Source organism: Thermobia domestica, chromosome 8 (assembly GCF_964235325.1).
Source record: "Thermobia domestica chromosome 8, izTheDome1.hap1.1, whole genome shotgun sequence".
Lineage (NCBI taxonomy): Eukaryota > Metazoa > Arthropoda > Insecta > Zygentoma > Lepismatidae > Thermobia > Thermobia domestica.
In genome coordinates this window covers 60,659,645-60,898,891 of record NC_137461.1, presented here as the reverse complement: position 1 = coordinate 60,898,891, position 239,247 = coordinate 60,659,645, and the positions used below count along the sequence as shown (strand labels likewise).

General features: G+C 36.2%; 3 protein-coding genes across 4 annotated transcripts; 1 reads left to right on the top strand and 2 right to left on the bottom strand.

The window, feature by feature from the left end:
- Positions 1–108,989: 108,989 nt before the first annotated feature.
- LOC145692941 (activating signal cointegrator 1 complex subunit 1) lies at positions 108,990–191,860 on the bottom strand. Its single transcript, XM_081768525.1, has 8 exons — positions 191,694–191,860; positions 184,957–185,050; positions 163,420–163,529; positions 160,524–160,675; positions 158,130–158,293; positions 136,028–136,194; positions 126,421–126,572; positions 108,990–109,417 (listed from the first exon to the last, which is right to left on the bottom strand). Exons 1-8 carry the CDS (start codon positions 191,806–191,808, stop codon positions 109,301–109,303), a joined length of 1,071 nt encoding a protein of 356 aa, XP_081624651.1. The 5' UTR covers positions 191,809–191,860; the 3' UTR covers positions 108,990–109,300.
- LOC145692939 (uncharacterized) lies at positions 145,655–154,078 on the bottom strand. Of its 2 annotated transcripts, XM_081768518.1 has the most exons (3): positions 153,606–154,078; positions 151,019–151,121; positions 145,655–148,857 (listed from the first exon to the last, which is right to left on the bottom strand). In XM_081768518.1, the coding sequence occupies exon 3, from the start codon at positions 148,855–148,857 to the stop codon at positions 146,125–146,127; it is 2,733 nt and encodes a 910-aa protein (XP_081624644.1). In that variant the 5' UTR covers positions 151,019–151,121; positions 153,606–154,078; the 3' UTR covers positions 145,655–146,124. The 2 variants fall into 2 exon arrangements, with proteins under 2 accessions (XP_081624644.1, XP_081624645.1); XM_081768519.1 differs by lacking the exons at positions 151,019–151,121; positions 153,606–154,078 and adding an exon at positions 150,619–150,998.
- A 3,091-nt stretch (positions 191,861–194,951) lies between the features above and the next one.
- On the top strand, positions 194,952–236,239 carry Uvrag (UV-resistance associated gene). The gene is made up of 9 exons (XM_081768517.1): positions 194,952–195,070; positions 199,425–199,575; positions 208,027–208,336; positions 212,037–212,331; positions 217,608–217,915; positions 222,334–222,506; positions 224,516–224,742; positions 227,891–228,061; positions 231,514–236,239. Exons 2-9 carry the CDS (start codon positions 199,492–199,494, stop codon positions 232,571–232,573), a joined length of 2,628 nt encoding a protein of 875 aa, XP_081624643.1. The 5' UTR covers positions 194,952–195,070; positions 199,425–199,491; the 3' UTR covers positions 232,574–236,239.
- Positions 236,240–239,247: the final 3,008 nt, after the last annotated feature.

The window sequence follows — 239,247 nt, the reverse complement described above, 5'->3', positions numbered from 1 at the left end:
ATCACTGACCGATTTGATAAACAATATCATGTTAGATAAGAAATCATCCTCCAAATAAACAATTGAATTGATAAGGAACCAGTTTATATATACATAAACGACAATCATGCATTGAAGTGTGCATGAACAACGTTAATGCAATAGCAAATGATAAGAAGCGAAGAAAATAAAAAAGAAAATGAAAATCGTTGAAGATCGATATTTGGATTAAAAATGGACAGCTATTATAGTGCGCTTTACTTGTATACGGGTACTTAATTAACGAGAGATTACACAATATCTATTATTATTTTTGTGAAACTGTGAATTGAACTTCCCCTGTTCTTATCTATTCTAGGGTTTCTAATTAACAGATAATATAATTTTTGTATATTTTGTGCATCAATTAACTGCTGGTCTGCAATATGTCAATAATATTAAAATAATGTTGAAAATAAGTTCATGGCCTACAACAACGATTTTTTTTTCTGTAAAATTGTTGTATACTAGGGATGGCCAATTCCGGAATTTTTACTTTCCGGAATCCGGAAAGTAAAATCGGAAAATTCCGGATTTCGGAAAAATTCCGGAATTCGGAAAAATTCCGGATTTCGGAAAAATTCGGAATTCAGAAAAAATCCGGAATTCAGAAAAATTCCGGAATTCGGAAAAATTCCGGATTTCGGAAAAATTCGGGATTTCGGAAAAATCCGGAATTCAGAAAAATTCCGGAATTTGGAAAAATTCCGGAATTCGGAAAAATTCCTGATTTCGGAAAAATTCCGGAATTCGGAAAAAATCCTGAATTCAGAAAAAATCCGGAATTCGGAAAAATTCCGGAATTCGGGAAAATTGCGGATTTCGGAAAAATTCCGGAATTCGGAAAAAATCCGAAATTCGGAAAAATTCCGGATTTCGGAAAAATTCCGGAATTCGGAAAAATTATTTTTTCTTTTTGTAATCCTAAGAATTTTGTTCAAATGCAAACGAACAAATTTCCTTTTTGTAATCCTAAGAATGTATGTTGCAAGTCAAGCTGAAACTTACATCCTAAAGTATACACTACTCAATCTTCCCATGGTTAATGAGATGTAGTCCAAAGTACGATGTACTCCTAATATTTAAATTTTGTTTTACTGTGATATTGTCCAGAGGTAAGACATATATCACACTGAGATAAACAACTTGACATAATGAAGATGTTATCATACGTAGTTTTCCAGAAAATCGTGAGAAACGATTTTTTATGAAGTTAAAATATGCGTCGCTTGTTGCCAGTGTGATGCAATTGATAACTTTTATGCTGGAATAGTCTTCTTCTTCTTCTTCTTCTTCTTCTTCTTCTTCTTATTATTATTATTATTATTATTATTATTATTATTATTATTATTATTATTATTATTCGTTTATGTACTGTAAAAGAAAAATATAAACCGTGAAGTAGTAGATTTTGTCTGTTGTTTTTTGATATCTTCTAACAGTAATAACAAATTGCTTGTAAATACGCAATGATTATCAAGGACAATGGCATATTAATGTAAGGACTACTCTGCAGACTAGCAATAAACAATAACAGATAAACAATAGTCCCCCCCCCAAAAAAAAGTAACTAACTTGGGCACGTCAGAATGTTCGCGAGAATATAGGGACGCATTGAGACTAGCAAAAAACGTGGTGTTATTATTACTCAAAGGGCCGTACGATGGAGGCTTTAACGTTAATGTTAATGGCACCAATGAGCACTTACTTGCTCTAACGGTTAACCTCATTTTTGAGATGATTCTTAGAAGTGGGCGTGTTGGCATGCAGTTGGAGAACTAACGATTTGCGTCACTATCGAACATTAACGTAGCACTAGCGACGTTTAGAGTCGAAATTGGAGTCTGACATAAGTGGCTTGTCAACTTCACGGATATTATATTTTCCTTGAATGCGAGAATTTTGCGCCCGGGAAATTTGCGCCCTACCACAAAAATAGGAAAAAATGCGCTCGCAATATATTTGCACTGGGATGTTTGTGCCCTACCCCAATAAGAGGGGAAAATGCGCCGGCTATATATTTGCACTGGGATGTTAGCGCCCTACAATTCAACTTATTATTGTATTGTGTAAAGTAACTTCCACTCGCACTTAAACTAGGCTTGCCTTTCATCGTCTCAGTGAGTTACTCCATCCGTTATAATATTCCGAACAAATGAAAAAAATACAATTTTAGTTCACTAAAGGACAATCCATACAAATACAATTTTTCATTATACTACAAAATTTACAATAAACGTATAAATGACTGATATATAATTATTTATTAATATAATCAAAGAGTATAATTTGATCTACAAAAGGCTGTTTGGCTCTACCCAGATATCTCTGTTCACAATCCTTGCGAGTTGTTTGGCTTTTCAGGACACAAAATATAGAAAAGAAAATGTAAAGTGAATGTAAAATCAGTTCAGTAATATTATCAAGAAAACTATGTACAGTGTGTTTACTTGCTGGAATTACACTTCAAACACACAATTGCGTTCAGTCGTTCTTTCTGGAAAAATGTTCCGGGGGGCACATTTAGTATTCCGGAGGGGGGTCACTGCTGGTACTATTCTATTTATTATTATATTATAGACGTATTATTTTGGTCTCCTCCGAGGGGGCACTCTGAGAGCTCTGGGGAGGCCAGTGTTCCCCCAAAATCATCTCTGGAAGAAGCAGTGATTGCGTTGTTCCGTTGTGTTCTTTTGGCTTATATTGAAGTTTATTCTCCCCTTATATAGCCACAATGAAAATAAATCACAAATGGCATGGTTGTGGGGGGAGGATTGTTTATGCTGTAATGTCAGCCCCTCCGAGGAAATGCGTAAGCTCCAATAGGTTCTTTTATTTCGCAGGGCTCAAACTTCCCGGTGGAAGTACATCGCAGGCGCAATTTTCCCTGTTCTTGAGGTAGGGTGCAAATTTCCCAGACGCAAAATTCTCGACACCGTTCGAATGACCTCGGAAGACGATATCTTTTTCAATACTTTTTTAATATTCTTTTACTCGAGATTTCTCATAGCTTCTTATTAAAATACTTACTAATATATCCTCATTTTATTGTCCTAACCAATCAATATGGGTATGTTGTCAGTAAAATATTTAGATTGATCGAGCCTCTGGTGTGTAACCACAGTATTTCATATCATGCCCCCATTAGAAATCTTGGCTAAACGAACCAATATATGTTGCCATAGCTTAGAATGATTGAGCCCCTGGTAAATAACCACAGTATTTCGTGACAGACCCCCCCCCTTCCTATTACCATATTCTAGCTACGTGCCTGACTCAGCTAATTCTCTACATTCTTTACCAAGCACACATTTTCTAAAGCGGAAAATGCTCTCTAAATACCTAAGCTCATTATTTTCAGCAGATGCACAAACTGGGTAACATTCTATCTACATGAATGTTATATATGTCGATTACTGGAAACCGCTTCTCGCTATCTATTACCATATTTACTATATAATGATTAACGTTAAAACCGGAAATGGTTGATTTGTACCGCTTCCGGTTTGAATATTACATTCATCAGGGAACTCGATTCTTAACTATTGACTCTGTACATCATGGCCAAAATTGATTGGTAATCCATCAGATAGTTCTTGAGACTGTTTGTTTCACTGACGGACAGAATGAATATATGGCTATAGAGTTTTGATAAACTAAATTCGTTAATGAGTGATGATGGAACAAATATAAGAAAGGGAACCAAGAATACCACCGGGAAAATTTTCGAACACAAAATTAGCCATCGAAAACCCACATGTCCTGGGTTAGAATACCATAGATGAAAACTCTACCACTGAGTCATCAATCACCAGCTTATTAGTTTTGTTAACTATTATATTAATATAAATTAATGAATGCCTGCTTATGTTAATTATTGAACAATTACATTGTATACTTCGTAAAGTCAAAAAATTATAAATCTGTATTTACTGTACATACAGTGAGCGCAGAAAGTGTTCGTACACCTGCGTGCAGTTAGCCCCCCCCTCATGATAATTTAAAATTATTTTTATGTCAATCGTTTGATCATCGTTTGATCAGATATGATCAACAATTTTTAACGTTTGATCAGCTTTACTAACATAAATATAAGCGATATTTAGTAGGGGGGGCTAACTACACGCTAGCCCCTCCTTCACGTCAGATTCGAAATTTTTTGATGCCAATCGTTTGATCATCGTTTGATCAGATTTGATCAACAATTTTCAACGTTTGATCAACTTTAGTAACAGGGATATAAAGGTTCCAAAATGGGGGGCCAGCCCCCCCTTCACCTCCGATTCGACTTTTTCTTATGTCAATCGTTTGATCATCCTTTGATCAGGTATGATCAACAATTTTTAACGTTTGATCAGCTTTACTAACATAAATATAAGCGATATTTAGTAGGGGGGGCTAACTACACGCTAGCCCCCCCCCCCTTCACGTCAGATTCGAAATTTTTTGTTGTCAGTCGTTTGATCATCGTTTGATCAGGTTTGATCAACAATTTTCCACGTTTGATCAACTTTAGTAACAGAGATATAAGGGTTCCAAAATGGGGGGCCAGACTCCCCTTCACCTCTATTCGATCTTTTCTTATGTCAAACGTTTGATCATCGTTTGATCAGGTATGATCAACAATTTTTAACTTTTGATCAGCTTTACTAACATAAATATAAGTTATTTTTACTAGGGGGCTAACTACACGCTAGCCCCCCCCCCTTCACCTCCGATTAGAAATATTTCGACGCCAATTGTTTGATCATCGTTTGATCAGGTTTGATCAACAATTTTCAACGTTTGATCAACTTTAGTAACAGAGATATAAGGGTTCCAAAATTGGCGGCCAACTCCCCCTTCACCTCCGATTCGATCTTTTCTTATTTCAAACATTTAATCTTCGTTTAATCAGGTATGATCAACAATTTTTAACGTTTGATCAACTTTACTAACAGAGCTATAAAAGTGAGATAATTTTGAGAAAGAAACAATGATAAATTGCCACCTACCAGGGGAAACATTCGGTTATCTACCCAGCGACGCAAATCTGTATTCAACATTGGGGGAGGGGGATGACGGATAAGACAGTTAGCAATTTTTAAAGATGTTTAAAATGTTTATGAAGTTGAAAAACAATGCTGTGGAGTATCAGAAAACTAGAATTGTCTTTAGGGGTGACCACGAGGCAAGATTTGTGGCTGTCTCGTCTCGAAAATGTTCTGTCAAAGTGATGTCTCGACTCGAAAAACTTATATTTTTCTATTGGAAGAGCCGTGTCTTTACTCGAATTTTGTCAGGAAATTCCTGTCTTGACTCGTCTCGTGCGCATCTCTAATTGTCTTCAACATTGGGAGACCTGCAGGGGCAGATTTTAGACGTCCATTTAGACAGCCCCCCCACCTTGTCAAAATTGGACGAAAATGGTGTCAATCGTTTGTGCATCGTTTGTGCAGAAATGTGCAACACAAATTTTCGTTTGTGCAACAATGAACAATGAGCTAGAGTGAAAACAAAGTGGGGGGCTGTCTAAACGGTAGCCCCCCACCTTGTCAAAATTGTTCAAAAATGGTGTCAATCGTTTGTGCAGAAATGTGCAACACAAATTTTCGTTTGTGCAACAATGAACAATGAGCTAGAGCCTAAACAAAGTGGGGGGCTGTCTAAACGATAGCCCCCCCACCTTGTCAGCTTTAGTCGAAAATGGTGTCAATCGTTTGTGCATCGTTTGTGCAGAAATGTGCAACACACATTTTCGTTTGTGCAGCAATGAACAATGAGCTAGAGCGAAAACAAATTGGGGAGCTGTCTAAACGGTAGTCCCCCCACCTTGTCAAAATTAGTCGAAAATGGTGTCAATCGTTTGTGCATCGTTTGTACAGAAATGTGCAACAAAAATTTTCGTTTGTGCAACAATGAACAATGAGCTAGAGCGCAAAAAAAGTGGGGGGCTGTCTAAACGGTAGCCACCCCACCTTGTCAAAACTGGCCGAAAATTGTGTCAAACGTTTGTGCATCGTTTGTGCAGAAATGTGCAACACAAATTTTCGTTTGTGCAACAATCAACAATTAGCTAAAGCGAAAACAAAGTGGGGGCTGTCTAAACGGTAGCCCCCCCACCTTCTCAAAATTGGTCGAAACTGGTGTCAATCGTTTGTGAAGAAACGTGCAACACAAATTTTCGTTTGTGCAACACTAAACAATGAGCTAGAACGAAAAAATAAGTAGGGGCGGTCTAAAAGGTAGCCCTAACCTTGTCAAAATATGTCGAAAGTGGTGTCAATCGTTTGTGCATTATTCGTTCAGAAATGTGCAACACAAATTTTCGTTTGTGCAACAATGAACAATGAGCTAGAGTGAAAACAAAGTAAGGGGATGTCAAAACGGTAGCCCCCCACCTTGGCAAAAATGGTCGAAAATGGTGTCAATCGTTTGTGCATCATTTGTGCAGGAATTTGCAACACAAATTTTCTTTTGTGCAACAATGAACAATGAGCTAGAGCGAAATCAAAGTGGGGGTTGTCTAAACGGTAGCCCCCGACCTAGTCAAAATTGGTCGAAAATGGTGTCAATCGTTTGTGCAGAAATGTGCAGCACAAATTTTAGTTTGTGCAACAATGAATAATAAGCAAGAGCGAAAACAAAGCGGGGGCTGTCTAAACGGTAGCCCCCACCTTGTCAAAATTAGTCGAAAATAGTGTTAATCGTTTGTGCATCGTTTGTGCACAAATGTGCAACACAAAATTTCGTTCGTGCAACAACGAACAATGAGCTAGAGCGAAAACAAAGTGGGGGCTGTCTAAACGGTAGCCTTCCACCTTGTTAAAATTGGTCGAAAATGGTGTCAATCGTTTGTGCATCGTTTGTGCACAAATGTGCAACACAAATTTTCGTTTTTGCAACAATGAACAATGAGCTAGAGTGAAAACAAAGTGAGGGGCTGTCTAAACGGTAGCCCCACCTTGTGAAAATTGGTCGAAAATGGTGTCAATCGTTTCGGCATGGTTTTGCAGAAATGTGCAACAGAAATTTTCGTCTCTGCAACAATGAACAATGAGCTAGAGCAAAGACAAAGTAGGGGGCTGTCCAAACGGTAGTCCCCACCTTGTCAAAATTGGTCGAAAATGGAGACAATCGTTTGTAAATCGTTTGTGCAGAAATGTGCAACATAAATTTTCGTTTGTGCAGCAATGAACAATGAGCTAGAGCGAAAACAAAGTGGGGCTGTCTAAACGGTAGCCACCCCACCTTGTCAAAATTGGACGAAAATGGTGTCAATCGTTTGTGAAGGAATGTGCAACACAAATTTTCGTTTGTACAACACTAAACAATGAGCTAGAACGAAAAGTAAGTAGGGGCGGTCTAAACGGTATCCCTCCACCTTGTCAAAATATGTCGAAAGTGGTATCAGTCGCTTGTGCATTATTCGTGCCGAAATGTGCAACACAAATTTTCGTTTGTGCAACAATGAACAATGAGGTAGAGTGAAATCAAAGTAAGGGGCTGTCTAAACGGTAGCCCCCCAACTTGTCAAAAATGGTCGAAAATGGTGTCAATCGTTTGTGCATCGTTTGTGCACAAATGTGCAACACAAATTTTCGTTTGTGCAACAATGAACAATGAGCTAGAGTGAAAACAAAGTGAGGGGCTGTCCAAACGGTAGCCCCCCACTTTGTCAAAATTGGTCGAAAAGGGTGTCAATCGTTTCGGTATGGTTTTGCAGAAATGTGCAACACAAATTTTCGTTTCTGCAACAATGAACAAAGAGCTAGAGCAAAGACAAAGTGGGGGGCTGTCTAAACGGTAGCCCCCACCTTGTCAAAATTGGTCGAAAGTTGTGTGAATCGTTTGTTCATCGTTTGTGCACAAATGTGCAACACAAATTTTCGTTTGTGCAACAATGAACAATGAGCTAGAGGGAAAACAAAGTTGGGCTATCTAAACGGTAGCCTCCCACCTTGTCAAATTTTTTCGAAATTGGTGTCAGTCGTTTGTGCGTCGCTTGTGCAGAAATTTGCAACACAAATTTTAGTTTGTGCAACAATGAACAATGAGCTAGAGCGAAAACAAAGTGGGGGCTGTCTAAACGGTAGCCCTCAGTAGTAATCGCAGCACTTGGCCGAACTTTTAATAATCCAATTTGGGTCCCCCATGGACCATAGTGAATGAATTAGGGATGCTTTGGCCCGGGATTACGTCACCTATTGAAATTTTGCTTATGCTTATTCAGGGGCCGCACGTTGGTGTAAATGAATCAGAGGTACCTTGGTCGTGCTATGACGTCATTGAATTGGGAGTATTGGATCAGAGGTCATGATGATTCTTTAAAATTACTAAAAATATGGTCTTGATGATTCATTACGTTATGAAATAGTACAGGTTTATGAATGCTTTTGTTCCCTTTTATGGCATAAAATTTGGAGATTGTTATGCATGGACTAACACGGATGCAAATGAAATCTTTTAGTTTTACGTCCCACGCTTATGCCATTTAGGCTAAAGGAGACGGTGACGATAAGAAAGGAATGAAAGTGTGGGAGAAAATTGGAGCATAATGTTGACCACCACAAAACTATTTTCGAGGTGTTTAAATCAGGGACCACATACAGCAGAGGTGAACGCTCTACCACTGAGCCACCGCACCTCTACTGGTATGATTGAATTAGAGGTAGTTGGTTCGAGCTAATATGTTCGTTTGACGTCACTGAACTGGGATTTTTAGCATGGAACTTATGATGGCTTGTTTCGTTCCCTTTTATGAGTATAAAATTACCAAAACAAAGTTTGATCTCTTTCTTGATGACCTATTACATTATGAATTAGTAGACCTCAGTAATAGTATAAATTAGTATTAGTATTAATATGAAACTCGAAAACTTTGGAGTTCCTCCGTGGCTAACCGGTTAGCGTATGCGTCTTTAACGTGAGAGACCAGGGTTCGATTCCCGACAGGAGCTCATGCGGTTCGGATTGTTTTCCCTTTGATGAGATGGACTAACACTGGTGCAAATGAAATCTTTAGTTTTACGTCCTACGATTACGTTAAAGGAGACGGTGACGATGAGAAAGGAAAGAAAGTGTGGGAGGAAACTGGAGCATGGTAGGGATCACTCAGGACACATAAGATCACATTGATTTACATCAGGAGTTGGGGAAGGGGGGGAGCGTATAGGACCTTGTACTCTTTGATGAGTATAAAAATTTTAAAATTTGGACTTTTTTTAACTTATCCTATTATCTTTCACGAGACATTCTTGTTGTATAATAGAGTACAATGATTTATTTTGGGAGTTATCGTTTCCTTTGGAGCCTTATTACGTTATATGGAGGGATATTTAAAATTATTCCCTTAAATTTTGTAACATACCTTGTTTGTTACAGACAAGTTAATAGGCTCAATGTGAATTTTGAATTATATTACTCATATTATTATCGTAATTTTATAATAGGACAATTTAAAGTATCCTTATGTTTATTATTCTTTCGCAAACATTGCGTTGAAATGCAGATTTTGTTGTGTTTAGACGTTGGTTCTCTTAGTAAACTGCTCTTGAGATTGTTATCAATGTTCTTCTTTTTCTTCTATTGAGGCGCCCATAGTAGGAGAATATACAGGCTAGGAGCATTACGGAATGAGTCCAGTTTATAACGTTGATTTATAGTTCAAATTAAGGTTGTAATATTCTTTCTTACTATATATTTTGTTCATGAATATCTATATTCTATGCGAATTATCTTTATTTTGTTTAATAAAGCTGTAATAAAAGTTTCACCAAAATTTCCAACAGCGGGAATGAGAGAGAAGCGAAGCGGTGAAACGACTGTCTTTATATATACTGTGTACTTCACCAAAAGCCGAACAAGAGTGGCGTTGTAATTTTCTTTCTTCTGTTAAAAGAAATGTAATTTGTGATGTATTAGAAACTATTTCGTCGTCCTATTTTATATAATAAGATTCTCTAAGGAGCATAGTTGCTGACAGAGATATAGTTCTTTCTAAATTGTGGACGAAAGGTGAATAATTTGGATACGAAAGTGGAAGTTGAACATGCACGTGGTGATTCTTGTGTAAGCTGAACAATGGCGTAAAAACTAATTACTCCTTCTTGTAGCAGCACTTCAGGTAACGTGACTAACTTTAAGTCTATCTACAATGACTATTCTGCATGTGAGCCTTGAAGTAAAGTGAACTTAATCTTGTTTTATGGGAAACTTCAGTAGTAAAACTCGAACTGCCAAAGGTCAACGGATATATCTATATTTAGTTCAGTTGAATTATTTTGGAACACGAACCTACTGAATAAAACTATTCTTTCTTCGTATTAGCTACAGTGGTTTATCAGAGTTAGAAATTAAATCTACAGTTGTTTATTAGAGTTAAGATAACGAAAGCACTGGTGTTCTTCAGAAGTATAAATTAATATTTGTGAGTACGAAAATGTATAGTTGACGAGTGTATCTTATACACGGCACAATGTCTGAGTAAAGAGTTCCTATGGGGGAAACCTTCTCCCATGGGGGCCCAGCCTGTGCGCGGCCTCGAATAGTCTTAGTCAGCCCTCTCATTATGTAAGTCGTACGTAGCGTAAATCTCTCTCTCTCTCTCTCTCTCTCTCTCTCTCTCTGTTGTGAAGTTCATTAAGTATTGAGTTAACAGTATTAGAAATGTATGGGAATATTTTCTATTAGAGCTCCAGTTTGAGTAAATTCGAGTATAATAATATATATTGATGGTATTTATCAGTGCTTCTTGCTATATGTGTTTAAAGTTCAAGTGATTTCATGGGTAAGGTTGCCATTTTATGAAGATTGTCTGAATAGCATCTATAGTTTTCCAAAGTTTGTCCACCTTCGGTTATCATATGTTACAGTAATGAGTTGAACGTTGTCCTTCTGCTTAGATTGCTGGTGTTTCTAACTACTTTATGTCGAATTGCTGTTTGTTCAGTAACTGTCTGTCTATAAAAAAAAAAGAACATACGTATCTATCGTCCATTCGTCCAATATTTGTCTAGCTGATATATAGATTTACAAAGTCTCATCCAATTGTCCTTTATGAAGTGTGTTATATACTATCTTGTCCATTGTCTATCTACCGTCTACCGTCCATACTATCCGTCCACCTTGTCCGCCCGGAAGGGAACACTATTACTAAACGTCCGAGTCATTAGTTGCTGTGTCTGCCCAGTGGATGTTCGGCTGTACACATTATTATTTGAGTTGCTACGGCATATTAAGTTAGGTGAAATGAGTGAACAGGAGTTCGATTATGCTGAAGCTGTGAGTGGGATGTCAGGTGTACTATATTTGACTTCGTATAATTTTTATGATATTATAACTGGTAGTAAAGTGCGCCCATGGTTGGAGCTGCGGAACGGGGATGTCAGTAAATATTACCTCCGTTCCTTTATTGATTGTGTTTTGGCACCTGAACTGAACCGGAAGCGGTAACACTTCTTTCAGCTGACGCTCGCACAGGCGAGAATCACTCTGTTCTGTTATTATGTCGTACCTATGACGAGTGATGTGAAATTCTTGAACTTTATTTAGCTTTGTGTGACGGCAATACAGTTGTTTCTCTTATGTGGTGTGACGAAGTGTCAGATAACGGTTTCTAACACCTACAGTACAATTTTTTTCAACTATTGGTTTGTTGACTGTTCTGTCATGGATGATGAACAATGAAAATCTGACAATGGTTGATATTTTAAACAAATTGGATATGAGATTGACAGACAGAATTCTAAATATGTTCTCTTAAAGTTTTTTTTTACAATGTTATAATGCTATAATGAATATACTGGCACCTTACGTTACTTGTAGTAATGTGGTTAACTACCACACCAGTCTGAGTTGAAGCATTGTTAATAAATCGTATCTGAAAATGAATTTTTTTTCTTTCCGAAGTACTTGATATGACTAAGGTAAAATGTTCATATATACATACATATTTAAGTTGAGCTTTATTAAGGAAGTTGAGTGGAGCTATTACTCTCTCTTCTAATCTGCATCCACCGGAGGTAAGTTTCTGGTTCTTCATTCTTTTTGTTTCCGTTTTCGTTTATTATTATTATTTTTCCGTTGCGCGATAGATTCCCTTCTCGATTCCTTTCGAGGTTGCTAGGACTTTGAATCAGGGATCAAGAAGGTGAGTTCAAGGGAGGTGGTCGTTACGTATTGGCAAAAATAAAACTTCCCTTGAACTAGGCTTTTAGATTGTAGCAGTCGTTATACAATTTTTGGCGAACCAGCCGAGGATTTTTCTGACGGTAGGATTGTGGATGGAAGGAGAGTAAAAAAAAACAGAGAGAGAGGAGAAAGAAAATGAGAGTGAGGCAGACTGTTCGGTGACGTGCAATGGTAGGGTTACTGGTGTTGGTTTCTCCCAAGGGAAGTATTCTATTGTATTGATATATTATATATTGTGTGATATATTTTGTGATTGTTGTTGTGTACTTGATAATATGTCAACGTCTGAGCGAGTTTCAGTTGGGGACAGTGTTGCTAGCTCCGATTCGGATAGAGAATACGCGTGCTGTAATCAAGGTAATAAGTTTGTAATATCAGAAACTGCTGAACGGGAAGATTCAGTCATGTGTGAAAAGTGTACCCGATGGTATCACTTCCGTTGTGTCGGGATAAAAGAATCCGATAGCATGTTTGAATTAGTAAGTCGGGATTCGTACCAATGGATTTGTCAGGGTTGCCAACCCTCAAACGGAAATGGGAAAATCGAAAAATCTTTTGAAAATGGTGGCTTGGTTAAGTCCAACCAAAATGAAGAACAAGATGTTCTAAAGTTCCCAGTAATTTCCTCGTCCCCTATTGGCGGATCAGAGAGTTTAATGGAAACGCGTTTGTTTGCATTTTTACAAAATATGAATGAGAAACTGGACAACCAACGCGAAGAGTCACAAAAGCAGAACGAAAAACTGGACAGACAAAACGAAAAGCTTGACAGGCAGCATGATGAAATTTTGATTCTAGCTGAGAAAATTAACGAAGTTAAATTAGAGGCACACAAAGAAATAGTCGAGGAATCGAACAAATTACGCGAACAAATAAACGTGATAACTGCATCTCAGTTAGAACAAGAGGCTCGACTGCAAATTGTCGAGAGTGACCTCTTGAAGGTAAATCAAAAAACGGAAGAATTGCAAAGTGAATTGCGAAATTTGCCTGAATTAGTTGATACTAATAGTAAGGAGATAACTTCGATTAAGGAAGGCTATGAAACTACTGCCACTATTCTTGAATCGGTTTGTGATGAACAGAGAAGCTTAACTAAAAGAGTCTCTGTCTTGCAACAAAAACTCGAGCTTCGTTATGAGCAGCTTCAGAAGGACATTAAAGAAGCTAGAGCGAAGTTTCCGGTTTCGAAAGAAATAAATATTGAGACTGAAGGGGGAGACGATAGTGTTGCTCCTAAGAGAGTTTGCTTCACAGATGTCCGAAAGGATAGGACGTCTGCTGAAAAGAGTAGGTTTAATTATAGTGATCAGCCGACTTCACATTCGGATGGAATGTTATTTAATGGCGCTACTACAGCAACTAATACTCCTTGGTTTTCTAAACCTATCCCTAGTGTTCCGACAATGAAGTCCCCGTTTAATTTAGATATTTTTCCAAGTACTGGTAGAAATACCGTGCCTGTCTTTGGCAATAGTAGTTCTCCGGTCTATACTATGTCTAATTGGCATTCGAGTCACTCGACTCCGAAATATTCATCATTCAGTCAACCTAGTTGGGGTAGTTCCATTAGTAATCCAATCAATCCTTTGAGTCAGTGTTCTACACCTTTCTATAATGTGTCTAACTTAAGTCCTTTTGACAATGGTCCTATATGGTCTAGGATTCCTGGTCAGCAATATAATTATGAATCTAAACAGATCTCATTAAAGGATCTTAGTTATTTTCCGACTTTTGGTGGAGAAATTCGTCCTGGTGCATCCAGAGCTTTCCTCAGAAATTTCAAACGTTGTATAGATAGATATTCCGTTTCGGATTTTGAAAAGATTAGAGCTTTTCAAAGTTGCTTGCGAGATGGAGCTGAAGTCTGGATTCAGTCTGTCCTCCATGAAATCCGTTCATTTGATGATTGTATCCGGCTATTTAAAAGTCAGTATTGTAATGAGAAAACCGAGCTGATGCAGAAAAGATATCTCCAATCTTTAAAATATGATAAAAATAAATATTCCTCGTTGCTGGAATTTTCCTGGTTCTTGGTTGAAATGTATTATAACATTACCGAAAATCCTAACTTTCAGGAACTTTCAGGTTTAATTTTGGGAAGTTTACCTTACGATGACGTAAGATTACTATCTGTTAATCCAAGTCAGAACTTAGTCGATCTGATGATTCAGATTGGGAATTTGTCTTCTATTACCGGTCCGCGTACCGAGTTTGAACCTCCTTCTAGGAAGAGATCATTCATTAAATAGGCGAAGGTTATCAAAACTAATCAAAACTTTAATCAGAATAAAACGGTTGATAGCAGTTGTCAGACTGAAAAGAGGAACCCGGAGTATTCTCAGAACTTTAATTATAATAATAATAATTATAATCAGAATTCATTTCGAGGTAATAATCGAAATCGACGATTTAGAGGAAGAGGAAATCGATATCGAAATAATGGAAATCGATACTACAATAACAATAATAGTTATAATAACGATCGAGTAGAAGAAAGTGATGGATCAAGACAGATGTCTAGCAGTAACAGTGAAGGGTCTCCGAATTCGAGAGAACAGGTAGCCAGTTCGGAAAACATGACTCGCAGCTGCCAATGAGAAAGGGGCAGGCAAGCTGCGAAGGACAAGACCCCTTCCGAAATATTTGTACAGTGACCTCGTCAAATTCTTCTGGTACTACAAATCCGTTTCTAGAATTCCATGTTAATTTTGTAGTTGAAGACGACTATGTATGTTCCTCGTCTGAGTACTATTTTTCCCCTTCACCCATGATAAAAGGGAACATTGCTGGCATAGATCTGCGGTGTACGGTGGATAGCGGCGCTGAGCTGAATTTAATGGATTGGGAAGTATGGAAACGTTTAAAATTAACTTTCCCAGCGGCCAAGCTACATCCGTATACTAGACTCACTCTAGGAGCCTTTGCGGGAAAAGAAAAATTCCAAGTACAGGGATTACAAACTTTTAATCTAAATTTTCAAGGTCACCTTTTTGAAACTCCTATATTTGTAATGAAATACTTACGAACTGATATCATCTTAGGATGTCCCTTCCTGGATAAATTCAATGGTATTATTGATCGAGGTAAAAATGAAGTTAGACTCCAAACTTCGGTGGGACTCAGATTTCCTTACAGACCATAAGGCCTGAAGTATTATTTGTTGGAATTTCTTCGAATCGTGTGGAAGTCTCTTCCCCCACATGGCCAGTTAGAGCTATTGAACGGACGGATAAGAACACTTCTTTAGTGACCTCAACCATTGAGGAACCTCAACAGTCAGTGAAGCAGCCTACGAATTTTCCGATGAATCCTGTCGAACATTACTCGTCGGTGGATCCAGAGCCTAATGTTTCTGAGGTTGAAATTCAGGATTACGTTAAGTCGAGAATCGACTTAGATGAAAATTCGAAACAACGTTTAGCCAGTATTCTTTTGAAGTACAGATATTTATTCTCGGAGTATCCTAGACGGGTGCGTGCACCACTCTATAAAATTCAATTAATAGATGAGAAACCGATAGTAGGACCGTACTATCCTGTTCCCCAAGCACTTCAACCTGCTTTTGAGAAAGAACTTCAAACCTGGATTCAGCTTGGGTTAGCTAGGGAACAACCTTCTCCGTATCGTAATCCGATACACTGCGTACGCAAAGCGTCAGGAGGAGTACGTCCAGTTTTAGACCTCCGAGCTCTAAATCAAAAGGTTTTGGCGCCGAAAATTCAGGTGGAACCTATAGGCGAAATTTTGAACCGTGTAACCAAGGCGAAATATTTTAGCTCTTTTGACTGTTCTTCTGGATACTATGAAATAGGGTTAGATCCCACATCATATCCATGTACTAGTTTTGTATACGCAGGTCATCAGTATGTAATGTGTGTATTACCGATGGGTATCAAGAGTGCACCTTCAATTTTCCAGAATATTATGTACTCTTTCTTTGATCAGACTACTAAATCTTTTGCCACGGTCTACCTAGACGACATTTTAATTTCTAGTTTTTCCCTCGAAGACCATTTTGAACACTTAGAAAAAACATTCGAAATATTTGCTCGTGCTAACTTCTCATTAAATTTTCGAAAGTGTCAGTTCATCCAACCCGAAATACATTTTCTAGGACACATTATCAGTGGAAATAATATCAAGGTTGATCCTCGACATAATGAGCCCATTCGTTGTTTCCCGATTCCGAAAACCAAACGGCAATTAAGAGCATTTTTGGGTTTATTAAATTGGAGAAGAAAATTCATAGCTAATTTCTCTGCTTTAACATCTCCTCTATATGATTTGTTGAAAAAGGATAGGAAGTTTGTGTTCACTCCTGATTTATTAGAGTTATTTCACAAACTAAGAGAACTGGTAAGTCAACCACCGGCTCTTAGCCAGCCTGACTTTTCACTTCCATTCCATATTTTCTCAGATGCCAGTGGAGAAAATTTAGGAGGATTTCTTGCGCAATATCTTGAAGGTGAATCGTCCCCAGTCATTATTGCTTATGCTAGTAGAAGGGTAAAGCCACATGAGCTGTCCTTGTCCATTTTCCAACTAGAAGTATTAGCTATTCTCTTTCTTTGCGACCATTTCTCGCAATATATTTTAGGTCGTCCGACGGTTGTACATTGCGATAACGCCGCAGCTACGCATGCGTTTACCATGAAAAGTTTAGATCCTAGGACTACTCGTATTCTTTTAAAACTTCAAAGATACGATCTACAATTTCAACATGTTTCATCAGAAGACAATTTTATTGCTGATGAACTTAGCAGATATCCTCCGGAACTTCCTGGAGATAGTACCCATCTCTCGGTTAATTTGTTGTCTAATCTTGACTTTTCCTTTCTTAATCGCGAGGAATTCCTTAAGGTCAATCTGACGATCCATTTTGTCAGAAAGTTCGGGAATCTCTCGTTAATCCATCTGAAGTCTCTGACTTCGTAGAACATAAAGGTCTTCTATATCGTAAGAATGTTCGTACAAATCAATGGGTTCTCATTGTGCCACAAGGTCTGGTTGATAACATTGTTGAAGCAGTTCATCTGCGAGGTCATTTTGGAGTGTACAAATGTTTGTCAGTATGTCGCAAACTTTTCTATTGGCGTAACCAGCGAAATTCTATAAAGAAATATGTGAAAGATTGTACTCGTTGTGCTGAGACCAAGTTTGCTAATCGGATCATTGCTAAGGAAGCATGTCAAATAGAAGCTCAAGCTCCTCATGATAAGTTAGGAATAGATTTGGTAGGAAAGCTACCTTGTAGTAATGGATATTATTATCTTTTGTCAATTATTGACATTTATTCTAGATTTGTTGTCTATTTACCTCTTCGCACAGCACATGTTAAAGAAATTATTTCTGTCCTCAAGCAAAAATACTTCTATTCTTTCCCATACCTTCGGGTAATTATATCGGATAAAGGTTCACAATTTACCTCACGACTCTGGAATTCTTTTTGTCATCAACATAATATAAAACATCTTCAAACGTCTAGCTATTCACCAAATGCGAATGGAGTAACTGAAAGGTCTCATAAGGAAATTAATCGAATTCTTCGGTTGGAGTGTAATACTCAACAAACCAATTGGAGTAAAGTCGTCAAAATGGCTCAAGATCTTCTGAATCATTCCATTTGCAGTAGTACTGGGAAAACTCCTGCGGAGTTATTCCTCTCATATTCTGCTACAGAAGCATTTAAAAGATCATTCCCGTGGCCTCCTGAACTACAAAAGGAATCAGAAGCCCGGAAGCATATAGTAACTTCTATATGTAACCCTAAGAAAGAATGTCAGAAAATGAAGCGAACTGGAAGAGAAGTAAAATTAAAAGAAGGAGATTTAGTGATGGTTAAAACACACTATCTTTCTTCAACTGTTAAGAAAGAAACCTCTAAGTATCTTAATTGTTTTATTGGACCCTTTTTGGTTCATAAACTCCTAAAGAATTGTGCAGTTTTGCATAACTTGTCTGGTGAGTCAGTAGGTACTCAAAACTTTCAAAACTTAAAGATATTTGATTGTTCTCCGGATAAGCGTAGGGAATTATTATCTAACTATCCTAAGCAAGATTTAGTTTAAATAAGTATTGTTTATTCTTATTATATTTATATTGTTTGTAACTATATTTATATAGTATTCATTTCTTAAGTATCGAGTCATAAATTCAAAAGAAAAAAAGATTTTTTTTCTTTTCCAAGGCTCGGTGAGAACTGTAACATACCTTGTTTGTTACAGACAAGTTAATAGGCTCAATGTGAATTTTGAATTATATTACTCATATTATTATCGTAATTTTATAATAGGGCAATTTAAAGTATCCTTATGTTTATTATTCTTTCGCAAACATTGCGTTGAAATGCAGATTTTGTTGTGTTTAGACGTTGGTTCTCTTAGTAAACTGCTCTTGAGATTGTTATCAATGTTCTTCTTTTTCTTCTATTGAGTCGCCCATGGTAGGAGAATATACAGGCTAGGAGCATTACGGAATGAGTCCAGTTTATAACGTTGATTTATAGTTCAAATTAAGGTTGTAATATTCTTTCTTACTATATATTTTGTTCATGAATATCTATATTCTATGCGAATTATCTTTATTTTGTTTAATAAAGCTGTAATAAAAGTTTCACCAAAATTTCCAACAGCGGGAATGAGAGAGAAGCGAAGCGGTGAAACGACTGTCTTTATATATACTGTGTACTTCACCAAAAGCCGAACAAGAGTGGCGTTGTAATTTTCTTTCTTCTGTTAAAAGAAATGTAATTTGTGATGTATTAGAAACTATTTCGTCGTCCTATTTTATATAATAAGATTCTCTAAGGAGCATAGTTGCTGACAGAGATATAGTTCTTTCTAAATTGTGGACGAAAGGTGAATAATTTGGATACGAAAGTGGAAGTTGAACATGCACGTGGTGATTCTTGTGTAAGCTGAACAATGGCGTAAAAACTAATTACTCCTTCTTGTAGCAGCACTTCAGGTAACGTGACTAACTTTAAGTCTATCTACAATGACTATTCTGCATGTGAGCCTTGAAGTAAAGTGAACTTAATCTTGTTTTATGGGAAACTTCAGTAGTAAAACTCGAACTGCCAAAGGTCAACGGATATATCTATATTTAGTTCAGTTGAATTATTTTGGAACACGAACCTACTGAATAAAACTATTCTTTCTTCGTATTAGCTACAGTGGTTTATCAGAGTTAGAAATTAAATCTACAGTTGTTTATTAGAGTTAAGATAACGAAAGCACTGGTGTTCTTCAGAAGTATAAATTAATATTTGTGAGTACGAAAATGTATAGTTGACGAGTGTATCTTATACACGGCACAATGTCTGAATAAAGAGTTCCTATGGGGGAAACCTTCTCCCATGGGGGCCCAGCCTGTGCGCGGCCTCGAATAGTCTTAGTCAGCCCTCTCATTATGTAAGTCGTACGTAGCGTAAATCTCTCTCTCTCTCTCTCTCTCTCTGTTGTGAAGTTCATTAAGTATTGAGTTAACAGTATTAGAAATGTATGGGAATATTTTCTATTAGAGCTCCAGTTTGAGTAAATTCGAGTATAATAATATATATTGATGGTATTTATCAGTGCTTCTTGCTATATGTGTTTAAAGTTCAAGTGATTTCATGGGTAAGGTTGCCATTTTATGAAGATTGTCTGAATAGCATCTATAGTTTTCCAAAGTTTGTCCACCTTCGGTTATCATATGTTACAGTAATGAGTTGAACGTTGTCCTTCTGCTTAGATTGCTGGTGTTTCTAACTACTTTATGTCGAATTGCTGTTTGTTCAGTAACTGTCTGTCTATAAAAAAAAAGAACATACGTATCTATCGTCCATTCGTCCAATATTTGTCTAGCTGATATATAGATTTACAAAGTCTCATCCAATTGTCCTTTATGAAGTGTGTTATATACTATCTTGTCCATTGTCTATCTACCGTCTACCGTCCATACTATCCGTCCACCTTGTCCGCCCGGAAGGGAACACTATTACTAAACGTCCGAGTCATTAGTTGCTGTGTCTGCCCAGTGGATGTTCGGCTGTACACATTATTATTTGAGTTGCTACGGCATATTAAGTTAGGTGAAATGAGTGAACAGGAGTTCGATTATGCTGAAGCTGTGAGTGGGATGTCAGGTGTACTATATTTGACTTCGTATAATTTTTATGATATTATAACTGGTAGTAAAGTGCGCCCATGGTTGGAGCTGCGGAACGGGGATGTCAGTAAATATTACCTCCGTTCCTTTATTGATTGTGTTTTGGCACCTGAACTGAACCGGAAGCGGTAACACTTCTTTCAGCTGACGCTCGCACAGGCGAGAATCACTCTGTTCTGTTATTATGTCGTACCTATGACGAGTGATGTGAAATTCTTGAACTTTATTTAGCTTTGTGTGACGGCAATACAGTTGTTTCTCTTATGTGGTGTGACGAAGTGTCAGATAACGGTTTCTAACACCTACAGTACAATTTTTTCAACTATTGGTTTGTTGACTGTTCTGTCATGGATGATGAACAATGAAAATCTGACAATGGTTGATATTGTAAACAAATTGGATATGAGATTGACAGACAGAATTCTAAATATGTTCTCTTAAAGTTTTTTTTACAATGTTATAATGCTATAATGAATATACTGGCACCTTACGTTACTTGTAGTAATGTGGTTAACTACCACACCAGTCTGAGTTGAAGCATTGTTAATAAATCGTATCTGAAAATGAATTTTTTTTCTTTCCGAAGTACTTGATATGACTAAGGTAAAATGTTCATATATACATACATATTTAAGTTGAGCTTTATTAAGGAAGTTGAGTGGAGCTATTACTCTCTCTTCTAATCTGCATCCACCGGAGGTAAGTTTCTGGTTCTTCATTCTTTTTGTTTCCGTTTTCGTTTATTATTATTATTTTTCCGTTGCGCGATAGATTCCCTTCTCGATTCCTTTCGAGGTTGCTAGGACTTTGAATCAGGGATCAAGAAGGTGAGTTCAAGGGAGGTGGTCGTTACGTATTGGCAAAAATAAAACTTCCCTTGAACTACGCTTTTAGATTGTAGCAGTCGTTATACAATTTTTGGCGAACCAGCCGAGGATTTTTCTGACGGTAGGATTGTGGATGGAAGGAGAGTAAAAAAAACAGAGAGAGAGGAGAAAGAAAATGAGAGTGAGGCAGACTGTTCGGTGACGTGCAATGGTAGGGTTACTGGTGTTGGTTTCTCCCAAGGGAAGTATTCTATTGTATTGATATATTATATATTGTGTGATATATTTTGTGATTGTTGTTGTGTACTTGATAATATGTCAACGTCTGAGCGAGTTTCAGTTGGGGGCAGTGTTGCTAGCTCCGATTCGGATAGAGAATACGCGTGCTGTAATCAAGGTAATAAGTTTGTAATATCAGAAACTGCTGAACGGGAAGATTCAGTCATGTGTGAAAAGTGTACCCGATGGTATCACTTCCGTTGTGTCGGGATAAAAGAATCCGATAGCATGTTTGAATTAGTAAGTCGGGATTCGTACCAATGGATTTGTCAGGGTTGCCAACCCTCAAACGGAAATGGGAAAATCGAAAAATCTTTTGAAAATGGTGGCTTGGTTAAGTCCAACCAAAATGAAGAACAAGATGTTCTAAAGTTCCCAGTAATTTCCTCGTCCCCTATTGGCGGATCAGAGAGTTTAATGGAAACGCGTTTGTTTGCATTTTTACAAAATATGAATGAGAAACTGGACAACCAACGCGAAGAGTCACAAAAGCAGAACGAGAAACTGGACAGACAAAACGAAAAGCTTGACAGGCAGCATGATGAAATTTTGATTCTAGCTGAGAAAATTAACGAAGTTAAATTAGAGGCACACAAAGAAATAGTCGAGGAATCGAACAAATTACGCGAACAAATAAACGTGATAACTGCATCTCAGTTAGAACAAGAGGCTCGACTGCAAATTGTCGAGAGTGACCTCTTGAAGGTAAATCAAAAAACGGAAGAATTGCAAGGTGAATTGCGAAATTTGCCTGAATTAGTTGATACTAATAGTAAGGAGATAACTTCGATTAAGGAAGGCTATGAAACTACTGCCACTATTCTTGAATCGGTTTGTGATGAACAGAGAAGCTTAACTAAAAGAGTCTCTGTCTTGCAACAAAAACTCGAGCTTCGTTATGAGCAGCTTCAGAAGGACATTAAAGAAGCTAGAGCGAAGTTTCCGGTTTCGAAAGAAATAAATATTGAGACTGAAGGGGGAGACGATAGTGTTGCTCCTAAGAGAGTTTGCTTCACAGATGTCCGAAAGGATAGGACGTCTGCTGAAAAGAGTAGGTTTAATTATAGTGATCAGCCGACTTCACATTCGGATGGAATGTTATTTAATGGCGCTACTACAGCAACTAATACTCCTTGGTTTTCTAAACCTATCCCTAGTGTTCCGACAATGAAGTCCCCGTTTAATTTAGATATTTTTCCAAGTACTGGTAGAAATACCGTGCCTGTCTTTGGCAATAGTAGTTCTCCGGTCTATACTATGTCTAATTGGCATTCGAGTCACTCGACTCCGAAATATTCATCATTCAGTCAACCTAGTTGGGGTAGTTCCATTAGTAATCCAATCAATCCTTTGAGTCAGTGTTCTACACCTTTCTATAATGTGTCTAACTTAAGTCCTTTTGACAATGGTCCTATATGGTCTAGGATTCCTGGTCAGCAATATAATTATGAATCTAAACAGATCTCATTAAAGGATCTTAGTTATTTTCCGACTTTTGGTGGAGAAATTCGTCCTGGTGCATCCAGAGCTTTCCTCAGAAATTTCAAACGTTGTATAGATAGATATTCCGTTTCGGATTTTGAAAAGATTAGAGCTTTTCAAAGTTGCTTGCGAGATGGAGCTGAAGTCTGGATTCAGTCTGTCCTCCATGAAATCCGTTCATTTGATGATTGTATCCGGCTATTTAAAAGTCAGTATTGTAATGAGAAAACCGAGCTGATGCAGAAAAGATATCTCCAATCTTTAAAATATGATAAAAATAAATATTCCTCGTTGCTGGAATTTTCCTGGTTCTTGGTTGAAATGTATTATAACATTACCGAAAATCCTAACTTTCAGGAACTTTCAGGTTTAATTTTGGGAAGTTTACCTTACGATGACGTAAGATTACTATCTGTTAATCCAAGTCAGAACTTAGTCGATCTGATGATTCAGATTGGGAATTTGTCTTCGATTACCGGTCCGCGTACCGAGTTTGAACCTCCTTCTAGGAAGAGATCATTCATTAAACAGGCGAAGGTTATCAAAACTAATCAAAACTTTAATCAGAATAAAACGGTTGATAGCAGTTGTCAGACTGAAAAGAGGAACCCGGAGTATTCTCAGAACTTTAATTATAATAATAATAATTATAATCAGAATTCATTTCGAGGTAATAATCGAAATCGACGATTTAGAGGAAGAGGAAATCGATATCGAAATAATGGAAATCGATACTACAATAACAATAATAGTTATAATAACGATCGAGTAGAAGAAAGTGATGGATCAAGACAGATGTCTAGCAGTAACAGTGAAGGGTCTCCGAATTCGAGAGAACAGGTAGCCAGTTCGGAAAACATGACTCGCAGCTGCCAATGAGAAAGGGGCAGGCAAGCTGCGAAGGACAAGACCCCTTCCGAAATATTTGTACAGTGACCTCGTCAAATTCTTCTGGTACTACAAATCCGTTTCTAGAATTCCATGTTAATTTTGTAGTTGAAGACGACTATGTATGTTCCTCGTCTGAGTACTATTTTTCCCCTTCACCCATGATAAAAGGGAACATTGCTGGCATAGATCTGCGGTGTACGGTGGATAGCGGCGCTGAGCTGAATTTAATGGATTGGGAAGTATGGAAACGTTTAAAATTAACTTTCCCAGCGGCCAAGCTACATCCGTATACTAGACTCACTCTAGGAGCCTTTGCGGGAAAAGAAAAATTCCAAGTACAGGGATTACAAACTTTTAATCTAAATTTTCAAGGTCACCTTTTTGAAACTCCTATATTTGTAATGAAATACTTACGAACTGATATCATCTTAGGATGTCCCTTCCTGGATAAATTCAATGGTATTATTGATCGAGGTAAAAATGAAGTTAGACTCCAAACTTCGTCTGGGACTCAGATTTCCTTACAGACCATAAGGCCTGAAGTATTATTTGTTGGAATTTCTTCGAATCGTGTGGAAGTCTCTTCCCCCACATGGCCAGTTAGAGCTATTGAACGGACGGATAAGAACACTTCTTTAGTGACCTCAACCATTGAGGAACCTCAACAGTCAGTGAAGCAGCCTACGAATTTTCCGATGAATCCTGTCGAACATTACTCGTCGGTGGATCCAGAGCCTAATGTTTCTGAGGTTGAAATTCAGGATTACGTTAAGTCGAGAATCGACTTAGATGAAAATTCGAAACAACGTTTAGCCAGTATTCTTTTGAAGTACAGATATTTATTCTCGGAGTATCCTAGACGGGTGCGTGCACCACTCTATAAAATTCAATTAATAGATGAGAAACCGATAGTAGGACCGTACTATCCTGTTCCCCAAGCACTTCAACCTGCTTTTGAGAAAGAACTTCAAACCTGGATTCAGCTTGGGTTAGCTAGGGAACAACCTTCTCCGTATCGTAATCCGATACACTGCGTACGCAAAGCGTCAGGAGGAGTACGTCCAGTTTTAGACCTCCGAGCTCTAAATCAAAAGGTTTTGGCGCCGAAAATTCAGGTGGAACCTATAGGCGAAATTTTGAACCGTGTAACCAAGGCGAAATATTTTAGCTCTTTTGACTGTTCTTCTGGATACTATGGAATAGGGTTAGATCCCACATCATATCCATGTACTAGTTTTGTATACGCAGGTCATCAGTATGTAATGTGTGTATTACCGATGGGTATCAAGAGTGCACCTTCAATTTTCCAGAATATTATGTACTCTTTCTTTGATCAGACTACTAAATCTTTTGCCACGGTCTACCTAGACGACATTTTAATTTCTAGTTTTTCCCTCGAAGACCATTTTGAACACTTAGAAAAAACATTCGAAATATTTGCTCGTGCTAACTTCTCATTAAATTTTCGAAAGTGTCAGTTCATCCAACCCGAAATACATTTTCTAGGACACATTATCAGTGGAAATAATATCAAGGTTGATCCTCGACATAATGAGCCCATTCGTTGTTTCCCGATTCCGAAAACCAAACGGCAATTAAGAGCATTTTTGGGTTTATTAAATTGGAGAAGAAAATTCATAGCTAATTTCTCTGCTTTAACATCTCCTCTATATGATTTGTTGAAAAAGGATAGGAAGTTTGTGTTCACTCCTGATTTATTAGAGTTATTTCACAATCTAAGAGAACTGGTAACTCAATCACCGGCTCTTAGCCAGCCTGACTTTTCACTTCCATTCCATATTTTCTCAGATGCCAGTGGAGAAAATTTAGGAGGATTTCTTGCGCAATATCTTGAAGGTGAATCGTCCCCAGTCATTATTGCTTATGCTAGTAGAAGGGTAAAGCCACATGAGCTGTCCTTGTCCATTTTCCAACTAGAAGTATTAGCTATTCTCTTTCTTTGCGACCATTTCTCGCAATATATTTTAGGTCGTCCGACGGTTGTACATTGCGATAACGCCGCAGCTACGCATGCGTTTACCATGAAAAGTTTAGATCCTAGGACTACTCGTATTCTTTTAAAACTTCAAAGATACGATCTACAATTTCAACATGTTTCATCAGAAGACAATTTTATTGCTGATGAACTTAGCAGATATCCTCCGGAACTTCCTGGAGATAGTACCCATCTCTCGGTTAATTTGTTGTCTAATCTTGACTTTTCCTTTCTTAATCGTGAGGAATTCCTTCAAGGTCAATCTGACGATCCATTTTGTCAGAAAGTTCGGGAATCTCTCGTTAATCCATCTGAAGTCTCTGACTTCGTAGAACATAAAGGTCTTCTATATCGTAAGAATGTTCGTACAAATCAATGGGTTCTCATTGTGCCACAAGGTCTGGTTGATAACATTGTTGAAGCAGTTCATCTGCGAGGTCATTTTGGAGTGTACAAATGTTTGTCAGTATGTCGCAAACTTTTCTATTGGCGTAACCAGCGAAATTCTATAAAGAAATATGTGAAAGATTGTACTCGTTGTGCTGAGACCAAGTTTGCTAATCGGATCATTGCTAAGGAAGCATGTCAAATAGAAGCTCAAGCTCCTCATGATAAGTTAGGAATAGATTTGGTAGGAAAGCTACCTTGTAGTAATGGATATTATTATCTTTTATCAATTATTGACATTTATTCTAGATTTGTTGTCTATTTACCTCTTCGCACAGCACATGTTAAAGAAATTATTTCTGTCCTCAAGCAAAAATACTTCTATTCTTTCCCATACCCTCGGGTAATTATATCGGATAAAGGTTCACAATTTACCTCACGACTCTGGAATTCTTTTTGTCATCAACATAATATAAAACATCTTCAAACGTCTAGCTATTCACCAAATGCGAATGGAGTAACTGAAAGGTCTCATAAGGAAATTAATCGAATTCTTCGGTTGGAGTGTAATACTCAACAAACCAATTGGAGTAAAGTCGTCAAAATGGCTCAAGATCTTCTGAATCATTCCATTTGCAGTAGTACTGGGAAAACTCCTGCGGAGTTATTCCTCTCATATTCTGCTACAGAAGCATTTAAAAGATCATTCCCGTGGCCTCCTGAACTACAAAAGGAATCAGAAGCCCGGAAGCATATAGTAACTTCTATATGTAACCCTAAGAAAGAATGTCAGAAAATGAAGCGAACTGGAAGAGAAGTAAAATTAAAAGAAGGAGATTTAGTGATGGTTAAAACACACTATCTTTCTTCAACTGTTAAGAAAGAAACCTCTAAGTATCTTAATTGTTTTATTGGACCCTTTTTGGTTCATAAACTCCTAAAGAATTGTGCAGTTTTGCATAACTTGTCTGGTGAGTCAGTAGGTACTCAAAACTTTCAAAACTTAAAGATATTTGATTGTTCTCCGGATAAGCGTAGGGAATTATTATCTAACTATCCTAAGCAAGATTTAGTTTAAATAAGTATTGTTTATTCTTATTATATTTATATTGTTTGTAACTATATTTATATAGTCTTCATTTCTTAAGTATCGAGTCATAAATTCAAAAGAAAAAAGATTTTTTTTCTTTTCCAAGGCTCGGTGAGAACTGTAACATACCTTGTTTGTTACAGACAAGTTAATAGGCTCAATGTGAATTTTGAATTATATTACTCATATTATTATCGTAATTTTATAATAGGGCAATTTAAAGTATCCTTATGTTTATTATTCTTTCGCAAACATTGCGTTGAAATGCAGATTTTGTTGTGTTTAGACGTTGGTTCTCTTAGTAAACTGCTCTTGAGATTGTTATCAATGTTCTTCTTTTTCTTCTATTGAGTCGCCCATGGTAGGAGAATATACAGGCTAGGAGCATTACGGAATGAGGCCAGTTTATAACGTTGATTTATAGTTCAAATTAAGGTTGTAATATTCTTTCTTACTATATATTTTGTTCATGAATATCTATATTCTATGCGAATTATCTTTATTTTGTTTAATAAAGCTGTAATAAAAGTTTCACCAAAATTTCCAACAGCGGGAATGAGAGAGAAGCGAAGCGGTGAAACGACTGTCTTTATATATACTGTGTACTTCACCAAAAGCCGAACAAGAGTGGCGTTGTAATTTTCTTTCTTCTGTTAAAAGAAATGTAATTTGTGATGTATTAGAAACTATTTCGTCGTCCTATTTTATATAATAAGATTCTCTAAGGAGCATAGTTGCTGACAGAGATATAGTTCTTTCTAAATTGTGGACGAAAGGTGAATAATTTGGATACGAAAGTGGAAGTTGAACATGCACGTGGTGATTCTTGTGTAAGCTGAACAATGGCGTAAAAACTAATTACTCCTTCTTGTAGCAGCACTTCAGGTAACGTGACTAACTTTAAGTCTATCTACAATGACTATTCTGCATGTGAGCCTTGAAGTAAAGTGAACTTAATCTTGTTTTATGGGAAACTTCAGTAGTAAAACTCGAACTGCCAAAGGTCAACGGATATATCTATATTTAGTTCAGTTGAATTATTTTGGAACACGAACCTACTGAATAAAACTATTCTTTCTTCGTATTAGCTACAGTGGTTTATCAGAGTTAGAAATTAAATCTACAGTTGTTTATTAGAGTTAAGATAACGAAAGCACTGGTGTGATGTGAAATTCTTGAACTTTATTTAGCTTTGTGTGACGGCAATACAGTTGTTTCTCTTATGTGGTGTGACGAAGTGTCAGATAACGGTTTCTAACACCTACAGTACATTTTTTTCAACTATTGGTTTGTTGACTGTTCTGTCATGGATGATGAACAATGAAAATCTGACAATGGTTGATATTGTAAACAAATTGGATATGAGATTGACAGACAGAATTCTAAATATGTTCTCTTAAAGTTTTTTTTACAATGTTATAATGCTATAATGAATATACTGGCACCTTACGTTAATTGTAGTAATGTGGTTAACTACCACACCAGTCTGAGTTGAAGCATTGTTAATAAATCGTATCTGAAAATGATTTTTTTTTCTTTCCGAAGTACTTGATATGACTAAGGTAAAATGTTCATATATACATACATATTTAAGTTGAGCTTTATTAAGGAAGTTGAGTGGAGCTATTACTCTCTCTTCTAATCTGCATCCACCGGAGGTAAGTTTCTGGTTCTTCATTCTTTTTGTTTCCGTTTTCGTTTATTATTATTATTTTTCCGTTGCGCGATAGATTCCCTTCTCGATTCCTTTCGAGGTTGCTAGGACTTTGAATCAGGGATCAAGAAGGTGAGTTCAAGGGAGGTGGTCGTTACGTATTGGCAAAAATAAAACTTCCCTTGAACTAGGCTTTTAGATTGTAGCAGTCGTTATACAATTTGATAAGTACTTTGTGAACCAATTTGTTCCGCTTTAGGGATGAACCTTGCAATCGTCCCGAGTTCAATTCTTGGAAATGTTGAATTTAACGTCCCCCCGCGAAAACGATGGTGATAGACCGAAACAGGAAAAACATGAACTTCCTTGACTGAGGATTGAAGCAGGGTCCTCACACACTAGAGGGAAGCGCTAAGCGACCGTACACGTGTGTTGATTACTATGCAATGGTCCCGAGTTTGATTCTTGGTACTAGTTTCAGGAAATTTAACGTCCCCTTGAAACGATGATGAGAAATGAGAAAACATCATAAACTTACTTGCTTGCGGATTGAAGCAGAGACCTCACACATCGGGAAAAAAACGCTGAGCCATAGTACTCCATTCAATGCGAGCAGTTTTGCGTATGAAAAAGAACATGATCAGATTATGTTACATTACACATTTCTGCTCGTTGTTAAGCATAGAAGTTTGTTATTGTGAAATTGCAGCATGTGCTTATTCTACATCAGCATTTTTCTCAGCTGACGGACTTTTAAAGATCAACTTTACATTTATGTCAAAGACAGTTTCATAACATATCGATGAGTGTTACATTTTTCAATCAAGTTTAAGGAAAATGAATCACATTTTAGATGTGGTAATTTGAATGTCGTATTAAACTAACGAGTCAACGGTATGATGTCATGATCAAAATTGCGATACTAGATGTCGTAACGATTGATGTGTAAGGAGAAAACGTGAATAATGTCACAACCAATCAGATTGTTTCTTACATCACGTTTCGGCTCATGATACATGATGAAAGCTGTGTTTTCATTGGTTCTCCGTGATGTCATTGATTCATTTTCCTCGTTTCTGATTGGCTGATAGTGATGTCACTTTATAGTTGAACCGTTTCAGACCTAAATAAAATTCTTAATTTCATTTTTGAAGTTCTACTTCCACGAAGATCGTGAATGAACGTAGGTGTACCTCTTGTGACAGCGTGACTTTACTCCGTTCCTTGAATTTGAGGTAAGTATCAACCGCGTTTTCTTAATATCAATGGAGTGCTTTTGCATGAGGATAACATTGTTATCATTGTTTTTATTTTAGCATGAAATATTTAGCAAATGGAAGAATAATCCTCACTTACTTGACCGGGGATCCCACACATTAGAAGTAAGCGCGAGAAATTTGTGGATTTTGGTTTAGCGTCCCTTCAGTAGTGGGGGCTAGGAATACAGCTTAATGTTGAATTTGAGCGCATACTGGGTGTTGAACCCGGGCCACATCCCACACATTAGAAGTAAGCACGAGAAATTTGTTGATTTTGATTTAGCGTCCCTTCAGTAGTTGGGGGCTAGGAATACAGCTTAATGTTGAATCTGAGCGCATACTGGGTGTTGAACCCGGGCCAGAGGTGCGTAACGCTAACCACTTAGCTCAGTTTCTGAAAGTTACCATTATCGTAAACAAAGAAACTACGCACGAATTTGTTCCGTACAACGTGAGACGTGGACCTTCAGTTTAATGTGGGATCTGATCTCCCGCCGAGAAACGAATTCGAGTCTTTCTTGCCTTAGCTCGAGAAAAGCAAGCGCATGAGATTTTGTTTTCGTTTCATGTTCGTCATACGTTTTAAAGTTCAGTGTCAGAGGAAAAAATGCTTACTACAATGATTCTCTTAACACAGTTAGAAAAACAATTTCATTCATTCTTTTTATCACTACAGAAAGTTAGGTCAGTTACATGTTGGTCCCAGGTTTGATTTCCAGTATGACGACAATAAAAATTTTTAACAGTAAAACTATTTGAGATATGATAATTCTTTTAGGATTGATCGTGTAGTCATTTTGATACAGTTAAACATGTTAGCGATTCTCTGAATTCAATTTTAATTCGTGCTTTTTTTTTCGTTTTAGATATTTGTTTTCTTTGCCTATTCCTTTTTTGCTTACCTTACCTTTTTCCTATTTGAATATGGCTACTTCTGGCTTTACTGTCTTGCGAGAAATCAATAGACATTATCGGCGTTTTAATCTTGAAGGACGAATGCTGGAAATTCAAATTAATGCTCCGACCAGTGGCACCGATATTGTTGAGTGGGTTCAGGCCTCCTTTCAACAGATGTTGGATTATTTATTGGAAAATGTCGACGAATTATCGATGGTTGGATTATCGATTTTATCTCATGATGAGAAGAACAAACCGTTTTATTTATCTTTTCGGCGTGCAAGTAATTTGACACTGGAGACTTTATGGGCTTCCTTTGATCGCATCCTTCAAAGTAACGATAGTTTTCTCATGAACGAACCTTTCATTGTACATTTTCATCATGTGGATGTGCCCCGTGGATTTGGGAGAATGCGTCGAGGTCTTTTATCAAACGACGAATTATTAAAACGCAAGAAAGGCATTCTACGAGTAAAAAACACCGACAAGAAATGCTTGGCTTATGCAATTGTGATTGCTATTGGTTTAAAGAAATATAAGGATACGAACAAGAAACTGTACAGACAATATCAGGACCAGAGCAAGTGTGTTGTTCTCCCAGCCGTGCATGAACTTTTGTCCAGATCCTCAGTGAATTTAGATCATGGGGGATCCGTGGAAGAATTGCGACAATTGCAACGCTACTTGACAAATTATAAACTTACCGTATACACCAGTTTTTCAGGAGAAGATATTCTGTATGAAGGGCCTGGTGGCGAAGACAAGATTCCAATCAATTTAATGTGCATCAATTCTCATTATGACATCATCACGTCATTAACGTCGGTTTTTTCTACCAACTATTACTGTGCTGCATGCCACAAAAAATATGATCATCGTAATGCACACGTCAAGAACTGTTCGGCCATGTGTGAGAAATGTTTGCAGAAACCGCCATGCAGTAAGACCAATACGGAGAAACAGTGCCCAGAATGCAATCGTGAATTTTATGGTGAAACATGCTATACAAATCATCTGACTCTACCATACCATAAAGGTCAGCCAATATGCAAGATGGTGAAACAGTGTGCCAAATGTCTACGCATTTATTCGTTTGTCCATACAGGGGAAAGAAAACATGATTGTACAGATTATTTTTGTAATGTATGTCATAAACACGTTACGTCTACCCACCAATGCTACATGAAGCCTGATACGACTCAATTAAAACCTGGAGTTCCATCAGTGTTACATGCCAAGAAGGTTATGATTGTCTTCTATGATATCGAAGCCACACAGGATACTTTCTTTGATGAAGACACATTCATTCATAAGCCCAATTTACTGGTGGCCCAACAAGTATGTTACAACTGTGTTCAAGATGAAGATATACATCATTCGTGTGAAGTTTGTGGACAGCGGGAACATATTTTTCAAGATGATCCGATCAATGCCTTTCTTGCGTATTTACGTCAACCACGACCCAACATCAAACTTATTGTATCTTTGGCACATAATTGTAAGGGATATGATGGTCATTTTATTCTTAAATCTTTAGTGGAAGAACATGAATTGAAACCTACTTTGATCTTGAACGGAGCAAAAATTTTAAGCATGAAAGTGAATCACTTATCGTTTATTGACTCTTTAAATTTCATGCCAATGGCTTTAAGTAAATTATCCAAGGCATTTCATTTACCAGCGACCAAAGGATATTTTCCACACTTTTTTAATACTGCTGCAAATCAAACGTATGTGGGAAAATTACCGGACATCCATTATTATGGTGCAGATGAAATGAAAGTGGATGAACGAGAGAAATTCATGACATGGTACAACGAACACCAAAACGATACGTTTATTTTCCAAAAAGAATTGGTGAACTATTGTGTCCAGGACGTCAACGTACTTCGGATGGCTTGTATATCTTTCATGACCACTTTTGAACAAGAAACTCACGTTAATCCTTTCCTGGAGGCTATCACTTTGGCGAGTGCGTGCAATTTAGTATTTCGACGAAATTTCTTAAAACCCAATACTATTAGCATTCTTCCTGCACGAGGATACCGTCACAGAAACAATCAGTCACGGATTGCTTTGCAGTGGCTTGCCTACATGGAGGAAAAAGAGGGTCATCCAATTCTGCATGCGGCCAAGAGGTAAAGAAGTTTATGTTGCTGGTTTTCATCTGGACGGTTACTACAAAGATCCCGACACTAAAGAGGAACACGTGTATGAATTTGAAGGCTGTAGATTCCATGGCTGTCCTCTATGTGTTCCTACAGGCCGTGATCAGCCCATTTATGAGAACTCCGAAGAAACGATGAACTATCGCTACGAGAGAACACAGCGTAAAATGAAGTTATTACGATCCATGGGGTATAAAGTACATGAAATGTGGGAATGTGAATTTCGTCAAGTGTTAAAATCCAATCCAGCATTGGCCTCTTCTTTAAGCACACATCCTTATACTAATAAGATACCATTAAATCCAAGAGACAGTTTCTATGGTGGCCGTGTAAATGCCATTAAATTGTATCACGTCGCAAATGAAAATGAAGGCGAAGAAATAAAATTCTTGGATATCGTTTCCCTGTATCCTTATGTGAATAAATGTGGACGGTATCCAATAGGGCATCCACGAATATATCTACAGGGAGATCCAGAAATGCCCGACATTCAAGATGTCAACGGATTGGTCAAGTTGAAGATTTTGCCTAGCAGAAATGTGTTTCATCCAGTACTTCCATTTCGCTCAAATAAAAAGTTGTTGTTTCCACTTTGTGCTGCCTGTGCCACAGCATTAAATCAAGATTCTGAATGTACACATTCGGACAGTGAACGAAGTCTAACAGGAACGTGGGTGTCCTATGAAATTCAAAAAGCCATTGAACTTGGGTATCAAGTCATTGAAATTTACGAAATTTGGGATTACGACATCACCGTATATGATCCAGAAACCAAGACTGGCGGATTATTCAGCGAATACATTAACACATTTTTGAAATCTAAGCTGGAAGCTTCTGGTTGGCCTGCCAATTGCGTCACCGAAGAAGAAAAGCAGCAGTATATTCAAATGGTACAACAACGTGAAGGCATAACTTTGGATGCAACAAATATAATGACAAATTCATCACGTCGTAGTCTTGCAAAGCTCTGTTTGAATGCCTTCTGGGGACGACTCGCTATAAGAGACAATTTCAGCCAAACGACCATCATTAATGATCCCAAAGAACTGTATCAGAAATTAACTGCTCCAGACATAAAAGTCAACCAAATTTTACCTGTTAATGATTCGATGTTATACCTTTATTGGCAGTATGAAGATGATGTTCCAGTACAAAATCACAATGCTAATGTTGTCCTTGGAGCATTTACAACGTGTCAAGCTCGTCTGGAACTTTACAAATATTTAGAATTGCTGCAAGAAAGAGTACTATATTTCGATACAGATTCCGTAATATTCACGCAGCGACCATCACAGCCCACAATAGAACCAGAAGTATTTCTTGGTTCAATGTCAAATGAACTGGAATCAATTGGACCAAAAGCATACATTAAAAAATTCGTGTCTGGTGGCCCAAAACAGTACGCCTTGGAAATCTACGACCCCGACACGAAATCAACCAGTTATGTATGCAAAATTCGTGGATTCACACTCAATTATACTGCAAGTCAAAAGTTAAATTTCAATAGTCTGGAGCAAATGATCATAAATCAATCGGGTGAAAAAATCTCCATTAGCACGCCGCACAAAATTTACAGAACCCACGATCATCATCTTGTCACAAAACCTGAAGAAAAGAAGTACAGTTTTAACTATAAAAAACGCCGATTAATACCAGACACATACGAGACATTGCCCTATGGGTATAAAAAAGCCAGAACAGAATAACAGCCACATTTTTCCCTAATCCCACCAACATCACTTCCCAAAGACGGGGCAAAGAATCAACCGCAACACGGGACATGCTTCAACGATGCACGAGCGGAGACAAACTCAGATGACATCACCTTGCAGAAACCAGTGGAGAAAAAAAGGAATTCAGGTACGTCACATTTGCTTTTCTTTTCTCACCTCACTCTCTCTTGATCAGTTAGTTCGATGTTAATAATCTGTTTTTTCTTCTTTCACAGGAAACAAAATAAATATTATCATGCATATTCATATGTTTTTATTTTCTCTTTACAGAATTTGTACCCGTCACGGACACGTCTTCCTTTGAAGAAAAAGAAATTCTGTATTCTGTTTTACATGCTAAAATAAATGTACAAAAACATGATTCTGTGTTTTATTTCACATCCTAAAATCAAATTCTTTTCCTGTACTGCGATTTCAATTTCTTTTTTCTGAATCAGTTTACCGGTAAAATAAATCAATGTTTTACGGGGAAAAAAATCAAACTAAATTTTTGTTTCAGAACTTTTTCGTGTACGAAATAAAAAAAATTGTGTACAAAATAAAATTCTGTTTCAGAAAATTTTTAGTGTACGAAACAAAAACTGATTCAGAAAATTTTTGTGTACGAAAAATGTTTACAGAAAAATTTTTTGTGTACGAAAACAAAATTCTGTTTTCAGAAATTTTTTGTGTACAAAACAAAAACTGTTTCAGAAAAAATTTTATGTACACCTTGTCTCAAAAAGGTTGAGCGCATTCTTTATTGGTGTTTTGAGGCAAAAATTTTCTAAGTCCAGCTTCGGGTATCTTCGGGAAAAAGTAAGCCAGGTTCGAACCTCCAAACCAGCCTTTGCAATCGGGAAAAAGTTTGCAGATGTGTTTTTCTTCTTTTAAATATAATAAGACTTGTTACCAAGTGTTTAAAAAAGCAACATTGATTGAAATACTTAATGATACAATATTTCGAAACCTTGCACATGCCTGTTTGTCATTTAGCTCTCTATACGTAATGGAACATTTAAATACGTTAAAGAATCTTTCCATATGTAAAAGAATGCTCAAAGTTAAGAAATAGAACATAATTATCGCCTGAGTACTAAAATAAAAGTCAAAGTAGAACAGAAACAGCGTTTGTCATGGATATGAATGTCATAATTATCTTGAGATCCGTTATACATCGCTAGAAGCTTAGTTCTAGAAGTCCTTGTGTTAGCTCATTGGTAAGCTGTCGGATTTCAAATCATAAGGTTGTGAGTTCGAATCCGATTTGGGTCAATACATTTTTTAAAATTATATTTTCCGCAATGCATGAAAAATTATATAAAATAATTACATTAAAATACATAAGTTGTTTATATATAACATAATAATTGCAGAACATAGTAATTATTATGTTTAAAATATAACATCTGAGATAATTTTCACAGTAGGTCGTTATTATATATGAGAATGTTAAATACAAGTTAGGAAAATCGTTTAATAGCAATAAATAAGTTATGTAGTGTATTTATTTGCAGCTATTTGTCATACAGATTTAACTTCTCAATATTCTCATTACAGTATGTTATTTATATTCGTGAAATACAATATATTCCTACGGATATAGAAAGTGTATAAACAGAGTATCCAAAGTCGTATCCTGCTTCAAGACACATAGCTTTTCCCGATCCCCTTAACGTCACGGGAAGAAACACAAATTCTCTTTAGAACGGAATGTCGTTACTTAGAGTCTCATTCGAATACGTTGAATATGCTTTTGTGTATTCATCTCTCTCTCTCTCTCTCTCTCTCTCTTTCTCTCTCTCGCTTTGTTTATGTGTGTGTGTGTGTTGCAGAATATCCCAAGTTGAATACAACATTTGCAAAGTATATGAGCATCATTGTCATCGAATATCAGAAATTGAAAGTCGTGTTTCTTTAGGTTAGGTTTGCGTGTTCATGTTAGCTCACTGGTAGAGTACGGACTTGCCACTGAAGAGGTCTTGAGTTCAAAGCCTACAGCTAATTATCATTCTTTTGTTAGTAGGATTGCACAGAAATCGGATACAAGGAGTGGTTTACTTCTAGAAATATTTTCAGAAGCGTTTAGGTAGCCCTGAAAAGGGCTGTTTTCGGGAGTTAAGGCGGGGTCATTAATATTGTGTCCAAGACCCTTCTGAATTTATTACACGCTCCATTCTTCTGGGCATGGAATCTATTACATGGGTGACAAATCTATCTCCTTCCCCTACCTCCAGCCATGCTTCGGAAACAAGATGCCACAGGTCATCCTGAGTTCTTGGTGGATCTGCCTCAGGCCAACTTTCCCTTAGAGTACGCTTCACTTCTGCTCACATATTTTCCATGAGATTGAGGTCTGCTCCACGAGGCGGCCAGTCGATTAAATCAATCTCAGGGTGCCCTGCGAACCATTCCTGAACCACACGGGAATTATGTATTGGCGACTGGTATTGCTGGAACTGAATTACACCATCAGGCTGAAACAGATGGCACCATGATATTACTGATAATGTCTAAGTACTGAGCATTGTCCAGATGTCCTTCAATTCTATGAAGCTGTCCTGCTCCGCGACTGGAAATCCAACCCCAACATAAAATAGATACATGGCCACTGCGATTGCAAGCAGCCACATATCCATGGTCATATCGGGTGCCTCTCGGACGATACACAAAACGGCGTCCCTCCTTTGATGTTGTGAATATGGATTCATCTGAGAAAACTACGTTTTCCCAATTGAGACCCACATTCGCCTGTGCAAACGCGAGACGGTAAATTTTGTGGTCGTCTGAGAGTTTTTCCTTCACGGCAGCAACACGGCCACGTAACCCAGCATGACGAAGCCTTCGCAGAGCTGTATGCTTACTACCAGGAAAGAGAGAAGCTTCCCTTATCTGTCTAGACGTCCTTAGTGGGTCTAACCGGGCTTCGTTTACTAATCTCGCATCTTGGGCTTCGGTTGACACATGCGGACGACCAGGAGATCGTAAATTACCAGTCTGACCTGTAGCACCATATTTCCGAATCTATTGCCTTCCCGTAGAGGCCGGGACACCTACTCGCCTGCTAGCTGCAGTTGCAGAATAACCTTCCAACTCCCATAAAGTAATTACTGCTGTACGTCTATCCATAGTTACCAATGTTCTGAGCTGTGAGAAGAAAGCAATAGGTAAAAGCTAGTACCTGACGTGTGATTGGTTACTTGCACGACACGCCTATTGTGGGGAACAGCGTTGCCAGATCTAGCATAATGATGCTAGATCTAGCATGATTTGCATGTCTCTAGCACCTAGCATCTTGCTTTTAGCATCCTGCCCAAATCTAGCACAATTTCAGCAAGTTATCAAAAAGCCGTAAAACCTGGAGAAGTTGGTCGTGGGAAGAAAAAGAACGGCAGAAATGTATCCTCTTCCATTGATTCATACACTCGGTAAACCATACAGGCAGTCTTATTTTCCTAAATAAGTTCGGAACGGCTTTGGGCTTTTTTTTTTTTTTTGGCTCCACCCAGGGTTTTCTAATCCTTTAACTCCGAGGCATGGGCGGAGCTATGGGGGCCATTCTCCCCCCAACTTTTTGACAACTTCACCATCTTTACTTCTGACTTCATATTTATTCCTGAAATGACAGCTCCGAGACCGACCAAAAATCTGCCCCCTCCCCCAGCAGACGATTCCCAACTCCGCTTATGCTGCGAAGTAATTTTCTTTCAAAATATGTAAACAAAAACTTTGCATTCATTTATACGATATATACGCCATTGAGTTTGGCAACGACTGCAGTAATTTAGTTGAGTTAAAATTTTGGTGCGTGAAGTATTGAGTTCTATCCATGCATTCTTGCTCTCTGTGTATTTTAAGTTACGTTATCGTATCTCAACTTTGTTTTTTTTTTTTAACTCCTGAATTAGTAATTATGAGGATCTAGCATAATTTGACCGAATCTAGCATAAGTTCGATCAGGTTTTGGAATAATTCCGAGCTGTGAGTCTGGCAACGCTGGTGGCGAACGACTTGGTCAACGACTCGCGAAAGAAATCTGAAAATGGTGCGCCGTAATAATAATAATAAAAACAGTTTTTATAAAGGAATATTAATACATACGAAAACCTGTTTAAAGAATGAATTGTTATACTGACTTTACACGTATAAAAACATATACCATATACCAAACAGATTGAGCGATATGATTATAGCTGTTTTGAGACGAATACTTTCGAAGTCCAACTTCGGGTGTCTTCGGAAAACAGTAAACTAAAGCTGCTGGTTCGAACCTCCAAAGCCAACCTTAGTAATCGAGAAAAGATGTACAGATATGTTTTTCCTTCTGTTAAATATAATAAGACATGTTGAAATGGTATTAATTGTAGAAAAAAGTAACATTGATTGAAATACTTAATGATACAATATTTCGAGACTATGTATTCACACTCTCGTTTCGTCATTGTGATTTCCATACGAAAAAAATAATTTACGTATGAGCTCAGTTATATTTCAGAAGCAGCTTCCGAAAAGCGGTCATGTTAGCTCAGTGGTACACCACCGAGCGTTTAAATCGTGAGTTCGATACCCGTTCAGGTGAGATTCCTTTATGATATTCTACTTTCCTCAATGCATGAAAATTATGTAAAATAGTTACATTACAATTCATCAGTTGTATATATATTTTCATATCATCAGTTGTATATATGAGTTGAATATATATATTCATATCATCAGTTGTATATATCAGTTGAATATATATATTCATATCATTTCACGACATAAGTAATTCTTATCTTTAAAATATAACATCTGAGGTATTCACAGAACGTCGGTGTGTTATGTGTGAATATTGAATACAAATTTAAAAAATCGTGTAATAGCAATAAATAAGTTATGTAATATATTTATTTGCAGCTACTTTCATCGCAGATAACTTCTCAATATTCGCATTACAGCATTTAGGTAGAGCATATCGAAAATCGGATCGTGGTTCAAGACAAAAAACTAGCTAGCCCCAAACTGTCACATAAGAAATTCACGAATCGCAAAAGTAAAGTGAAGAGATTGAGAGCGGTAATTCCTTAATCGCTCTCTCTCAACTCTCTCTTATCTGCATTTATACATATAAAAGTGTATGTATGTATGTTCCATCATAACTCATGTATGCCTAGAGCAGGGTTTCTCAACCTGGGAGTCGCGGCCCCTAGGGGATCGCGAAGATAGGCGGAAGAGATAAATATAGTTAGAATCTAATACCAGAAATTATTTTTAAATATTATTTTTAATTTTGTTCTGATAGGCATACTTTTATTTTTTATACACACTGTAAAGAACAATAAAAAATAAGTCTACTGAACATTTTCAAAGGGTGTAGAATTCGTGTTACTATTCGGTTCAAAGTCTCTTGTCGTCGCGAATTCTGTCGAGAAATTTGAAGCTTAAAATATACAAAACGATAATCATGCCTGTTGTTCTGTATGGTTGCGAAACATGGTCGCTTACTCTGAGGGAAGAACATAGACTGAAAGTATTTGAGAACAAGATCCTTAGACGAATATTCGGAACCAAGAGGAACGGGAATGGGGAATGGCGGAAACTTCATAACGAGGAACTACATGATTTATACGGTTACCCAACATTGTTAGGGTCGTCAAGTCTAGGAGGCTTAGGTGGGCAGATCAGGTAGCTAGAATGGAAGAAAGTAGAAACGCTTTGAAAGTCTTGACTGGAAGACCAAACGGAAAACGACCATTAGGAAGACCTAGAGACAGATGGGAGGACAATATTAAGATGGATCTCGCTGAGATAAGAATACAAAGTAGAAACTGGATCCAATTGGCTAAGGATAGAAGTCAGTGTAGAGCTTTTGTGAACGCGGCATTGAACCTCCGGGTTCCATAGGCCATAGAGTTAGTTAGTTAGTAGAGTTGTTTAAAAATGAATTTAAATCAAAGAGGTATGATATAAAACTAATGAGAACTGTATATAGAAATACTAGAAAAATACACATGAAACAAAACCTGCACATTGAAATACAATTAAAATTAAAACCTAATGAGATACCTAAGCATGGTGTAATTTCACTAGTGCAGCAATGCCCGGTTCAATCTTCATGACGAATATTATCAAGCCGTTTTCAACTGATAAGCGATTTCTTATCTTTGTTTTAATGTTTACCATAAAAAAATACTTTCGCACAAGTACGATATAGCAAATGGAATTATTACTTTTAAAGCAGCAATCACCAGACCAGGATATTCTTCTCTCCTCATCAGGCAGAACTTGTCCAAGTCTTCGTTACAGAAAACCAGTTGCAAAGACTTGTCGCATGATCATTCTATTATTTGGTCAAGAAGTTGTGGGCTTAGATCGGATACGTTAATGGCCTCTTCAATGAAGGAGTTTAACATCCATCTTGAACCAGCACCTTCGTCGTTGGGAATATAGATATTACAGTTACTGTATCCACTGTCAGTGCCGGGCGCCGAAAAGGGCCACACATTTCGGAGGAAGTGTGTTACTCAAGTTAGGAAAGTGCATGTGCACATGTGTAAAATAGAAGGAAAAACGTAATAAAATGTGCTCAAAATTAAGGAAAGGTAGGGTTTATTTTGAAAATGTTATTGAGCTTCGTGCCAACCATGGTGGCTCTTCGTAGCTAGTCTGTCGACGTCACTCATATATACGGTGACATCGTACTATACTCTCGCCCCGGGCAATGATTTTCCATGTCACTATAAACAAAAAAAAAAAAAAAAAATGGATTCTACTATTATAGAAATAGGTATGTTAAAAATCCCACACAAGCTTATTATAAAACAAATTATAAAAGGGTCGCTGGCAAGAGCGTGTGATAAAAGGGGATCGTGATAGGAATTAGATTGAGAACCACTGGCCTAGAGTAATTTTAACCACATTTCTTATAGTTTCAGAAAGAGTGCTGTCGGGTTACCTATGGTGAATGGGAGGGGGATACATATAAAAGATTGCTAGAAAATGATCGATATTAGATTCATAGTTTTCGGGGTCGCTTAGATAAATAGTGAGACTTTCAATTTCGCTTAACTCCGATTAAGCTCTCATTAGTAGGGATGGGCACGAACGACTTTTCTTTGAAACTCGACTCGACTCGAAACAGACATCTTTGCGGTCTACTCTTGGACTCGGCGCGAAAAATATCTTCCAACTCGACTCGGATTAGAGTCAAGTCGAACCAAAACGAGCCAAATCCTGTGTGTAGTCCTACCTAGACAATACATAGACAATAATTATTCTATCATCAATTATACTACTGTTACTACAAATAATAATAATAATAATAATAATAATAATAATAATAATAATAATAATAATTATTATTATTATTATTATTATTATTATTATTATTATTATTATTATTATTATTATTATTATTATTATGACAACACCGTGTACAAACATGAACGATAGATGGTTAGTAAAGGAATACTAAAAGCTAGTTGACTGCCGACGTCGGTAGTCATGAAGTCTACAAGGCAAGGACATCGTTCATTACCCCAAGCTGTAAGCGTCGGTGGACTACAGATGGTCAACTATTAACCTCTCGCCAGAAATTGGTGGCCCTGCAGCGACGATCCGTGATGGCCCAAGTTCCATATTGAAAACTTTACTAAACCAGCGGCAGAGACGCGATGAAACGCCAACGAACCACAAAATTACTCTCCCAAAATATGTTAAAATGCCTATATGTGTGATTTGTTTATATTTAGGTGAAACAAAAAACACAAAACAAATACCCCGGGGTGGACGCGAACTATCAATATTACGATTACTAGGCACGTGTTCTTCTGACTTCCCCACGGAAACGATCATAAAAAGCTTGGTTGTTGAAGGATAAATCATTGACGTCTTAATTTAGCCAATCAGACAAGCCCCTACATCTCGAGTTCTAGGAGGTCATACCGTGAACCGTTTCAGATTTATTGCTTTCTGGTGGAGTACTATCCATGCGCAAAATTTGAGCATAATAGCCGACATGCATCTTCGGTGCCTCTTATCTTTAGTACAATTTTAACCAGAGATGGTGTGGGTCAATGAAAATTTGATCCACGACCCACCATGACCCACTATGACCCACCACCCAAATGACCCATTGGCCCACTCTGACCCATCAATCATCGTGATCCACTCTGACCCACCACCAACTATGAACCACTCTGAACCATTGCGACCAACTCCGACCCACCAAAACCCATCGACATCAACTCCGACCCACGTCCTCCTCTCCATTGACTAAAGAGATTACACTTGTAATAAAACAAGACTGTGAAATTATCACTTATCGGAGTTTGAATTTCTACCGTCATTGGCTCAAGCACCTCTTTGTTACAATACTGGTGGGTCTGACCTTTACGATATATAATGGCAAAGTGCTTCTCATCTTCCGAATCAAAATGAATTTAAATTTATCATATGTAATTATTTCTTTGTTGCCTTACAGACACATTTCAGTAGAAAATAGGGTGAAATTTAAAAGTTTCGAATCAAGGAAAAGTAGACCAACATAAAAAAAAAGAGAGAGAGAGAGAGAGAAACTAATTTTCTATATAATTAAGCATGCCGTACTAATTGGAAATGCCCATGTAATTAAGTTTAGAATACGAATTTTATGGCCATTTTTCTCTAACTTTATGGCTTGATTGCCTTATGCTCGGAACGCTCCATATATTAAACACCAGCTTCAGCAATTATAAATAGAAAGCAGTGGGTATAAAATTCAAAAAGAACTTTAGTTTGCATTACTCAATTTTTTTCTCAACTAATATCAATCGTTTTCGATTATTTTTACAAATCAACCCACCACCAATTTCCAATATATAGAAAATGCACCCCGTCCCCCCGCTCATAAAAGACAATTTAAAAAAATGCCAGGGCATATTCTCTTTATTTTTAATAAAGAGTTATGTGCTGAATTTCAGCTCTCAGTTGAACGGCTTGTGAGATACTAAATTTTTCGCAAAAATTCGGACTTCTACTCCCCCTAAGGATATGTATTATAATGAAAGTGACACGCGTATGATAACTTCCCATTTGGGATTGGAGCCTGATTATATACCAAACGTCAATTCATTTGACTTTGCAATTTGACCGTGATGATTACGCAGACATAGTTACTTTCAATTTTTTATGATACATATCCTTATTTCATATGTTACAGATGATTCAAAAATATTCTTTCAAGCAGTTAGCTCCTCTAGAATCTCACAGGCTGCATCCCAAAATCCAACTCCTACTATCCTATGACAATCCAAAAGTGACTGAACTTTTTTTATTAGGAACAAATGACAAAAGAAAAGTGGAGATCTTGAAAATAAAATGTAGAAAAGCTCGGTGCCCCCAATAACTCCATATTTCTCCGCCCCTTCACTCCGAACTTAAAAATAAAACTTAATTCGAATATGGTTAATTAGTGAATTTATTACAGTTAAATTCCACTCACTACATGCTACAGCTACAACTATGTAACAAAAAATAACAACTGTGAAACATGTTCTGAATTACTATTACATTTCTTACGCTATTATTAAACATATTAGAATAGTAAAAGAGGATTGTTCGTCAAATAGTATATTTGCTCATAATTTTTAACTTTTTCATACGGAAAAAATTAAAATATTATTCAAGTTTTAAAATTTGCACTCTGCAAATATGTTGCCCTCTAGGCAATGGGACTAATGTGGACTAATGGGAAATGCTGCACTGTTAGCGGCGCTGAAAACTTATGATTCGATTCTAATATTGGTTGATTTCGATATCTTTATGTCGCTACGTAACCACCCTGGGTGCTAATGGGAGCTTAATTGGACTTGAATTGAAAGTAGAGCTATTCACCTAAGCGACCACGAAACTATGGATTCAATAATAATATCGACCCGTTTCTAGCATTTTTTATATGTATCCCGACAGTACTCTTTTTCCAGACTGTAAGAAATATAGTTAAAATTGCTCTAGATATATCAGAATTATGTTGAAACACACACATAAATCCACTTTTATATTCTGTATAAATAGAGAGAGAGTGAGCGAGCGAGCGAGCGAGAGAGGGCGACTCAAGGCATCACCACTTCCACATTGCAAAAGCATATATCAGGAATTGAATTGAAAATCTATGTAAAGACTTTCTGCTGTGGCATGCTTCATAAGGACAATTCCAGTCTGCTCACGTGACCTTTGGGGTTCATGAATTTTTTTGCGAGCGTTCCGACTTTGGATTCTCTGTTTATACCCTCTGTTTATGCATCGAATAACTTTTCAAGAACATAAATGACATTCTATATTATGAATGTTGAGAATTACTCTCTATATGACAAATAGCTGCAAATAAATACACTACATGATTTATTTATTGCTATTGAACGAGTTTCTTAACTTGTATTTACATCCTCATATATAATACCGACCTACTGTGAAAATTATCTCAGATGTTATATTTTAAACATAATAATTACTATGTTCTGCAATTATTATGTTATATATAAACAACTTATGTATTTTAATGTAATTATTTTATATAATTTTTCATGCATTGCGGAAAATATAATTTTAAAAAAAGTATTGACCCAAATCGGATTCGAACTCACAACCTTATGATTTGAAGTCCGACAGCTTACCAATGAGCTAACACAAGGACTTCTAGAACTAAGCTTCTAGCGATGTATAACGGATCTCAAGATAATTATGACATTCATATCCATGACAAACGCTGTTTCTGTTCTACTTTGACTTTTATTTTAGTACTCAGGCGATAATTATGTTCTATTTCTTAACTTTGAGCATTCTTTTACATATGGAAAGATTCTTTAACGTATTTAAATGTTCCATTACGTATAGAGAGCTAAATGACAAACAGGCATGTGCAAGGTTTCGAAATATTGTATCATTAAGTATTTCAATCAATGTTGCTTTTTTAAACACTTGGTAACAAGTCTTATTATATTTAAAAGAAGAAAAACACATCTGCAAACTTTTTCCCGATTGCAAAGGCTGGCTTGGAGGTTCGAACCTGGCTTACTTTTTCCCGAAGATACCCGAAGCTGGACTTAGAAAATTTTTGCCTCAAAACACCAATAAAGAATGCGCTCAACCTTTTTGAGACAAGGTGTACAATCAAAATTCTGTTTCAGAAAAAAAAATTATGTACAATTAAAATTCTGTTTCAGAAAAAATTTTTGTGTACAAAACAAAAATCAGTTTTCGTCACGAAACTGCTTCGACTAAATGAATCGATTCATTCTGATAGTGTTGGCAACACTGGAAAAATCTCGGTAAGTATCGCTCAGACACTGAGTTACAGCGAACACAACTAGATTCGAACCAACATCCTTAAATGTCTGATTCATCTCTAAATACAGCCAACTAAACAATAAGATTATGTGTATACGTTTAATGCCAATGCTTAGCACTAAGTCAGCAAAGGTTTTTCTTCAAGGTCAAAGTCGCACACGAAGTAAAAAGATGACAACACAGATCTTCTATCTTTCTATTTGAAACATAAACCTAGTGTAAACTGCTCGCACTGAAATGTGTAATGTAACATAATCTGTTCGTCTTCTTTTCATACGCGAAACTGTTCGTACTGAATGGAGTACGATGGCTCAGCGCTTGTCTGTAACGAGTGAGGTTCCTGCTTCAATCCACAATGAAGTAAGTTCATGTTTCCTCCTATCATTTTTCATCATCGTTTCAAGGGGACGTTAAACTCAACATTTCCTGAAACTAACACAAAGAAATCAAACTCGGGACCATGACATAGTAATCAACAAACTGAACTTCTCAATGGAGTATGGTGGCTCAGATGTGTGAGTTCTCTGCTTCAATCCGCAAGCAAATAAGTTTATGATGTTTTCTCATTTCTCATCATCGTTTCAAGGGGACGTTAACATTTCATGAAACTAACACCAAGAATCAAACTCGGGACCATTGCATAGTAATCAACACACGTGTACGGTCGCTTAGCGCTTGTCTCTACTGTATGAGGTCCCTGCTTCAATCCTCAGTCAAGGAAGTTCATGTTTTTCCTGTTTCGGTCTATCACCATCGTTTTCGCGGAAACATTAAATTAACTTCAACATTTCCAAGAATCGAACTCGGGACAATTGCAAGGTATCCATGTTCACACCTGAAGCGGAACAAATTGGTTCACAAAGTGCTTATCAAATTTAAGGAAATCATTTTAAATATCCCTCCATATAACGTAATAAGGCTCCAAAGGGAACGATAACTCCCAAAATAAATAATTGTACTCTATTATACAACGAAAATGTTTCGTGAAAGATAATAGGATAAGTTAAAAAAGTCCAAATTTTAAAATTTTTATACTCATCAAAGAGTACAAGGTCCTATACGCCCCCCCCCCTTCCCCAACTCCTGATGTAAATCAATGTGATCTTATGTGTCCTGAGTGATCCCTACCATGCTCCAGTTTCCTCCCACACTTTCATTCCTTTCTCATCGTCACCGTCTCCTTTAACCTAATCGTGGGACGTAAAACTAAAGATTTCATTTGCACCAGTGTTAGTCCATCTCATCAAAGGGATAACAATCTGAACCGCATGAGCTCCTGTCGGGAATCGAACCCTGGTCTCTCACGTTAAAGACGCATACGCTAACCGGTTAGCCACGGAGGAACTCCAAAGTTTTCGAGTTTCATATTAATACTAATACTAATTTATACTATTACTGAGGTCTACTAATTCATAATGTAATAGGTCATCAAGAAAGAGATCAAACTTTGTTTTGGTAATTTTATACTCATAAAAGGGAACGAAACAAGCCATCATAAGTTCCATGCTAAAAATCCCAGTTCAGTGACGTCAAACGAACATATTAGCTCGAACCAACTACCTCTAATTCAATCATACCAGTAGAGGTGCGGTGGCTCAGTGGTAGAGCGTTCACCTCTGCTGTATGTGGTCCCTGATTTAAACACCTCGAAAATAGTTTTGTGGTGGTCAACATTATGCTCCAATTTTCTCCCACACTTTCATTCCTTTCTTATCGTCACCGTCTCCTTTAGCCTAAATGGCATAAGCGTGGGACGTAAAACTAAAAGATTTCATTTGCATCCGTGTTAGTCCATGCATAACAATCTCCAAATTTTATGCCATAAAAGGGAACAAAAGCATTCATAAACCTGTACTATTTCATAACGTAATGAATCATCAAGACCATATTTTTAGTAATTTTAAAGAATCATCATGACCTCTGATCCAATACTCCCAATTCAATGACGTCATAGCAGGACCAAGGTACCTCTGATTCATTTATACCAACGTGCGGCCCCTGAATAAGCATAAGCAAAATTTCAATAGGTGACGTAATCCCGGGCCAAAGCATCCCTAATTCATTCACTATGGTCCATGGGGGACCCAAATTGGATTATTAAAAGTTCGGCCAAGTGCTGCGATTACTACTCCCTCACCTTGTCAAAATTAGTCGAAAATAGTGTTAATCGTTTGTGCACCGTTTGTGCAGAAATGTGCAACACAAATTTTCGTTTGTGCAACAATGAACAATGAGCTAGAGCGAAAACAAAGTGTAGGCTGTCTAAACGGTAGCCTTCCACCTTGTCAAAATTGGTCGAAAGTGGTGTCAATCGTTTGTGCATCATTTGTGCAGAAATATGCAACACAAATTTTCGTTTGTGCAACAATGAACAATGAGCTAGAGCGAAAACAAAGTGGGAGCTGCCTAAACGGTAGCCCCCCCCACCTTGTCAAAATTGGACGAAAATGGTGTCTATCGTTTGTAAAGAAATGTGCAACACAAATTTTCGTCTGTACAACACTAAACAATGAGCTAGAGCGAAAAGTAAGTAGGGGCGGTATAAACGGTATCCCCCCACCTTGTCAAAATATGTCGAGAGTGGTGTCAATCGTTTGTGCATCATTCGTGCAGAAATGTGCAACACAAATTTTCGTTTGTGCAACAATGAACAATGAGGTAGAGTGAAAACAAAGTAAGGGGCTGTCTAAACGGTAGCCCCCCACCTTGTCAAATATAATCGAAAATGGTGTCAATCGTTTGTGCATCGTTTGTGCAGAAAGGTGCAACACAAATTTTCGTTTCTGCAACAATGAACAATCAGCTATAGCAAAAACCCAGTGAGGGGCCTGTCTAAACGGTAGACCCCCACCTTCTCAAGATTCGTCGAAAATCGTGTCAATCGTTTGTAAAGAAGTTATTGCGATAGTGTAAAGAGAGAAATTTCCTCTGTGCAAATAATTTTCTTTGAATATGTTAACTTTACACTTTCTGATACGATAACATATTCTTGATAGTTGACGAACGACAGGGTTAGATTTTAACCCTCAATCACACACTACGATAAATATTATTTATTCTTAATTCTAATTTCTATGTTTACTAAGTTCAATTCTAGACTTCAGTTGTATCACATTTTACCAATGTTGATTGGAAGTCAAGAAATTATTTCAGAACATTAGAAGATCATAAAATAAAATTAATTTCCAAACAAAGCTTAATTAAAATAAATAACCAACTAAACAATGAAAGAAAAATTATAATCAAGAATTATTCTTATTATTGTACAATTTGACAATAATTATTAACGCAACAATGCTCAAAAAACTGAAACCATCATAACTGGTTAGGGCAAATTGGAAAGCCAGATAAGACAGCAACAAGTTTATTTTTGTAATCGTTCAATGTTGCAAAAAAAAATGTGTTGCACATTTCTGCATAAACGATGAATAAACGATTAAAATAATTTCCGACCAATTTTGAAAAGGCGCAACCTACCGTTTAGACAGCCCCATTTTCTCTTTGTTCATTGTTGCACAAACGAAAATTTCTAATGCATATTGCTACACAAACTATCGACATCATTTTGGATTGATTTTGACAAGGTGGGGGATACCGTATAGACAGCTCCCACTTTATTTCTCCTCAAGCTCATTATACATAGTCGCAAAAACGAAAATTTGTCTTCCACATTTAGGAACAAAAAATTCACAAACAACTCAAACGATTTGCGACCAATTTTGACAAGGTGGAAGCTAACATTTAGACAGCTCCCCACTTTATTTTGGTTCTAGCTCATTGTTCATTGTTGCACAAACGAAACTTTGTGTTGCACATTTGTGCACAAACGATGCACAAACGATTGACACCATTTTCGACCAATTTTGACAAGGTAGGGGGCTACCGTTTAGACAGCCCCCACTTCGTTTTCGCTCTAGCTCATTGTTCATTGTTGCACAAACGAAAATTTGTGTTGCACATTTCTGCACAAACGATGCACAAACGATTAACACTATTTTCGACTAATTTTGACAAGGTGGAGGGCTACCGTTTAGACAGCCCCCACTTTGTTTTCGCTCTAGCTCATAGTTCATTGTTGCACAAACGAAAATTTGTATTGCACATTTCTGCACAAACGATGCACAAACGATTCACACAATTTTCGACCAATTTTGACAAGGTGGGGTCTACCGTTTGGACAGCACCCACTTTGTTTTCGCTCTAGCTTGTTGTTTATTGTTGCACAAACGAAATTTTGTGTTGCACATTTCTGCACAAACGATGCACAAACGATTGACACCATTTTCGATTAATTTTGACAAGGTGGGGGGTAACCGTTTAGACAGCCCCCACTTTGTTTTCGCTCTAGCTCATTGTTCATTGTTGCACAAACGAAAATTTGTGTTGCACATTTCTGCACAAACGATGCACAAACCATTGACACCTTTTTCGACCAATTTTGACAGGTGCGGGGCTACTGTTTAGACAGCCCCCACTTTGTTTTCGCTCTAGCTCATTGGTCATTGTTGCACAAACGAAAATTTGTGTTGCACATTTCTGCACAAACGATGCACAAACGATTGACACCATTTTCGACTAATTCTGACCAGGTGGGGGGGCTACCGTTTAGAGAGCACCCCTCTTTTCTTTCGCTCTAGCTCATTGGTCATTGTTGCACAAACGAAAATTTATGTTGCACATTTCTGCACAAACGATGCACAAACGATTGACACCATTTTCGACTAATTTTGACAAGGTGGGGGGGCTACCGTTTAGACAGCCCCCCACTTTGTTTTCACTCTAGCTCATTGTTCATTGTTGCACAAACGAAAATTTGTGTTGCACATTTCTGCACAAACGATGCACAAACGATTGACACCATTTTCGTCCAATTTTGACAAGGTGGGGGGGCTGTCTAAATGGACGTAGATTTGAGGCTATTCTGAGAGGACATAAATTTCTTCTCACTTTCCTTTGTAGTAATCGGACACAAATAATCATATTTTCACCCAAAACACATTTCAAATCGAATTATTGGGGGACAGTCCCTCTCAGTTCCAAGATTGGGGGGACTCATCCCCCCGGAGTTTCGCCAGTGTATCTACCTATGCAGAAAATTAAAGTAAATTGGAATTCTGTATGCTAAGAGGATGGACCAATAAAAATCTCTTCCCTGGAGGAAACTAGTGCAAAACGTTGGAGAGAATAAATTCTCTTCTTTTCGTTTCAAGTGATTCAAATAGCGCGTTGTTTCACAATAATGAGACATAGAGAGTCAAGATAGGTATGTAAAACTAACATGAAAAGAGTTTTTTTTTTTTTTTTAACTCTCTTGGACCATGGAGTAGGAAAAAACTCCTGAATCAGCAACATCAAATAACAGCTGAAGCATCTTCATGCATCAAAGTACGGTAAGTACCGTATTGTGATCTTTCGTGTACAGTCGGAAACAGTAATAAGTAAAGGTGGAGGTATAAGAAACAATATTTCGAGACCTTAGGCAGACAAATAATTCCGCGCCGCTTGCCCCCTTTCGGTGCCTTCACCTCGACGAAACTTACACCTTTCTTAGTATCTGTTAATAATTATGTTTGCAAGTTTCTACAAACATTGGAAATTATATGCAAAAATACATGTTATTATCTTTGCTATTTTATTTCAAAACTTAACTTTCATATTGATGTATGTAATTTATATCAGATTGCACTACTGTAATACAAAAGCAATGCCGAAGGCGTTATCAGAGTTATATATTTTTATGCATTTTGTACTTTTAAAGATTTTACATAAACATTATTCTTCTCTTGCTAAACCGAGTACTTCTACCAATATATATAGGTATATAGTGTATTAAATTTATACACTATGTTAAGTGTGGCAAGTGCAAACCATTCTATCTTTCACTTACGAGCCGCCACTGCTATCAATTTTATTTTCTTCTCTACCTAGAACATTGTTGAGCTTGCTTGGAAAGAACTAAAATATAGTAAAATATATTTAATTGTTATTTATTTGTAACGGTGTTCGTGCGACTGCATTTTCTTTGATAAGGACACCAGTGTCCGCCATGACGTAAAAAGCAGCCGCAGGTTCCCGTGTAAGCTATTTTTAAAATACCTGTATATATGATTAACATTTTTCGAAGGCAAAAGTAAGGTTACTTTTTGAAGAGATCAGGGGTGTAGCCAGCAGGTTTAAGTAGGGGGGCTCTTCGTTTTTGAAGAGGGGCCAGCTACAATGTATAAAACAAACAAACAGAAAAACATGTGTTCCAGTTAGTGTTTTTTTGAGACCTGAAAAATCGGAAAATTTTTGTTTCCTTCCGGAAAAGTAAAAACACTGTTGTTTAGCTTATTATTATTATTATTATTATTATTATTATTATTATTATTATTATTATTATTATTATTATTATTATTATTATTATTATTGCTTTTTATCCATAAATTATGTCCCAGGTAGTTTTTTATTATGTTTCATCAAGAACTACTGAACCGGACCAAATTATACCTTTGTGTATAACTATTTCAATTTAAGCACTTGGACACACAACCTATCTATAAAGGTTACCAAGAAAGTTATATCGCTTTTTCACCCACCACCTTCGAACATCGATGTATTACCTCTGGTTAAGACTACCTGGAAGATTAAAGGTAGTTCCCATCAGCATCGACGATCTTCTGCCAACGTTCTGGGAGACCATGGATTCCATCGCGGTAGAACTTCGTGGAGCGGGAAGCGAAGAAGATATCAAGTGAATTTTGTATCTCTACTAGGGATTTGAACTGGCATCCTCTAAGGTGAGTGTCTAAGGGATGGAACAGGTGATAATCGTACGGCGCAATGTCCGGGGAGTATAGCCGATGCAATAGTGTTTCCCATTCAAGGCGTAGAATGGTGTCCCGGGTCATCCTTACCACGTGGCGCTTAGCGTTATCCTGTAACAGGAGGACCCGTTTGCGATTCAGAACTGCTGGCTCCACATCTTTGAGTTTTCCTTGGACACGGCTCAACTGCTGACAGTACACAGTTGCATTGATGCTCTGACCAACTGGTAGCAGTTTAAGATGCACGATGCAGCGAGCACTCCACCCAACACACAAGAGAACTTTCTTCTGGTGCAGTGCTGGTTTCGACTGTTTTGGAACTGGTTCATGGATGTTAACAAATGATGGCGGCACCGTGGAGCCTCGTACAAGTCCCACTTATCATCACATGTCAACACCCTGTCCAGAAATGGCTCCTTCCTCAGACGAGACGACAAAGAAACACAGGTGTCTGTTCGCGTTGCCTTCTGGCCCGGAGTTAAATCATGTGGGATCCATCGACTCAACTTGTAGTGTTTCCACAGTTGATGGAGGTGCTGCCGAATGATTTCTTCACTCATATTGAATTGTAGTCCCAGTTCCTCACACGTCTGGCACTGTTAGCCTAAATTGCTGCTTGCAGATCTTCATTTTGTACATGTGTTGGGCTTCCGGCATGTGATTCGTCTTCGAGTGTTTCGCCACCGTCCTTAAACTTGTTAAACTACCACTGCACTATCCGAGTAGTCATGATACCCTCACAGCATACACGCCCTTATGATTCTGTGGAGGTCCCATATTCACTCTGTCCTTACACAATTTCACGGAATAACTGAACTGTCACAACCAATTAGTACGTTGGATATACCCACACCAACAACTGACCTTCGCCTTACCTCCATTGGCATTCAACACACGGTGTGAGGGCCAATGGATCACATACCTTCACAAAAACGGACAGAACATTCTTGGCTACCTTTATACATAAGACTGATCTTTGGAATTGCACTTAATTTCTTTAAGATTTCCTGACAAAAATATTTATTTATTATTCGTCACTAAAAACATAATTATTTTATTAACAGCTATATATCCTGTTACACATCAAGTAGCATTAAAAAGAGCGAATGAAATCCGAACTGAAAAACTGAAAAAAAAAACGTTATTTTCCACTAAATTTTCCATCTGATAAAAAAAAATTTAAAAAAGAACACTAGTTACATATAAAAATATATAATATCGTTAATAATTAGTTTAGTACCGTTGTTTAATGGTAGTATTTGAAGTACCTTGTTAAAACATTTGACTTCAAACTGTCAAATATGATTCGCAGTAAATTGAAGACTTCGGGGCAAAAACTCGTTAAGTCTAAAAAGTGAGAGTGTAAAGGAGATAGCTTCACAAGGTTTTCTCGCCATCGGATTTTCTTCAAACTTGGCACATACTAGACTAGACCGAAAATAAATAGACACTCTTTTTTGTTTCTTTCGGGAAATAAGTTAAGGAGGCCAAAGGACCCCTTTTCAAAAAGGGCCACATTAAAGAAATGAAACTCTGCCGATGGAAAGATGGCTTAAAAATAGGAAATACGTGTTTTGTCGTTTTTGCGAGAATAGGGTTGTAGAGGGCAATGGCCCCCTTCGAAATGATAAAGGACACAACCCTTAGGAAATTGGATTTACGTGGAATTGCTTGAAACCGTGATATGTTCTAGATGTTATGTTCCTAAGAAAACGTCTCAATAGGCACAACCACAAATCACTGACCGTTTGGCCACTTTTTTGAAAACAACCGAATATAACCACATTCTGAATTTTGGTAAACTGACTAAAGCCGTGATGTGTTGTAGATATTGTGATCCTGAGTAAAATCTTAATGGGCATAACCACCAATCATTGATCGTTTGGCCACTCAGGTCCACTGTTTTGAAAGCAGCCGAAGATAGTGATACTGTGGATTTCGATTAAAATGACTGAAACTGTGATATGTTCTAGATGTGATCCTGAGAAAAAGTCTGAACAAGCCAAGAAGCACAACCACCAATAACTGACTGGTTACTACAGGGTCGCCTTTTTGGAAAAAGAAGGTAACGGTATTTTGAATTTAGGTGGAATTGCTTGTAACCATGATATGTTGTAGATATTATGACCCTGAGGAAAAGTCTTCACGGGCACAACTACCACTCACTGACCATTTGGCTGCTACAAGACCACTGTTTTGAAAGCAACCGAAAATAGTGATCTTGTGAATTTCGGTGAAAATGTCTGAAACTGTGTTATGTTATAGATATTGTGATCCTGAGAAAAGGTTTTAATGGACACAACCATTAATCACTGACAGTTTGACCACTACGAGGACACTTTTTTGAAAGCAGCCGAGCCGAAGATAGTGATATTCTGGATTTCGGTCAAAATGATAGAACCTGTGATGTGTTGTAGATATTGTCATCCTGAGAAAAAGTCTGAATGGACACAACCACAAATTACTAATCGTTTGGTCACTACAGGTCTACTTTCTTGAAAACAGCTGAGTACAACGATATTCTGGATTTCAGTAAGATTGAGTAAGACTAAGATATGTTGAAGATATCATGAGAAAAAGTCTTAATGGACACAACTATCGAATTATGACCGTTTGGCCACTACAGGCTCAGATTTTTTTTTTTAAACAGCCGAGTATAATGCCATTTTTTATTTCAGTGTAAATGAATGAAACTGTGATACGTTGTAAGTCGTGATCCTGAGAAAAAATGTCTAAGACATTCTAGAGTTTTCCTTTGTCTCGCAAAATGAGTATCTGAATGTTATCTAACGGTATGCTTAAATAATATTGGCCGCTGCTCTTCCATCCCTTTTTCGGGTTGTGAGATAATTTAGGACTTTTCATGATTTTATACAATTCTACCAGAATTCCAGGTATTCTTACCTTCTTCTGTTTTAAAAAATGTGGCCCCGTAGTTGCTAAATGGTCACTGATTGGTGTTTGTGTCCATTAAGATTTTTTCTCAGGATCACAATATCTACGACATATCACGATTTCAAGCAATTCCACCGACATCCAGAATACTGTTCTGTTCTCTTTTTTAAGTGGCCCTGTAGTGGCCAAACCGTCATTGTTTGGTTGGTGCGCACGTTGAGACTTTTCTCTGGATCACAATATCTACAACATATCAAGGTTTCAAGCAATTCCACCGAAATCCAGAATAACGTTACCTCCCCATCAGGAAGTCGCGGTCGGAAAGAGGGATTGCCGCCGTCGACGGTGGCGGGCCACCGGAGACAGCCGGCACCCGTCCGCGGCGGCACGACGATCTACTTGTTCAAAGTTGCCGACCTTTTGACGAGACGGCAAGCGGTCGAAAATCGTAAAATAAAATGCCTTTTGCTGATTGTTGGCGACCGTGAGAGTCGGCAAAACAGTCGGAAAGGCCTCTTTCCGACACTCCCCCGACTACTTATGCCTGCCTCTTTTCGACGGCGGCGCCGGCGCATTTACTGCGCCTTTACGGCTGTTTGCCGACTGCTCGGCAAGGCAACTATTCGTCGTGGTCGAAACTCGCGCGGAAAGATACCGGTGTCCGGCGCCGGCAATCCAACCGCGGCATCTGGTCGGCATGGACAAATTGTCCGACTATAGGCGGCAGAATCTTGATGGGGCTTCCGCTGTTTTCAAAAAAGTGGTCCTGTAGTGGCCAAACGGTCAGTGATTGCTGGCTGTGGTTATTGAGACATTTTCTCTGGATCACATCATTTACAACATATCAGAGTTTCAGTCATTTTGATCGAAATCCACAATATCAGGATATTCGGCTGCTTTTAAAAACGTGGCCCTGCAGTGGTCAAACGATCAGTGATTTGTGGTTATATCCGTTAAGATTTATTCTCAGGATCACAATATCTACAGCATTTCACGGTTTTAGTCATTTTTACCGAAATCCAGAATGTCGTTATCATAGGCTGTTTAAAAAAAAAGTGGCCCTGTAGTGGCCAAACGGTCAGTGATTTGTGGTTGTGTCCATTGAGACTTTTTCTCAGAAACATCATATCTACAACATATCACGGTTTCAAGCAGTTCCACGAAAATCCGATTTCTGTAAGGATTGTGCGGGGTCCTTTGTCATTTCGAATTGGGCATTGGCCCTATAACCCTTTTCTCGCAAAAACGACAAAACCGGTATTCCCTACTTTGAAGTCATCTTTGCATGGGCAAAGTTTAGTTTCTTTAAAGTGGCCCTTTTAGTCAAGGGGACCCTTTTTTGAAAAGCGGCCCTTTGCCCCATTCAACCTATTTCCCGAAAGAAACAAAAAATACGTGTCGATTTATTTTCGGTCTTGTATATAAGTGCCAAGTTTGAAGGAAATCTGACGAAGAGAAACGGAAAATTATTATTTATATATAAACATTAAAGCTGTCGTTTGGGGGGATGGCCCCATTGAGAGCCCCCCGTGGCTACACCCCTGGAAGAGATAAAAAAAATGCAAGCCGTTCTCACTGTCATGGCGCCCAAGCAGGGGGTTCCTCACACCCTTTTTGATGCTAGCCAATTTGACCCAGGTGGATGAAACAAAGATCAGCAGTGTGTCAGAAATATAAGAATCTTGAACCGGTTTTCTTTTGTCTTCATTAAAATAATAATAATAAATACAAATTTTCACTTGTAGAATGCAATAATTCCGCTTGAGTCGATGAATGCTTTAACATTGTAATTGAATCTGGAACACTATAACAAAATCATTGGTGCATCGTTACTGGTTCTTAGTGCAACAACCCCTAACGTTAGTGGTTCATTAGTGTAGGTGCTACAAGTAAAATATCATTGGGTCATGATGAACTTGCCCACACTTCAAGCACTAATGAAAAAAATTGTCCCATTCGTTAGTGCATCATTAGTACTTCTAGAAAAAAAATAACAGTTTGTGTGGAATTTGATATTTCTGAAATTGTCCCCCCTCACACCAAAAATCTTGAATAAATCCCAAAATATGGTAACGCTAACATTAGTGCTCACTGCGTTTAAGAGAACTAACGATGCACTTACGATTGCCGTTAACCCATGTAACCTATCTGTCAGTTAGTATGAAATATGATATTTCTGAAGTCGGACCACCCACCGAAAATATTGAATATGTCCCACGATAGTGTGTTAACTATTGTTAACATTTTTTAACAATCTGTGAAATATTAACATTTTTATTGTATTAAAATTAAAGTATCAAAAAACTTTTGATTAAACATGTACAAGAACTACACATATAGTTATTGTTGGAATATAGAGATACTTTCAAATACAAAAACAACTTTAAAATAGTCTACAAGGATGTATGACGTCCTAGTTGTTTTTGTATTATAAGCCAGTAAAAATACTTCACAATTTATATAAATACTTCCCAAAATTTTACTGTCAATAAGAAAGAAGACGGGAAGGATTACTGGCTGACGTCTATATTCATCGAGATATGAGAATGTATTTCATACGAATACTTTCATGTAAGTTAACCTTTTCTAATTTGTTAAATTTTGTCTTGCATTCAGAATCTATTTAAATTGTTTTCATGGAGGTCTCCTGATAGGCTTATTAAATTACCAGATTCTTCAGATCTTGGTACAGTAAATCTTAACTTGTCTTGAAGATAGCAGATATCTTTAGTGCACTAAATTATCAATTATTAGAATTATTTACTTTGAACATGTCTGCAATATTTGTAAGATGTTTTGTTAATAATCTGATTTGTTATTTAATAAACTTACATCAAACTGAATTTCATTTCAAAACATTTGAAACCTAAACTAATAATCTAAAAAGAAAACCACTATACTACCGATTAACATGATAGCGATATAAGATACTACCGACTAAGATGATTATTTTCTATGCATCTGTATCAGTAAATCAACACATTACTTATCTGTAAATCGATACATGGCTACTAAATAAAATTCGCATGCAAAAATTTCGAATCTGACGTGAAGGGGGGGCTAGTGTGTAGTTAGCCCCCCTACTAAATATCGCTTATATTTATGTTAGTAAAGCTGATCAAACGTTAAAAATTGTTGATCATACCTGATCAAACGATTGACATAAGAAAAAGTCGAATCGGAGGTGAAGGGGGGGCTGGCCCCCCATTTTGGAACCCTTATATCTCTGTTACTAAAGTTGATCAAACGTTGAAAATTGTTGATCAAACTTGATCAAACGATGATCAAACGATTGGCATCAAAAAATTTCGAATCTGAATTGAAGGGGGGGCTAGCGTGTAGTTAGCCCCCTACTAAATATCGCTTATATTTATGTTAGTAAAGCTGATCAAACGTTAAAAATTGTTGATCATACCTGATCAAACGATGATCAAACGATTGACATAAGAAAAAGTCGAATCGGAGGTGAAGGGGGGCTGGCCCCCCATTTTGGAACCCTTATATCTCTGTTACTAAAGTTTATCAAACGTTGAAAATTGTTGATCAAACCTGATCAAACGATGATCAAACGATTGGCATCAAAAAATTTCGAATCTGACGTGAAGGGGAGGCTAGCGTGTAGTTAGCCTCCCTACTAAATATCGCTTATATTTATGTTAGTAAAGCTGATCAAACGTTAAAAATTGTTGATCATACCTGATCAAACGATGATCAAACGATTGACATAAAAATAATTTTAAATTTAGCATGAGGGGGGGCTAACTGCACGCAGGTGTTCGTACACCTATGCTATTGAAACGAGAATGCCTGCGAAAAAGAAACAGAAAATTTAAGAAGTGTAATAACACACACAATATGAATAATGAAAACTAAGCTTTATGAATATATCAATAAAGAACCACAAAGACAAGTTTAATGGTCAGAAAGTAAATAAATTCCGTAGAAAATGTATAGAGTAGACGCAAAAAGTGATCGTACACCTGACGTACGAATACGAAACAAAGATACCACAACTGGGGTTCACTAGTATTCACCTGAGTATACACCTCTGTATAGCATGACGAGTAACAGAATGAGTTTAGTTGTGAATAGGAGTGAAAAAACTGTACGGTGGGCTGTCGAAATGGGAAGCAACCGAACAGAAACAAATGAGGAGACAAGAAAAGTAATTATTAAAGTGCATAAGAAGGGTAAGTCTTTGAGAAAGATAGCAAACCTCAGGGGCAGATCCAGAGGTGGGCGATCGAGGCCATCGCCCCCCCCCCACAAGTGGAAACTTTCTTATTTTATATATAAATAAACCCATCCATAACAAGTTTGGAGCTCTTAAAAGTAGCAGGATTACTGCCGACCGCCCCTTCCCCAGAAGTCCGTCCTGGATCCGCCCCTGTATAGAGTAGCCACAATCGAGTATTTTCCGCTGTATGTTTGGAGTCGTTGTCTTGCTGAACAATAAATTGTTTTCAAGAACCATCTTCTGCGCACTAGTATGGAGATATTCCTTTAATATGTTAATATACACTTTGTGGATCATCACTCCATCGATAAGGTTGAGACGACCCACTCCTGAGGCACTCATACAACCCCAGACGAGCACGGACCCTCCTCCGTGTCTTACTTTAGGGACGAGATTTTGAGGATTCATCTCTGTATTTACCTTGCGCCATACCATACGCCTCCCATTGGACTCGATAAAATTAAATTTACTTTCGTCCGAAAATATGACCCTATTCCAGAAAGAAGCCTGATCCCTTATTTTTATACTCTTTTTCAAACTTTAGTCTCTTTATACGATTTGTCTTGTTCACCCAGAACATTTTCCTGGCTATCCGTCCATGATACCCTGCAAATATTCCACACTGTACTGGCTGATACTTTAACACCGCGTGTTTCCAGATCCGTTGCCAATTGCACAGCACTACTTTTTGGAACCTTTTTTTCTTTCCCTAATAATGTAACGTTTAACTTGTTCACTCAACACTCTTCGTCTTCCAGTTCTTTTTTTTTATTACTATTTTTTATTATTATTTTTTTTATGGTTTCGCACAGTGATAGAAACATTATACATCGCAATTATTGTTTGTACTGTTGAACGAGGCCTGTCTGCAAGGTTTGCCAGGGGCGGATCCAGGACGGACTTCTGGAGGGGGCGGTCGGCGGTAATACTGCTACTTTTAAAAGTTCCAAACTTGTTATGGATGGGTTTATTTATATATAAAATAAGAGTTTCCTCCTGTGGGGGGAGGCGATCGCCCCGATCACCCCCCTCTGGATCCGCCCCTAACTCTATAATACCTTGAAACAGCTTCGCACACCTCCCCAATCCCCAGACATGAACCCCATAGAACATCTATGATCTGTTCTGGAGACAAGAATCAGAAGGCACAGCTTGTCTACTAAAGAAGGCCTAAGAAAAGCTATTCAAGAAGAATGGAACATAATCAGTCCCGAAGCTACAGAACTACGAACTACTACAGGTGAAAACAATGCCACGAAGACTACAGACAATCATTAACGCACAGGGTAATCCCACAAAATATTAAATAACGTTATATACTTTATAAGCATTAATTCAAGCATAAGTGTACGGTGACTTTTTGCGTTTACAAAAAAGGAATTCTCTCTTTTCTTCTGAACAAAACAGTGATTGTGTTTGTTTGGCCTTTCTCTTGTATATAGAAATAAAATGTATGAATGTGTAGTCTTAATTCTGGTTATATATATATTTTCCACCTCCCGTTCTCATGCTAGCTGTTTTCAATATAAAGTATGCACGGTGTACGAACACTTTCTGCGCTCACTGTAGGTATGTTGACAATAAGCGAATGTTATTAGAATATTTGTTGAGATTTATTTTCCTTCACTGCCTTTCGCCTGGTTAAAAAGTAGTTTGCAGTGCTTTGGAGCAGCTGCAGGTGGGAACGCGATAATGTTTGAGACATACCGGCGACTTTTTTGTGTGTGAAAATAAGACCTTTCTCATAAAGCAGTAAATAACTGCAGTAGCAATTGTCCAACTACAAGAAATTAATACAGTACATATAGCCTATTCATTATTGTGTTTCTCTTTTAACAGCTACTAGCTAAGGATGGCCAGTTCCAGAACTTTTACTTTCCGGAATCCGGAAAGTAAAATCGGAAAAATTCCGGATCTCGGAAAAATTCCGATTTTTCTAAATTCCGGATTTTTTCCGAATGTCGGAATTTTTCCGAAATCCGGATTTTTTCTGAATTCCGGAATTTTTCCGAAATCCGGATTTTTTCTGAATCCCGGAATTTTTCCGAAATCCGGAATTTTTCCGAATTCCGGAATTTTTCTGAATTCCGGAATTTTTCCGAAATCCGGAATTTTTCTGAATTCCGGAATTTTTCCGAATTCCGGAAAGTAAATTTTCCGATTCCGGAAAACAAAATTTCCGGAATCCGGATTCCGGAAAATTTTGGCCATCCCTATTGTATACCCTAATTGTTCATTTCTTCAATTGTATAGATCAGGGCGCAAAATTTCAAAGGCAGACGCACTCGCCCATCCAAAAATGATGGTCGCCAGTATCTCTCATGTACAAATTTTGAGGCAAACCATTTCGATTGAGGGTGGGAGGGAAAGGAGGGGCGAATTACAACGTTGTGAAGACTTCACTTTCCATATCCATTGTGAAGACTTCACATTCCGTGTTTTCTCTCACTCAGTGACAATTATTTTCGTGCGAAATAGACACTGCACAGCCCTGTGAGTTTAGGCAGAAACCATACCTACTAAACACTGGTCGCCAGCTATAAATTTCTAGTCGCCAATGGCGATCTTGAGATCGAAAATTTTGCGCCCTGGTATATATGACTTGTTAATTGTGATAGGTAAGGTCGAAATATTTTTAAAAGGTTGATTGTGGTTTCTTCTACGTTTCTCTTTACTAAAACTTTAGATGGTTATCATATCTCTTAACCCTTAATATGTGCGCTGATGGTCACATTAAGTGGAAGCATTGGGTTAGCACTGAATCTGATTTTCCTTTACGTAGGTCACTTTCTACCAGGGGTGGCTGGTACTATATGTTGCATGGTTGTGCAACCGGATATTTTTTAGTACTAAAGAATATATTTTGTTTAAGTATTAAAGTAATGTTTGCTCTTGAGTTCAAGACACTATTGATGCATCTCTAAAAATTCATATAAACAAACTGAAAGAAAGAGAGAGGTTTACATTTCCAGTTGCAACAAGCGTTGCTACTGGCTTCAGTAACATTGAGCATATGGCAGGGAGCTTTTATTTCTTAACATTGGAGACCTCATATGTACCTGCAGCTCTGCTATCTACTAACTCCCGTAGGAGTTGCAGCTGCCTCGGCAACCGGTAGCTATTTTCAGTAATAGTAGCTTGGCAGTGTTTGTGGCAAAAGCTTAGAAGAAAAGACTGATTTACGAAATACAAACACGTGTCTGGTGGTAGTAGTGTTTCTTTCAGGCGTAATGTTGGGGGACTTTGCCCTCCCGGAATTGAAAAATCACCACCCCAGAGCTAAGAAAAATTAAATTGCTATCCAGTTCAGCCCTTTCACATTTTGATCCTGACCCCTGGACAAAAGTTTCTGGAAGCAAGGTTGCGTGGTAGTGAAAAAAAAAGAAAGAAAAGAAAAGAAAAGAAAAGAAAAGAAAAGAAAAGAAAAGAAAAGAAAAGAAAAGAGCGACGTAACTTTAGGGCCAGTAATATAGGTGGCCTCGTCGTGCTTTACTGGTCCATAGACTCCGTCCTTTACTGATTGAAAGACAGAAGATCATGTACTACGGTGGATTTATAGGACTACTATAGTCCTAAGAATAGACGCCCGCAGCGGAGAGTAAAAGGGGTCAATTTCAACCTAGTTTTTCGAAAGTGGTTTGTTTCTTCGAAATACATGCCCAAATATTTTAGAATTGCTTACATACTCACTGCAGTACCGTAAAACGGGGCTACTTTGACAGGTTTTGGACTAGTTTAGATGTGTACACGGGACACTTTCTGCAACCAATGAATGATACTATTCTCATCATAACAATAGGTATCTAAGCTATCACATCCACTACTAAACCTAAGTTTGTACAAGTAAGTTTTGGAGGGAAGAAATTAAGAAATACCGGTCAAAGTAGCCCCGGGGGTGGGGCTACTTTGACATCTTATGTATTTGCTGCATAAGGTCAAAGTTACTCAACGTATGGAGTTATTTTGACATGGAATTTATGTAAAGTGTATAAAACACTGTTTTGGTCATGTGTAAGGTACGGTATGCTGTATACTTGATAAGCACGAAATCTTTATTTTGTTGTGGTACATCATTATACACCACTATACAAGTTTTTCTAAAGCTTTACTTTTAACATCTTTTACTTTGAACATACACAGTGCTTTACCTTACATTGTTACTTTATTTTTTACTCTACTTTATTTTTTTTACTTTACTTTACTTTTAACATAATTACATATGTATCGGTATGTTGTCTTTACATGTAACAATGGAAAGAAAAACCTTAGTCGTCAACATCACAGTCGTAACAAGTATTTTGAGGAGTTTTTGATCCACCATTACAAAACCCAATTTTTGCACCCATTTTTTTGCACAGGACACATTGAATCCACTCTCTATATCGTCAGAGTGCGAATTAGATTATTCATTTTGGGGGGAATAAATAGTGGCGGATCCAGAAGTCCTTATATTATATATTGGGGGACAGGAAGGATATTGAGAGGGGGTAGAAATACAGTGGGAGAAATCCCTCATCCCCTCCGGCAATTCGCACCGTGGACACCATATCAGCCTTTATCTATGAAAGTATATGCAACAATTCTCATAGGAAGCACGAATTGCTCATCTGTCAAAGTAACCCTAAATGTCAAAGTAGCCCCGTTTTACGGTATTTAATATATTTACTGTAGTTAATGAAGTTATGCAATACGCGTCAATAATTATTGTATTATATGAAGAATATTGTTTGGTGTGTATATTCGCGACTTTGCATGTTTATCGGTCTTTCCCCTCCCACCCTTTCGGGTGGAGAAAAATCCTGTGGAAGTTTCTGGTTTTAAATATTCATTATGGTTAAAACAAAGGAATTATCAAAATATAAAATAATTTCGCATTTTAATTCTATGATCAGTGCAGTTAAGGATGCTCACTACTTTAAAATTCTCAAGCAAGACGTTTTCCTTTCTTCTGGCATAGTCATACTATCAGCCATGAAATACAAGAGATTCCAACATGGAATAGGGGCCACGGTGGCTCTGTGGTAGAGCGATCACCTCTGGTGCATAGGGCCACGGGTTCGATTTCTACTCGCGCCAAGTAAACTTTGTGGTGGACAAACACCGTGTGCGTGGGTTTTCTCATTTTCTTCATTTCTCATCATCACCGTCTCCTTTAGCCTAGCCGGCATAAGCGTGGGACCTAAAAGTGAAGAATTTAATTTAATTTTTTTTCCAACATGGAATACCAGGAAATATGTCTACTGAAAAACTGAAGTATAAATGCAGATGCACAAAACTGTAATAGACTTAATATTTATATTTCTTCCCATTCCACCCACTGTACAATGTTTCCATCCGAACAAGTCGTAGACCTTTCTAAACTCAATAAATAATTGATAGACCGGGGTATTGAATTCCCATTTCTTTCCAGTATTTGTCTAATGGTAAATATCTGGCCAACAGTTGATCAATTTCGCCTAATTTCATCTGCATATGGAGTGAATCTTGCTAATAGAATGATTGAGAGAATTTTATAGGATGTTGACAGAAGAGAAATGTCTCGATAATTATTACAATCAGTTTTTTCTCATTTCTTCTCAATTGGAATAATGATTGATTCATTCCATTCTTGTGGTAATTCCTCCTTGTTCCAGATAAGTATGAGTTTATGTATCTTATGCCATTTTTCCCCTCCAGCTAAAATTAACTCAGTCGGACTTTTGTCTGCATTCGGAGATTTCTGTTTGTTTAATTTCTTTATAGTGATTTCTAGAGCAACCCACGTTATGCTTTATTTTTTCCAAATTACGCTTTATTATGCTTTATTGTTAATTTCAATCATTGTTTTACATTAATCGTGTATAATGTATAATATTTACTATATATTAAATATTCTAAATATCTTGATCTATTTATTAATATTTTATGCAGCTAGTTTCTTTCATATTTAATGAATTTTCTACTTAATGCACTGTAACGAGATATGCTTTATTCGAGTCAGTTTTTTCTATAATTTTGTGTGCGCCTTAGAGATGCATATATACAGAAAGGAAAAGGAAAAGTTGTCACCGAAAAGTAAAGGAAGTGTTTAAGTTCAAGAGGTACACATAGCAATATAGTGTGGAGTTCTTGTGTACTATTCATTGTTTGCGGAAAGTTTTCTTCTTCTTCTTTTTTTTTCCTGTTTTCTTTTCTACACATGAAAGGATTACATCGAAACGTTTACAGAAATAAAAATAAGCTTTTCATTGTTGCATTGTTATGTTCTCACGTCAACGATTTTGCATTGTAAATATTGGTTTTTAAAATATTAATACAATATATTAAACTTGCAGTTAAACAGAATTTTCCAAGAATTGTATTATATATTTTAAATTAAGTTTTATGCTTTATTTTCTAAAATTATGCTTTATTATGCTTTTAAAATTAGTTTCTTCTGGACCTTTAGACAACCACAACTATTCAAGGTACCAACCAAATGTGTAAATTGCTGTTATGCTTTCTACGCTTTTTATGCTTTTGGGTTGCTCTAGTGATTTCTACCTCTGCTCGGTTAGGTTCTGGAATATACGGTTCTTCTGTGTACATTTCACTTTGAGCTCCTCCGTCGCTAAGCGGTTAGCGTACGCGCCTTTGGCGTGGGAGACCCGGGTTCGATTTCCGTCGGGAGCTCATGTGGTTCAGATTCCACGTTAATCAGTAGGTCCACGTCTCATATAGCCTCGCTGCTGAAAGGGACGCTAAACTAAAATCAACTCAACTCAACTACATTTCACTTTTTCCATGAACATTAGTTTTTCATAAAACCTTGAAATAATCAAAAAAGAAATAAACATTAGTACATTTTAAACTACTTTTCTAACTACTTTTCTTTTTTTCTCTTCTGGTTAATGAAATATTTAGAAGTTTTTCTTGTCCTCAAGATACATATGCAATCACTTGTTATCGCTACAAACTTTATAGTTTACTGTTTATCCTATATATTGGACTATTTTACATAGTATAATATAATAAATGGGCCGCTTTTATGCCAAGTGGCCTAGCTCAAGGAAATGAAAAATCAAACTAATGTTTACATTCGCTCCTATAGGTATCTTTTTAAAAAGTATATAAGAGGTTATCGTTAAATAAGGGAAATATTCAACATCTGATTTTATTTTAAGAAATTAGAGGAGAGCCAGGTGAGAAAAGAATACCAGATTGAAGTGTCGAATAGGTTCTAGGTTTTATAAGGTTTGGAATACGTCTTGAGGATACTTGCGTTGAAATTACAGATAGCATTAACATTTCAGCAAAAGAAAATTGGATCATGTGGAAATACGTACGAACAAACCACGGTTCGATCAGGAATGCACTAAACTAGCAGATAGGAGAAAACAGGCAAAATTACGTTGGCTACAAAATCCGAACGAAATAACTACACAAAATTTTGTTGGCTTGAAACGGGAACTTCCAAAACTTTTAAAAGAAAAAAATGCGATTTTTTGAAAGTTAAAATTAATGAACTTGAAGATAATATTAAAAACAAAAAATACTCCGGACATAACATGTTTATAATATGTATAAGAGCAACGACGAATTTAATAAAAGCTATCAACCTCGCGCTTACATACTAAAGCAAACCGACGGAACAATTTTCACTGATACAGATAGCATCTTGAAAAAATGAAATGAAATCTTTGAGTTTTACGTTCCACAGTTATGCCGGCTAGACTTAAGGAGAAGGTGCTGATGAGGAATGAATGAAATGGTGGAATTAAGAAAGTGGGGGAAAACGGGAGTACCCCGGGGAAACCCACGCACACGGTGTTTGTCCACCACAAACTTCATTTGGCGAGAGCAGGGTTTGAACCTGGGACCCCATGCACCAGAGGTGAACGCTCTACCACTGAGCCACCGCGGCCCCCAAGTAGCATCTTGAATAGGTGGAAATATTTCTTCAGCGATTTATTAAACACGCAGGCAAAAACTAGTGTTCCCAGAGAAAGGGAAATGCATACAGCAGAACCGTATATTCCAGAACCTAACCGAACAGAGTAGGAATCGCTATAAAGAAATTACTGGAACAATGGTATAAGATACATACACAGATCACAGTTCAATTAGGCACATTCCTAATACCCTGTAACACCTCATTTCGCTCTGATAACGGCGGCTACACGCCATGACAAGGACTCCACGAGGCGCTTGAAGTGCTGTTGTGGCATCTCAATCCATATCTGCTGCAAAGTCTCCCACAGACTAAGTAGGTTGGTCGGAAGAGGGTACACAGCCCGAAGGTGTCGTTCCATGGCGTCCCAGATGTGTTCGATAGGATTGAGGTCCGGTGACTGTGATGGCCAAGGAAATATTGCCAGCTCAGAGGAGTGCTCATCAAACCAGTCTGTGGGCCGGCTCATTGTCTTGCTGAAAGATGAGATCCGGATGTTGCAGTGAGCAAATGACACATAGTCATCTAGAAGATCGCAGTAGCGTTCATCTGTGAGAGACTGTGTCACAAGTGTTAGGGGAACCACTTCAGTCCACATAAACATGCCCCAGATGAGAATACCACCAGCACCGGCTTGCAAAGTTCCCTGTTGACACGATGGATTCATTGCCTTATGCGGTTGGCGATGCACCCGTATCCGTCCGTCATAACTGCCAATGTGAAACGTGACTCATCTGTCCAGGAAACGTTTTTCCACATTTCCACGGCCCAGCGGCGGTGTTCTTTTGCCCATGGTTTCTTGTGTTGTGCGATTAGAAGGGGTACTCGCGTGGGTCGATGGCTTCTGTACTCCATGGCGAGTAGGTGGTTGTGGATTGTGTGGCTGTTAACATGGCGTTGTTCTCCTGCATTGAACTTCTCCGCGATTTGGCGCACTGTAGTCCATCGATCGGCTGTTACGATGAGGGCCAATCGACGCCTATCCCTATCGTCGACACGCCCCTGACCCGTGCTGGTCCGCTTTTACCGGAAGCCTCAGTTGCCTTTGAAAATCCGAGTGCCGCAACCACTTCCGAAATCGAACCACCAAGTCGTTTGGCCCCTACGATTTGACCATGATCAAATGTACTCAGGTCCTACGTCTTGCTCATCACACACTGCACTGACACGGATACCGAAAGAGGAAGCACACGGCAGCACTATACGCGCGATGCGTTTCATTCACATGCACTGGTGGAGCCTCTGCATGACGGTTTCTGAAACTGTCCTGCTGTCCCTAATTCAACTGGTGATCAGTGTAAACTCATACTTATCTGGGACAAGGAGGAATTGCCACAAGAGTGGAAAGAATTAATCATTGTTTCAATTCAGAAGAAAAGTGAAAAAACTGATTGTAATAATTATAATTATCGAGGCATTTCTCTTCTGTCAACATCCTCTTAAACATTTTATTAGCAAGATTCATTCCATACACAGATGGAATTATTGGAGATTTAGGCGAAATCGATCAACTATCTGCGAGATATTTACCATTCGACAAATAATGAATAGAAATGGGAACTCAATACCCTGGTACATCAATTATTTATTGATTTTACAAAGGCTTACGACTCGTTTAGGAGTGAAACATTGTACAACATTCCTACCGTTAGAGAATTTGGAATACCGAAGAAACAATTAGCTTAATTAAGATACAGTATGTTTAAATGAATCCCAAAGTAAAGTCCGAGTAATAAATTTCTGGTCCACGAGCTTTCACGTTGAGAATGGCCTGAAACAAGGAGTGTGCTGTCGCCATTATCATAGGCGCCGACTTGAAGAAAATATTGGGGGGGCCAAAACAACGAATAAATATATAATCATATTCAGCCGTTTTCTACCAACTGCTGGATAAAGGCCCCCTTCTCTCCAGATCTCGGTCTGCTGCATCCGCTCCACTGCTAAATTCATGACCTAAGTCAAATTTGTGTAAACGCATTAAAACAAATTCAAGTTCAAATTCTGGGAACTTCACTGCACCACATTGATCTTCGCTTCTCATATCAGTGTTACCATAGTGTTGGTTGAAGCTTCAGTGCTCTATTAACTCTTTTAGGAATTTTGGTAACTTTTGTTACCATTGCGTACTATGGTCTTTGACCTCTTATTTAGGTTCTATAGCAGGTACTTAAGTCGCTTTTTATTAGTCAAGTCAAGGATGGACTAAAGAACACCCCAGATGCGTCCTGGAACCAGATGGTCAACTTGTCTGCGCCAAGTGGGTGCGCAAGGGTGCGACATTTTACTTTTTGTTAAGGCAAATTTCAAAAATTTTTCACGCCTGTAGTTTTCACAATATCAGATTGGAATTGTATGTACCTTTGGATATTTCTCAAATTTTTCTGAGATCTCTACGTGAAGCCGAATCCGGGCACGAGGGCCGCAAATGTTTCGAGGGGCTGATTTTTTTTCAGAAAAAAAAATCAGTTTTCCCGATTTCTCCGGTTCAGGAATACGATACGTACATGTATGTGGCACCGTTGGAAAGGGCTTGTTATACGAAAGAAAATAACGTTTAAGCCATGACTCTAGCCTAAATAGTAATGACGTAGTAAATTTTTATAACAAGTATATACGTATGTGTGTGTATAAAGAGAGAGCCTAAATTCAGACTTTCAACAATTTTTCTGCCCTTTGTATTTAAGATACAAGATTAAAATTTTGCACATGTATTATGTACATAACAATGTATATTCACAAAAAAAGTTCAGATCCCTACGTCAACCCAGGCCTAGGCCAGAGGAGCAACATGTTTTGGTTGGATTTGCAAAAATACTTCCGAGTTTTCCCTAATTATCTGGTTTAGGTGTAAAATACGGACATGTGAGTGATACTGTTGGAAAGGGCTTATTATACTGAAGAAAATGGCATTTGACAATAACTCTAGGAGGAATGACGCAGTACATTTTTTTTAAAATATTTTATAGCTAGGTATATATAGAGGATATTCGGATATTATGGAATACCATTTTTGTTTCGCTTGTAACTCAGTTAATAATTGCACATTGAAACAAAAAGGAAAACAAGTATACGCCTTACATATTTGGCTTTATTTATGTATATCTTGATAAAGAAGTTTCGTTACAGGGGTGGGTAAAATTTATAATTTGTAAAGAAACCGCTTTGGAGGGTAATACGAAATAGTCGGGTAATATGGAATACAAGTGCTATATAGAAAAGAAAAAAGTTTTCTGTTGAACATACAATGAATATAATGACAATATCTGGAAATTCTGAATGCCAAGCCATAACTGATTTGATTACTTGCAAAAGTCATAAATATAATACTCTGCTTCAGGATCGGCACAGTCATTGTGTGCTCACATTAAACATGATGAACGCTGGACCCAAGCTCACCTCTTGTATCATCAGACAATTTGCTGTAATAAAAAATACACAGCATTGTTGTCATCATAAATGTATGTTTAATTGTCCAATACCGATAGATATTTTTGTAATCGGAATACCATACGGAATACGGAATACCATGCTTTTCTTGCGGGTATTCCATATTGCCCTTCACGCCAGCTTGGAAACGAAAGAGCTGTTAAACGCATTCGAAGGCGTATAGGATAATAGCGCTTATCAAACTATCACTCTGTATATCCAACGTCATAGTAAATAAAGAATTGTTGTTCTATTACATTTCAATAGGAAAATACAGGTTGTAAACCACTTACCTGTAAAAGTAACCCTGAATAAGAAATCAGATTTTCACGTCTACCAACACAACGAATGTCACAATCACACGGAGACTGACTGTAGAGCATCATGGGAACGTGAGGTAGTAGTTTCTTTCCTCTCCGCTTGGAAGCAACACATCACAGGCGAGCTAATCAGGTATTCCATATTATCCGACTATTCCATAATACCCGAACTTCCTCTATTTATATGCATATATGAAAAGATGGGTCACCTTCAGACTTTCAAAAATTTCTCCCGACCTCAGTTTTCAAGATACAAGAACGAAATTTTGCGCTCGTATTATGTATATAACAAGATTTTTTTTAAAGATTCAGATCCCTACGTGAACCCAGGCCCGGGCCAGAGGGGCACAAAAATTTCGATTTTTTTTCGAAAAATCTCATGTCTCTTTTTTCAATTTTCTTATTTCTGGTGTATAATACGGACAAGAGAGTGATACCGTTGGAAAGTATGATCTATCCTAAGAAAAAACGAGGTATGAACCACGATCCTACGATAAATAGTAAGGAAGCAGTAGCTGTTTGAGTGAAAGTCTAAAATTTACCTCAAAAAGTGGAAATCCTAAAAAAAATTAAACTTTGATTTGAAAACGGTACTTTTTATCGAATATGAAGACTGTTCCTAATATTGAATTAAAGGCACGACGTAATTTACGACAGAAATTCTTGCTCCTCTTTGGTAATTCTTCCTCAACTGGATTATATTGGGGGGGCGAGGACCCCACCTTTAAATATTGGGGGGGCCAAAAGTGCCCTGCCCCCCCAAAGTCGGCGCCTATGGCCATTATTATTCAACATTGTTTTGGAATGCGCTATAAGGAAAATCAAAAACAGCAACTAGATTCTAGAGCCGATGATGTGAATATAATAGGGGATAATAGAACAATAGGAAGAAATGTAGAGATCTTATTAAACGCTTGCAGGCACATGGGTTTAGAAGTAAATGTAGAGAAAACTAAATACATGGAAGTTTGTCGGGATGGTAATACTACAAATTATGGATGCGTCAAAGTATCAAATAATACTTTCACAAAGTGAATACTTTTAAATATTTAGGATCAATATTAACATACCAAAACCATATTCACGAAGAAATTAAATGTCGACTAAAACAGTGGTGCCCACCCCCCCTCATGTTCATGACGCACCCCCCCTCAATTGTCTATCCGTAGGTGTTTTTCCATGAAAAAAATAACTTTTCGATTAATTTTTACACCCTCTCAAACATATTTATATAGATTTTTACCCCCCCCCCAAATATTTCAATGACGCAGTTTGCGTCATAGCCCCCCTTGTGGGCACCCCTGGCTAAAAGCAGGAACGTGTGTTATTACTCAGTTCGAAATCTTTTTTTCGTCGCGAATTCTGTCGAAGAATTCGAAACTTAAAATACATAAAGTAATAATAATAATGCCTGCTGTGCTGTATGGTTGCGAAACATGGTCTTTTACTCTGAGGGAAGAACGTACACTAAAAGTATTTCAGAACAAAATTCTGAGACGAATATTTGGATCTAAGAGGAACGGGAATGGGGAATGACTGAAACTTCATAACGAGGAACTGCATAATTTATACCGTTTACCAAACATGGTTAGCGTCATCAAGTCTAGGAGATTTTGGTAGACAGGTCATGTATCAGAATGGAAGGAAATAGGAACGCTTACAAAGTTTTAACTGAAAGTTCAATCGGAAAACGACAATTAGGAAGACCTAGAAGCAAATGAGAGGTCAATATTAAGATGTTAAAGCTATTAGCTGGCAATACAGTTTGAACCGAGTCATTTGTTCGGAAACGGTTGGGTAGATGGAAATCTCAGCGAACACGTAGCCCATCATTTTCAAGGGCACACTTTTGGGGGCCCCAGGGTCCCCCGCAGGGTGCCAGAAGGGATCCAACTAAAAAGTTTCAAATGGAAAATGATGTTAAGTAGCACATCATTTGAAAGCTGCTGTTAAATAAAGAAGATGAAGCAAGTCTCGACTCTCTACGACAACCTTGTGCAAAATGGCGGCGGGTCAAAATGTAAACTAAAACTTAATTGGAAAGTCTATGGCCACCTTGAATCCAAGATAGCTGCTTAAAACCTATGTCAAAAGGGTAGGCATACCAAACTGTTGAAGCTAGGAAGACCAAATTTGGCATGAATGTTGATCAGTAGTTGAAGAAAAGATACAAAGTGTTCAAAAACGCGACGTCTTGAGATCAAAATGCCGCATATGTATCGAACGCATGTCCAGCTCAAACCACTGGAGTTCGAGAAGCGAACTGTAGTATTTACGCTTATGTTCAATAGTAGATATGCACAAAATATCAAAGACGTATCATCTGTAATCCAATATGGCTGCCAGCGTGAAAAATAAGTTTGTATATAAATATGCTATTTCTTGCAATATTGTGAACAAACCAATTTTAGTTTGACGCAGCTCGATGTACTGAAATGATTTACACGTGGTTTGGTACTGCTTGAAATATTGTGATCAGACCAACGAATTACATACAAATGTAACCATCACGAATACGTTACAATAGATCCCCCCACCTGACTGGTGCAGCAGGTCCTTTATGTATGAACTACGTATGATAAAATTAGAAAAGTCCCGAAGGTGTTCAACTTTTGTTTAGCAGTATGAATAAGAGGTCAGAGTTGTGTGTTCATCGCATATTCGTTATATTCACGTAAATGATATCGAGAGAACCGTAACGAAGGTGCACTAGGAACAAAATATATATGTGTTGTTACGGAATGAAATAATATATTAGTTGAAATGAATCGAAATTCAATTCTTCTTTAGTCTTCTTATTGTTTCTAAATACATAATACAGAAAAATAGATTTAGATTTGTAGGTATATAGGTTTTATGCATGATATAGGTTTTAAGCGGCCATCTTGGATTCAAGGTAACCATAGACTTTTCAATTAAGTTTGTGTTCACATTTTGACCTGCCACCGTTTTGCACAGGGTTGTCATAGAGAGTCGAGACTCGCTCCACTTTCTTTCATTTCACAACAGTTTTCAAACGATATGCTACTTAACCCCCCTTGTCATTTGAAACTTTTGAGTTGGACCCCTTCTGGGACCCTGGGGCAAACTTTTTTACCCCTTGTAAATGATGGGATATGTGTTCGCCGAGTTTTCCATCTACCCAACCGTTTCCGAACAAAGGACCCGTTTCAAACTATTCTGCCAGGTAATAGCTTTTACATTACAAAATATGTTGTAACTCACGATATTCCGCCCGGTGGCACATATAACTTTGGGGTTCGTCTAGCTATAACATATCAAACGCAAACACAATTATCTCGTTCGGATCTCAGCGGAGCCACTTCGTGACCCACTCTTGTAAGAACAGAAGTCAATGGAAAGCTTTTGTGAACGCGGCATTGAACCTCCGGGTTCCATATGCCATAGAATTAGTTATAATTAATGATTTTTTTTTTTTTTTTGCTTTCTTTATTTTTTCTTAGGAATTGTCGAGAAATCTTGAAAGTGTATTCTTTGAAAATCATATCCGTATTACGTTGTTTCCCAGAACTAATTGCACACTTCACATAACAGATTTATATAATTTGCAATTATACTAGTTTTAGTGGATGCAGCAGGAAAGAAAATGATGGCCTATTTCGTGACCCGTGTCTGTTGTGCTATCTTTCGCTATCTTTCTTAGGTCGAAGAGCTTCCTTACAAAGCTTTCTTCTCACGTTACTACTGCCAATATGCCAACAATACGTCAGTGTTGAAGTCCATTCAAGTATAATTTGTACTAGTTATAACTTAACACACACACACACACACACACACACACACACATACACACACACACACACACACACACACACACACATACATACATACATACAACCATATATATATATTCATGTTCGTAATAGTCTATCCCTGCACATAGTAGAATGGATGTTCTGGAGATTTATTAGATAAAAGATATCCCTATAAGAACGTCCACTAATGTCTATATTTGCTTTAACAAGTCGTATCCATATGCGGACATTTATTGGATGTCTATTTTGGTCAAGCTGTGTTGCGGACATTAATGTTCATTTGTTCATAAAAGATTTGATGGCAAGAAGAAAATTCCAAATATTTGAATCATTGAGTACTGATTATTATAAGGTCGTGGAACGTCTACAATTAAAAGAAGCCCTTATGAGTAAATAAACAGATTAAATACAAAAATTAAAAGGATTGTTTAGAGCAGGGGTGTGCAACTTGGAACAGTGGGTGGGCCAATCACAGAGCACTAATTGGTGTCGCGGGCCATACTGTTGGTATATCATTATTACTACAATTTAATAGTACTGCATTCAATGATGGAACATGTTCATCGTAATTTACATGACAATAACATAAACTATTATAATGGTAACCTCAATATTTACTCACTAAAGAGAAGCAGTGTGTTTACTTATAACAATTTTAGTGGGAAACTTGACCCCTCATGTCCTGAACCAATCTCTCAGTGTTAAGGGATAATTAGATGTTCCAACGTGGAGGCAGTTTTCAAGATGGGCATCTGTTATCGTTGATCTCTCCTTGAACTTGAGCCGCTTCATGCGCGAGAAGAGTTGCTCACATAGGTATGTGCTGCCAAACATGTCATGGTCGTCATGTTCAAAAGAGCTATGTTGGGGTACTTGTTGGATAAAAAGTATTTGTGACAAAAATCTTGGTAGCAGGTGTCCTGAAATATCCCTTTCAAAGCAACATCCTTGAAATTCAATGATTTCCATCTGCAAATTGTCAGTAGTACTACTACTAACGTCAACGCTTAAGATGGATCACCACTCGAAAATCAGTACATGTTTTAGCTCATTCCCTTAACTACTGCGCAAAGAAACGTTGCATATTATTAATATTGTATTATAAGATAGAGTAATGTTTCAGCTACAACACAAGATACTGATTCATTTGGTTGTCTCTCCTGATATCGAAAAATGTAACAAGTAAAAGAAAATATTTGATTCGTTTTACAATGAGCACACAAGATGGCACTTGCTGTTTGATCTTACTAGAAGTGCTCCGTTTCGTGAAATTTGCGTGTGTAAAGTATTTTAAAGTAACAATCTTATCACAAAATAGATATATTGTTTGACCGTTTCTCGTGTTATGTTTCATATTTTATTTAAACATTAATTTACATTTAAGGAAATAGATTTTGAGACGAAATTTGCGCAGAACGCCATAATGCGTTGTTGCCAAATTTGTACGTTTACTGTAGTAGTCACAGTAAGAAAATTCCTGGATTCTAGCGTTGCAGTGCGAGAAGAAGGATTGCGGTGAGGGTCGAAAACTAATTTCTCCAGTAAGTATCAAGCGTAATTCCATGATTACTCCTTTTATTATCTGGCATCAGTAAACACTCGACACTATCTTGCAACGCCGCACTATTCAAGCAGTGTTTAGCATAGCACCGAGAACACCTAGTGATCCACCTTAATGGTGATAAGAAAATACTGAATTTAACTTTCTCCTTACTGGAGTCTCTAAATCGGACATTAAATCCTTCAAACAAATCTGCCAATGAGTTTGTGTAGAAAGGAAGTTACAGAATGATTTATCACGCTGTAACAGGGTTGAAAAGTGGGAAGCACTTTCATTCCAGGAATGCAAGGTCACACAATCACTTTTCATTGTTTAACTGGGACATAGGTTTTCTTTTCATGTCCAAGAAGAGTCACCTCTTTTATCAGATTATAGAAACGCTGCAGCATCTTTCCCTTGTTCAACCAACGTACTTCAGAATAGGAGATCAAATTTCATTCTCCGTTTCTAGTTCGTCTAGAAAGGCTTTAAATTGGGGCTGATTGAGTTTCGACTTAGTTCGTAAAGAAACCATGAGCAAATTTCAACATGTTGGCACAAAGATTCTACCGATGTAAAATACAATGGAAAAACACAAGTTACTGACATCAATTTTTTTTCAACTAATAATTCATATATTTTTGTTACAGCCCCTACAGTCATCTAACACTGCCGCACACCAGGCCCGTATCCAGGGGGAAGGGGGTCGTCCCCTATAATTTTTGCTGGCCCCTCTAAAATTTTCACAGTAGGCTTGCAAATGAACTATAATATGGTTGATCGGGCCCCCCTAACTTCAGCTGGGCTCCCCTACATTTTTGGGCTGCCTACGGGCCTGCCGCACACACAAGTCGTTAAGAGAGTGCAAATACAAATATCCAGGCAAGAATAAAAGAATCCAACTGCCGTGGCCATGAACCGTTATCTTTCTAGTGGGCCGAGTTCGAGGTTGGTGTTGTCAACTCAAGATTTTGTCTTTACATCTGGCAATCCTTATACCGAGGGAAATTTTCCTCGAACTACTCGCAGTTGTCAAGTGTTTGTCTTCACGGCGCTGCGAAGTTTTCACTGTGTGATCGATGCAAAATTTCTGTTTCACTCTTAACAGATTTCGTAAAAAGAAAAATATAGTAATTATCGTTTTCAATAATTGATCAGCGGGCCGGCTGTTGGACATAGCTGGCTTTAGAGAATCGGTAGTTACTGATTCAAGACAGCAATAGAGCTCTGTTGAAGCGTCAGAGGCTCGTACCTTTATATGTAATTATTGATGCAAGCTAGGCGACGATAACCCGTAGATCGGGCGTCACAAAAGGCACCATAGGCTTGCCTCTGATTGAATAAGAAACTGTATAACACGTTTCATTTCTATATTTTTCTATCAGCAACAGGGAATCTATTAACTTTTTGAGAACAGGGGAAAAATAAATGTATGTTTGAAAAAACTAATTGTTATGCGCTGAGTTTTCAATTTTTAATAAAATGCTACAAGGCTGAGCATCAGGCCCTACCCATGGAGGGGCTAGGGGGGTCGGCCCTCCTAAATTTTTACTGGCCCACCCTAAAAATTTTCACGGTAGGCTTGCAAATGAACTATAATATGGTTGGATTGCCCCCTTTAACTTCAGCCGGGCCCCTCCTACATTTTTGGGCTGGCTACGGGCATGCTGAGCATATATGACATTATTTTCCGAACTTCATAATTCCAAAAAAATGGCAATAACGAAAGCTGACATTCATTTTAAGCATGCGCTGAGATCGGAGAGTATGCATTTAATAATTATACAGAAATGTGCATAGTGTGGATCTCGATGCGAACAGGCACAGGTTGCTTCATTCAGTAACGTTTGCAGAATTTCAACAAGGGGGAAGGGGACTTAAGGTTCCAAGTTAATTCTGTTTCAGAGTTTTTGTATACATATCTTAATATGTAAATATTTATTTTTTTCATAATATCTTGTTCAAGGAAGGGAGGTCAAAAAACCTGGAATCCTTCTTGCAAACTACACTGCCTTTAATTATGTATCAAATGATTTCTTTAATAATAATAATAATAATAATAATAATAATAATAATAATAATAATAATAATAATAATAATAATAATAATAATAATAATAATAATAATAATATAGTTTCCATATCATACCAAGCAAGACAGGTAACTCTCGTTCTCACTGCAGAGCTTGAATTGGCTTTTGTTTCTATCTTCTTAATTGATTTTACTCTTAAAAACATAAGAGAGAGACTGAAACTCATCAAATGTCATTTTTTTTTCCTAATCTCACTACTGTCAATAAAATTTACAGCATTAGTTCCGGTCGTAAGAAGTAAAGTAGTGTGTACGTCATGGCTAGTAGAAATCGAACAACCGTATATACAATCTGCTACTTAATGGTTAGAAAATGAAATCTTTAAGTCTTACGTCCCACGATTATGCCGTGTAAGCTAAAGGGGATGGTGATGATGAGAAATGAATGAAATGGTGCAATGAAGAAAGTGGGAGGAAACGGAAGAACCCCGGAAAAACCTACGCACACGGTGTTTGTCCACTACGAAGCTCATTTGGCGCCACCTAGGATCGAACTAAAGACCCCATGCACTAGAGGTGAACGCTCTACCACTGAGCCACCGCGGTCCTCACTGAAAGGTTCATAATGTTCTTATACATTTCATAAATTAATAACAAAAAAGTTATTCCAGCAGTACCAAAACTAACTACTATATGAGGTTGGCAAAGAACGATATAACAATTCTTTCTCGATTTTCACGAAAACTACTCATGAGAATCCACTTTTCAAACATGTCATTTTGTTTATCATGATATGATCTATCGATTGATATGTTTTATTTTTGGACAATACCACAGTTAAAACGAAAAGCTTAAAACTTGATCACAATTTTGCGCTATAACTCATTAGCCATATTGTCTATTGTCTTGGTAATTTTATAATGAAATGCTTGATTAATGTACAAGTAAGTATCAGCTTCATCTTAATAGGTGGCATAACTATCGTACAGCATATATTTTTAGTTTTACGTTTACGAAAAACGAAAAAAAATCATAATTTTCTCGAAAACTACGCATGAGCATTTACCATATCTTTTTGGTCACCTCGATTGCAATATGTTTCATCTTTGGATTTTTCCTCCATTAAATTCTAATAATATTGTAGGATATCCAGTACTTACTGTGCGATGGTTTCATGAATATGAGACTAACACGTTGGCCACCATGTGCATACTTCTGATGCACAAATAGTGGGGTACAAAATACTCCGAAAAATGGCTTGGCGGCTAACGTGCTTTAAGCTCAATTTTATCATTACAATTTTATCAGAAAATACACTTTCTTGTTAGAAGCCCACTTCCTCATTAACTCGTGAATTAGAATCAAAAAATAAATTATATTTCTACAGTACTATAGTCCACGTCACCCGAATTGGCGTGTGGCATCAGCCAATAAGCTCGCAGTGCGCTGTTACTAAACCTTCGGGGAGGAATCTACGCATTCATAATTGTCCACAAATACGAACAAAATCAATTATGAATGATTAGATTCCTCCCTGAAGGTTTAGTAACAGCGCACTTGCGAGCTTATTTGCTGATGCCACACGCGAATTCGGGTGGCGCGAATCATAGATTGGTTAGTTGGTTGATTAGAGATTAAGTTCCCCTTCCGTAGCGAAGCTATGAGACGTGGACATACAGTTTAACGTGAGATCCAAACCAGACGAGCTCCTACCGGAAATCGAATCCAGGTATTCACACAAGTTAACCATATAGTCACGAGGGAATTCAACTCTGAATGCAGTCACTGGAGAAAAATACACTGTAAAGGATCTAATGTCTTACTGCTACTCAAAATGGTAGTAACTTTTGTGACTGATTACACTACTTAACAAAGGTTTTGTTACATAAAAGGAAATACCTGTTCTTAGAGGAACTTTTTGCGCTGAATTCGAATATGCGCTCGGTTTTTCTCCATCACGTACGATTTTCCCGTAACAGAGGGATTTTCGGGAAAATCCCTCAAAAATTTCCCTTTTCGTTTATTTTACACCCCAAGATCTTGTCCCCTTGCATATACTAACATAGAAATTATACCTAAGTATACTTTGATTCATATTTAACAAACCCTCCAAGTTTCGTAATAACCGCTTTATTCTTTCTAGAGAAATAAATATGTTTGTATGTATACTGTGTGTACTGTTTATTGCACCTTATAGTAATGCTTTCAGATCTCTTAAGCTGAGGTAAAACGTTTTGCTTTATTATCACAAACACATTTATAAAATATAATACAATATAATTTACAAGTGTGACAATTTACAATAAACAATAATACAAATGTACCAAAAGGTCATGAAAAGACAATCAAAACTATCACAATATATGAAACTTCCATTGGGTTACAAAAACGTACACTACTTCCTTCTTTTGTAAGAAATGTTGCATTCTCTAACAAGACCCCAACAATAGTCCCCCATCATTGAAGGATTCCATCGTCCCTGGTACCTTTTCTCCATTGCCATTATATCTTGGTGGAATCTTTCCCCCTGTTCGTCGCTGAGAGCACCTAGGTTAGCAGGAAAGAAGCTGAGGTGGGAGTGCAAAAAAGTGGATTTTTAAAGACATCCTACAACCCAACTCTTTGTATTTCTGTATCATGTCCTGTACGATTTCTGTGTAACTCTCAGCTTTGTTATTGCCCAGAAAGTTGCGCACAACACACTTAAATGCTGTCCAGGCAGCTAGCTCAGCACTGTTTAACTTGCTGTCAAAGCTATCATCAAGCATTAATTTCCTAATTTGGGGACCAATAAACACTCCCACTGAAATCTTAGCATCACTCAGGTTAGGGAACTTATCTCGCAAATACTTGAAACCTTCACCAGATGTGTCCATGGCTTTGACAAAGTTTTTCATAAGTCCTAACTTGATATGAAGTGGCGGTAGTAATATCTTATTAGGATCTATCAAAGGAGCGTATTTGACGTTGCATTCTCCAGGTACGTAATTCACTCTAGGTTTTCATTCCTTCACTTCATAATGTTTGTCATCAGCTCGGCTATCCCATAAACATAAAAAACATTGGTACTTCGTGTAACCGCACTGCAGTCCTAATAAGATACCAACTACCTTGAGATCACAACATATTTGCCAACAATGGTCCTTGTAATTTATAAGATTTAGCAAAGTTGACATGGTGTCATAGGATTCCTTAATCTTCACTGAGTGCGCAAGTGGTATAGAAGGTTTTTTATTTCCATTATGTAAAAGGACAGCTTTAAGGCTGACCTTTGACGCGTCGATAAATAACCTCCATTCTTCTGGAACGTAAGGAATTCCTAGCTCCGCCATCAACCCATTTATATCCGTACATACGCACACATTATCTTGCATTGAGAAATAGCTTGAAAATTGAACATGCCTTTTCCTGTACACTGATATGTTCGTTTCTGCATCCAATAAGTTCCACTGCTGAAGCCTTGATCCCAGAAGTTCCGCCTCTTGTTTTGTCAGGTGCAAAATACGGACTAGGTCATTAAGTTCACATTGCCGGATGAAATGTGGCTCGCGAACACAGTCAGAGATGAACGTTGGATCCTTGGATGTACATGTTGATGTCGATGGTTCATCAAGGTCATGATCATCATCAGAGTCTTTTGGCCATATCTCTTCCCAGTTGGTAGGGGGCTCGGGAAGTGGAAGTTCATCCCCGTGCGGAATAGGTCTAATTGCGGATTTAACGTTGGGATAACTTATTGTGTATTTGCTTTTTTTAGAATGTCCCTTAACTACTGTGAGACAAAAATAACAATCATCCAGATGGTTGGTGGTTTCTCTCCACAGCATTGGTACAGCAAATTTCATGAACCTCCGTTTCCCTTTGGCCCATGCAAGTAAAGTGACGTAGCACGACGCACAAATTATGTTGGGTGCCCAAGTTTTGTCCTGATCTCCCACACGACATCCGAAATATATATAATATGCTAGTTTCACCGATGGCGTAATGGATCTACTGTCCTTTAACTACAAACTGGCCACACACATAACAAAAACTATTTGGTGAGTTAACACACGAACGCCGTCCTCTTGACGCCATTGTACTGATCACAAACTAAACTTCTGGTCTTAGTTGGGTATAATGCCGTTAAGATCAAACATGAAAGCACTCTTAGCAGCAAAGACAACTTTGAAAGTGAAGTAGTGTTAAACCACACGTCAATATAAAATGTACAAAACTCCCTCACCAGGTGTCAAGAACACAAGAAAGAAAGAAATGCGCGGGGGGAGGGGGAAACGATACCGTAGTGGAAAATTCAGACTGCATTAGTTCATTGTTGTCAACAATGAGTCTGTATTCCATTCTTTCTTCCTTTTGCATTCTGTTACATTTGATAACAAATATTGATAACCATTTCATGAACAAAACGAAAAAACTTGGAGAATTGTATATATATGTATTAAGATATACATATACTGTACGTTTAAAAAAATATGCGTTGGAAGTACATTCTATTTTTATACACGTTTCTAATTTACAGAGAGCAATACAAGTGTGTTGTTGACTATTGTAAATATTCATTTTTATGTCTGTGTTTGTAGTAATAAAGCAAATCGTTTTTACCCAACTCAGGAGATCTGAAAGCATTACTATCAGGTGCAATAAACAGTGCACACAGTATACATACAAATATATTTATTTCTCTAGAAAGAACAAAGCGATTTTTACGAAACTTTTAGGGTTTATTAAATATAAATCAAGGTATACTTAGGTATAATTTCTATGTTACTATATGTAAGGGGACAGGAGCTAGGGGAATAAAATATCTGAAAAAGGGAAATTTTTAAGGGAATTTCCCGAAAATCCCTCTGTTAGGGAAAACTGTACGTGATGGAGAGAAATCGAGTGCATATTCAAATTCAGCGCAAAAAGTTCCTTTAAGATCAGGTGATTTTTCTCATGTAACAAACAAAAAGTTTAAATTTGTTAACTAGTGTTATCAGAAGAAAGAAAATCTGCCTATTTCATGTATAACGACCCGCTCCATTACAGAAACTTTCTCCCTGAGATACTACCTTTTAGTTGATATGTTCCATGTTATATATTTATTTGTCTTCAATTCTATTATTCTCCAGATGATTTTCATAATTTATTGTTTTGAGTCCATTGTTTAGGTGTGTTGTCATTTTTCAAATATATTTAATTTTGCACTAATCAAAATGACAGATATTATGCAACTGTAACTACCGGTACCTACATTACAAATGTTGATTACTCTCTAAACTTCTATCCGTGGCTTTTAGTTTTGGAAAATATACTCGAACATAGATGAAAATTTAATCAATGTAAAGAAATTGTGCAAGATATTAAAGTAATATATTCATAACTTTACTAGTATGTGTGTCACTGATAAGACACGATCTGATATTTAACAGAGTAGGAAACAAATATGCAGTACATAAATACGGGGTTTGTCTGGAAAGTAATGAGGCTGGCCACCGCACGGCACTCAAGACGTCAACAGCGCGTCCACCAGCGGGATTAGTGGTGGTCTTAGCTAACGAACGCTTTCGAATCACTTATGGTAAGATTTGTGCGAAGTGCGTGCCCAAAGTGCTGGATGACGTACGAAAGAAAAAAAAAGGATATTTTCAGCCAAATATTGGAGCAACTCGAGAGTGAACCAGGCATTTTAGACAACGTAATAAAAGACGACGGAAAGTCGATGTTCAATACGACCCTGAAAGGAAGCGTTAAAGTCCGGAGTGGCACACTAAGGAGTCTCCGCGCCCCAAAAAGGCAAGGATGTCTAACAAGGTACATTCGCGAAGTGTCTCCTCGGGGATTCGTGTAAAATTGATTTAAATCCAAAGTTCTCAGCAGTCCAATGTGTATTGTACTAATTTTAGCGGCAGTAGTGTACATTGGTTATTACGAGCGCAATTTTCCCCCTTCCAGTACTTTGATCAGCGCAGAAGGACTCAACTAATTATATAAAGTTACAGAGCGCAAAGTATTTCCATAACTACAATGTTAAAGTGAGATTGAGTAGGCTTTTATGACATTTAAAATCATAAAAACTTACATCTAAAAATTCTATAACACAAATAAATTTTCAAAGTAAAAAGCAGCAAAACCTGTGCACAGGTGGATCTGAGAGGACTTACGCTTTTCTCTTATTTGTTTGTTTGGTTTTGCTTTTGGCTGCTTCTCAGGCTCCTTTTCTCTGTTTCTCTGTTGCTCTTACTGCTGCTTCTGTTGTGCCTCCGTTTTGCTTTCCCGACTAGCGCTAGTCTCCATTCACGTCAACTCACTCTGATCTGTTTGGCTTGTAGAGGAGAGAGTGAAAATCCTTCTTCTGGCTTGGAGGCGATTCGAATCTGCGACGACCAGGCCGATAACTACTCACAGTTGGCCAGACCATGAGCGAGTCCGCTCGGCTAACACGAACTCAAGGAAATGAAGTGAAAATCAGTCCTTATATATGAACAAATACTTCTACAAATAACGCCATCTATTAGCAAAGTAATAAACTAAATGATATGCAACGCCATCTATTGAGTAAGTGAGTAACTGCTTGAATGTGTTCACCTAGCCGTCATGTACAGATCAAGCATCAACGTTCAAAAAGAAAAAATGTCAGTGTTGCCAACCCACTTATCAAATATAGTGTTTACCCCAATTATTTTTAAGAGGATACTTTTACCCCTCCATAGCTACAATGCGCTAACTCATCAAATAAAAAAGTTGGCAAATTTCAGAAAAAATTGAGTTTGCAACACTGCAAAAAATAAAAATTCAGATATTTGAAAAATAAAAAATACTAGCATAATCTACATAAAATTCTAAGACTTTTTTAAAGAATAACATTTTCCCGAAAACTCAAAGATAAACCCGTAAAAAATTCCCGAAATTTTGAATTTGTTATATCTTTGTTATTTATTAACCGATTTTCAAAATTCAAACGGCAATCAATAGAGAAATAAATTTGCTATCTTTCGAATGAATTGTATGTTGCATAACTCTAAGGATATTATTACAAAAAGTCAAATAAATCTCTTAATTATACATGTATCTTTAAAATTCAAATGGCATTGTGTTCTGTATGTCTAAAGGTCTTAGTTTTATAGCTTTATAACCATAAAACTCTTAAAACCAATTAACTATAATTTAAAACATACTTAAAATTACAAGTTTGGATACTAGTAATGGAATCTTCTGCTAACTTCGTTCTCTATGGGAAACAATGATTTTTTAAAGTCAGTCCATTGGTCATAGTTCAAGCTGAATAAGCAACCATTAATTTCGAAGACGACTTCTGTGCTTTCTTGAACATTCTTAATGATTGCATTGAAATTATTAGTAAGAATGAACTTCTTTTGAGGATCCATACTAACCACTCCATTTTTTACTTTAGAAATTTTTTTTAATCATTTTTGTTACTTCTTAGAATCATTTTTAAAGAACAGTTGATGTATTTTGTAACCATTAGAAAGATCCTTCATTCCATCATATCTCATAAACAGTTTCTTAGTTTTCATCTCTTTTAAAACTTGATCAGTATCTTCATTATATCTCTGTCGTAATAAGCTTTTGTATTTCTCATTTAAATGTACTAATAGTCTTTCACCAATGTATTTTGTTTGTATCAATTTCCATGGGGTTATTTCGTATGATTTTCCTTCTTCCAGATCTTGCAATTTAACAAGCTTTAAAATGTTAATATTGTTTTTCTTGTTTAATTGTGAGGTCATTTCTCATTTATTGTATAAAACTTTTAAAAAATTTGTTCATTTTTGTATTGATCTTATCTCATTATATATATAGTTAATTCTATCAACAATGTCTTTTATATGTTCGTCTGTTAAATCTCCATTCATTATTTTAATAACATTAAGCTCATCCTTAAACAGCAATTTGAGTAACCATATTTTTTATAATACTCTTTCTTCGAAGCTATATTAAATCGTGTTGATAAACCAGTGATAACGGCAGAAGCAGATGCAAATGCTGTTGTAATAATTGAATAGATTGTAACAAGAATAAATATATTGATAAACCCCGTTGAAGCAGAAAGTAGTATCGAAAATGCAATAAGAGTAACAAATACATTTTAACCTCTTAAATTTCCTCTTATTTTTTGCTAGTAAGTTTTGGAGTGTTAATATTGTATCCTCAATTAATGCAATTAGATTCTCTCGTGGAATGTTATCTGGAATATTCATTTTATTAAATAAGTTTTTATGATCATTTTTTTTAATTATCGGTTTCATTAAATAAACAAAGTGTAACTTTTCGTTCCTATTAAACACAATTCATCTTAGCTTAAACACAAGTGTAACTTTTCCTTCCTATTAAACACAATTCATCTTAGCTTAAACACAAGTGTAACTTTTCGTTCCTATTAAACACAATCATCATTCATCTTAGCTTAAACACAAGTGTAACTTCTCATTCCGTTTTGTACCTGTTTATCTTCTTGGTCTGTATATAAGTTTTTATGATAATTACCATAAAAACACTTTACAAACTAAAAAACATCTAATCGAATTTAAATTTTCTCAATCATCTTTTCTTTTGAACATCATATTCAAGGTTTTTCTTGCCAATCATTACAACATAACAAATCGTTTTATCTGGTACATCGCTTTCAAAATTAACAGTTAATTTCAAATTAGTTCTATCATTTACAGTTACTGATTTATGCTTGCTTGTGTTAATTACGAACATGGGTCTATTTTCTAAAAACTCTTTAGGATAATAAAACATCTCGGTGTTTCCAATTGTAACTCTCTTGTATATCGTATACATTTCGTAAGCTTTGAGATATTTATGCTTTTCAAAATCTAAGTTCAAAGATTCTAAAGGAAAAGACTCATTTCTAGAATTACGAAAATGGATATTCTGTACTTTACAATGATCAAAATAGCTTGAATCTCTTTCTTGGTTATCATTCCTATCAGTTTGGAAAAATGCAATCACAAAATTAGGCATATCAAATTCACTTGAGTTAAATTGTGTGGTTAGATCGAATTCTAAATATTTGCCTGTAACTGGTTTTTGTAAACATTGATATGTGTTGAAGAAAATAGGAATCTTACCCTCTTTTAACATGTTAGTTTTTAGCAAGGTAGCATAGTTAGGTTCATAATAAACAATAGGCATTCTCAACTCCATATTTGTAATCTTAACTTTACCTGGATGTGGTTGATCATTTTCATACGTTCCATCCTGCTTTTTAGTTTTCCAAATAGCAAATGCATTATCATCAGAACCACTTCTTTTAAATGTATATTTCAATCCTTCTTTCCACATAATATCTTTATAATCAGAACAAAATCCTGGTAAAAGTCTTAGTAAAAATACTAATTCTTCATCTGTTCTTCGCCATGTAATTCCTTCCCATCCACATTCATCATAATGATTTGCTTCTGGTTTTGAAATTGTACATGTGTTTACAGCTGTCGAAGTTAAACTAGGATAATCTATATCTAATATTTGTCCATGTTTACTAACTTGTATTTGAGAAGACAGATGGGGGAAGAAGTTATTAACAAGTCTAATATTTTGACCAGCAGTATATTCTCCATTAGCATCTCTACCTCTAATTTCAAAAGTTATATAAATATCAGCATAATAAGGATGAACGAACCCGTCCCCAACATCTATATCAAACTCAATAGATCTGTTTGGCTTATTTACATTTTCGATTGTCTTTTGATTAGGTTTAAAGGATTGTAATTCATATGACTCTATTTTGTCCATATTTACTATAAAGAAAAAATATTGTTATCGTTTTGAGTTCAACCCATAAAACAAACTTAAATATAACTTCTCCAGATATCCTTATTTCTATTCACCTGACTAATGATTTCTGAAAAACTATATCCATCTGTAAACATTTTTAATACTACAATTCATAAATGCCCACAGATTACCTCGTTAAAATGTTGTATACGATTGCTACTGTACTCTATATTATAACAAGATATTTTACAAGTGTTTTTGGTGGATTACCTCCGAATGAATCAAACACATACTTTTTATTTCTTTCTTTCCAATAACAAATCCAATGAGTTCCTATATTTTTAGACGTATCGAAGTTAACAATACCACACTCATTCTTCTTTAGTTGTTTAAATAATTCATCACTCATAAATACACCTCTAAAGTTTTTTATATTAAGCTGTTTAACAAGATGAATTAGATCCAAGTTACTTAAGGCTTTGATTTCTTTTTCTTTACTGTTTTGGGATTTAAGTTTTTTGGAAGCTTACCACCTTGTTTCTCTTCCATCGATAAGTTATGTCTCTTTTGTTCTTCTAATTCTGCTTTATTCTTTTTCACATCTACCGTTTTGACTACAGTAGCAACTCCAGCAGCAGCAGATCCAAGAACACCTGTTAAAGGTAGAGTGGTTGGAATAGTAAATATAAAACCTCCATAGTGAACTTTATCATTTCCCTTTATTTCTTTGTTTATTTTCTTAACTTGAGGTATAGAAAGAGTTAAATGCATTTTTGTACCTTCTTTCATCTTTTTAGCTTTATCATTTATCTGTTTCTTAGTTAAAATGTGATCAATATTTAATTGTTTAAGTTCCTCGTTAGGAATTGTAAATGTAAAACTACCTAACTTCATACTTATATTTATTATAAAACTTTTATGGAAAAAACCATAAAAATTAAACACAATACTTATAAACCAAAACCAAACCTTACTTTTGCATTCATAGTTAAAGCAGTTTTAAGAGCAGGTAGTTTCTCACTTATTAGATTAGCATCTTTAGCAAAAACTCTTTCCCATGCTTTATTTTCTAATTCTTTGTCTGCAATATGTCTAGAAGCCGTATCTTTATTGTCTCTGTAGTAAATATGTTCTCTACAAGCTTCATCTAGTGGGTCAATACCTTTATCACCTCTTTCTAACCTTTCTTGTAGCTTAGTTCCCGGACCACAGTGCGAAAATCCAGGAATATGCATCTCGAATGGAAGTTTATTAATCAAATCATTCAGTAGTCCTTTTCCATACTTCTCACTGTCCCAAAATTTTGGTGTTAACGTATTCAATATCTATCAAATAACCCATACCCTTTGGATCATTAGGAATAAATTGTGAGAGTTTAGAATTAATCATATCCATTATGCTTACTTTCTCATTATAAAAGTTATCATTTCCAGCTTTTTCTTCTCCATCTATAACTATTAACCTATCTATTAATTTTCTCACATCATCAATCCATATATATTCTTTAGGTAATTCGTCGTATATTTTTATTCCTTCTCCAGACAGTGGTGTTTTCTTTCTTGGTAGTGTTGGTTTTATATATTCATCCCAAATAGGTTTCATAATTTCTTTGTATTTTTTACTTCTACTAGATCGTTGTTTTCTTGTATTTGGATCATTGTTATGAAATACTACATTAGAATCAATGACTATTTGTGTATATTTTCTAGATCATCTTCATTATAGTTTTTTGGATTATGTTTTGTTAGTAATTCCCATAAAGCTTCTGTTCCTGTGTAATGTCGATTATTAACAACTAAATCATCACCATGAATTTTAACTTCCGTATCCCCAATCATATGTACGATTTTTCCATCTTCATCATATGGTTTAATTCCAAAACTTTTATCATCTCTAGTTGCATATCTCGAAGCAATCTTACCAAAATGGGTAGCTGGTAAAGATTCTATTCCTTCTACTTTACACTTAATTTGCTTTTTCATGTTTTATTTCTTGTTATAGGCGTACCACTTTCACTTATTGAGCTCTCATACATAGGAGTTACTAATAAGCTTGAACTACTTTCGCGCTTGTATTTACAATTGGAACTAACCCTTGAATTACAATTTTATTTTCTTCTGCTACTTTTGATATATTTTGTCCCAAGCCTTCAATTGCATCTAAAACAGGTTGATCTTGTTCTTTATATTTTTCATATTTACTTCGATTAGATTGTTTAATTTCCTTAAATCTTTTAATAAGTTCTTCTTTAAAATTTATATATTTCTTAGCTTCAGCAACATCTAACTGACTCATTTATTATATAAAGAAAGAAAAAAACGTAACCTAACGTAATACAACATAGATGTTTAGATACGTTCAATCACGTTTCGCTCCAGTCTAAAAACTTTTAAAGAGTTTTTAATTTTATTTGTGTATTTCCCATTATTAGTTATCCTAGTCATATCTATTTTTAAGAAACCATGCTCTTCTTCCCAACACCTATTGCAGAGTGAATGTAATTTTTCAAACGTCATATCAGATCCAACAAATTCATCATATATATGCTTTAAATTTACATTGTCCTGTCTAAAGATACAAAGAAAATTTAAGTTGTCTCTTATTAGTTGTTTTGGTACTTTAGAATATGTTTGTCCGAGATAGAAACAGTTTAAACCTTTATGTCTACCTCGAGTAAAATATTCTCTAACATGGTTTAGTTGTTCTAAAATGAAATCATCAAACACTACCACAGAATCGTTCTCACAATCATCTAATGGAATAATCTCTTCGTTGTTTCCTTTTACTATTGCAATTGTCTTATTAATATCTCGTTCTGTCTTGGAAAAGTTGTTTTATTAGCTGTTGGTATTTAGACTGATGTAAACTTTTAGAATAGATATAAACATTTGTATATTTAAGCCAATCTGGTGCTAGTAAAAAGTTATCAATCATTAGTGTCGTTTTACCACAACCACTAGGTCCTACAATTAAACATCTTATATCATCAGGTAACAATATACCATTCTTCTTTTTTACAGTTTGGTCTGATAACCTTACTCGGATATCCCATTTATTCATTTCAACTTTTATTATATAATAAATGAAAGTATTTAATTTAAACGGTTATTCATCTGTGCTAAGCATGTACTTGCATTATTCGTTTGAAAACGATTTAGAAGTAGCTATTGCAGGATTTTATGCAACATACTTAAGACCAAACATTACAGAGAAAAATAATAAGTTAACATTTTGTAGTAACTTTTCTAACTATCCCATTCTTACAAAACAACTCATAATTCAACCTGGTCAATATAATTTAAAAGTTAGAATAATATATTAAATCAAATATTCCATACTCAGCCGATGCTTATAAAAATATTAAATTTACTGAGGACAGAAAAAATAGATTTAAAATATTTAGCGGGTATTGTGATATAACCTTAGATACCATTAATACTGTATTAGGTTTTAGTGAGAAGAAGTTAGAAACTCAGAACATGTTGGAGATAAGCCGCCTAGGTTCCATCCATTTGATACTATAAATATTCGCTGTGATTTAGCAGAAGGTATGATTTTAAAAGATAGATACAACATACAACGAAACAGATTTAATAGCAACGTTTAGAACAAATGCAGAATTTAGAGAACCAATTATTTATGAGCCTAAAGAAAAAATATTTTTCCCAATACATCACGACAAATTTAATATCAAAGTTTCAATTCGAGATGAGAATGGTGATTTAATTGATTTTGGTGGAGCTCGTATAACTATTCTTCTCGCTGTTAAATAGATATAAATTTTGTATATAATAAATATGGATATCTTTGGTAATGTTAAAAGTAGGAAGAATGATGTCATTAGTGAAGAGCTCAAAAACCTTAGTGATCTAAATAAAGTTTTTACATTAAATAATGTAATATGGGTTGATTTTAAAAAGAAAAGACTTGTTAATGTAGCTGATGCTATTGACCAACAAGATGTAGTAACTTTTCATCAGCTCGAGTCAATAAATAGTCAATTAGAAAGTGATAGAAACAAATTTGAGGATGTATTAAAATCATTACAAGACACGTACATAAAGACAGATGATGTTAATGCTTTGAGGAAAGAATATATGGAGGAAATCCAAAAGACTAATAATAACGTAGTTCTTTTGTTTAGTACAAAGGTTCCTATATCAGAGTTCAATAAATACAAAGCAGAAATGTCATCGCAGTTATAGAATATTGTTAGAAAGAATGATATAGATAAATTTGTTACAAAAGATTTCCAAAAATCAAACAAAGAAGCAAATATGTTCATTATTAAGAAAGAAACTATAAATCTATTATGTCGATTGAAAACTAAGAATTTTAAAGACCCAATCTTTAGAATATTTAATCTATCGAATGGTTATAAGTTTCTCTATAATGGGAAAATAATACATATGGAGTTGTTTGGATAAATACTTTCTACATATATTTTTGAACGATACTTTAGTTGAAACTCTTCCTTTAGACGTTAAAAATGGTGATATAATTACGTTTCAAGCAGATAAAAATTCGGCTTTCGAAGAAGGACAATTACTATCTGTTATTATGTACGTAGAAAGAGAACTTAAAATGATTTTCTATATAATAAACAAGATGTATTGTGTTAAGTGTAAGAAATCAACAGATACGGAGAAAAATACCATTAAAATAGAACAAACAAAGAATGGAAGATATATTAAGAAAGGTATTTGTTCTGTATGTGGTGTTACTAAATCTCAATTCGTTAAAAAGAAAGATTGACTAGAAGAAGGTAAAGGTATTAGAGAAGACATTATACAAGAAATTCACAAACCTTCAAGAAAGAACTATCCTAGGCTGTGTTATTACTAAAGGTATAGATGACTTATGGCAAGCTGATCTTGTAGAAATGGATAGTGGTGTGTTAAAAGGTATCTCCAAGTTAAATAAAGGCTATAAGTATTTGATAACGATTATTAATGTCTTTTCGAAATATGCTTTTGCTGTTCTCGTTAAAGATAAGAGTGGTAAAAATGTTACAGAAGCGTTTGAACCAATATTAAAAATTAGAAAACCTAATAACTTACAAACAGATCAAGGCAAAGAGTTTTACAATAAGGGATTTAAGAAGTTGATGGAGGTAAATAAGATTAATCATTACTCAACCTATAGTGGTAAGAAAGCTTCTGTTGTTGAAAGATACAATAGAACACTTAAACAAAACAAGTGGAAGAAGTTTACAACACAAGGAAATTATAAATGGATAGAGATATTACCCACACTAGTTAGCGAATATAATAATCAAATTCATGGAACAATTGGTTTGAAGCCTATAGAAGTTAACAAGAAGAATGAACGAACAATATTGGAGAAAGTGTATAAGAAAGAATATAAGCGTGTTAAACCCAAATACAAATTAGGTGATCATGTTCGTATAAGTAAATCGAAAGGATTATTTGAGAAAGGATATACACCTAATTGGTCAACAGCAGTATTTGTTATTACCGAAGTTATTCCATCTAATCCACCTACGTATAGAATTAAAGATTTAGAAGAAGAGGATGTACAAGGCAGATTTTACGAACCAGAACTATTAAAGACGAAACACAAATATGAATACTTGGTGGAGAAGGTGTTGAGAAAGAAAGGTGACAAAGTATACGTTAAATGGCTAGGATTTGATGATTCACATAATAGCTGGATAGATAAAAGTAATATTGTAATGTAAATATAAATATTGCCTTTTATGGTTATTATTCCATAAAAGGCTAGTATATTATAATAACAAACTAAGTGGACCGAATTCGGACTACTATGAAAATTCATCTTACACAGTAATAAAAGCTTTATCCTTTTAATTCTAGGAACTTTATTAAAGCAACTTACGAAATAAAACTTGTAGATAGCGAGGAAAAATACGTTAAAAAAATATTTTCTAAACAATAAATATGGGTACTATGGATAGTTCTCTTAGTTTAAACGATATTTCTACGAACAGATTAAAGACAATTATTGGTATGGTATTTTTGGTGATTTCAAATTGATTATAGATAAGAGTACAGGATACTTTAATGCTACAAAACTATGTAATGATGGTGGTAAAGAATTTAAACATTGGTTAGAAAATAAACAACCAAAAGAACTAATAAGGTATTATAAAGAGAAAACCAACCGCCGGAATTCTGGCTGTTGCTCCACATATCTAATAAAAGGAGGAGACAAAGAAACAACATCAATTATCTCAGGAACATATGTATATAGAAAAATATTTCTTGCTATTGCTTTATGGATATCACAAGACTTCTATGACAAATGCTATGATATTATCGAAGACTATTTCGTTTCTAGCTTTAAACAGATTCAAGAAGATCAAGAAGAGTTGCAAATGAGAGTAGAAAAATAGAACAAACAATGGAGAAATTGAAAATTCAAAACGAGGGTTTAAAAGAAATTGCAGCATACGATAATTCAAAAGATAATTGCCTAATCATATACAAGAAGAACAAACTTAATGATCATTTCCCTTATTATGCTATCAGATGCCAAAAGAGAAGCCTATAAAAGTCTCTTAATGAAGCAGAAGAAAAATATCTGAATCATGAGATAATATACGAAAAGTTTAGAGATCCTAACAGTATTAAGTTTATATGACCGGTTAATATCTAATCCTATGTAAAAGCTTTAAATATAACTTTTATGATTATTATTCATAAAAGCTTAACATTAATCTACACTAACCTAATTCCAGTCTTCTTCATAAAATAACGTGCTATTAATATCAGGACTTTCAGAATATCTAGGATAAACCGGATTATCAAAATCAAGTTCTTCTGCAGAATATTCAATATCGTTGTTGTTGTTGTCGTTATGTATAACCGCTCTACACAAAGGACAAGTGTTATTATTTCCTAATCAGGTAAGCATACACTCAACACAGAACAATGTTCGCATGTTGTTTTACACAATTGAGATTTTGTTTCTTTGCATATTGGACATTCTTCTGAGTTTTGTATTAAGTGTAAACCTGATGATAGTAATATTAGTTTGTTTCTGAGGGGATTGCTAACATGCTTATTTACTCTTAAGAATTGAACTATATTGATCTTGTCTTTGATCGCCATTAGAAAGTTTTCAGAGAACCTCCTATTCCAACAAGTATATACTATCTTGCTTAAATCTAAGCCTTTTCTTTCAAACTCGAGAATGAATTTTTCACTTTTATCATCTAAACTAACTTTTGGCCAATGAACTTTATTTTGGTATTTTCTCACATGTTTCATCTAGTTGTGGTGTAATACCTTGCCAATCAATAAGAGAATTAAATTCGCTCAAGAAGGTTGTTAGTTCTTTTCTTTTAATGTAACATCTTTTAGAAACTATATTCCAACGGAGTTTATATTTAAAGGTTCTTAGGAATGCAAGTTTAAGCAAATTTGAATGATGAGAGATTTTATCCCAAAGGAAGTATTCTCTGAATTGTGTGCAAAACTTAATAGCTTGTTTCTGTGTATACTTTCTCCAGTTATTTTTTTCACTGAACGAAAGCCAATCAATCTCTTCTTTAAACTGATTAAGAAAATCTTCACTCATTTGTTGAGCATATTCGTACGTGTAGTAATCCCACTAAATATGCTGTCTTGTATGTTCTTTATGTTTTAATACGAATTCTGGTTTTAAATGAGGATAAGACCTTGATCTATACTTTGGTTCACACAATTTGTCCCAGGAAAGTTTATCACCATACTTGTTAATGATGTTTCCGTGTTTAATTAGGACTTTTCTTTTTGATAATCTGACCCAATCGATGTGTTCTTCATGATTTTCAATAAACGAAAGTGATAGATTATGGTTTGATGTAACTAAATACCAATTTACCTTGTAGAAATTCATTGGATAAGCTCTTTATTTCTGAAATTTGTTTCCATTCTTTGGCATTTCGATTATTAAATACATCTATAACTATATTTCTACAAAGTGGATTTTGAAAGTAGTTTACAATATGTTCAGGATTTAATTTTTGAACCATGTCTTTTATAAGTTCAGTTAGTTGTTGTGAATTTATTGCAGTTGTTTTAGCTTGTTCATTTGGTTGTTGTGAATTTGTGGTAGTTGTTCTTAGAGACTTATTTTTGTGCTCGTTGATTAAGGTTATTAGTTCTGCTTTCCTAAGCTTTGAATAATCATGTATTCCTTTCTCTCTGCAGTATTGTTTAAGTTGGGGAATGGATTTCCTTTCCATAGTCTCGTTTTGTATATAAATTTAAAAAAAATAATAATCATTTTTGCTAATTTTCTATATAATAAATATGGAAGCACATTGTGATTTGATACAAAATAAGCTTAGCCTTATTCACCAAGATCTTAAACTCATAACAGCACTACTTGAAAAACAAATATTAAAAGAGCAAGAAATATTATTAAAAGAAATGTTATTAAAAGAAAAAGAGAATGCAGCACTAGAAAGATTTACACCAGAATCAAATTGGGATAGTGACAAAGAACTTGAGTCTACAAATGATAGTGAGGAGGTAGATTGTTAAAAATGAATTAGTTTCCATTAGATCAATAGTAGCTCTGATGGGTCATTACCATGAAAGCCATGTTCTAATACAATATGCTAATAGACATTGAGATCTCCTAGGTCACATGAATATTAGCTGTTGTATTAGAAAACGAAAATGATTACAATTATTTTTTATATAATAAAAAGTGATAGAATAATAATGAACTTAATTAAACATACTGTAATTGAATTTAAAAACTTATGTAAAGGAAAGGGAATGAAAGGATATTCCCAATTAAGAAAAGCAGAACTGATAGACAGAATTAAAGAACATGAAGATGAACAAAACAGATTAAACTTTAACCAAACATTTCCTTTTCAAGATGACATTTTTGAAAAACCAAAACCTAAGAGATTAAGTAGGAAGAAAGCTTTAAAACTGTTCCCATTTAAAAAAGAGATATTTGAAGAACCAAAAGTAAAACCTGAATCAGTACCAATTGATGTAAAGCTCAAAGAAACGACAATGAAATCAAGATTAGAAACATGGAGATTCAAAACAGATTATAAGCCACAAGATCCACTCGAACAATATATTACTTCAACATCTAAAGCTATATTAAACAGATTACAAATTAGCTTAAGTAAACAGTTTATTGAAAGCTAATCTTTATATAAGTTGTACATATAAGAAGAGTGAAGAAACTCAAAACTTCTATTTTAACACTGAAAACCAAGGAATATATCAATCAAGTAATTTAAAAGAAGAAATAACTAAGATGAAATAAAGATTAAGAACAAGAATGGATGAGTTCCAAGCTAGAGGTTCTGGTTGGGCTCTTATAAACATTAACTTTTTACAACTAGCAATCGTCAAATATACACCATATAGAGGATCGACATACATAGATCTACCTGATAAAATTAAAAATAAACAAGCAGTCATAAATGTAAAGAACGAAGATGAAAAATGTTTCTTATATCCATTTGTTCTGCACTATACCCAGCTAATAAAGATCCACAACGACCTTCCAAGTACAAGCAAGTTGTTAAACACTTAGAAGAAAAATTAAAAGATATTCATTTTCCTGTAAAACTAAGCGATATTCCAAAAGCTGAATGATTACTTAATATTTCTATAAATGTCTATGCGTATGATAAAGGCTATTCAATCTATATACTACATCATACGCGAAACAAGAAAGAAAATCATGTCAATTTATTATATATAAAAGAACAAAATGAAGACCGAGTTAAAACACATTATTGTTGGATTAAGGATTTAAGCAGACTAGTATGTGCACAGTTAACTAAAAAGAGAGCTCGAAAATATTTATGTGATAGATGTTTTTATACTTTTACTCCCAAGACGCTTTAAATAAACATGAGCAAGATTGTTCGTCAAATGAGCCAGTAAAAATAATAATGCCTGAAGAAGATAAATACGTTGAATTTAAAAACTACCAATACACAATAAAATGTCATTTGTTATTTATGCTGATTTTGAATGCTTGTTACATAGTTATGAGTTGTCAAGACTGTTATCCAGATAACGAATCATATATGAAGAAATATCAACAACATAAACCATCTGGATGTTGTTATTATGTAGTAAAGAGCGATGGAAGTAAAACCAATCCTGTTTTGTATAGAGGTAAAAACGCTGCTAAGAAATTTATAAGACTGTAAACAAAAGAAGCCAAACACATATCGAACATATGCAAACAAAATAACGAATTACCATTAACAAAAAGTCAGAGAAAAGAGTTCAATAAATCTAAATGTTGTTATTACTGTAAGCAGAAGTATACTAACGAAAATCATAAAGTTAAGCATCATGATCATATAACAGGAAAATTTGTAGCACCTCTATGTAATAACTGCAATTTAAAAGTTTGTACCTGTGTATACATGACTTGACAGGATATAACACACTTGTTTATAAAAGAGCTTGGATGTAATAAAGAAAAAATAGATCTAATACCCAATAACGAAGAAAGATACATATCATTCAGTAAAAAGGTTGGAACTATTAAATTGAAATTTGTAGATTCATTTAGATTTATGGCTTCTAGTTTAGAAAAATTGTCATCGAACTTGAAACCTGAACAAATGATACATACCCAACACTTTTATCCTAATCAAGAACATTTCAACTTGTAATAAGAAAAGGTATTTACCCATATGATTATGTTAACGATTGGAATAGGTTTAGAGAAAGAAAATTACCGCTAAAGGAAGCATTCTTCAACAAACTTATGAACACACATATAAATGATGAAGATTATGAACATGCAAAGAAAGTATGGGAAAAATTCAACATTAAGAATCTCGGACAATACCATGATTTATATTTAAAAACGGATGTATTATTGTTAGCAGATATATTCGAAAATTTTAGGGAAACATGTCTTAAAGCTTATGACCTTGATCCTGCTTGGTATATGACAGCACCAGGTTTAGCTTGGGATGCAATGTTAAAGATGACAAATATAGAATTAGAATTGTTGTGTGATTATGATATGGTATTAATGGTAGAGAAAGGTATAAGAGGCGGGATTAGTCAATGCTCAAAAAGATATGTTAAAGCAAATAATAAGTGAGAATAAAGAAGATTACGATGAGAATAAAGAAGATTCTTACTTAATGTACCTAGATGCTAATAACTTGTATGAGTGGGCAATGAGTCAATATCTACCGTATAAGGGATTTAGATGGTTAAGCGAAGATGAGATAAGAGAAATAGACTTCACAAGTATATCTGATAATTCTGATACTGGTTACATATTAGAAGTTGATCTTGAATATCCAAAAGAATTACATAACTATCACAAAGACTATCCACTAGCTCTTCACAACATATGTCCGCCTGGTTCAACACAATCAAAGCTATTAACAACCCTATATGACAAAGAAAAATATGTAATTCACTATCGAAACCTAAAACAATGTCTTTCACTTGGATTAAAACTTAAGAAGATACATCGAGTAATAGAGTTCGAACTATCAGATTGGTTAAAGAAATATATTGATTTAAACACACAGATGAGAACGAAAGCAACAAATGATTTTGAAAAAGACTTCTATAAGCTCATGAATAACTCAGTATTTGGGAAGACAATGGAGAATATTAGAAAAAGAGTTAATATTAAACTTGTAAATGATGAGAAAAAATACGAGAAGCTTGTAGCAAAACCAAATTATAAGAGTACTACAGTTTTTACGGAAAATTTAGTACATGTTCACATGAGCAAGGTTAAAGTGCAATTTAACAAACCGATTTATGTAGGTATGTCAATTTTAAATTTATCAAAGCATTTAATGTACGACTTCCATTATAATGTGATGAAGCCAAAATACCAAGACAAATTAGAAGTATGTTATACAGATACCGATAGTTATATATACCATATTCAAACAGAAGATGTGTACGAGGATATGAAAAATTATATTGATTACTTCTACACGAATGATTACTCTAAAGATAACAAATATAAGATACCACAGGTTAATAAGAAAATACTTGGTAAGATGAAAGATGAGCTTAAAGGAACAATCATAGAAGAATTTGTTGGTTTAAGATCAAAAATGTATTCAATCAGGTTCGAAAAATATAAATGTTGTAAAAAAGCAAAAGGAGTTAAGAAAAATGTTGTAAGAACTTTCATTTAACAATTAAAAAGACTGTTTATTCAATCAAAAAGAATATAAAAAGATGAATTTAATCAGAAGTTATAAGCACGATTTGTACAGTATAGAAGTAAATAAGTTAGCTTTAAGTTTTGTAGACGATAAAAGATGTGTTTTAAAGAATGGGATAAATACTCTACCATGGGGACATTATAAGATAGAAGAGATGTAGTTTAAGATGTAAGTTTTTATGATTCTAAATGTCATAAAAGCCTACTCAATCTCACTTTAACATTGTAGTTATGGAAATACTTTGCGCTCTGTAACTTTATATAATTAGTTGGGTCCTTCTGCGCTGGTCAAAGTACTGGAAGGGGGAAAATTGCGCTCGTAGTAACCAATGTACACTACTAGCGGCCCATACGGGTAATTTGCAAATTTATGGGCCTTCATATATCCGGAATTCATATACTACTATAACGCTCGGACACAAATTGCTTTTAGTTTCGTTAGATGTAAATGGACATGAATGTGGGTATATGCAAAACAAAATGGATCAAGTACGGCTTCTCTGACACATGTTACTCACCAGGGCCGTCATCTCGGATGCGCCATATTGGATTGAACTTTCGGTTTTTCAAATGGGAATAGGTGCAAGTGATGTATCAAATTCATGTAGAATTTTCTCAGAAATCCACTGGTGTAGTTAATTTTACCGTAGCTTGTACCGTTTGGAAGATATTGCATATTAAATCCTTCCAGGTTCTTCGCGAATAGACATTTTAGGGTAATATTAGTTATAGTAACGATGTTGAAAATCAAAACAATTTCTAACTGCAAAAATAACTGTACGCAGTGGCTTCCGGCTTAAACCGTCCCTAAATTTTATTTACTATCTTAAAGTAAATGAAATATCTTGCAGAATTTTCACATTTCCAGAAATAAAGTTAGCAAAGCCCCCGAAACAAAATCGTAAATACGCCACTGACTGCAGGTATAATCAAACTCTTTACAACATTGGTGTTATAATATTATTACATTTCTGTGAGTGATTGTTATTTCTTTCATGTTATACCTTAACAAGGAAGTATTCCATTACGGTCAAAATGCCTAATGTAAATCCAGATAGACCAGATTTTGGTGAAGACCTACCATTTCCATACTTATGTCTGTGTATATGTATGTATTTACGTTCAGAGAATCTTTCATCAACAATAAATCGTTTAAAAGATTACATATATACACGGGGAACTACACAATTTTCTATTTAGTTCAACATTCGTGAGGTGCTTGACATTTAACATGCAATACCTTGAAAACGGTACAAGCTACGTTAAAATTAACTACACGAATGAATTTCCGAGAAAATTTTATATCAATTTGATGTATCACATACACCTATTCCCATTTTAAAAATCAAAAGTTGAATCCAATATGGCAGCCGGGATGGGTAACACATGTCAGAGAAGCAGTACTTGATCCAATTTGTTTTGCATATACCCACACTCATGTCCAATTATATCTAAAGACCCTAAAAGCAATTTTGTGAGCGAGCTTTATAGTAGTGGTTGACTAAATTCCGGATATATGAAGGCCTATAAATATGCAAATTATCCGTATGGGCCGCTAAAATTAGTACAATACACATTGGGCCACGGAGAACTTTGCATTTGAATCAATTTTACACTAATCCCGAGGGGGCACTTCGCGAATGTACCTTGTAAGCCCAGGATCAAGATAATGCTCATTGTCTTCTTTGACAAGAAACAGTGGTACACAAAGAATTTCTGCCTCAAGACAAGACTGTGAATGTAGCTAATTACGTGGAACTCCTCAAACGCCTCGAGACAGTCACCGACATTTGGCCTGACCGAAGATTGACAAATGTTGAAAGCTTCATCACGATAACGCGCCGTTACATAGCGTTCGTTGTGTCATCATTACTGGCTAGAATCGAAGTTGCCACGTTGTCCCAGCCACTATACAGTCCAGACATGAGCCCAATGGACCTTTCTTTTTATCTATTCTCCAAGCTCAAAAGAAGCTTGAAAGGCCGCCATTTGGTCCATATTTCGCCATCCAAACAGCAACGACGAGTGTTCAGAGGGGATTGTGGGAAGCTGACTTCCAGGAGGCGTATGCTTCATGAAAATCGCGCTGGCAGCAATGTGTCGATAGCCAAGGAGAGGAATTCGAAGAATTTTAATAAGTTGTACCAATCGGATCAATAATTTTATTTCCTGAACCCAGTCTCATTACTTTCCGGACAAATCCTGATATATATAAACAGTATATATCCAGCACATACATAAATACAGCAATAAACAAACCTTATCAATTATAATTGGTTACGAACGACATACTTTTCAGCGCTACAAAATTTCGCTTTTGTAGATTTTCTCGGGAACTAAGGATCAAAATTTACCCTTAAGGATGTCATTTCGTTACGCTCCAAATGCTCTATCGATTGATGTATGCCTCACCTTTGGATAATATTTTCGTTAAATAGAAAATAAAGTTTAAAAGTTAATCATAATTTTGGGTTATATCTCATTAACCGGTCCATAAGAATTAATCATAATTTTAAGCTATATCTCATTAACCAGTTTATAAGAGTTAATCGTAATTTTGGGCTATATCTCATTAGCCAGTTTATAAGAATTAATCATAATATTGGGCTATATCTCATTAATCATACTATGTAGTGTCATCTTGCTTTTGTCATAATGAAGAACTTTATGAAGGTAAACTTCAGTATTAGTCTCACCTTAACAGATGACATGGCTTTCGTTCAGCATCAATTTTTAGGTTTACAAAATAATTTGTTTTTCTCAATTTTCTCGAAAACTACGCATGAGCTTTAACATTTACCTCTGACACATTATTTTGTTCTACTCAGTAAGATCTGTCGATTGGTGTTATATATATATATATATATATATATCTATTTCCCCCCGTTAAACCCCAATAATATTGTAAAATTTTCCGAACCTCTCCTCTTTTTCCTTTACTTCTGGAACAAGCAATGTATCAGCTTGTCCATTTCTTTATGATCTATAATATTTTGAGAACTTTGATAATGTTTTGAAGCTCTACGATTCTTGAGTGTGCATTACCATTATAAAGCATTAATACACTGGACAGTGGTCTAAGGATCTTAATTTAATCTGTATACGCTATAAATAAATAAACAAATATTATTTAGGTGTGTGAATTAACATAATTTATATAATAAAATATCAGTATGGACACCAATTATCAGTTAAATATTGAATAGATGCTCCCTATTTTCTTTCTCATTTTCCGAATGATTTGTTTAGAAGCTTATGTTGGTTCATATTCCATTTACAGCATGATTTTTGTTAACAAATCAATAAATTTACAGGTTTAATTTTGTTGGCCGCCAAGTTCGCAGTACTTCTATATCTTGTAAAAATATTTCTATGCCTCACAAGAAATACAGCATAGATGTTTCAATGTACCAGGTTGAAATTTCCAAATTTATTGAGCTAAAATTTCTAAGGTGTGACGAACATTGTGAAACATTTGCGCATTTTCAGTAATCTGCAAAGTTCACAATATTTTAATCCGAAGAAAATCTGTAGACCTCTTCGAACAACGAGAAAAGCGTTGATGAATTCATCATCATCATCATCATAGGTATTCTGCCTTTATTGGCAGGTCACTTGCCGCAGGTGAAAAGCTTCCATGGTCCACGGTTCTCCGCTAACCTTTTCGTCTTCGCGTATGATCTTTCTGTTTTAATATCATCCATTAATTGTAGTCTCCTTCGCCCCTCTCTTTCCCGCCACCATACCCTCTAGGACGTCCCTCATGATACAATCTCTTCTTAGGCAATGTCCCAACCAGTTTCTCTTCCTCTTCCTAATAATATCTAAAAGTGTTCTTTACTCACCCATCATTTCTAACACTCTCTCATTCGTTTTCCGCTCGACCCAACTAATTCTTTCCATTCTTCTCCACACCCACATTTCGAAGGCTTCCAATCGATTTTCATCACCTTTACGTAATGTCCACGTTTCCGCCCCCATACAGTACAACACTCCACACGAAGCATTTTATGAGTCTTTTTCTCAACTCTTTGTTCAAGGTCCCACAAAACAGACTTTTCTTTCTTTTAAAGGCTTCTTTCGCCATTCCTATCCTTGCTTTTATTTCACGTTCGCATTTCATGTCATTACTAAGAATACTACCCAGGTATCGAAAACTATTTATTTGTTCTATTTTCTCCCCTCCTACTTTTATATTTGACACAGACCCCTTCGTTCCAATCACCATGGCTTTTGTCTTTCTAACATTTATTTTCATCCCATATTCTTCAAAGCCCTTTCTCATTTTTTCTAACATTTTATTGATTTTCTTTTCAGATTCTGCAACAAGCGCCATATCGTCTGCAAATCTTATGCATCTAATCATTCTACCTCCTACCGAAATGCCATCATCATCATGTAGGCTCTTTTTCACTATCTCTTCTAGATAGACATTAAATAAGTGTTGGTGAGGCAGCATCCTTGTCGAACTCCCCTTCCAATTGCACTCTCTTCCGTCAGTTCTTCCCCTATCCGAACACTTACTTGTTGGTTCATGTATAAGTTTCTTATGAGTCTTCTATCTTTCCATTCCAACCCTATCTTTGTTAGAACTCCCAACAACAATTCCCAATACACGCGGTCAAAAGCCTTTTCTAGATCAATAAATACAACATACATCTCTTTCCCTTTTTCTATAAATCTTTCACCGATCACCCTTAATAATCCAATAGCATCTCTTGTGCCCTTGCCTCTTCTGAACCCGAACTGCTCTTCCTCAACATCTTTATTTGTTCTTCCATATAACCTTCTATTCAGTATTCGGAGCAGAATTTTAGGTGCATGAGATATGAGACTAATAGTTCTATAATCCTCACATCTCTTTGGGTTCGATTTCTTAGCCATCGGTATCATGATCGTTTTCAGAAATGAATTCATTCGCCTATGAATTTTCTTAATGGACGAATGAATGAATATTGACAATGGTTAAAGGAGCAGTTCGAGTTAAAAACAAGTTTGGTGCAATAGAAAGAGAAACAAAAAATAAGAGACCCGTATTTTTTTATATCTTGATAGGCCGTCTCGTTCAGCTTCTACAGGCATTTGTTTTTGATGAATCGTAAATGGTGACGTCATTGGTGGGACGTGAGAAACTCAATGTGAGTCAGCAACCACTCCCTTGTACGCAGCTGATAAACCTTTAATAGTGCATTGGATTTAATAGATTGTGTTTTGGATTTGTTAGCAGTCTTGCTCTGTGTTGATTTCTTGAGGGAGGTTTCTGTTAGTTGTTTTTCCTATAGCATTAGTATAAAAAAGAGTAGAGAGAGAGAGAGAGAGCAGTAATTACGTTTGTTGTGCGAAACAGTGTTTCTTCCAGACATGTTTTTAGGGTGGCACTGTCTCCCGGAGCTCTGAGAGATTCCCCCGGAGGAGACCAAAATAATATGTCTATAATGTAATAAATATAATAGTACTGTGAAAAATTATGTGCCTCTCCGAATACTAACTGTCCCCCCCCCCGGAATTTTTTTCCTGAAAGAAACACTAGTGTGAAGTAGAAAACACATGTTAGTACAGCGCGTGCTGTATCTGTGAAGTGAAGTAGAAATGCCTAACACCTGCTGTGTTTTCGGTTGTAATTCTTGTGCAATTAAAGCTGAGGACGTAAAGTATCTTTTCTTACGTTTCTAAGTTGTGAGAAATCACCAGATTGATATAAATTATGGCCCAAGAAAATCAATGAAAAAAAAAAGAAAAGAAAAAAGAAAGAAACCAAATAAAATCACTCGTGTTCCGAACATCTTGAAGAGCTTGTCTTCGAGAAGTCAAGTTTAATGAGAGAAAAGTTAATGCCAGTGGCGGAACTAGGCTGGGGCCGGGGGCCTAGGTCCCCCAGTTTTTGAGTGACAAAATTGATTTAAGCTATTATTTAGATATTTTTAAAGTTTTTAGTAAACATGATGTACATATCATAGTCTGAGTTCTGACCCCCCTGAGTTTTTACCGTCTACATCCACTTCTGGCTAATGCCAAGATAATTATTTACACGCAAACTGATGAAGAATGCTGTTCCAACTATATTATTGAAAGGTTTAAAATCCGAGCCATTGAACAAGCACCGATCTATGTCCAGTTACCAACATACAAATATCGTACAAGACGCAATTGATGGTTGTAGTCAAGACGAAGCATTAGAGGGTAATAGAGACGATGTCACTCATGATTCTGAAGATATTGCTTTAGAAATAAGCTATACAATAGGAATTAGGGAGTGAAATATACCGGCTTGTAGAAGGAATCAGTGACGATGACTGTTCCTCAAGACATTGATCCATCGTTTAATTTCTCTGTATCATGTGACAATGATGATGAAATGGGTGATGAGAGTTGTTCCGGGGACAGCTATGAGAATAAAAGAAATTTAACCGGTGAAGTGTTTTTCGTATTCTGGCAAACTTTACAGATGTTATTTCATTTTTGCCTCATATGTTGCGCTCCTGTACATACCTTGAAGCACAAAATTATAGGGTCAGCGTTAAAAATTGCAACAAAACGTGAAAATGAACATACTTATGTTTGGGAATCGGAAGAATGGTTAAAGAAAAGGTACTTAGGTATTGCAGCAATCTCGTCCGCCATGTATTTACATATTGGTTTCGATTTTCTTTTTTTTTTTTTTTTTGAAACGCTGAACTCATGCTTTATAGGATACGTTTTATAATATAAAAACGTTTGTACAGCCCACCATGTTTGTACAGATATCATTTTCTACATGCAGATGATATTTGTAAGTCTTTGCAATCAGTTCTGGAAAAGGAAACCGCACTTAGAACGTGCCACCGCACCTCTCACAAACGAAATGCTTGGCACTGTGTAGTATGTAAGCCTGCTCTCGCTCTTTGCCCACCTATGACGTCATCACAAAATCTTTCTTCCTCTGTTACTCGCTAACGACTGAACGTATCGCGATCAAACAAACACAATTCCTTTTAGAATTTTCAACTCTACAAATGGAAATGAATTGTAAAAAATGCATTTCTAAGTCGAACTGCTCCTTTAAATATGGGAACTTGCAAAATACTTTCTACATGAAATTATACACGTTATTAAATTGATAGATTTGTACTTATGTCCTTCGTCAGAAGCGAGACTATATGGAGAGAGACCTACAGTTTAAAGTGAGGTCTGACCTGTAATGCGTTTGATGCCAGGAATCGAACCAATGAGTACCGAAGTTACGCGCTAGCTACTAGATTAGCGAGAAGGGTTAGACTTTATTCAGTTCCATGTACGTGTGATTCACTATCAGATATATTTCGGTTAAAGCTTTCATGTGTGTGTCAAGTGACCTGTGACGGTAGGTTTCCGCCTAACCAAGTGGCTAGCATGTATAATTCCGGGCTTGATCAACGGTAGGATTATACAGGACTCAAATCCGAATGTAAAATTAGACTCACTTTTCATACAAATTCTAGACGAGAGTTAACCCAAAATAAATTAAAATGAAGCTGTATTTAATATTCCTTGATTATGCCTTTAGTCTACAGGAGACGGATGATTAATTAAAGTGAACGATTGGGAAATTAAAGTTTTTTGTGCTCTCCCACCGGGAATCGAATCCAGAACCACATTCACCAAAGGCTCATGAGCTAGCCACTAGACAAGAGAGAATGGCAAGTTGAACTCCAAAACATAAAATAAAGTACATTAGTAGTGGTGGTTTTTCAAAACCCAAAGAATATAAGAATATGAGATAAAATTATATACTCTTTAATTTCATATCTATGAGAACTATTTTGATAAAAATGAATATACAAAACATTTTCATTAGTAACATGGGTTTTAAAAACTGCATAAAGCAAAGAAATCAGTGCATTCTTATATTTCAAAAGTACAACTTTATTTGAGATTTTATAACAAATGTTTTTTTAAAAAATAGTACTGAAATCCAGATCTTAAGTTATAACGAAGCTTTTCTTTTACTTTCTTTCCTTCACCGTTTTCTTGTTCGGTAGAAGATACAGCTGAAGAAGAAACGTGTTTACAAAGAAATGTATTTACATAAGTACTGCAGGTATTTTAGTACACATTTATTGATCTGAAAACAGTATTTCAATAAATATGTTAAATTCGACATCTCAATATATCATATATATACAATATTGTTATTTTAAAGACTGACTGAATCACAAAATGCTAACTTTTGAGGAGCATTTGTAATAACCATCGGCACCTGAAGAGTATCGCTGTGAAAGATGAATTTCAGTGACCATTTGCTCACCAAACACAAAGTTCTCATATTTCTGAAAAAAAGAAAAGAAAACAGTATCAAACTTTAAACAGATACAAATATCTAACAGTCTGACTCATGCATTTCGTACCTTCTAAAACCGAGAATCTATTAGACACTTCAATCCGGCATTCCGCTCTCACCTGGCTCTTATCTAAGTTCTTTAAATTAAATCTCCGTTTTCAGATGTTGAATATTTCCTTTATTCGACGACAGTCTCTCTCTCTTTCTCTTTCCCCTACTATCGCCGCTACCGGATTATGATCAGTGTCACAGCCAGCTCCGCTGAAGGACCGAACATCAGTTATGCTAGACTATCTTCTTCTATCTATGAAAACATCAGTTTGATTATGTGTTGTTACCTTATGCTCGGCATAACGTAACATGGCCCGGTGCTTTTGAGCACCTTGTATATTGGAAGGGAAATTTTAATATTATTTAGAATGTTAGAAAAACTGTTTTATTTTATAGTAGGAAAACCGTAGGTCGTAAATTTTGCGTAATTTTAGTAAAGTAAAATTGTTTTAATGAATATTACATGAAGAATACATGATTAGTAATGATATTTTGTATATTTTACGTATTTATCCAAAAATATAACATTATTTTAGAAAATAAGTGTATATTCCAGCTTTTTTAATGATTTTCAGTTGATTTTTATACATATTTCGGCATAGGGAATCTTCGCAAGAAAGCTAAAAATTTTAATTTCGTAAATCTTCTTCAAAATTCCAAATTGAGAAAGTCAGCCATAATTTCTTCTTGGTGCATCTCTTTGTTTTCGAAGTAAATTATTTGATTGGATAATCCACAATCACAGCTGCGGCTGAGATTTCGGCTTTCTTTGATCTTCGCATAGAAGCCTATCATCCGATAGTTACGTCACGATTATCTTCCAATTAGGGATCATCTTCATGTAATTCTTTGTCTTACATCGTCAGCCATTTCAGGAGACAGACGTGCAGTGTTCGGCGTCTGTAGAAATTTTGAAATAATTCGTCTTTACTTTGAAACTGTGATAAATTCTTCGTTTTGGACTAGTATCAGAAGTAATCAGCAGAGATAAACGTGCTGTGTTTGGTGTTTTAACGGAATTGTAAAATAAGTAATATTCTAAACTGTGAGGTGATCTTCGTCGTGAATAAGGGATACTAGTATGGAATGTGCTTATTGTTATGGAATGAGCTTATTGGCAAATTTTACGTTCTCGATCAGCGAGAGAACGTAAGAGAAGCTGGAGGAGACGGTGACAGAGAGTAAATATTGAGTCGGTGAGCTAGCGTCGGAGAAGAAGAAGTTGAGTGACGCTCAATAGCCATTTAGATCAGTGCTACAGTTATTAGTATCTGAAACTTTTTTGGAACCACAAGTTAAGAATCTCCAAGGAGATTCTAGTGGCATAATTTATCATAACACTTTTTTTTTTAATATCCGTTTAGTCGCTGTCGAAGGAATGGACTCACGTAAGTAGGAACCAGTGAAAGTGAAAATTCAATCCAGGTATTGGCATCTTCAAAATTCCTTGGTTTTGGTAGAACAAACATGTGCGATTATATTCTCTTGGGCATGTGTGAAATTCATAACATGATGTGTTAAGTGCATTAAGTTTCCCTCAACGCCGCACACATGCGGATTTGGTCAATGTGACATCGTGATTTCATTCAATGGGGGGGGGGGGGAAGAAAGCTAGATTATTTCAGCACAGAGCGATTGTCGTAACCGCAAGAAAATGTGTGTACCACACACACATTTTCCCCCAGTGAAGTAAAGATGTTTAGATTCCCTGAAATCTTGAAATTATTCATTTTTCGGTAACACTGCTCGAAATTAAATATTATTTTATTTTGGCATGTTTTCTTTGGTTTTAAACAAATAATTCTAAACGTTGATTTTTGGTAGTAAGTGTCAGATTCACGGCTACAGTTAAGTGCAAGGGTACATGAATTTTGCGTGCCGGTAACAGGAAATCTTCATCAATAGGCTAAACCTCCGTAATATACTATTCTGATACCCATCAAGTTTTAGAAATTTCAGTTTTTTTAATAATTACTAGCAGATACTTTTTTCCTCTTCTTTATTAAAAAAAAACTTAGGTTTTCAGAGCGACACTAACGCAAGAGACCACTGCGTCTTCGGTTTTAATGTGGTAGCGAAACAAACACAAATATAAAATAAGGATGGTGCTTCATGAAATATATGTGTGATTTTTTTTTTATTTTTATTCTTGTTTAGGTTAAGTTAGTTTAGCTAGAATAGGGACTTTAGGTTTAAGTTATGTCAATATATTATGTGAGTGTCTACCTGTGCTAGATTGTCCAGTGGGTCCGAGCTGTAAGTGAGGTAGCGAAGAGCGTAAATCCTCTATGCCGGCCACAATCTTAATGCACAGCGGTTTTTTTTTTAAGCACCAAAGGATAAGATAAAGAAAAGCGGAAAGTAGCTAACCACAATATTATGCAGTGATGTTTTATTTTCGATAGTATAATGTATTTATGTTGTGTCATTTTCGTTTGTTTTGTGTCAATTCAATGTGAATGTTTTGAAAGTCAAGAATATTAAAGGAATATGAATATTTTAGGAATATATGTAGAAAATTAAATAATGTTTTTGGCTCTGAAAGTTATAGAAATCGATATTAGTTTCTTAGATGGGTATGTCAGACAAGTGTAAAGATTTTCTTTTATCAAATATTTTGTCCAAACTATTTTCATGAATATTTTCGAATAAAAATTACTAGCCGTGAAAACATCTTTTTCTTGTCGAATACAGAATATAATGATCTTGTAGTTTTAAGAAGTAGTAGCAATATTGAGTTACAGTTATGTTTTGGTATGTATGTGAAGCGTGATCAAAGCAGCGAGCAGTGCGTACACGATAAGTTTACTGGGGAAAATGAAATAGCTGTGAATCAAGGGAAGAGACTTCCTTAGTGTGACCGGGGTTGAAAATAACCGAATCTGTAGAAATTCTCTCATTTTATCAGTTTTAAATCAAAATCTCAGTTTGGATTTTTTTTTTTAGTTGCAAAATTCCTTTTTTCGAGATTCGTAAGATTTTTTTTTATTCAAATAGGGCTTTTACAGACAACATTAAGATCTTCATTGTGCTCATTGCCAGCTCCATTCGTAGGTCGGTGTCCTGTGTCTGTAGTCGTGGTTCACAACCTATTTCCGGATGGGATGTGGATAATGAACTGCAGGCCTGGATACCGGGCTGTGAGTTGAGATGGAGGAGACTTTGGAATATTTACACTTTCGGGCAAGATTTGAGTTCTATTTTCCGTAGATGATTGGCTTGGTGAGTGTATCAGTGACTGTTGATGACGAGCCCATACGGGCCCAGTAGGTTCGGTGTCACTAGTCGGTGACGTATTCAGCATAGCCTGTAGTCTCATGGGAAAGGAACATCATACAAAACCACAATATCATTTTTACATTTATTTTAGTATTTTTTTTCCCATTATTTTTATATATTTTTTTTATAAAGTTAAAAATGGCGACCCTTATCCAGGATTTATGTTGTTTCAATCCTACGCGAGCGCTAAGGAAAACAAACAATCACAGCAAAGTATTTGTAATGGGGATCATTATGACAATCGCCTCATTGAATGAATCACGATCGCTTCTGGATCTGTATGTGCGTGATGTTGTGGGAAACAAACTTAATGAAAGTGAAAATGTCTGCTGGTAGCAGATCGAGTAACGAATCTCGTCATCCGAACGAATATATATGTTGTAGTGACGAAATTGCAGGGTTCAGTGTATACTGTGACAGTTGTTTCAGATGGGTACATGCCCAATGTTATGGTTTGTCTGATGAACAAGTTCAGGAATTAGACAAGAGTAGTGAGCCGTGGCTATGTAAGCCTTGCCTGGCGAAACAGGTGACAGTGTTGCCACTTCCGAAGTCATCGGAAACCGAGAGTGAGGAAGGTGAACGTGTAACGCGGGGTAGCCCGAACGAATCTGACAAGGAGGAAGGAAGTCGAGGAAATGTAGCTTCCGGTTCAAATGTGCAATTAACTGACTTTGCAGTCATGATGGAACGTTTTAGTCAAACTTTAACGTTAAATGAAAAATTTGAAAAGGTAGATAATAAATTTCAGGCCATGAGTAATCAGGTTGACCGTAAATTTCAGGATATGAATGAAAAGTTCGACAATGTTAAATTTGAATTGTTGCAAATGATTAATGAGAAGGTGGCTCATGTAAACGAGGACGTAGAGGCTGTGAGGTCGGAAGTTCGCGATTTATATACCTCTGTTGGGAACTATCAGACTAAGATAGACGCGCGGGTAGATGCCGTTGAGGAAGGTCTCCGGGTATCGGTTGAGGCGCAGAATCGACGATGTGATGACTAAGGGGTTCTCACATCTCGAACTAAGTACCCAAAGGTCGTGTCAGGCACTTGAAGCCAAGATTCGGACGTTGGAAGAGAAACAAAACCAAAGAAAAGACAAACGGTGTGGACGTAAACGATCGCGAGACTTTGTTGTCTGTGATGGAATCGATTCTGACGGGACCGAGTCAGACATCCAAGTGGATATACCGGTCTCTTCAGTTGGGGAGACTCGTACTATTCCCACGGTGACTGTCTCTGTCTGTCAGCCGACCAGCATTCACGGCACAAATGTCCTTCCATTTGAATTATCCTCACATACATTGAATTTAAGCAAGTCGCATACATCCTGTGTTGAGACAATCGGTTGTCAGGCGTTGTCCAGGAGGTCGAATCCATTGTTAGTTTCACCTCAGGTGTCAGGATCTTCAAATATCAGGTGTCGGTTGAACCATGTGGTGTCCTCTAGTAATGTGGTAGACATGACTCCTTCGTGTGCTGGAGTTCAAGAGGGAATGGATGGTCACGCGGTGGTATCGATGCCAGACAACTTAACTTCTGGACAAAATTATCAACATTATTCTATTTTCGGTCAAAATCACTTGGGTGCGAAGAGCCCCGTCGTTGGCCACAATTCTCCCGTGAACCCCAGTAGAAGCGAGGAAGGCTTTGGGAAGCGAACTCTAAATTTAAGACTTTCTGAATTAAATCACCTACCCACGTTCGCTGGTGAATACGGTTTGGCTAGATCATTCTTAGAAAATTCAGAACAAACGTTTAGGGTAATTTCGGCATCAGAACACGAACGTCTAACCTTGGTACCTTGTTGTTTAACCGCTGGGGCAAAGACGTGGTTTCAGACTGTTTGTCAAGACATCAATAGTTATGCGGATTTTGTGCGTCTATTTCGCGAACACTATTTTTCGGCAAGGATGGAAAGATTGCAAAAGAAGTTCATTCAAGGGATGAAGTATGATCGAGCGAAGTACAACCGATTGACAGATTTTGCATGGAAAATTGTAGCGGAATATTATGCGGTGGCACAGCACCCGGATGAAACCGAACTCATTGAGATTGTCTTGGATTGTTTACCAGCTGGTGATGCCAAGTTGTTGAGGGCTGTTGAGCCGAAAAATATTCAACACCTTATGGTTAAAATAGCCGAGATTGAGGGACATCCGGAGCCGAGTGAACCGGTCACTGACAAGAAGTTTAAACGCTTTCAGGTGCGTCGGGCAAAGGTCGTCAAAAGGGCCGAAAAGTCAGGAAAACAAACAACCAAGGATACTTCGTCTCAGACGGAGGAAGACGAAGACAAGAGGAAGGAAGGAAATTCCAATGGCAAAGGAGGAGATGACCGATTTTCTGGAAACAGGGGTCGAAGAAGGAACTTTCAGTCCCGAAGACCTTGGCCCAATCAAGAAAGACCGAATTGGGTAAGAGATGGTTATGGAAATCGGAATGCTCCGTATGGGTACAACCAACGCTACCAACCAGCGGCGATGAGTTACGGGTATCCGCGGGGTACATCTCAGACATGCGCGCCAACCGCGATGAACTCAACAGGAGCGCAAGCCTATCCGGGATATGCGCCGAATTTACTTCCTGGAGGGGGAGTGGCGGCTCCCACGTCCACTTCTTCCCCAGGAGTGAACATGGCGATGTCCGCTGGGTGGCCTCCGCAATATTCGACATTCGTACCTACGATGGCTCAGCCACCGGGAACGAACGGGAATAGTTTGGGAAATGCATACCGCAGCCCTCATTAGGGGAGAGTGTGGACTGCGATGTGGATTCCTCAACTCCCCAGAAAGAACAGGATCAGTTAGCGAGAAGTCAAAATTCCAATTTGGTAAGAACCTCATTCGATTTTGATACAAACCCTCCAAATTCAAAATTCAATGTTTTGGCAGATTCCGAAAATCGGGAGACAAAATTGGGCACGCCTCTGTTCTCGATTCGTTTCGTGATCGACGAGAAGGAGTGTGACTCCAGTGCGGAGAAAGGTATTCTTTTAACTTATCCTTCCCCTACGTTAAGTTGTTCAGTTGGGAGTTTGACTTTAGTCTGTATCCTGGATTCTGGAGCGGATACGAATTTGTTGTCTGGAGACGTTTGGAGGAGGATCAAGGAAATTTATCCGTCAGCTAAACTTCGTCCAAAATCCAACATTTCATTACGAGGTTTCGCAGGAGACGAATCTTTTCAGGTCAAAGGTTTTCAAATACTAAATTTTACGATTCAAGGTTACGTTTTCGAGGTTCCAGTATATGTGATTCAGAAATTAAAAACAGACTGTATCCTAGGTTTCCCCTTTTTTATTCGGTATCATGTTCTTCTAAATTGCAAATCGAAAGAAGTCTCTCTTGAGACTGATTCTGGACAGACCATCTCCATTAGCATGGAACAGCAGCATTGTTGTCGAGTCACAGTTGCAGAAGTATCATCGGATAAAGAGGAAGACTCTTTATATCAACCAGCTATTACTAAAGAAGAAATTCAAAATTTTGTTTCTCAAAGAACTGATTTAGATTCAAATTCTAGGAATCGATTATTTTCGTTGTTAACCAGGTTTCGTTGTCTTTTCACGGAGAATCCCAGAGTCGTGAAGGTTGAGCCGTATAGAATACAGCTTTCAGACGACGTTCCCGTGGTAGGAAAGTTGTATCCTGTACCTGTTCACCTCCAGAAGGAATTTGAGCAAGTGCTGGACAAGTGGTTGAAACTTGGAATCATCATAGAAGGTCCTTCACCTTACAGATGCCCTGTACATATTGTGCGTAAGGCGTCTGGAGAGCTAAGGCCCGTGATTGATTTGCGTGGTATCAATGAGCGTGTGATTGCACCAAAGATTCAGGTCGAACCGATCTCCGATCTAATCGCGCGAGTCAGTGGTGCAACCATTTTCACCTCGTTGGACTGTACGCAATCATATCATAGTGTCCCGATCCATCCAGACTCTTACAAATATGTTAGTTTCATTTACAAAGGTCGTCAATATCAAATGACACGTCTAACCATGGGTTTGAAATCATCTCCAGCCGTTTTCCAATCAATCATGCATACTTTTTTCGGTTTAGAGCCTTTCAAAAATTTTCTCATTGTGTATCTTGATGACGTCCTTTGTTTTTCATTATCTATTGACGAACATTTTCAACATCTGGAAAAGGTCTTTGAAACTCTTCGTTCGGCAAATCTTTCGCTCAATTTTCAAAAGTGTAATTTTCTTCAATTACAAATTCCTTTTCTTGGACACATTATTTCAGGATCATCAGTGAAAATTAATCCAAAGAGTAACGAGGCCATACGTCACTTTCCTCTTCCACGAACTAAGAAAGCTTTACGAAGATTTCTGGGTCTCGTGGGATGGCGAAAGCGACATTTCCCTGACTTTGCGGGGTTAACAGCTTCATTCTATGATCTTCTGAAAAAGGATCGAAAGATTTAATACTCTCCGGAGTTACTAGAAAAATTTGATCAGCTGAGAGAACTCTTAAGTAGTCCTCCCGCACTTGCGCAACCGGATTTTAATCTTGACTTTCATTTGTTCGGCGATGCATCTGCGGAGTCATTGGCCGGCTATGTGGCGCAATATCCCCCGGGACAGGATGATCCGGAGGTTATTGCGTATGCGAGTCGGCGAATAAAACCGCACGAGGCCTCGTTGTCAGTGTTCCAGTTGGAATTAGCTGCAGTTCTTTTCCTCTGTGAAAAATTTTCATACTTCATTTTAGGTCGACGGACTACGGTCCACTGTGACAATGCCGCAGTCACATATGCTTTCAGTTTGAAAAACCTAGATGCTCGAACTACTCGTCTTCTGCTCAAACTGCAACGTTTTGATCTTCAATTCATTCACATCAAAGGCTCGGACAATGAAATCGCTGACCTATTGAGTCGCTATCCTCCAGAAATTCCTCAGGCAGAAGAGGATCATTTTGTAAATTTCTTGACCGCGGAGGACACTGATTTCTTGAATGTCGCGGAACTGAAGCGAGAACAGCGGAAAGATCCGTATTGTAGAAAATTACATACCATTTGGAAAGGTTGTCAAAACAATACTAGGGTACGTGTGGAGAATAATTTGGTTTACGTCAGAAATTCTCAAAATTCTGTTTGGTTGCTGGTCATTCCTTCCAGCTCAGTGAAAAATATTGTTTCGGCAATCCACAACAAAGGCCATTTTGGAGTGAAGCGATGTTTGTCGTTCGCTAAGGCCATGTTTCATTGGAGAGGTATGCGTGAGACTTTTACAAAGTATATTCAAGAGTGCCTTCTTTGTGCACGAACCAAATACTCCTACCGGGTGATTAGAAAGGAGCCCTGTCATGTTGAGGCGTCTTCTTCCTTTGAGAAGCAATGCCTCGATCTGGTCGGACCTCTTCCTAAGAGCCAGGGATATAAATATATCTTGTCCATCCTGGACGTCTACAGTCGTTTTGTGTGTTTCTTCCCTCTTCGGACGGCACACACAAGAGAGATTGTGGCGGTCCTTGAAAAGAGATATTATTATCAGCTACCATACCCGAAGTATTTGGTGAGTGACCAAGGTCCGCAGTTCTTGTCGCGCGTCTGGAAAGAGTTTTGTCAAAAACACCGGATAAAACATATACTTACCACGCCATACCATCCGGCCTCTCATGGCATTATCGAACGCAGACATCGTGACCTTCATCGCATTCTCCGCCTATATTGCAGTGACAACCAGTCCAAATGGAGTAGTTTTCTCAAAGCAGCCCAAGACTTGTCCAATCACTCTTGGTGTGATGCTCTCGGATGTACTCCAGCGGAGCGTTTCTTATCGTATTCAGCATCCAAGAGCTTCAAAGAGAACTTCGTTTGGCCCAAAGAGACGGTGCAAGTAAAGGAAGACAAGAAATTTGTAGTTTCTATTCCAGCAGCGGAACCGAAGAAGGAAAGAAAGCTGCGGAAACAAGAAGACATCATCACAGAAGGTTCTTTGGTGATGGTGAAAACTCACCATGTGTCGTCAATACCAAAAAGGGTATTTGCTAAATTTATGCATATCTACGTTGGGCCTTACAAAGTGGTTTCCTTAACTCGAAATTCAGCGAGATTGCAAACTCTGAAGGGAGAAAACATAGGAGTTCAGAGTTTTGACAATCTGAAACTGTTTCGCTGTTCTGAAGAGAAAAGAAAGGAGTTGTTAGAAGGATATAAAAAAAAAAAAAAAGAACTTAGTTTATAGGTTAAGGTTAGATTAGGATATAATATTATATAGGGTGTATGTATAATTGCGATTAGAATCGAGAAAAAAAATAATGTTTTGTCTTGTATAATCTCCAGTATTTTGTAGTAACAGAAAAAAAAACCCAACTTAAGAAGAACTCATAAGTTTAGATTTTTTTTTTCTCCGAAGCTCCCGGAGGATGTTACCTTATGCTCGGCATAACGTAACATGGCCCGGTGCTTTTGAGCACCTTGTATATTGGAAGGGAAATTTTAATATTATTTAGAATGTTAGAAAAACTGTTTTATTTTATAGTAGGAAAACCGTAGGTCGTAAATTTTGCGTAATTTTAGTAAAGTAAAATTGTTTTAATGAATATTACATGAAGAATACATGATTAGTAATGATATTTTGTATATTTTACGTATTTATCCAAAAATATAACATTATTTTAGAAAATAAGTGTATATTCCAGCTTTTTTAATGATTTTCAGTTGATTTTTATACATATTTCGGCATAGGGAATCTTCGCAAGAAAGCTAAAAATTTTAATTTCGTAAATCTTCTTCAAAATTCCAAATTGAGAAAGTCAGCCATAATTTCTTCTTGGTGCATCTCTTTGTTTTCGAAGTAAATTATTTGATTGGATAATCCACAATCACAGCTGCGGCTGAGATTTCGGCTTTCTTTGATCTTCGCATAGAAGCCTATCATCCGATAGTTACGTCACGATTATCTTCCAATTAGGGATCATCTTCATGTAATTCTTTGTCTTACATCGTCAGCCATTTCAGGAGACAGACGTGCAGTGTTCGGCGTCTGTAGAAATTTTGAAATAATTCGTCTTTACTTTGAAACTGTGATAAATTCTTCGTTTTGGACTAGTATCAGAAGTAATCAGCAGAGATAAACGTGCTGTGTTTGGTGTTTTAACGGAATTGTAAAATAAGTAATATTCTAAACTGTGAGGTGATCTTCGTCGTGAATAAGGGATACTAGTATGGAATGTGCTTATTGTTATGGAATGAGCTTATTGGCAAATTTTACGTTCTCGATCAGCGAGAGAACGTAAGAGAAGCTGGAGGAGACGGTGACAGAGAGTAAATATTGAGTCGGTGAGCTAGCGTCGGAGAAGAAGAAGTTGAGTGACGCTCAATAGCCATTTAGATCAGTGCTACAGTTATTAGTATCTGAAACTTTTTTGGAACCACAAGTTAAGAATCTCCAAGGAGATTCTAGTGGCATAATTTATCATAACACTTTTTTTTTAATATCCGTTTAGTCGCTGTCGAAGGAATGGACTCACGTAAGTAGGAACCAGTGAAAGTGAAAATTCAATCCAGGTATTGGCATCTTCAAAATTCCTTGGTTTTGGTAGAACAAACATGTGCGATTATATTCTCTTGGGCATGTGTGAAATTCATAACATGATGTGTTAAGTGCATTAAGTTTCCCTCAACGCCGCACACATGCGGATTTGGTCAATGTGACATCGTGATTTCATTCAATGGGGGGGGGGGGGGGGAAGAAAGCTAGATTATTTCAGCACAGAGCGATTGTCGTAACCGCAAGAAAATGTGTGTACCACACACACATTTTCCCCCAGTGAAGTAAAGATGTTTAGATTCCCTGAAATCTTGAAATTATTCATTTTTCGGTAACACTGCTCGAAATTAAATATTATTTTATTTTGGCATGTTTTCTTTGGTTTTAAACAAATAATTCTAAACGTTGATTTTTGGTAGTAAGTGTCAGATTCACGGCTACAGTTAAGTGCAAGGGTACATGAATTTTGCGTGCCGGTAACAGGAAATCTTCATCAATAGGCTAAACCTCCGTAATATACTATTCTGATACCCATCAAGTTTTAGAAATTTCAGTTTTTTTAATAATTACTAGCAGATACTTTTTTCCTCTTCTTTATTAAAAAAAAACTTAGGTTTTCAGAGCGACACTAACGCAAGAGACCACTGCGTCTTCGGTTTTAATGTGGTAGCGAAACAAACACAAATATAAAATAAGGATGGTGCTTCATGAAATATATGTGTGATTTTTTTTTTATTTTTATTCTTGTTTAGGTTAAGTTAGTTTAGCTAGAATAGGGACTTTAGGTTTAAGTTATGTCAATATATTATGTGAGTGTCTACCTGTGCTAGATTGTCCAGTGGGTCCGAGCTGTAAGTGAGGTAGCGAAGAGCGTAAATCCTCTATGCCGGCCACAATCTTAATGCACAGCGGTTTTTTTTTTAAGCACCAAAGGATAAGATAAAGAAAAGCGGAAAGTAGCTAACCACAATATTATGCAGTGATGTTTTATTTTCGATAGTATAATGTATTTATGTTGTGTCATTTTCGTTTGTTTTGTGTCAATTCAATGTGAATGTTTTGAAAGTCAAGAATATTAAAGGAATATGAATATTTTAGGAATATATGTAGAAAATTAAATAATGTTTTTGGCTCTGAAAGTTATAGAAATCGATATTAGTTTCTTAGATGGGTATGTCAGACAAGTGTAAAGATTTTCTTTTATCAAATATTTTGTCCAAACTATTTTCATGAATATTTTCGAATAAAAATTACTAGCCGTGAAAACATCTTTTTCTTGTCGAATACAGAATATAATGATCTTGTAGTTTTAAGAAGTAGTAGCAATATTGAGTTACAGTTATGTTTTGGTATGTATGTGAAGCGTGATCAAAGCAGCGAGCAGTGCGTACACGATAAGTTTACTGGGGAAAATGAAATAGCTGTGAATCAAGGGAAGAGACTTCCTTAGTGTGACCGGGGTTGAAAATAACCGAATCTGTAGAAATTCTCTCATTTTATCAGTTTTAAATCAAAATCTCAGTTTGGATTTTTTTTTTTTAGTTGCAAAATTCCTTTTTTCGAGATTCGTAAGATTTTTTTTTTATTCAAATAGGGCTTTTACAGACAACATTAAGATCTTCATTGTGCTCATTGCCAGCTCCATTCGTAGGTCGGTGTCCTGTGTCTGTAGTCGTGGTTCACAACCTATTTCCGGATGGGATGTGGATAATGAACTGCAGGCCTGGATACCGGGCTGTGAGTTGAGATGGAGGAGACTTTGGAATATTTACACTTTCGGGCAAGATTTGAGTTCTATTTTCCGTAGATGATTGGCTTGGTGAGTGTATCAGTGACTGTTGATGACGAGCCCATACGGGCCCAGTAGGTTCGGTGTCACTAGTCGGTGACGCATTCAGCATAGCCTGTAGTCTCAAGGGAAAGGAACATCATACAAAACCACAATATCATTTTTACATTTATTTTAGTATTTTTTTTCCATTTTTTTATATATTTTTTTTTATAAAGTTAAAGTGTTTTTCTATCGGGTGAGGTCCAAGTATATTTATGAACGTTCGCGATATAGGAATTTTATACTTTTCACGATAAGGTTCTTGGATGTTGCAAAGTTCACGAGTCACCCCGTTGTCATTACTTTCCTTATGCAGACTTTCATTTCCTATTATTGACTTGAAAATATCCTCTCGTCCTATCTTCACATTGAAATCCCTAACAGAATTTCCATATAGTATCGCGGGAATTGGTGAAATGCCTGTTCTACTTCTTCGTAAAATCTGTTTTTTATATCGTCATTCTTACCTTCTGTTGGGGCATGTACATTTAAAACAATATTATCACACCACCGACCCTTAAAAGTAATAAAAGAAAGTATATTATTAGCAAATCCAACCCGCTTAATTTCTGATATTCATTTGTGAACGAAAAAGTCTATTTCTAGTTGGCAATTTTTATTTTCTTACCCGTAAAAGAACGTAAAATTTGCGGACTTCATTGCTCCACTTTCTTCCCATCTAATTATCTTAACTTCTACTGTATTCCTCTAACTCACTCGTTACGGATTTTAACGCGCCTGCCCTATAAAGACTTCTTATATTCCACGTTCCAAATCTCATATCCAATTTACTTTGCTGAGGGCTGTCAAGCTATCAGTCCTGATCCGAGGCTTCTGTGAATGTGCTTTTTAATTTAATTTATTTATTTTTTTTTTTTTTTACAGGCTAAACTTTATAGGCTCACCATTTATTATTAAAACAGAAATAATAAATTACATCAATATATTCTATGATTTAAGTTGATTAAGTATTTAGTTTAGAAACAAATGATTGACAGTAGGGTAAACATGCATTTTCTGTGCATTTTTTTTTAAATTCACAACTTTGTTCAAGTCAAATATCTAAATTGAAATTTATACTAGTTTTCTCTTATATAGATGTATATATGTGTTGTTATTCTAGCTATAGTAACTATAGTACCGTATGAAATTATACGAGGATTGTTGGGAAAGTTATGTCTACTAACCTCTATTTTCTATTTTAGGTGAATGAAAGCAACCTGGCCATAAAGGACAAGCATATTTAAGAAGGTGGACAAGATTTCAAGGCGAAATGTAAAGTGACCGGGTCACCAGAGCCTCCACAAATGCACAAGTTGAGCAAAACCCAGAAAACACTAATTTAGAACGGAGACATGGGATTCGTTTTTTCTTTCGTAAGAGCGTCAGTTTTAATGAAATTCATCAAAACTTGGAGGAAGTGTATGGTGATGATGTACTGTCGCATCGACAGGTAACACGATGGATAAGCTCATTTAAGCGGGGTAAAACAAACGTCGAAGATGAGCCTAGAGTGTTCGACCAAAAACAGCAACTTCACCTGAAGTTGTGGAAACTGTACAAAAACTGGTAATGTCCAATCGACGAAAAAAGATTAGAGAAATAGCCGGGGAAATAAGGATTGATATTCATAGTGTTTAGGATATTCTACACCAACATCTTCGGCTCACAAAGGTGTGTTCCTGATGGGTTCCTCACAATTTGAACGTTTTTAGAAGCAAACTCGGGTGCAAATGTGTTAGGAAAATTTGGATTTTATGAAAGGAGATAACTACTTCTACCAGCACGTAGTGACAGAGGATGAAACATGGGCTCACTGATATGACCCAGAATCTAAACAAGAGTTCATGCAGTGGAAGCATCAGGGGTCACCGACTCCAAAAAAAATTCAGGGCAAAGAAATCGACTGGCAAGGTTATGGTAACTGTTTTCTGGGACAGGGAAGGAATTCTTTTGCTTGAAGCTATACCAAAGGGACATACCATCTCAGGAACTACTTACAAAAAACTTGAACATTTTCGCCAAGCAGTTCAGAATAAACGACGCGGAGATGCAAATTGTCGAATTTTGCTTCATGACAATGCGTCTGGACACATCCCATCTTGCGCAGGCTGCTATTACAGGACAGGGAATGACTCAACTTTTCCACCCAACCTACAGTCCTGACCTAGTCCCAATTGATTATTATCTGTTTCGTCATTTGAAAAAAATACCTCAAGAGCCAGCGACTTTCAAGCGACAAGCACGTAATAGATGCTGTGATTCAGTTCTTCGACTCCAAGGAGAAATCTTTTTATGTTGAAGGCATTGAGTCACTTGGAACAAAATAGAGACGATGTGCAGAAATGAAAGGTGATTACACAGAAAAATATTAACTTTTTTTTTCTCATTGGTTTTCATCTTAAGCTCGCCATGGACATGACTTTTCCAACAATCTTAGTAATAAAAAAAAAATCAGCCTTGATATTTCACCTCTTCATTACAAACCACAGCTCTGAAAAGTAGAATTTGTTAAATTTCGATACTAAACTTAGGGAGTAATGTTTATCTATTAGGGTTTAATTAGGGATTTTCATGCTAAGAGACAAAATTAAAAAAGAAAAGTGCTGAAGAAAATGGTATTTGTTGCAATATTTTTCAATAGCCCAGTCCTGAGATATACAAGTTTACGCTAACGTCTGCAGTCACTGGCATGAAGTGCTCAACAAAAATGACCACCACTCACAAACTAGCTTAAATTAAATTAAAAAAAAAAAAAAAAAATTGTGCTGCGAAGTATATGGTAATAGTATATTTCAAAAAAATCTTTAAAAATTAAAAATGGTGACGCAATTCTCATTGATGCCAAGCAATTTCATATGGAATAACCCATTTTAAAGCATTCATTCTAATACTTGAAACCTTGAATAATGTAGACGGATTTATTCTTTTCGCACAGATTAAGAACTGCCCAGCATACAAAATATGGCTGCAAAATAGTGTTCATTTTTCACCAAACAAGTCTCTTGATGGTTTAATTACATTTATTCAGTTAGCAGATTGTCATTTCGTTAAACATGCTGGGCAAAAATATTTGTTTCATAAAACAAAGGCAAGTACAAGGGCTGAGGGAGCAAAGGCAAGTGAATGGCAGGGGCGGACACTATTCGAAGTCACAAAGTTTTACAATACTTAAGACAAGTGCTTATTAGGTGTCGGAGTACATAAGATGTGTGAAGTGCTTCTCTTATGGAGGCACATATGGAAGTCACGTTCTATCTTATTACTGTAATAACAGATTTGTCGGTTGTACAAATGAGTTCCTTAGACCATTGTAAACTAATATATTTTATCCTAATATTTCCAATTGTAATCAGGACCATTCTCAACTGGCACCATTGTAAATATTTTTAGTTTTTAAATCATCAGAACGTGTTTTCCTTATGTTGAGCGTAAAACTGAGCGCGTTACTTTTAAAAAGCTTGAATTTGAGCATGAGTCAACTCACTGTTTACATTTTGAGTTTGAGCTAAGCTAAGCTCGTTTCAAAAGTGACTGTTTACAACTTTGCATGAATGTATGATGTAATCAAATTTCATGTTGTTCATTTCCGTTTACCTGCACGTCTACGGATATGCAGATAGCAGTCAGTATGTCAGAAACAGTAACGATTCTCATCGCTCAATACCACTGCTCTTCATTTTGCCTCGTTGCTCCACTTTTTGTCATTGAAGACGTTCTCGACAATGAGCAAGTGTCAGGGATAAACATGCAAGAGAGAAACGCGGGAGCGTGGTCATTCCTCACACAATCCATTATTTAGTATTCTTGCAATCAAATGGGGGACCATAGTAGTTACGACTACACTTGTGGTCACCGTCTCGTTAGTTAAAGCAATCCGAACGATTCTTTAGTCCAGGTGTCCCTGCTGGTCTGATGTAAGAACCTGTTTCCTTTCACCATATACACCACCGATAAACTACTGACACGTCACAGAGTCCGCATGAGCAGAAATCCTGCGAAACGACCACCAGGCCTCTCGTAGTCTCATTGTACACTCATGCTCAAAGTCTCTCTCTTTCGCCCACGATAGAAACTTTGAAAAAGTCCAGTAAAGAGTCAATAGTAAATTGAAATTTTTCGTATTATATTTGGGACGGAAACATTCCGCACAAAAACAAAAGATCGAATTTGATCAAAACATGAAGTTCGTATGATCGTATCATGTATGTGTGTTCATATCATGTAGGATCTCTTGCTTTTGTACAGCAGATTATTCCCAAATTCCCACGTCTTTGTTAGACTTTGATAAATTTATTAACAATAAAATTGACTATTTTAATTGACTTACTTGAAGAATTTTCGACGCATCAAATGACTCACGAGGTCGTCGTCTTCTTTTAGAAGTCTCATTTTCAGATACTCCAGTTTTATCGTTGCGAAATAGGGTATTCATTAAAGTTACATGGAGTTTCACTTGCTCATACTGCTTCTGCATAAGTCCTATCAAGGAACACAAATATAATTTTTATAAAAGAAGCAATACATAGAAATGTAATTAACTGTTTAGCATATTATAAAAATATTTTATTATTAGTGTTATGTTTATATTGGCACAAGTCTAATTATAGTGATACACAAAATAAATCAGAATTAACAGAGACTAACAACACTATAAGGTGAACTTGTGAATCTAAACAATACATTACGGAAAGTTCAAAATACAGTTCTCTACGGACGTCATAGTTTGGGACCAAGTTGATGTGAACTGTATAATGTGTGTGTATATCAGGAAAGCCAAGACATTAGATAGGGAGTCAATGTGATGACCACATGTTATCGGGAAACCACATGACCAACGAAAGTTCTTCATGAGCAAGAAACGCCACATACTAAGTCTGAAAAACTTGACTGCTATCAGTGGAATCAACATTTCTACAATGACTAGTTGGAATATTAGAATATAAATCTTCTTGCATTCTGAATAGAACTTAACTCTTCTAGTATCATCATGCCTTTGGCTTTTAGCATATAATATCCAATATATAATTTTGTGAAAGTAATCCGTATTGAAACCTAGATTTGATAGCTATGGCCTACACTATCTATAAAGTTATCAACAGACGGGACACCTATTTTCAGTGAAGCGAATGCCGGGAACAAATAATAATGTTTATGCAGCACGTACATTCCGAAAATCAATTTAATTTTTATATATCGATTTATACTACCACCTTCAGCTATCAACAAATATTTAACCACTCAGATATTGATACTGACCTAATTGTATTCTTAATTTAGAGAAATTTTATAATTTCAATTATTTTCCTGTAGTCTTTAACGCAGCTTATATAGATTTCAAAGGATACATAAAGTGGACCATTAATTCAATTCTGATCACAACACAAAAAAGTGCATTAATTCTGATTAGAACGCAAAATATTTACATATTTTCTACAAACTTTGTCACTTGTGGATATAAACTTTCACTAATGATGATGGTCGTTCATGTTGCAGTCTCTGCATTTAATTTTTGGTGTTAACAAATCCTATTATCTGAAAACAAATACTGGCACAGACATATAATTACATATAAGCAGAGATATCAGCCACTAATATAACATTCCACCATCTTAATTTACATATGATTTTCATTTCTTTGTGTTAGTCACTATCACAGCTATGTAGATTTTCAACTTTCATAAGGATGCGGTAGTTCAGTGGTAGAGCGTTCACCTCTGGTGCGTGGGGTCCCTGTTTCGATCCCAGCTCGCGCCAAGTGAACTTTGTGGTGGATAAACACCGTGTGCGTTGGTTTTCTCGAGGTTCTCTCGTTTCTTCCCACTTTATTCATTCCACCATTTCATTCATTTCTCGTCATTACTGTCTCCTTTAGCCTAGCAAGCACAAGCGAGGGACATAAAACTAAAAGATTTCACTTCATGTTTTAGCTTTTGTTAATAAAGTTGTTTGTTGTAATATCCAATCCTTATCCAAATCACTTTTAAATCAATGTTTAATCCTAATTTCTTTATGAAAAAAAAAAAAAAAAAAAAAACCTTCTCGAAGATACAAAATACATCATCATACAGTAATTAGTATTCCAATACTTACCTGTTAAATCCAGTTTTGATAACAGTATCGTTGGGTTTCTAGGTCCTGCACCGAAGTCCACTTGCAGATTGTAAAGGATGGATCAGGAAAGGGGGTTTTTAACGTATAAGTAATTTTGGACTTAAATCTTATAGCAAAAACAAAAGCTTACGAAGATTATTTAATACTGTTTTCTAATGACACAGTCAGGGCCGGCGCGAGGGGGGGTCGAGCCGTGCCACCGCCCAGAGCGGCACATCTAGTGGGCGGCAAAATTTAAATAAGAAAAGAATACTATCAAAATATAATGGTTCATAATACGTCCACATGGAAAAATAAAATTGTGTTCACCTGAGAATGTAATTAAACTTCAGGAAAGTTTACTCACATTCAGGAAAATACTCACTCAGGAAATTCAGAGCATTCCTCTCATTTTCAATGATACCACAGGCCACTACTAGCCACAGGTATCTCGTTCAAGATTTCCCTTGCAGCGGCATAGATAAGATTTCCAACTAGAGCGGGTAAGATTATCAAGTGTCTTTGATATTTTTTTTTCTATTCAGCAATATTCTAACGCTCCACTCCAAGTATGCAAAAGGTACAATTCCACTTGAGACAAGTGGTTCTAGCCTACAACACCTAGAGACATTTAGGTTCTAGCAGCGAGTTTTTAACCAATTTACAAATTTTTCATATCTTATCAACAATTAAATTTTAGAGAAACGTTATATATAATTGTTTTTATAGGCCTATTTAAGCAATATAAATTTGACAGCGTCATGGCTGAACACATTAAAAGAATCATGGGAGGACAAAATAAATACCACCATTACTAAGGAAAAGATGTTCAAAATGAAATTATTCCAATTCTTAGTGAGTAAATTGAAAGTAAAATACTGTCTTTGTTGAGAGCTGCAACATATTATAGTATAATACTAAACTGTACACCAGATATTTCTGGTACACAGCAAATAACAATCGTTTTGTACAAATTATATGCATACAGTAATGAAGAATGCCTTGTAAAAATTTGCGAATACTTTCTTGGTTTCGTACCAGTAACAGACACCACTGGTCTAGGACTGACAGAAGTAATAATTAAACAGCTACAGGAAATGAACTTCCTATCGAAGACAAGAAGGGCCAAAGATATGACAATGGTTCCAATAAGAAAAGCAAACATTCAGATATTCAGAAGAGAATATTATAAATAAATTCCCAAGCCTTTTATGTTCCTTTACTAAACTTTGTCGTTAACGATGCAACCAGAACACCTCAGTTCACCGTTTCATTTTTTTTATAGTAAAAAAGGTTTATGACTCATTTTCTCCGTCAGTTCAACGTTGGACCATACTAAAGGAACATATTAGAGCCTCACTTTAAAACTATTCAGCACTACACGGTGAGAGACCCGAATTGATGCTCTAACTCCACTTAGATATCAAATAGGAGAGGTTTATGATGCCTTACTTCAAATAAGTAACGACAATAGAACAGATAGAATGGTCGCCTGCGATCCTCTATGTATAGCAAACCAGCTGTGTGGCTTTACTTTCTTTGCTCACTCGTTATCTGGTATGACTTTTTACTCCACATAAACATAGTAAGCAAAAGTCTCCAAAGCATTGATTCTCATGTTTCGGATGCTGTCGGTTTTCTTCTAAATATATCTAAATACTTTGAGAGGAGCAGAAATTATGCAAAGTTTCAACCTTACTTAATTGATGCGATGGAGTTGGCATCAGCATTAGATATGGATGTTCCACGGACAGGTAATACAGTGCAAGCTCGAATCGAAAGAAGACACAGCTTCAGTACGAGGCAGAGGATGAAGCTATTGAAGATCCACAAATAAGATACTAGATCAATTTTTATTACAAACTTCTAGACGTGATTGTGTTAGCTTTAAGAGAAAGGTTTGGGCAACTTAAACATCACAGCGAGTATTTCGATTTTATTTACTATATAAGTTATCTTAAAGATATGCCACCTGAACTTTTGTCTGAAAAGTGCCTGCATTTTAATACGCGAAGAATCGAAAGATATATAACCCCAGTGATTTGAAAGACGAACTGAAACTATTATCGGCTATAATTAAGCCTAAAAGTTCAACAAAAGAGACTAAAATTAATTAAGGAATATTACTTTGCTTCCAATGTCAGTGTTGCACTTATGATTTTGTATACGATACCAGTAACAGTGGCAAGTAGAGAAAGAAGTTTTTCGAAACTTACTCTAAGCTTATTAAAAACTGTCTACGTTCTTCCATATCTGAAACACGCTGAGGTGGTCTAGTGATGATATCAATGGAACACGAATTGGCTGAAACATTGGACTACGCGAATGTGATAAAGGAATTTGCTCATATCAAAGCAAGAAAAGTTTTTTTCAATTAAAGTATGTAAAATTTGTGTATTTCTATTGTGTTTTAGTACGCTATAAGGCTTAGGCTAATCACTTACTTTTCCCGTAATATCTGATTCACTATATTATCTTCATGCTCCACATTATTGGAAACACCTTTTGATATAAACTAAGCTTAAAAATTAAAATTCTTAGTAGGAATAAAGCATATATATTTTTAAATTTTCTGTATGCCCTGCTGTATATCACGTACAGCGAAATCGATCATACTGAATATTGTGTCATGTATGGAGTCATTTAAATATTACGTAAGCATTCGAGAGAGGCAGTTCAATTTTGTGTTTACTTTTCCTTTTCATACATATTTTTAAATATGGTATCTTACTTTTTCTTAATACCTGAACGTCCTCTGTCAAAATAAGGTTTGCGGATTAAAGAGGCGGCATTTGAAAGTACCGCCCAGGGCGGCAAAACTGCTAGCGCCGGCCCTGGACACAGTACACAATGAAGCATCACCTACTGTTAAGGAGTTAGTCACTAACAATGGAAAGATATTATTATTTTCAGAATTATCATTTATATTGTCCCACATAATTTTCTCTTATTTGCTTTAAAAGCTGGATTTGAGGATTTTATGGAAAAGAGATTCAGCTGCGTTTCCGTCTCTCTGAGATCTAGTTTTGTGGTGGTGTTGTACCATTTCGTTTCACATTTAGGATATTTCTTGATCCTAACCGTAATACTGTAACGTGTCTTGCACACAAACCTTTTGCATATTCGCTTACGAAAAGAACTACACTGAGGACTAACTCTTGAACTTTTCGGAGTTGCTGTTAGAAATCTTTTCTTTCTTTTTCCTTTTATTTTCCATTATGCTTGAGTGATAAAACTTGTGTACAGAAGCTCTCAAATCGTCCCTCTCGAGACAAAAGGGGCTATTTTTTTTTCAACTTTACCAAGAGATAAGTTTAAATATCTCTGTTTATCATGATTTACTCTATTGCGTTCTGTTAAAATTTAATTTGATCTCTTAAGTTACATGCCTGAAACAAAGGAAATCAAACTAAATTTTAAAAGAAGACTATAGAATAAATAATGACAAATGATTTAAACTTGTGTCCTGGAAGAGATAAGAAAATGAGATACGCCCATTTGTCTCGAGAGGGCTGAAATTATAAACGCACACTACACACAAAACTGGATTTAAGAGGTAGGTGTCGGAATACTATTTATACCTACTATTTTATTTCTACGTAGCCTACCTGATTTCAAACGGAAATCATGCTCAAATAAAACTAATCTTACTGGAGTTCAATACAAGACTTTTGATATTCCATCCATGTTTATTTTACTAGATTGACATTTCAAATGCACTGACTGTGTTTATCTTCCAGTTATATTAATTTGGGGAATTGTTGTATAATTATTGTAATACAATTTTAATTGTTACAGTGTTAAATTTTATATTTCAATATTTAACAATCCAATATTGTTAGAAATTACATATTCTTTTTAGTTTAACGCCCCATAGCAATGCCCTTTAGGTTAATGGAGACGGGTAATTAACGAAAGTGAATGATTTTGAAATTAGTTTTTTTTTTTTTTTTCTGTGCTGTCCAACCGAAAAGTTAGAAATCACAGTTTGATTTAAATTTACAAATTTACAATATTACCCATTTTCTTAAGTATTATTATTGATTTTGTTTCCTTCCTTATAAAAATAAAATAATAATAAAAAAAACTTAATTTCAAATCTTTCTCTCTGTTCCATATGCTATAGAGTAATTTTATTTCTATTGCTTCTCTTAAGAATCTTTAATATCCAAGAATCTTTAATATGATCTAGCATATACAGCTCATCTTTTAAATATTTCTCTTGTTTCAATTGGCAACACGAAAAGAAAAGAACAGGATAGAAAATAAACTCATCTAAATTATTTAACTCAATTGGCTAAGAACATTATATAGCATAAAACATTTTAATCATTGTCACTTTTTACTTTGAAAAAGAAAAGAAGAAACACTCACCATTCGGAAGACGAAACACGAAGACAAGCATTCAGTTGGATAAATAACTTCCTTGCGATACAAACACTTTCTATTCTTTGTATTTACAAAAAGCTGATTCATTATTCTTCACTGAATGAAAGAATGCTGAGATTTAATTTCCGTCTTTAAAAGGCAAATGATCTATAGAAGGACGAGTAACCTATAATTCTTCATTTCCTCGATATTTTTTCTTTTTTCACTGTGGACTACATACTGTCACCGACATTATGCAACATAAACACTCCACAGGATGTTCAAAAAATCATGATCACAATTACTTTATACAGGATGTCCATGAATTCAAATTCATCATCATCATTATTGGTATTTAAAAATTGGGTTATTTCATTTAAATATGTATGTTTAGAGCAAATATTTTAGAAACTTTAACCTTATACAGAGTGACCAAGAAATCCCGCCGTTCGCATCACGAAACTTTCCAATATAAAGCATCTTTATATTCCTGTGATAATCACAACTTTTTTATTATTCGCAACTCTTATTATCTTATACATACTATATTGCAGTCTTCGCTTGGTACCAAAAAAACATCCAAAAGACTCCATCTAGATATATCTCCACCAATTCCAATGCACATATTTAACAGCATTCATACAACTAACGGACTTCAACACCTCTCAACATTAGTGAGCCAATATACGTATATTAATAATCCAAAGCTTAAAACGGCCCTTCCTCGAGGGAAATGAAGTAACATGTAATATGCACCGATCCTGCCTGTGTTTAGGGAATAATTGTTTAGTGCTTTCTTCCACTATCTTAATAGTGCCTCGAAAAGTGAATTATTATTTTTTTTTCAGTGTTATCAGTGCTTTTAGCGATTTTTTTTTGTGTGTGTGTGTGTGGTCCCACAGTCTTGCTACCCACACAAGAAGAAAAATAACTCTTCGGCTTTTTTTTTTAAACAAGTCGGGGGGAGGGGGGTAATGTCCCACGTGGTATTGTGTACCAGCAACTCTTCGCGCATATGTTTATAAACATCACCACATGGTTTTACGAGAGGATACTACACATCACGTGGATTCACTACGACCTGCAGATGACTACAATGGAGCAGCAGCGCCACCGCCGTCTGAGGACCCCTATAAATTTGATAGCCGACAGCGGACCTGTACCAGTTCTCTGGTGTCTCTCCTACTGTTTGCAACGGAACATTAGGAGTAACCTAACCCCAGGCCTCTAGTCTGCTACGGGACTCTTGTCTTTTCCTTTCTCCTGGTTTAGCCTGCTACGGGGCTCTGTGGTCACATAACCAACCCACTGCTTGCCACGGAGCATTGGGAACCCTAACGCCACTCTGCCTAGCCTGCTACGGGGCTTTGTGGAGATCCTGACAGCGACCTCACGGTCAAAGACTACCTTTATCTAACCTTACAAGCTTAGAGAAATTATCTTTCTAGTATTTTGTAAAATACTATTTATAGTGGAATTTTATAATAAAAGCCGGTAGTGGGAGTCGATTCCGGACGCTCTTTTTATTAACGCTCTACCTCTAACCTATATGGGACAGAGTTTTACAATATATAAACGACGCATTTTAAACCAAGTTTTATGCTGTTCTTCTACTACATGTTGCATTAATGGTGACTTCGCTGGTTGCTTTTATCGTGTATATCTTATATGCTGCTCAAATCTAGTCTTATCGTATGCCCCGTTTATCCAAAGCATACTAGACCACATCATATGGATTGAATAAATGTTGCCTAAACACATATGGGATAAACGGGACGTACGACTAAGACTAAAGGTAAGGAGAATACAAGATATAAGGGCTGGAAAAAGTTATGGGAACATTGATATAATTTGTACCTCGCTTTATACACAGAAGAGCACCTGTTAAATTCCTTCAATGCAATCGCCTACCATCTCTACGACCTTCTGCCACAAATATGGAAGTTGTCGTTACACCCTCAGCGCGTCAATCATTGTCGACGTCATGCAGAGATTGCCATATGGCACGGATGATGACTTCTCTTATGTCGTAGTATTTCCCGTAAAGTGGGCCCTTCATTTGGGCGGAAAGGTCATCACTAAGCCCCTGAGAACATTTTTGTGTACAGTGCCCACGTGTCACTTCAATTTTGATCCACATACATTGTTCGTTTTTTCCGAAACATATTGCTATGGCACTTTTCCACCTTTCTCCTCTACTTTTTGGCACTGCTACTTTTGACTAAATAACACACGGTCGTTATCACTCGCCACATTCCCTTATCTGCTACGGAACTCTTGTAGTGTTGACTCAGCCCTCTGACGTGAGAATATGTTGCCAATACTTTTGATCCAACCTACATATATATATTTAAATCAACCAGAGAAGTCATCATTAACGTAAAATGCACTAGAAAAAAGCACAAAATTTTAATGAAAAATAAAATGTAATCAAAGCAAGTGATTTTTAATAAATAATAGTGTTACAGTTTCGACACTGTCTGTAACACAATTATTTATTAAAAGCGGTTTGATTTAGTCAGATTTTATTTTTAATTGAGGGTACGCAGTTCCAAAGCATTCACATAAAATTTTGTTTGAAAATGTGTAAATAAAATTACGCGATAACATGGAATAGAGAAGATTTGACATTAAGTGAAACTTAAATTATCTACTTTCAAAAAGGAAAAAAAAGGAAGAATGAAAAAAGAAACGAAACCAATAATAATATTTAAGGAAACTTTTAATATTATAAATTTGAATCAAACTGTAATTATTAAAAATTTTTGATTATTAAATATTGAAATATAAAACTATAACACACAATAAGACGGAAGTAGAGACTCCTAGGAGGCTGACAACCACTTTCACTATGTTCATGAAGAATGTTTTGAATCCAGTTTGGATAAATATAAACTCTTGGAAGTCATGGCTAATACCGGTAAATTTGGGAGTGGTAGCAACATTATCTACAGATTTTACTTTGTTGCTCAAAATCGTTAAAGACCCGAAATATATTGTTGTCAAGCTGTTCGATGTTTATTTTGGAACAAATATGCTATAACTAATGTTGAAAAATGTATTTATCATTAGTTTGAGTAATAAACTTACTCTCATCTTGAAACTATAACAATGTAATAATAAAACAATATCACAATAATTGTACAACACTCCCTGAATTAGTACAACTCTGAAGATAAAAGAAGTCGGTGTGTTTGAAACATGAAGTCTAATAAAATAAACACAGATGGAATAACAAAGATCTTATTTACTGAACTGCAAATATCTCTGTGAAAATTGTATGAAATATATGGTCTTAGTGAAGTTCAAAATTGTATTTAGTTGCTAATAACTTCAACAACCAGCAATTAAAAACCAATTTTGAACACCATTAAGAACAGTTTTATTTATTCTTTGTACACTATAAATGGTTAGGTATCAATGATCTTTCAGTATTAACACGTTGAAAAAAAAGTAATCTGTTTCATTTCTCTTACCTTTCTTCGAAAAATAATCTATTAATTCATTAGCTAAAAACTGCAAAGTATCTGATTCATTCGATAATCCCACTTTACCATACAATACGTCTACTTCAGCAGGATCGTCATTCATATATTCAACTCCAGACATCCTTAGTTTTAGAAGCTGATTGTCAAGAACGTCCCTATAAACAAATATTTACAAGTAAAATTATATATGCTGTACATAAAAAGAAACAAGTCTTTAATTTTTAGTTATGCAGTATATAACTAAAACTTAAAAATTACTTATTGTTTTAGAAGAGAGACAAGTTTAACGTAGAAAATTTTTGTAAATAAATCAAAATACAAGTAAATTTTTGTAACAATGCGAAAAGGTATTCTTACAAGGAAAGTACTTGGGCTCGAACGGGTGAATACACACAAAAAGGAAAGCATGTGTAATGTTAGTACCCCGGAAGCAAACAGTGATGTCCGTTTTTCTGCAAGATGCTGTAAACGTCCGCAAGAGCAGGGCAAAGCAGAGCACGTGCCATAATGGGTGGATGGAAAAATCGGCGAACATCTATCCCATTATTTTTAAGAGCACACATTTTGATTGAAAAAGTTGTGTCCCAGGTTACCTCGGATGGTACCTAACAGGGTCCAACCAAAAGTTTCAAATGGTAAGGGGGGTTCAAGTAGTATATCATTGAAAAGGCATTGTGAAAAGAAACAAGATGAAGTAAGTCCCGAGTCTCTACGCAGTATAAAATGGTAGGCAATCTGAAGCAAAATGTCAAGAAAAAGTCTGTGACTATTATTTTGCATAGGGTGCGATACAGACTCGGGCCTTGTTGCAGCTTGTTTCTTTTCACAATACGTTTCAAACGATGTATTACTTGATTCCCCTTACCATTCTAAAATTGTGAGGTGGACCCTGTCTGGGACCCTCCGGGGAACCCTGGGGCAATAAGTTTTCATTCAACATGTGAGCACCCAAAAATAATGGGATAGGTGTTCGCCGATGTTTCCATCCACCCAACGTTTCGCAAAAATGGCCAGGGATAAGATTTTATAGACGTCCTGTAATTATGGCACGTGCTCTACTTTGCCCTGCTCTTGTGGACGTTTATACCATCTTGCAGAAAAACAGACATCACTGTTTACTTGTGGGGTGCTAACATTATACTTGCTTTTCTTTTTGTGTGTATTCACCCGTTCGAGCCCAAGTATTTTCCTTGTTAGTAATTTTTTTTTGGGGGGGGGGGAGGAAGGGATTAATTTTCGCTGTTCAGACTGCCACCTTCTTCCGAGCCTTTTAGGTAGTAGTAGATTGAAAATTTGGTAAGATTCAAGTTCTAAGTAAATACATTTTCATTACTTATTTGAAATTTACCAAAACTTTAGTTCATCCATTTGTTCCGAAACTAAAAAGGCTCGGAGGAATGGCCCCCAACCATAAGAAATTTAGGAACAATTAAATTAAATTAAAAAGAAAAAAGAAAAAAAAAACTAAGAAAAGTATTTAACGTTGTTCTTTGAGCTGTACACCAAATGAAAAGGCGATATTTAGATGTATAACGGATAAGAAAATGATGGTCCAGTCCACGTGGTTTAAGTGGCTGTTAAAGGAGCGCACCGAGTACCGTAGTGATTAACGCATAGATATGGTACACCGGATACTCGGGTTCATCCTCGCTCCAGTCGTGCACTTTTTTCACTCTTTGTATACCATTGAATTCGCACATATAGAGGAATCAAAGAGCCGCCACACAGGATATCTCCATTTATTATGTACAATATTTAGATTGTTATATATTTCGCGGATATTGCAATGTGCTTTATTTACTGAGAAATGTTCTACAATCATTTCTCATAAGTCAGCGGAGAATACGTCCTATTACGAATTGAAGCCAGGTTCTACTACAGAGTCTTACAACTAGTAGTAGTAAGGCTCTACTTCTTTCATTTCATTACACTAAAGATAAGTACTAACATCAGGATCCCCACTTATTTGGCGAGCACGAATTTTCTGACTTTCCAGATTTACCAGGTTACAGTTTACAGCTCTTCAGGTCCACGTTTATTGTAAAAAGCAACTATATTTTTCCCGATCAGGGAGTTCCTCATGTACTATGCATGTACAGGTTTATAGTGCGTGTGTAAATAAGCAAGTTTTGCAAAAGAAGCTCATTTATTTTTATAAAATATCTCCTACCAAGTAGCCAGGTACGGTGAAAGGGAAAATGGGTTGTGGGAAATAAAAATCCGTTCTTAAAATTCTCTGACTATCCTAGGCTTTTTTCAGCCTTTCATGAAATTTCCTAACTTTTCCAGGACTTTATAAGAGTAGGCTGAATTCGCTGACTTCTTAAGGTTTTCCAGTTTCTCCAGGTCGGTTGGAACCCTACTCATGTTATTTTTATGTCCATTTTCTATTCACAATACGCAGACGCATTACGTGCAAAAAAGGCCGTAAATGAAACATATACCAATTTAGGGTTTCCAGTTAGCCGGGTACGACAAAAAGAGAAATGGGTTCTGAGAAGTAAAAATTCATACTCAAATTCAATGACTTTTCCAGATTTTTTTTAAGCTTTCGACGAAATTCCCTGACTTTCCCAGGATTTTTTACGGGTAAGCTGAATTCCTCGACTTTTCCAGGGATTTACATCGGTAAGAACCCTGCAATCAATAGATTTCATTAAACTGACCAAATAATATGAGTGAGTGTATAACCATTCGTAGTTTCCGAAAAAGTCAAGGTAATCATACTTTTTTTTTTTTTTTTTTTGTAAACTAAAAATTGATGCAGTATGATAAGGATTAAGATGATACTGATACTTAAACACACCCTCAAATTTTCCATTACGTCAGAAACAATATTACAGTGCATAATATAGTTAGAATTGGGATTAGTAATGGGATTTCTGGGCTTTCGGCATCTATGACCATGTTAGCCCGTCACGTATGTGGGATGACGTCCCTCGGCCGATCATACTACTCGGGAAATCGGGAAGGAAAAGAAGTGGTCTGGGACCAGTATGTTAAAGCCCTCCCCACTAGTCTAGTAGCTAGCGCGTGCGCCTTTAGTGTAAGTGGCTTGATTCCCTGTGCGAGCGCCTTTGAAATTTTAACTATCCTGAATATGATTATGTTCGTATTCCTGTCCACTTAGGTAAAGGTTAAAAAAGAAAACTTGTAACTCGGTGACTTGGAAACTGAGGTATGATCGGTAGGTTAACAAAAAAAAAAAAAAAAAAAAAAAAAAAAAAAAAAAAAAAAAAGTATGTTTGGTATCTCCCTGCATTTGCCTGGTGTGAATGAGGAAACCACAGGAAAATCATACTTAGAATGCCTGGCCTGATAAAACTGTTACACTTTTTCGAGCGAGTGTCCCTACCGGGAATCGAATCCAGGATCTCTCATACCACAGGCAAGAGCGCTTGCTACTACACTACGCGAGGTCACTTTATTATATGGTTACTGAGATATAATCCAAAATTATAACTAACTCTGAGACTTTAATTTTGTTTAAGTACAAAATATTGTCCAAAGATAAGGCATACATCAATCGATAGATCTAATCGAACTGAACAAAATATTACGCTTTACGATAAATTCTCATGTGTAGTTTTTGAGAAACTCGAGAAAAACGTATTTTATCAAGTTGAAACCTATGTTGTTCGTTGCCAATAACAATTGGTATATTTTTTCACTGGAATAAACAATTTATTTACTGTATATGTAGAAAATAAATACAATGTTAACTAGCAGATTGTATTTATTGTTATTTGTTTTCTCCTAACAGTGACACACATTATACTTGTAATCTTACACAAATACATAATATAATCTTAAAATAAATTTTAAAAAGTAGAAAAAGAAAAGTATTTTATCAGGCGTTGTCTCCATATTGTCAAACTAAAACACAAAACACACTGAGGAAGGTTATATGATAAATATATATATATATATATATATATATATATATATGAAAATAATCACGTAACAGTTTCAACACACTTACTGTGTCTTCATCAGACTTCTAATCCTAGTGGCTACTTGGGAGTCGGTCACTTCTTATATTTTTCCCAGAGATCAACTATTAACTAGGCTCCGCTTTTTCATAAAAAAAGTAACACTTGTGTTTTTCACTTTCACTTGTTCAGCTGTGCATTGTCCAATTAAAACTATACGTTTTCTTATATAAATAATATAAAATTCATAAGAGACGTGGAAGATGAAGAGAAAGGCATTGGACTAGAGAATAAGATAGAAGTAGACAAGGAGACGAATTATCAAGATATCAAAATAAAGAAGTCGGTAGGAGGAGAATTTATTACATCTTGATATCAAAAAGAGCGTGCAGCGGGGGTGTATTGTCACAAAAGAAGTACGAAGAAAAATTTCATAAAAAGATGAAGGAAAGAACAGGAGACCTAAACACAGATGAAGAACAGAGGAAAAGATATTTAAAGAAGTTCTGAGTACAATTATAACAGGGTGTCTACTGGAATACCAGAAAGTAAATTCATGACTTTTTCATGACTTTTCATGACCTTTTTGTTCAAATTTTCATGACCATGGCGATAAAAATTTACCATTAGTAATAATAAACCCCTACCATCAGTGGTGCATCGGTTAAGATGAAGATCACATTATGTTCTTATTTGTCTAATGTACATAATGTCGATTAGCTGACAACTAATTTTAAAATGCAAGAGCAATTTAAAAGGCAGTAAACAAATTTTTAATTGCGGTTCAAGTATGGGTTTAAGGCTTACTAGGTTCTATAGATTTAAAAAAATCTTGTGAACAGTCCCGTTACATTCAGCTAGGTTTTTTATCTGCATTTTATGTACTCTGAATTCTACATTTATAATTTTCGTTTACAAGAAAAGACTGATTACGTAAATATACAATTCTTTTCCATCGTGTCATATTTGAAATTAGCGTACATAAACATACTGATAAGACCTACTGAATTTGTTCATAATGGAACCTTCATCCTGGATGAGGTCTGATGCCTTCTTTCTTCTCTTTTTTCAAGGGTACTTTTACAAATATTTTTTTCTCGCAGTCTGCATACTAGTATCCATAGCCTTCTATATGTTCCTAGCCACGAAGTGAAAATGGCAACGCCGCATTATCTGTCATAGGTAGTCCGATGGTCCTGCCTAGTGGTTGTAGGGGATGCAGTAAACACGAAAAAGCAGGCATACGACCATACTTATTACACCATGCGTGATATGCGTGTTCTACGATTATTATAGTTTAAAGCGTATATTTTGCAAAAGAAAAGGTGCATGAGCTGTATGAAAATTACAGTTAGTTCCGGACAATACGTACGTGTTTCATAAGAATATTTACAATGCTCGATGAAGTTTTACTATACGCATCCATAGATTGTAAAATGTACAGGAAAATTTGGGCAAGTCTTTAATTTGCACATTTGATGTCGAGAACATAACCCAATCAACTCCTGTGGAACTTCTAACCCGTTCCTTCTATCACTGGCGCAAATCCGAGGGGGATGAGGGGACATGCCCTTCCAATCTTGTAACTGAGGGAGACTGTCCCCCCAATAATCCTATTTGAAATGTGTTTTTGGGGAGAAATTTGATTATTGTCCGATTGCCACAAAGGAAAGTGAGATGAAATTGATATCCCCCAGAATAAACCTCAAATCTCCAGGTTAGTGGCGGATCCAGGATATGATCAAGGAAGGGGCTAAACCATAGTTTGCCGCTGTATCAAGTGTAAAGCAGGACTGAAGCCCATTTTATCCAGTGTATACCTGAGCATCAAGGGGAAACTGTAGCCCTCTTTGGATCTATATATAGATAGAAACGGTCTTACCCGCCCCCCCCCCCAATGTTGAAGACAGATTTGCGCCCCTGTTTACTACTACTGCTGCTACTTACAATATGAATCCGTATAGTAAAACTGCACGCTAGGCTCTTATTGAATGATTTTTAAGATCACAAAGAAATGCTCATTCTGTTTATTTTTTTTTTTCATTCATTAAAATCCTGTCAATGCAGAAACAGGATATAAAGGGGGAGGCTACAGGGACCGGGCCCACCTAAAATTTTCACGGTAGGCTTTCAATATAATATGGCTAGATCGGACCTCCCTAACTTCTACAAGGTCCTACCTACACTTTTGGGCTGGTTACGAGTTTGAGGATATATATCAGTAGAGGAGGGGGTGTCGTTAATTTAACCTGGAAAATTGTCTCAAAATACCTTAGAAAAATGGGACCATAATTTGCAAGTCCAAAAACTATGTATGTAAAAAATTAAAAAAAAAAAATTGGCACATGTACTAGCATATTTCGTTTTTTTTTAAAAAAAACTGAGGGTAATGTGGAAACACCCTAAAATTACAACAAATCAATGTGTATACACATAAAGTTGTTTGATCATAGTATGTTTTAATCTGTAGATGAAACAAAGACAACAAAAGATTTTAAATGATTACAAAGTTAAAAAGCTGATAGCTACAAAGTAAACAAATTTCGATACAAGGTTTTGTTGTCAACAGACAAAGACGTTATGTAGGTAAGTCTTATTTGCAGATATCACACATATAAATGTCAGTTTCCACACCGGCACACTCAAAGTGATTCCATTTCTCACATAATTGACATTGAATCCATAGTTCACCACGCATATCTTTCGAAAATAGATTCCCATAAAACATGCACAGGGCGTCTTTTTCGATGGGCTCTTCTACACCAACTGGAAGATAGACTGCAGTTTTTTTTTTTTTTTTTTTTAATTGGAGGAGGAACTTTGGGCATTTTTCTAGTTTTCTTACCGGCTGCAGGCGGCTTCTGTTTAGGTTAAGTCGTACTCTTAGATAACGATTCCTCGAGCTGTTTTCTCTACGGAGACGATGTGAAAACAGCGCAAGAACTCGGCTTACGGCCTCTATTCGAGGGCTTCCTCTTCAAAAGGGGTATTTTTATGATTTCACATGGTGACACACAAACTTTTGAACATGTGCTCAGAACGTTGGGATCCTGTGAAGAGGTGCTCGGTAATATTAAGAATTCTAAAGTACAAAATTCGATGTGTTACAAAATTGTATTCCTCAATTGTTTACTTTATCTACTCCAATCTTGAGCTAGTTACTGAACAGTATTATACGCTCTATAGAACTAGTTTTAAAAAATAATTATCCTTGGCACTTCCATAAGTGCAAGCATATAGCGAGAAAACATGTTACGGAAAGCACGTCATAATAATTCGCAAAATACGCACTCAAGTTAATTCAGAGACGGACATAATCTTAGTAGAAAAATGAAATTAAATATTTGAGTTTTACGTCCCACAATTATGCCGGCTAGGCTAAAGGAGACGATGATAAGAAATGAGTGAAGTGGTAGAATGAAGAAAGCGGGAGAACCCCGAGGAAACCCACGCACACGATGTTCGTTCACCACATACCGGATATAATGGCACGCAGAGGAATAATAGTCGCGTCACACCGAAATGGCAGTTCATAGCTTTTGTATTCTTTCACAGTTTATAAAATAAGCTACAGTGGGTTGGGTTAGGTTCGGTTATTTTTTTTTTATATAATTTTCATAGTTGACAATCAGCTACTGCCAATCCTCCTCGCGGCGGAAACTCATATAGTCCATTTCTTATTCCAATGTTTTGATTCCAAAGCATTAGACTTTGCGTTTAACATTACCACAAACTTTCTTAACACTATTTTTGTCCCCTGTACATTTTACTTTCTTCGAAGTAGATCAAGTAAACCAGACCACATCCGTTACATCGTCAGTAAGTTGATTTTGTTACAGGATTTAAATTGTGGGCATTACTTCCGAAAGTGTGTCGTACATTTTTACATTCGAATTCCGATGTTTCTCACGTGAATTGCATAAATAAGTCTTCCTTTATCACATGAAAGTGATAATACCCACACTTTTGCACATCCTTGTAATTTTCCAAAACACAAATTACATAAAGAACTCAATCCAAAGTTTTGGGGGCGCGGTGGCTGTGGTAGAGGGTTCACCTCCGGTGCTTGGGGTTCCTGGTTCGATCCCAGCTCGCGCCGTGTGCTTTGTGGTGGACAAACACCGTGCTCGTGGGTTTTCTCGGGGTTCTCCCGTTTCCTCCCACTCTTCATTCCACCATTTCACTCATTTCTCATTATCACCGTCTCCTTTAGCCTAATCGGCATAACCGTGGGACGTTAAATTTAAAGATTTCAATCCAAAGTTTTCTCGCGACCACAAGATACAGCCAACCAACTATTTCACGTTTCCTTTGCTAAGGAGATTTTACTAATGGGACCTACAATTTTTGGTAGACTCCGATTCACTGCGTTCAATTGCATCCTCAGTGGATTTGAACCAGCAATCACGCGTACCGAAGGAATGTGTTCAGATCCTGCAGCGACTGTCTTAAATTTGCTGTTTCCGAAGAAATTAACTTTACTTAATCTTAAGTATATGTGGTGAATATTTAACATCATTCTCGAATACAGCATTAAAAAAAAAAAAAAGTCACTTCATTCCGACCGTCATTCGTAATATCCGTAGTTTGACTTCCAGCTGGACAGCCATCATGACTATGTTGGTTTTCATGAAAACTGGGATGAGTATATAAGTATGCAACTGGAGAATAATTTTTACTAAGAGAAAATGTCTTCGAATAAGAAACCTACTTTGAGGAAAAAGGTTTTCAATGTAACGTCTCCTCCCCAAATATAATTGATTAAAAAAAAAATCGCTCTAGGGTCCAGGGTAGCGAAATAGGTACACAGAAGCTTAGACTCCGAATCCTAAATTTTTAATACTCCCGACCCCTTTTAATTTGTAGGGCTATTTTATACTTCGTTATATTAATTGATAGACGCAGCGTATAAGGTGTTTAACCACAGTCAAGGAGAACCACCAAGCTACGTTTAGAACTTTGCTAAGCAATTGTTAAGTTTGCTATTTGATTTTCATATTGGTGCACAAAATGGTTGAAGCTAAAACTAATCATAGCACCTTCTGTCCAAAAATAGTTTAATAATCGATGCATGATAACTACAATAATCGACGTTGCATCTAAACGATTAGTATGATGCATCTTTTTTTTTTTTTTTTTCATTTAAAGTAAGATACAGCACATAGCAGCGCGAACACTATAGTATGAATAAGACATAAAAACGTCAATAGTTCATCAATTCAAGTCCCGAGTTCCAGTTCATTGCGTTTTCACCTTCCACTTCTATAAATCTTGTTTGTTTCATTTTCTGACAGCCTTCCCTCTTCCTGTCCCAACACTCATTTCACTACAATCCACTAAGAGTCCCGTGTCTAATATGTTTGTAAATAGCATTAGTGTGTCCGATGAAGCCAAGTTGTTAGTTGGCGAAACGTTACACATTTTAGTTTTTAAATAAAGCGCATTTGCTTTGCTCAGCTATTATTTAATTTTATCCCGAACTTATTGATGTGTAAAGGTCTGACTTTATTTTCCACTGATATTCCTTAATTCACACACATATAGAAATCCCTGTACAAAATATCAGTCGAACTTTTACACATCAATACATCAAAACTCTAGAAATAAGCTACTTAATAGTAACATGCAACTTGAAATAAATTTTGTAACGGGGAAAATTAAAGATGTAATAAATTTTGACCATATATTTTAATTAAAAGTAGCACAAGACATTAATATCAACAGAACGCTCCCACAACGTTTACACAGAAAATAAAAATGTAGAAGTATAATGTACACCACTAGGCGAAACGCTTAGTATTTAACTGGCACCAATCTCACATACTCGTGCTTTTTTTTTTTTTTTTTGCCGGTTACTAGTAGCTGTTCGTTGGTTCTGATTAGGTACACATTGAAACTTAATAGATAATAATACTATTTCTACTACATTTTTCATAACTTCTTCAATTTTTCCAAAGATACACTAAAATGTAACATTTGTATTGCAATTTGCAATATACCTGTGTAACATGAATAACACAAAATAAATTAATCAACAAAAAATTTAAACTAAAATTGTTAGATAAAGATTTAATATTAAACACATGGGTCTGTGAAAAAGGAGCCAGTCCTGCCGTGTTAATAGTGTATCATGACTAAATTAAGTTTTATGAATTATGAAGAAAGAGCAAGAAGTTTCCTTTTCTTATATGATGTCGACTTGTCATTTTTTAGTTTTGTGTAATTGTTTAGAAGAACATTGCTCAGAATACCACATACAATACTAAAAATAGACCGAGAATTGGTTCCACAACTTTTACAACTATAATTTAGATCAATATAAAATGAATTGTCTGAAGAGAGTGATTTTAGAGTCAATGCTTGTAGAACACACTTTTGGGAAGTTTGTCGTAGAAACATTTTTAGTAATTCTTCACTATTAACAATATAGTGCAAAATGGCATACATGTGAAACAAAATGAATTTTATTTGATCTGTTGCTACGCAAAGTCCTTTCCTTTGAAGGTAATCAAAATAAGGATTGTCTATATTATTTCCCTTACCAGCCACAACTAAACTTACACATTCCTCACATGTCACTCTTTTTCTAACACAATGAGCTGCATAACCAGCCACATAGATCCTCGAATCCTCGTCTATGTTGTCACAAGATTCCAAATAGGATGATTTCAATACACATTCTAGATCACTGGTGTCACAAGACTGATCAGAAGTGTAATCCTGTAAATCTTCAGTACTTGGTAGCCTTAATACATGCTGTAACCTAATTTTAGACTCGGATTCTAGTATCTGCGTATACGAAACATTGTAGTTACATCCTGACATGGACCTGTAACAACTGAATCGTTTTTCTAAATTATCACTCTGAAATTTGCCAGTAAGCACATACTCAACAGAAAAATTAGAAAAACAGTAGGTTGTTAATTGGATCATTACCGTTGTTGTCTGCATGAGTGCACCGTAAGTGTCCTTGGTGAGTGATACTGTATTAGGACCTTCGTACCATGATTTTAACCAGTCCACAAATTGCTGTAAATATTGAACTCTGGAATCACTGTCACTGGTAATAGGCATTGAATATTCGTCCCTTTTAACTTTCCCTTTTAACATATTTTTGACGTTCATTACCTTCCACCATTTGTTTATTATTTCCAAGAATTTCATTGTTCCTCCATATTCACTGTTGTTCGTAAGGGCTGCAATAGTGGTATCATGAAAAATATTGCACACAAACTTTACGTTTTGCCGTTCCAAATTGTTAGGGTACAAAGATTTATTGTTCAACTTATACGCCTTCCGCAAAATGTTTTCCTCCTCGCTTTTATGAAATTCCCGCAAGTGACTGAAACAAGCTTTTTGCAGCTCACCCTCGTATGGATACACAAATGTTTTTTCACTGTCTTTCAAATTTAACCAACAGTTACGTATATTCTTAAATGTATGTACACTATCATACATAAGAAAATTTTTTTCTCCAGGATACTGTGGATTAGTGAAGCTATAAGATCCACTAGCAAGAAATTTAAATAGACTCTGATTAATTCTATTATTGTCTGTGATTATACACAATACCTTGAAACCTACAGTCTGAACACAGCTGATTACTTTTTGAACAATTTCAAACAGTTGTTTCCCTGACATTGCATTTGCTGGAACCAATTGGACAACCTCATGAAACCTTCCAAAACACGAACTTAACATGAAAGTTTGAACAGTGGTGGCTTGTTCTGTTGGACTGTTTTCAGCATAACCTGTAATTTTTTGAGCTTTGTAAGTCAAGCAACTTTTAATATGAATTTCATCTATTAATAATGCTACAATTCTTTCAAAGCTACTGAGATTTTTAAAAATACACTTGAAATACACTTCATTGCTTTTCTCAATTTCAGGCGAAATATTTAGTGAGGAAGACAATGCTTGCAAACGCCGGACACTTGGCAAAATTAAGAAGTTTCTCAAAATTTCATATACTTTTACAGAATGACTGTACACATGAAAAGCAAACACTAAAGTGTGTTTGGAATACCTTCTTAGTGGGGTATTTAAAAGCATAAGCTGATCAAGAATTAAATGTACATTAAAATTATCCTTATCTATATATTTGATTGCAGTCTCTATACTGTCACAACCTTTACTTATATAATAATTGGAATCACGTGTAACCTGAGTCACGTTGGCATACCTAGACAATAGGTTTTCAATCTGAGACCAAAGACTGAGTTTCAAGTTACTAGGTAAAATCCAATTAAGATCCTTTGCTGACAACTCATAATTGCAAATCAACACACGAACACTCATGTCATTCTTAACAATTATGCTGTTCATTACAATAATTTCTTCAAACACTTGGTTAACATCACAATCGATATTCAGTATGTAAAAATACACATTTGAATTAACGATTTTCACGTTCCATTCACGAAGATTTAATTTTGTTGATAAATCATTTACAAAATCACTGAAATTTTCAATAACATCTGAAGACAAAAACTGGTTAACTTCTTCCTCATGTCTTTGTATTATTGTCCTCCGTCTTTCTTCTGGATCCTTCCTAACGTTTTTCTGACGAGACAAATACGAAGGAAGATTTTTGAATATATGAGGTACGGCTCCATCCACCAGCTTCGGGTAAGTCAGATCAGTCGTATGTTTGTTTCCTACAGAATCTGTATACTCCTCAGTTCTGATAATCTCAGAAGAGTCAAAGTGGTCTGAACACACCGCTGAATATTTCGTTGGATTCCAATTACTTCTTAGTATTGCGCTTAACCATTTCTTGAAAAGTTGTTCGTCTTTGGGGAATGAGAATGTTGACTTTGTACCTTCAGTTTTAAGAGTACTGTCATAGTTAGATTTGCATCCTGGGACGCAACACCGTCGTGGCATCTGAAAAAAGAAAAGTATCACAGATTACACAGCAGAACAAATTATCATGTACACATACATAGATTAACGCCCTTGTTACTAGCGTCCAAAAACGACATACACTGTTTTAAGAAGCAGTTAAACGTTAGCACAGGAAAAAAGGGAAGGGGAAATGTTGCTCTTTCAGGCCAACGTATTTACACCCCCTATATATGGTATGCCTACTTTGAACTTCTGGACCTAGGAAACAAAACTTGCCATTAGGTTTATCATCAAGAGTAGGTTACTACGTATCGAAAAGTGCAAAAGGTCTCCATCTTTAATCCAATATATACGGCTGAATTTCGTAAATCGCCTCAAAAGCATTGACCAGATGTTGTAACAAGGCTTGGTCAGGAGGAGGAGACTCCAAATAGCGAAGCGGGTTTTAATATTGACGTTAAATCGTGTCACAGGTTTAAAAGCTTTTTAAGATCTAGATTAATATTTTCAAAAACTCTAATCATGACTTTGTAATTAAATATCTATACACAAGGTCTAATAAAAATGACCGAATTCTTTAAATAATGCTAGAATAGTTGTGACAAAAACGAATGCCGAACACATCTAGTGGCATCTCGTAGCAAAGTATTGGTTTCTGCAGTGCTCCTCCTTATGCATTAGTTGTCAAGATAAACTAATCAACAATTCATATACATCATACATTTAATCAGAGTCCCTCCCTAGCCGAATGATTACGCTTAGCAGTTTCAGTGCGAGGGACCTCGGAGTCAATACCCAGCGGTGACTCAAATTTTGATGTTCATCCGGGACAAGGGAATAGATAACTAGCCCACAATATGAGTAACACTAAGGTTTTAGTATTCTTTTAAGAACGAGGCCAAAGTGTTACTATTTTTAATTTACTATTAGTAAAGCAAAATAGTCGAACTTTATCTAGCAAATTAAACACACTAAAGCTAGAAGTAGGAAACATATGTCCCTCTAGACAATTTTATAATACGATGTATGACAACTAGACAGACGTAACTCTAAAACTTCCATCATCGTCTCGTTAGATGTACGTACCTACCTTTCAAAGCTCCACTTGATGTCAAATCGTCCTAACTCCACCTTTCCTTACCTCTTAGCGCCAAGGACACGTGATGGAGTAACGTCGCTTTGATACGAAGTAGGGCATTCAAAATTGTGTACATCTAAAAAAACGATGAGCGAATTTTTGGAGTTACGTTTCTCTCTGTTTCTCACGCATTGAGTAGCTATTTAATAAAATATTCCAGTATTTAAAAAGTGATTCACACCACTGTCATTCTCACTGGTTCAACAATACAGGGCAAATATTTCTAAAAACAGATAAAGCTATGAAAATCTGTATCTGCAGGTTGATAGCCATTGAAATGGCTAAAACTATGAACTATATAGCAATACCACTGGTGAAACAGTATTGCCAATCCTAAAAATATTCTTCTTCGAATTGCAATACTGCAATTTATTACAAATATGAAATTTATATAAAAATCCAAATTCAGAGATGTATCACTTTTGACGCAGTGTTGCAAACTTACGATACTACATTGTTACAAAAGCTATATTTTTAGTATTGTCCACCCCTTATATCTTCGAAACAAATTCTGAAAATATTTTCTGCAAGTCAATAGCCAGTATGAGCAATGCCACGAAAAAAAGTGTTGGAACAAAAAAAGCCGGATGATTCAGGGTAAATCAAATCAACACCTTCATTCAAATCAACACCTTCACATAATGAAAATGTCAATTTTTTACCTAGCGAACCTTCAAACAATTTTTCCCTGAAGTAATCAACAGCTGTACTTCCACTCTTCAGACAGCCAAAAGTGTTAGAAGAATGGTCTGTCTTGATCGCCTGTCAGGTTAAATGAAATAGAGTATTCATTACTCTTCAGTTCAATACAAGAATTACACGCCACAAAATAAATATTATAGCTAATTACTAAAAGCTAAGTCTAAAATATGAGAAATGCATAAAAAAATCCTCACAGCCTTGCCAGGGGTTAGAGCCATGGAGTCTCTGATTACATGTTATCATTAAATCCACGTTTCGAATAACGCCAAAGATGAGAGAATTTCCTTTTTTTTTTTTTTTTAATTTACTGTTAACAAACTTTGTATAGCAAGAAATCATATTTAAATGTAAAATAATTACCGTTTCTCAAGTCGGCTCTAATTTCTCTGGTCACCTATATTTCTTCTTAATGATTTTTCTTATATATCCCTCATTGGTAATTTTGATTATGAAGTCATAAAACCTGAAAAGAAAATAATACTTTAATGAAAACGCACTACTCAGACATCAGTTGTATAAAGTATAAAATACTTATTATACTATAAGTGCAGGGGACGGAGTGAGCGAAGCGAACTGGCTGGGTAAGGTAAGATTACGCACTTCATTTGTTTTAGAAGGATTTTAAACAGATTTACTTCCACTTGATTCGTATCATCGCGCTACTTACACACACTTAGGCTAATGCAAGATATAGTGGAGAGATATTCAGATAAACGGACATGTACTGTTGCCGTAGTCTCCTACAGCAAAAGGATTTATGATTCTATGCCCCATAAAATTTCCATGGCTAAGTTTTCAGTTCCATCGTAAACAAGTATGACTCTAGTGTTCTAAAAACACTCAGGAAAGTGAGTGTACTAGTTGCCCAATGTGTACAGCTATCGGAACTTCCAGATAAATGAGAAAATATTAAAGACACTACATGACATTCAATTTTTTACTTTTGTCTATAACTATCTGTACATATCCTTTATCTTTTTGCGAAGTTTTAACCAACAAATCGGAGTTTTGGCAAAATGTTAATCTTTCTGGTTTCTATTAAATATCAGGGGGGCCAGCCTGACCTAATGTACCTCAAGGCGCTGGTTTACTTCCGGCGCACCACATTTTGCAATATTTATAGGTAAAATTCAATACTTTCATGAAAAGACATCTTTATAAAGAGCAAATTTTTACAAGCAATAGAATGAAATATGAAGTAATATACCTGTATTTTCTGTTTTCAAGTGCAGGGATACTAATATAAGATCCTTATATGTGCTTTACTAGAGATAAAATAAGTGCATATGGAAGACAACTGTACTAGAAATTATTTTCTACCTGCGGTGTATTTCTGCACAATGTACAGAAGTTTTATGTTCATATGATAAGCGCTATTAAAACTCGTATAACTGCCAAAACTCACTCGTTTTCACTACCCTCGCCCATGCGTATACCCACCTTCGCTGGCGCGCCTGCTTTCTTCGGACGCAACGTTGCTGACGCCCGGACTCTCAAGTTTCGCCCTGTACTGACTCAGTTAGATAGCATTCGCACTATTTAATGGCCACCTAGTACAGGTTGTTTTGCGTTTTGTGACTGTAGTTTTTATTGATACATCCGGACTTCGTATGTATAAGTAAATCGTAAAAGAATTGGGATGACATTTAGTGTCTCTCCCAACTCCTTAATTTGTCTATCGTATGTCGAGAACAGAACCTAACCAAACCTTGCGGCGCTTCTAACCCGTTCCTACTACTACTACTACGCTACGGCTACTCCTACTCCTACTACTTAGATTGGGGGCGATACTAAATATCAGTTAAGAACTATATCTTTTCAACAATTTCTTAAGATGGCCCCCTTGAATTTTAACTATGCCATGTGATATACTTTCATATCGCCCAGGGCAAATCATTTAGGAAACAATAAGAAGGAAATTAGTGAAATAATTCTAATTTTTGAACAATTATTCCGAGTGGTGTGCCAAAAGTAAACCTGTACGAACTAAAATAACTTAAGTAAGAAAATAATGGAAACAGTTCTTAAATCTTATAGACCTGTATTGGCTCCCTGATACGGAGTTTTATAAATATTTCTTAATCTGAAATTGCCAACGGGGTATATATTTGGCAAAAATTTACTTTGGGTCGCACAGTGACTTCAGCCTTGTGATAAAGGTACAAAACAGCAAACCCTGCGGAGCTTCAACCTCCTTCGTTAGCTGTCACTCGCTCAGCTATGTTTTGTGAACTATTGCACTAGATAATGCACCAAAGAAACAACTCTTCCAGCAGAGATCTTACATGTGCGACTAAAAGTAAAGAATTGCCCACATTTGTTCAAACCTGTACACGAACATTAATGCTAAACGAGAGATAGTATGGTTAGTTATGGTTTGTTTAGGTTATGTTCGAGAAACCAAAACATTAGAGGCAGTTCCGTAAACTCTACCAACCTAGAGTACAAGGGCAATTTTATTTGAAAAAAAGATAACATTTTTCCCTCGCAATTAATTAATCAGCAACGTAAAATAATGGTGCGGTAAAATTATTAGGGTGACGTTTAGTAGAAGACCTGAACAGAAACCCGGATATTGTCTCTTATACACACGATTATTAGTATGATTTAATATGTTGTGCTGTTGGTAATATGTTTTGCAGTTGGTATCCTGAATAAAATATTACGCAACAATTGAATATTCTAGAAAAAAAAATAATACAGTAAAAATAATGACAAGGTTAGATCCTTATGTGCGTTTCAAGTAAAGCGTCTCATATTATACGAAACTAGTAACACTAAAATCGCGCGTTATTTGATTGATTATGATGAATATGATTGTTCAGAAAATATGACTAAATCGGCATGCTACGTTCTAACTTCAACAACAAAAGAACGAAATTTAACTGGAAAATTCAAGAAAATAAAAATATACACTATAAAGTAAATGTTTGAAGATTCTACTTACCATATATTTATCAATATTTTCCTTATCAAAAATGAACTTCATAACAACACGCCACACATAACTTTCAGTTCAAATGAAGAAATCCAGTTCCAGTTATCTTCCTTACGGAAGATTTATATAAAGGAAGTTCCAGCCTTAGAGCCCTATGGAACTAATTTTCTATATTTTCTACTACTAATTTTCTTATAAATATTTAAAAAAAAAAAAATAAGATTATGAATTAAGATGGCTCGTGCCAAAATGGCCGAACTATCTCGTTTTAATCTCAATTGTCTTTCACACTATTAATGTAAAACAAAAAGGATAAGCGGCACATGAACACGTTGAAATTAAATCACAGAGTTTTAAAATTGTAACACATACCACAATTGTCAAAAAATACTAAAATAAATTAGTATTAATTGATTAAAAACTGAGAGCAAAGCTCTCCACTATTCATAATACACACTATTTCTCTTATCCAAATTCAGAATCATGATAAGAATCCTGGGAAGAAACAAGGACTACCTGCCGCGTTGCCAATTCTCCTACTTCGCGGCTATGGTATATAGAAGGCTGTGCTAGTATCACATCAAAACTTAAAAAAAAAAAAAAAAAAAAAAAAAAAAAAAAAAAAAAAAAAGGACATCTTGATTGAATATCACAAGTTCAACTTCTTTTTCAATGAGTTAATTTGAACATCAATTCCATCAAGTTCTGAAGTATCCATCTAGCAGAAATTTGACTGAAATTAAGCACTCAGAGAACTGCCCAAAGGCAACACAAATTATAAAAGAAATTCGTTTTAAAAAAAATGGATCATCAAATTTAAAATCTGCAAACTCAAACGAATAATATTATTTGCATATGCCTAAAGGCCCAAAAATACACAATTTACATTTCTCAGAAGTAAAGAAATAGCAGATCAGAAAGTCGGACAGTAAAAAGTTGTTACTATTACAGAGACTAGAAGATGAAATAGGGAGCAGCTAGGAAGACAGTAAAGTACCAGTTAGTCAGCACTAACTGGTGGGGGAAATTCTCACAATTACTGACCTGATACAACTGTTTCAGTACATGCAGTATGAGGTATAAAAGTATGAAGTATAAAAATATACTCTGGGATTTCAGATTTTCATGACCAGTTGGGTAAATAAAGGTCTTTTTCATGACTTTCATGACCACTAAGCAAAATATATGACTTTTTCATGACTTTCATGACTTTCATGACCAGTAGACACCCTGTCATAAGGAGAAATGGATACAATGAAGAGGTAGAGTACGAAGAAACGTAGCAAGAAAGTGGAAGGAAGAAGAAGAAGACAAGAACAAAAATGGTTTGGTATAGAGAGCCAGGACAAAAATACATAGAAGATTAAAAAAAAAAAACTTCGGAAAGCATGAATTAGAACGTACAGGAAAGGAGGAAGCAGAATAATTGAAGTATTCTGAAAAATCAAGAGAAAAGCAATAGTGGACAAAGATCAAAGAGGGAGGGATAATATATAAAGTGGGATGTGTGGAGGTAACAAAATTTATAGAAGAAACAAAAAAGGAGATAAAAGAAAGGATAAAGCAACACAAGGATGACATAAGACTGAAGAGACAAAAACGTAATATATAAGCATCAGAAAAAGACAAACCACAAGATAGACTGGGAAGAAGCAGAGGTTGTAGAAGCAGAGAACAGGACATTGAGGTGAAAAAAAAGAGGAAAATCATGAAGGCAGGAGACAACGTGATGAATTGCAATTGAAGATTTTACTTGAAGAAAAAGAAAGAAAAAGGAAGAAGAAAGAAAGAGAACAAATTAATAAGCAAGGGTCATTAAAGGACAAGAATGTATCCAGTAGAAAGGTATATTTTTAATTGGACAAGTATGTAGCTGAACAAATGAAAGTGGAAAAACACAAGTGTTACTTTTTACTGAGTGGGCGGAGCCTAATTAAAAGTTGATCTTCGGAAGGTATATAAGAGGTGATCAACTTCCAAGTAGCCAGTAGAAATGGAAATCTGATGAAGACAAAGTTAGTGAGTGAAACTGTCAAGTGATTGTGTTTATATACGAGCGTCAGTCAAAAAGTTATTGCACTGCTTAAGAAAATAAAACAGGATAGAAATTTTAAAATAACTTTATTTGTTCGTAAAGTTCCATTCATAATATACTTTTCAACGTAATTATCTAAGTTATTTAAGCATTTGTCGAGGCGTGGTACAAGTTTTTCTACGCTTTCTGCCAAGAAATCCCGTCCAATGCCCGATAACCATTCTTGGGCTGCAGCTTTCACCTCGTCATCCGAGTGGTATCGTCGCTTTGAAAGTTCGTCACGGAACAAAACACATGGAAGTCACACGGTGAAAGGTGTGGGCTATAAGGAGGGTGACCCCCACACTTCCCACCTAAACTTTGTAAGTTCGCACGTTTATTGTACTGCACCACTTCTCGATTGCAATTTCACCATACACTTCATGCAACTGTCGATAAATTTCAGTGCAGTTACACCTTTTTGCCCACAAAAAACGAATCACTGCATGCATTTCCAATTTGGACGCCCCTTGCAGCTGTTGAGACATGTTTACGACTGATTATCAGAACACCTCCACTTGTCTCGTGAAAGCCACTACGTCACACGATACAGATACATCTCTGCAATGTTGCCATACAGTTTCATCAAAATAGCCTTTGACCTAAAATATTTACGAAGGAGTGTGACAAACTTTCTGACTGACCCACGTGTATATATATATATATATATATATATATATATATATATATATATATATATATATATATATATATATATATATATATATATATATATATATAGATAGATAGATAGATAGATAGATAGATAGATAGATAGATAAAATCACATAGTCTTGCCTCAGTGTGTTGTTGTGAAAAAGAAACATTAAACAAAAAGTTGGAAGATAGCAAATTAATAGAAAAATACGAAAATGTTAATCTCATGCAAATAACATACTTCAAAATAATCTTTCCAAACATTATGGAAAACAACTATCATTTTAAAAATGTCACTATTTGGGACATTTATAGGGAGGATATTTTCTTATGGAGTCAGAAATTGGACAATTACAATGCAGGAAAAACTATTAAGCGTTGACCTCTGATAATGTCAATGCAGACATTTACCCCATCGTGTGGCCATTGATCTTCTGCCGCATAGCTACAACATCTAGGTTTAAGATATGCCTGACACACTGAGGAAAACACGATTTTTAGTGAGAATATAATGCATGTCACAAAGTGTTTTGATCACTTAAAGAAACATGCAGGGACCTGGTTGAAACTTGCAAACTTTTCTGCATCTGGAACATACACCCTAAACGTCGTTGGCCGTCAAAAATTAGAAATGCTTATGATAAATATCTCTTACTAAGCACTGAGCCTTTACCCGTGGAAATAAATTCTATACACAAAGTTTATAATTAATTCATATACTTAGAGTAGTAAATTGCTGTTAAGTGGTGCTCTCTTTCGAAAAATACTGAACTAATTAATAATTACAAATTTTTAATGATGACAAAGAGCACAATATGAATATTCTAATCTTGTGGACGGAAAAGAAAGGCTTTAATAGATTTTGTGGAACTACCTTAATGATTAAAAGAAAGATAACGATTGTCGAACTGAAATATAATTCGAGTAACATTGGTTCAAACGTGCTAACTGATGGGATGCTTGCTTTAATATTATGTAGCATGAAATTAGTTAATGCTTTATAATAACTCGGTTTAATCGCCAGCAAAGACATCGGCAAAGCAGTGAAAATATTTAATCAGAAAATGGTCAAATGAAACTTTCGTTCCGATGAACGTTTTTACTATTTAAAGTGCAATGCAATTACTTTCCGATTAAATTGGTGTTTGCTATGACTTTCAACAAGTTTCTAAGTCAAACGTTAGAATATATATCTTTGCATTTGTGCAAGGATGAGTGCCGCTAATATCGGAGATAAATGTAAATAGTCTACAAATACAGTCCCTGTTTTATTCCAGTGCTGAAGACCACATTTAAGATTTGAATTGTTACCGTTCCTTACAATAATGAAGTGGAGTTATGTAAACAATATAATAATTTTAAACACAATTCATTCAAATGTTTCGTGTTACAATTAAATTACAATTGAGTTCATATTTGCACGATAAAGGATTCGATTCTTTAAAGATCGGGGGCTTTAATGGTACAGTCCGCAGCAAAAAACCTGCAACATGAGCATGTAAGTATATTGTGAAACGACAAAGTCTTTTGCTCCAAAATAAGTGTGCAGGGGAGGACGCCGAGGTTTCTCGTGGCGTGATTCGTGCCATTTAGACGTTATGATGATTCCCTGCGCTGTTAGGCGTAGTTTCATAATAAACTTACATGCTCACGTTGCAGGTTTTTTGCTGCGGACTGTACATAATAAGTGACTAGCTACACGAGGATATAAATTCAAAATTCAAGTACTGCTTCTATGTAAATAAAATCATATACTATCCAAGGTTACTACAATTTACTTAATAACTCTACGAGATACTTACTCAATAATTTCTTCTTTGGCTTCTTCCAGAACTTGAACTGCATTATTTACTTCTCTAGTATCAAGAAGCACAAGAGTTCCCAAAGTTAAATGCAATTTCTCAGGTATTTGGAAAATTGACTCATCAACACCACGGCACGACCCGAATTCTTCTACAACTTGTTGCTAAAAAGAAACAAAATTCTACTACACCACTAAGGTTATGGATGCTAACATACTCAACTATCATCACAGAATCATCATTCTTTAGAAAATGAGATTTAGACACTGAATTCCTTGAAATTCGGTAATATCAGTTATGGTCATCCTAAACATATGAACGAAATTTTTGTACATGAGGGATAAAGACCGATGTACCAAAACAATTCTTTACTGATACTATCTTTCTGCAGGAGAAAATAACTGATAATACCACGCTCAATACAAGCGAGTGAAGCCATTTCCTAAGTTGAAGCGGAGGAATTTACCTCTTCATCCTTGAGCTCATCTACGTAATTGGTTGAGTTGACTTTGAGTTTAACGTGACTTTCAGCAGCGAGGTTATCAGACGGGACCTACTGATCACGTGGAATCGGAACCACATGAGCTCCGCCGGGAATTAAACCCGTTTCTCCCAGGCTAAAGAAGCGTACGCTAACCGCTTAGCCACGAAGGAGCTCTCTACGTGATTGGATCTTATACTTATCTAAGCACAATTTCAAAATAAAGCCTCTCGAAACAAGGCAATATTTCAATTACTATTCATATAAGTTTGTTTTTATTTATTCAAACTACATAATATCATGATCATAGTATTGGGCATTAAGGTACTTTGGGAGTACATTGCCTCATCCATCTTGCTTGCGTTATTACTGCTGTAAAGGCCTCCAAAATTTGAATGTCTATGATAGTGTAGCACCATCCTTAGTTCATAACACTGAATAATAAATGTGGTATCGTTAAGTTTTCCTTTCATATGTATATTTGAAATGCGTAATAATCTGGCATAGTGCCACTTGAAACATACAAATTTATGTTGAATTCGTAACACTATTAATCTGGTGGAGTTACACAATATGTCAAACAATGTATCCCTATCGATACTTGCATCGTACAAAATTCAAGTACTTTAGACATCGTTACGGGTACGGCAAGTTCTTGAACACCCTGTATGTTATATTCACGTAAGTACATAATTTTTAAAGTCATGTAAGTCGTTGTTGGTGTAAATTTACTTATGCTGCAACCTTATGTTCAGATTTCCGTGGTGATTGTAAAATACGCTGTTTTACGTTTTCCACAACTTCTTGTGTAAGAATATACCGTTCGCTATAGTTTTTTTTTTTTTTTTTTTTTTAAATAAATAAATAAATAAATATATGACATGTACAGATTCCGTTTGACAAACTTTTGAAACAACTCTATTTACTGTTCACTTATCTGGAAGAATAGTATGGAGAAACTGTCCAAGAAATTTTGCTCTCAATAATGAAAACCTTCTCTTCTGTAGAGTACCTCACTGAGCCAAAACAAGAATAACTTTAACACGAAATTAATAAAGACACACACACAAATCGACAATACAAGGAAACCGACAATATTCAACAACAAAACACACTGCTAACCGAAGACGACTAGCCTTTCCTTTGTTTTCTTTCCACGCAGGAAAGGTAATGTCTTACATAGCAATGTGGTAGATACATGTAAGGAACACTATTTTCATGACAATTTCGAAGTTTCTTTTTATTGTTTTCAGTACTTGTATGATGTATACAATTTCGGAACACACCTTTTTAAGGCACTGAAAAATCAGTAGTGTTGCCAATTCATAGTCTTAACTTATAAAAACAACGATTTCTCTAGTCGTCCCTTATAGAGACCTTATCTGACTGGTTACTGGTAGAAATGGGCAACTCTTATTTCAATTCCATAGATGCAGAGCTACTTCACCTAATCAAACTGAAGATTAACGATAGAATATCCATACATGTGTTTTGTATCATTTTACATGCTTTGTAAAATATTTAATTTACATTTTCTGTTACGTCAGGCAACATTGCGTGGATACTAATGAAATTCAACCATTGTTTCCTGGTTTAAAAATATCTGCATGAACAAGGATTCCTTTTGTTAAAAGTATTATATGTGTACCACTTCCAGTTCAAAAAGTTATACCAACCCCAGCTCCGGACTGCATTGTAAATCGAACACCCTGTGCAATTTTTAATCCTAATGAAATGTTTCCATAAACTTTGTTCTTCCCATTCAAAGAACAGTCACTCTTGATACTTTACTTGTAAAACAGTTAAAATTATGGCGCCTATTGTTAAGAATAAGTAGATCAATATTCAAGCAAAATAAAGTTTGGTGCTATCGAAAATACAATAAAGCTTTCCCGTCATTTAAATGAACTTACCTTGAATTCCAAGAAACCTTTCTTTATTGATTCTCCTGTGATAGGTATCGACAGAAAATGAGTAAAATCTTGCCGTTGGCGTGCATTCATCACTATTATATTCACCCTACGCCTTGCAGCACATATGTCCTTCCTTGAATTACCAGTAATAACTGTAAAAGCGAAACATACAGATATTGGATAAAATAGTGGAAATATTGACAAAGCTGTTACATATTTTTAATGTATCTGCCTACATTGAAACACACTGTTACTTAACCTTTTGTTATTTGTTGCAGATAATGGTGGCTGTGAACTAGTGGTAGCGAAATGGAGTGCAGCTGTGGTCATTGTGTTGATGAGGTAAATGAGAGGTCCAAAGATATCTAATTGTTGATGCCTACCTAGTTGGTCCATCTGTGACTTACTCGATGTAACACGAGGCACGGTACCTAAAATTGTCACAGCATACACAGTGCAGAGTAGATCAGTGTGTGATAAGCCCAGTAGCAGCGTAAAAACTAAAGTGCTGCGAATAGTGACATCACAGAAAAATCTCACTTCAGAACAGTGAGGCGAAAACTTCATACAATGGGTAGGGTGTTGCCATTACGAAGCAACCAGAATACTAGAAGGCCATTGCATGGTGCAAAAATCACAAAACTTGAAGGCTGGAGGACTGAAAAAACATCATTTAGTTGGACGAATCAACTTTTACTCTCTTTTCTACTGGACGCGTGTTTGTGTGTTGACTACCACATCAAGCATACGATGTAGACTGTCAAGCATGATAGCGGTTTTATTTTTAATTTTTATTTACTTTTGAGTTTAACGTCCCACGATCAGCGAAGTTACTATGCTAGTTGTCGCCCGGGGCAAGAACTCGTCTTAGCGCCTCCCAGACAAACCAAACCAAAACGTTCTATCAAATATTTGCCCAATTTTGTGTCCTCCCAATCCGGCGCCCGGGGCTTGTGCCCCGTTTGCCCCACCCTAATTACGTCATTGCCACGATTATGCTCCAAGGCTAAGAGAGACAGTAACGATGATAATAAACAAAATGGTAGAATAAAGAAAGTGGGAAGGAACAAAAGAATCCCGGAAAAACCCACGTTCACCATAAAGCTGACTTGGGGCGAGTTGGGATCAAACCAGGGACCCTACGCACCAGAAGTATGTGCTCTGCCACTAAGCCACTGCGGCCCACCACTTTATTAGGCATAGAGTATTATATCATGGTATTCGGCAATCCTCTGTCACAATGCACAGACAAATCACAACAGAAGTATATCAAACAATTTGGATAACCACGTCCACCTAACGGTGTAAACATTATATCCTAACGGCAATGTCATATTTTAGGATAATCAATATCACTAACACCCTCATCAATATCACTAACACCCTCATCAATATCACTTGGCCCGTCGAAGTGTGATTTGCTGAACTTAACATTCTTAGCCAGTCCACCAGTATCATAGTGTTCAATCCATAGGTTTCCACTCCCTTTTAGTATTTACTTACACAAGTAACCTTACATTTCCATGCTTTTCATGTTATTGTTTTTTTTTAGGTTATTGTACTTCATTTTTTAAATTTTTATTCATAATTTAGTTATCGTTCAAATTCGAACCCGCGTTTATACGAACTTTTTTGCTTAGAATCATCCAGACTATACCATTCCACAAAGTATTGTCACTTCTCCTCGGGACACCTTGCATTACATTGATAATTTTCGGCATGGGAGGATGAAGGGGTGGGAAGGGATGAGATGTAAAAATCGAGAATGATCAATATTACGGACCAATTTATAGTTTCGGGGTCTCTGAGATGAATAGTAACACTCCATATGCCATTTAACCCTAAATTCATCCACTATCGTCACGGGAAGTGAGGGGTAGGGATGGGAAGGGATGATACGTAAAATAAATAAATAAAATAAAAACGACCAATTTTAGTGTCTAATCCGCATGTTTCAGGGTCGCTGAGATGAATAGTGGCATTTCCGACGCCGTTTAAGTGCAAGTTCAGCACCAGCACGGAAGGTGAGGGGCGCACGTGGGAAGAGGTGACATTATGGATGTTTGTCAATATACTTTCATTGAAACACGAATACTAATGGGGAGGTGGAGGATTTCAAATACTCTCCATAAACCAATTCTCCTCGTGTGAAGAAGGGGTATTCAGCTAGTATCAATTAAATAGGTACATTAATCAGCAAAAATGAATTTTGTTTTCTTGTTCAGTAGCTTGAAACGAATCAATACATTTGAACTGATGTTTTTTCGGCACAGTCTGTACATTTTACTGAAAATGGTACACAAATTGGTCTACTTTCTTCGAAGTTATAGTTTATATATAAATAAAGTCAATGTTTTTCTTGAAGGTTGATTTCCAGTCTTACGGGGGACATTATTCAAGGGAAAACAGGTCAATCTTAATGTGTTTCCTGGTGACAAGGGCAACTTGCTTTTTTTTTTTTTTTTCTTAACAATGGCAACATTTGACGCATTAACGTACTACGTATGGCCCTAATGCCTTTTTCAGTTTTACTGCTGATAAGAAAAGTTGAACTTCACTATAATAATGAAGCTTTCAGTTTGCTGTCAACTATTCAATAACAAAAATGAATAAGAATACAACCAAAACAGCGTAGCTGCAAAGAAAAAACAGAAAAATTAACCATGTTCAAATAAAAATGATATTACCAATCAGAGATAATACTGGTGCTGATAAAGAAGACTATCTGTATGGAATGATTCAATCAAAATCACTCCGTAGCATTACCTATATTCTTGTTACTTTTTCAACAAGTAAAATATTTTAAACTTTTGAAAATATTATCTCAATATGCAGCCACAGAAAAGCACTGTGTTATCCTAGCTTTTATCTCTATGTAGCGTTCACGCCAACTTACCAATCTCTCCTTCTTGTCCTGGTCTAGGAATCCGTACTTGAGTTTTAGTCTCACTTTCCAAACGTTTTTTCGTGCTGGCTTTGGCACCAACAATATACGAAAAATATGCACTAGAAAGATGTAAAAAGAACAACGTAGAAATACAATGAAACATACAGATCGATCATCTATGTTAATTGTCTACTTTGTTAAGTTACCTGATCCTTAACAGTTTACTACTATCATTAGATTCCAACTTTCTTCTAAAATCTGACTACCAAACTTTAGGTCTGAATGCAATAGTCAGATCAGAGTTTGGTCTTTGACAAACCAAGTAAAGACCAAATGCCTATTATCAAACTAAAACATTTAGTAAAATAATAAGAAAATAAATCTCGTACTTTGTGAAATATTTATGTTTTTTATTAGGAACATATAATTTCAATGTACATCCAAATTTCTGACACTTTTATCAAGGCAACCCGTTTCTTAAAGACGAAATTGAATAGCAAATGTTACACGTTAGTCCTGTGTATCCCAGTCCCATTTTATGATTAGTAATTTCCACTCGAAAATGTTAGTTCTGTGTAATTCCTCCACGTAGTAAAAACCTGATCATCTTAAATAACAACATTACCCAAAATTCACAGTAAAATTGGTTTTCTTATAATGCACTGTGTTTCTTCTTAATCAAGTCGCCATCAGAGAGTTTGAAAACTTGCTAAATAGCACGGGAGCATGTGTATGTTTTTGATGATGTGCTTTGAGGTAGATAGATGCGATAAACTCGGTACCGCGAAATCTTGGTCTTTAGACACGTTCTTTATTCCTCGCTGTAACATTCTTCTTGCTCATTCTAATGTATGTGTACAAGCACTGCTGCTGCTGGTGGTGGTAGTAGTAGTAGTAGTAGTAGTAGTAGTATTAGTAGTAGTAATAGTAGTAGTAGTAGTAGTACAGATAACAATGTATTATACAAAATAAAAAGACTAACTCATTAAAACGTACGGTCCTCAATGGAGACCGGAAATTTCGCACCCTTGTATATATAAGACTTGTGCACCACATTAAACAGAAAAAAAAAGTACTAATCAAAACAGCCATATAACAATTCGACGCATACGTTTCAATAATCAATTGTCGACATCCTTAGTGTGTCCCTTAGGCCAGTGGTTCACAAACCTATTTGACTGACGGCACACTTTACTAAACATCTACGACATCCGACACACTTGTTTGATTTTTACTAATCATTATCCATATTTATATGTATGTGTCATCGAATTTTCGCATAGAAATAAGTCACCCAGTCACCAAATTTTGTGCACAGAAGATCCACGACATAACTAAAATGTATGCATAAAAGAAGAGGATGTGGTGGTATATTCGCCCTTAACGTCCCTGTCAGCAGCGAGGCTATATAAGACGCAGACCTACACCTTAACTAGAAATCCGAACCACGAGCTCCTGCCGGGAATCGAACCCAAGTCTCCCGTGCCAAAGGCGTATATGCCAATTATAAAGCCAAAAGGGAGCTCCTGACCGATTAATGTCAAATCCAGTTTTCGAGGTCGCTGAGATGAATACTGACACTCACGTCGTCGTTCAAATTCAATTTTAGCCTTCATACTAATAGGTGATGAAGAAAAATAACATCTCCAAAATGACCATATTAGTGTGGAATTCATAGTTTTCGGGATCATTAAGCTGTTTAGTAACAGTCCTAACGACATTTAAGCTTAAATTTAGGCAAAACGAGACATGTCAGCTGGCCCCGGAATGAGCAAGGGTAACATCGAAGGCATTGCTATTCGTTAATTATTTATTTTACTCAAATTAACAGGGACAACGCCAAAGTCTCTTTGCTATTTATTTATTAAACTCATATTTACACACTGGCAACGCCAAAGGCATTGCTCCACCTCATTAATGTATTTCACACATTTCTTTACCCGTTTTTTTTTTTTTTTTTTTTTTTTTTTTTTTTAATGGTTTTCGGCCTTCGGAGTATTGGTGAGGAGGGTTCAAAATGTGTGCATAAAAAAATAAATACCCGGAACGACGGGTCAGATTCATAGTCTTCGGGTTTGCTGAGATGAAGAGTGACACTCCCGACGCCATCATTAATCTCATCGTGGGGGAGGGTGATAAAAAATAACATTTCTAAAACAATCGATATTAATAATGAAGCCATAGTTCTCGGTGTCAATGAGATAAATAATGATACCCCTGACATCGTAAAAGAAGTGTGCACTTATAAGATAATTGCGAACACGATGGTGCATTGTGGAAAAGGGGCTAGCAATTGAAGAGCTGAGTGTTGAAGTTTTTTTTCCTTCTTTCTTTCCATGAGTAACTTTAATCCTTCTCTATGGGGACATGGCACAAGTTCTAAACGGCACAAGACCTAAAAATCATTTCGTGGCACAAGTCCTAAACGGCACAAGACCTAAAAATTCCTTGTGATGATATCATCGCGTCCATGCCAAGAATACTATCAATCTGTTAGTCAAAGTTTTAGATATATTGTTTTATATTACAGAACCAGATTCTAGCTTAGTTCTTACAAGTAATTTGTATAAGTACTACCATGAGCAAAATAAATGACGCGTCTCTTTATTTTGAAGTTTTTTGAAAATATCTCCGTTTTCTTTATATGTTCGAAATTTCGGAAGGTTTCCCCAGCAGGACAGGTTAATAACAAACCCGTTTTTAATATTTGTGTTAGATATTAGCTTAAAATAAAGAAATTAGAAGCAAAAAACATTAAATCGACAGAAATCTCGAGAATTACCAACTCTGCTAAAGTGGGAAATTTTCAAGAACACGAGGGAATTCTGCATTTCAACACGAAGCAGCGACATCTATGTCATTGAGAGAAATGTGGATTAAATCTACAAACTAAACTTTTAACGAATATTTCTAGTATGTCTTATTATATGCATTATCTGCAAACTCCAAATATATGAATATATGCTAAGTATTAACATAAAGATAGAGCAAATAGTGGAAATTATCTATGGAAAAGGACGAATTGGTAGGACGATCGTAATGAAATATCGTCTTTACCGGAACAGGCTCAGTTCACGTAAAAAAACAAATAGCTCAGTTAGTTAAAGCAACGAGTCTGTATGCTGAAGGTAGCGGGTTCGATCCCGTGGAAGTGCCGTTATCATTTTTATCACTACACTACGGTTATTTTATTTTTTTATTTTTTTATTTGGGAAAGAATCAAATTGTAACGTATGTGTAAAACTCATGACGATACCAAAAAAAGAAAAAATGCTGTTGTCGCACTTGCATTAGCGTCCCTAATTTTGTTTGCAAACAGTTCCGTAATTATTTCCCCTGTGCTCACTGCTCACCATATGCTCGCTGGCGCATAACGAATGTTTCCCAGTAAATGTTAATTCTAATTTGGAGAATTTTATAAAGTTTCACAATATTTCTCACTAGATAGTCTTCTATCTACGTGTTTGGATATTTTGATAACAGATTTCCCTATTAAATGTTTAATTTTCCCTAGATGTTTAATTACGGAAAAGTTTTACAATGTATTTGTATTGAATTGAAATTGTTTTGAATTTACTACATAAGGTAAGTAGACCGAAGGAGGAGAACTCAAGTAATTGATATTCTACGTAAAAGCAACCTATTGTAGAATGATGATGCTTCTTACCTTCAGCACATAATCTTTACGTTAGAGAGTCAGACAGAGAAAAATCCTGGTTTTTCTTCCTCTATGACCACCCATCTTAAACCTCTACATATCATTGTTCGTCTCACAAAATTTCGGTGCTCCAAAAACATTCAAATAATAATAATAATAATAATAATAATAATAATAATAATAATAATAATAATAATAATAATAATAATAATAATAATAATAATCCTGAATATGCCATCCTTACATAATGTAGGATATCTTAGTTTCCTAGTTTAAATCTTAAATATCTTAGTTTAAAATGCTTTCTTTAGTACTTATTTGAGCAACCATGTAGGAGGGGGTACGACTTTTTATTTTGCCCCTCTCATTTCAGTACCCTTCCAACAGAAAGTAATTTTTGATAAGCAGGACAGACAAAATGAATAAGAAATATATTTACAGCATCCTCTCCCCTTTCATGATTGGAATATCACGTAATATTTTTTATTCTACGAAAGATGGCCCTGTGCGGTTAGGGGTAGGTAACTAAAAAAATACCTAATATATAGCGCCCCTTGATTGTAATATTACCGCTTCTTTATTTGTACGAGGGAGCCCCTACACAATCAAGGGTGACAAAAAGAATAGGAAGAGTGTCTATTGATTCCAGTGGTGGATCCAGCACGAACTCCTGGGGGAGGGGAGGGGAAGTGAAACATGCTTTTGATGATGTGAAGCTGTCACAAATTACCACTTAACTAAACTAAACAATAGTGGGGGGAACTGGAACCCAGTCAGTTTAAATTGATGTAAAAGTTTAATTTTTGGCTTCATATTAAAGTTTTGGTTTCAAATGAGAATTTAAGTCCAAGTGGTCAATGATCAAATCTCGTGGGGCTCTTCAGTGTAGGCTAATACGGCCCCCTTATGAGAAAAGGCAAAATTATTAACATGTTTATAACTTTCGAATTTTTCGTCTATTTTAAAGAAATATTTTGCTTCGTATTAAAGTGTTGGTTCCAAATGACAAACTCAGTCCAAGTGGACAATGATCAAATCTCCGGGGGGGTCTTCAGTATAGGGGGCTACGGCTCCCTTATGGGAAAAGGCAAAAATATGAAAATGCTTATAACTTCCGAATTTTCCGTCTATTTTAAAGAAATTATTGGCTTCATATTAAAGTCTTGGCTTCAAATGACAATTTCAGTCCGTGTGGACAATGATCAAATCTCGGAGGGCTCTTCGGTGTAGGGGTTTCGGCTTCTTTATGGGACAAGATTCACGTAGTTGATATTGCAAAATTGTTTTGTATATATAAGTGGAAACTTGCACCATTTGGTTAATTTTACCTCTTATGTTTTGCAGATTCATATTCCAAGCAATAGTTACTTCGCAGAGCTAAAAGAAGGCACTTACTAGTTTCATTAAAATGAAATGTCTTTTATGAGAGGAGCAGACGAACGAACAGGCACCCAAACGTTGGTTGAGTCGTACGGTTGAAACTCGTTAAGCTCGCTTCAATTATTATTATTATTATTATTATTATTATTATTATTAATAATAATAATAATAATAATAATAATAATAATAATAATAAAGCATTGCAGGGACCTTTGGTGCAGGGGGTCCGTGGCTCGATTCCACTTCGTGCCAAGTGAAATTTGAGGTGGATAAATACCGTGTGCATGGGTATGTGTTTTCTTGAGATTTTCCATTTTCCTCCCACTTTCTTCATTTCACCATTTCATTCATCATCATTCTCCCTTAGCGTAGGTGCATAATCGTCCAACGTTAAACTAGATATTGCAATTTCAATAATAATAATAATAATAAAAATTAATTCAACTGAAAGGACTGTAATTTATGTGGACAGCAATTATCATAAATATGCAACCATTATAAAAACAATGCTTTGAGTAGAAAGATAATCCTTCCCAAGTGTTAACGAATGCGCACGAGATAAGACATGTCTCGAGAAAGAGACAAGACGCGCTTTGTGACATCCAAGATAATACGAGGCAATTGTTTTGGACACGAGATAGCTTGTAAAATGTCTCGTCTTGTCTGGAATGTCTCGAAAACAAAAGTCTAAGTTTTAAAATTATTTTTCAAGATCTATTCTCTCAGAAGTAGTTCTCTGCCTTAAAATTAATAACGACATTTGTGATTTAAAAAAAGATAAACAATGCCTAAAGTTAATAGTTAACTTTTCGAAAAGAAGCTTCATTAAGGGTGAACCTGAAAGATGTCCACAAACTTCGGGAGGTGATTCGTGACATCAAAAGGAGACAAATGGTCCTCTTGCAGTTTTCGAATTCAGCTTCGTTGTCGAGATACAGGGTTGCCAACTGGTCGTGTTTGAGAAACTCACTGGGAATAAATTCAAATCCAAGAATAAACTACTACTCATATATTTTTCAGGTCAATTGACTTATACCATGTTGTAAGGTCAAATATTTATTTATGAAGTGTGTACAAAATTCGCCAGGGTCTTTTCTGAGAAAATCGTCGAGAAAAAGTCACCTCCAAGAATAAACTACCCCTCGTAAATTTTTCTAAGAGAAATATCTGATACTGCAATATAGGGTTGTTAATTAAATATCTATATATATAAAAGAGAACGTACAATTCTTTGTCCGCTCATCACGCTAATACGGCTGAACCAATTTCTTTCATTTTTGGGGGGTTATTAGGATTTGGACCCTAGATGGTTTTTATCATATCACTTTAATTTTTAATTACCAGTGTCTTGAGATAATTGACCATTCAGGTGTCCACAAATCCTTTGTTAGTTCATCATAGGTAAAAATAAACGTATTTATATGCAACCCGCATGACCGTGTCACTCGGCGGGTTAACATAAATGACAGGCGATATACAGCGGAAAATAGCTTGAATCTTCTGTTTAAAATTTTTTAATTGATTTGCTTATTTTTACAGACACTTTTACAATATGCCAGCACCGGGATGACCGCAACGAAGCGGGGCGGGTTAACATAAATGACAGGCGATATAATGTTAAGATTTACTGCAATCTTCTATGGTTTTTATCATATCACTTGAAAGCGAAAAAGTAAAAATTATCTAAGTAACAAAGTTTATTGCGTTCCGGGGTGACCGCAGCGAAGCGGGGTGAACGCTGCTAGTTGATTAATGAAAAATAAACAAAATTGTTAAAACCATTTTTGAGAAAATAGCGTTTTTCGATTTTCGGCTGTTTGTAAACCACACTTATTTTAGGTGGTAGGAAAAAATGGAAAAGCTCCTGTAAGAATACTAAGTAAACCCTAAGTTTAAAATTTGGTGTAGATAAGTTGAACGGTATGGCCTCTAGGCGAGTGCATATAAAAGTGTGCCGAACGGACGGACCGGAAGGACGGGTGTCGAAAAGTCACATTTTTGGTATGTAGACGCCATGAAACATGTAAATCCGTTGAAATCTGAATTTGATATTATTTTCACAATCACTATATTTTCTTCTCTCTTTTGTCGCTCGAAAAAGAAAAGCCTGAAAATGAAATGAAATGAAATCTTTAAGTTTTACGTCCCACGGATATGCCGGTTAGGCTAAAGGAGACGGTGGTGATGAGAGATGAGTGAAATGAAGAAAGTGGGAGGAAACGGGAGAACCCCGAGAAAACCCACGAGCACGGTGTTTGTCCACCACAAAGTTCACTTGGCGGAGGCTGGGATCGAACCCGGGACCCCAAGCACCAGAGGTGAACGCTCTACCACTGAGCCACCGCGCCCCCTTAAAGAAAAGCCTGAGTTTACCACAAAAAGCTAGGGAGTTTCTCAAAAAATATTCAATTACATGGCCACCGCACTAAACTTTTTCAATTCAATTTCTTAACTGTGTTAGGCCGCAGTTGTTACTGAAGTGTGTATTTGGATAATACGAATAAAATTATCGTATTATTCAAATACATCGAATGTCAGATTATCGAATAAAAAACTTCGATTGAAGAAAATCCATACTACAAAACTAACTCACACTTTGAGCACATTTTCATTAGACATATAATAGACCAATTAATGCAATCATTGTTTATGAAATATGAAAAAAATCAAATGAGTCACTTTGGGAAAGTCGTTCAAAAAGAACACATCAGGAGTAACCTACCTCTTGTGAATTGTTTCGAACAATGAGTTAAGATATACTTTTGGTTATTAATGAAATATTTATTTGCGAAATTTGAACAAAATCGCCTGTCGTTCGAGAAAATTGTCGGGGAAAAAACCTTGACCCCAAAAATAAACTATCCGTTGTAATTGTTTTTCATAGAAATGACTTATACTAAAATATAGGGTTATTAATGAAATACTTATTTATGAATTATCAATAAAATTGTCCGAGTAATTTTTGAGAAAATCGTGAGGGAAAAATAACTCCCCGAATAAACTATCTCTTGAGGATTCTTTCAGGGTAAGCGAGTTATTCCATATTACTAGGTTTTTAATGAAATGTTTATTTCTGAGTACGAACAAAATTGCTTGACTCATTTTTGAGAAAACCGTGGAGGAAAAACACCCCCAAGAGTAAACTACCCCTCGCATATTTTTTCAGGACAAACGAGTTTTGCCATATTGTTCGGTTATTAACGAAATATTTATTTTTGAAATATGAATAAACTCTTTTGAGTCGTTTTTGAGAAAATCGCCCAGACAACACTCCACCAAGAAAACTACCCCTCGCATTTTTTTAGGACAAACGAGTTATGCCATATTGATAAGTTATTAATGAAATCTTTATTTATGAAATATGAACGAAAACATTTGAGTCCATTTTGAGAAAATCACTGAGAAAAAACTCTCCCCCTTAGTATAAACTACCCCTTGTAGATTTTTCTCAGATAAATGCCTTATACCACAAAATAGGGTTGCTAATTAAATATTGATTTATAAAAAAAGAAAGAAAACAAGATCGTTAGAGCCAGTTATGAGAAAATATCTTTTTTTTTATTTTCATCGTACAGGAAACTACCCTTGTTTTGGGAGTAGGAGGGAAATAAAAAAAAACTATAGGAAATACTATGAAAATCTTAAACTAAAACTTGGTACAGATAAGTTGAACATACCGTAAATTTTTCAACTAATTTACGGTATGTTCAAGTATGGCTTCTAGGCGAGGTATGGCTTCAGGTATGGCTTCTAGGCGAGTGCACAGAAAAGTGTAGCGAACGGACGGACGAACTGATGGACATGTATCGAAAAATAACTTTTTCGGTGTTAGGGGCTATAATACGTGTAAATTCGTTGAAATCTCAAATTTGATATTTTTTTTCGAACACCATACTTTCTTCTCTCATTTGTCACTTCAAAGTAAAAGGAACTCAGAACTACAGATAAAAGACACCTACTTTTACACATAGACATTTATTGATTTAAAACTGTTTTAGTTTGTGTCATTTCACTTCCAATTGAAAGGTTTTACAATGATTAACGGCATACCAATGACGAGACGGAAGTTTTCAGGAAGTAAATGCATTCAGAAGTCTAGACTGCATTACAGCCTGTTTTTATTTCTGCAATTGTTAACAGCTGTAATTTCGTCCAAACGCTACATGAAATAATTTTTGGTTGACGTCATTGTATTACTATTTTAGTATTGTTCTCTTCAGACTTGGTTGAAGTTTTGTCTTAACGGTTATACATTTTTTCTTTCTTATTTCATCGTTACACATAAGAACAAAATGTTATGGTGAGTGGATAGATTCGAACCTACGAACATTGAGTTTATATTCTTCCAACACTTTACCAATGGACCAAGCTTTGTCTTCACGTTAACGCCCGGTTACACGGTTTACTACGATTTAAATAAAATGGCTGGCTGTTAGAATTCCCTGCTCACATATTTCGATAAATAATTTTCATTGCTTCGTAGATACGTAGAGCAATGTTTAGATACACATTTTAGGAGAGTGAATTTTGGTGTATATAATAATTTCATGCCAGGTAAAAGCTAGATAAGTTTTGATAAAATGTTTCATATGGAGTTCTCAATAATAAGCTTGCTGTTCGGAGTGAAGTTCCAAGGTTCAGCGTTGCCTAGCAGTTTTTGCTATTAATATCCCTTCTAACAATATTGGCAGTGGACAAAAGTTAGCCCGTGTTGAAGCTTTTTGCTCCTAATTTAGTTATTTTACTTATTTAAGGAATATATTGAAAATTGTCAGCAGGCACGTATGCAGTAATTTATTTCGGGAGAAGTCCGACTTCAATATTAGGATAAATTATAATAAAATTTAAAAGATAATCCTTAAATTTAGGCTAAATTTACAGAGAAGTTGGGATTTCAGAGGGGAGTCCGGACCACCTGGACCCACCCCTAAATGCGTCCTTGTTTGTCAGTAACGTTTCCTCATTTTGAAACCCTCAAAAACTTCGGATATATAAAGGAAAACGAGTTATTTTCGATAAAATATCACTTTAGAAGGGGTCTGACTTCATCGAGGGACTCGAGGGAGTCGAGGGAGTAAAAATAATTACTCGAGGGAGTGGAGGGACTAAAAGAATTCATTCAAGGGAGTAAAAATATTCACTTCAGGGAGTCGAGGGAGCAAAAATATTCACTCGAGGGAGTCAAGGGAGTAAAAATATTCACTCGAGGGAGTCAAGGGAGTAAAAATATAAATTCGAAGGGGTCGAAGGAGTAAAAATATTCACTCGAGGAAGCAAAAATATTCACTCGAGGTAGTAAAAGTATTCACTCGAGGGAGTCGAAGGAGTAAAAATATTCACTCGAGGGAGTAAAAAGAATCACTCGAAGAAGTCGAGGGAGTAAATAAATTCACTCGAGGGAATAAAAACATTCACTCGAGGGAATCGAGGGAGTAAAAATACTCACTTGAGGCAGTACAGGGAGTAAAAATATTTAACGGAGGAGTAAAAATTATCACTCGAGGGACTCGAGGGAGTCGAAGGAGTAAAAATATTCACTCGAGGGAGTCGAGGGAGTAAAAATATTCACTCGAGGGAGTAAAAATATTCACTCGAGGGAGTAAAAATATTCACTCGAGGGAGTCGAGGGAGTAAAAATATTCACTCGAGGGAGTCGAGGGAGTAAAAATATTTACTCGAGGGAGTCGAGGGAGTAAAAATAATCACCCGAGGGAGTCGAGGGAGTAAAAATATTCACTAGAGGGAGTCGAGGGAGTAAAAATATTCACTCGAAGGAGTCGAGGGAGTAAAGATATTTACTCGAGAGAGTTGAGGAAGTAAAAATATTCACTCGAGGGAGTCGAGGGACTAAAATTAATCACCCGAGGGAGTCCAGGGAGTAAAGATATTCACTTGAGGAAGTCAAGGGAGTAAAAATATTCACTCGAGGTAGTCGAGGGAGTAAAAATATTCACTCGAGGGAGATGAGGGAGTAAAAATATTCACTCGAGAGAGTCGAAGGAGTAAAAATGTTCACTCGAGGGAGTAAAAATAATCACTCGAGGGAGTAAAAATATTCACTCGAGGGAGTAAAAATATTCACTCTAGGGAGTCGAGGGAGTAAAAATAATTAATCGAGGGAGTCGAGGGAGTAAAAATATTCACTCGAGGGAGTGGTGGGAGTAAAAATATTCACTCGAGGGAGTCGAGGGAGTAAAAATATTCACTCGAGGGAGTCTAGGGTGTCAAGGGAGTAAAAATAATCACCCGAGGGAGTAAAAATATTCACTCGAGGGAGTAAAAATATTCACCCGAGGAGTCGAGGGAGTAAAAATAATCACCCGAGGGAGTAAAAATATTCACTCGAGGAAGTAAAAATATTCACTCGAGGGAGTCGAGGAAGTAAAAATATTCACTCGAGGGAGTCGAGGGAGTAAAAATATTCACTCGAGGGAGTTGAGGGGGTAAAAATATTCACTCGAGGGAGTCGAAAGAGTAAAATTAATCATCCGAGGGAGTAAAGATATTCACTCAAGGGAGTCAAGGGAGTAAAAATATTCACTCGAGGGAGTAAAAATATTTACTCGTGGGAGTCGAGGGAGTAAAAATATTCACTCGAGGGAGTCGAGGGAGTAAAAATATTCACTCGAGGGAGTTGAGGGGGTAAAAATATTCACTCGAGGGAGTCGAAAGAGTAAAATTAATCATCCGAGGGAGTAAAGATATTCACTCAAGGGAGTCAAGGGAGTAAAAATATTCACTCGAGGGAGTAAAAATATTTACTCGTGGGAGTCGAGGGAGTAAAAATATTCACTCGAGGGAGTCGAGGGAGTAAAAATGTTCACTCGAGAGCGTCGAGGGAGTAAAAATATTCACTCGAGGGAGTGCATGGAGTAAAAATATTCAATCGAGAGAGTCGAGGGAGTAAAAATGTTCACTCGAGGGTGTCGATGGAGTAAAAATATTCACTCGAGGGAGTTGGGGGTGTAAAAATATTCACTCGAGGGAGTCGAGGGAGTAGAAATATTCACTCGAGGGAGTTAAAGTAATCACTTGAGAGAATCGAGGGAGTAAAAAAATCATTCGAAGGTGAGCATGGAGTAAAAATATTCACTTGAGAGAGTCGAGAGAGTAGAAATATTCATTCGAGGTATTCGAGGGATTACTTTTTTATAATCTCGTTATAAGAAGCAATTTTAGATATATAATGGGACCTCGATAACTTAAAGCTGTAGGGAATAGATAAAGATTCGAGTTTTTCGTCTAATCAAGGTTCGAGTTATCAAATTGACCACAACAAAAAATTCGAGGTACCAACGTTCCACGTTCCACATTAAAAGTGATTATATAATCTCAAGAACAATTACGTAAATACATAAAGTTATAGCTTCGATTTGTCGAGGTGAAATCAAGAGAAGTTCGACTAATAGAAGTAAACTTCGACTTGTAGAGATTCAAAGATATGAAAACTCGATTAATCGAGGTTTTAAATATGACTATGAAACCCCAAAATTCCACTTCTCAAGGTTGTAATTTTTAAATATTCGACTTACAGATGTAATTTTAACATTGAGTGTTATTGAAAGTTGATGGGAATTTGAAAAAGTTCAAGTTATCAAGGAATTCGAATTATCGAGGTTCTACTGTATAAAAATATGCATACCTGTGAAACAAAATGACAAAATATCACTAATGTATTTAAACTTACTAAGTGGAAGACCCATCTAATGTCCGCACCCTGAAATTTTAGTTAAAATATTGGGTAAAAATGTGCGGACATTACACAGGCGTATATAGTAATCAAAATACAGTGCATAAGATATATTCATTATTATTATTATTTATGTATAGTTCGCGTTCATATTTTGTTTATGTTCATTATTGTTTGTACTGATTATTTCCTTTAGTGTATAAAAGCTTGTTAAAAATTATAAAATATGCATGTGTACAGTGAAAAACTTGTCAGAGAAACCGAACTTTTACCAAGTCAGCGTATTTCATTAAAATTTGCAAGATTTGTGTATTAATGTTTTTCTACATAAATTAATTCTATTACCTGTATAGCTTGTAACGCAAACGACTTAAATGTGTTAAATGTGTAAGCCATAAGAAGAGCAATGCATAAATGTCATTATATATAGCACGAAGAAAAGGTAGAGATTTTGATAAATCAAGATGATTCTGTTGAGTGAAGATGAGTACTAACTCTGCATTACAGTTTATTTTATAATAGTGAAAATTTAACTTTCATTTATAATTTTGTAATAATAAGAAACACATTCATTTGTAAGAGTATAATCATAAAATATATCACCTCGACTAACTCGCTCAAAATGATAGATTTATGGAATATTAAAAACAGGAAAAGGTAAAATTAAAAAATAATTATTCAGACATATAGAAAGACAAGTAAATCAAAAGTTATACATGCGTCTCTTTTAATGATGAATTTCGTATTGTAAGAGAGAATAGCAAATTGTCTAGAATATTAGAGACTTCGCAGAAATCACTTGATTACTGCTGGTAATTATGTGCTAATAAAAATTCAAGAATAGAGAAGTAAAAAAAATGCAAAAATAAACAAACCTTGGAAGATGAATTTAAAACTTAGTATTTTTAATAATGAGAACTTACCATGATTATAAATGAAGAGGGTAGTAACTTTTCTATATTAGATCAAAAAGTATATTTCGAACCCTCAAAATAAATAAACGTCGGTGGAAGAAGACGGTACTCAAACCACATGAAGCGTAATGAAAATTATACTAATTTATTTGGATCTGTCGTACAGATATTCTAAAACCTAGAAATGGCACACCAATGATAAGTTTTATACGCTCGACTATGTGAACTCAACATTTCAACTTCCTAGACTCCCTGGAGTGAAAACCTTTACATGCTCAAATCATTAATTTTACGCCCTCGATTCACCCAAGCCAATATGTTTACACTTTCGACCCCCTAGAAACTCAAAATTTTAATTTATGTCGACTCCCTCGTGTGCTTATTATTACTCCCTCGAGTGATTTTTTCTTCCTGGATTTATTATTTATTAATCCGTCGAGTGAATATTTTTACTCCCTCCACTCCCTTGAGTGAATATTTTGAGTCTCTCGACTCCCTCGAGTGATTATATTTACTCCCTTGAGTGAATATTTTTTTATTCCCTCTAGTGAATATTTTTACTCCCTCGAGTGAATACTTTTACTCCCTCGAGTGATTATTTTACTTCCTGGATTTAATATTTTTACTGTCTCAAGTGGTTATTTTTACTCTTCGACTCCTTCGAGTGAATATTTTTACCCCCTCGACTTCCTCGAGTGAATATTTTTACTCCCTCGAGTGAATATATTACTCCCTCGACTCCCTCCAGTGATTATTTTTACTCACTCGATTCCCTCGAGTGAATATTTTTACTCCCTCGAGTGAAAATTTTTACTCCCTCCTCTCCCTCGAGTGAATATTTTTACTCCCTCGACTCCCTCGAGTGAATATTTTTACTCCCTCGACTCCCTCGAGTGAATATTTTTACTCCCTCGACTCCCTCGAGTGAATATTTTTTCTCATTCGACTCACTCGAGTGAATATTTTTACTCCCTCGAGTGAATATTTTTACTCCCTCGACTCTCTCGAGTGATTACTTTTACTCCCTCGACTCCGACGAGTGATTATTTTTACTCCCTCGACTCTCTCGAGTGAATATTTTTACTCCCTCGACTCCCTCGAGTAATTAGTTTTACTCCCTCGACTCCTTCGAGTGAATATTTTTACTCCCTCGAGAGAATATTTTTACTCCTCGACTCCCTCGAGTGAATATTTTTACTCCATGCACTCCCTCGAGTGAATATTTTTACTCCCTCAACTCCCTCGATTGAATATTTTTACTCCATGCACTCCCTCGAGTGAATATTTTTACTCCCTCGAGTGATTCTTTTTACTCCCTCGACTCCCTCAAGTGATTATTTTTACTCCCTCGACTCCCTCGAGTGAATATTTTTACTCCATGCACTCCCTCGAGTGAATATTTTTACTCCCTCAACTCCCTCGATTGAATATTTTTACTCCCTCGACTCCCTCGACTCTCTCGAGTGAATATTTTTACTCCCTCGAGTGATTCTTTTTACTCCCTCGACTCCCTCAAGTGATTATTTTTACTCCCTCGACTCCCTCGAGTGAATAGTTTTACTCCCTCGACTCCCTCAAGTGATTATTTTTACTTCCTCGACTCCCTCGAGTGAATAGTGTTACTCCCTCGACTCCCTCAAGTGGTTCTTTTTACTCCCTCGACTCTCTTGAGAGAATATTTTTACTCCCTCGACTCCCTCGAGTGAATATTTTTACTCCCTCGACTCCCTCGAGTGAATATTTTTACTCCCTCGAGTGATTCTTTTTACTCCCTCGACTCCCTCAAGTGATTATTTTTACTCCCTCGACTCCCTCGAGTGAATAGTTTTACTCCCTCGACTCCCTCAAGTGATTATTTTTACTTCCTCGACTCCCTCGAGTGAATAGTGTTACTCCCTCGACTCCCTCAAGTGGTTCTTTTTACTCCCTCGACTCTCTTGAGAGAATATTTTTACTCCCTCGACTCCCTCGAGTGAATATTTTTACTCCCTCGACTCCCTCGAGTGAATATTTTTACTCCATACACTCCCTCGAGTGAATATTTTTACTCCCTCGACTCCCTCGAGTGAATATTTTTACTCCCTCGAGAGAATATTTTTATTCCCTCGACTCCCTCGAGTGAATATTTTTACTCCCTCGAGAGAATATTTTTACTCCCTCAAGTGAATATTTTTACTCCCTCGACTCCCTCGAGTGAATATTTTTACTCCCTCGATTCCCTCGACTGATTATTTTTACTCCCTAGAGTGAATATTTTTACTCCCTCGAGTGATTTTTTTTAGTCCGTCGACTCCCTCGATTAATTATTTTTACTCCCTCGACTCCTTCGATGAAGTCAGTCCCCTTCAGAAGACGCGACAGTTTTATTGCACATGGTGGTATCCCAAGTTCACAAGGGCAAGAATTCATTAATTTTGATTCTCTGTCATTGTGCTCTATCGAAAGGTTAGGTTTGTAACATATTACTCCTACGAACAAGCATGACTGGCAGATAGGAATACTGAACACAACTCCAGAGAAATGCATGCTGAACTTACGTATATAGCTACGCTTTGGTGATTTGCCCTCAAGGTCAATCGAGTGGTAATTCAGTTCCGTCTCTGTTCTTCAGCCATGTTCGTATTACTTCTAACAGTTTTGATAATGAAAAGCATGCCTCTTAATATAACAGACTTCTTTCGCGTAAGAAATCGAAACTCAGTTGGTCAGAGCAACTAGTTTGTAAGAATTAGGTTGTTAGTTAGTTAGGAGCCCAGTACGAGTAAGGGTTTTTATTACTATTGTTTTTATCTTTTTTATGTGAGGAAAAATCAAATTGTGACATCGCGATATCAAATGTATTTGATTAGGTAGCTTTGTCTTAGCTAAACTTCAAACATCAGTAACCGTCGAAATTATTTCACCAACTGATCACTTACTGAACATCTCAAACACGTCAAACTAGTGGCATAACATGAAGGTTAACCTCTCCTCCGCAGTCCTTAGTTATGCGTCCGTACTTTCAAGGGCGGACTAAGGGCCGGGCGACTGCCCGGGGCGCCAGAGAAAGAGGGGCACCAAAACGAGCCTCAAAAAGTAAATTTTATAATGTGCTTTCTACTGACGTTTTTGCTTTATATTCTTGTAAAGTAGTGGCAATTATATGATCTTTTTCCATTTCACTATGGAAGAAGAGAGTTTCATAGTACTAAGGGGGCTGTATCGAAAAATTGAGAGATGGCATGTAGAATAGAGTGCCAGGTATAAGTATTGTTTGTTTGTTTGCTTGAGTATAGCGTTCCACGGTTATGCCTTAATGGGCAAGGGAGATGTGGATACTAATTATAGTGGAATCCGAACCACTTTTATCGTTCAACAGTAATCCACCGGGAATTGGACCCGGTACCACAGAAGGCAGGCGTGCTAGCCACTAGACCAGGGGGGGTGGAGTTGGTATTGTTTATAGCGAGCCATATTCTTTGTGAACTTTTCCTAGGTAATGGATTTCTTTTTGAAAATGGGTTTAAAACAGGGGCGTCATTTAGGGAGGGCAGGGAGGGGCAATTGCCCCCCGTGAGTTTGAGATGTATATAGATTTTATCATTAGAATAGTAGTAAATCAGTGAAAAACGCGAAATTTTACTTATATCAAGAGGTCTTGCCCCCCCCCCCCCCCAAAGCAAAATCTGAAATGACGCTCCTGGTTTAAACTATTAAAAACACTATGATAAAATGTAAAATATAGGCTACTACTAGGGGAAGGGCGCCAAAAAGTCACTTTGCCCGTGTGAAAATTTGGCCTGCTCCGCCCTTGCGTACTTTCTGTATATTTTTTGGCCTTGCAGCTTGTGCGGTCCCCACGCCACATTGTTGCCGGGGCGCTATTTACGCCTACCCTTCGAACGTAATTCAATAACTGTTTAAGAAATTCTACCATCAGCGTGAAAACGGGAATATATTTTTCTAATAGTCCCATAGAACTTTCACTCAGAATGCCAGATGCAATTTTTCAGAGTGGGCTCTGGCTAAGTAGAAGGAAGATCTGTTTCCTAAGTAAGTTCCTTTCAGAAAGTTTGCTATTTCTTTAACAGTGATGTAAATAAATATACTTATCGTTATTAGCTCGACACCAAACCATCCTGGACAAATCCCTCTAGAACAATGATCGGCAAAAGTTATTCTGCATAATTTTATAAGCGACTCAAGGGTGAAACACTTGTTAACGAAAGCAATGTTGTGTATATACTGCCTTGTTTCTGACAAAATATAAAGTCTTTTGTAATCTTTAGACACTTTTCCTATTCTTTTTGTCACCCTTGGTTGTGTAGGGAAGCCTCGAACAAATAAAGAAGAGGTAATATTACAGATAAGGGGCGCTATAAATATATTAGGTATTTCTTTTGTTACCTAACCATAACGGCCTAGGGTCATCTTCAGTAGAATAAAAAATGCTACGTGATATTACATTCACGAAGGAAGAAAGGATGCTCTAAATATATTTCTTATTCATTTTGTCTGCCCTGCTTCTCAGAAATTATATACCTTCTGTTGGAGGGTGCTGAAAAGACAGGAGGGGAAATAAAACGTCGTGCCCCCTCATACATTTTAAATTTTGTGACGTGGTTGCTCAAATTATTACTAAAGAAAGCACTTTAAACTAAGATGTGTAAAGTTACAACATTATGTAAGGGTGGCATATTCATTAATAATAATAATAATAATAATAATAATAATAATAATAATAAATATGAATGTCTTTGGAGAGCCGAAATTATGTGAGACGAACAATGATATGTAGAGGTTTAAGATGGGTGGTCATAGAGGAGGAAAAACCAGGATTTTTCTCTCTCTGACTCTCTAACGTTAAGATTATGTGCTGAAGGTAAGAAGCATCATCATTCTACAATAGATTGCTTTTACGTAGAATATCTATTACCTGAGCTCCCCTCCTTCGGGCAACTTTGCTTATGTAGTAAATTCAAAACAATTTCAATTTAAGACAAATATTTATAGAGAAAATTAAACATTTAATAGGGAAATCTGTTATCAAAATATCCAAACACGTAGATAGAAGACTATGTAGTGAGAAACATTGTGAAACTATAAAATTCTCCAAATTAGAATTAACATTTACTGGAAAACATTCGTTATGCATCAGTGAGCACAGGGGAAATAATTACGAATCTGTTTGCAAACAAAAATTAGAGACACTAATGCAAATGCGACGATATTTTCTCTCTCTCTTTTTTTTTTTTTTTTTTTGGTATCGTCATGAGTTTTACACATATGTTACAATTTGATTCTTTCCCAAATAAAAAATAAATAAAATAACCTTAGTGATAAAAATGACAACAGTACTTCCACGGGATTCGAACCGTCTACCTTCGGTATACAAACTCGTTGCTTTACCTAACTGAGCCATTTGCTCTCTTACGTAAGCTGAACCTGTTCTACAGTAAAGACGATTTTTCATTACGATTGGGCTAACAATTCGTCTTTTTCCATAGATAATTTCCACTACTTGCACTATCTATACGTTAATACTTAGCATAGATTCATATATTTGGAGTTCGCTGATAATGCATATAATAAGACATACTAGAAATATTTCGTTAAAATTTTCGTTTGTAGATCTAATCCACGCTTCTCTCAATGACATAGATGTCGCTGCTTCGTGTTGAACTGCAGAATTCGCTCGCGTTCTTGAAAATTTCCCACTTTAGCAGAGTTGGTAATTCTCGAGATTTCTGTCGATTTAATGTTTTTTGCTTCTAATTTCTTTATTTTAAGCTAATATCTAACACAAATATTAAAAACGGGTTTGTTATTAACCTGTCCTGCTGGGGAAACCTTCCGAAATTTCGAACATATAAAGAAAACGGAGATATTTTCAAAAAACTTCAAAATAAAGAGACGCGTCATTTATTTTGCTCATGGTAGTACATACTCTATCGTTCTGAAATAATAATAAATAAATAAATAAAGCCTACTGTCCTTTCTTGCTTTTTGCATGGTAGCATTTGTATGATCATAAAATTTTACCTACATATCAAATGTGATTCCCAGACATTTAATAATGTCTGTTTTTTTTCTATTTACACAACATTGACTTCGTATTTACTAACATAATATTGTGTTTTAGTTATATACGTCATAAATTTTGCTTTCTTAGTGCTGATTTGAAGTAAATTATTTTTACATATATATTTATTGTATTGAACTCTTTGTGTAGCAAATAGTTGTCATACTCGTAATTAACTACTCTTTACTCGTTACCATTATTAATAATAGTTTTAGTGTTAGTATCATAGCTGTTACCGTCGGAATTATCAATTATTATTATTATTATTAAATTTCAGACATGCTACATTTTTCAGACCTGAGCCTTGATTGCACGTGAAGTTAAAATCAAAGGTTATACCACGGACGGCAAATAATGGCTTAACACCCAAAACAAACTCATGGCCCCCAAATGGGGGTTAGTCTGTTTTATGTTTATTAAACGTGTTTAATAATCATAGCAAATTAAGAATGTTTATAGTAGAATGTGGAAGAAGACACTTTTTTTAAAAAAATAAAAATAAACTACGTCAACATGTAAAGATAATTAACAGAACCTAATTAATCATCCACTTTGTACTCTCATTTATAGTTCTCTCAAGCTAACAATTGAACTTGAAAGCTAATGAGATACCTTAGCATGGTATGATTTCCCTAGTGCTGCAATGTCCGGTTCAATCTTCGTGATGCACATTATCAAGTCACTGAAAATACTAAATAACTTTTTTAACAACTGTCCCAAGTTTTTTTTTTTTTTTTAACCAAAATTAGAAATATTTTTACTTTATTTTTTTATCATACGACCGACCCAAAATTAAGGGACTTACGAAGTTTTAAAATTTTCAGATGATCTCCGTTTTGAAACAGTATGACGGATCGGATTCAATATTTGTAATGTATGAACTGACCAAATTTGGTTTTAATCCATTTGCTTTTAGGAAAGTTACTGTATCCACTATATACAAGAAATAGAGTCTACTATTATAGAAATAGATGGGTATCGTGAAATCGCAATAGGTATATTAAAAATCCTACATAAGCTTATTACAAACCAGAAATTATAAGAGGTCACTGGCAAGTGGATGGGATAAAAAGGGGGTCGTGATAGAAATTAGGTTGAGAACCACTGGTATAGACTGTAGGAAAAAATATATATTACTCAGTTATTATTGTCTTGTTCATTCATACACAACACTTTGAGTTTCTGTGCTTTATCTATGTTGTTACGCAATACCACGGTTATGAAGAACAGTTCCTACTGTTCTCCAAACCAAGACCGGATCTTGAATCAGTTGCAATAATCTCAAAGACTTGTCTCTGCGCACATATTATTATTTTATACTCCTAAAAATGACATTTAAAAATATTGACTGGACTTCAACCTCTAATGGACGTTGTTTCTTGTTCTGTGTACAAATACGGAAGATGTACACTCATGTCCAAAATGATTGACGCATACCTATAACTGTCTTCTTGTAAAAATATAATTTGATAATGATTTTGCAGGGTACTTTTAATACTGTTACTATGTGTATAATCGGGAAGTAAATTTCATAGGAAAATAATTATAAATACGAAAATTAGAATGAGTAAAACAAAATGTTGCTAAATGGACAACAAAGTTTTATTCTTGTTTTATTGTTCTTATTTACTGGTCTTTCATATGAAATTTACCACAAACATGTCTTTACCCATTATACACATACTAACATTATAAGAAATACCGGGCGAATTCGTTACCAAATTATATTCGTACAACAGCATATTTATAGACATGCGACAATAATTTTGGACATGAGTGTACATAATGATCAGCGAACTGATTACGTTTCATCGAACTATAGAATTCCAAAAAATATTTGTACCTTGGGACTGCCATTGAAGTTGTAAATTTTCCATTTTCTAACTCCGTGACTTCAAAATCGTCCTTCTCGCATGTCTCATCGTCATACTCTCCAACTGTTGAAAATATAAACATAACATCACTATACAGACACTAACATAATCTCAATTTAACAAATAATTTAGACTTAATTAGTTAAGGTAGCTCTATAAGTATTGGATGCGTGTTACAATTATCGAGTAACTTCAACTTGTACTGTATGGACTTCGCACAAATGTTTTGTTCCAATAAATTTTATTTCCATCCTGCTTTTAAAAAAGGAACTCTTATATATAAAAAAAAAAATCACAAGTAATGTAATCAATGAAACTAATTATATATTAACTTTGAAAGTTTTCTTAATGCATGTTACATTGAGAGTAGTTATACAGTCACTGTCGCGATTTCTTTGGTATTTACGAAGATATTTGTCGATGTAATCGTGTGCGTGGGTTTCCTCGGAGTTCTCCCGTTTTCTCCCACTTTATTCATTCCATTCATTTCTCATCATCACTGTCTTCTTTAGCCTAGCCGGCATAAGCGCGGGAAGTAAAACTTAAAGATTTCATTTTTTTGAAGACTCTTATTCAGTGCTCTCTTAAAAGAGTAAATAAAAAAAGAATAAAAAAACAATACCGAAAATTTAAAAAGCGAACCGTCGTATATCTATAATATGCTACTAAATAAAGTTTGGTGCTTTGAAATTCATACAATACAAATCATTTTTTAAAATTGAAAAAGGCATACTTTCGATTTTTTGAGTCCATGTCGAATATTGCGGTATGGTAACCGGATGAGTATGTTATTCCAAAGGAATACCTTTGTATATTGACCAATAAACTTCACGTAAGTTCCCTCTTGTGCTAATTCGAGAGTGCTAAATTTAATAGTGACGTCAGTTTTTCTATAAAACTTAATTGGTCATTATAATAGATTAATTGTTGCTTAAACAAGGAGTTCAAAAGTATAGAACTACTGAACAATATTCACAAATTCGACAAAACATGAATCTAACCATACGGTTTTATAGAGTGCTACGTACTATGACTCTGGCCTGTACCACTGACTTCCTGCCAAATTTGGGTTCAACATAAATTCATTAAATAGGAATAACAGTATGAGATTTATGAAAATTTATCTAAAAAATCCAGTGATGTAGTTTTTCCGAAATAGATTTTTCTGGCGCTTCCCCTTTCCTCCTCTATGGCACTGCTGCATTTGACTGAATAGTACACATTCGTTACCACGCGCTACATTTCATCGCCACACATTACCTTATCAGCTACGGAACTTTTGTAGTGGTGAGATAAAGCTCTCCTATGTGAGAACGCTTTCGTTTCGTCATTTGTTTATCCGACCTATGTATTATAGATTTCTACACGATACGTTGCTTGTTTGTAGAGATGACAAAGATTTGGAAATTTTATTCGAGGAATTAAAGTAATTTCAGCACAAAAATCAAATTAGGAAGAATTTAGTAATTAGATTTCTGGGCTTTTGGCATAAATGACCATGTTAGCACGTCATGTATAAGAGATGACGTCCCTCGGCGATCTGAGGAAAGGGGAGGACGAAAGAATTGGGAAAGGAAGTGGCCTGGGACCTATATGTTAGGTACCGTCCCAGCACTTACCTGGTGAATGAGGAAAATTTCATTCAGGTTGGCAAGCCTGAAAAAGCTTTTACACGTTTTCGACCGAATGTCCCTATCGGGAATCAAACTCGGGACCACCCGCACCAAAAACAAGAGCGTTAGCGGCTACGGTACGCAGGACCACCACAAAAATTAAATTTGCTCGGGTATTTGAGAAGGATATTTCTATTTTTAGGAGAGAAAATATTTCCACATGGGCATTCAGGAAACTAATGCCTCTATTTCTATAGACACAAGAAGTCATCTCGCTGGATCATGTTTGGATTTAACTTTTCTTTACAGCATACAGACTAGTTTATAGATGAAAAATATGAAGTTAAACGAATTTTAAAACTAGGTCTCATAAATGCATATACTAGGGTGACCAGATTCTGACACGAGAAAAGTAGGATACAAATACAAAAGTATATGATAGTTACTGTGTCGGCAATACGCATGTCGTTATTTCATTTAACGTTAACTTTAAGTTAATCATTCGTTTTTGTTAAAAAGAAAAGTACTGAACAAAAGTATTGAAACAATTCAACACAACTCCACATCCTTTGATGAATGACAAAGTGGTTTATTCTTATGAACGTACAGTGAAACTTGATATAGGGCTAAATTTTTTTTTAAAATCGATTTTCGGAGTGTGGGACTATTATAAGGAATGAAGGAAAATTTAGACCGCACGAGGGAACTTCTACTTCACTTGGTTATCATCACTGTCGTAAGTTGGAAAAGAAACTTACTGGTATCTAAAACAAGCCCTTCTCAGTAAAATCAATGTATTGCAAAACAATGGTTTGTTGATTGTTCTCCTTCTCTAATCTTTTAAGGATGTTAAAAAAACAGCGGTTCATCATTCAGGAAAGAAATGCCGGATTGAGTATAGCCCGCTTCCCCCAGTGATTTTTAACGAACCATAATGATTTTAACGATTCATATTAGTTCATAATGAATCGGAATCACATGTTATAAAGATTTAAGATGTAACTCTTGTAAAGAGGCTTTAGTCTAAGAAGAAGAAGAAGAAGAAGAAGAAGAAGAAGAAGAAGAAGAAGAAGAAGAAGAAGAAGAAGAAGAAGAAGAAGAAGAAGAAGAAGTAGTAGTAGTAGTAGTAGTAGTAGTAGTAGTAGTAGTAGTAGTAGTAGTAGTAGTAGTAGTAGTAGTAGTAGTAGTAGTAGTAGTAGCAGCAGCAGCAGCAGCAGCAGCAGCAGCAGCAGCAGCAGCAGCAGCAGCAGTAGTAGTAGTAGTGGTGGTGGTAGTTAGTAGCAATACTAGTAGTAGTAGGAACGGGTTAGAAGCCCCGCAGGGGTTGGTTGGGTTCTGTTCTCGATATAAGTAGTAGTAATAGTCGTAGTAGTGACTCTTCCAGTTCCGGTGACAAAGAACTGGGGGGAGCGGGCTATACACAAGCCAAAGTGCCTATCATTCAAAATGCTATGAATAAAGAATGAAAAATAAAGATGTAAATAAGTTAACTCAGGACATTTACAAAAGAATATTTCTCGATTTTCCAGGCGTCTTCGTGACACGCAGGTAGTGATGTGAGGTGGAAAATTTTCCGCGGAAAATTTTCCATTTCGGAAAATTTTCCGCTATATTTTTCCGGAAAATTTTCCGTTCTAAAAAAATATCAGTAATCAAGTAAGAATTCCTCAGTAATCATGAAATGGATTGAATTCATGTATAGAAATGTTGAAAAGTGAAAGATCTTTTGAAGAATCTGAAAATTTTCATGGCTCGGACAATTTTCAATACTATGTAGGAACAAGTTGAAACCATTTTTCATGAATCGAAATATTTTCTGCCTTATATGGAAAAGTTAAAGAGCTTTTTATGAGTCGGAAAGTTTTCATCATTTTGAAGCAAAAAGTAAAACAACTTTTTTGTGAATCGGAAAGTTTTATTGCTCTGTAGAAACAAGTGAAAGGAATTTTCATAGATCGGAAAATTTTCATCACGATGTAGAAACAAGTGGAAAACACTTTTCATAAGCCGGACAATTTTGGATATGTATAGTGATGTTATGTGGAAAATTTTCCACTATATTTAACTACACATAGAGCTACAAAATTGAATTTCAGTAGAGGAAAGTTAATCAGCAACAAATTATAATTTTTCAATTAGCTTTCGGGAACCGGAAACTTTTCTAATATTTAAAGTTGGGAAATTAAATTTTATACAGTGTTTCTCTCTCTCTCTTGTTCTGCGTGTTCCTTCGTTGCTAAGCGGTTAGCATACGCGCCTTTGGCATGGAAAACCTGGCTTCGATTCCCAGCGGAAGCTCATGTAGTTCGGATTTCACGTTAATCAGTTGTCCCGTCTTATATAGTCTCGCTGCTGAAAAGGACGTTAAACTCAAAATCAACTTAATTCAACTCCTCTCTCTCTCTCTGTGTGTGTATGCAAAGTGCAGAGAACACACATCCAGTTCGTAGAATACAAATATTCCATTCTATTATTTAAAATTTGAATTTATTAAAAGTCATGAATATTTTCCGATTCATAAAAACATACTCCACTTATTCATTCGATTCATGAAAAATTGTTCCACTTGTTCCTACATAGTACTGAAAATTTTCTAAGCCATGAACATTTTCAGATTCTTTAAACGATCTTTCACTTTTTAACATTTCTATATATGAATTCAACCAATTTTATGAATACTGACGAATTGTTACTTGATCACTGATATTTGTTAAGAACGGAAAATTTTCCTAAAAAATATAGAAGAAAATTTTCCACCTCACATCACGGCTAAACAACGATGTAGGAATAAGTGGAGTATGTTTGTATGAATCGGGAAATTTCCCGGAAAATTTTCATCACAGTACTGGAGAGAGAATTTTTTGATTCTTGAAAAACTTTTCCACTTGTTCCTACATAGTACTGAAAATTGTCTAAGCTATGAAAATTTTTTAGATTCTTTAAAAGATCTTTCACTTTTTAACATTTCTATATATGAATTCAATCAATTTTATGAGTACTGACGAATTGTTAGTTGATCACTATTTGTTAACGGAAAATTTTCCGGAAAAATATAGAAGAAAATTTTCCACCTCACATCACGGCTAAACAAGGATGTAGGAATAAGTGGAGTATGTTTTTAGGAATCGGAAAATTTTCCGTTTCAAAATTTCCCGGAAAATTTTCATCACTGTACAGGAGAAAGAATTTTTCGATTCATGAAAAATTGTTCCACTTGTTCCTACATAGTATTGAAAATTGTCTAAGCCATGAACATTTTCAAATTCTTTAAACGATCTGTCACTTTTTAACATTTCTATATATGAATTCAACCAATTTTATGAATACTGACGAATTGTTACTTGATCACTGATATTTGTTAAGAACGGAAAACTTTCCGGAAAAGTATAGAAGAAAATTCTCCACCTCACATCACAGCTAAACAACGATGTAGGAATAAGTGGAGTATGTTTTTATGAATCGGAAAATTTTCAGCACTGTACAGGAGAGAGAAGTTTTCGATTTATGAAAAATTTGAAAATTGTCTAAGCTATGAAAATTTTCAGATTCTTTAAACGATCTTTCACTTTTTAACATTTCTATATATGAATTCAATCAATTAATGAATACTGACGAATTGTCTAAGCTATGAAAATTTTCAGATTCTTTAAACGATCTTTCACTTTTTAACATTTCTATATATGAATTCAATCAATTTTATGAATACTGACGAATTGTTACTTAATCACTGATATTTGTTAAGAACGGAAAATTTTCCGGAAAAACATAGAAGAAAATTTTCCACCAAACATCTCGACTAAACAACTATGTAGGAATAAGTGGAGTATGTTTTTATGAATCGGAAAATTTTCCGGAAAATTTTCATCCCTGTACATGAGAGAGAATTTTTCGGTTCATGAAAAATTTGAAAATTGTCTAAGCTATGAAAATTTTCAGATTCTTTAAACGACTTTTCACTTTTTAACATTTCTATATATGAATTCAATCAATTTTATGAATACTGACGAATTGTTACTTAATCACTGATATTTGTTAAGAACGGAAAATTTTCCGGAAAAACATAGAAGAAAATTTTCCACCTCACATCTCGACTAAATAACGATGTAGGAATAAGTGGAGTATGTTTTTATGAATCGGAAAATTTTCCCGGAAAATTTTCTGGAAAATTTTCCGTTTCAAAATTTTCCGGAAAATTTTCATCACTGCACGCAGGATAGGTCTTTGCAAAACAATGCTGTACTGCAAAAATCAGTACGTCTGGAAACCCTAGCATATACCTAATTTACTTAATAAAAGTGGAAATCACAGGCAGTAAAAATATAGACAATGCATCAAAGGTACCGACAATGTTAATGATAGTACTGTTAAATGTATTTCATTCCCATTACGGCCAAAATTTCATACAGGCTGATCGTATCACTGCGCAAACCCACGTGTTTTTACTAGCCTCACTTACGCATATACCCACTATCGTGGTAAGGTTCTTGAATACTGGCCAGAATACAAAGATGAAGATGGGTTTGTTACCAGGTTGGGTTTCTTGATCAAAGTTAAAAACTCAATGCACATAGCAATGCCAAAGGAGCGATATCTAGCGAACGCGAGTTGATAGCCACGTTGATCACTTTTTTAATTTACACAATGGACGCGAGCCAATTTTTTAAAACCCTGCTCACCATGACAGACGCGTCTGCTCCCATCGGAAATAACCCAACCTGGGTCCACCAGCTTCACCCTGAACTGACTTGGTTAACTAGCATTCTAATGGCCACCTAGCACAGGTTTTTGTGGCACATCTTTGGAAACTATATTTGTACTCTAATAGTAAAAGAATTGTAATTTGTCATCATCTGTGCGAAGTATGGTATTGTAATACCATCAAATGTCTTGGAAAATACGAGAAAATTAGTGAAAGAAGTATAATTTTTGAATAGAAATTTCGACAGTGTGCCTAAACTTGATCGTGGAATAAATAATATGCTTAGTGTCCAGTCAAGTGCACACATCCTTCTCAAATGAAAGTTGGCATCATCCTTGCACTAAACACGAATGTTCCTGTAAGTGTTGAAAATTTCAACTAATATTTAGTTTACCTTCAATAGGATCTTCTGTGTCTTCGTAATCATCATTTCGTTTTATTCTTTCAGTTTGATTTACTCTATAGCATCTATCCTCTACCCATATCAAATCTGGCTTTAAAATATTCATATTTTCAAGTAGGCCTACTTCAACTTCTTTCTTAATTCAAAACCAATTTCGGTTAAATAGTTTGGTGTCCCAGTAAGTAAATCTAGTGCGCTACAAGTTCAAAATTGTCTTATGTGTACCTTACAATGAAGGATTTATGATTCAGGAATTAAATTAAACTACACGAAGGACACAATCAGGAGTAGGAAAGGACACAATTGGAAAAGAAAAGACAAAATCAGGGAGAGGTCAAAATCGGAAAGAAGTTCAGACAGTGAAAGAGGGTTACAGACCCAGACGAACGGGTCAAAAAAAATTGGGGAAAAGAGAAATATGAATAAAACAGGAAAAGAGTGCAAAATGAACGAAATGTATGTGCGAATAAGTGGAGGAAAAAGAAAGTGTAAGTGTATTGTAAGTCTTACTTGACCCCCTTCCTCATAGAGCACTTACAACACGAGGCACTCGCTTTTATGGAAACTGGTGAATTTCAAACTTTTTAATTAAAGGTAATGAAATATAATTTATAATTTTATTATAGTCGTGTACAATGTTGTAGGTAAATATATATTTTCTATAAACAAAACTGATATTCTGTATAGAAGACACAATAATCTTTCAATAGTTCAAGTTTCTAAAATATAAATCTACCGACAAAATCAAAATAACAGAATATAAATTATTGTCCGTAACTCGGAAACAAGAAATATTAAATCAGAAATAATTATGTAATTATACGTCGAAAGAAAAACTATAGTCCCTCAGAGTATAAACACTTCATCCAGTTCCTTGCCAGGTGGTAAAGTGCCCAGGACCGACGAGACGTTACCACGTTGGATAGGAACGGATATCCGCTGTATTAAATAAGATGTAGAGCGAACTTCGCCGGAAACACAAGAAATGCGTCTTCCTACCTCCCTAATGAATTCAAGACTTCTTGCACCCCAAGCACCACTTGTTTCAATAGCGATTGGAGTGAAAACAAACTTTTCGAGAAGGTTGTTGTATTTTCTTTGCTTTTCAGCTTCTCTGCGATTAGCAACAGCTCCAGCATTCAATATTGACAGAGGGAGACTTGAATGAGCGTATGTATCAGCGCATGTGAAGTCCCACAATAAACATTTACCTCTCATCCATGGAACCAGTGTCATCCCATCCGATCGCTTTCCATCCGAACGACAGCAACCAGAAGGTTCCCGTATTGAAGGAAATCCAGCTGTGTTGAGGGTCGTAGTATTATATCATTTACAGAGGAATGTCGGGCGAATCTACCACCGCTCTTTATGCATGAAAGGCCATGCAGGCCACGTTGGTTAACCTCATCCCCACAAGCTGGACAGCGATGAGGCTCACAAACTGCTAAGCCTAAACGTAAGGCTGCAGCAATTCGAAAGCTTTCATTTGACAAATGAAGGCCTAAAGGCGGAGAAGGTACCGCCATCAACCATGCACCCGCTTCGGGAGACGAGGCAGCAAGAAGCCTGGCTTTATCTTCCGGAACAACAACAGATTGTAACAAATGATTATATAATATCATACAATTATAATTTTAAAATGTCGCAGTATTGTTAGCTAAATCGACTATCACACAGAAATTGTAACGCTATTTAAACGGTCAAAGAAAACTTGAACAAGACCGTTCAATACTTCAAATTTACACGTTCTAAAGAATATTGGTCAAGACACTTGAACAAGAGTCTCGAATAAAATTTAAACAACTTTTACACGATCATAGTGTTACTGAATCACGTATTCTCTACTTGTTGATAAATAGTAGCCCAAAACAGGTGACCAAAACTACGAAAACAGGTGAAAGCGAAACTGCACAGTGATCTAGTTCAGACTTGCGGATGAATAACTATATCAATAACGTTTTTCCCTTAACTTTCTGCGGCATTTGGAATTTAATAGAATATATTAAACCTTTAATGGAGTACAATTCTGCTTAGGTATAAAACAGTTCTCTGTACTAAGTTAAAAAAATATATTTATATGTACTGCATGTGGCGTACAGGGAACATAATTAATAACAATACTATGAGAATTTCCTTATTGCCCTGCAAAAGATTTGCACTGAACTACGTGACAACATTTGACTTAGGATATGTGAAGTTGCAAAGCGACATTAGAAGTAGTTGTTGAATTTTTTAAAGGATTTGTTATAAATACAATGTCAAGATATATGCGATAAAACTACGGTGCATACAATATAGACCAGCATATGCTAGATGGTCACTGGAGACCACGAATGCTACCTCACCGTGTCAATGCAAAGCTAAGCTGGCAAGCTGACGCAGTAGAGTATCCGAAGGGAGCAGGTGCGTCGTTGACAATGGGTATACGAGTAAGCGAGAGTATTGAATACCCATGGGTTTTCACAGTGATACGAGTTTCTATATCATTTATAATGATTTCATAGTAGTAAGCTTCTGTTGTAAACAGAAAATAGAATTTTTATATGCTCCGCAGAAATACTCTACTGTTGGAAAATTGTACATAATGCAGTCATTTTCATATGTACTAACTTATTTTTTACTGACGTATAGCACTGGTAATGATTTTACAGTGATAACCTTACACTTGTAAACATAAAATACGGCTGTGTAACATTATTATTATTATTATTATTATTATTATTATTATTATTATTATTATTATTATTATTATTATTATTATTATTAGTAGTAGTAGTAGTAGTAGTAGTAGTAGTAGTAGTAGAAGTAGTAGTAGTAGTACTAGTAGTAGTAGTAGTAGTAGTAGTTGTTGTTGTTGTTGTTGTTGTAGTTATAGTAGTAGTAGTATAAGTTATTAAATTCATCCGCCTGCAGAAATGTGTTCCTCATAAACATGTCTTTCTATATGCAGAACATTAAATTTCACCTGTAAATTTTGCACAATGTGATCTCCTAAACGTGACCAGCATCTGTTTTACTCTGTCGTCTGCGTAAATTTGTTTCTTATAAACCTGTTTTGTTGAAGTATGTTGAATCTTAATTGCAATTTTGAAAAATTTGGTGTATTTGAATTTATCCTGCACTCCAAACTTAGTGAGAAGTTAATTAATTATGACTTTTAAAAAGCTGTAAATAATACCAAGAAAAAATATTTAGATATACATTGAAAATTAAAACAATATATCAATCGCAGTAAAATATTGACTCAGAATCCAATAGAAGAAAAAGACGAAGAATGTTTTGTCTTCTAAACTGTGTGCTGTGGTCATATGTTTAGGAAATGACTACGTTTCTGCTGACCCACATTATTTTCAATATAAAATATTCTGGTAATATAATTATATTTATTTTTGCTTTTTTTCTGATAGTATTACATTCTTGTGTAATTTGGTGTCATTGAAATGAAATATTAGGATACGTTTCCGTAATAACTTAGGTATTCTTGGTTAAGAATAAATTTGTTACTACGTTGTTGCATGCAATTAGGCAAGTTTATAACGTATATTTATAAAATAAATGCCGTAAGAAGCGTTGTGGTAGTACGTGTGGTTACTTAGTTCAGTAGTTTATATCGGAGAAACATTCCAGTCATGAAATTTAATTTGTTGACATTTAGAATTGAGGCCTGCAATCACATGATTACTGTTATAGTTTCTTGTTTTTAGTTGTCTACTGCCCTTTTACAATCAATCTCACGCCTCCCACGTGCCGATTAACAGCAGCAAGACAGGAAGATATTGGCTATGCGTATATCGTGTTATATGCAAAATCTATTCTCAGTGAATTTGCGAAAAGCATCGTCGTCTTACGACGGGTATTAAGTATGTCTGCACGACAGGCAGGAAGTGTTGGAGCATAAAAAAGCGGGAACAGATGGGTATAATGAAGATTTAATCGGTCATTACAGGTAATGGAGATTTAATCGGTAATAACGGATAACTTAAAATTCCGTAGAAAATATATAAGGAGCGAAAGCAGGCGAGTAGCGCCAATGGATATGGCGCCGAAGACAAATCTACTTACAATAATTATGATTGGGAATTAGATTCCTGGGCTTTCGGTATCTATGGCCACGTTAGCCTGTCACATATGAGGAATGACGTTCCTCGGAGATTACACTACTCGGGGAATTAAGGAGGAAGAAAGAAATCGACCTAGGACCATTTGCCTGGTGTGAATGAGGAAAACCAATCAGAATAGCTGGCCTGAAATTTTTGACCGAGTGACCCCACCGGGAATCGAACTCAAGACCATGCGTACCAAAGGCGAAAGCATTAGTAACTTTCTTCGCTGGGCTACGCTACTTACAATGAATGTAACTTTAAAAATAGCTTGAGAAGAGCATTACAGAGTTATATTATGCGTATTTATTCCCTTTAGGGAGGATTACATCGTAATAACGCGGGTATTTTTGTGATATTTCTACCTTATTACATGAGTTACAGGTATGGCACCTGCAGAAGTTTCTTAGATCAAAATAATGCATTTTTTTTTTTTAAATAATGAGCATTGCAAACAATAATACGTACGTAATGTCGTTCAAATCGGTTAAGAACTGTTTGTTTTCAGTTATCAATCTGAAGGGGAGGTTGTAGCTTACTGGTCCCCCGTGTAGGTTAGTAGCTGGGTTGATTTCTTTCTGTACCAATCTGCAGATAGGTTTGCAGCAACTCTTTAAGCCTCGTAATCTTATGCTAACCTCTTCATGATCAAATAATTGGTTGTCAATGTCCTACATTACTTGCTTGATGAATTTTAGCCGTGATCGACCCCTGGCATTAAGTTCTTGTTTTGAGAATAAACTTTTCTAGAGCCATAATTCTTAGTGATGTAAGATTTATGATCTCAACATTCTACAACGGTGTGGTCGAAAAATTGTAAGAAGACATTTTGAGATACAAAATGATTTTCCAATAAAGAACTTTGAACCACTGCCTATAGCATTCAAAGCTGTTCGGAAAAATTATAGTAGGACGCAGTAAGCGGAAAATTCAATTTCGTTATTTTTATTTGGATTGCTATGTATCCCCACAATGCAGTAATGAAAAGACGATTGACTCCGAACCCCATAGTAGAACATGCCGCGATCTGCAATGTGATCGCAGAAAATTTGCTGCATCTGTGCAGAAAAATTGCCAAAGGAAAAAAAAAAAATAGCCAACAGAAAAGTATAAAAACATGCCTGCTATGTGGAGATGTGTTAAATGCACGGACAACTCGCATAAATATAGTTTGAACTGTTTTTTAACTCTCGTAAAGCGCATTTTTTCTTTTAGCAAAACTCGAACTAAGGACACCACTTAAAACTGTTTACCATGCTTCATGTAACGCTGTTATAAAAACCTGATAGTACCATCTTGATTTTTTATTTTGGAATTCTTGCAGAAAATTTTTTACTTACAAAAGCTCATCGCAGAAAAACAAAGAAAGTTCTGCCGAATAGAGTCTGCGCCCGCATGTTCAATTCTTTACACGTTCCTTGCAAACGAACGAATTCGTCCCATTACCTTGTTTTCAACTAAACATTGTTTCCGGCGTGATATGAAAATAATAACAATAAGTGTATATAACTGAACTAACAATTCGTACATACAAAGACATATGTGTAGATTCTCGATAGTACGAAGTATTCTGCATTTTTGTTGTGGACTTTCTCGTCTTAAAACACTCGCACTCTACAGGTAGGTTTCAGAAGAAAACGCTTATATTAAGTTTGACAAGTAACTACCAAATATACGAATTTTTGAGATGTAAAAAAAAAAAAAAAAAAAAAAAAGAAAAGAAAAAGAAAAAAAAAAACTGTTCTCCTAAGCCAAATCCAAGAAAGTTTTGCACATGTTTCGAAAGGCTATAAAATGAAATGTGGGAAATTATACGAAAACAATTCTTCGGATACATTTGTATTATATGTTTAGGTTACAAGAAAAGAACTCTGTGACTTTTTTTTTTTTTAAATTAAAAATAAACCAATATTTCTCTTCTTATTGCCTCGCAAAAGGCTCAATACATTTCAAACAATCTGATAGAAGCAAAGATTATATGATTCTGTTTGATATTATATTAGCAATGAGTAAGTCTGTAATGGTTTTTAAAGATGGATAACCATGTATAAGATTATTTTATATTTTTTTCAAACTTAAGTATTTATTCATTGAAAAAAATACACGTGTAATCCGGCACAACTTTCAAACATGCAAAATTTAAATACGAAACTACATTTACATTAATTACCGTAATTGCCAAAGGAACGCAATTGTTTAACGTTCAGAATTAAAAACTAAGCTAAATTCATCTTCATTCCTTTAGATAAGACGAAAACGCGTTCCTTGGTTTCGTTCATGTAAAATGAACGAATTCCAAGGAAAACGTCCCTTTTAATGAGTGTTTCCTTTATTACGCTAACACTCGTGCACTGCAGCATATAATGTTTGTGAAATAGTAACTCTAAACGTAAATATAATGTGACTATGTTATGTTATATTGATTGGACAATAGTGACTAGTACGCGAAATGGTAACACAAATTTATGTGTACCGTAAACCAAACGGTGGTGGTGCAAAATGGACCTATTTTCAAAGAGGTCAAATTGTAGATATCCAAGACCGCGACCTTGTTAGGTATATGAGAGCAATACTATCAAGGTGATGACAGCATTTAGAATGTGGCAGAATATTATCAGAGAAGAAGAGTAGTGAACAGAAACCATGCCTGGGTTGGAGAGGTCACAGAAAATTGAAAAGGTTTGTTATAAAGAACCGTAGAGCTAATGGGGTGCAGCTAACTGCATAACTCGATCAGCATCTGGAACGTGCTTTTGCAATCACAGCCCGATGAGAGCTGCGTCAACTCTGCTGTCGGGTTGCCATTTTGAAATATATGACCAGCGGCGCCAATATGGTTGCACGGGAAAGAGGTACTGGGAACGAAAAAACATACCATTGATAATTTGAAGAGAATGGGTGGCCAAATAAGTTATCTCGTTGCTTCCAACAATGGCGGGTTTATGTATGGCCGACTCCCAAAGAGCCATATGTTCCGGACTGCCTATTTCCTACCGTTAAAAATAGCAGCGCTTCTGTCCTGGTGTGGACAGAAATTTTATGACATTACATTGATCCTATTATTATCCTCAGAACGAATTACAAGCAGTGATTTTCTGCACATTTTAGGTTAGCAGGTGCATCCTTTGTTACGGATGTTGTTTTTTAGCAACGACCCAATCTTCCAAGATGACAATGTGTTGATGTATGTAGCGGTGAGCAGCTGTTACTGAAGCGTAGTTTTAGACAGCAACCTATAATGTATGTGGGATTTTTTTTTTTTCATTAATAAAAATAACAATAAGGAAGAAATGCTTCCAATAAAATTATTTTTATAGTTGCAGAGATTACTCCAAGAAATAGTCGTAATTTCATTGTAAGTAGTTTTGGCTACCTAATTGGAGATTTATATCGATTGTAGTGATAATATTTGTTTCTGAATAAAACAGTATGAAATCAGACTGATTAACTATAGCATGCGTCCTCAGGACAATAAACTTTTTCCTTCTATTTTTGCTTGAGAACACAGTTACTAAAGATATAAATCGATTTTCTTTTCAGTTTTGTACATTTGTTGTGTATCATCTATAAAAATGTGTATAAAATTCACAATTTGATTTAAGCATCGTTCGTATATTTTCAGAATAGTGATGTATATTTATGCAGGAATAAGCCTAGAAGCAGCTCAGCTCTCTGATATGGGGTGAACCATGCTGTGCCATTCCCAGGATCTCTTGGCACAGCATTGCGCTGCACCGAGATGGAAAGAATGGATACCACTTTTCTCTCAGCAGGTTAGTAGTAATTAGTTCAGTGACCTGTTGTAGAAAAGGTACGAATTGTTACGTTCAGTGTCAGTTTCTCTTAATGTTTGCGTGTTTGTACAAACCTTCCAATATTTTCAATTTTTATTTGTGCTAAATCACTTTTCGTTTTATTATCAACATCATTTTCCCTTAAACAAGTGCGTTTGAATGGGGCTGGTTAATAGCTTTCTGCTTGGGAGTTTTGACAAATTCCCCAGCTGGGCTACTGCGGGGTTGCGAGGATCCTTATAGTGCCTCACAAAGATCTGTATGTTTGCAGATCATTTGCAGTTAAGTCTATCAACAAAAACAACTTAAAAAAAAAAAAAAAAAAAAAAAAAAAAAAAAAAAAAAAAAAACGCTTTGAAACTGGAAATTTTTCCCCGTCTTTCCCTCTGCAATATTGGTTGATATGGTTCTCGCCTAAAGGGAAATAGTCAGGGTTGGACCCACCTGAAAAAACCCATCTTAAAACCCACCTGGGTTTTTGACTTTTTTGTTAGTGTATTATTGATATAACTAAGGTGACCACATTGAAAGTTATTTTTATCAGATTTTAAACTTTCTTTGGGCGAATTATACGCTTTCATGTTAAGATAGACAACAATATTCAACATGAGAACTTTATAAAGCTCTAAATGCACTGAATAAATAAATAAGTATATAAAACCCTCATCTTAGCTTGAGATAATTGTAGAACAGATTAATGTGTGGATTATGCTTATAGCTTTTTGAAGTAAAGTAAGCGATTGTATATTTTAGAAAATACTTTCCGTGAATAGTGTGTTTCCTGATTCGGCGCCGCCGAGGGACGTTATCCCTCATATGTTGACGGGTTTAAGGTCATAGGTGCCGGTACTAACAGTAAATATGTAAATACATTAGTAAAACTATTAGTATTATTTCTTACCTTTGATGGTAACAAAAGTATTCAGTAAAATTTGGTTTTCCAACAACAGTTAAGTTCAGTCATTTGTTGCTAGCCTTCAAATAAGCATTCTGTAGAATCAAAACTAGCAGTAACGTAAAAATTCTTGTCAAAATTAAGAAGCTTAATGCTCGGAGCTCCAGAGACTACGTAACGCTTACTATTTCAAGTGCTGCATTCAAACTTCAGTATTAATGGAAGTTTCGATGTACAGTGAAGCTAGCTGCATTTTCAGGGAAAACCCGTCGTGAAAGAAGTGTTCGGGAAATTCCCGCAATTGAACTCACAAAGGATCGAAAGTGAACTTTAACAATAAGACCATTTATTTTATGTTGAAAAATAAACAAAATAGACATAGAAAAATAGAATATTTAAGACATTTTGATGAATCATGTCTTTGTTTTAAATTAATATAGCTATTTGGTATTCATATTTGGTGAACATCACTGAAGCTCATAGGATGACTCGATCTATATTTGTTAGTTTTTCTGGCTTTACCACACAGTGTTCAACTTTCGGTCTTTTAAATTTTCAGGATACAAACCAGAGACACTCTAAATTTTCTGTTTAATTTTGGCAGCATACTAACGAAAATTACAAAATGGCGCGCTTTTTTTAAAAATAGCTGATGTCCACTGGCGAAAATCCCGGGGGGATGATAGGAACATATCCCCTACAATCTTGGAACTGTCCCCCTCAATAATCCGATTGGAAATGTGTCTTTTAAGAAGAAATGTGATGATTTGTGTTCAACTGTCACAAAGGAAAGTGAGATGAAATTGATACCTCCCAGAATAAGCCTCAAATCTGACCGTCTCCCAGTGTTGAAGACAACTCTGATCCCCTACCCATGTTGTCCCGGAGTCCCACAAAGGGGACAAAATATGACGATATTATTATTGCTTTACAACTTTAAAATCAGACTGGCAACATTGAAAACTGTTTACAGGGAATGATCATATTTGGATCATCCAAACAGTTTTCAATGTTGCCAGTCTGATTTTAAAGTTGTAAAGCAATAATAATATCGTCATATTTTATGTCCCCTGTGGAGGACGCCGGGACCGACATGGGTAATCCTCCTCAGCATTGTTTTTCGCCTTCGTAAATATTTTGTACATCGCATATATATATATGTATGTATATATATATATATATATATATAGGGTGGTAGGTAACTCCACCGACAAACTTTGGGAGACGATTCCTTATATGAAATGAAAGAAAAAAGTTGTAATAAACATGGGATGAAAAACGTCTCCTTTCAGAGTTATGAGTCGCCGAAAATTCACGTTTCGAAACGCTCTGTCTTAGAAACTACACGACCTATCCCAAGCGGTTTAAGGAATTACAAAGGAATTACAAGCGGTTTAAGGAATTACTGTGTAATTCCTTAAACCGCTTGGGATAGGTCCTATAGTTTCTAAGGCAGAGCTTTCGAAACATGATTTTTCGAATTTTCAGCGGTTCATAACTTTGAAAGGAGACGTTTCTCGACCTATGTTTATCAGAACTTTTATCTTTCGTTTCATATAAGGAATCACCTCCCAAAGTTTGTCGGTGGAGTTACCTACCACCATGTCTTACCCGTCCCCCCAATGTTGAAGACAAATTACCGCCGCTGCTGATATCCACGCTACAAAGCGCACCTTTAGGTCTTTCAAGTTGAAATTTTCAAAGTAGAAGCACGAGAGACTAAATTAGCTGTACATATTTTGACGGCCTAAAGTTTTAAAATAGCGGGTATCCATGCTACAAGGTGCAATTTTCGGACTTTTTAAGTTGATATTTTGAGGGTAGAAGCACAAGACATTCCAAATTTGCTGTATAGATTTTTTCGGAGATCCAATATAAAATTTCAAAATGGCGGCAATTTTTTGAAAACAGCAGTGAATAGAAAGTTGTTGCAAGTTCTGACAATGACACACATGAAATGTAAATCATATTTTAACATTTTTACCCCAAAGAGATTGAAATATTTCGAAAAACCCAATTAAACCCGAAAATACCCGAAAAACCCACATGGGCCCAGGTGGGTTGGGTTTTTTCAAAAATACCCGGGTTTTTTCAAACCCTGGAAATAGTCCGCTCCTTCAAGTAGTACACAGAGGAAAAAAAAAAAATGGCGCCTTGCCTAAATGCGAGATTGTCAAGTGGTCATAACTATTGGTTCTATCAACCAAGTAAGGTCAAGACAGCTGTGGAGACATTAAAGGCAACCCCGTGAAGACAGACTAAGGATGTTAATATTTGATACACTCGTGTTTGAATGAGTGGAAATTTGGCAGCGTAGAGAGAATGTTTTCCTTTCATATGTGTATGGATGAATGAGAGAGTTGGAGAGCAGCTTTTAGAAAAAGAGCGTTAGTGGAGGAAGGGGTAAGATTTTAAAGGGGACTGCAAGCCCTGTCCTCAACTCGACTGACCAATGTCCTCGCAAAGGGAATATAGGAGAACGTACGGGACGAAACTCTTGTCTTTCTTCACTTTCCTCTTCCGCCTATAACTCCCACGCCTTTGACTGCTTAAATAGGGGCTAGCACCAATCCTACTAAAAATTCTTTGAGGGGGAGTATTTCGATGGTTTCTTTTGGTGCAAAAACATCATGTATTTTGAGCCGGACGGGAGTATGTTCACGATCAAATTGTCGAATCTGTTCGTACTTTTGTAGTGTTGTGTGTTTTTGTGCGTGTGCCGGTCTTTGTTGTTCATTGGGATATGGTTTCTGTAATTGCATAATTACGTGTCTGTCCATGGTATACGTGAAGTGACAATGAATTCTAACGTCTCTGTTGAATGATTTATAATAATAATAATAATAAAAGCTACTTGTAAAATATATCTGAGGGCTGATTCCAACTCTCAATATAACGCAAGTAATTAGAAGGCAGAATCGAACATTACAAGGAAGTTTAATATAAACTTGTACGAACATCAGAAGTGGTTACGTGGATGTGAAATTAAAAATGCTTTGTTTTCCGTGCTTGTATGGGGCGTAGGAAAATGCATGGAGTAAAAAAAAAGGTGTGAATATCCAGCATTTGCACAACAAAATAAGAAAAGCATGAAAATTCGTCAGCTCATATGAAACATGTTAATCTCACTGTGGTGGGAAATGTGAATATTGCTGCTCAAGTAGATGCTGGTTATAGGCGGTCCATTGAGAATCACAATCAAAAAGTGACGTAAAACAGATACGCGCTCAATATAATCATCAATTACATTCGGTTTTGTGTCGCCTTCGAACTTGCTTTAAGAGGACATGATGAAACAGACTCTTCTTCCAATTCTGGCGTATTTAGTGGATTAATTAATTTCAGTACTGAACTTAACAGCGCTCTCAAGACTCATTTAGAAAACGCAACAATTTTTAAGAGTACGTCAAAAATTATACAAAATGAGCTTCTCCATTTTATGCTAGAAGTATACCATGAATAAATCGTTATTATTGTTTATACTATTATTATTTTTATTTATATTATTAAATTATTATTATTTATAATAATATTAATAATGAAAAACGAGGTCATATATTGTGCACCACCTAAAATTCAAAGCATGAGCCGCCACTTGTTATGTTTAAATAAAAGCAAACATTGTTCCGATTATAATACTTACGCATCAGTTTTGCTAAAACAATTTTGGCTAATGTTTATTGTGTAACGGACCGTTAGAGATTCGTTACAGTTCCATGTTTATTTTCGTGTATTAGTTAAATATTGATTAAGGGGCGCGGTGGCTCAGTAGTAGAGCGTTCCTCTCCAGTGCTTCGTGTCCCTGGTTCGATCCCAGCTCGCGCCGTGTGGACTTTGTGGTGGACAAACAGCGTGCTTGTGGGTTGGTGGACAAACAGCGTGCTTGTGGGTTTTCCCGTGTTCTCCCGTTTCCTTCCACTTTCTTCATTCCACTATTTCATTCACCTTTCATCATCAGCGTCTCCTTTAGCCTAACCGGCATAATCGTGGGACGTAAAACTTAAAGATTTCATTTCATTTTTAAATGTTGATTAAATCTTACTATAATTAAATAGCTTTCCGAGTTATTTACTTGTTAATTACCTGTCGGCGCCTTCCATGTCTGTGTTGTATTGGCGTTAATGGTGCGGACATTAATATCATTTCGTTTGCTTTTTTTCGATGTTTATTGGTCAAATAATTAAACGAATAAACTTAATTGGATTATCATGTAATTTTTGCAAAATAGTGGTCTGTAGTTAAAATTACTCATTCTGTTTTAAAGCAAGTGTCGATATAGTTGACATTCATATAAATATTGAGTTTTGTACACACAGTTTAAACTGTCTTGGTTGTATACTATTAATATATTTGATTATTACTGAAATCCATTATACTAACGATTGGATTACGTAAAGCATTCGTCGGTTTCAGTATCAATCCATAATGCGTAAAACAGAAATCTTAGATTGCTACGAAGCTGTGATGATAATTACTGATTTAATGAAGTGAGTAAAGTTGGTGAAATGAATTAAGATAATATCCAGGGTGTCTCAAAAGTAGGTATACAGTACTGTACTGATCAGTTCATTGCATTTTTTTTTTTTTTTTTTTTTTTTTTTTTATCATTTCTTATTGTTATCCATCAGGTAGATTCAGTTTCTTTATTATTTGCTCTTAATGCCTTTTTTCTTTTACCGTAAGCTCCGAACAGCTGAACAAATAAACCCATTAACTAGAATATTATACTTCATTAATGCAGTGGTGTATACCTATTTTTGGGCCACCCTGTGTATATGTCGAATAATTAGTTTATATTAAAGTAATGAATTTATATTGATGAATCGAATCTGTTGTAAAAAACTGAACCAGAACGCAGAACTATGCTTTAGTCGAGAAGCCAGTCGTGTATATTTTCATATAACCATATCCCTACTATTCTGAGCTGTGTGAAACCATTTAGTACTTGTCAGAGTTTATGATGAAGATCAGCTGACGTAGTAAAATGTAAAGTCAAGATGATCAATTGTGATGGAATCATTTCTAGAATATGCAGTGGAATGGTAAGGACCACGATAATCGAAGGGCCACTTTTTTTGGTTATTAGTCTGGGTCATTCCACCGAAAATCGCACTATGGTGGTTGCACGACCATTTTTGAAAATTCTGATAATTTGCGCACATATTGGGACCTTTCTGGTCACAAAAAGTGGGACTGCCTTCCAGAGATTAAGTCCAAAAAGTTGAATCTAAATCCTTACGTCCCTTGGATCTTCTTGCAAGGGAAATCTGTTTTCGCTGCATTCTATTACAGAGTTATGTACAAATATAAATCAATAAATAAAAATTTTTAAGTTGTGGAAAGTAATAAATGATTAAACCTAACGGAGAATGGTGGATATTGAACCACAGAAAATCGCGAACTATCTTGTATGGAGAATAGTTTACTAAAGTTCGTGATTTTGAAATCTATATAGTTTCATAATTCTATAGTTACATATATATATATATATATATATATATATATATATATATATATATATATATATATATATATATATATATAAGGGTTGGGACAAAAGTTATGGCAACTATTTTTTTTTTCTTGATACCAGTCCGGTTGGAAAATCTGACATATACAGACGAAAGGACAAGGTGTTAACTACATGTGTGGACAATGAATACCACTGACATATCGTAACACACTAAATTATTACGGTAGTATACAGGGCAATATGACCTTCACGGTGCAAAAGAATGACAACACAGTACGCATACAGTTGACATGACAAATCTGGGCCTAAAGACGCTCAAAGTAGTCCCCTGCTACTTGCACCACACGCTGGCAACGATGTGGGAAACGTTGAATACCATCCACTTCAGCATTTGCCACACCATGTGTGAATCGGGTCACCTGTTCGCGCACAGCATTAGCAATGTCCTCGCGTGTTGCAAACCGCCTACCACATAGTGGTTCCTTAATCTTTCGAATGAGATCAAAGTCACAGCGCGATATGTCAGGAGAGTATGGTGAGTGCTCCAATTCTTCCCATCCCCAATGTCGCAGTAGCTGCATACACACTCTGCTTTCTGTGGTTTTGCATTGTGCAGGATTATTGCACTGTCCACAAGATCCGGACGTTTCTCCCGAACGCCACGTCGTACCTGTCGCACCAGGAAGTCCCTGTAGTACTGTGCGGTCACTGTTCTGCCATGTGGAACAAAGTGACAAACAACGACACCCCTGACGTCAAACGCGACGATCACCATCAATTTGACTGAGGAAGGATTCTGACGGAACTTCTGCCTCCTTGGTGATCCAACATGTCACCGCTCTGCGGACTGACGTTTCAGTTCTGGTTCGTATGCCATGGCACAAAATTCATCGATGGCGATTATTCGTGACAAGAATTGATCGTCGTCATGTTGCCAGCGTGCAAAGTGGTCGGAGCATATTGCATAGCAAATCCACCTTTGAACTTCCGTCAGTGCATGCGGTACCCACAGCGATGCGATTTTGCGTAGTTGCAGCTCATTACGCAATATCCTGTGGACGGTGCGTTTCTCGATGCCACTTGCCTCCGCTAACTGCAGTAGCGTCCATCGTCTGTCTTCATCCAGGAGCTGCTCGATGACGGCACGTGCCACGTCGGTCCGCAGACTGACAGGTCGTCCCGAACGTTGCTCATCACTGGTTGACACACGTCCTTGCTGAAACTTTCCTGCCCACCGTGCTACTGTCCGGTATGGTAGGGCATTATTCCCAAGCGCTTCCACTAATTCACTGTGACATTCCATCGCATTTCAGCCTCGCAGAACGGCTATTTTGATGTAAGCGCGATGCTCAACATGGGTTACTTCCATCTCGCACGACACTCACCAAATCACTGATTTCACAGGCCTCGCTGTGCTACTACCAGCTATCACAGAGCCATCTGTTGTTCTGCATACACACTATGCCTGCAGAACTTCCACACGACACATAGAAGTTTGTGATCCGCTCACATATCTGCAAGAAAAAAAATAGTTGCCATGGCTTTTGCCCCAACCCTCGTATATATATATATATATATATATATATATTCTAATTATACTATAAAGCTATTTTGATCAGAAACACGTTTATAATCTACTATATACTATATATGAAACGATAAATCTACTATATATATTTATATCTTCATATATCATGAATTTATATAGTCGAGACGTAGAAAGTAGCAACATAATGTACTGTATTGCCATTATTACAGCCTAAGAAGTGTTTCTAATTATTATTACGCAGAGAAACATGTTTTAACGGGATCGTGCGATAACACGCTTTACGTAATTTACGAGTTAATGCAATAAAAAAAAATTCTGTTAAAAGGAACTTCCACAATCAAAAAAATTCTGTTAAAAGGAACTTCCACAATCAAAAAAAATTCTGTTAAAAGGAACCTCCATTTAATGTATGTTCCATTAAACATAAGTGTTACTGATCTATAATGAAATAAAATGTCATTGGTTATTTTATGTTTAATGTTCACTAACTCCTCTTTGGTATCTTATTTCAAGAGAAGACTACGAAACATCATCCAGATCATAGCCTACAACATTTGTCTAGAATCAAAACATCCAAATATTTGGGGAAAGTCCGGTACCAGTCAAATTTACAGCAGATCACCAAGAAGTGGTTCCCCTTTACAGGGACTGAAAAGTGGAAAAGCGAAGAAAACGACAGTGAAGTTGTCATATTACTACACGCTTCACCTTACAACGATGTCAGCGCCCTTCTACGTGAGCGAAAAGTGCGAAAATGATAATCCTAAGTGGAGTGAAATAGAGATGAATAAATTCACAGAAGAAATTAATCCTTCAATAAATGGTAAGTCATATATTCTGGCAGAACTTAAATCCATTTACAAGGATTAAGCTGAAGTTTGGAAATCATTTATATTATAAATTTTTCTCTGTTTTATTGGGTAGAGCAAAATACGGTACAGGGGAAATTGGACTTCCCCATCACCTTTTTATTATAAAAGTTCTCTTGAATACAAATATATTACAATAACTAAAGTTTCCTCCAGTATGTAGGTAAAAGTAAGTGAAAGGAAGCCTATGTCCTGGCGTGTTAGTGCTTTGTAGGTAAGGTACCTCTCAATTGACCAGGCGTCACTGAGAGGGGTAAGATATTACCAATGGCCAGGCGCCTTAGAGCTTTTGGTAGTTCGATCAACCGGGAGAGATTGATACTCTTTTATACCATAATGTTGCTGACTGCTGACCGCTGCGTCACAAGTCGAATATTGGCGATGATTGATGATGTTCTCTTCGTTGCTGTCGTCTCTAGTGTATTTATTTACTGCAAGCATGCGTAGTAGACACATAGTTACAGCATGGTGTGAAGACATGTGGAACCTTACAATATTGTTGCGGAATCAGGAGTATTCTAGCATTTTCGATTGTTGTTACCAAAAATAATTTCACCTCTTCTCATATACAAAGATAATGAGCAAAAAGTAATTCTAAGGAATGAGAAACGTATCTATTACAGAAAGTGTGTACATTTATTAATCTTTTAACAAAAGATGCATTTATGTTGATGTATTTTGTCCAAAAGTTCTTCAAATTTGAACATATTACTTTTGTAGATCTCCATTGAAAAATCCGACGAACCACACGTTCCACATCTTGGTTGCTGTTCTTCTGTTTTCTTTGTATCCGAGCTTTGACGAATCTAAACAGGTTGTACTTTGATGAGGCATTATCGATACAGTAAGGAGAGGAGAAGATTTCCAAAATGTTTGATAATTTCTTTTGTTATGGAGTTTACCACATGTAGACTTGCATTGTCGTGTTAGGGGATGGCATGATTATTAGATTTGGTGGGATGTTTACCATGTATTGCACGAAAGATCCACTTCAACGTCCCATTGTTTTTAGGAAGAGTTGAAGTTATTACGAAATAGGTTAAATAATGTGGAATTTTATAGCAAATTTTTGAATAAAAATTCATTTTACCAATTATGTGCAAATTCTCATTGCTTATCATTAATTAACCTAAAACACACATGTTGCAGTAATTTTACAACAGTGTTGCCAGGAGCCGCGTTTCTGTCAAAAAACATCCATTTTACGGACTTGCATTAAATAGCCTGTTATATAACAACACTGCATCAACCTTGTCAGATTTTCGCACCAATGGATAAATGTTGATGCATACTGTACATATACACAGAAATTAACTCAAAGGAAATCAGTTTTCTGCAACTGAATAGTGATTTTTTTTTTTTTTTTTTTTTTAACACTTACGGTAATTTTTTTTGTTACTAGACAAAAACGTTACAAGTTCCAGCATTGGTCATGATCTCGAAAATATCTACATAGAACATTTGTTTCAAGCCTCAGGTCTTTATCATTCTTAGATCAAAAGATATATGCAATCAAACTTCGGGTTGCGCAACTTTACGGACACACTGTATTTCTAATAAAATATGATTATGAAGTGCAATCATTGATACTATTTAGTCGATTCGCTGGAACCGGTAGTTAAAATATTTCGAGTTCGCAGAACGATAAATTTTATTGATTATACCCAGAACAAGGAAATTTTAGTTTAACTATCTTTGTTTTCTCTCAGAACAAGGTAAAAACGTTTATTTTTTTAATCTCAAATATCAAGAATGAGAACTGGGATCACATGAGTGTAATGGGAGGGTTATTTATATTTGAAATGCACAGATACCATTATCAAGAATTGTCGATCTATTGCTGGATAGTCTTTCCAACTTTTTGACTTTCCATCTTTCTTGAACAATTCATTTCCAAAATATTCGAAGTGCTACGTAATTTTAAATATATGTACAGCGTTGTCCGGAAATGGCCGTACCCCTAATTGGTGTTTTCTGACTGTTTTAAGTTTTACCCACACTTGTTTGGTAACATTGCTTGGCATTGTTTAGCAACATTGGTATCCATGTTAATTTGTTTTCTGCTTGGTAACAGTTATTTGCAGTGAAGTTGGAGTAATCAACAATGTGTGATCAAAATCCATATAGCATTGAATAAAGATTAGTTGTTGCGGTTTGGCTTTACAGGTGACACCATATAAAGTGTTAAAGCGAAATTTACAGACCGCTTTAGTATTAAACCACCAAGAAAAGAAACATTGTTGGGATGGGAAAAACGTGCATTTACTCCTGGCAGTGTGAAAGACCTTCCCCGAGGCGGTCGACCGATAAAACGGAGGGAAACGTGCCGTGAAGTGGAAGCATCAGTGCAGCAGTCGTCTTCAAAATCAACATATATAAGGTCTTCGGAGCTTGGTATTCCTCGGACCACCGCGATGAGGCATATGAAAGAAGATCTAAAATTGAAGGTTTACTGTCCAATGCATGTGAATGAACTGAGTGACGCCGACATGAATGTGCGGAAAGAGGCATGCAGAACTCTCCTTAAGGCGTTACCTTTCAGACGATCCCGTGGTGCAGTCCTCTTCGCAGACGAGTGTGCTATCTACCGGAGTATGCATTCTCGAAACGTTGTAATGTGATGTAAGGAAAACTCCCGGTTTTACAGAGATGGAAAGAAACCCACCACATGTGATAGTATGGGCTGGAATGAGTGCAACATACATTTTTGGGCCTTACTTCTTCGCAGACAGTGTTAATGGACATTCTTACCTAGAGATGCTTAATAAGTGGTTGATGCCTTAACTGGAAGAAAATGGTATCAAAGACACTGTTGTGATACAGCAGGATGGAGCACTAGCGCACTTCGCTATTCACGTGCGCAATTACCTGAATCAGACGTTTCCTGGCCACTGGATTGGAAGAAATTGTGCATCTTCACCAGCTCCCTTTGCCTGGCCTCCAAGAAGTCCCGATCTGACGACACCAGACAATGCTCTTTGGGGTTACATAAAGCAACAAGTAAGAAACACTCGATATCACACAACGCAGGAATTACGAGCAGCTGTGAAACACGCCTTCACTCTAGTGACCCCGGAGTATCTCCGCCAAAACATCTGCGAGAACTTGACGCAGAATCCAGCTGTGTTACGACATGGATGGTGATCATATCGATGTTTATGACTTAAAACTCTTAAGATTTCTAGGTAACTGTGTACAGACATACACTATACTGTTGAAACTAAAGGGAAGGGGGGGGGCTACGCCCACTTCCGGACCATCCTGTATAGAACCGATAATTAAAAAATTACAATAACACCACTGAGTACAATGCATGTGTTCGCACATCTGTGTGTCCAGGCTTATCTTTTTGTAACTGGTAGTGTTCTGATTTTTTTTTTCTTTCGGGTTTTCGCTACAAAATTATAAGTTTGTACTAGTTGGAATAAATTGTTAATATGAATTTTCTGTCTTTCCTTGCACAATATAACAAAAATATCAGTCTCTAATTCCTTTTATTTCCTTGACGTGCTTCGAAATGTTCCCTTTATACCTAGGTAGATACAGAACCTTGATCAGATCTAATGAGTTGCTTAACTTTGTGCTCAGTCATTAGCCAATATTATAAATTGTTTAACGTAATAATTAATGAAATATTGATCTTTACTTTTTCAGCGGTGATTGTTCGGATTTGGGCTCATTGTAAGGGTCAACAGGATAGATTGATTACTGTGTGGGGCGTACACTTCAATGGATTGCATTATCTTGGACCGAAACTCCCAAGTGATCCAGATATCTTTGTACAGAATACAATTGTCTTCAACATGCAAGGAGGTTACTTCACAGCGTTTGAGTGCCTGAAGGTGCAGGATTCGAAGGAACAGGAGCAGCCTTCGAAGTTTAGATACGTAGATTTTAGTCTTCCAAGTACAGATGTATGCTCGAGCTATAGTGTTAATTTGTTGCTCAGGTGAGTTGCTACATTGTGCTTGGAGAAAGAAAGATGCATCAAATATATTGTAACGTTCTCCCTGTATAGGAATAGGTAGAGCTTTGTAGAGTAAATGTTGGAATTGTTTTTTACTACTGGTTTTTATTATAAAATCTGCTATAAACAGTATTTTACAAGTATAGTATGATATAATAATGTAAATTTTTTAATGTAAAGTAGATATAGCGTCCCTTTGACCAACTTGTCTTAAAAAAAAAAAAAAAAAGTTCCTTCAGTAGCAGACTACGTGAGGAAGGTAAGAGACTCGGTGCTCCATTGCAAGCGGAGGGAGGTTAAGTTCCCGACAAGGCTCCACTGCAAGCCAGCCCGGGTTGTAATTAAGATATTTTCGCTCTCCATTGTACAGAGACAAAAAGAGAGAGAAAGTTTTCCACAAGGCTGCACTACAAGAAAGAAAGAAAAAAAAAAAAGCCGTTAACTTCACTGCAAGCTAAGGCTTTGGATTAAGGTAGGTACTTTTTAGGCTTCATTGCAAGCTCAAAAAGGAGATTTAGTCAAAACTGATGACTCTCCATAAAATCCTCCCGGTTATATAGTGCTCTAGGTAAGGCGGTGGCGGTGCTGTTCCCTCGTCGTCATGTAATCCGTGGTGTCGCTGTAGTCTCTGTCGTCCGTAACTTGTAATACTCCAACGTAAGGCGTAGTATTCCATTGTACAGTACCGTAGTTATTATTTATGAGTAAAATCACGTGTAAAATGTTTTTATAAACACAATCACATGTTGGGTGTTTATAAACAAGCATGCGATATATTACAATATATACCTTATGTGTGTTATATCCGATGTGTATTGTATCGGGGTAGTCCGTTTCCAGTGTCTCAACGCTGCTCGGTTGACCATATCGGAAATTTGTAATTTTTTCTCCTGTGATTACTACTTTAAGGTGAAAGTTATAAACCACAATTGTTTGTTTTCATTTCGGTCGTCCGAAGTATGTTTTTTTGATTGGATTTTAGTGTCCCTTTTGAGCACGAGGCTAAATCGTAAATGAGAGTGGACCTTCAGTTGAAGGTGGAATTCGGACACCGATAATGCTTTCAAAATTCAAGGTTACCCCACCGGATATCGAACTTGGGACACCGTGCACCAGAAGTGTTCCCGCTAGTTAGGAGACCAACGAGGAAGGCTTCTCCTAAGTATGATTGTCATGTTTATGTTGTGCAAGTCAATATTTTTGGCATTTGTAAGTTATCATGCAAAGTAAAAGATTTCAAACTCTTACCCTGCACCACAAACTGCGTTTTTGTTGAAGATTGTGTTTTCATAATATTTCACTTATTCCTGTGATGACTGAAATATTGTGAAAACACAATCTTCAACAAGACCGGAGTTCATGATGCACAGTAAAAGTTTATTTTGGAAAAGCGCTTCCTAGAGCATATTTCAGTAATTATATAGAAATCTAATCTCAGGAACAAGTGACAAATGAAAACATAAAAATAAAGATCTTTACCGTGAATATTTCCCGTTACTCCCAGGTACTCGCTTCTATACAGGGCTGTTATAAAGTCCTTGCTATAAAACAAATGCTACTTACGTTTTGTACCATCATCGCCCTACCTCCAGCTTGGTTTCTGTAGCCTCTGGCGAAATCCGTGAATGCTATTCCGCCTGGCGTCGTCAGAAATGTCATGGATCACTTCACTAATCATAGCTTTCAGGTCCTGCAAGTCCTTTGGTTTTTGCGAATACAGTTTTATTTTAACGGGACCCCATAACCAAAAAGCACAGGTTGCTAAATCGAGGTACCTGGGGCAGGACCTCTGCGCCCAATCCACCTGCCAGACAGCTCACGGTTAAGGTAGTCCCTGACGATTTGTGCAAAACGTTAGGGGGCTCCCTTGCTGGTAGAGGATGCGATCTTTGATTTCCAATCTATCCAATTCGGGCATAGGAAATTTGTAAGCATTTGAAGATATTTCTCCCCTGTTACAGTGTTTTCGTCGAAGAGAAACGGGCCGATGACGTGGTTCATTGATGTGGCACACCACACATTCACTTTCGGGCTGTCTCTTTCGCCAGCCCTATCATTGTGATAGTGTTGCCAACCAAAAATGTACATATCACAGCACAATTTAAAAAGTATTTCACTGCAATATCATTGCTTTAAAAAAAAGTTAGAAGCATTTGTTTTACAGCAAGGACTTTATAATAGTATAATAGCCATATATATATATATATATATATATATATATATGTAGAGAGAGAGAGAGAGAAAAGGGATCTTGGAAGCGTTTTTCTGGCTTAAATTTAAACAATAAGATAAACTTAATTAAGGTCAATCTTATGATGAAACTTGCTGAAAACAGCGGTACTTGTTCCTGTTCTCTAGTATCATTCTGATCTATTTCATTTCTCGTGAACACTTAACAATTGCCAAAAATGCTGACTCTCACTTCGTAAATATAGCCGGCATATTTTAGGAGGGAAGAAATGGAGAACAAGTAATCTTCGTGTTGAGCCGATATGCTAAATGAAACATTGCTTTGTCGCATGTTTGCTGGGTAATATTGTTCATAAAACTCTTCATCGTGGGTGTAGAAATAGGAATAACGCGACAGTCTTCATTTAAAATGTGAAGGTGTCAAAATTGATCAGAACTCGAATTTGTTCGATGTAATTAATTAATTAATGTTCATAGCTGGCATAATTTTACACTTCAACTATCATATTAATAAACCAAAAATATTAACTTGATTCGTAATGTTATCATTGTAACTGTTTAAACAGTGAAACATGTGAATGTTTCAGTATTTGAATTACTTAAATTAATATTTTCCCGTTAAAAAAATCCAAGATGTCGTGTGTATCTACAAATAACATACATCAAACACACTTGCCACATTCATCTCAGCACTTAATTACTTTTAACAGATTTTCAGATAGGTTTAGCGCTCACTTTTGGTGCGAGAGGACCCTGGTTCGATCTCAGTCTGTATGAGTTTATGAGGAACAACACCATGACCATGAATTTTCTCGGGAGTCTTCCGTTTCTTCCCACATTCTTGTTCCATCTCTTATTTGACAATCATTCACTTCTATTAATCAAACATTGCCTTTAATATAAAGGGCATACTCACTTGACGTTAAACTTAGAAATTTTAATGATACACTAGCTGAACCTGCGCTCTCTACACAGCGCATCATTCGCATATGAGCATAAATCTCCTTCTCATTCCTCACAACATATGTACATGTCCCTTTACAGACACAAGTGAAAGACGTCTTGATTTTAAAAAAATCGGCAAGGGGTATCATAAAGAGGAGATTTTTTCGATTATTTTTTCTCAATATCTCGCACCGTTTGCAAGATTTGAGCCTACTTCCGGTTGGAGTTTCTAATTCATGTATGACCAGTGTTTTCTTTCTTCTTGCATGCAGTATGTAATAAGCAAATATATTACATATACAATTAATTATAATGTCAGTTATATATGGTGTTCATTGGGCTAAACACTCAAAAAATAAAGATTTATCTTAAGACTCGAGAAATGGTTATCCTTCCTTTTTCACTATTATTTGGCCATGGAACAAACGCCTGAGACATATACAACCCCAATATACAACATTGTGGTGTTGGAATGTATAACACATAGGATATGATGCTTTTTTTTTTTTTAATTTCAACGCTTCCAGCGTACCCTAAGAAAATGTAATAAAGAAATAATGGCCTTGTTTTTTTAAATATTCAATTAGAACTGGACAGTCTACGCAAAATTTCCAATCGATCAGTGAAAACGTCATCTTTCTAGAGTCTGTAGTTTCCGAGATCTCATTGTCGAAAGGAAGGCCACAAACATATAAACATAGTTTAAAAGAACTCGGAAGATGGAAGCACAATTCACATGCATTGATTTTAGAGAAGGCTTATTAAAATACAAAGGCTTTGAACAATAATTTTATATCAAACTTTATGAAAAAGATATAGTTAACTAATTTAGACTATTTAAAGTACAAATACTTAAAATGTTTGTCTGTGTTAAACGTGAAATCACACATAACCGTAAATGAAAGATTTGAAAGCTAAAGTTATAGGTTGGAGCTCAGGCGCTTTTAATTGCTATTGTAGCATTTTAATAGATAGATAGATGGTATCATCATCATCATAGGTCTTCTGCCATTATTGGCAAATCACTTGCTGCAACTTAGAAGCTTTCATGCTCCACGGTCTTCCGCTAACCTCTTCGTTTTCACGTACGAATTTTTTGTTTTGATATCGTCCATATACATGACACCAATATAATGTAAAAAAATTTCAATTGGACAAAAGATGCAATGTACGCCTCTATGTCTATGAAGATAATAAAGCGACGTACTTGATCGGACATTTCTGATAGTAGACTGAGAAGGCTAAATAGAGTAAGTTCGATTTAGTGATGTCGCTTAACTTCTCTGACAATGATGAGATTTTCAGTATGTTTTCTTCTGGTTGAAAACAGTATAGATTTCGTCAAAATTATTCGGATTGATGTGTCTCGAAAATTATTAGAGTAACACCACATAATTGAGTTTTGAGTTGTTTAAAATCCCATCATATACAAATAGTTGCAGAAAGTCATATTGTAAATGTATAAATGAAAGAGCATTATTGTAGATTCAAACTGAGGTAACTTTTCTGCTGTGGAAAGTAGGTTGGGAACTGTAAGAAAGAAAAGAAGGTAATTTTAGAAAAAAAAAAAAAAAAAATTAGTTGTCCTGAGAAAGCTAGCCTTTTTTTTAAAATCAAAAGTTCGAAACGAAAGCAAATGTCCTGCATAAATAAACTAACTAAGGTAGTCACATTCTAGGCCAGGTTCAATTGCAGTAGTGTTTGCTGTACACTCACCCACAAAAATAATCGCAGTTTTATGTTATGTTACTCGTAATAATATATACGTGTATGATCCAAATGCAAATTATCTTCCAAACGTTGTGTGAAGCTATCAGCAGCAAGGCTCCAAAACACAGAAAAATGGACGTGGCAATAGTAATGCACTGGTTGGGCAATCACATGGTGAACGGGAGATCGAAGTGAGACCCGAGCAGTTCATCGTCGAGTTTTTATATTATTATTATTATTATTATTATTATTATTATTATTATTATTATTATTATTATTATTACGTCATAGCTGCTAAATGATTACAGGGTACATTTTGCTGTGGTTATTTTCGTGGGCGAGTGAACTATTGTATAAAATACCATCTCCATTACCTAGTGGTTTGATATTAGCTGGAAATAATTTACTTTCAGGCTTCGAACCATTCAACAGGCTATTAGAAAACAGGCGCAAGCAGCCCAGTCTCTTCGAGATAAGATATCTGCGAGAGGTTTTACGTTTAACGAATCGAAAGAATCATCAGTTCCACTCCTTAAAAATTTACTGAACAAAACAAATGAAAGATGTCCACACCGGCAAGAGCTAAAGAAAATAAAGTTAAACGTGGAATTGTTGAAATTTCGAGTGCGCATGTTACAGGAAGAGGAAACCAGGAAGCGGAAAGAAGTGTGGAATCTAGAGAAAAGAAGAGACATGCTTGTGGAGGAAAATCAGGATAAAAGTAAGTTTAAGGAAAATGATTCATTTTATTACTCATTTATGGCGTGTTTCATTATTTAAAAACAATATGCAATTATTTAAAAGCAAGAAATGCCATTCATTTGTTTGATCTATAAGCTTAATTTATTACCGAAATATTACTTTGTTGTTACTATGAACTAAAAAAAAGAATCCCTAATGAATGAGATATTCGGTATGATTACAGTCTCTTCCAAACGAATTGTAGCGTTTGTCACCATTTTCCGAAACAAATTTTCAGCTAACATTTTCTATACTACTTTGATATTGTTATAGTTTTTCTTTTAACAAATCTCAGAAATAAAACAATTTGGATTAATGTGTAAGCTGTGAAACGGCCATATCTTCCCATCTTCATGCTCGTCAGGCATCACACGAAGATCAAATGTGTCGTGCAGGAAATCATGAACGATGTTTGCCGTATGCGGACGGGCTTAATCCTGCACGAAACAATTCATCTGCATGGGGAGACCTGATACCAAGATACGAGAGACAAAACTATGGTTCGATATGGCTTTGTATCGATACTGTGATTGTATTTCTGAAGAAAAATGGAACCCACTTTGCACCAAAGTGATCACGAAAATATCTCTGTCACAGTCATTGTGTACGCGTCAAACAACACAACTTTCATCTTTTGCTCAACAGTCAACTTGCTGTTAGCCGCCATTTCACAGACTTATTCAAGTGTTTTGTATGTATGTAGCAATGGTTATTTCCGACTTGTGGTGCCATCTATCAAAATCTTCAATGAAATTTTAAATTTTCGCACACAATTTGAGCGCTAGTACTCAATTATTGATGATTTAGTGCAATAATTAAAGGTATGATAAAAATAACTATCTCTGTTACAGAAGATATCCAAAGCTCATCACCGTGGAAGCAAAACGTTAGCCATTGAATTCTGTGCTGTAATAATACAAATAACAAGTTCACTGTTGCTGTCGTCTTAACAGCTTACCTGTATATTATCCTCTTACCCTTGCTAGGAGTATCTCTACTCAAAAGTAGTTTTCGCACAAGCTTGGCAACTAGACCTGTTCATTTCATATATTGCGTATTTGAGCGACACATATCTTAGACTTCTCTGCAGTGCATACTATCCGCAGTGCATTTGATGATCGGTATTTATCCACATGACTGACTAGAAATGCTGTCGTAAATTGTTGAATGGGCAAAACAATTATATTTTCGTTTTTACGAAGTTACTAGGCATAAAGCACAGCATATTTTTTTTAAAAATTGATTTCAGTTTAACGTCCCGTTCAGCAGCGAGGCTGTATGAGACGTGGACCCACAGCTTAGCGTAAGATCTGAATCACATCAGCATCAAGAATCAAACCCGGATCTCCCACGCCAAACGTGCGTACGCTATCCACATAGCCATGAGGAAGCTCACCATAGCATAGTTAAGATGAAGAGAGGAAGCCGAAATAATATCTACTATCTGAAATGTTGAACACTTTTTTTTTTTTTTTTTTTTGTATGCGTATGTGTGAAAGTGCAAAATCCTATTTTCTTCATGTTTACGCTTATTTTTCTTTTATTTAATATCAAATAAATCTTAGAAGGGCGTTGTAAAGAAAAAAAAAGAGAAAAAAAGCATTAAACTATAAACTACCCAACCAAAATAAGAACTCATTTTGCTGATTGCACATATTCTTTTTCTGCGTTTTTCTTAAACATAACAAAAAGATTAGATACAAGGGTTGGATTTTTAGTAATGGCAACAATGGTATATCTTGAGAAGTAGAGTACTTACAAGGTTCGAAGTTTTACAGACCTTCGATGTAATCACCAGCATTGTGAATCACTCGTTCCGAGCGATGTGGGAGCCGCTGGATGCCATTGGCAGTGCCTAATCACTGGATAATGCGGATGGAGCGATCGGTCGCCCGAAGGAAATCATCAATGGTACGGAAGCGTGTCCCACAAACTGGTTCCTTCATCTTCGGGAAGAGGTCGTAGTCACAGAGACTTAAATCTGGAGAATACAGGGGCTGATACAGCACTTCCCATCCCCAACAATGCAACAAATCAGTGACCGCATCTGCTGAATGTGCCTTTGCATTGTCATGCAGAATGATGGGTGGGTTCGTCAGGAAGTGGCGTCGTTTTCGTCTTACAGCTGCTCGCAATTTTTTTTGCAAAAAATTACAGTAGTACTCTGCACTAACGGTGTGTCCTTGGGGGACGGTATGGTTTAAGATTACACCATCCCAGTCGTATGTAATGATGAGCATAGCTTTCATATTGGTTGGGGTATTCCGAACTGTTGTTTTTCTCGGTGACCCAGGATGACGCCACTCGTGTGATTGTCGTTTTAGCGGTGGTTCATACGCTCTGGCCCAGGTCTCATCAATAGCAGTAATCCATCGTAAGAAGGCCTCACCTTCACGTTGATACCGCTCCAAGTGTGTTCGAGCGGCATCATATCGCAGTCACTTGTGTTGTTCAATCAGATCATGTGGAACCCACCTTGAGGCGATTTTACGCAATCCCAATCTGAAGAATTCTCAGCACAGTCGAATGTTCTAGTCCTGTACCGTTGGCCAATCGACGAATCGTGGCGTTCCGATCCACTAGCACTAAAGCGTTCACGTTCTGCACATCCTCTTCACTTACAGGAGGATGGCCGGAATGAGGCATTTCCGTGACATTTTGTCGTCCGTCATTAAAGGCTTCGACTCACCTTGCTACCGTACGGTATGCTAATGCACTTACACCGCAAACATCTTGCAATACTTCGTAGCACTGTTTTGCATTCCTACCTCCAGCGCATTCAATTTTCAACCAGCTCCTCTGATAGTGCTTCGTGAATATGACTGTGTTCCCCGAGCACTCACGCAGCGTGAATGTAGTCTGCGAGTACTCCCTCAGAAATGCCTTCTAACTGCTGCACTGCGGGCGCATGGAAGGAAGAGCAGGCGAGTTCATGTGCCCTGAGGGAGGGTCGGCATCTAACCTACCGCTGGTATGAATTATAATGGATTGCTTTGTTTCGGAGTATATGTATAGCAGTGTTGCCATTACTAAAAATCCAACACTTGTAAAATTAACATCTTGAAGCTAGTGGTATAATGCCTTTGATCGAAAGCAAATTAGGTACATACTCGTGAGGCAAAGATGATTGTACGTTCTGCATGATCATTTAAAAAAGATATCATAGTTTCCCTTTCTTCAGGCTCATAATAGAATAAACACAAGCACACACACAAGTTATGAAGTATAATTCTTCTTTAATCCTTTGTGGAAATAATTTGATTTATTATTTTTTTTAAAGAATTTGAGCTATTTGAAATATTCTGAATAGTCAAATTTATAATACACTCATCTTTGGGGCAGATGTTTCGATTTTGATTCCTAGAAACTTATTGTAGTAGGGGTGCTGGTCTAATAACTAGCGCGTGCACTTTCGTTGTACCAGTTCCGGGTTTCGATTCTCGGTCGGAGAGCACAAAAATTTAATTTAACTTTCGTTATCTTTACAGGCATATTTGCGTGACGGAAAGCTAAAGCAGGGTGTCTATCAGTCACGAAAGTCATGAAACTTAGCTTTTGGGTCCCGATTTGATTTTTTTTTTTTTTTTTTTTTTTAATCTGTACAAATATAAGTGCAGACCGGAGAATTTTGTTCTATAAAACGTCAAAATTCATCACCAAAAATGTCTATGGTCGGCTTTAGACGCTACCAAATCGCAACCAAAGTATGATTCTATCGCATGTATGAAAATTCGGCCTAATTCGCATCCAAATTTACACTTGAGAACATTACAAAATTTTATGGTTTGGTAAAGGAAAGATCACGAAAAAGTCACGAAATTTCATTTTGAAATTTTAGTAGACACCCTGTAAAACAAAATTCTTTCACTAAAGAAGGGGATTGACGCATTTTAAAACAAATTACTAAAAGAATAAGTGAATGCTTTTCGTTTATGGGGTCTATAAGAGATTTGCAGAACTGTTTTGGCCACTATTCTGTGACTTTGTTCAAGTGAAATCACTCCATGGAGATCGAATCACTTTATAACATCATTAATGTCTACAGAATTCTCACATTGTTAGTTTATACAGGAGAATTGGTTAATCATCAGATCTTTTATTAAGAAATTGCCATTAAAATCTACATAAACAAGAAGTTTATTAAGTGGTCTTTTTCCAACGTTGAACCCTTGCACTAAAAGTGCCAAATATGTTTTTAAAGTGATTCGAATCTTTATATTCCAATAACGTAACCTGGTGAACAAGTCCACAGAATAAGTGGTAGAAACAGTTCAGGAAAACTCTTATGGACACGAACGAAGTAAGTGTTTTACTTATCTTTTAACGATTCGATATTAAAAAAAGAAAAGTTAAATTTACAAAGTGCATGATTTTTATGGCTTATTTTTGTTTTTACAGGTACAGATCTTCTTGAAAAATATCAAAATCTTCACAAGGAAAAGGAGCATTTGAAAGAATGGAATAAAACATACTTGGACGCACGTGCCCAGTTTTTAAGAACGAATTCACAGCTTACTTTTAGGAGAAAGCAGCTTATATCCGAGTTAAATATTATATATCCAGTGACTCAGGTAAATATAGATGTACTTACTTTCGTACGGTAGTATCTGAATAAGAGTTAGTTTATATAGAGAGAGTTTCATTTAAAGGGGGGATATTGGAAACAGATTCTGGATTTCTTCTGATACGATATTCCATTTTTCCTTTTTTTTTTTTTTAAGTGAAGTATAAATTAGTAGTTTCATTGGGCCTTATAATTTATATATATAGGGTGCCCCACATAAAAACACGAAATTAAAAGTTGTTTGTATGAAACGTATTTTGTATGAATTTCTGTTTCAATGTTTTATCAAAGGATTCATTGGTTCACATTATTTAAGAATAGGGACTGTGGTGCTTTAAGAGAATAAAATGTAATTTTCTTACTCAAGGACATCAGGTAGTATGAGAAAGAAAGTGCGAGTCTCTGATCCGATGTTTCGAAGTACATAATAAGTGGAAACAAATTTGGTTTTCGAATAAGGCGACTTTTAGTCTTCATGTTTGTACGTTTAAACCTGCGAAAATTATCGCATTTACCGTGCTGTTCAGGTGAAAGCAAACATTTCAGAGAATTGTCTGCTGGTGGAAATTGATAAGTAACAGCCGTCAATCATGTGCTATGTTGCGATCTACTGGCATGGGAAAACAGGGATGCGGTTTATTGAAGACGATGCTGACGAGCAAGAACATCTAACAAGATACAGAAGACAGAAAATGACAGACAGTAAACCAGGTTTGAATAGAGATGAAACATGTATTCATATCTTCCACGATGTAAACAGAACAAGAGACCTTGATGAATGGACGTAGTAACAGAAACAAGATGGAGCAGAGACCCATACAGCCAGAGGGACTGTGACATGGTTCAGAGCCAATACTCCTGACATTATTGACTTAACAACTGGCCGTCAGGAAGTATAGATCTTAACGTAAATGATTTTAGCATTTAGAGTCTATTGTTAAAAGAAGGTCAAGTACAGAGGAGAGAAATCACAGATATTGGGAGCGTAAAAACTGTATTGACAGAAGTTTGGAATAATATTCTTGTTGAAACTATTTCCAATGCAACTACAAGTTCGTTACACTTTCTACATCATTGTGTAACAATCCATTAAACATTTAAATTGAATATGGCAACGTGTAACAAACAACTTATAACACAGGTATAACCATATTAAATTCGCTGATGCAAATAGCCTTTTTTGTGGGGTACCCTGTAGTTGCACAAATTTAAAAAGTACGGTACTTCCTAAAAAGTGAGCTATTTTTTCAAAATTATTACAATTATTAGGTTGAGATTTTAGACGTAGATAAGTTCAGAACACTGAGAAAATAAAATAGTAACAACTAAAATTTGTATTTTATCGTCGATGCTTTGAAAATATTTAGTTAATATCCTAATTTGTATAAAATAACATACGATTTAATCTTCAATATAATATGTGTGTATAAGGTACCATTAAATGAAAATAGCCCATGTTACTTGTGTGCTGTGTAACTCACAGATGTATGTGACATTGCATTGGCGGGGTATCAGCGCATACCCATTGTCTCCCAGATGGCGAGGGGTCGTTGATGAAATCGCTTAGTCCTTTAATGTGTTTCGTCCAGCACAAAAACGGGAACACCATTTTCTCACTGTTTCGTCCGATACACATTTGTTAGCGTATACGGCCGGCATTATCCGGTAAATTTCCGCTGGATGAATACTTCAATGTAAAGGAATTACATCTGGCTGTTCTTCTACGGTCACCTCCATTAACAGCAGCTCCATTGTTCAGTCACACAGCACCAAGTTGCACCTGGAAAAAGAAAGAGATTAGCCAACCAACATTGCCACCTGGAAAATAATGCGAATGCGCTGATGTCCCAGTACTTTCATGTTACATAACTTATGTCGGGAAATTTTGAAATGGGCCTTTTCATTTGATGGCATCTTGTATGTGTAGATTAAATTTTGTTATTTGATACACAATTAATGCTAAGCTATTGAATTTATTTATATTTGATAAGTAACTGTTAAACTTCTTCCTTTCAGCTGCAGAATGGAAACTACACTATTTGTGGTATCTACTTGCCAAATTCGGAGGATTTTACGGGACATGATGAACTCATGATATCTGTGGCCCTTGGATATGTAGCTCATTTGGTTCAGATGATCTCTATATTTCTTCAAGTTCCTTTGCGGTATCCTGTAATTCATTTTGGATCCAGGAGTAAAATTATGGATCACATTACGGACAAAATACCTGACAAAGATAGAGAGTATGTACTTGATATGCTGGAAACGCATTTAAGATTTATTAGGCAATAATTTTACATCAGAAATACGTGATTATAGATGGTAGTGGTCTCATCGTGATGTTCATAGGACATGCCGATCATATCATACAGGATGTTCAGAAACATAATATTTAGATTAATAGAACTTGCGATCACTGCGAGCGGCTAAATAAGCAAGTTCGGGCAGATTACCGGCCGTACAGATGTAGAGTATCGTATTTTACGCTTGGTATAGATATTGCCGTAGCTAAGCAGTGGTTGTTGTCGTAGCACGGATGGCGGTCAGATGCAGTTCCACACGGACTCAGATACAGAGATATTTGCCAGGATAGAAGGCGTATGCCGAGTTGAACGTACTGGGTTTTCTAGCGGGATGAGGATATGCATTGTCGTTTCGATGATGAGGTCCCATAAATTGTCGAGGTAAGTCGGAGGACAACACTGACAATGTCACGCATTCTGAATGAAGAAAAACCAGAGGCGAGAAGAATATGTAGCTTTTTCTTCCATACCAGAATGCTAAGTATGGATCGTATGTGGCGAATACTAATACATTCTGGCATTTTCTGGCTCACTTGCACGTCTACAAGCATGCACTCGGACTTCATTGTCTGAAACATCCTCCGTTCGCCTCACTGCAGTTTTTTCTCACATTATCGAGGACACACTCTGCGATGAAGGAGCCACGGTGGCTTAATGGTAGAGCGTTCATGTCTGGTGCATAAGGTTCCTGGTTCGATCTCATCTCGCTCTCATCTCCTGGATTTTGTGGTGGGCAAACATTGTGTGCGTAGGTTTTATCGGCGTTCTCCCGTTTTTTTCCACTTTCTTCATTTCATCACCGTCTCGTTTAGCCTACACGGCATAAACGTGAGACGTAAAACTTAAAGATTTCATAAAGATTTTCTCCGCTATGAATAGGTATCAGGGGCATTCCCGAATTTATACTCACTGCTTATAATCGATGGTATGTTGTTTGTGCAGCTCACAAAGGAGATCACGGTGGTCCTGCTCGCACTGGACGCCATCATATCAGAGGACATCCCGAATGAGTTTTCTGTCCTAGTGCTTTTTGGAATACTTTAAGGCACAGTCGTTGCTTCTCACTGTCACACAACTGATAGATCATTGACATATCACGATCCAAGCGATCGGCAGTTCTTTTTAACTAACGCCCGGCCTTTCACAGTCTTAGTATATAGCCATATTCGAAGATACTACAGACAACCTGTAATCTATGTACAACCATATCATGTTGTCCGACGACCTTCAGACTTAATAGCTGCATTCTCTCTACAGAACTACAATTGTCCTGCCCTGTACAAAGGCTGGTGTAGTGGAAACTTCAGGCCAATATTATTATACCTTCTACAGACACGGATTTTGTGCTACGAATGATTGATATGGGTGTTTTTAAATGCTTTTCCACCAGTGTATGTGTTTTTTAATATTACTAATAAATACTTCTAAGGCTTCTGCTAATATCATTGATCGAGGTCATAAATAAAAAATGAAATGAAATCTTTAAGTTTTACGTCCCATGGTTATGCCGCTTAGGCTAAAGGAGACTGTGATGATGAGAGATGAATGAAATGGTGGAATGAAGAAAGTGGGAGGAAACGGGAGAACCCCGATAAAACGCACGAGCACGGTGTTTGTCCACCACAAAGTCCACACGGCGCGAGCTGGGATCGAACCAGGGACCCCAAGCACCGGAGGTGACTACCACTGAGCCACCGCGCCCCTCAAAGAGGTCATAAATAATTCTTTTAATTCAGTAATGTATGAAAACTGAACATTTATTCGCCTCCAGGTTTTCCAAAAGTCCTTCCTATATTTCAGTTTACTAAAACTTTGGCGAACAGAGATTTCAGTACAATAAAGACTACTATACTGCAGTCTTTTAAAGTTCTACCTGGAAACACGGTATGTTTGTCGTCCACATCTCCAGCTGGGCACAAGTCACATCGATGCATTTCTGTAATTTTAATTTGAAACTCAGAAAGGATATCCGCACTGCTCGTCCGAAATACCAGCAATGACTGCAGATACCTTTGCATTAAGGTCATCCAAATTTCTTGGCTTTTCCGCATACAGTTCCATCTTGAGATATGTCTACAGTTAAAGGTTACACAGAGTTAAGTGTGGCAACCTTGCAGGTCATGATATGGATCCTCCATGGCCAGTCCACTTGCCTCCAAATTTTTGATCCAGAAATTTTGTGACTGCGAGAGCAGAATGGAGAGTTCGAATTTCTCCGTCTTTCTGGATGTGTACGTCATTCGTAACACCCAGTGTAGCTAGCTGGGGGAAGGAAGAGCGTCTGCAGCATGTTGAAATAGGCAACACCCGTCACTATGCACAGTACGTACTTAGCTTTCTCGAGTATCGACACCATTTTGGGACCACGTCATTCATAGTCACTCAATCATAATCGCCTGTTTATTTCAAGAGTGACATAACTCAAAATTCGTAACTTTTCAGGAGAAGCGTTCGAAAGTTTCGAAGCGCAATGAAAACAAATGGGCGCAAGAACGACACAAAGTGCTTTCTAACGCCCAATTTTGAAAGCATATCTGTGAAATTTTTACCAGAGATAGATATCAAGATTAACTTTCATTTTCTGCCCATAAGTCAATAAGGGTGATTTTTGAGTTACGTCACTCTTGAAATAAACAGGTGAGTGTTCTGTCAGTGCGCAGTGCTGCCAGTGAAACTTTAAAGGCTACTGCTCAGTACAAACGTTTAATTCACTGAATTATATTTGTTTAGGAGTTAATTGAAATATGAGAACTCTCTGTCTGTATATAATGAAAAATTGGTTTATTGCGTCTTTTTTTTCTGCCTTGATAATATATTCTCTAATGCCTTATTTTTCTTTAACATATAATTTTACATTTTATTTCATATTTTGTGTGCTTATACTACGTAAGCCTTCTATGATATTTGAAGATCATTATCTCGGTCTAAAGCAAATTAACTTTCTCAACGACAGATAGAGAGAAGGCGTTTTATACGTGCCTTATGATACGTGAAAAACGCTTACTTTCCCTATTGTAAAAGCAGTAGAAATAATTGTGCCCAGATTATCCAGTTTATTTTGGTTGTGAATACAATGTCATTATTGTAGGTTCCCATTATTTTCAAGAGGAAAGGATAAACTTCAATTTAATTATGGAGTTTACTTGTTGAACAAGAACGTAGCACAGCTGCGGTTATACTGTGGTCTGCCAACTCAGGATTTGCGAGCAACTCTTCCGAACGTAGCAGGCCTCCTGCAGTTGAAATCAGGGCCGATATTGTAAGTACATATATTCACTACCTTGATACAGATATAATCAACATTATGATTTATTTATACTGTCACTATGAGAAGTGTGTGTGCCAATTCCGTAATTTTCTTTTGTCGTTAACTTCCAAAACAAATGGTCCAATTTAAGTATAATTTTTGGTCACATACAGAGAATTGTTTCCGAAATTGGGAGTCGTTCTGAAGTTACAGGCAAAAAGACATATTTGAAGTGGATGTATACTTTTGATTGCGACCGTATATCATTGAAAAGTTGGAAAAGAAACAAAGCTCTATATTCACGTATTTTGTTTCATCAAAGGAAGATCAAATATTAAATGTGTACATAGTTAAAATCGTATTTATCAATATACATCCATTATTAGCTTAAGCTAAATTAAATTTGTTTTCGTTTGATAGAATCTACCTATATAATGGGTGAACGAGAATTAAAGGCACAAATTCATCTTAATCTTGTTAACATAAATTAGAGTATAAAAGATAGGGAAAAAAATAAATAAGTGGGAATCACAGCAATAGTGTGCAATTACTACTTGTTGGCTGCGACAAACAAGACATGCGAACTTTTCTGCAACATATTAGTTGTTCCTTTTTTTTATAGGTTATCGTTTAGGGAATACCAACTCAATATGATGCTGCATCGAGGAAGTGTTAGAGCAGTAATAAGTAGTGAGTGTGGTCCAGGAGCTTGTAGGGAACAGAGTAGTGTGTAGGAGCTTGTAGGGAACAGAGTAGTGTGTAGATGAAATGAAAACCGATAACGAACACATCAGATTATGTTGATTTTCATAATTTAATTAAGATATTACTGCTGCCTTAACATTCAGCGAGTATATGGAGCAGATTTAGTTGTGATATATCGTTAATGGTTTCGAAGATTCAGGAGTGGAGATAGAATCTCTCAAGATCAACCACGGCCGGGACGTCAACAGTGTTTTCTGAAGATCATCTTGACCAAGGCAAAAGAAAGAACCCAGAACAACAGTAGCGGAATTAGCGAAAACGTTCTAGGTACACAGGGCTCAAAACGCTGGGTTTCATCACGAAGTTGATCGTTAGGCTTCACATCATCTGAGGGTATATCAGCAAGAGGAGTGAGTCGGGACTTGGTTCCCTTACTTTCCCAGTACAAAAGTGACGAATTACTTGCATGCATTGTCATGGGTACGTTGCAGACTTATATTTCGCGTTTCTAAACACGCCATTGACGTCGAAACGAAAACTTAATCCCAACGTGGTGGTTAGAAGTGTAATGGGATGGCAAAGAAACGATTTAATGAGCCTGGATCCTAATCAAATCATTAATATCACCTTCTATTGAACAGTTGGATAGATGCGAGCATCATTGCGATCGAAACAGTCAGACCACATGCTGCTATCATCAGAGGTCAAAAATTAATGGACTTCGGTTGGAGTTTTATCTCTCTCGTTCTATTCTCGTGATTTGGTCCTTACAGACTACCACCTGTTTCACGTGTTCCAGAGTCCCTTCGGTCGAAACTTGCCGTACAACCGGTCTTCTACTGCAAACACCACGTCTTCTATCGATGTGTAATTCATCTCATACCAGTAACATGGCAAAAAGTATTCGATTGCGGTGGCGTTTATGCAAAGTAAGGGACAAGGCACAGTTTGTGTTATTCGCGGTTCTATCAGCCAAAAACGAGTATAACTTCTCACGTGTCAAATAAATTATCAGTTTTAATCATACGTTTATGAAAACAGTAAACTTTAGTCCTCCACTTGTTCATCTTTAATAAACGTAAAATGTCAATAACTTGTTCATATTTATATCAGAAATTTAATATAGTTCGTACAAAAAATAGTAGTTGCATTGTTAATTTTCTCTATATCAAATACCCGCAACAATTATTGCATAGGACATCTTTAGTACAATTGGTGGAGCAGTTATCAAGTGCACTTTATAAATAGATTTTAATGAAAAAATAAATAGTAAAAATTGAATTGATTGTTTAAACAGAACGTAGTTATACAGGGTGTTAATGAACTATACCGACAAACTACAAAACATGATTCCTCACATCAAAATAAAATAATAAGAAATATGTTAATATGATCCTTTGAGGAAAAAATAGTTTCAGAGCTAAAGTCCTGCAAAAGCGTGGAAAAGGTACGTTTCAACACGTAATTTGAAGACGAGAAACCTTGGCAGTCCGTATCAAAATAAAGAAAATTACACATACGCTAACCAAAATGTATATTCTAGATACGTGCAATGGATTCTCCACAGGATATAACTCCCTGACCTGCTCGCAACAGAATTTTCATATATGCCGTGACTTAAAAGTAGGTCAAAAGCAGAAAAAACGTAAAACTTGACAGCACTGAATACAGAATGCATCAGTAAGAAGTCGAAAGTGTTAGGGATCGCCTGCTCCTCGGATCCTTGAGTTCGAAGTATCGCTTGCTGGATATATTTTTCAGTTTTTTTTTTTTTTTTTCCCCACTTATAATCATGAAAAAAAATCATTGCAACACGCGTTAAACAGAACACGAAAAACCGTGGAGCTGGCAGACTCTTAACACTAAACTTCTCGCCGACGCATTCTGTTCACTTTGGACTTACTTTAAATCAGAGTATATCTAAAAATTCTGTTGGAAGCATGTCTGGGATTCACATCCTTGCGCGCCCATTGCACATTGTTGAAATATACATTTTTGGATTGTGTACGTGTGACTTCCTTTACGCTGATATGACCTGCTACTCCATGGTTTCACATCGTTGAAATAATGTGTGTCGAAATGTTCCTTTCCCACGCCTTTGGGCGGCTCTAGTTCTGAAACTGTGCACTTTTCCTCCGCAGGTGGATATGAACTTTTTTTCTTATTTCGACGTGAGGAATCACCTCTTACACTTTATCAGTGTAATTCACCCTTTATTATAACTTAGACGTCAATTTTATTGGTTTGAGTTTACTGTTGGTTGTTAACACTGTTGAATTGACAGTTTGTTCGTGCACTGCTATTAATTATTGAGCACAAAACATACAGTATATATAGTGTACGGGATATATTCGTAACCCGAACTAAAGTAGCTTATCTGAATTGTAAATCTCATAAATTAAATGAGAATTATAAAAAAATGAATTTTTCTTTTCTTTTTAAGTCGTACAGAGATTTTAACGTTTATTTATTTAGAAAATAGGAACATTTTTTGTACGCGAGCATTTTCTATTATAAAAGAATATTCAAGTCTTCGACTTAAAATCAATTCATTTATGTGGAGACGTTATGTGAATACAAAGAATATTCGAGATAAGTTGAAATCGGTATTAAGTTTTTAGAAATCTTTTAAGTTCGTTTAATTTTAAAGAAGTAAAGGGTCCTGAACAACCTTTGAATAGTTTATATTATTATTATTAGTAGTAGTAATATAATGATCTGCTTGTGAAATGTATTATAATGATAATTATCTTTTTTAGAACACACCAACGAAGATTTTCTGGCTCGTCGGCAGATTTTCGTGGATCTTCATTGAATGTGAGCCCAGTAGCGAGTTTCCCAAGTGGATCCATTAATGCAAACAAAACTGTTAATCTAACAAAAAGTGAAACAAACAAAATTCCAGGGAAACCTTTCGAAAAGGGTCACAGAGTGTCGAGATCAATGGGCAGTACAGACTTGAAATTTGAAGTGAAAGTCGTCGACACTGATATGCCACCGGCTAAAGGTTTTAAGTCAGATGTAATAGACGGTTTAGCTGGAGCAGCCTCTAATCTCAGTTACTCGTTGGACAAAGGACTTGATGAGTTTGAAGAAATGAAAAAAGCGGATAATATGTCTGAACCCGCGAATATTGCGCAGAAAGCAGTTGGACATCTTGGACACGTAGGTTCGGAACCAATTCTTACAGAAAATATTCGAAAAGAACTTGTCGAACGAGAGGAAGGTGGGAGTTCAGGAGATGAACGACAAAAGCAATTTTTACAGAGTTGGCATGCCGGTGGACCTCCAGTGTATTCCGATGAAGACATGGAAGTGTCTCACACTCCAGAGAAAGGACATTCTGTCACTCATGATAAAGCACTATCAATTTCTCAAGTGCCCCCGGTAGATGTTAGCTCCTCTTGGGAACAAGAAACAAAGCCTCAATCATCTGTGATAGCTATTTCCAATGATAGTGTAGAAAATAGCAATCTTTGTGAAGCAAAGACTTCTGCAACTGTTGTAAACATTCCAGAACATAGAAATAATTTTGTGTGTACTAACTTCGATCGTAGTAGTGAAACTACCGAGAATGCTTTGCCTAAAGACGAATTTACTTGCGAATCTCAGTGCAAAATATCTTCGGACGAATGTGATACCAGTATACGGGGAAAACAAAATACAAATGATGATGATGATTGCTGTGACGAGGCCAATAGTGTACTTGATTCTGTGTTTGCCAGTGTTGCTAGTAGGACAGAAGCATTAGCAAACAGAACAGCCAGCTTTAATTTAGTGCGGTCGAGGCTAAGCACATCAGAAGATAGCCTTTTGTGATGTGTTGGTTGTAGAACAAGCAAGTAATATTGCATTAAGCTGAATTAAGAACCTAGATAATATATTTAATATAGTTTAAAATGTTGCCTTTTCTGGGGTTGAATATGAAATATAATCGATTAGAGATTCGAGATTATTTAACACCAAAAACAGTGTACTTAGTTATTTAAGATGTATCGCATGTAAATAGATGACACTATTCTGCACGCTGTGGTGATTTCTACAGATTTTTATTCATTCTAGTTGTATTTAACTAGAAGGATTCTTCCTTTTCCCGAGCAAAGATACGATAACAATAGTACGGTACTTGTGTAAAATCAACTATGACCTTTAGGCTATTGATGTTGATAAGTGAATACCACGTACAAATTTTAAAAAATCAGAATCCAGGTGCTGCACTCAATTATTAGGTAACATTACATATAAAATGGCAGAACAATGTTGATCGTAAAGGAGAACGCCAAAGCGTAGAGACTAGTGCCATTTGCTCTTGTGCGATCTTCCTCAAATAATTAAGAACATATGTTTAATATTAAGTTCTGCTTGCTGTTGCGATTGTATTACGTATTCAGCCGATAAATTCAGCTTCTTGGTGATTTTAAAAATGCATATATCATCTAGATTCTTGATTCCATTTATTTAATATTACTTGTAAGACTAAACAAAAGGTTACGTGTCACTTCCAGCTGTCAATTGTTATGTCTGAAGTTCGTTGTGTTATTCACAATGCCTTAACTAATTAATTTCTTCTCAGTGGGAATGTCACTCTATATTCAAACAAATGAATATTTTGAATCAACTTGACATTTTGTGATATATAATATATATATCTAATGGTACTAAAATAGATATATATGTATACAGGTAACTTTTTAAGAACTTAATTCTTTTTACAAGTAGTCATAGTTTTAAACTGTACATTGATAAAATGTTTTGCAGGGTATATTAGTTTGCTTTAGGAGGAATAAGCAAAAAGTGGAAATAGCTGTAAGCAAGAGGAAAATGTCTCAGTATTTTCTGAAAATAGAACCAAAGAATTGTTAAGAACGTACATAGTGTGTTTTATGTACGTGTTTTGCTTGAACAAAAGTAAAATGTTTGGGATGAGCTGTCTTATATCTATATATACCAGAACGTGATTGTTTGTTACAAATTTAATTTATTTATGAATTCTGTATATACATATACATAGGTATTGTGCCAGTTGGGAGTTCATTTTGTGATATGAGCGCACGAAAAGATTATGAAAACCTTGTTTTTGAGTTTCTTTGACACGGACATAATTATATATTGTGGCGCCAGAATCATGACTGTTAACTTTTAAATTACGTATTTCACTAGTGTTTTTTAGTTTCTTTGTTTGATGCATACACATACTCATGCGTTGAAGAGTGATCTGATATCCATATAACAAATGTACACAATTCCGGTTCAAGTAGCATGTTTCAGGACGTGTATTGTGGAATAGAAAGTAAGCATAAGGCATTGTTAAGAGTAAGAAGCTTTTCATGCTCCAATTTCCTCCTTTAATAACGTTTTGCTTGCTTTTAGATGCATACGTACTATTACAGGGTGATCGCAAAAATTGCCATAAAAAGGATTCAAAAACCAAAGCAGATTTACTAGGAGTGTCGTTAGAAAATTATGTTCCATATGAGTCTGTTGTTGCGTATGCATGTTAGTGCGTTTGACCCACGCATGTGGGCAGGAATTCGAAAGTATGCATAAAAAGTAATGCGTTGTATGTGGCTAGTATTCGTAATCTCGTGATAAACCTCTGCCTTAAGAGATACAGCAGATTGACATTAAGTCTTTTACGGACTCATAAACATCATTATCGGGGTTACCTTCTTTGCTTCCCTGTGTGGTCTTGTGATTGTTGTCAGATCCACCACCGTTTCTGACGTCTTGAATTTCGGAACCTGCTCAGCTGCAGTGTCATGAGTATTGCTTTGTGTTCAAAATGTCCACATCCTGCCTGCGACTGTCAGTTCTTGCCCAAAGGATAATCTTTATGCGTTCGTCCTCTGTCAGTACCAGTGTACAATCCTTTCGGAAGAAAATAATATAATCATTTCCTGTATATTTTCACTTTGGATTGCAATTGTGTATTTCTTAAAGTGTGAATTACGCAGCCAATATTGAGTTAAAGATCGAGACTTAAAAGATAAAAGTGTTCATTCGTGAAAAGTACATATAACATTAGAAATACCAAACCAAGAAGGTAACTTGTCGGATGAAAGAAATATGTGACAAATGTTTGATCAGTCTTGAATCTAATCGTATATTGAATAGTTAAATATTCTGTACTGAAGACAATTACCGATTTATAATATTACGAACCAAACTCGCTTGATCTTGTCGAAATTCAGTCACTTGCGTAGATAGATATATTGAGTATACTAGATAAAAAGAAATTGTAAGGATTAATATGAAAATAAAAGTAGGTAGCTAATGCAACCAGAAGTATTAAATACTAAAGCCATCATTTGTACTTCTATTAAAATAGCGTTAAAACTAAGATCAGACATTTGAAATTAACACCTGGCACAAAAAGCCGAACTATGAGGTTTACTTTGAAGTACTATTACAACCCAATAAAGGATGTTATATTTTAAAAAATAATAATAATAATAATAATAATAAAAGGAAAAGTACGATTCGTGTTGGCGTAGTATATGAGAGGGAGGCAATAAGAGATGAGTAGATAATCATGTTTTCACTTTGCCTGAAATATTTGTAGATCTGGGTACAAACAGGTTCTTTAGTTATCTTATTATGCATGTGATCATTTTCAATACTTAACTAATGCCCATATTATAATATACACATGAATTGTTCCTAAAGCACATGAAACTAATATAAACGTAAATTAATTAATAAAATAGAAAAACGAGGCAGCCTTTTCAGTATAAATTCAGTAGAAATTAAAACAATTGAAAGTAATCCTTTTTCCAATTTGTAAGAATCAGCCTGAAAAATCAGAAGGAAAGAATTGCTGAACTGGTAGGGACTCGAATTTAATAAATATAACTCTGTATCTAGACACATATTAAGTAAAGCTTTGTTGTGGCTAAATGATCAGCGTCCCCGGGACCTGGGTTCGATTCCAGGTGTAAGCTTGTGTGGTTCGAAACTCTTGTCCACATCTCTCTGTCTTGGTGTTGAAAGAGACGTTATATTTTAATCCTATCAGACAATATGTTAAGTAATAACTAAGTAGCAAGAATACGAAATGAATTTCTATTTACTGCTAATGAGAGTAAGTCGTTGAACCGTTTCATAACGAATGTAGGTGAGGATAAAGTTATAAGGAAGAAAAAGAAAATATATAACTATTCCCAGTTTTAACAAAATGGGATAATCATCTTTCAAGATCGTAATTTAAGGGTTAACTGGTCATGAGTGAAATAAATGAATATACAATATGTATGTATGTAATTATATGTATAAATTATACTCATGTGCTGTATATATATGTTCATGTATATATATATTTCTGTAATGTTAAATAAGAGACCGAAAAGAAGAAAGATACAATTATGATTGTAAGTATGTAGTGTGCCTATGATGGTCTTACTTCCACTGCTATGCATTTGATGGGTTGAAATAAACATTGTTCCTTCAATAACGAAAACATTATAAATAAATGAAACTGATGTGTTACCGTTGGTAGATATTTAAGAAAAATAATCCTTTGTATTAAAAGAAAATAGGCAATAGAAACGTCTGGACAAAGTAAAGTAACCTTACATATTCAGAACGATACCGTCTATTTTGGAGTGTCTGTGGCATCGATAATGATATACAAAAACTGTGGCTAAATCACTAAACATGTTGCAAAATTCTCGGCGACAGTAAAATTACTTTTGTTTGAAACAAATATTTCTTTGATGTCTATCATAAATTGTATGTTGTCTGCAAGGTGTCAAAACTTTTTATTACCTGAGAATTTGTCAACATGTTTGATCCTTACTGACCCGTGATGACAACAAAGTATATCTAATAATTGTTTCTCACTTGTATATATACGATTTTTTTTTTTTTTTTTTTTTTTTTTTTTTTTTTTTTTTTTTACTAGATTATTGGCAACGTAAGATTTCCTCAGTACATTTTGGTTTGTCAGCTTATGACACATCAGTATGCAATTCAAAACGCTAGCTTCAAAGCTAACATTTTGAACAGTGATACATTTCTGCATTATCAATTACTACAACAGTCCTGCAGACCATTTTTTAATAACTTCTTGAGCACTGGTCCGTTGATCAAGTTTTTGAGCTTGTAAATCAGGTAGTAATCATCCGAAGTAAGATCCGGCGAGAACGTAGCTTGTAGAACACTGGGTGAAGTTATATCATACACCTAAAGGTAAAGACATACGCAATGCTGGTTCTGAAGTAGTCACCAAAATTGATCTGAAGAACAGTAAAGATGAATAATGATTTCATTTCCCCCCAAAATTTTAAACGTGATGCTTTTACAAACTTAATTTTTGTGAAAGAAATATTTGTAATACTGGTAATGATATAATCCCTATTTCCACTTTGTACAGAATGCTTTTGTTCTGAATATATGTTAGAAAAGAGTTATAAATAGGGATGACCACAGAATTCCGGTTTCACGAGAAACCGGTTCTTGGAGATCCTGTTTTCAGAACCGGTTCCAGACCTTGATCCGAAAACCCGGTTCCGGAACCGGATGTTAGGAACTGGTTCCAGACCTGAATCCGAACCTCCCCACCCCAAAGATCCGTGAAAGAGGCATAAAGTTGACCTTCAAAACGCTGCAAAGAGTAACCACCCGTTTTTGCTTCCCAGAAAAAAAAAATTTGGTCTACCAGTGGGTATTTAGCCAATGAGTTTGCCAGTTAAACAGTTTGTTTAGCCAAATGAGACAAGCGGCCGCTGCCAGCCTGTCGCTTCCACCACTTCATCTAACACACTGTTCACAGCCTGCCAGCAGTTCGGGTTTAGCGGTTGCTCCTTGACAAAATAACGACAAATTTGTAATACAGGGCGTTGGACGAAAATGTTTACATTAAATTACACGTGAAATAGCCAACTGGAAAATCGTGTATGCAGCCTTACAAATAAATTGAACATAACAAATAGATATGGGAAAATATATTGATAATGTTTACATTTTTGCAGTATCTCCCTCTCCCGAAAAGAGGTGTGGCGAGCTCAGAAATTTCAAATGGAAAAACGGTCAACTGAAAACTCAAACGTCAGTAGCACTCATCAATATACCAACAACTTGCACTTCATTTTCCCCCCTGTACAACCGTTTCAAAATGTTGTGCCTGTAGAGGTCCCACAAAATCCGTAGGGATAATTTATTCATTATATTGAAATTCTCATGCAGCCTCGCCTTTATTAAGGTTTGAAAATGTCAAAGTCACGGCTGAATAATAGCCTCCAAGGTCTTTAAATCGTGTTGACGTCATAAAAAAATTCCCTCAGACAGAGGTCACACTAAAATTAAAATAGTTTTTCAAAATTTGACGCGGTTGGTCTGAAAATAAAAGTTGTTTATATTGAGTGTTGCTCATCTTTGCCAGTTTTGAGTCAAACTTTTGACCCACCTTTCCATTTCAAATTTCTGACCCATCCGCCCTCCGATTTTTGGGGGCTCCTGCAGAAATTACAAGACATCGTACATAAATTCAGAACCGGTTTTAAATCCGGAACCAGAGCCGAAAACCGGTTGCAGACATCCCTAGTTACAAACTTTTTTTTTTTTTTTATACAAAAAAACTTAGTAATATCTTAAATAACACTGGTCACTTTATTCGAGACTTTGTAAGGCTTAGTTCTATGCTGCAAATTAAAAATTATTTTCCGAGCAAGCGTTATTCTGTAGAAGTATCAATGTATGCGTCTAAATACAGGTGCGTAAATGGTGAATCCATCTGAAATAAAGTTAGTGTTAAGGAAAGAGATTACAGTGATTGTTAAGTTGGACTTAACTACTTTAAGATTATTTACCAAAGATTTTGCTCTATAAATGTATAGGCTCACCAGAGGGGTGCAAGTAAGCCAGATAATGTGTTCCTTCGAATTTGCGATTCAGGGACACCAGTTGAGTGGCACTAAATACATACTGCAGATACAGTTGGGAGTCAGAGAGAGCCACATTGCTGTGATTGCACTCTAGATGTGTAACTAGACATAAGTGGAGATTTGGGAGCTTTCAAAAGCGCTACAAATGATGATAATAGAATTGGATATCGCGCCATGAACAGATCTACTCCTTGAAACATGTGCAAAAACCAGACATTAACGGCGTTGCTCAAAGATTCCACAAAAATTTGCTCAACATTATAAAAAACTATGATAAGCGAAATAAAATTTCATCTCGTAGTATGTTACGCATTGTTTGAAGGTTTCAGGCTTGAAGCCTACTGACGAAGCACCAGTTATAGACTTCCAGCACGTTTGACTCACATCCCCATGCCGTAAACGTCGCCAGCACCTAGTGGCCCACTTGCCGGTAAATGTCGATCGTCGCTATAGCGACGCGTCGAAGGACTGCCGCTAGTGTGCCATTGGCGGCAGGGTTTCGTCCAGTTGAAAGAGATATCTTGAGTCGGAGTATTGAAGTTACCACCGTGTAGCAGCGAGGACTTCATTTTGGTCCGCGTTTCTTCGATTCGTCGCGGAGAATCGCGAAGG

What these genes read in the sequence shown, in the direction of transcription:
- LOC145692941 (XM_081768525.1), bottom strand. Translation starts at nt 191,808, where the DNA reads ATGAATATTTTAAAGCCAGATTTGATATGGGTAGAGGATAGATGCTAT. An exon ending in AGGACAAGAAGGAGAGATTG is followed by an intron (nt 160,676 to 163,419) that starts GTAAGTTGGCGT and finishes TCGCTTTTACAG; the next exon opens with TTATTACTGGTAATTCAAGG. An exon ending in GCCAAAGAAGAAATTATTGA is followed by an intron (nt 136,195 to 158,129) that starts GTAAGTATCTCG and finishes ATTTGTTTATAG; the next exon opens with GGACGTTCTTGACAATCAGC.
- Uvrag (XM_081768517.1), top strand. Translation starts at nt 199,492, where the DNA reads ATGCTGTGCCATTCCCAGGATCTCTTGGCACAGCATTGCGCTGCACCG. An exon ending in TACCACTTTTCTCTCAGCAG is followed by an intron (nt 199,576 to 208,026) that starts GTTAGTAGTAAT and finishes TCTTATTTCAAG; the next exon opens with AGAAGACTACGAAACATCAT. An exon ending in TTATATATCCAGTGACTCAG is followed by an intron (nt 222,507 to 224,515) that starts GTAAATATAGAT and finishes TCTTCCTTTCAG; the next exon opens with CTGCAGAATGGAAACTACAC.
- LOC145692939 (XM_081768518.1), bottom strand. Translation starts at nt 148,857, where the DNA reads ATGCCACGACGGTGTTGCGTCCCAGGATGCAAATCTAACTATGACAGT.